Source organism: Myxocyprinus asiaticus, chromosome 44, assembly GCF_019703515.2.
Source record: "Myxocyprinus asiaticus isolate MX2 ecotype Aquarium Trade chromosome 44, UBuf_Myxa_2, whole genome shotgun sequence".
NCBI lineage: Eukaryota > Metazoa > Chordata > Actinopteri > Cypriniformes > Catostomidae > Myxocyprinus > Myxocyprinus asiaticus.
This window is the reverse complement of record NC_059387.1, coordinates 11,930,911-12,219,268: the sequence shown is the minus strand read 5'-3', so window position 1 is coordinate 12,219,268 and position 288,358 is coordinate 11,930,911. Positions and strand designations below refer to the sequence as shown.

At 39.1% G+C, this 288,358-nt stretch overlaps 1 protein-coding gene and 1 long non-coding RNA gene across 7 annotated transcripts; one reads left to right on the top strand and one right to left on the bottom strand.

Moving 5' to 3' along the window:
• Positions 1-50,637: 50,637 nt before the first annotated feature.
• LOC127434761 (uncharacterized) lies at positions 50,638-54,013 on the bottom strand. Its single transcript, XR_007896082.1, has 3 exons — positions 53,943-54,013; positions 53,723-53,815; positions 50,638-51,613 (listed from the first exon to the last, which is right to left on the bottom strand). It is a non-coding gene; the product is annotated as an uncharacterized LOC127434761 (long non-coding RNA).
• A 104,935-nt stretch (positions 54,014-158,948) lies between these two features.
• LOC127434716 (E3 ubiquitin-protein ligase HECW1-like) lies at positions 158,949-288,128 on the top strand. Of its 6 annotated transcripts, none has more exons than XM_051687631.1 (29): positions 158,974-159,095; positions 182,760-182,840; positions 190,170-190,470; positions 191,508-191,615; positions 194,926-195,020; positions 214,006-214,081; positions 231,902-232,071; positions 241,157-241,299; positions 241,638-241,738; positions 242,175-243,536; positions 253,275-253,376; positions 256,839-256,989; positions 259,431-259,540; positions 259,669-259,790; positions 260,452-260,637; positions 261,603-261,737; positions 261,847-261,952; positions 262,214-262,310; positions 262,973-263,056; positions 270,918-271,024; positions 272,744-272,858; positions 273,730-273,843; positions 274,870-275,022; positions 276,155-276,253; positions 276,340-276,469; positions 277,624-277,770; positions 277,977-278,091; positions 282,056-282,254; positions 285,481-288,128. In XM_051687631.1, exons 2-29 carry the CDS (start codon positions 182,814-182,816, stop codon positions 285,590-285,592), a joined length of 4,767 nt encoding a protein of 1,588 aa, XP_051543591.1. In that variant the 5' UTR covers positions 158,974-159,095; positions 182,760-182,813; the 3' UTR covers positions 285,593-288,128. The 6 variants fall into 6 exon arrangements, with proteins under 6 accessions (XP_051543590.1, XP_051543595.1, XP_051543594.1 ...); XM_051687633.1 differs by having other exon boundaries at positions 158,988-159,095; positions 182,783-182,840; XM_051687630.1 differs by lacking the exon at positions 182,760-182,840 and having other exon boundaries at positions 158,949-159,095.
• The last annotated feature ends 230 nt before the right edge of the window (positions 288,129-288,358 follow it).

Sequence of the window (288,358 nt, the reverse complement as noted above, 5' to 3'; positions counted from 1 at the left end):
AGAGAAAAGCAGAGAGAGAGGGAGAGAGAGGGAGAGAGAGAGAGAGAGAGAGAGAGAGAGAGAGAGAGAGAAAGAGATGTCAGCATAGTAGAATAAATCAATGAGGTAGAGCCAAGAAGATAGCAGATGTTTTTGCTACATAAACTCAACCATTTGTGACCAGCATCTCACAGGGATTTGATATATAAACATAATGGGCTTCCTGAAATCTATATGTATTAACAAATGCTAATCACCCTGCTGTGTCTTGGCAAAATGCCTTGCATGCTCTGGATGATACCGATTCCAAATCCCTAATATTAGTGTGTATTTCATTATAGTAGTACATAACTAAAGCTTCATGGTTCTTCATCTCATGACATTATCTCACTAATTAATTACTCCAATGCTGTCTTTAGACAAAAACTCCAATGTAGACAGGGCACCACATAACATGCATTATTTTTACAATGGCAAAATTCTTGATTCTGATTGGTTGAAAGATCTAAGATGTTGAGACATTTTCTATTAATCCATGGCTATGAAGTAGTTCTATCAAAAAGACTCTATCAAAAAAATTGACAAGATCTTTTATTGGTGCAATAACAATAGAATAGATGTAATTTCATGTCTTTTGGTGTCCAACAGTCTGATGAGATTCCTATTTGAACTGTCAGATCCTCCCGGGAGATAGGTGGCAAGAGTGAAGGGCTTACACCAGCAACAGCATGGGGACTCAACTTGTGGCAGTGGGCAGGTGGAGGTTGCTACGTTGGTGGACTGAAATAGCAAAGTGATAGGCTGTTAGAGGACCTTTAATGTGGGAGCTAGCATATGATTGGCTGGAAGGCTTAATTAATTATTGACTTAACAATGTGAAATGAAGAGTCTGCTAGAACTACGCTAACAACATTTCCAGGTTTGTTGACCGCATTACAGTTCCAAATCACTTTGCTACCTTCTTTTGTGCAAGGTTGTTGCATATTATTGGAACTTCAAAGACCCATACAGCCTATCATACCAAAATAACAACAAAAGGGATGGTGGTGTTTACAGTTAATATCTATAGAAAGCACAGCCATTTCAGCAGCTGGGTGAGAGCTTGGCAACTATTCAGCTGAAAATACTGTGATAATATGTAATAATGTATGTGGCTGAGAAACATGCTATCATTTTCGGTCTCTCACACACAGAAAGTTATTATTAACGTTACCCAACATAGTCTCATAACAACTTGTAATAATTTGTACAAGATGGTGAAATCGTAAGATATCAATTGATCATATGGGAAGGTATGACTTTTATTTCCATAGAGACCAACCAATCAACAAACAGAAATTCAAATTTTAGCTAGCCTACCAGCCAACACTTTATTTAAGGTAGAAAACGTCACTGAACCTTTTTGGTAACACTTTATTTCTATCTGATTTCTATTCCGTGAGATTTTGGTTTGAATAAAATATGACAGCACCTACAGTCAGGACTCAGGAGGTGTCAGGAGAAGATTTCCAGCTATTAACTTACATTTCTCTCTCTCTACCTCACACAAAGCTACTATATACTGACAAGAAGAACCTGGAATGCAATGCATCGTCATTCTACTTTTGTTCTAAATTCAGAAATTTTTGTGATTCAATTTTGTCTGTTACATTTTTATATGGTTAAGAAATGGTTAAGGTTAGATTCAGGGATAGGAGTGCGAGTGGTGTCTCTAAAATATAAATTTGTAGATTGTAACACAAATTGTCACTACAATAATCTGCTTCTGTTACTTTTTTATTGTTCAAATGTGGTTATGTTTAGGGGTAGGGGTAATGTTAAGGGATCTAAAATATCTATAAAATAGTAAAATATTTGTACATGTTTCAATTACAATAAAACCATACACTATGAACTCTAAGTTTACTGAAAATATTTTAATCACCTGATAAGTGTCAATCAAAGCAATAAATTTGTAAGTAAATGTTTGACTTTAGAACTGGAAGCCACATTGTCTTCATTGTAATATTTTAGCAATTCATTAGTAACAGTTTTGTAACTTGAATATATATCTATCTATCTATCTATCTATCTATCTATCTATTTATCTGTCTGAAATCTCTAATAATGCATCCTGAATGTGGACAGTCTTCTTCAAATTTTCCACAGAGAGAGAGAGAGAGAGTATGCTAATGTGAATATACTGAAATTAAAGTTTTCAAATATAGTAAATATTTACAGTGTTTCAGCTGTACTGTTACAACTGTACTCGGCCCACCCAACAAAAAAATTATTTTCCTTTTAAAATTATGCTTTAGATTTATTGGGTTTAGGCAGGGGTTAACCTCTATGGTTAGGTTTAGGTTTGGTTAGGGGTTAAACTTGAGAAGAATCATAATATCTTCATTCATTGGTTAGTTTATTTTTCTTTTGAGTGAAAGCCATATGTTTTTGTACAAGCCAATTCTGTGAGACCAGGTTGATGCTACTCTGCTCAATCACTAAAATACAAATATAATAATAGTTTGGCTACTAAAAAGGTACATTGTGTGATGCTACTACCACTTCCTACTGAGAAACGTAATTAAATTAATAGCTGTAGCTTTGCTTTTTTAATGCCACACTGCCAAACACTTCTGAAAGTACACACACAACTTTGTTACTTCAGTAATTGCTTAGAAACAGACAAAACAACCATTACTAGTTCTAAAGTGATGTTTTTTTTTTTTTTTTTTAACTAGTCACAGAGGCTTTGGCAATTTGACATAAGAAAGTATTTCTATGTACATTAATTATTCTTAACTCACCAAAGTGTTTGAATGGTCAACAGATCAGATTACCCAAAACATTTGCAAGCCTCTATTGGAAACTTTACTTGTGTGGTTTAAGTGTTCTCGGATCTACAAATAACTAATGCTATACTAAACCAAGCAAATCGGGGGTCGGGGGTTCAAGCCCCAGCACTGCCAAGATGCCACTGTTGGGCCCTTGAGCAAGGCCCTTGACCCTATCTGCTCCAGTGGTGCCGTATCATGGCTGACCCTGCACTCTGACCCCAGCCTAGCTGGGATATGTGAAAAAGAAGAATTTCACTGTATATGTGCAAATGTATAATGTGTGATAAATAAAGAAAATTATAATTATAAAATTATAATTATAATTATATAAATATAAACAAAGAAAATCCCAGTCAGCAAAAAACCCACCATCATTAAAAAGAAAAGGGAAATATCATAATATACAGTCATATGCAAAAGTTTGGGCACCCCTTAACAAATTACATGTTTTGTTGATTTTCCAAGAAAAAAAAAAAAACAATCTTTTCAGTGAACACAAACTAGACATATTTCTGACTGAAAATTGTTGTGCATATTTATTATTTATTTGCTTAATTTAACAGATGAAAAAAAAATAAATAAATGTGGCAGGTGCAAATGTTTGGACACCCTTTCAGTCAGTACTTAGTACCACCACCTTTGGCAGAAATCACAGCTTATACATGTTTCTTGTAGCCTTCTAACAGTCTCTCTTTTCTTCTTTTAGTAATTTACCCCACTCCTCCTTACAGAATGCTTCTAGTTCCGCAATATTCTTAGGGTGTATTGCATGCACTGCATGTTTACCCAAAAACTTAGGTAGATTTCATCTGTTAAATTAAGCAAATTAATAATAATAATAAATGTGCATGACAATTTACAGAAATATGTCTAGTTGAAGTGCATTCATTGAAAAGCATATGACTGTATCGCAGCACAGAACTAGCAGCATATGCAGCCTAGTATTTTTTTTGCCTTTCTCAAAGGAAAGTAAATATATTGCAAGAACAGCATGTGTCCCATTAATTAATTAACGGCCAATACACTTTAAGCCAATAAGTTTATTATAAATCCCTGTAACGAATATCATGTATACAAAAAATGCAAGGGTTGATTCCATTTCAGCATCCAAACTGAAAGCCACATCTCTGGTATTTCAATCAAATAAACAAGCTAACCTTTTGGACTAAGCGTGAATCACATTTATTTATTTATTTATTTATTTTTTTTTTTTTTGAAGCCACAATTACTACCTCTACAGGTTACCACCACTGTAGAGATGTATACTGTTACAAGCTGGCTTTCCTGAAGCACTAAGTTGAACGTTAGAAGCACTTAAGTAGTACTTAATCTCTAAGGCATGTTTCCCAAAAGCATTGTTATCTAAGTAGTTCGTAAAAACATTTGTAAATTAACGAGAGCTTTGAACCGCTCTTAAGTCCATTAAGTGCAACTTAAACATATCTTTCTGGTATCTTTCACAGTTTATCAAAGACAATGGGACATTTAATCAGTTGTATTAATATATTTTGATAATTGGAGAGCCACTGTATACTATTTCAGAGGATAAATCATAGTGTTGAAAAATCGCTATGAAATCAATAGGCAGTCTCCGCAGTCTGCACATGCGACATGATAGGTCTAAATTTACAAGACACGTAATACAGTATAACGTTATATTAGCCTTCTTTGATAAGCATAATTGTAATGGCGTATTTAAGAAGATTATTTAAGAAGACATATGTGAGTAATGTGACCACGCAGTTTAAAAGTTAAATAAATATGCCGTAATAAAATAATTAAAATATGGTTAACAGAGGAGAATTGAGCGAGAGTGTGCAATGAGAGATCACCCCCCCCCCCCAACCCCCTCTCTATCTCTCTCTCTCTCTCTCTCTCTCTTTATCCCCCTCCACTTCTTTTTTTCTCCAATGGATGTTTCAAATCGGCTCGCCTATAGTCTTCTTACAAGCAACAAATTGCATGATGCATCACAGCAGTAAGGCTACAAGTACATAGTGCATTAACTCTAACCAGATGATCTATTAATATTTAGATAGGTCTATGAGTAGTTCAATACTGGTGCCTGTAATTCTAATCCTGTTATGTGTGCTACGTAAGAGCCCCTTATGATTCAAATAGCATACATTCACGTTACATGCATTTATTGTGTCACTTTCATTAATCTCTATGATATTGCATCAATACATCTGAAACTCTGTCTTACTAAAGCCATAGCTATTTCTTTCAATAAATTCTGTAATAGTTTGGTAATGAATGTTGGCACCCCAACAAGGTTAAAAACAACTTCCATGTTTGTCAGTATTTCCAACTTATTTTCATTTTGAGAATTCAAACTCCTGGACATACTGGCCAAAGTGATCAGTAACTTTTGACTGGACAGCTCCCGTAACGAAGCACTTAAATTCTACTTTATAATGAGCTACACTATATTGCCAAAAGTATTCGCTCACCCATCCAAATAATTGAATTCAGGTGTTCCAATCACTTCCATGGCCACAAGTGTATAAAATGAAGCACCTAGGCATGCAGACTGCTTCTACAAACATTTGTGAAAGAATGGGCCACTCTCAGGAGCTCAGTGAATTCCAGTGTGGTACTGTGATAGGATGCCACCTGTGCAACAAGTCCAGTCGTGAAATTTCCTCGCTACTAAATATTCCACAGTCAACTGTCAGTGGTATTATAACAAAGTGGGAGCGATTGGGAATGACAGCAACTCAGCCACGAAGTGGTAGGCCACGTAAAATGACAGAGCGGTGTCAGCGGATGCTGAGGCGCATAGTGCGCAGTGGTCGCCAACTTTCTGAAGAGTCAATTGCTACAGACCTCCAAAGTTCATGTGGCCTTCAGATTAGCTCAAGAACAGTGCGTAGAGAGCTTCATGGAATGGGTTTCCATGGCTGAGCAGCTGCATCCAAGCCATACATCACCAAGTGCAATGCAATGCGTTGGATGCAGTGGTATAAAGCACGCCGCCACTGGACTCTAGAGCAGTGGTGACGTGTTCTCTGGAGTGACGAATCACGCTTCTCCATCTGGCAATCTGATGGACGAGTCTGGGTTTGGCGGTTGCCAGGAGAATGGTACTTGTCTGACTGCATTGTGCCAACTGTGAAGTTTGGTGGAGGGGGATTATGGTGTGGGGTTGTTTTTCAGGAGCTGGGCTTCACTGTTCCAGTGAAAGGAACTCTGAATGCTTCAGCATACCAAGAGATTTTGGACAATTCCATGCTCCCAACTTTGTGGGAACAGTTTGGGGATGGCCCCTTCCTGTTCCAACATGACTGCGCACCAGTGCACAAAGCAAGGTCCATAAAGACATGGATGAGCGAGTTTGGTGTGGAAGAACTTGGCTGGCCTGCACAGAATCCTGACCTCAACCCGATAGAGCACCTTTGGGATGAATTAGAGTGAAGACTGCGAGACAGGCCTTCTCGTCCAACATCAGTGTCTGACCTCACAAATGCGCTTCTGGAAGAATGGTCAAAAATTCCCATATACACACTCCTAAACCTTGTGGAAAGCCTTCCCAGAAGAGTTGAAGCTGTTATAGCTGCAAAGGGTGGGCCGACGTCATATTAAACCCTATGGATTAAGAATGGGATGTCACTTAAGTTCATATGCGTCTAAAGGCAGATGAGCGAATACTTTTGGCAGTATAGTGTATCTACGTGCTGGTTTGGGAAACAGGCATTACTCCATCGTAAATTAACGAGCGACGTTAGTTAAGATGATTGTAAAAGCTTAAGTTGCAACGTTATCGGGAAACCCAGCCAAAGTATGAAAGTGAATGGGCCAGTCCATGAATGCTAAAATACACACCGTTTCAAAAGTACAAGATTTAAACATTATACATGTGATAAAATCGCTTTAAAACTTTATCTGTGTAAAGTTACATTCAGTACCGGGATCACAGTGTTTTGTCAACTTTTTTGGCGTTTGGGCTTTTTACATATTTATAAGATATAAAACATATTTGGCAGAGCAGAGGAAAGGGATCAGAACATATCACAGGACAGACTCAAACCTCTTTTATCTGACGTCTCTAGAACATGTCTGCTACCACTGCGCCACTATTCCTGTGACAGCTACTTCTAAACAGTTAATATGATGCTGTAAACTAAGGCGATTCCTAGCACCTGGATGTAATATAATAATATTATGGATTTAAGCATAGTTCCATTCTGATTGAGAAGTTTTGCCAACTCACAAAGAGCAAAATACATTTCATATGATCTTTTCAAAGGCAGCTGGTATTTGGAGAGCCAAGCCCATGGAATGCTAATGAAGCCCAAAAAAGTGAGTTTAGACTTGGTCACATTTTGAGGAGTCTAAAATCGATTTGGGAATACATCTCAGGATCTTTTATATTATTCAAATATGAAAAATATGAATGATACTCAATATGTTTCAGGAAATGAAAAAAAAAAAAAATTAATAGATGAGAAAAAACAAACACATTTCACATTCCTCATGCCTTTATGTAAGATGTAATCAGTCAATCACTTCAGAATAAAAAAGGCTAGATTGATTCTAATTTTACATCTACAGGAGCACAAGGCTAATGTGGTTAAAAGACCCCTTTAGCACAAGACTAAAGACCCCTAGTGCATACATTACACACTTCATCTTTAAGAAGCGAGAAAAAAAAAATCAGACTTTAACATGACACTGTCCTCAAAAAACCTTTGCAAGTAGGACAGTAACAGAGCAGCATGTTGACAAATATGATATATATATATATATATATATATATATATATATATATATATATATATATATATATATATTACTGTATATATATAAACACTAGCAGTTGAAATTAAACTAGCATCTTTTGGACCAAATTTGTAATCATACCAAGAATGAGCTCATTTTCTTACTGCTAAACATGTCACAAAATAAACTAAGGATATTTCAGTCCCAATCACTTCACACACCGTTAAGAACACAAAAACCACCCAGCAGTCACACTACAGCTCTTGCCATTTGAAAAGTTTGATCGATACTTACTCAGCAATGTTTCATGCTCCAAAGAAAACAATTCAATTTCATTGCAGATCATTAATTAATGTTGCATAATAATCAGCCACCTGCTGGTCTGAATCACATAAGTAGGCTGCCCACCTACTAAAGAGTAAGTTCCCGCCTTGCTAACCAGACTTCTCAAATAGCCAGAGTGATAGCTATAGTTTGGTTAACACACTTCAACCGCCAAATACATCAAGCCTAATTATATCTTGTTCTTGTAAATATGTGTTTTAAATGGTGAAATGGAAGATTATATACCACTCTGACATTCATTGAATAAAACATAATTTATTTGAATTATAATGTTTGGCAAATTAATGAGATTAGGTTAATATAGTGCCTTTTTTTCTTGTAATGCATTCTCTTTGTGTATATCACCCACCAAACAGCTAAGTCACTTAGCTTGATTAAATAATAACACAAAGATACCAAGGTAAAAAAAAACAAACAATTTGAAGCCTTATTGCAAAGTTTTCTAGTTGGCTTTATAAAAGTTCTGTAGATTAATTAATTTGAGTTGTGCTGCCTGTATATGTGAGCTCAAAGAAATACATATTTGTATTTCTGCATTTTTTAAAAGATTTTGGAGGTGAAACAGCAGTGTCACTTTTATCCAAAGCAACTAGCACTGCATTTCTGTAATGACACCAAAGTCAACTTTGCTGAGAAATACATTATTTTAAGGGGCTCAGTGTTTGTCTTCACTGAAAAGTTAATCTGTCAAGAATTTGGCATTTTGCAAAGAAATTTGCATTACTCTTAAATCAACACACCTCTATAGGAAAATCAGGGCTCAGCAGAAATCCTGAGTTTCCCACTTGTAATTATGACTTTGTGGTGTCGTTCATGTGCTCTTAACTCGTAAATATGATAATTCTGACACCCTATGCTGCTTGAGATCGCTTTCCAGTTCAGCAAATAAAACCTAAACAACCTACTGAAATTCAGGTCAAACCCTTTTGGTATGTCATTTGAAAGCTACATTTCAAATGTAAATGGCTTCTCTCTTGTAAATAATGTAAGCATTAAAGTTTGTCAGGCTTTTTCCTTCAATATGCTTCATTTTTCAATGTAGTGGAGTTATTTCATTTTGCATCCAAACACAATTCTGTTATCATTTATTACATTTAAATAATAATAATAATAATAATAATAATAATAATATATATATATATATATATATATATATATATATATATATATATATATATATATATATATATTTTTTTTTTTTTATGTAATTTCTTAGGCCATTAATTAGAAAACAACATCACAGGCTCTTTAAATTGCAAACAATGCAGAAAATGGTATAATATTTTTCATAATTGCTACTTGATCCATTTATTTCCATTTAGACAGTGACAAGTACTCTTAACTAAAGAACAAAAATAAGATGGTAAATTCACTAAGGAAAAAAAAAAAAGGAAATTGAACAGCGAAGGGGAAAATAAGGCTAGTGGCATTTTCCAATCCATACATTATGAAACCTTTAGAATAGCCCATGTAAACAGGGTAAAAGCTACTCTATGTAATGAATTCTGTCTTGACACATACAGTTCTCATATTCACATTTTGAAAGGAACTTTATAGATGGCAGAAATTGATAGAAAGCATTTTTATAAATAAAGTTAAATAAATATTTTATTACTGTCAAAAGTTACAAAATTCAGACACTTTTACTGTACAATACACGAGAGGAAGTATTTGGCTAATTAAAATTTTGGCATGCTCATTGTACGGCTATGACTTTCAGCTGGCACATAGCACAAGCTTGTACTGTTTTGTGTTGATTTTATGTTGCCCAAGAAACAATATGTAGTTTATGGTGGGCTAATTCAAATACAAAGTTTCTTGATTGTGCACTTATAGGTCATATTGTAAGTTTTGCTTCATCTAGGTAGACTGGGAGGAGCTTACATATTATTTTGTTATCCCTGGTTAAGAGAGCACAAAGGCCCCTTTCCATAGATTGTATGATGCATAAGAGATCTCAGCAGTGAATGCTTTGCCTGATTTGCCATGTGTCATCTTTTATTGAGCAAAGGAGGCCCTAAGGAAAGTGGTTCATTACTGATTCTCTGTACCTACCTTGATTGTACGTGATTAATCACAGCTATAATCTTAATTAGCATAATGTGGAACGACATAGGCATTTCATGATAGTCAACATATACTGGAATACTAAATGGCTGTTTCTTACATTCTTATATTTTGTAAAACATGAGGCAAAATTTTAAAAATGTTTGCAAATGTTAATGTAGTTTGTAAATGCTGCTGTTATCAAGTTCCAGCAAGCACAGTGTTATCATGCTGTTATTTTACCATTACAATAGAGTGACCTCACAAGTACTGCAGAGATCCTACAGAGGTAAGCAACATTACCGTACAGTTCTCATGGTAATAATATAGCCTGACTAAATAGGTTTGAAAGGACCACTGCAGGCTTTCCAACATGAAATCATAGTTACCATAGATGTATAAAAAGCCAAGACATGAAAGATTTGAATCATTTTGTTTCCATTTCTCTATGGTTGAGTATGCCAGGAAAACCAATCTAGCTTCATGTCATGCTTACAGAAGCACCATTTGGTTGATAGCAAGAAAAAAAAAAAAAAAAGAAGAAGAAAATCCCAGTTGTTATTATTCATATAACCCTTGCCTAAATTTCTGAGTTACAATACATACACACCAGACTCAGTAGTAAAAAGCAACCATAGGATTGATTGTATGAAGTTATTATGAAGTTACAGATAATTTAGCATCAATGTGTCAGATGTGTTTTTAATCTGGTTGCTTGCTAAATATATAACTCTATCTATCCATCTGTCTGCCCGTCCATCCATCCATCCATCTATCGATTCTGACTATATCTGTGACAGTCTCTCTGAGTATCTAGCTGACCATAAAATATATTAAACAAACTTATTAACAAAATTACAAAAACTAGTTAACAATTTGAGGCTTTATCAAGTCAAAATCAAAGTTTGCCTTGACAAATTTTAACTATCTAGTTATTTTTGCAATTTCCTTTTGGTGACGCTAGACACTAACACACTTTTCCCTCACTCAGCAAGATTCTCTTTTGATTTTTTACAATTATTTTCTTCAAACCATTTACCTGAACTGAAAGACAAAACTATAGGAGAACGTTTATGCTAATCTCCACTTTAGCAACTTTTCTGGCAATGCTGCGTATTCAAAGTGTACTTAAGTTGCAATAAGAATTGCAGTCTGACACATTTTGATGCGTAACGACACAAGCTTACATAGCTAGAAATGTTTGCACTTACAAACTTATCTATATTTCAGGTATTACTTGTATTTACAGTATTTTGAGCTTTAGGATAGGATAGAAACCATTACAAAATAACGATCACGACTCTAACAAAACATCCAATTAGCACGAAAATAAAAGCGTAGTAAGAACTGCTAAATTTAGATTGATAACATAATAAACCTAAACTTGGGAGAACTACCAACTGTACATCAATGAGTGTGTTTATATGCACATTCTTTCCCTTTATTATGCTTGATAAGCCAACAACGTGCAGTAATGTAAATGCATTAAAACTGCTTTCCTTTATCAGTGTAAGGTCATAAACGGCTTAAGAATAAACTGACAAACACGGGTCGATTTTTGCCCATTACCCCGATTTTGCATTGCATGTAAACCCCTTAAACGGTGTTCATTGGCTTATCAAATGTACGCAAGACTTGTGTGCATGTCTCTTCACAGTTTGACGTGAGAATTACTTGAGTACATATATTCTCATGTTCCCTCTCTGTCACTCACTCGACGTTGTGTTGATGTAGTGACACTAGGGGTCACTCTTGGGAGCTCCAAACACTTCTGATCTTTGAAAAAAGGCCAATGGGAATTGGTGAGTGGAATTTGCAAGCCACTCCCCCGGACATACAGGTATAAAAGGAGCTGGCTCACAACCACTCATTCAGATTTTTTCTTCGGAGCCGAGTGGTGTTCATTCATTGAATTCATTCATTGAATTCCACTGCCGTTCCATTCACCTCTGCGTATGCTGTTGGATATACGGCGCATTTCATCGGTTTCTCCCCCTCGTGCAAGAATATGTGCAGAGAACGCCCCTGGGCGCTTCGACAGCTAAAAGAGAGTAAATATTCTAATAATAAAAGAGTATATTTTCCTCTAAAAGAGTGGCACTGATCGGAGAGCATCTTTTTAAAGAAGCCTTTCCGTCTGTGTATATTTCCTGGTTGAGGTCATTACCTCTCCAATTCTGACGGCCACAATCGCTGCCTCACGTGTCTGGGCTACAGCCACGCTGAGACAGCATTCGCGGATGACTCATGTTGTCACTACAAGAGCGTAACCGAGGCCTCGTCGGTTAGCACTGGGGGCGATTTGGGGACCCCAATGGGAGTGGTTCTGCCCACGGACCTCCCATTCCCCAGTACACTCTTTTGCCCCAGTCAAGTTCTGGGATGAGACAGGTGGCTCACCCTAGGGAGAGTTTGATGTCTCATTCGGGGCACAAGAGCAGGATGAGCTCTCGATCGCAGCATCGGAGAGCGGGCTGATCCAGTCAGACCCGGAGGACTCAACGGGGCTCCCGCCTTCGGGTGTGGTCGCCCAGTCTGAGGCCGACGCGGAGCTGACGGCCATGCTTGCCCGGGCTGCCACAAGCATCGGGCTTGAGTGGAACCCTCCACCCTGCCCTGAGCTCTCGCAGCTTGATGATTGATTCCTGAGCCCAGAACGCCACTCACGGCTGTGCCCTGCCCCGGTTCCATTCTTCCCGGAGGTGCACGAGGAGATCGCGAAGTCGGGGCAGGCACCTTTTACCACCTGGACGCGACCTCTGAACCTCTCCGCTCTCACTACCCATGACGGTGGGGCAGCCAGGGGGTACACAGTGGTTCCCCAGGTGGACAAGGTGGTTGCGGAGCACCTGTGCCCTCAAAACACCGCCACCTGGCAGAATCGCCCGAGACTCCCGTCCAAGGCCTGTAAGTCCACGGCGTCCTTGGCGACCAAGGCTTGCAGTCCCTCTGGACAGGCCACCTCCACCCTGCACGCCATGGCCCTCCTGCAAGTACGCCAGGCCAAGGCGCTGAAAGAGCTGCATGAGGGTAGTCTGACCTGATCATCAGGTTCCTTAGAGGTGCGAGGAGGCTGAATCCTCATTGGCCGCGCCTCATTCCCTTATGGGATCTCTCCATGGTCCTGCTGGGCCTGCGGAGAGCCCCGTTTGAGCCCCTAGAGTCAGTTGAGCTAAAGGCTGTCTCATTGAAGACTGCCATCGTGACTGCGCTCACATCCATCAAGAGGGTTGGGGACCTGCAGGCATTCTCTGTCAGTGACACCTGCCTGGAGTTTGGTCCAGAGTACTCTCACGTGGTCTTGAGACCCCGACCTGGCTACATGCCCAAGGTTCCCACAACCCTTTTTAGGAATCAGGTGGTGAGCCTGCAAGCGCTGCCCCAGGAGGAGGCAGACCCAGCCTCGTCATTGCTGTGTCCGGTGTGTGCTTTGCGCATCTACTTGGATTGCACGCAGAGCTTTAGATGCTCTGAGCAGCTCTTTGTCTGCTTTGGAGGACAGCGGAAAGGGAGGGATGTCTCCAAACAGAGGATCGCCCACTGGGTCGTTGACGCCATCGCTTTGGCATACCAGGCCCAGGATGTGCCGCCCTCCTTGGGGCTTTGAGCACACTCCACCAGGAGTGTGGCGGCCTCCTGGGCCCCGACCAATGGTGCCTCTTTAGCATATATCTGTAGAGCAGTGGGCTGGGCAACACCCAATACCTTCGCGAGATTCTACAATCTCTGGGTAGAACAGGTTAGTATGCAGGGCAACTGGCCATGTGTACCGCTTGCATACAGCGCCTTTCCATTCCTGGAGGGGAAGACGTGCACTTTTTTCCCCCCAGCCGAGTTTACGAGACTATGGACCCTGGATGTCCTTCCTCCTTAGCCCTGTGGCAGGCGAATTCGGCTGAGAAATTCGATGCCAGCCCAGTACGTGTGCTAGTAGGCCCTGTATTGGGGTAGGTGCTCCACATGCACTGGTTGCCCGTGAGTAACCCCGTGTGATGTATCTTCCACAGTATGGTTTCCTCGTTGGTAAACCCGCGTCTTCCTTGGGCAGAGTCGCCGTGTTTGTAGGGTAGGACCTACCACGGGGACTTCCTCCACATGCGATACTACCAGTCGGTAAGTCCATGTGACGTATTTCCACACAATTACCTCCCCTTCGGGCAGGGTGTGGTCTCTGCAGTGTCTTTCCCCTTGGGAAAGGACACCCCCCCCGACACAGATGCTTATGGACCCAGCTAAATGATTTCCACTTTTTGGGGAGAAAAAAGAAGAGAAGAGGCCACGGCTGGTGTGGCCTGTCCCCATTTTGGGCAGTCGACTTGTCCCCAAGGTGCGGGAGACCGTACGACGCTCGTGGAGTATTGGGGGTGGTTACGTGAGGGCCGGGTTCCGCTTGCTATGAGGCGCGCAGCGGCTTGCCCACACCTGCACTGCCAATCCACGTAACACAGTTCAGCTAGCTGTGGCATTTCGAATAGGGACCCCTAGTGTCACTACATCGACACAATGTCGAGTGAGTGACAGTTAGGGAACGTCTTGGTTACTGTCGTAACCTCCGTTCCCTGATGGAGGTAATGAGACGTTGTGTCCCTCTTGCCACAACACTGAACTACCCGCTGAAATGTCTCCTCAGCGCAAAACATGAATGAGTGGTTGCGAGCCAGCATCTTTTATACCCGTATGTCCAGGGGAGTGGCATGCAATTCCACTAGCCAATTTCCATTGGCCTTTTCTCAAAGATCAGAGGTGTTTGGGGCTCCCAAGAGTGGCCCCTAGTGTCACTACATTGACACAACGTCTTGTTCCCTCCATCAGGGAATGGAGGTTACGACAGTAACCAAGACGTTAATGTGGTTTTCTTGCTTTGTCAGATTTTTTTAAATAAGCTGATTCTTGAAAGTTATCAGTGTACTGGTGTGCATTTAAACACATTCTGTTGGAAATGAAACCCAAGCAAAATCCCTTTTTTTATTTTACACATTATGTTTGCTTGTCCTCCCTTCTTAGTATGAATCATTTATCTTCCTCAAGAGGAACAACAAGTCACCAGTCCCCCAGTTTCAGATACCCAACGTCAATTTTCTGCAGCACTGAATCTCAATTGAAAAAAAAACTAAAATTCTGCTGGTGTGGACACAATAACTTCACTTGCACTGCTATCTCCAAGTTGAGACCCTATGTAAAGAAAGCAAGGAAGAAAGAAAGAAATATGCCTTCATAATGCCACATTGCAATGGTTCTCTCTGGAAAAGTGTGGGACTCATCTTTTTTGTGACCTGTTTTCCAACAAATATCAAGCAAATAATGGATTGTCTGGAGGCTTGGGGGCAATAGGCCTGGTGCACCATGGCCCGACAATCTGTGTATTAATCCTTGAGGTAATAATAAGTAATGAAGAGTCACAATCTATTATGACCTTCACAATCTTCTGGCTGTGAGGCTGATGATTACTGAATTGTTTACTGTTCCAATGGCACATCATTATGCTTAATCTAAGAATATCATGCCAGTAAACAAACAGATATAGCAGACTCAGAGGCGCATACTAATTTTAAGGACTTGTCTTATTATGGTGGTATCTAAATCTACTGTGCTTGCTTTCATACCTTGACAAACAAGGGTTTAATGGAGTATTACTGTATGTATGCAAACAGAAAAAAAGCATACATTTATACAAACAACATTACTCACATTAATCATGAGGGGTATTAATTAAGGCTTTGATGACAAAATGATTTTAAAGGATCTATTTAACTCAGAGGTACAGAGCTGTAGACTGATCTAAAAACCACACTATCATAATAAGGTTTGTTCAAACTTAAATTAAACTGATTAGAGTGGCTCAAAAAGCGAGTTGTATTTTCAGTAGAAAATGATGTAACACAGTCAACAGGAATGGATTTTTTTTAACCATACTCTCTAATCCAAACCCCAACCCTAAACATAAATATCAGTGCAGTGAAAATGTAATCTTAGAGGTAAAATGCAACCTCCAAATCACACTTACTATTGTTTATGCGAACACAATTACTTCCTGGTTTCCATGGGACCAGAACCCATGTCCCAGAGTTTGCTTGCGCAACACGCCATCATTTACACCATAGGGAAAAGTGATCACATTTTAATTGATTGAATTTACTTGTCAGTAATTTGGCAGAATGCGGTCAAGTTCAGGGTACATGAACATTCAAAAGCAACAACTAATGTTCCTGAAAACACAAATCATTCAAATTAATCAGAGTTTCAGGAAATTGTGGAGAGTCTGGATTGAATGAGTTTGAACCAAAACCAAGAGGTTAATTAACTTTGTGAACAAAAGCAGACAAAAAGCTTTAAAACCCTTAAAAATGTTTTTGTATTTATTTTAAAAAATAGCATTTCATTGAATCCCTCAAAGCAGAATGAAATGATTCTGATCTCACCTCTGTTATTTCCGGAATTGTATGTGCCATAAAAAGGAAACAGTCGATGACTGTTGCATAATAGGCACTGCACGTATCGAGTTTTCCCAATCTAGTTGCTATTGATCTGACTCAGGCATCTTGATGGGGCAAATTACTATCAGACATTGAATCTCAAAATTGCTCCTTATCAAATGTAATCCAAAGCTGTAAAAAAAAAAAAAAACTATTAGAGCATAAAAGAAAAAGTCTCAAATTTGTGCTCAGCTTCTTTAGCACAGAGAGCCAGTAACAACCCCTTCTAATTTCATACATGCAAAGACCACACTTTTAATGATCCTCAGTTTGCCATGCCAGCACAATGAATAGATTGGCTTTCACTAGCAAGCTAAAATTATATTTGAAAGGAGGACAGGTAGGGGATTCAACAAAGGGATTCTGAAAGGGTAACAGGGTGGTTCATTATCAAATCTAGATTTGTTCCATTCCCCATTCTAATCATTAGACTATTTTTTCCCCCTTCCAATATATTTTCTTCTATGTGAGCTACATTTTGCCATCACAAATTGATTTATTTATATGTATAACTTATATACTTAATTTATAACTTCTCAAATTTTCATGTGTTAAATGCAGGGGTTCATTAATTTCTCTCCAGGACTTATAAAAGACAATAACCCAGATGCTTTTGTGGACCCAATCACAGCCTGCTCTAGTGTCTCTGATGTAATTTGGTTAAAAAAAAAAAAAACTAAAAAAACATTGTGTATTGAAATGTGTAGAAAAATAAAAAACAATTTGGATTAGGATTAGTTCAGGTAGAATATGAATGCGCTAAAAATGTGCGTGTAACACGTATCAGGAGATATGTATTAACTCTAATTATAGGCCAATAGGTTCGACTAGAGAGGTGTAGTTGAGTGAAACAACACTGAATGAGTAGCCAAATAATTCTGTATTGAAAAATGAACTTTGTCCTTTATAACAAATGGTTTAACACTAGTAAGGAAAATAAAAGAATAAAATAAATGAAATTACAACCAATTGTTCACAATTTCTTTCCAATATCATTCACAATATACCTGATTATATATACCTGGGTGCACTCTATGAGCTTTTGGATTTTACCCTGGAAAGAGCCATCATACAATATTAACACATAACCATATCAACAGTTATGAAATTCAGATATTTCAATTAACTTCCATTCAAGATGTTAACCTTAAAAAAAAGAAAAAAAAAGAAAAAGAATTCCAATAAGTCAGTCTCACAGAAAAGAAAGAAAATGGCTTCTCCCATTTAGGCTGCCTTCCACTTCACTTTTAACATCCACTCGCTATTTCCCCTAAGCACTCCCCCTCAGGGGAATCCCCACCGCCATTTTGGAAGACCGTTCAATGAGTGAGGGAAGTTTCTATTGACCGTCCCTCAACCCCTCAATTTTGACCGAGGGAGCGAGCCTACTCTGATGAATGGTTCAGGCACCTCCATATCCCACAATGCAACTCGATAGTGACGTGACAGCAGATTGCACTTCATAAACCCCACCCCCACACAACTCTAATGTATGATGGAAGTGAACTTAATTAAGCAGTTTAGAAAAGTTATATTGAGATTTAACAGTATAATACTTGTAGCTACCTGTAATGGGGTATGGGATGGGCAAGGAGGAGGCGGGAACCAGCTAAATAGTCAATGTAAAGTTTAATGATAAAACTCAACATAAAACAAACATAAACAAATGCAGACACACATGCAACACGGCCGCGTGCATCACTTTCTCTCTGAAACTGGTGCCTCTGTCTCGTCTTTATCCTCCTCTTGGCTGATTAGCCCGATCCAGTGCCGGTCGTGTGTCCTCACAGCCCGGCCCCGCCCTCGTCCTCATCACACTACCTTAAAATATCTGTTTGTCACACAGTTGTAGCCTATGTGTTCATTGTTATGTTACCATTTTTGTAAAGCTTCCTTTCTAACAATTCAATCTAATGAAAAAACAAAAAACATACAAGATTTATACATAAGCTTCTGAAATCAATCTCCGAAGACTTTGTTTTCTCAGGTGCAAAATTCACTATTAATTCCACAAAATGACATCAGCCTTCAACATGCTCCAAGTGATCAAGGGTTAAGGGTGTTCCAGTTAAACCCATTGCATGTCTTCCGCCAGTAGTGGACACTCACACAGCGTAAACAGTGACGTATATCCGAGTCCATGAGATGGAGTGAAGTTTGCAAGGGAAGGGGATAAAAATTTGAAATGGAACGCATTAGTGACTAACGTGGTAAGGCGGGACTTCAGATTTAGATCTCCCGTGATTGGACAATTATCTCCATGTTATCTCCATTATACTGGTTTAAGTTTTACTTAATTCTTTTTTTTTTTTTTTATTCCCCATATGCCTTCTAATAATTTTTGATTACCTTATTATTCTATATCTTCTTTTTTTTTCTTTTTACAATTAATTTATGTTGATTTCACATTACACAGCTAATTTTACATTACACAGGGTTACATCTGCAAAAATAAAAAAAATAATAAAAATAAAAAAATACAATGTATAATCCAAACTCCAATCCCAACATCAACTGTAACCATTATAAATTGCTTTTCTCTGTTGGGGACAACAGCAAGTCAGTTTTCTGGCTTGTTAGTTGGTTAACAAGTTAATGGCCATACTATATATACACTGCTCCAAAAAATAAAGGGAACACTTAAATCTCACATCGGATCTCAATTAACGAAATATATTGAAGATCAAAATCTTGCTTGCTAAAAGGAAATCATGCTATTGTACTGAGAAACATTCAGTGAAGAGCAAATTTGGTATTGTAGCCAAATCAAAGTCGTGATGATATTCAGAACACTCTTACTCTTCTGATCTTGCTTAAATATCAGCAAAGTATTGCCAAATACTGTAGGTACCTGTACTTCCCTTGTGTGAGAATATAAACCGCTTTATGTGTTACATCATGTGCTGTGATCTTCAGACATATTTATACATAAATCTATAATAAATTGACAGAATTTACGTTTCTAATTATCTTGATATAAAGGCTTATGCTTGAAAATAGTTTTGTAGACCACAAAAAAATAAAAAAAATAATAAAAAAATAAATTAAAAAAATTGTGCTGACATGAATTTCTTTACAAAACACAAATCTTACAAATTTTACATTCGCATGGAATAGTGAAACAAAAGCAACCAACACTTATTAGATATACTGTATATGTGTGGAAATGAAAGACTTTGGCCATGTTTATTAATGTTACAAATATGTTGGTATCATATTTTTTTCATTATATATAATTATACAGTATATATAGGTATATAACTACAGTATATATATAGAGAGAGAGAGAGAGAGAGAGAGAGAGAGAGAGAGCGAGAGAGAGAGAGAGAAATTATTGATCACATCAGCAAACAATATCAAACAATAGTGACAGTACTGATTCCAATTGATACACTTACATCAGTTGTACTTTTTTCAAACAAACATTGCATGTACACACACCACTGGTTCATCTTCCCAGGCTTCCTGCCAGTCATGGTGTATTTATTAGCATAACTAAAGTGCTCTCAGATTCCAGCAGCAGTGCTTAGATCAACATTCCCTTAACAAAAAGTGTTTTATTTATTTTTTACTCTCCATATCCTTAGTTAACAAAGACATCCTTGTGACACTCTCTGCTCATGTTAAGCATTCAGTCAGTATCAATGGTGAGGCTTGTGTCAGAATGACTGAGAAGTTTGTTCACTTGCAGAGACGTTTATAACCCATTATCAGTGAAGATAATGACTCTGCAGCTTGACAGTAAGGCAGTAAGGATATATTAGCTGTGGTGCACTTGGCATGGTGAATGACTGAAAACATTGTCTTAAAGGTCAAATTTATCGATCCAGCCTACCTCCTGCTTTGAAATGAATTGTTACATGCTTTGGCAATTAACTAAAAGCAGCAAAAGAGCTACGCAATTCATTTACACCTTTATTCTCTCCATTAAATCATCCTACACTTTTTCTGTGTGTAGAATTCCAGAAAGTTCCCTCTACAAAGCAATTATTTAACATTATTTATGTTGATAGCTCACACTTTACACATTATTCATGTTAATAAGATCCAATGACAAATATGTTTAATATTTCAGACAAATTGGTTCAAACTGGCAAAAGATTTGTGTATTTTCCTAAGCCAACATCATTCAAAAGTGATTTTGCATAATTTAGAGCAAATGGATAAGTGTTTATCTGTTTAAGCACATACCTGAAATATCCTCCGCAAAAGTTTCTAATTCAGGGTGAACTAATTTGCACTCATAGTTACTGTATTTGTACATTAAGCGTGCATGTGCATTTTTAAGACACTGGACTCTGAAAAACACAATATTAACATCTTGACAGCATCCAAAACGTAAACCTTGTTACAGTACAGACATACAACTTTAGAGGTGTTCAAACCTTTAAAAATCCACGCAAGAACCGAAAATGCTGGAACCTTTGCAAAGGTACAGCACAACGGCTACTGGTGGTCCAGTTCAATACTTTAACAAAATCTCATACTATTGAATGATGAATAGATTTTGAATAGACTTTATTTTACAGTGTCCTTTTACAGTGTAATTACCCAATTAAGTACAGCATACTAAATAATGTAGTAACATGAAACAACGTACTTAATACGAATGTAATAAAGTACGGAACAGCATGTACTGACACATTGTAATTATGTATGTATAATAGACAATAATTATTACATGTGTGAATCAGGCCAGTCTTGTTACATACCTATTTGTGTAACAGGAAGATTTTGTTACATATGTGGATCAGACAAATGTTGTAATAGACTGTACTTAAGTGTATTTTATGTGTAACTACATACCTTAAAAATCTGCGCTTAAAGGTGCACTCAGTAATTTTTTATGCATGCCATCTTGGGCTTACACTGACACCTAGGGGCTTGGATGCAGCATTATTCAAAATCAATAGTTTTCAGTTACAGAGGGCATTGTAGAAATTCACTATTCAAAGTCGGTCATGATAAATTTAATCTCAGAGTGAAAATGTCCAATAACAGGGCAGTTACGAAGAGTAGTATTTGACTGGTCATGTGATTCTAACATGGCAGCCCCCATGAGGGGACCCTCTCCATGTAGAATAAAACAGCTTTTATAAGTTTACTTATATGAATGGAGTCTTCATCTCATGTGAGTACTCATGATTTTATAAATATGTTTCAAAATTACAATTCATTGCTTTAGGAGTACAACTATTTTATTGAGGAAAATATTACTGAGTGCACTTTTAAGTTTAAATTGGCTCACTAGTACACAGCTGAATACATGTAATAGCTTCATAATTTCATTATAATTAACAATATTATAAAGTATCAATCACTGTAAAATAAAGTGTATCTAGACTGTACTTAAGTGTACTTTATGTGTAACTACATACCTTAACAAGCTGTATATAAGTTTAAATTAACTCACTTGTACACAGCTGAGTACAGGTAATAGCTTCAGAATTACATTTGAATTACACAATATTACATAGTATTAATCACTGTAAAATAATGTGTATCTAGACTGTACTTAAGTGTACTTCATGTGTAGCTACATACCTTAACAAGCTGTGCTTAAGTTTAAATTAACTCAATAGTATACATCTCAATAGATGCGAATACAAGATTTAAGTGTACTTACACATCGATCTGCCTGGAAAGACATGGACATTAATGAACGAGACATATATCTATCAGCAAAAATCAAGCAGCGTTTCCATCACGTACCGTTTTTTTCAGAGGCAATGGCCAGGATTCAGTGCAACATCATTACAATGGTCACATGATAAATCGGTTAAATTAGGCGTGGGCGCCAAAATAAAGTGAGAGAAACCGGAAGAATATCATTAGCGAAAATGTAAAGATGATATTCACTGATATATAATATAGAACTGGATTGTTCATGATGTCAAAAAAGTGAAGCCTCTGCACCACCAAATTGCTATGTCCAAACATTCCAATGTGCCTATTGACTTAATAGGAAATCATCTCATTTCAGCGAGTAAACATTAATCATTCAATCACTGATTTTATTTCTGAAATCTGCATGTACATCCCTTCAACACAAACATCCTACACAGTAATTATTTATTTATTTAAAGTCGGGAATTTTCCTGTTTCTTGAAAGCCTAAGCAAGTTATGTATATCTGTATCAAACAGTATCCACCTCTAACAATCTTCAGTGGCGAACAGATCAGCTAAATGTAAACAAGTTACAAACAGACATTTTCAGACTTATTTATTGTGAACATCAAAGTGTTTGTTCAGAGTTACTTGTTTAATGTTTTCATCAAATAGTGCCTTTTTCTCGTGGTCACTTGAATAAGAGTGAGCACTCCACTAGAATACTTCCAGTGGCTTCACCTCTTGCTGGAAGTTTACTATTGCGTCAGCGATCCAATTATATCAGTGATGATATTATACAATTCATTAGACAATATTAGATGGAAGACATCAAAACAAAAAAGACAATATTAAGCTTATTAAATGGCTGCAAAAAGAAAGTGTTTGTGAAATCAATCAGAGGTGTGGTTTGCAGGGAAAAAAGTTAATTTATTTACTTCACACACTTAAATATTGTATTAGCATCTATTGAGCTGTATAATAGTGAGATAATTTAAACTTAAACACAGCTTGTTAAGGTATGTAGTTATACATGAAGTAAACTTAAGTACAGTCTAGATGCACGCTATTTTACAGTGATTAATACTATGTAATATTGTGTAATTTTAATGTAATTATGAAGCTATTATATGTATTCAGCTGTGTACTAGTGAGTTCATTTAAATTTAAGCACAGTTAGTTAAGGTATGTAGATACACATGAAGTACACTCAAGTACAGTCTAGATGTATGCTATTTTACAGTGATTAATACTGTGTAATATTGTGTAATTTTAATGTAATTAATAAGCTATTACATGTATTCAACTGTATACTAGTGAGTTAATTTAATCTTAAACACAGCTTGTTAAGGTATGTAGTTACACATGAAGTACACTTTGTGAATAATTCCTTTTCATTGATATTTCAGTGTTTATTGCCGTACTTGTGCAGACTATTCAGACACTGCCAGAGGACACTGAAAAACATACACTTAAATGTGTCTTGACACACTTTATGGGGCATAAAACTGTCACAGAGAGTGAGACAGAGAGACCCAAGAGCAGAGGAACAGTTCAAAGGATTTATTAACAATTCAAAATAATAACTTCAGCAGAGTTATGAGGAAACCTCAGATGAGCACTCCCGCAGGCGATCATACGTGCCGTGATGGCGAAGAGCAGAGCCACGAGGAACCCTTCTCTGAAGAGCCTCTTGCATACAGCAAAATGGAAGGCAATCACTTTCCCAACATGCGGGCAGAGACGAGGAATCCTCTGTTGCAGATTCGTGAGCACAGAGAACATGTGTACAGCAAACTGGAAGGCAACCACACACGGACAGAGATGGGCAACCAAACAGATACATGAGACAAGACCAACTAGGCAGAGAGAGTGAGGTAAGTTACTTCACATCAAACAGCTTTCTATAATGATAACACACAATACACTACATCAAACTACATTCAACAATCCAGCCAAGAACATGACACACGAGGGGATTAAAATAAGCAGGAACAAACAAGGGACAAGTGCCGCTCGCCAGCTGAAGTTTGGCATGATCAGCATTCCCACGAAAACAATCAGGGTTCCCATGAAAATGCTGATTCTGCATGCCAGCAGCACCTGAAACACATGAGGGAGAAACATCAACACAATTAGACCAAAACAAACAGAACATGGAGCATGAGTGTCCGGATCCCGACACAGACTGAAACCGAACCATACAGGAAGTCAGGATCCAGACACCATGTTCCGGACAGGAAACAAGACAGACTGAAGAGTGCACGGCAGTATCTTCCAACCAGACCCATGTGCTCACACAAAGAATGTACACAAAACACAAGACATGGGATGATGATGTCACGGTCCTGTCAGACAAAATCCCAACCTGACAGAGTGACAGGACCATGACATTACCGAAGAGCACGTGGTGGTAACTCACACCCGGACCCGTGTGCTCAACACAAAGACAGGAACATGGGGCAATGATGTCATGGTCCCGTCAGACAAAAACCCAACCTGACAAAGTGAAAGGACCATGACAATACCCCCCCCCCAAAGGGACACCTCCTGACATCCCAAATGGGAACATTAAAAAAAAGACAAGACAAACAAAATGAGCACTAACATAGAACAGAAAACACAACAGAAAGGGAGGGAAGGGAGTGAAACTAGGGAGGGAGTTTAAGGAAAAGGGCATGGTCTGGAGACCTGGGAGGAGGCCTCAGGACAGAGGCGGGGTCTGGCGGCCTGGGAGGCGGCCTCAGGGCAGAGGGGACAAAATACTTCCATGGCTCCATCCCCTTAGCCGCTTCCTCCTGAATACTGTCCAGTGGCCACTGCCCAGTCCTTTGACCCCTGTCCAGTGGCCGTCACTTAGTACTCTGTCCCCTCTGCCCTGAGGCCACCTCCCAGGCTGCCAGACCCTGCCTCTGCCCTGAGGCCTCCTCCCATGCCTCTGCTGTAGAAGGGTCTGGGAGCAGAGCCATGGTAAGCTCAGGTGTGGTCGCTGGTCACAGCAGGGAAATGGCCTCCATGGCCTTGGACTCTGGCTGTGACAGGGGAACGGCCTCCACAGCCGTGAGCATTAGCAGCTGCAACTGGGGAGCAACCTCCTTGGCCGTAGGCACTGATGTGAACTGGGGAACAGCCTCTATGGCTGTGAAGACCAACATGGACTGGGGAACAGCCTTCATGGCTGTGAGGACAGGTAATGACAGAGTAACAGCTTCTGTGGTTATGAGCACTGGCATGACAGGCGAACAACCTCTGTGGTCGTGGGCACTGGCAGTGGCAGGGAAATTACCTCCTTGGTCATGAGCGCAGGCAGTGACAGTGAAACGTTCTCCATGGTCGTGGTCACCGACAGGCAAAAAGCCTCCATGGCTGTGAACAAAGGCAGTGACAAGGGAACAGCTTCCGCGGCTGTGAGCACAGGCAGTGACAAGGGAATGATCTCCATGGTCTTGGGCACTGGCAGGGACAGGTTAACAGCCTCTGTGGCTGTGGGTACAGACAGTGACAGGGGAACGACCTCCATGGTCATGAGCACAGGCAGGGAAAGGGAAACTGCTTCCGTGGCCATAGGTACAGACAATGCCAGGGGAACAACCTCCATGGTCGTGGGCACTGGCAGTGACAAGGAAACAACCTCCGTGGTCGTGAGCACAGGCAGGGAAGGGGAAACAATCTCTGTGGTCTTGAGCACAGGCAGGGAAGTGGAAACAACCTCCGTGGCTGTAAACACTGACAGCGGCAGGAGAACGGCCTCCTTGGTCATGGACGCTGGCAGAAGCAGAGGAATGGCCTCCGTGGGTGCTAGCAGTGGCAGGGGAACAGCCTCCGTGGATGTGGACACTGGCAGCAGCAGGGGAACACCTTCGTGGGCAATGGTAGGGGAATGGCCTCCATGGCAATGGACGCCGGCAGGGAAGGGGGAATGGCCTCCATGGACGTGGATGCTTGTAGCGGCAGGAAAATGGCTTCTGTGGCTGTGGGCACTGGCAGTGTCAAGGGAACAGCCTCCGTGGCCTGAGCGCTAGCAGGGAAGAGGGAACGACCTCCATTGCCGCTGGTAGTGGCTGGGAGATGGCCTCCATGGCCATGGATGCTGTCAGTGGCAGAGAAACGTCCTCTGTGGCCTTGGACTCTGGCAACAGCTCCTCCCCCTCTGGCCGGTTACAGGTTCGTCAAACTGGACCTTCAGAACTTGCCACCTGGAGAACACATTGACATCTATAATGGAATCCCCCAATGTGAAAACAGCACGACTGGCTGATCCACTCTCTAGCAGGGCCGGATCGAACACTCGGCAGAGCTCTCTGGTGAATGCTAGGAATGACATGCAACAGGGAAGTCCGTTGTCGCACATGGCAGTTCCCCAAACAGCGACACTTCCAGTGAGGAGCGTGATGACGTATGCCACCTTCATTGACTCTGACGGGAAAGCAGAGGGCTGCAACGAGAAGTACCTGGAACATTGTTTAAGGAAGGTGTAACAAGAGTCTACCTCACCTGAGAACAGGTCTGGAGTATTGGGGCAGGGCTTGGAGCATCCAGAGAGCGAGAGCGAGACAGAGAGACCCAAGAGCAGAGGAACAGTTCAAAGGATTTATTAACAATTCAAAATAATATCTTCAGCAGAGTTATGAGGAAACCTCAGATGAGCGCTTCCGCAGGTGATCACACGTGCTGTGATGGCGAGGAACAGAGCCACGTGGAACCCTTCTCTGAAGAGCCTCTTGAGTACAGCAAACTGGAAGGCAACCACTTTCCCGACATGCGGGCAGAGACGAGGAATCCTCTGTTGCAGATTCGTGAGCACAGAGAACATGTGTACAGCAAACTGGAAGGCAACCACACACGGGCAGAGATGGGCAACCAAACAGATACACGAGACAAGACCAACTAGGCAGAGAGAGTGAGGTAAGTTACTTCACATCAAACAGCTTTCTATAATGATAACACACAATACACTACAACAAACTACATTCAGCAATACAGCCAAGAACATGACACACGAGGGGATTAAAATAAGCAGGAACAAACAAGGGACAGATGCCATTCGCCAGCTGAAAGTTTGCATGATCAGTGTTTCCATGCAAACAATCAGGGTTCCCATGGAAACACTGATTCTGCATGCCAGAGGCACCTGAAACACATGAGGGAGAAATGTCAACACAATTAGACCAAAACAAACAGAACATGGAGCATGAGTGTCCGGATACCGACACAGACCGGTTCGGTTTCGGTCTGTGTCGGTATCCGGACACTCATGCTCCATGCTACAGGAAGTCAGGATCCAGACACCATGTGCTCAACACAAAGACAGGACACGAAACACAAGACAGAGCATGGGGTGATGATGTCATGGTCTCGTCAGACAAAAACCCAACCCGACAAAGTGACAGGACTGTGACAAATACTTTTTTTTAAATAACATTACATGCATGCTGTGTAATGGGTGTGCTAACATGTTATAGTTTTTGATTCTCTGTCTCTAGACTGACAGGCTGGTGAAAGTTCAGTGCAGGACTATATAATTAAAATCAGTAATTGTTTTTTTTTTGTTGTTTTTTTTCTTCAGATATAATTTCTAGTATTGGGGTACTCGAGTTTGGACTCGGACTCATGTCAGAGTCACGAGTCCAAATTTAATGGACTTTGACTTGTCACAGACTCGAACCTTTGGGACTCAAGCCTGAGTCCAGCCCAGTCCGTGATGCAATAAAAAAAATAAAAAAATATATAACAAAACAGTAATTAATGAACACATCTCATTAGCCCCTGAAATCGTAGACATAGCCAGAGTTGTTCAACTGTGTTTAAGCAAACACACACACATACACACATGCAAAGGCACACTCATCAGTCAACCAATATGCTTGAATGTTACTACAGAGACTACTGTATAACATCAACTACCGAGGTGGCTGGCACGATGAAAACATAAAGACGGGTATGTATCCAATGTAATAGAAACTAAACAAGGCAGTTTCACACGACACGGGACCTGAAAACTGGTAAAATTGCGTGTGCCGTTTGTGCAGCCAAGGCGGTGCTTGCATTGCGGATTCATTGTGATTAAAAATGTAAAATTAAGAACTTGATTGAGTCAAGTCACCCACATTATGTCTCTCACAGTTTACTAAAAACAACATTTCGAAATAAAAATACATCAAAAATAGTATTAATATTGGATAATAAGTCTTTTTAGGCATAATGTATCTACACATGCAGGCTTCTGTGGTCTCTTGTGGTAAAGCAGTGTTGTCAGCTTGAACTGGTCCATAATAGCTTGATGAATTAACTGTGTTACTTTTTAAATAGTAACACAGTTCTATTCAGAATTCACAAAATTCAACCATGCACAATAAAATATTAGGATATTTTGGGCAGTGACATGTTTAGCTTATAATTTAATTATAGACTATAAAATAAATGTATTATTCAATGACAGAGTTTGTGTATGAATGTAAACTTCATGTTAGGAGTTGAATTTAGCTGGTTATGACGTTTTTATTTTAAATGTTTATTTTATTTTATTTTTATTGTAAACCACTGGGTAACTTATGCACATCTTTTTTTAGCCTACATATCTGATGCTTTTGATGGACAAAACTGTTAAATGTATGACTCAAAATTATTATTGTCCATGTTTTTGCAGTTAAAGAAGAGCTCAATTAAATTATTTTATTTTATTTTTTGGTTGGTATTTAAAGATTTCAGATGTGGCTGTCGCTCAAGCAAATATAAAAAAAATATATATAATTTTATCTTCTGCATTAGCAGCTGTGAGACGCACACTGACGTATCAGGGATTTAGGTACACAAGCAGCATGCAGAACTGCCCTGCAGTGTGCGGTTTCTCGCAAATTCATGAAAATCATGTCCGTGATGACATGGTCCTAATATTATCAGTGGGCTTTTCCAGTGTTTTGGATGTAGCATTTTGCAGTCAAATTGTGAGACGTAACTTCTCAACAAGTGCTAATTTCTACTGTGTTGACTCATTTGTACAGTGTATTTTGCCATATCAGTTGACAGATAGAGAAAAAAAGATTCAGAAAGAAATCTCAGCACAGATTATTATTTATTTAGATAGGGATAATTTTAAATAAAACTATATTAAATTGAATTGACAAACTGAAAATGAAGTAGAAATAAAAACTACATTAAAATTTGAAATAATAATAACTCTGGTTGAAATGACTAATGCAGCTTTCACTTTCTTTGGTGTATGTTTGAGTGGAGGGGGAAAAGCAACAAATAATTGAAATGTCAACAGAACCCAATAAGAATTGTGTTGAAGGGCAGTTTTGTCTTCATATACCTAAAGCATATGCTTTCATTCCGAAACCACTTTGAAGTCTGTTCAGCAGGATACTAATCATAAAATGTATAAATGAAATGCAACAGAGGTGTTTTTGTTACATTTACACTGGCAGCCAAAAGTTTGGAATAATGTACAGATTTTGCTGTTTCGGAAGGAAATTGGTACTTTAATTCACCAAAGTGGCATTCAACTGATCACAAAGAATAGTCAGGAAATTACTGATGTAAAAAACAGCACCATCACTAAAAAAAAGTTATTTTTGATCAAATCTAGACAGCCCTGATTTACAGCAGCCATCACTCCAATACCTTATCCTTGAGTAATCATGCTAAATTGCTAATTTGGTCCTAGAAAATATAAATGAAGCTTAACATTGTATTTATGATTGTTTTTGAGTTGCCACAGTATGCAATAAACTGGCATGTCTTAAGGTCGATATTAGATCAAAAATGGCGATAAAGAAACAGCTTTCTCTAGAAACTCGTCAGTCAATCATTGTTTTGAAGAATGAAGGCTACACAATGCATAAAATTGCCAAAAAACTGAAGATTTCATACAAAGGTGTACACTACAGTCTTCAAAGACAAAGGACAACTGGCTCTAACAAGGACAGAAAGATATTTGGAAGGCCCAGATGTACAACTAAACAAGAGGATAAGTACATCAGAGTCTCTAGTTTGAGAAATAGACACCTCACATGTCCTCAGCTGACAGCTTCATTGAATTCTACATGCTCAACACCAGTTTCATGTACAACAGTAAAGAGAAGACTCAGGGGTGCAGGCCTTATGGGAAGAATTGCAAAGAAAAAGCCACTTTTGAAACAGAAAAACTAAAAGAAAATGTTAGATTGGGCAAAGAAACACAGACATTGGACAACAGATAATTGGAAAAGAGTGTTATGGATCTTAACTCCACTGAGCTTTTGTGGGATCAGCTAGACTGTAAGGTGTGTGAGAAGTGCCCGACAAGACAGCCACATCTATGGCAAGTGCTACAGGAAGCGTGGGGTGAAATGTCACCTGAGTATCTGGACAAACTGACAGCTAGAATCCCAAGGATCTGCAAAGTTGTCATTGCTGCACTTGGAGGATTTTTTTGATGAGAACTCTTTGAAGTAGTTTAAAAGTATTCATTTTTTTCAAATTGTAATAGTAATTTTTCATGTTATTAATGTCCTGACTATACATTGTGATCAGCTGAATGCCACTTTGGTGAATGAAAGTACCAATTTCTATCCATAAGAGCAAAATCTGTTCATTATTCCAAACTTTTGGCCGCCAGTTGACAAACTGTTTTTCTTAGTTGTAAAGTTTAAAATAAGCTTAAAATATTGATGTTGAGTTTACGGTTTCAATTTTAATTCAGATTCATGAACAGATTCACTCGGATTCGACTCTGACTTGGCCTGTAATGGACTTGGTCTTGAGTCCGACTTGGCCCCTTTTGGACTCAGACTCAACTCGGACTCGATTGTTTAAAGACTCGGGCTTGACTCAGGCTCGACAAAAGTGAACTTGAACCCAACGCTAATAATTTCTACTTGGAAAAAATGCAACAGTTGAACAGTAAAATCCATTTTTACAATCTGACTTAAGCCCATGCACACAATAGACCCATGCTGCTTAAAATAATTTATGTGGAAATCACATGTAGAAAGGTTTTTTTACAGTTGTGATAGTATTTGACCATGCAAAGCCCGCCCAAACACAAATGTTTTGTAACAAGATTTGCCTGGTCCACATATGTAACAAGATCTTCTCATTACACAAATAGGTATGTAACAAGACTGGCCTGATCCACACATGTAATAATTACACATATATTATTACAATGTGCAAGTACATGATGTTCTATAAATTAAGTATATATTAATTGCATGTTGTTTCTTGTTATTAAATTATTTAGTATTCTGTACTTACACAGGTAATTACACTGCAATTACACATTGGATATCCATCTGGAGTAAGCTTTCTGCCGCCACATTTACCATGTTAATGAGTCATTAGCAGCTTTAAACCGCTAAAGGATGCTATAACCATAGAATTTCAACAGTCCCGTTAGGGACTAGGTACTTTCCCAAGTAGGCTACCGGCGGTGCCTTTCCTGATTTGCTGTCAAACAATTTCCCACCGAGCACTTTCTAAAATAACGCTGGGAAGTGTTCTTCCCTCGCCAGGAGGGGGAGCACTACGGAGACCACATCCTACCGGAGAGAGGTTAACATGTGGAGAATACCTCACATGGACTTACCAACCGGAGGACACTATCTACAGAGAGGGTACGCAGCAATAGTGGCCGAGGCAGAGAAAGCTCTGGTGAGGGGAAACACAGGGTTCACCTACGGGGAGAACGAACAGTGGAAACTCATCATACGGGATTACCAAGGGGGAATCACCACACACGGAGCACTGAGCCTGAGCACACGGGCTCACCTGAAAAGGGGCATACCAGGAGTAATGGGCCTGGTGCCGTTATTCCTCCGCCGAGTTTGTCACCGAACAGTGCTTAAGAATTATAGAGGCATCCAGGGTTCACCGGATACGGGGAACTGTTGTGGACAAAAAGGCGCAAATTATCACCTTTTGAAAAAGGGGAAATTCGCAATGCAAGCATACACCCAACCGGCCACCCGGTCTACCTGCTGTTAACACTCGGGTCAAAACCGGGTCTATGCATAGGTTATAAAACCTCGCAAAGGTATTGGGTGTAGCCCAACCCGCAGCTCTGCATTTGTCTTCTAGAGAGGCCCCCCTTGCCAGTACCCAGGAGGATACAACACCTCTAGTGGAGTGCGTCCGGACTCCCAAGGGGCACGGCAAATCCTGCGATTGGTATGCGAGGAAAATGGCATCCACAAACCAATGGTCCAGCCTCTGCTTGGAGACAGCTTTCCCCTTCTGCTGCCCTCCAAAACAGACAAAGAGCTGCTCAGAGCGACTAAAGCTCTACGTGCGGTCCAGATAGATGTGCAGGGTGTGAACTGGACATAGCAACGACAAGGCCGGGTCTTCCTCCTCTGAAGGGAGCGCTTGCAGTTTCACCACCTGGTACCGAAAAGGAGTTGTGGGAACTTTGGGCAAGTAACCGGACCAGGGTCTCAAGATCACGTGAGAGTGTCCCAGGCATTCTCTGGTAACAGAGAGCGCCTGCAGGTCCCCCACCCTCTTGATGAAAATGAGCACCACCAGGAGGACCGTCTTCAGAGACAAAATGCTGAGCTCGGCCTGCTCCAGGGGTTCAAAGGGGGCTCTCTGTAGGGCAGATAGGACCACAGAGAGAACCCGAGAGGGAATCAGGCGCGGTCTACGAGGACTCAACCTTCTCGCCCCCTTGAGGAACCTGTTGATCAGGTCGTGAGGGTCTCCTGACCAGTGTATGGAGACACACATACACTTTCAGGGTAGAGGGAGACAGCCTGAAGGAAAGACAGCACAGACCCGACAGCATATCTCTGTGGGACTTCCCCGCGGGAAGAACACCATTTCGCAAAGAGACTCAACTTCAAGGCATACAGCCGCCCAATGAAAAGGACTTGCTGCTCGTCCTCCCTGACACTGCACAGAGTCTGTGCAATGAGGCTCACTGGAGGAGACGCATACTTGCACAGCCACTGAGGCCAGCTGTGTGCCAAGGCATCCACATCGAAGGGGGCCTGGGATAGGGAGTACCAAAGGGGGCAGTTAGAGGACTCTTGGGAGGCAAACAGGTCTACCTGCGCCTCCCCAAATCTCTCCAAAACCAGATGGACTACATGGAGCGTTACCTGCCGTGAGAGCGCATCCGCTGCATGGTTGAGGACACCCGGAAGGTGAGTGGCTTGCAGAGACTTCAACGTATGCTGACTCCAAAGGAGGAGGAGGTGGCGGGCGAGTTGCGACATGCGATGTGAGCGTACACCGCCTTGGCAGTTTATGTATGCTATGGTTGCTGTGTTGTCAGTCTGGACCAACACATGCTTGCCCTGACTCAAGATGGCGCCGAGTATGGCTGCTGCGTTGCGAGCTCCGACACAACATAGTAGTGTTTTGTTTGTTTTGTTCACAATTCTTATGTTTTTTGTCTTGGATGTTGTCTGCCTTATTGTCTACGACAGACAAACACTTTTGGACATTGGTTCAGCAATCTCACACCATAAACCGGACTTCACATTCCTCTATGCCGACCCGCTGTTTACAAACACGCAAGCGGAGCCCTTTGTCTGGGCAGCACAGCCGCGGAAACGCAGGAGGAAAAGGGGAAACAGAGCCAGCGTTCTCATCAGAGTAAGATGCCGCGCAAATCGACCCCCGCTACCCACTATTCTACTGGCAAATGTTCAGTCTCTGGATAACAAGCTCTGCGAGCTGAAAGCGCGGATCTCTTTCCAATGAGATACAAGGGACTGCTGCATTATCTGCCTTACGGAAACTTGGATGTCTGCGGAGATTCCAGACTCAGCCATTGAACCCGCGGGGTTCTCCGTGCACCGAGCGGACAGAGCGAAAGACCTCTCAGGTAAAAGTAGAGGTGGTGGAGTATGTTTTATGATCAACAAATCCTGGTGTGATCAGAGGAATGTACATTCTATCAAGTCTTTCTGCTCTCCTGATCTGGAATTTCTCATGCTTCTGTGTCGACCATTCTGGCTACCGAAGGAATTCACAGCGGTCATTATCACAGCTGTGTACATTCCCCCACAAGCCGACACAGACCGGGCACTCAAGGAACTGTATGGGAATATAAGTGAGCAGGAAACCGCGCACCCTGAGGCCACGTTCATTGTGACTGGGGACTTTAACAAAGCCAGTTTAAAATCAGTCGCACCAAAATATCACCAGCACATTAGTTTCAACACACGAGGGGACCGGGTTTTGGACCATTGCTACTCTCTGTTCCGGGATGGCTTCAGATCCCTCCCCCGCCCACCATTTGGCAAATCGGACCACTCTTCCATTCTGCTTCTGCCCGCTTACAGGCAGAAATTGAAACAGGAAGCACCCACCCTCAGAATGATCCAGTGCTGGTCAGACCAATCAGATTCTACGCTACAAGACTGTTTTGATCACACGGACTGGGAGATGTTCCGGTCCGCCTCTGATGACGACATCGAGCTTTACACTGATAGCGTAATGTGTTTCATCAGAACATGCGTAGAGGACGTCGTTCTGACCAGAACAATACGGATCTATCCGAATCAGAAACCATGGATTAATAGCGATGTTCGCGTGGCACTTAACGTGCGGACCTCCGCTTTTAATTCCGGGAACGCGGAGGAGCATAAACAAGCCAGTTATGCCCTCCAAAAAACTATCAGAACCGCAAAACGCCAGTACAGGAGCAAGATTGAAGGACAGTTTAACACCACCAACCCTAGAAGCATGTGGCAGGGAATTAACATCATCATGGACTTTAAAGGGAATACAAACTCCGCCATGAGCACCGCTGCCTCTCTACCGGATGAGCTAAATAATTTTTATGCTCGTTTCGAGGGAAATAACACCGCCCTCGTGGAGAGAGCTCTCGCGGCTGAAGCTACAGAGGTTAGTTCACTCTCCATCTCTGTAGCGGATGTAACCCGATCCTTCCAACGGGTTAATATCCGCAAAGCCGCGGGCCCAGACTGCATTCCGGGCCGCGTCATCAGAGCGTGCGCGAACCAGCTGGCTGGTGTTTTTACGGACATTTTCAACCTTTCCCTCTCTTTGTCTGTAGTCCCCACATGCTTTAAAACATCCACCATTGTGCCTGTTCCAAAACAATCAAAAATAACTTGCTTAAATGACTGGTGTCCTGTTGCTCTGACCCCCATCATCAGCAAATGCTTTGAGAGACTAATCAGAGATTACATCTGCTCTGTATTGCCTCTCTCTCTTGACCCGCTGCAGTTTGCTTACCGCAACAACCGCTCCACTGATGATGCCATTGCATCTACAATACACACTGCTCTCTCCCACCTGGAAAAAAGGAACACTTATGTGAGAATGCTGTTTGTAGACTACAGCTCAGCATTCAACACCATAGTGCCCTCCAAGCTAGATGAGAAACTCTGGGCTCTGGGCTTAAACAGCTCGCTGTGCAGCTGGATCCTGGACTTCCTGTCAAGCAGACACCAGGTGGTTAGAATAGGCAGCAACATCTCCTCATCACTAACCCTCAACACTGGAGCCCCACAGGGCTGTGTTCTCAGCCCACTCCTGTATTCCCTGTACACACATGACTGTGTGGCAACACATAGCTCCAATGCCATCAAGTTTGCTGATGACACGACGGTGGTAGGTCTGATGACTGACAATGATGAAACAGCCTACAGAGAGGAGGTGCACACTCTGACACACTGGTGTCAGGAGCACAACCTCTCCCTCAACGTCAGTAAGACAAAGGAGCTTGTGGTGGACTTCAGAAGAAAAGACAGAGAACACAGTCCCATCACCATCAATGGAGCACCGGTGGAGAGAGTCAGCAGCTTCAAGTTCCTGGGTGTCCACATCACTGAGGAACTCACATGGTCCATCCACACTGAAGTCATTGTGAAGAAGGCTTATCAGCGCCTCTTCTTCCTGAGACGGCTGAGGAAGTTTGGAATGAACCGCCACATCCTCACACGGTTCTACACCTGCACTGTGGAGAGCATCCTGACTGGCTGCATCTCCGCCTGGTAAGGCAATAGCACTGCCCCACAGCCGCAAAGCACAGCAAAGGGTGGTGCGAACTGCCAGACACATCATCGGAGGTGAGCTTCCCTCCCTCCAGGAAATATATACAAGGCGGTGTGTGAAAAAAGCTCGGAGGATCATCAGAGACTCCAGCCACCCAAGCCATGGGCTGTTCTCACAGCTACCATCAGGTAGGCGGTATCGCAGCATCAGGACCCGCACCAGCCGACTCCATGACAGCTTCTTCCCCCAAGCAATCAGACTTCTGAACTCTTGATCTCCCACGATCAAATACATCAGCACTGCACTTTATTACCCTTACTCTTATATCTCACACCGGACTGTCATAAATTATATTATTATTATATTATATTCTCTCTTAACAACTTACTATCAACCGACAGCCTGAACGTCAATAAAGTACAATACTGTACATTATATATATATATATATATACTTTTTTATATATTTTTATTTTTTATTTTTGATTAATGTGTATCTATATAGTGCGTATTGTATACTGTACAGTGTATGTTATTATTTGCATATTGTTGAGTGTAATTATGTGTATATCAGATGTTTAAATTGTGCTGTGTTTTTTTGATGTTATTGTAAATTGGTACTGTCTCATCACTGTCACGACTGCTATGTTGATTGGAACTGCACCCAAGAATTTCACACACCATTGCACTTGTGTATATGGCTGTGTGACAATAAAGTGATTTGATTTGATTTTGAATCAATGGCCGAAGCCGCCTCAGGGCCAGCAACACCGCTGCGCCTTGAGACCTGCTCTAGGGGAACACCTGCCCATAGAAACGCCAGGTCCGACCAGGGGCTGAAAGTCAGATGGCACTGTGGCGTGATGGTCACATGCTGGGTGCCGTGGCACCATGCCCACCTCGGGACTCGAGTCTGTAGCCAGTGCTGAAGCGGTCTCATATGCATCAACCCGAGGGGGAGAACCGCCACCGAGGATGTCATGTGTCCCTGGAGCCTCTGAAATTATTTCACTGGCACTGCTACCTTCTGCCTGAAAGTCAACTGTGCATGTTTGGTCATAACAGGTGCCTTTAGAGTGACCGAGTCCAACTCCATACCGAGAAAAGAGATGCTCTGCACAGGGGAGAGCTTGGTCTTCTCCCAGTTGACCTGCAGCCCGAGTCGGTCGAGGTGCTGAAGCACGAGGTCCCTGTGTGCACACAATAGGTCTCGCGAGTGAGCTAGGATTAGCCAGTCATCGAGATAATTGAGAATGCGTATGCTCTTCTCCCTCAGCATAGGGCAGCCTCTGTGACCTTGGTAAAGATGCGAGGGGACAGGGACAGGGACAGACCTAAGGGGAGGACCTTGTACTGGTATGCTCGTCCCTCGAAGACAAACCGAAGAAAGGGTTTGTGTCGAGGAAGGATCGATACATGAAAGTACGCGTCCTTCAGGTCTATGGCCGCAAACCAATCCTGACATTGTACTGATGAGGCGAATCATCCTAGGAGGGGGTGGAGAGTGCTAACCAGGCCTCCAGCCCCCACGACAGTGGCACCAAGGGGACAACTGGTTCACAGCAAGGCAGAGCAGGCGCCCCACCTGGAAGACAGCCCAGGGGGGACGTGCTGCTCCATAAGACCACTCTGGCTCAACAGCCAAAAACACTATCACTGAACTATGAGTTCACATGTGTACATTAAAGCTTTTCTGTACTCCACACTATGCTCTTTACCTTTAGAATTGAAAACTAGAAAGAACTTTAAAATAAGCACATATATATTTCATTACACTTATGAGTGAGGTTTCAACTGAAACACTATATTGTAGTCTATCATTGTTGTGTTTTCATAATAGTTATTAAATAAAATCATGAATGTTCACAATGTATTTTCATACTAATTTTATATACTGTATATATACTGTATATAAAAAAAGAATGAAGATGCAGTTGACATGCAAGGGCTAAAGAGAATCTGTGTTTTTTATTTTAAAATGGTTATTAAATGCTGCCCGGAGACGCCGCAGAACAATCTGATATAATGAGGGCTTAAATGCCTTCATGCATGGGATTCGGGAGCGCCCGCACCCAAAACTGTTTTGATGAATTGTGAGGACCCACTTTGAAGACCAGCTGTGTGTTAAACACTTCCGAATGTCAAGAGCTGTGTTCAAAGAATTGTGTGCCAAGGTCCGTCATTTTGTTGGGCCAGTCACACCATGCCATCACTAGTAACAAGTGCATGAAACTGTTAACTGTGTAAAATAAATGTAATGGCATTAAGTATATTTAATTTATCTAATTTATTTTACATAAAATATAAACAATGATTTGTATGAAGTTCAATAGTCTGTGAACCTCAAAGGATTTGAAAACATTTGCATGTCTCTAAAGTTGCAAAAATGTTAAAGGTGTTCACATTTCAGACGCTGTCAGTGTGCTGATATTACAGTACAAAACGTACGAAAATGTCCATGTACCTAGAGGCACAATTTATGTGCAAATACCTTTGAATACTAATAAGATTATGTTGGCTGATCATATAAAAATTCTGTTTACACATTCAGGGCCAAAAAGTGCTCAACTTTCTAAAAAACCTCAGGCTAAAAGTACCAAAGCCTTCTAATATTCTACTCATCACTTTTGACCACAAAATCAATATCTACATTATGTTTCTGAGAAAAACTAATGCAAATGACTGACCCAGTCAGATCCACAAACCCACTTAACATTTTCAATTTACCAACTTTTTCTGTTTTTTCAAGACAATCGCTACACTTCATTTAATTGACATACAGTATCTAATTATCCACTGTGATCTCATATATGAACTATAAATGTAAACTCAGTAAACGTTAGAGACATTTAAATCTTTACAAATACTCTAACAACTAGTCACACTGTAAAAAACAAAAAACAAAAACTGGAAGCTGTGGTTGCCAGAATAATTATGTAAAAAATACATGAAAAATGTAAACAACTTTACAGAACAACCTGTAAATTTTACAGTTTAAAACTGTTGTAATTTACATGACCACGCTGTCACTGTAAAAATAATAATAATAATTCTGTTAAATTTACAGTAAAAAAGTCATACACTTGATATTAACCTTCTGAAACTGCAAAAATCTGCTTTTTACTTTATAAGGTATTGTTAATCACCGTAAAAATGACAGAAGAGCACATGATGACATGAAGTTCACCAATAGTGGCTCTTCCAGGAGCAATGACCAATAAACATGTAGAGAGTGCTCAGTGTCGCTCACACAAACACTAAACACCATCAGGGTAACACGTGAAATTTAAATAATGCAGTAAACATGAACTAAACTACATCAAATATAAAACTGAACACCCCAGTGTATGTAACAGATATTAAAAATAAGAAGAAACATAACTATTCCCATAAAATATAGTGAAATATGTGGGACCGATTATAGTTTTTTACTGTAATTTTAACAATAATTTACTGTAAAAAGTACATGTACCCTCTTGTTAAACCTAATGTAAATTTTTACCATTAATTATACAGGAAAATCATACTTTTTACATCTAAAAATTTAATTTTTACAACATTTTATTGTAAAAACTATTGTATTGTCTTCTAAAATATATAAAAAAAATTATTGTATATTTTATAGTTAATACTCATTAATCAATTAATGTTGATTTTTTATTTTTATTTTTATTTTTTTATTTTTTTTGTAGCATTTTTACAGTCTTTTACAATAAAAATTACAGACATTTTTTACAGTGCAGAACAGAAATTCCAGGAAACTTTAAGATGAGACTGCTGCAGGTGACTAAGCTGAATAATCAGGCACAATTCCACAGTGGGACTCCCATATATCAGTAAATCATGAAGAAACTTTGTGCAAGAAGAAACTTTGTGCAATAAAGGCTTTATGTGATGAAAAAAAAAAAAGAAAAGAAAAAAATAAAGAAAAAAAATGGTACTGATAAAAATACAATCATTTGGAATTGTTGTATAGCTTAATTCAATGATAATCAAAGCTCAGTAGGTAAAACACCATAGATGTTACAGTGTAATATTAGCATATGTTTCACTCATTCCCTGATGTGTGTGTGCTGCCACAACTGTTCCAAAACTTCCGAAACATCTCTAAAGTTGATTAAGCGTAAAATGGTTTGCATTTTAAATGCTGTCAGTATCTGAAACTGTTAGTTTCAGTGTCTATGCAAATGTATAAAAATAAAAATAAAAATGTATGTTTGGTACAGCTATATGAATTTAACATACTAATGATATCACACTGAATTATCACCAGGAATCAAGCTACCAATTTAATAGCGGCCACACAGAACACGTAACCTTAAACTGAAAGTCTGTTGATGACAGATCGCTTCAGGCTTGCATGTATAGACTTTTTATTCTGACATGAAACACATAAAAAAGGCTTATAAGGATCAGTGTCTCAGTGGTGTATAACGGTGTTGAGATTCCCTGCAGCTGTAATGATCTCTCATTAGTGTGCTACCTTTAGGCACGCAAGACCTTCCCTAGGCTCAGATGTCAGAGAGATGATGGTGCAGTTGCTCGATTTGTATATTAATTTGCTGGCTGACAATTGTAAAGTAGCAGCTTGTTCTTTTTGAACTTTGGTGATTGCTTTGACGCAGACTGATTCTATGTGTTGTTCTTGTGAGGCTGACACAACTAGTTATAGATAGTGGATAGTAGGGTTTGAACTGACCACAATAGTGTGATGTTTGGAACAGGGTCATTTAGGTGTAATAGTCTCAGTACTATTGTGTATTGTTGTACAATATCATTCAGTGTTGTGGAAACTACTTTGAAACTGCAGCTTTCCGAGTGTCAAGCTACACTGTAAAAAGTGGGAACCTTCATTTGTTACCTTAATGAGCTATTTGTACCTGATCTAACCTATGGAATTAGTTTTGTTGGTGTAACCTAATGTGTTCAGGCTGATTCAGACATATTACATTATATTTTGACTTGAATCAAACCAGTTAATTTAGATGTTCCCACATGAAGAACATTTTTTGTGTAGATTGGACAATGGGTTTGTTGGATTAGACCGGATACTAGAAAGTTGAAGCATGGTAGGAAGGCTTGACAGTTTGATCTCCAGGAGCCACGGTACCCAATATTCCACTCAACCTATTGACATTGCAACACTGAGAATGCCCCTTGGTCTGAGTCTATCTACCAAGGGCTGAATGATATGGTTGACCTTGTGCTTCATAGCCTTTCTTCCTGCCTGTTCTGTATATTGTGGCATGCCTGTGCTCAAGTTTGGAGGTACTGAAGTGCGACCACAACAATTTTGTGAAATGTGAATAACAACCTTCTCTATTTTCTCCTTGAATAGTGTCTGACTTTACCAACATCATCAGGACAAACACCAAAAGAATACTTGGTCCTTAACTTTAACCCAATGTCTTTTGTCGATGTCTTCAAGACATATTATTGCAACTGTCACAATAAGCTTCCATGATTATAAGGGCCATCCTGGCCTCATAGAAAAACATTCCTATACCGACATTTTTGCAAAATGATTTTACGAAACTGGTTGTACATATTGCTGCAGTTTAATGGTGAAATGAACACTAGATTCACTACAACAAAAATGACTTTTATTCATGTTCACACCAATCATAAAACGGCAGATTATCAGTTTGTAAACACTTACTCTTTGCCTTATTCCTCAAACAATGCTATTTTACGACATCTAAACACTTTTACTATAGTGCATGACTTGTAAGGTGATACATTTTTATGTTTGCAATAAATAACCAATTACATTTAAAAGCTTGTTCAGGCACAATCAAATAGCGCAGAAGCTCAACTGATAGAGCGTTGCTGTCAGGGACGCGTATGCAGAGTAGGACTCAAATGCAGAGGGATCAGTGAACAGTCTTTTATTGATGACAAACAGAATAATAAACAGATGACAATCAATGATGGAATGTAACCGGCACAGGCTGCAGAGTGGAATGTCAGAGGGAAGGCTGATGATGACTGGTGAACACCCAGGCGTAGGAGAAGAGGAGATCGGCAGATTGTGAGAGAGAATAAGTAATCCATATGGAGGAGTGAATCAAACAACAGGTAAATTCAACAGGTAATAATACAAATGACAGGCAGGGTTGGGAGGGTTACTTTTGAAATGTATTCCACTACAGATTACAGAATACATGCTGTAAAATGTAATTTGTAACTTATTTCGTTAGATTACTCAAGGTCAGTAACATATTCTAAATAATTTGGATTACTTCTTCAGCACTGGTAGATTTTTTCACTTCTTTTGACTATAAAAACTCTGCCAGTACAGTAAAACAAAATGCATGTTAAAAATACATTCTCTGAAGAACATAAGGTTCTGCATATGCAGTGTTGTTTCTAAAACAAGATAAATCAAACTGATCTTTTTTTTTATTTTTATTTTTTTTTATTAACAGTTGTATTGATTCCAATCATAAAACATACAAACACAACATAAAAAATGGAATCAGTTATTCACATTAAACCCCAGGATTTTTAGATATTTTTACAGGAAAACAATACAAAAATTATTATCAAGAATAAGATTTTTGCCCTAATATCAAAGGTCTTACTAGAAAAAAGAAATTATGATCCAACATGAATTTTCTTGATAAAAAAAAATATGATTGTGCCTGGTAATGTTTATGTAAAATGGCTAGAAATAGCATTTTAGCTTAGCGTAAAGCTGACAATTTACACAAGGTTTATTTCTATTTCTTCTGCTCCAAACTTACTTCAAACTTACTTCTCTGTCTGCTCGTATGAATGTAACACATCATATGAAAGTGTTTCTCCACTGTTCAAATGCACTTTGGATCACATCATTTATATGTATAAATGTTTTCCATCTGAAAGGACTAAATATTAAATGAAACAAATGACAATAAAATGCAAAGTAATCTCTTCAGTAATCAAAATACTTTTTGAATATAACTGTATTCTAATTACCAATGATTTAAATTGTAACTGTAGTGGAATACACTTACTTATATTCTGTATTTTAAATACATAATCCCGTTACATGTATTCCGTTACTCCCCAACCCAGACAACAGGTAAATCCAACAGGTAATAATCCAAACAACAGGTAAATTCTATAGGTATAATCCAAATGACAGGAAAGTCAACAGGTATAATCCAAACAGGAGCATAAACTGGGTAAGAGAACAGATCAAAACATAACAACAGACCAACAGGAAGGTGAGACTGCAAACACAAAGAACGCTGAACAATCTGGTGGCAAACCCGAGACACGAGGGAGAATATATAGGGAGAGTAATAGGAAACAGGTGAGGGTGAGTGGCATGAGCAAGTGTTCTCATGGGAATGCTAATCACACTGGCCATGAGGCAGAGGAAAACACAAGCAGGAAACAAAAACACACAGACAGACAGGAAAAAACCAGACGGACCCACCAAGACCGTGACAGCTGCAATTGCAATGCAAAGGATCGGGGTACGAGTTCTGAAGAGACAAAAGTGTCATAGAAGCACCACAAATAATAAGGTTATGTTTGCGTGCGTGTTCCCTTTACATCTTGAAACGTACAATCAAATACTGTATACAGTACCACTTGCAGGGACACATCTGTCTATGCCTTCCATATGAATTATGATTCATTGTGCAGTCAGAGATAAAAACAGATGCCAGATATATGCACTTTGAATGCAAACAGTCACACTGATTTTGCTAGCAGTTTTATGTGGTGAATCCCTTTGTTTTACAAGGCCATTGAGGGGGATAGAGGTCAGATCTTATAGCCTCCATGCATTATTCAGTCTACCCACATCAAGGCGGTTCAGTGTCTTAATTTCTTCTCCTGTGCATTGCATGGCTCCATTCTTCAAAGTGGCAGCATGAGGAACATTGAAAATAACAGCCAGGGCTCAGAAGTCTGTCCACCGTGCAGGAAGACCATTGAAACAATGGTCTTGTCCTTTACGGTGTCAGTAATGTTTTCTATGGCCCATAGCCCTCAGCCTGAATAGCTGGTTAGGCGGTGCCCGGCTCTGCATAAATTTGGCTGACTCATGGACCGTGTATAAATTATTTCTTTTAATCTACTAAAGCTGCCGTGGCAACAGAGTGGAATCACTAATTCTCCCTCATTATAAATCAAGCGTCTGCTGTAGAAAATGTCAGATTGGCTGAGATGCCCTTAGCTCTTCATTCTCCTCCCTCTCTTTTTTCTCTACCGTCTATATGTTTTTTTGTTTGTTTGTTTGTTTGTTTGTTTCATTTTGATTTTATATCTACGATTTGCCACACAAACACAGACATGTACAATGGCCCTAAAGAGTATCCAGGTACCAGGAATAGTTCACCCAAAAAAATGAAAATTCTATCATCATTTACTAACCCTTATACCATCCCAGATATGTATGACTTTCTTTCTTCTGCAGAACACAAATGAAGATTTTTAGAAGAATTTCTCAGCTGTTTTGGTCCATACAATACAAGTGAATGGGTGCCAAAATTCTGAAGCTCCAAAATCACATAAATTGGCATAAAAGTAATCCATATGACTCCACTGGAATCAGTGTCTCCAGAAGTGATATGATAGGTGTGGGTGAGAAACAGATCAATATGTATATCAATTTTTACCATAAATTCTCCTCCCTGCTCAGTGTCCACTTCAACTTTTACTTTCACATTCTTATTCTTGTGTTTTTTGAGATTCACATTGTTCATGCATATGCCCCCTACTGGACAGGGAGAAGAGTTTCTAGCTTAAAAAAATTGACATAAATATTTGTATGTTTCTCACCCACACCTATCATATCAATTCTGAAGATATGGATATGGTCTTTAGGATTACTTTTATGATGCCTTTATGTGATTTTTGGAGCTTCAAAAATTTGACACCCATTCACTTGCATTGTATGGACCTACAGAGCTGAGATATTCTTCTAAAAATCTTAATTTGTTTTCTACAGAAAAAAGAAAGTTATACACATCTGGGATGGCATGAGAGTGAGTCAATTATGAGAGAATTTTTTATTTTTGGGTGAACTATTCCTTTAAGCCTCACAAAAGAGTATGAATATCATAGCATTAGATAACACGAATTTCATCATATACTGAAGGTTAGATTTATGCAAATGTGCATTCAAAAACTATAAGTCCAGACATAAAGTACAGACATGAAGAATAGACTTTAATGCCAACCAGACTGAGACAAAAATTAGTTCCTGAATTGTAAAGCTGTTATAAAAAAATCTATATATACTGACTCAAACAATGGATAAGTTTGCTGCCACATTGGCTTACATCCCACTATTTTCATCATCCATCTGTGCCTTAATAAATGTAAAATATATGTCTGCTGTCTGATGAAAACTTATATGAGGCTCTGGTCTACACAGAACTACAAGTTGTTTCAAATAAATACTTTCAATAACTACGTTTCCATCCAAGGAATTTTTGCGAAAATAGTTTTAGCGCATCAAAATAAAGCTGATGGAAACGCAAATTCTCGACATAATATTTTTTCGTTTAACTCTAGCGCATAAACTCTATGTCGATACTTCAAACGTCACTAAAAACTGGTTTGGAAACACTTTTTGTTGAGAATAAAAATTGCCATTAACGCAAAAAATGTAGTGTCACATGACAGAATTTGCCCCAATCGTTAGTCTGTATTAATCATGACGACAAGGTATACAGTCTTGAAAGCCAGTTTATTGTACGTGATTACGGATTGATCTTAACGGCATACCTGCACAGATCCGATTCTGCAAACATGACACTTCCAGGAGTGCCAATACAAATATCTCGTATCATGCACATCGACAAGTGCACAGAGAACAAATGAATGGCCACTGATTGTGATTAATTTAATCGTGGTAGCCATACGTTTATTTACTAAAGTTGCTTTTCCACACCATTCAAAATAATAGACGGCAGTTATGGAATTAGCCCACAATACAAAAAACATATCATTTCTGTGCACAAAGATGTTTTAAATTAAAAATAAACACACAATGCTAGGAGAAAAGCATCAGTGTGCTTTTTTGGAACACTATCAGCCCAATTCTGTAAAATCATTGTTTAGCTTACTTTTCAAAAAATGCCAGCAACATTCCCTGTATTAAATTAAATAAATTACCAAATGAAAAAAGCATTAAATTAAAAAAATAAATTACCAAACGAAAAAAATATATATATTTTTAGACCTATATATGCCTTTTCTTTACACAAACTTAAATTAGCCTTCCCCTGTTCTGTAGTCGAAAAAAGTCGGCTGAATCTCCATTTTACCAAAACTTAGGAGGAAAAAAAATAGGGACATCTGGGAGGTGAATTAGCGATAAACACACATTTCTGTATGGAAACGGCTTAAGGGCAGATTTCTTTTGCGATAAACCAAAACTTTTGCGACAAAGTGTTTTTTTAGGCATGACGTCATCATGCACACCATTTCTATCGATAAAAGGCCATTTGAATGGAAACAGGCAAAAGACAGCAAATTTAAAAAAAAACAAACAAACAAACAAACATTTATGCATTTTCACTTTGTTGATAACAAAATAGTAGGAAAAGTGGATGGAAACTAGGCTTATGTTATGGAAATACCACCAAAAGTGCCAGGTTTTTAAAAAGAAAGAAAGAAGAAGAAAAAAAAATAGAGCAATGAGAAATAACACAGAAAATGAGAGGTTTTCTTAGACCAGTAATTTTACATACAATCTAATATATAGATCATAAATATTGAACTGCATCAAGAATTGGACAAAACATTTAATCCTCAAATTAATATTTTTAATTATATGATACGTGTTTAACTTCAAACACAATTGTTTAAATATGTTGCCTTAAAGGAACAGTTCACTCAAAAATGATTTATATTTGGGTCTGTTTCTCACCCCAAAATGACTGTATCGCTTAAGAAGACATGGATTAAACCATTCCAGTCATTTATGCTGTCTTCATGTCCTTTTTTGGACCTTTAAAGTGTTGGGCCCCATTGACTTGCATTGTACAGATATAAACGCATCATTTAGCCTTCAAAATATCTTTGTTTGTGTTCAGCAGAGAAAAGAAAGTCATAAGCGTTTGAGATGGCATAAGGGTGAGTAAACAATGAGAGAATTGTAATTTTGGGTGAACGATTTATTTAATGAACTTCTAAATAAAATTTGTGACCATAAGCGTGTGGAAATTATTTTTCAGTTATACCTTTTCAACTATGTATTTCTGACGACATACTAATGAAAATATTACTGTTATATATTTTACTTGGATTTGTTGAAGATGAATACATTACTAAGACAACAGAGAATTATATAGAGGGAAGTGTCCAAAAGTAAAAAACAAATGTGTGAGTCGTTTTTCCCCTTTTTCACCCAATTTGGAATGCCCAATTCCCAGTGTGCTTTTAAGTCCTTGTGGTGATGTAGTGATTCGCCTCAATCCAGGTGGCGGAGGATGAATCCCAGTTGCCTCTGCGTCTGAGACCATCAACCTGTGCATCTTATCACGTGGCTTGTTGAGCGTTGCCACAGAGACATAGCGTGTGTGGAGGCTTCACGCCATCCACCGCGGCATCTGCGCTCAACTCACCATGCGCCCCACCGAGAACGAACCACATTATAGTGACCATGAGGAGGTTACCCCATGTGAATCTACCCACCCTAGCAACTGGGCCAATTTGGTTGCTTAGGAAACCTGGCTGGAGTCACTCAGCACACCCTGGGATTCGAACTAGCAAACTCCAGGGGTGGTAGCCAGCAACTTTTACCACTGAGCTACCCAGGTGCCATGAAAATTATAATTAAAGCTGTGTCTGTGTGTGCTGTACAAACAGAATAACAGAGTAAATTTAGAAACACTGTCAAGCAGAAGCTGAAAAACACTAGATAGCAACAAATGAACTTTTGAAGTCTATATCTTATACATAAGTGCTCCATGTGGTTGCACTGATATTGTTCAAACCCACATATAGATACGGTTTGTGGCTAGGTCTTCGGTTCAGGGCACCCAAAAACCAAGCAATCTTGGACGTATTTGCTAACCGGGATGGCAGTGTCTTTACATAGCAGCCTGGAAGGCCAGCTGTCTAAACAGATCTAAAGGAGAAGAAAATATTTCAGGACCTTGGACAGCATCCTAACCGACTTCAGAGGAAGCCCCGATATCACAGATGAAAAGCAATGGAGAGAGAGACAAAAAGGAAAGTTTTTCTTGATGGGCTTAACCTCAAACCTTTTTCTCTCTGACTTCATGTACTTGTCAAGAATATTACATTAATGCCACTCGGCCTTGTGATAGGCTGTTTTTGTGTTGTTTTATGGTATCCACAATGCATTTAGCTGGCATGAAATACTTATGGGACATTGAAAGTTCTGTTGTTGGACATACTATATAATCCATCTAAAACTATTTTAAACAATATTTTACTTATTCTTTTCAACCAATGAATGGCTTACTTATAGTTGTAGCTGCAAAGACAAAAAAAAAAAAAAAAAAGGCTAACCTAAAAATTGTGCTTCATCTTTATTTTTTGACAGGAATGAAAATGTGACTTTCTTCAGTGGTTTGTACTGTTGTTTGAAGTGTTTTGGATAGTCTTGCTGATGATGCATAGAAAACAAAATAAAAAATACTCCAGAAAACCTGAGTCATGGAGCTTTATGCAGCTTTTGCCACTGGAAAGACTGCAACTCTGTCTATCCCTGTTTTCATTCCCATCAAAAATCAAATACGGTGCTACTGTGAATAAAGTCTATGTGGTAACATCTAAATTAACTGACATCAGTGAATCACCGTGAACACATTGTTACACAAACAAACTAATTTTAAGAGTTAGATCAGATAGAAGTAGGTCTTTAAGGTAACAATTACAGGTTACCACTTTGTACAGCGTATTAGGGAGTGAATATCTAAAAAAAAAAAAAGTCATCACTTCAGCTTTAATTTATGAATCATGTTTTTCCAAATGAGGATTTTACCATATGTCCCCAAAGGGAGTTTTTCCTCATATTTAGCAAACTTCAGGGGACAAATGTGTCCCCAGACTAAAGCTAATTACATCACAAACAAGAAACTTCACTTCTTTTGGAGCAACCTTTGCTGTGAATGAAATAACGCCTAAATCACAGTTCCATGTTTAAAGTATTTGCTCATTATGTGCACAGAGAAAAATGGTTCCCCATGCTTATTTTCACAGTACATAATCACTCATAGTACTCCCACTGTGTGGACAGAGTGTGCATTCATGCTTGAGTGAACTCGTGGCTTTGTTTTCAACGTTTCCTCAGCTTGTGCATCCATGTCATTACAGCATTCAACCCAAATCAGGGCTACCAAGTGTGAGAGGATGTTAAATAGCGATCTGTATTTCTCACTACTTCACGGGACTGCTGCGACACGCTCATATTCACACTATTGACATTTAGCGTTGGCCTGTCCCCTACACGCCACTTTCATTTTAATTTACCCTGCCATGCATGGCTTTACATGCCTCGAATAGCACTGCAGAGAAGGAGGGTGAAATAAACGACCATAAATGATATACCGCATGTGATAATTGCGCAGTGCAATCCATTAGTCTTTTCGTTCTGTGGCATCGCCACAGATGAAGTCGACTGAAGAAAAGCACGTATTAGAGGAGTAATGGCTTGTCTCACAGGGTATTTTTGTATTTTGTATCCGTTTATTTGCTTGGAATGGAATTAAATGCTTTGTTGATATTGTTTAACTGCTTATATTCTTGCATTTAGGATGCTGCTGCAGAAAGTAGGGACAAATGTCAAATAATCTCAAAGCAATGGGAGAGACTGATTAACTTAAGTGGTGACTTGTCACTATTGGTTTTAATGCAACAGAGCACATTGAATGGTGGGAAAGTCACCCTGACTGGAGCAAGGAGACACAAAATATCTAGAGAGAGCCATCTGTTAACATTCCCATTCATCTCAATGGCAGTTTTGCGGCTGGTGCAAGATGTACATTTCAATATTTGCTGAAAAAGGTGCCCAAATAAAGATAATTCAATATATAATAAGACAAATAAGACAAATAATCATAAATATATTAAATTCAAAGACATTACATTGTTGTGGCAGATGAGTTAAGCATTGATTAAACAATACAAAAAGGGGCTGAAGAAGTCTATATATTGCTTAGTTTATTTTGAAATCAATGAACACAAGTCTTTTACTTCTCTGCGGTCCACAGAGATCCATTTTACTATTCAGATAATCAGTCTTACCAAGGTAGATTTAAGAGATGTTCTCACAGGATGCCTTGTGTTCCATACATGAATCAGACCGACGCTTTTGGTGTGTCTCAGTGTGGTTGCTTTGCGTTTCACTGGTTTTCAGCATCTCTATCCATTCTACTCCATTTTTAGGATGCTGTGTCAAGTTAAATGTAGTTTTAAATTATAATAAAAAATTATGTTAAACGTTAAAAAACGTGTCTCAAGACCCCTGCAATCTACTCGTTTATTGTCTGTACAGATGTGTGTTGCCAGTACAGCTGGAGTTGCGCTCATTGCCCCACGCTGACTGAGACCTACAAAAACATGGAAGTAGCATTTGAAGCCTGAATTATTGCTCCTTTGGTCGGAAAATTCAATATTACAGTGGCATAATTAGTTGTGTTAATTTTTTAATGCATTATTTTTTATATAATTAATCACACTGAATTAACGTGTAAGATCGTAAGCCTTAGTAATAAAATATATTTGATTTATACAGTGCATTCATAAAGTATTCAGACCTTCATTTGTTTTCACATTTTGTTATATTGCAGCCTTATGCTAAAATGCTAAAAAAATTATATTATTTATTTAAAATAATTTTTTTATAAATTCTCCATAAAAACTCCATACCCCATAATGACAAAACAAAAACTAGATTTTTGATATATTTGCAAATTTCTGAAAAATAAAAAACTGAAATATCACATTGACATAAGTATTCAGACCATTAACTCTGTACTTAGTTGAAGCACCTTTGGAAGCAATTACAGCCTCAAGTCTTTATGGGTATGATGTGACAAGCTTTGTACACCTGGATTTGGGGATTTTCTACCATTCTTCACTGCAGATCCTCTCAAGCTCTGTCAGGTTGGATGGGGACCATCAGTGGACAGCCATTTTCAGGTCTCTCCAGAGATGTTCGTTTGGGTTCAAGTCTGGGCTCTGGCTGGGCCACTCAAGGACATTCACAAGGTTGTCCCTAAGCCACCATTGCATTGTCTTGGCTGTGTACTTAGGGTCATTTTCCTTTTGGAAGTTGAAGCTTCGGCCCAGTCTGAGGCCTTGAGAGCTCTGGGCCAGGTTTTCATTAAGGATATCTCTGTATTTTGCTGCATTCAGCTTTCCTTCACTGACCAGTCCCCCAGTCCCTGCTGCTAAAAAGCACCCCCACAGCATGATGCTACCACCACCATGCTTCACCGTTGGGATGGTATTGTGCAGGTGATGAACGGTGGCTGGTTTCCTCCAGACATGACACTTGGAATTGTGGTCAAAGAGTTTGATCTTCATTTCAGCAGTCCAGAGAATATTGTTTCTCACAATCTGAGAGTCCTTTAGGTGCTTTTTTCAAATTCCAAGCGGGCTTTCATGTGTCTTGCACTGAGGAGAGGCTTCCGTCTGGCCACTCTGCCATAATCCCCAGATTGGTGGAGTGTTGCAGTGATGGTTGTCCTTCTGCAAGAGTTAACCTGGGTTATTTATTTATATACAGGATAATATTTGAATAAAATATAGGGGACAAATATTTGCAAATATCTGTAACTAGTCCACTCCAGTGAATATTTCTTAGGGTAAGTTTATTTTTGAAAGTCAGTTTTTGCATAGGTGCATGCCCAAAAAGTGTTGGCTACAAAAAAAACAAAAAAAAAAAAGAAAAGAAAAGAAATAAATAAATAAAATGCAATTACATTTGTTTGCAGTTATTGCCAAGGAAAAAGATGCAGTTAATTGAACACACTTTTATATTTTATGACAATTTGCCCCTATAGTGGGGCAATATAGGATACATTGTCACAATTAAACTTTCCATTAAACCAGTGGTGTAGGTTTCATAGCACCCATATCACCCTGCAGCGCTTGCCTTATTGCCCATTATAGCTAAGCAGGGTTGAGCCTGGCCAGTACCTGGATGGGAGACCTCCTGGGGAAAACTAAGGTTGCTGCTGGAAGAGGTATTAGTGAGGCCAGCAGGGGGTGCTCACCCTGTGGTCTATGTGGGTCCTAATGCCCCACTATAGTGATGGGGACACTATACTGTAAAAAGGCACTGTCTTTTGGATGAGACGTTAAACTGAGGTCCTAACTGTCTGTGGTCATTAAAAAATTAAAAAGGGGTGTAACCCTGGTGTCCTGGACAAATTTCCCCCATAGACCCTTCTCAATCATGGCCTCCTAATAATCCCCATCCATTAATTGTCTGTATCACTCTATTCTCTCCTCTCCACCAATAGCTGGTGTGTGGTGAGTGTACTGGCGCACTATGGCTGCCGCCACATCATCCAGGTGGATGCTGCACACTGGTGGTAGTTGAGGAGAGTCCCCATATACTATGTAAAGCGCTTTGAGTGCCTAGAAAAAGTGCTATATAAATGTAAGGAATTATTATTCATGTGAACACAACCTACAAAATAAAATCTGTGCATTTTCTTTAAATCTACACCTGCATGAAACTACATGAAAGGATTTTAAGCTAAATTTAAAATGTGAAGCAATTATGAGGCACAAAAATGTTCATGAAAAAAATGTAAAAGTTAACATACAAAAATATATAACATTGCTGAGACCAACAAATATTGAAATTGCTAAATTGTAAAAAATAAATAAATAAATATTTTTATTTTTTATTTTAAATGCATGTGACAATCTGTCCCGATAAAATTGTGACTTGTCAATATAGTTGACCACTGACTTGATGTATGCCAGTGTGGTTTGATTATGGTTGCTTGTTTACCCAAGAGCAATATAAAAAATGTGATGATAGAGAAAATGTACTTTTGATGCTAGAATTCACAAACAATGTTTCTAGTTTAAGAGGGTTTTAAACTAGGTGTTTGAAATAAACATATAAAACTTCTGCTAGAGAATACACACAATTGAGCAATTGGACTTTTGACTCCAAATCATACTGAGATCATACAGCCCTGGAGACAACTAGCCGTGGTCTTCCCTAGATAGAGTTAAATGAATTGCATTCATACAAGAAAACTTCTACTGTTAATAAATTATTTAACATTCAGCATGTGGAATGTTTTTAACAATATGGAAAAATGTATTCCATCCGACATTACATAATTCACACTGTATGGAAAATTGCTTGGTAATTTAGTGCATTTTTGAGTGAAAAGCAGCTTTTATTTGGACCTGTACATTTTGAATTACTGTCAAAGCATATAATCAATATGTGCTTAATGTGTATAAAATGGCCACATAGTAAATGGTTTGTAGATGTTGCTTAGTTTGACCTGTAATAAAAGACAAGTGACAGTTAAAATGATTTTTTTTCTAAATAGCCTGTCAATAAGCACAAGCAGATCGACAAGCATGAACAATGTTTACTTTTCACAAAAATTCAATCTCCCATTTTCATGCATACCTTATGAAAAAAAAAAGTGGTATTTTAGTCCATGCTGTTAAGTTTGAATCCATCTATATGCTAGCGTACTTCAATTTTTTTTTGTTTACAAAATTAACCTTTAGGAGATACTGTATATATATTTTAAATTTTGTTCTTATCCAGGAAAATGGATAAAAAAAATACTGATGACTCATCTTGCACTTACTCACTTTGTCCAATCCAATGCTCTCTAGAATGCAAATGTCCCTTACTATTTCTGTCATATCGTTAAACAGCCCTTCAACATGTCCAGCCCCAACTTCCTGTTTCAATGAGATATCAGCACAGGAAAGAAAACTCATTAGATCTCATGAGAACAACTGTGCAGAGCTCAGAAAACACTTCGTTTGTGAAATACATTCACAGTGATCAAGGCAAATTAACACTGACCAGCATGTTCAATAGTCATTCCAGCAGAGGAGGTAATGCTTCCTTGTGAACACGATGTCACTCGCAAGATCTCTCTCCTGAGGACTAAACAAACAAAATGATGAAGCGCCTACCAGTATAGTTTGTCTTGCTAGCTGGGGGGTGCATGTTCAATGTTTTGTGATGTAATGGAAACTCTACTGTGACGCTTGTAGATGAGTCATGCAGGACCAATCCATTAGTCTCCATCTTCACATTAAATTAAAAAAAAAAAAAACAAAAAAAAAAAAACAAAGCAAAAGCTTTTAAGCAAACCACTTAGCCTACATTATTAGCAGTTAGCCAGCACTTGTCTCTTATCAAGACCATATCACTACACATTGAATGTTCACTGTTTGCTTTATTGATGTAATCCGTTAAAACCATTAGGGGGAATTGTTACAAGCTGGCTCCGTGCCTCTCTAAACCCTAAGAGGGAAGGAACAAGTAGAATATTTCAGAGGCAGAAGGTAGACACTGGTAAACAGTTAGAAAAAGAAATACTTTTTTTTTTTTTTTTTTATTGTGTTCCCCATTTTTTTTTTTTTTTTTTTTTTTTGCAATGCAGCTGTGCAGAGATGCTGTATCTTTTATAGAACTAATGGCTGTCATTACAGGTGTTAAAGGAAAAGTTCACCCACAAATTTCATCCATCTTTTTAATACAACTGCAGTGTATAGTGCCTCATTTTAAAGCTTAAAAAAAGGCTTAAAAGTATAATAAATGTTGTCCATGTGCATCATATTCAAAGTATTCTGAAGGCATACAAAAGGATTTGGCGAGAAACAACCTGAAATATTCAGTGTCATTTTCAGTGAAAATCTTGACGTCCGTTGCATGTTCATGAGTTTCTTCCTGTCTAAGTGGGTGGTTCTTGACCAGGATAAGCTGCAAATTGGGCCAGACTTTTTGTGGCAAGTAAAATTCTGACTATGTCAGGCTAAAGTAAGTTGATATGTTGAGTCTGTTTTATAGAATGTGATTAAATATTAAACGTTATCCTTACGCGATACCGCATCCTTCTGGGCAGACATTGTATTTTGGTTCTGCTATATGCAAAGCATAATTTAAATTCAAATGAACTGACTGATCTCAGTTCAGAAGACTCTGTGCTGTCAGCAAAGGGTTAAACTTTTGACATACAGAGTCATGTGACAAAACAATATGGCTTCGATCTCAGTGAAGTTTGTCTTTGGGAGAAAAGCCAAAAAAAAAAAAAAAAAATACATCTGGTAAGAAACCTCATTAAGTTTTTACACTGAAACCTGTTTGAGTCAAAAGATTCTCTAGTAGTTTAATCGATATGCCATTTTTACAATTTGAGTGATTTAAAGCGAAACTGCACACTGTTAAACACAATGGACACTGGGCAAAAGTGCTAGTTTTTCATTAGAAATCCTATATTTACTGTGCAATATTACATTGAGAAAACAAAATGTTGCTTTCAGAGACTTTATATGGAGTTAGGATGAAAATAAGGTGCATTTCAAACTGTGCTGAGTCCAGTGCAGACAGACAGCACATTCACTAAATAGGGAGCATCCTACAGATTTCCTATGCAGCCAAGTGCATTCACTACTAACATCCGATCAAAAGTTCAGTTTCAGGCTGCAGATGATGTTTGGACCACTCAACATGCTTGGCAGACATGGAGCAATGGTAATCAGTACATAGATTCAGAATTTATGATGTATCATTTTATTTTCACATGGTTGGCAGTGATTGGATGATGCTGGCCATTACTCTGAAACAGAATTATTTATGCTAATATCTGATTGGTAAAATGCTTCAGCACTGGCTATCACTTTTTTGTTTGACAGTCCAAAGAGAGAACATTGATATTTTGTTACCAATGCAGAAAAAAAAAAAAAAAAACATTGTGACATAAAAGTCAGATCAAGTCAAATCATTTTAATTTGTGTGTGTGTATATATATATATATATATAATCTTTTTTTTTTTTTTAAAGGAATAGTTCACCCAAAAATGAAAATTTGCTGATAATTTACTCACCCTCAGGCCATCCAAGATGTATCTGAGTTTCTTTCTTCATCAAAACGACTTTTAGGATTTCATTTCAGGCCTCCTCCGCTAAACAATGCAAGTGAATGTACTCCATTTTTTGACGGTCCAAAATGCATATTTAGGGTGCATCAAAATAATCCACACGACTCCAGTCGACAAATAAAGTTCTTCTGAATGCAAACGATTGATTATTTTTAGAAACAAAACAATACTTATATACTTTTTAACTACAAATGTTCGCTTCCGTACATCTCTGTGACCTGCGCTCATGAGAGGGATGACGTAAGCTCATTGGTAAGGAAGCATGTCATTGTTTACATTGTTTTTTTTTAATTATTATTATTTGGAAATGATTTTTATTTTATTTTATATTGTTTTTAAATTGTTTTGGACTGTTTTGGTTTGTGAACGGCACAAGTTTCTCTTGTAAACAATGACGCGCTTCCTGACTCCTCCTCCACGTGATGTGTGACCTTACCAAAGAGCTTATGTCATCCCTCTAATGAGCGCATGTCACAGAGATGTACGGAAGTGAACATTTGTAGTTAAAAAGTATATTAGTATTGTTTTGTTTCTAAAAATAATCAATCGACTTTCTATAGCTTGGTATTATTTAAAATTTCACAACTTAGTCATCAAGTTTTAGGGAAGCTATTTGCTCTTGAATTTTGTGTTTATTTATTTATTTTTGCATGTTTATTAGGTGCTACTTGTTACAAATTAAAAAGGGAATTGGAAAATGCAGTAATCACACCTCAGGTCTCAGGAGGTTATAATTCATGAAATTCAGATAGTTCAAAGTTTAGTGCACATACTGTATCTTTGAGCAACTACATTTGAGGCTTTTCCCACTAAATAAACAAGATAAAAAATCTGTGGGCTTTTGTCAATTCTAAAGAAGGCTAAAATCATTTCAATTAATGTGTAAGGCAACACGTGAGGATTGTGAAACTACAACGTGCGTAATTAGGAATGGCATAATAGTTACGGATGTAATTTTTTTATTTTTTTTTTGGTTGCAGTGATCTCTATTCCATTTTTCTACCCTTTTATTCATGTTCTAAAGATATAAGCTGCAATTATAGATGCAAGGCTATTTCCTTTATCCACAAGTTTTGACTGTAATTCAAATTTCATGAGTAGGGTCTAAATTCCTCTGCAGTGCCCCTGGAGTGAGTCATTTTTGCATGTGACGCTGCACAGCCGGTAGAGGGGGGCAGAAAATAAACATATTATGTGCTTGAAAAGACTCTTTGAGTAGCTGTTTGTCTGACAAATGGCAACTGCTACTAATGTAAACAAATTGCGTTTGATGTATTGACTATGTGTATAAGATCTGTAAACTTTTTATCATGGTACTTTGGTGACGAGTTGGATGTATGTAAATAAAATAAACGTATTCTGTAGGTTAAAAGACTGTATGAGTAACTGTTTGAGCAAATAAAAATAACAGACGCTTGACCAGCGCAGCCTGTATCGGCGCAAAAGCCGATTTGAATCTGGCAGCTTGAAACGTAACTGGCTGTTGCAGAAACACGTATGTGTGATGCTACTCTACGGGGCCCAGTAATTATTATGTGCGATGTTACATATGAAAGGGTTAATGACAACGCAGGCTGTGCTAGATAGGGATGGGTGGACCGATCCTAAAGTATCGATACTTCCGATACTGATGTTGTATCAGAAATATCGATCCTCACACAAAAATATTGATTCTAAAAAATACAAATAAAATAACTAGGAATATTATTATTTGGTTACCATGAACGATAATCATAATTATAAGCAAATACTTGTGCAGGATAGAAACTATTTCTTCTTCTGCTCATTTTAACATTCATGCTGAAAGACATGAGCTTGCGCAAGGCTCGTTCAAACAAGAAGGATCAGTTCCTTGTAGAGGTAATGACAGAAAATCAGAGAAACAGCTTCTAGACAGTAGTGTAGTCTAGGACATACGCAGGCATATGGCATATGCTCACCTATCTTTCTTAGGATTTTGTGTATGCCCACCTGAAATAAGTGATGATACACATGGCCGCCAGTACAACGAGTAGTCTTTTGACCCGGAACTTTTTCAATCTTCTAACGCGATGCCGCTGCACCGTTGAGTGACTTGTGTGTGTGTGTGTGTGTGTGTGTGTGTGTATATATATATATATATATATATATATATATATATATATATATATATATATATATATATATATATATATATATATATTTTTTTTTTTTTTTTTTTTTTTTTTTTAAGTGTACAGAGATTCTCTCTAAATGCACACGGAGCTGCGGGAGCGCAACTGATGGCACAGGCAAGACAAACAGTCCAACTATGCTGATCCGCCAATCAGAACGTTAATTTCAGACGCGATTGAAACCATGGTTTTACTACAGTAATATTGTAGTAGTAACCATGGTTAATTGTGTGGTAACTATGGTTTAACTAAATCCCATGGTAAAACTATAGCTACTGTAGTTAAACCATTGTTAATTTTTGTAAGGGTAAACAAAACAGAAGTCTAATAATTTTCTGCTTAGGCTCACAAATGTAAAAAAAAATAAAATAAAAGAAAGACTTGAATTATGACTAAAAATTATATTTTAAATTGCCCATTTTATCCCAAAAAATGTAATAGAAGTATTGATATTGGTATCGGTATCGACGATATTGGACATGAAGTTATTGGTATTGGATCGAAAAGAAAATAAGTGGTATCACCCATCCCTAGTGCTTGATCCTTGTGCTCATTTTCCCTGCAGTTTGCTTTCATTATTTCTCTCCAGTTTGCTTTTCTTTTCAATTTGTCAGGCCATTTATAGTCAGCTTTAAAAATATAATATATATATATTGCAAATGCAGTGGTCTTTTGGACTTTTAGACCCATATGTTGGCCCATTCACAACAAAAGCAATGTGTGGGGATGGGGGCGTGGTCATGTGTCCGTTTGCCAGAGAGAGGGAGTGGTGTGGCTTATCAAGCTGGTTGGCATGATTTCTAACAGCTGTTTCTACAGTGATGGTGGAGAGAGCCCTTAAAAGCAGCCAAACACACCAGAGAAGACAGAGAAAGAACGAGCGTGCAGCATTGATGGCTGTTTATATTGAGTGTTTGATCTATTGAGTATTGTGATGAAGTTTGTTTATTTTGATAGTGATGATTATTGAACTAAGTGCATACGCTGCACACAAAAGGCAAAGAAAATAAAAACCTTATCTGAAGCGTGTCACTGCTCCCCGTCTCCTCCTTTCCATCCTGAACCCTGACGTTGTGTCACACAAAGCTATCAGAGTACAGGTTTAGTTAATCATTATCTTGTGTTGATGTATAGAACTTCATGGCCTTTATTGTTTCTGATCTTAAATTTGTATGCAATACTGAAAGAGCTATTTTGATTTTGTGCACACTTCTTATCACAAGTTTAATGTGCTGTGACTCAAATGTCAATGATGTCTCTGTGGTGCATAATTACTGATTTATGCTTTAATCACACCCTGTTCCTGTTATATCATGTGCTTTTCATGCAAAGATAAAGGCAACCAGATAGAACGAAACCAGTTATAGTTAACAATCAAAGATGTATTTGTGCCTGAATGCTCATATAACTCTCCCCATACACTTTCAACATTGATTATAAAAATGGTAAATCTATGAATTTATGCATAACCTCAAGCAGAACTCACATCTAAGTCTTATGCTGAACTATATATGTGATCAGACAGCCTCAACCCTGAAGTGGAGTTGATGGATTGAGCATATCAGGGAATATGTATTAACACTCTAATTCAAATATCCTAATAATTAGGTGATAAATGAGGTCTGCTGCTCCCATTGATATTCCCCTTCCTTTTTACAATGCTGCACCTGAGTTGCCATGGCAATAAGGCTCAATGGGAAGAGGAAAGAGCATGCAGTGGTATTGCAACGGCAAGATCTGATGCTGGCATTTGAAGAAAGACTCAAATAATTGAGATTTGGAGAAAGCAACTACTCTTGTTTAACCTGAAATGCGTGATTGTTTACTGCCATTTAACTGTGGCATGTCAATGTCATTGTCCACGGTTTCCCTTATCTATTGATCTGTTTGGAAAATCACATTTCATATCGCTGACAGGTGTTCCCTTGTCCTTGTGGTTCAGATGCAACTGCCCCTAATACATAGATAGAGCTCTCTGTTAGCATTCTCACCAGGGCCATCGCAAGGTAATCTGGGCCCCCTGACCGTATATTGCTCTGGGCTCCTTTCCTATTAAAACTTACAGTTTAGAATTTGTTGTGGGGCCCCCTGGACCTTTGGGCCCCTAGAATCGTTACCACCTTTCACCTCACTAGCTACGGCCCTGATTCTCACTCACCTCAGTGGTAGTTGTTCAGCTGCTGGCACATTCTAAAAATGTTGATTTTGTCAGAATACACAACCCAATCTTATGATAAGTTGTAATAATAGTACGAGATGGTTAAATCATTAGTTTATCCCCTAACCGAAACCTAAACATAACCATCTAAACATGATTTTAATAGGAAAATCAATGCTGTGCACCATGGAGGAAAGAGAAACATCAAGTTTTTGAAAGAGTGTTCTTATTTACTATTTACTTATTTACTATTTTTCCTTTGCTTAACCATTAACCCCAAACCTAAGCATAACCATAAAGTTTAAAGGATTAGTTCACCTTAGGGGTGGGCGATATGACCAAAATCTTATATCACGATATGAGTAATTTTAGATCACGATATATATCGCAATATAGTTTTTTTTCTGGAAACCCAATAAAACTCGGTTAACATAATAAATAGCCATATTGTAATGCCTATTTTTGGAAAACCTAGTCAGTGAAATAAATACTTTTTAAATGAAAATTAATTCCTCTTATAATTCTACAGTTTCACCCACTTGTCTAAAATCCTGAGCTAACCAGCTGGCCCCCATCTTCACCCTGATCTTCAATAGATCGCTGGAGCAGTGTGAAATTCCATGCTGCTTCAAATGCTCCATCATCATTCCTGTCCCAAAGAAACCCGAAAATCACAGGACTTAATGACTACAGACCCATCGCTCTGATGTCTGTGGTCCTGTAATCATTTGAGCGACTAGTGTTGGCCCCCCTGAAGGACATCACTGGACCCTTTCTAAATCCCCTTCAATTTGCTTATCGAGCAAACAGGTCTGTGGATGATGCAGTCAACATGGGATTGCATCATATCCTGCAACATCTGGACAGACCAGGGACATATGCAAGGATTCTTTTTGTGGACTTCAGTTCGGCTTTCAACACCATCATCCCAGCTCTTCTCTGGACTAAATTACATCAACTCTCTGTTCTCACATCTGTCTGTCAGTGGATCACCAGCTTTCTGATGAACAGGCAGCAGTTCACTTCTAGCACATGTAAGGCTGGCACCGGGATGTCTAAACCCAAAAGGCTCTGTGAGAGCCAACGTCATGAAACTCTTACACAGAAGAGCATCTCCACCTGAGACAACACACCTTACATTTTAAGGACAATAAAACGCAAATCTCACATCTGCCCCCTCTCTCACCTCAGGTCATTTTAAGGACACCAAAAACTAAGTTATGACTTATCCTGTTCTGAAATGTAAAAGGTTTTCTGATCATACATGTTTGGTATAATTCAAGGAGTCTCAGTGCAACTGGTAAAACGGTCTCATTCCCTTTCAGCAAGTCAAATCTATCCGGGACATGCCCCTCCCAAGTCTCTCACAGGGACCAGATGCTGTATGCAGATTAGGTGCATTCTTTGTAAACATCAAACGACCTACTCAATCACAAGTTTTAAAAGTCTATTTACAACTCCCTAAATTGTAAACCAAATCCTAAATAACATCAAACATACACATCTGAAATAACAATAGAATCGTTTGGTACTTAAGGAAGGATGGTGGAGTAGCTCGGGGAATCTGTATTCAAATATCCCACACAGTTGCTGTGTGTAGTTTTCTCTAACAGGAATCTGTAGGAATCAAATTTTTTGCTAGGTATGTTACTTTGTCTTGTCTTTTATTTTTAGAAATGTTTGTTTATTCTGATCATGTGTGAAATTGACTTTGATTTTGTAACTTATGTTTTAAATCCTACCTGGCAAATAAATTGTTACTTTTTGATTTATTCTGTATTCATCTGAAATCATTTATCACCGGTAGATTTGAGGGATGCCTTTTGTTACCACAAACTTATGTCCAGGATAATGATCATTACTGGATCTTATGAATAAAACCACGTAAGACTACCAATCATTGCTTATCACCGTCTTAGCAAGTTGTATGAAACGTGACTAAATAAAACTATCATCTGGTTATGAGCAAGCAGTAGGCGGCCGAACCAGATGATATTAGTAAACCCTGCAACCTCTGACTATGAACGGGACTGGCGATTTTGTGTCTGTGAGATCTATGCAATTAATCGGCCGGCATATGACTCTAAGCGACAATCGGGACCCGAATGAAAGGATAATGAAAATTAAGATGATTCAGAGTAATCAATAATTTAAAAAGACCAAATTAAAAGAATGATCAGAAATTAATTAGAGCTATTATCTAAATTAGAGGTCAACTTATATTGGAGTCAGATTAATTTAAATTTGAGTCAGATAAAATTAATAATGGAGTCAACTGATAAAGTGCAAATTAATAATAAGTGTTTTTGCTTTAGCGCTCAGAAAAGACAGAACAACGAAGAAACCTTCAGGGGCCATTCTATTGGAATCCAACATCGAAGCAATAGTTTTTGGTTATACCCTTTCCTTTTGTTTACACACATGTACAATCAGCACTGGTCCCCAGGGATATGTGTTCTCCCCACTCCTCTTCTCCCCGTATACCAGTGACTGCATGCCAAGGACCCCTCTGTCAAGCTCCTAAAGTTTGCAGAGGACACCACTGTCATCAGCCTCATCCAAGATGACGATGAGTCTGTATACAGAAGGGAGGATGAACAACTGGCTTACTGGTGCAGTCAAAACAACCTGGAGCTGAACACGCTCAAAATAGTGGAGATGATAGTGGACTTTAGGAGGAACACCCCAACATTGACCCCGCTCACCATTCTAAACAGCACTGTGGCAGCAGTGGAATCATTCAGGTTCCTGGGCACTACCGTCTCACAGGACCTGAAGTGGGAGACACACATTGACTCCATTGTGAAAAAGGCCCAGCAGAGGTTGAACTTCTTTCGCCAGCTGAGGAAGTTCAACCTCCCACAGGCACTGCTGATAAAGTTCTACTCAGCAGTCTTTGAGTCTGTCCTCTGCACTTCAGTAACTGTCTGGTTTGGTGCAGCTATGACATCGGACATCAAAAGACAACAAAGGACAGTTCGGACTGCTGAGAGGATTATTGGTTGCCCCCTGCCCTCCCTTCAAGAACAGTACATTTCCAGAGTGAGGAAAAGGGCTGGGAAAATCACTCTGGACCCCACTCACACAGCCCACTACCTTTCTGAACTGTTGCCTTCTGGACAGCGCTACAGAGCACTGAGCGCCAGAACCGTCAGGCACAGGAACAGTTTTTTCCCTCAGGCTATTCATCACATGAACAGTTAAAACTGCCCCATTGAGCAATAATTATGTGCAATACACAGCTTAGTCTATTTATATTTATCCAACATACCATACCTCTTATGCCATAGATTCCCTTGCATCTGTATATAACAGATTTGTATATTTGAACTTCTTAAACTACTTCAAAGAGTTCTCATTAAAAAATCCTCCACGTGCAGCAATGACAGCTTTGCAGATCCTTGGCATTCTAGCTGTCAGTTTGTCCAGATACTCAGGTGACATTTCACCCCACACTTCCTGTAGCACTTGCCATAGATGTGGCTGTCTTGTTGGGCACTTCTCACACACCTTACAGTCTAGCTGATCCCACAAAAGCTCAATGGGGTTAAGATCCATAACACTCTTTTCAAATGATCTGTTGTCCAATGTCTGTGTTTCTTTGCCCACTCTAAACTTTTCTTTTTGTTTTTCTGTTTCAAAAGTGGCTTTTTCTTTGCAATTCTCCCCATAAGGCCTGCACCCCTGAGTCTTCTCTTTACTGTTGTATATGAAACTGGTGTTGAGCAGGTAGAATTCAATGAAGCTGTCAGCTGAGGACATGTGAGGCTTCTATTTCTCAAACTAGAGACTGTGATGTACTTATCCTCTTGTTTAGTTGTACATCTGGCCTTCCACATCTCTTTCTGTCCTTGTTAGAGCCAGTTGTCCTTTGTCTTTGAAGACTGTAGTGTACACCTTTGTATGAAATCTTCAGTTTTTTGACAATTTCAAGCATTGTATAGCCTTCATTCCTCAAAACAATGATTGACTGATGAATTTCTAGAGAAAGCTGTTTCTTTTTTGCCATTTCTGACCTAATATTGACCTTAAGACATGCCAGTCTATTGCATACTGTGGCAACTCAAAAACAAACACAAAGACAATGTTAAGCTTCATTTAACGAACCAAATAGCTTTCAGCTGTGTGTGATATAATGGCAAGTGATTTTCTAGTACCAAATTAGCAATTTGGAATGATTACTAAAGGAGAAGGTGTTGGTGTGATGGCTGCTGGAAATGGGGCCTGTCTAGATTTGATAAAAAAAAGGATTTTTTTTCAAATAGTGATGGTGCTGTTTTTTACATCAGTAATGTCCTGACTATACTTTGTGATCAATTGAATGCCACTTTGGTGAATTAAAGTACCAATTTCCTTCCGAAACAGCTAAATCTGTATCGTCTCGTGACAGTTTGCAGATTGATTTTTTTTTAAATCTGTGTCAGCTTTTGTGACCTAGATGTCGCACCTGTTTTAATAACAAGATCCCCTTCATTTTCTTTACTTTTTTTTTTTTTATATCACATCAGCAAAAATACATCAAATGATGGTGACGTACAGATGTGCGGTGTAATAAAGTGCACCTCGGCATGTTAAAGAGATTATTCAGGTGTCTGGATCACAGTGATGCTGTTATAACAAATTTTGAGAGATATTTTTTTTTCCTTTTTTTTTTCTCTCTCTCTCAAAAAAAAAAAAAAAAAAAATCCCCTCTCCAAAAGATTATACAAAAATAATTCTCTATGAAGGAAGTTTTTTTTTTCATCAAAAAAAAAAAAAAAAAAAGAATATATATATATATATATATATATATATATATATATATATATATATCCAAAAAAAGAATAATAAATAAATCAATAATAAAAAAAAAAAAATAAAGATTCTCTCTCAAAAAAAAAAATTATTCTCAAGAGGCAATTTTTTTGCTTGCTAGCTAACAATTAGCATTACCAGCCTCGGCCACCAGGTACCACTATAAGTAAGCATGACATTTTGCGCTTAAGGTGACAGCTGTGGTACTTGATCTGTTTATTTTTGTTGTTGTAAAATACAAAAGGAATGTTTTGCAAATCTTAATCAAGGAAAGAAACATACTGTTTATAATGTTTGAGAGTCTACTAATATGTGAGGTCCCACAGTTAAATGAATATACCTCAGGTTATTATGTTTCATATGGCATTCATTGTGAAGTGTGACAACGGGAGTTCTTTCTGGTTTGTTGATGACATTAACCAACAGGAATATCGATGCTGCCATTGATGTTATGATTTTTTTAATTTGTTGGCCCATGTAAACATGCGATGGATTGACGTCTTTGACCGTTACGACGCGTCAGCTTCAACCATGGCACCATGTCGAGTTTAAGGAAGATGCAGAGCTGCTTGAGGAAATGGTGCACGCTTCGTGTTCAGTCATCGTCTGGCTTTCTGGTTGACCTTGGTCTCTTAAATGAGGGGAAGCACTGAGAACTTTGCATCTCTTAACCCTTGTGTGATCTTTGGGACATTTTTTGTCTTTTTCATTATTGTTTTTCGATCATTTTGGCTGTGTTAATGCCAACGCCATACATTTTGCCAAAGGTGTGTATTTGTTGGGGAATTTTAATATTTCAACCTCAGTTCCTATAATACATAATACACAGTGTACACAAAATAGTTACACTCAGGACCTTAAGGACAGAAATGTCCACAATGAAACCCAATAAAACTGCAGTATTGATCCCAGTGCCATTAAAGCATAAAATCATTAATTCTATGATATTATGCTTTCATTCTGGAGCCCTGGCTTCAAAATTGTAATTTTTTATATTTTCTACCAGATGGACTTTTTTTTAGGTTACAAACTGGTAATTACAAGGGTATTATGCTATAAATGTGGCTTATGACGACATTTCTAGTGTCCCCATAATTTAAATTGTTTAAAAAACATACTAAACGATGTTTTATTGAAAATGTAAAAATGCTGAACGTTTTTTGTGAGGGTTAGGTTTAGGGGTAGAGTTAGGGGATAGAATCTATAGTTTGTACAGTATAAAAATCATTATGTCTATGGAGAGTCCTCATAATGATAGCTGCATCAATGTGTGTGTGTGTGTGTGTGTGTGTGTGTGTGTGTGTGTGTGTGTGTGTGTGTGTGTGTGTGTGTGTAAAAAAACAACAGTTGCATTATGGAAACAAACTGGCAAACATGGGTTAAAATCCTTTTATTTTTTTTTTTTTTATCTGACACTGCACAAAAGATAATAATGCATCAAAATCAATGTTGTTGCTAATCATTGACATATACCAGACTGTGATAACTGCAACATAGGCAATGCCAGTCCTTTTGTTGTGATGTGTGTACAACTGGTAATGTTAATCTTGTTGTAAGTAATGTTATAATTTCTGGACGAATAAAATAATGCATACATTGACGGAACGTTTAACAAAAGTAAAGTTGTGCAGACTTACGTTGGAACTTCATCACAATCGAAGCTTGACAGTATGATCATGAAATACAGGTGAAAATCCAAAGCCTGCACAGAGTTTTCAAAGCAAATTGTTAGATCTTAATAATCGTATAATAATGTGGGTTGCTTTTGGATATATGCTACCAGGATGGTGTGCCCATTAAAACACTTCCAGCTCACATTCTCATTTTCCATATTGTGTTCCAGCAGCATGTGGCCAAACAACCCATAAAAGGAGCTGTTGATTTAAAACGCAACAACTCCAAAAGCTACCTCACGAGAAGTCGGGGGAGGAAAATTACCATAAACAAAGACACAGCAATCACAGGAATATAGAGGCAGAGATTTAATTACTAATAATCTACAGGTGGTGAGACAAGTGAAAATTCTCAACACAATCGAATACAAACTTGAAATTGTCCAGAAGAGAAGGTTTATTGGGACTTTTGAAAAATATCTTGGAGATTTGCACTGCAAAGTCATAAGAATAAAGGAATGCACACACATAATGCTTCCAGAACTGTGTGTCGCGCTGTCGCTCCTGGACACAAGAAGTTCTTTAGAGCAGTGGTTCTAGTGGTTGAACTGGTTTTGCTTTGGGACCCAGATTTCACACTGGACATCTAGACCTGAATTTAATGGATCCTGCATGCATGGGTCACATTTTCTTTTAACTTGCATAGTTTTGTTCATGATTTTCAAGTATAAATGTGACATTGTTCTCTCCCCCCTTTTAAAAGTTGATGAGCATATTTATTTATATGTGCCCATTATATTATCCAGTTTATTTCCTAAAATTAAACATCATTCTAACAGAACATAGGCTATTACACAGAAAACTTTTTTTCATAATTTGTCCACCAGTCTTGGAGGTCCTAAAGTCCTTACTTGACTTTAGCTATACAGTGCAATGACATATGAGCACGGGTTAGGCTACTGTTACTACAGTAAAATCGTGAAACATTTTTTGTAAGGGTGATAATGAGTCATTTTAAAAGAGAAAACAACTTTATTTTAGCACATAACACAGTGTTACTCTGTCCCACCTCACTGCTGTTTATAATGTCGGGGCTACCTATTTGAGAGGTTTGACTTCCTCCATAGCGATTCAAACTAAAAAATTCTCACTAGAATCCATTCCAGAGATACAATAGCCTATATTAGAGCAGATCATTGTCGCAAATTGTTCGTACATGTGTGAAAACCAAGCTTTCATCGCACCATGAAAATATAGTGTTGCAGAGAAGCCTTTTGCATGTATTAGATTATCATTAAATTGGCCTCGGCAGTCATAAATTTAATGTGGGCAGCCACTGAAAATGTTTAAATGGAGGAACCATAAAATGTTCTTTCCCTGCTGTCTGCGAACCAGTCCTATTAAACCTGCGACCCACCAGTTGAGAAACTTTGCTTAGAGTGTTTTGTCTGCATGCTCTAAACCGCGAGGATTTAGTAATACAGGAGTCATAGTGGTGAAGTGCCGATTTTGTTCTTTTGTTAAAGTTAATTAAAATGCACAAGCACACCAACCTGCATTGAATATTCATCTCATCTCAGCCAGTCCAAGGAAAAGAAGGCAAAGTCAAGTGAAAGAGATAAGAGACAGGAGATACCACACTGAAAAAAATGGAAAGCAGCTCTATTGAAATTAGAGCTTAAAATCAACTTAATACATTTATGTTTGAGATGAGAACATAATCATATTGCGTAAAGTCCAAGTAAAATTCAACACATAAAAAAGCGATATGATTACATTGATATGAAATGATCAAATGGATTCAGACTTCTAACAGATAGTGTTCACTCAACATGAAAGCATTTTACTGCTTTCTCAATTTACTTAATTAAATTGCGTTAATCCTACATTTTCATTTCATATTGAGGAAACTCATTTTCATTATATGGAACCGATGTCCATAACTGAATTACGTAAAACCAACGATTTTTTTTTTTTCAGTGCATGTGCCAGTTTCACTATGTTTGACAACAAAGTATGTTAATAAAAATAATAATAATAATAATAACAGTAAACTTTTAAAAATAACAGTAATAATCATTAGCAAATGACATATTTTGTGTTTAACACAGTCCTTTTCTAACAAAAAAAACAATATTTTGGTATTGTCATGGTCTTGGTGATTCCGCTGGTTTGTTCCAGTTTGTCATTACATGTTCTGTCTGTTTGGTTCAGGTGTCGCTGGCTTGCGTAATCAGCGTTGCCATAGAAGCCTTGATTGTTTCCATGATAGCGCTGATCATTCCAGCTTGCTGCAAACGAGCTGCACCTTGTTGGGCCACATGTATTCAGATATAAGACAAAGGCAGGCCTAACACAGTAATAAAGCCTGACTGAGGCCTACACACAGAGTCATAAATCTTACTGATAAAAACCATGCCAAAATCAAACAAACGGAGTCCAAAACAGACTACAAATCCCATGAAGCCTTGCTTACTTTGCACCTATGTGTGAAATTCCAAAGGATCGAACTCTCAACTCCTATTGGATGAGGCACACGACAGAACGCCCCTCAACCATGACGTCATCGGGAGTAGAAATACCTCTGAGATCCTTCTGGGCATGGCTTCCAGCAACTTTGCTTGCCGTGCATAGATGCAGCTTAGTACAGCTTCCAGGTGGCAGATTCTGGTGGTTAAGCTGGCCGAACCCATTATGGCGTACTCCCTTAGTGGCTGACCCCTGACCATCATCACACATTCTATGGAGCCGCTCACCCTCATCACGGGTAACCACACTGAGCAACTCTCCTTTCTGCTGGTCTGCTCTCCCTCTGCACCGGTGGTACTAGGGCATCCTTGGTTGTTAAGACATAATCCACATTTTGACTGGTCAACCAATTCTGTTCTAGCCTCGAGTCCTTATTGTCACTCATATTGTCTTAACTCTGCTGTCTCGCCTGTCCTGTCTTGTGTGTCTTTTCAGGATGAACCAGCAGATTTATCCGGTGTACCCGAGGCATACCAAGATCTGGGGGCGGTGTTCAGTTGGTCTTGTGCCGTGACCCTTCCTCCTCATTGCACGTATGATTGTGCAATCGATCTACACTCTGGGACTTCTTCTCCACGAGGTTGGTTGTATTCGCTCTCTGTTCCCGAGAGGGAGGCCATGAATAAGTATATTATTGATTATCTGGCAGGCAGTCTCATCTGCCATTCCTCTTCCCGTGAGGGGCGGGGTTCTTCTTCGTGGAGAAGCTTTAGAACTCTTGCAGGGGGCATCCGTCTTTACAAAGTTGGCCCTACGCAATGCTTATCACCTGATTCAGATCAGGAAGGGGGATGAGTGGAAGACAACGTTTAACACCAATAGGGGGCACTTTGAATATTCGGTCATGCTGTTCGGATTGGTCAATTGTCTTTCAGGGGTTCATGAATGACATGCTTCGGGACATGGTAAATCGATTTGTTTTAGTTTATTTAGATGGTATTCTGATCTTCTCCCAGAATATCAAGGACAATGTCCAGCACGTCAGGCAGGTGCTTCAGCAAGTGCTATAGAACCAACTGTTCATTAAGGCGGAGAAGTGTGTTTTTCATGCGCAATCAGTTCCGTTTCATCGTGTCGTCCGAGGGAGTGCACATGGACCCTGTTAAAGTTAAAGCAGTTTCTGACTGGCCAACCCCAGACTCCTGCAAGTCTTTGCAAAGGTCTCTGGGTTTCACTGATTTTTACCGACGTTACATTAGAAACTTCAGTCAGCTCGCCGTGCCCCTGACAGATCTGACCTCCACCGGTACTAAGTTCTGTTGGTCCTCATGGGCAAAAGCCGCGTTTTCTAAATTGAAAGAAAGGTTTACTACTGCTCCCATTATTAATACTCCTGTCCCTTCACATCAGTTCATGGTGGAGGTGGATGCTTCAGAGGTCGGAGTCGGTCCCATCCTGTCTCAGCGCTCTTCCTTGGATGGGAAGATGCACGCTTTTTATTTGCACCGTCTGTCCCCAGCTGAACGGAATTACGACGTCTGTAATAGGGAGTTGTTTGCTATCAGACTGGCCTTGGAGGAGTCACTAGTTAGAGGGTTCGGGGGTACCTTTCGTGGTCTGGACTGACCACAAAAACTTGGAGTATATCCGTGGAGCCAAGCATCTTAACTCCAGACAGGCTCGTTGGGCGCTTTTCGTTACCCATTTTGATTTTATTTTATCCTACCGTCTGGGCTCCAAAAACACCAAGCCCAATACCCTATCCCAATGTTTTGAAGTCGGAACCTCCACCATCCTTCCGAATACCATCCTGGGACAGGTAGTCTAAAGTCCGTTTTGCACTGCGTAACACCACCTCGCCCACTGGATGCCCAACGGCTCTGTTATACGTTCTGCGGTCAGTCCGGACGCACATTCTCCAGTCATTCAGAGGTATTTCTGTGCAAATCCTCTTAATTGGGATGTATGGCCATTGTCAACTGCTTAATTCCTCATTCAGTTCAAGCCCCAATCTCTGTGCTGTGCGCTCGAAAGTCTTAAAGTTGTGCTATAAATAAAGTTTCCCTATTTTCTAATTTGAGTGTTTTGTGTGGTAACCTAAATTCTCTATCTCCTGTAGACACTGACCTTGGAAATAAAAGAAGAAAAATCTGTCAAAATCTCTTAAATCTTTCTCTCACTCTCTTTCTCTCTCTCTTTTTTCTCTTTTTGTACTGTCAACTAACATTGGTTGGGTTTCCTGATAACTTGCAACATAAGCTTTAATGATTATCATAACTGACATAATTGGTTATTTTACGATGGAGTATAACGCCTGTTTCCCAAAACAGCAAGTAGATTGCTTGTTATAAAGTAGAACTTGAGTGCTTCATTACGGGAGCTGTCCAATCCAAAGGTGCAGATCACTTTGGCCAGTATGTCCAGCAGGGTCACATAACTCACATATGTCTTTATAAATAATCTGTTTAATAAGAACATATCCTTTCTATTGTCATTACAATTTTGCCTATCAAAGAAGGCTAATATGTATTATGTGTCTTGTAAATTTAGATCTATCACGCTGCATGCGCAGACTGCAGAGACTGTCTATTGATTTCATAGCGATATTTTCAACACTTTTTTTGATCCTCTGAAATTGATTACAGTGGCTTTCCAATGATCAAAATAAATTTAAACCAGGCACTGCCTGGCCATTGGGAGAAACAGGACTTTTCCCGGTGGGCCCTCCGCGAAATGGGGCCGCATGGGCCGCCGCGTTATGCAGAACGCGCCACAAAATGGCGCTGCAATATGTGGAAGGGGGCAGCGATATGCAGAAAAGGACAGCAACCAATTTAGTTTTAAATATTAGGTAAAATTAACCTAATTATATTGTATATTTTTTTACACTACACATAACTAAATCTATTTCAATTACTCACAAGAAATACAAATGTTATTGTTAATAATATTTATTTTCCAACATGTGTACAAATAGGTTGACTAAACAAATTTTCACAGATAATCATCTTTGAATGTTTTAATGCACAATACAATAAAACTTTAATACATAAGAATCACATGTGATCTGGCATCCAGTTCTTTAAAAAAAAAAAAAAAAAGTCCTAGAAACAATGCACAGTCCTTGTTGCTGCATTTTGTCAGTAGGCCTACTTCATTGTTTTCAAAATGATAGTAAAAGAAAGACAGACAGATTTCCATATCAAACGGGTGTATAACAGCTAATTCTGTGTTGAATTCCAATGGGCAACTCGTTTACCACTGTACATCAGGGCATCAGCACTACCCTGCTCTGGTGTGAGTTCTGCTCTCACGCTGCGGCCAGTGGATGTGCTGCACGGTTTAATCCCGAATTTCCCAATGGCTAGTAGTCCATCCTTGTATCCCTGTCCAACAGTGGCAGAACAATGGTTCCTCCATTGTTGATATGAAACACATACCTGAGCCTCAGAGAGATGCTGGCAACTTGAGTAGAATGCATGGAAAAACAGAAATATTTTCAGATTCAGAAATCCATAACACGATAAACATGCATGAAAATAGTCATGTCTTTAGTATCTAAACATAAATGTGCTTTTCTACTTACCCAGGACACAAAAGCTTCTGTCAATATTTCTGGCTTCCCTCGATTTGAATTCCAAAAGGCGGCAAAACCTGCAGTGTCAGAAATACTCCTATTCAAAATGTGCACCGCACGATAATGTAAAGCTTGGTCACACTTTAATTACAAAAAAACACATTTAATGTTACTTTATCACATTATCTTAACTGATTTCATAACTGCAGGGTAAGGCAACTGCTCACCCATTTCTGAGATTGAGTAGCAATTTTGCTTAGTTTATTTCAAAGCTGTATATCCCTTAAGAATGTGCATTTAGCCTACTTTTAAATGGTAAAATAAGTGGATCGTTTCACATGTGCAAAGGCAAGATGATGCCTTATATAGGGCAAGAAGAAAATAAAATTCTCCCAGCTGTAATCTGATTTTTATAAAATACATTTGACTTCATTATAAATATATATATATACACACACACACACACTACCGGTCAAAAGTTTTGAAACACGCATTCTTTATTATGATTTATTTTTCACATTTTAGAATAATAGTAAAATCATCAAAACTATGGAATAACATAAATGGAACTGTTGGGCCTCGTGTATTCAGATAGAAGACAAAGGCAGGCCTAACACAGTCGTAAAACCTAACTCAGCCCCCACATACCAAGTCACAAATCTTACTGATAAAAATCGCACCAAAATCAAACAAAGGGAGTCCAAAACAGACACAAATCCCATGAAGCCTTGCTCACTAAAGGATCGAACTCTCAACTCCTATTGGATGAGGCACACAACAGAACGCACCTCAACCATGACATCATCAGGAGTAGAAATACCTCTGAAATGCTTCCGGGATTTGCTTCCAGCAACTTTGTTCGCCGTGTATAGACATAGCTCATCGCTGCTCTCAGGTGCAACCTCGTGGCACAAGGAAGTAACGTCCGACTTGAAACTGTGGCCATACAATCTCTATCTCGCTGGACGAGTTGAGATTACTCTGTGTTCAACCGAACACTCTAACGGATCCGAAGGAGACCGCCGAGCAATACGCATCTTCATCCGTTTGCCTGCAGAAGTGAAGAGATTAAAGATTTCTCTTCCATCTTCAATCAAGTCGACATTTCTGATTTCTCCGCCAGCCCACCGAGAATCAGCAGCCGTACCGCCCACCAACAGAGTGAGGAAACGGCCTCCCGTCATCACCCGAGCCTCGAAGAACCGAGTCTGAGTTAAAGGACGGATGAACACACATTCTGCATCCTCATGCGATTCAAGTAAGAGGTTTACGTCTGGGCAGAGATAGAATATTATAGTGTGTTATTCTTGTGTATCAAGATTTTTGCTTGTACAGTTTACAGACCGCCATGTCTGCTCATTATTAATACTCAGGGTATTAATTATCACGAACCAAATTAGACTGTTGTGCATTTTCACCATCGTGGGTGAGACCGGCAAACTGAGTTTATCCATTAAAGAATCAAAGAACGCGGGACTGTTTATGAGCCGTCCACCGCGTCTCTGAGTGATAAACTAACAGCTGCTTTCTCTCCCACGATCGCGAAATCGGCTTTGGGGCCGGCACTTAATTCTATCTCTCTCTCTCTCTCTCTCTCTCTCGAAAAACAATCTAATATTGAGACTGTTATACTATCTGGTTATTAGTCCCTGATTCCAGGGTGGTGCCCCGTCAATGTTAATCCTTATTAATATTCTGTTGATTTTTGATAATTGATAATTATCTTTGATGATTGTTGAATTTGAATGATCAATAAGCAAGTGTTAATTTTAATTAATGTTTCATCTATGTTGACCATTAACGATTATCTTTGATAATTGTTGATTTAAAGGATTAAAAAAGCTAACATTGATTCTCATCAATGTTCTATTGATTTTAATAATTAATAATTGTCTTTGATAATTATCAATTATTGCTAATAACCGAACCCACTCCTAAACGTAGCGCACTACATTTACTGGAGCCCCTTATGAGGTTTTAATGAGTTAGATTCAATTAATTAATTTAAATATTAATTAATAACTAAAGAAATAATTATTAATTATTTCTGACAGTAACACTGATCTAAACAACCAGTAAAGCCCTACAGAACTGTGGCAATTATGTTGTGACTAAACAAAATTCAAAATAAATCAAAACTGTGTTATAATTTAGCATCTTCAAAGTAGTCACCCTTTGCCTAGAATTTGCAGACATGTACTCTTGACATTTTCTCAACCATCTTCTTGAGGTATCACCTTGGGATGCTTTTTAAACAGTATTGAAGGAGTTCCCATCTATGTTGGGCACTTATTGGCTGCTTTTCTTTATTATTTGGTTCAAGTCATCAATTTCAAAAACATTTTTTTTTTTATTCAATTTTAGTTTTATAATGAAATAAATTAATATGGTGACGCAATTATATTTTTGTCTACAAAACTAATTTCACACGTTTAAGCATACACCTTCAGATAAAAAGATTTTTAAGATCATGAGAAACATTTCAGTCAAGTGTTTCAAAAGTTTTGACCGGTAGTGTGTGTGTGTGTGTGTATATATATATATATACACTATATTGCCAAAAGTATTCGCTCACCCATCCAAATAATTGAATTCAGGTGTTCCAATCACTTCCATGGCCACAGGGAATAAAATGAAGCACCTAGGCATGCAGACTGCTTCTACAAACATTTGTGAAAGAATGGGCCGCTCTCAGGAGCTCAGTGAATTCCAGCGTGGTACTGTGATAGGATACCACCTGTGCAACAAGTCCAGTCGTGAAATTTCCTCGCTACTAAATATTCCACAGTCAACTGTCAGTGGTATTATAACAAAGTGGAAGCGATTGGGAATGACAGCAACTCAGCCACGAAGTGGTAGGCCACGTAAAATGACAGAGCGGGGTCAGCGGATGCTGAGGCGCATAGTGCGCAGAGGTCGCCAACTTTCTGCAGAGTCAATCGCTACAGACCTCCAAAGTTCATGTGGCCCTCAGATTAGCTCAAGAACAGTGCGTAGAGAGCTTCATGGAATGGGTTTCCATGGCCAAGCAGCTGCATCCAAGCCATACATCACCAAGTGCAATGCAAAGCGTCGGATGCAGTGGTGTAAAGCACGCCGCCACTGGACTCTAGAGCAGTGGAGACGCGTTCTCTGGAGTGACGAATCACGCTTCTCCATCTGGCAATCTGATGGACGAGTCTGGGTTTGGCGGTTGCCAGGAGAACGGTACTTGTCTGACTGCATTGTGCCAAGTGTGAAGTTTGGTGGAGGGGGGTTTATGGTGTGGGGTTGTTTTTCAGGAGCTGGGCTTGGCCCCTTAGTTCCAGTGAAAGGAACTCCGAATGCTTCAGCATACCAAGAGATTTTGGACAATTCCATGCTCCCAACTTTGTGGGAACAGTTTGGGGATGGCCTCTTCCTGTTCCAACATGACTGCGCACCAGTGCACAAAGCAAGGTCCATAAAGACATGGATGAGCGAGTTTGGTGTGGAAGAACTTGACTGGCCTGCACAGAGACCTGACCTCAACCCGATAGAGCACTTTTGGGATGAATTAGAGCGAAGACTGCGAGCCAGGCCTTCTCGTCCAACATCAGTGTCTGACCTCACAAATGCGCTTCTGGAAGAATGGTCAAAAATTCCCATAAACACACTCCTAAACCTTGTGGAAAGCCTTCCCAGAAGAGTTGAAGCTGTTATAGCTGCAAAGGGTGGGCCAACGTCATATTAAACCCTATGGATTAAGAATGGGATGTCACTTAATTTCATATGCGTCTAAAGGCAGATGAGCGAATACTTTTGGCAATATAGTGTATATATATATATATATATATATATATATATATATATATATATATATATATATATATATATGATATATTGTCATTTAATGTAAAATACTAAATCAAATAACTATGTTCACAATTAAGTGAAATACTAACAGACAAATTATATAAATTATATATAAATTATTATATATACTATATATTAGTAGGAGATATATGAGTAGGGGAATTAGTAAAGGCCATTAGAACCAGTGAGTGAAATAAAGACCAGGAGACAAAAGTTGCAGTCAACTGAAGAAGATTTACTGAAGAAAGGCTGTTTGCAGTTTCAAAGGCAGAATTCAGCATGAGAAAAATCATCTACAAGTTCGTAGAAGGCTTCCTTTTCAGCTTCAAGATAAGGTGACAATTATACCCAAACATGAGGTCAACAATTTACGTCAGGTTGCAGATACAAAGATTCTGATTGTTTGAAACCTAGATAGTTTGAGTACATCTCAAAACACAGTGTCATGTTCCCAGCATATCTTGCGGGTTATAGATCGAGTAGGTGCAGTTCTGATTTATTTACTGAGTGACCCGTTCAGAACATAAGTCAGCACTCCTAAGTTAAAGGTCATCTTATGGATGGTCCATTTGCCCCATCTGGCCTCCACAGCCCCATCTTTGGATGTCATGTGGTCTCTTTTCTTCTTGACCCTGGAACAAAATGGTAATGCAGAACACACCTCTCTCTCTAACTCAAGGTTGTAAACTGTTGGTTTGGTAAGGTTTAACTTATCCCAAAACACATAAATAAGATATACTCCTTATAGTGGAGCTAATCATAATCTTCCCTAAACAGACAGAGACAGAATATACAGGTGCATCTCAATAAATTAGAATGTCGTGGAAAAGTTCATTTATTTCAGTAATTCAACTCAAATTGTGAAACTCATGTATTAAATAAATTCAATGCACACAGACTGAAGTAGTTTAAGTCTTTGGTTCTTTTAATTGTGATGATTTTGGCTCACATTTAACAAAAACCCACCAATTCACTATCTCAAAAAATTAGAATAAATCATAAGACCAATAAAAAAAAAACATTTTTAGTGAATTGTTGGCCTTCTGGAAAGTATGTTCATTTACTCTATATGTACTCAATACTTGGTAGGGGCTCCTTTTGCTTTAATTACTGCCTCAATTCGGCATGGCATGGAGGTGATCAGTTTGTGGCACTGCTGAGGTGGTATGGAAGCCCAGATTTCTTTGACAGTGGCCTTCAGCTCATCTGCATTTTTTGGTCTCTTGTTTCTCATTTTCCTCTTGACAATACCCCATAGATTCTCTATGGGGTTCAGGTCTGGTGAGTTTGTTGGCCAGTCAAGCACACCAACACCATGGTCATTTAACCAACTTTTGGTGCTTTTGGCAGTGTGGGCAGGTGCCAAATCCTGCTGGAAAATGAAATCAGCATCTTTCAGCAGAAGGAAGCCTGAAGTGCTCCAAAATGTCTTGGTAAACGGGTGCAGTGACTTTGGTTTTCAAAAAACACAATGGACCAACACCAGCAGATGACATTGCACCCCAAATCATCACAGACTGTGGAAACTTAACACTGGACTTCAAGCAACTTGGGCTATGAGCTTCTCCACCCTTCCTCCAGACTCTAGGACCTTGGTTTCCAAATGAAATACAAAACTTGCTCTCATCTGAAAAGAGGACTTTGGTCCACTGGGCAACAGTCCAGTTCTTCTTCTCCTTAGCCCAGGTAAGACGCCTCTGACGTTGTCTGTGGTTCAGGAGTGGCTTAACAAGAGGAATACGACAACTGTAGCCAAATTCCTTGACACGTCTGTGTGTGGTGGCTCTTGATGCCTTGACCCCAGCCTCAGTCCATTCCTTGTGAAGTTCACCCAAATTCTTGAATCGATTTTGCTTGACAATCCTCATAAGGCTGCAGTTCTCTCGGTTGGTTGTGCATCTTTTTCTTCCACACTTTTTCCTTCCACTAAACTTTCTGTTAACATGCTTGGATACAGCACTCTGTGAACAGCCAGCTTCTTTGGCAATGAATGTTTGTGGCTTACCCTCCTTGTGAAGGGTGTCAATGATTGTCTTCTGGACAACTGTCAGATCAGCAGTCTTCCCCATGATTGTGTAGCCTAGTGAATCAAACTCTGAGACCATTTTGAAGGCTCAGGAAACTTTGCAGGTGTTTTGAGTTGATTAGCTGATTGGCATGTCACCATATTCTAATTTTTTGAGATAGTGAATTGGTGGGTTTTTGTTAAATGTGAGCCAAAATCATCACAATTAAAAGAACCAAAGACTTAAACTACTTCAGTCTGTGTGCATTGAATTTATTTAATACACGAGTTTCACAATCTGAGTTGAATTACTGAAATAAATGAACTTTTCCACGACATTCTAATTTTTTGAGATGCACCTGTATATATATATGTGCATACATCATCAAGGTAACTTTTTCATGTTCCTATATTGTAATGAAACAACTCTACTTAAATCAAAATGGATAAATGCTGATTAATAGTTGAGTAAAAATTAATCAAAAGGATATCAGGAAGAAACAAAGGTGAAGGTAAATATATACCCCTACAATATAATGTATACAGTGCTCTGGAAGAAATTAAGAGACCACTCCAAATGTTCAGTTTCTCTGGATTACTATTTAAAGGTATATGTTTTAAAATTTTTGTTTTATTCTATAAAGTATTGGCAACATTTCTCCCAAATTCCATATAAAAATATTGCCATTTAGAGCATTTATTTGCAGAAAATGGCCAAAATAACAAAAAAAGATGCAGTGTTTTCAGACCTCGAATAATGAAAAGAAAACAAGTTCATATTTATTTTTAAACAACACAATACTAATGTTTTAACTTAGGAAGAGTTCAGAAATCAATATTTGGTGGAATAACCCTGATTTTCAGTCACAGCTTTCATGCGCCTTGGCATGCTCTCTACCAGTCTTTCACATTGCTGTTGGGTGATTTTATGCCACTCCTGGTGCAAAAAATTCAAGAAGGAATTCAACAGACACTGGAATGGAATGGCTGCCATACATGTAGAGATGCTGATTTAAAAAATATTTGGAGTGGTCTCTTCATTTTTTTCCAGAGCAGTATATATATATATATATATATATATATATATATATATATATATATATATATATATATATATATATATATATATACAGGATATTCTATGAAATACCATACAGGCCTATGAATATACATATTTAGACACCCATATTATTTATTGAATGGATGTTATAACAGCAATCACTGGATTTGAAGTTTCCCCACCTCCGAAATCTTAATTTAGCCCCTGCATTCAAGACAAAATATTTTATTAAATCTACTACCAACTGTAAATGTTCACATACAATACAAAATATTCCAGATGAATAAATGGTTATTATTGTTGTTTAGATGCTAGTAGGCTATTCATATTAATAATTATTTTAGCGACTCAGTATTAGGCTACAGCAAGCAAATATGCACAATTTATTTTATCGGCATAACAGCATAAATCGGCATAAGTACTATGTAGTAAGCACTCTTTGCTAACACAGCAATAAATGATGATGAATTTATTTTCAGTCATCTCCATGCTGGATTGTTTTGAGTTTGATTGGATGCTTAGGCTATAAATGTGAATGGATGCAAGGAATGGAATGTTACAAATGCGGATAGACTCGTTTCAATGCAACTATAATGTAATAAATATGTATTAATGTAATAATTGCACTACGTTATTTTATATTTGTTTTAAAATGTTAAATTCTTTCAGAAATAAATACAACCCACGCAGTGACTCGAGCAATTTACGCTTTATGATGAATTTGGCCACGGGCACTGATCTTTGGTCAGCTTTCCCTTCCCGCTAGTAATTAAAATTTGTATATGAGGTGGGGGAACTGAGACAGTTTACTGGCCAGGGGAAGGCTAAGCCTTGCCCAGCCTTACACACGCTCCGCCTATGACTGATTTCATTCAGCCCTTTGTAAAATGTTCCTGAACTGGCAGCTGGACCTTATATGAACTTGTGTGTGTGTGTGTGTGTGTGTGTGTGTGTGTGTATATATATATATATATCTTAACCTAAATTCTGTTTCCAAATTACATTTTTCTGTAGATCCTGCTGGAAGTTAATTTAAAAAGTTATTATTGGAAGTTATTTATTGGTATCTGATGAGAAATTATCCCATGAAATTCTTATTTCAGTTATGATGTCCATATTATGCAAGAAATGAGAATCAAAAAATTGTAAACAGTGATTTCATAATGCATGCATTATATTTTAATTATTGTTATTGTTAACACTCCCTATTGACAAAAATAGTGCCAAGTCACTATATTTGTCAAAAGGCATTTTAACGCTTTTCCTTCCTTTGTGTTTAAAAGAACAAAATCGTCACTTCGCCACTGTGACTCCTGTATTACTAACTCCCCGGTTTAGAGCATGCAGACAAACCACTCTAAGCAGAGTTTCTCAACTGGGTCGCAGGTTTAATCGGACTGGGTCGCAGACAGCAGGGAAAGAACATTTTATTGTGCCTCCATTGTAACATTTTGAATCTCTATGGAGGAAGTCAAACCTCTCAAACAGGCAGCCCCGACATTATAAACAGCAGTGAGGTGGTACAGAGCAACACTGTGTAATGCGCAAAGGCGTAGATTTGGTTTGGGGGGCGGGGGGGCGGGGGGGGGGGTTACAGTGTGAAGAATTTACATATTTTCATTGATCATGGTATAAATATTGGGGGAGTTGTACTTGCTTGTTTTTATTACTTGGGGGGGGGGGGGGGGGTTACCTCCCCAATCCCCCTGGAATATATGCCCCTGGTTATGCGCCAAAATAAAGTTATTGTTTTTCTTTTAAAATGACTCATTATCACCCTTACAAAAAATGTTTCACGATTTTACTGTAGTAACAGTAGCCTAACCCGTGCTCATATGTCATTGCACTGTATAGCTAAGGTCAAGTAAGGACTTTAGGACCTCCAAGACTGGTGGTCAAATTATGAATAAAGTTTTCTGTGTAATAGCCTATGTTCTGTTAGAATGATGTTTAATATCAGGAAATAAACTGAATAATAAATATATTATGCGCTCATATAAATAAATATGCTCATCAACTTTTAAAAGGGGGGAGAGAACAATGTCACATTTATACTTGAAAATCATGAACAAAACTATGCAAGTTAAAAGAAAATGTGACCCATGCATGCAGGATCCATTAAATTCAGGTCTAGATGTCCAGTGTGAAATCTGGGTCCCAAAGCAAAACCAGTTCAACCACTAGAACCACTGCTCTAAAGAACTTCTTGTGTCCAGGAGCGACAGCGCGACACACAGTTCTGGAAGCATTATGTGTGTGCATTCCTTTATTCTTATGACTTTGCAGTGCAGATCTCCAAGATATTTTTCAAAAGTCCCAATAAACCTTCTCTTCTGGACAATTTCAAGTTTGTATTCGATTGTGTTGAGAATTTTCACTTGTCTCACCACCTGTAGATTATTAGTAATTAAATCTCTGCCTCTATATTCCTGTGATTGCTGTGTCTTTGTTTATGGTAATTTTCCTCCCCCGACTTCTCGTGAGGTAGCTTTTGGAGTTGTTGCGTTTTAAATCAACAGCTCCTTTTATGGGTTGTTTGGCCACATGCTGCTGGAACACAATATGGAAAATGAGAATGTGAGCTGGAAGTGTTTTAATGGGCACACCATCCTGGTAGCATATATCCAAAAGCAACCCACATTATTATACGATTATTAAGATCTAACAATTTGCTTTGAAAACTCTGTGCAGGCTTTGGATTTTCACCTGTATTTCATGATCATACTGTCAAGCTTCGATTGTGATGAAGTTCCAACGTAAGTCTGCACAACTTTACTTTTGTTAAACGTTCCGTCAATGTATGCATTATTTTATTCGTCCAGAAATTATAACATTACTTACAACAAGATTAACATTACCAGTTGTACACACATCACAACAAAAAGACTGGCATTGCTAATGTTGCAATATTTAAGAGACGCAAAGTTCTCAGTGCTTCCCCTCATTTAATAGACTGAGGTCAACCAGAAAGCCAGATGATGATTGAACACGAAGCGTGCACCATTTCCTCAAGCAGCTCTGCATCTTCCTTTAACTCGACATGGTGCCGTGGTTGAAGCTGATGCGTCGCTCCAAAGAGTTCACTGATTTGAGCAACTCTAACACGAGTCATTCCTTTAAACACAGCACTGAAAACAGAGCAAGAGCTGTCATAACGGTCAAAAACGTCAATCTAGCGCATGTTTACATGGGGGTGATTCTATGATTGCGGGTACATTTGGCATTTCAAAAAGTTAAGGAAAAAAACTGTTCGCTAACAAAAATTCTTTCCAGTACCTTATTGAAATCATATTAAATTTTAATAATTCAGTGCTTGCCAAACACAAGTTACTTCCTTTTTTTACTTTTAATGAAAAAACAGATTTATTTATAGTATCGTTTGTCCACTCTGTTACAGACAAATTAGTCAATGTGTAGAAATAACAGTAAAACATAACAGGAAAAATCCTCCTTGTTCCATTAGACAAACAGTCCAGCACTTGAAACTGAGATAATATTTAATCTATGCATACATTAAAAATGAAAAAAAAGTCTTCACAGAACCATCCACTAGGAGCAAATATTTTTCATCTAAAAACATTATTATATACAATATCCAGTAAAAAAAAAATGTTGTTGAAATATTATAAGGGTGCAAAAATACATCAATAATGTTTATGAGATTTTAAACAACAATTTAATTATTTTTTGTGAAAATAGTTCATAAACAGAGTTGACCATTTAAGTAACAGAACTGATCAAAGTAACAGATTTGACAGAAATGACTAGGGAGTGTACAAACCCCCTGCCCCCTAACCCCCTCCCTACCCCCCTGAACCCCCCTGCACAACCATGGAAAAATATAGTTAGTGTAACAAAAACAATTAACAATTCCATCAATGTAATAATATAATTATGAGCAAACATTCTAAGAGAGCTATCATTCAAACATCAAAAAGCCTTGTCTTCACAAAAATGGCATAGAAACAGAATCATGTATGATCTGAATGCCTGTACTGAAAATTAATGTGCTCATTCTGATGAAATACTGGCCCATATTTCCTTCTGCATTTCAACATGTCGTGATGCAACCATGGTTGGGGATGGAATTAATCTTACAATATCCTCACGAGGATACCACAACACATCATCTCGTGTTGGCCAGAAGAAACGGTTCCTTCCTATGTTATACATACACTTGACCTTTGCATGTGTTTCACTGATTTTGAGGATGGTTCCAGGATAGATGTCATTATCATATTTCAGGACACACCAATGTCCAACAACATCTTGACACTCCCAGTGGATTTCCACCTCTTGCTCTTCACTTGCTCTAAGAGGCTCAACTGCAAAATTGAAGGTTTTTGAATGGTGGCACTGGCACACCAATTTTTGCTTTGTGGAGCAGAAGCAGCTCACATCACAATAGTACTTATATATTAGCAACTAATACTTGTTTTCTGTTCTAAAGTGTCACAAAAACAGCACAACACTTTCTACCCTACACCTTCTCATTAAACACATGTTCAATCAACTTTTGGTGCCCTCAGCTGTATGTACCAACATACACCACAGTGTCTACCAACCTCACTTCATGTTTTTGTAGGCCTATAGGACTCTGGGGTGACTTTAAGGGCTCTGAACTCTGTGGTGTGCTTAGTAGTTCTCTATGCTGCGCTCTTCTGGCTCTATTTGTAGCCTGTGCCTCCCTCCAGTATCTCTGTTGTCTTCTTCTCTCTCTTGGTGTTATGTCTGCCACCAATCTGACTCTCCCCATCTCCTTGTTGCGCCTCCATCTTTCCCTGTCTTTTGCTAAGTTCTCTGCTCTTCTCTCTGGGTTGGCACCACGCCTCGCCTCTGCTTCTCAGCAGTTGAGAGTGGCGTATCTAAAGCAGACATGTGTAAAATGTATTGTGATTGTAGCATTTCCGTCACACAAACACACACACACTCTCCCCACTACCTCACATGAACAATCATAAACACACTCTTACCTCTCTCTCTCTCTCTCTCTCTCTCTCTCTCACACACACACTCTCTCACACACACACTCCCCTCTACTTCACATGAACACATATACACTCTTACCTCTCTCTCTCTCTCTCTCTCTCTCTCTCTCTCTCACACACACACACACACACAGAGAGAGAGAGAGAGAGAGAGAGAGAGAAACACACTCTCTCTCTCCCTCTCCCTCACACACATACATGACTGTCAGTTCTGTTACATACTGTCAACACTGTTACTCTACCTTGGTAACAGAGTTTGATGGCAACAGAATCGACAATTTTAAACTTTTTAGCCAAAAACTCCACTTGCTAGCATAAATGCTAAGAGCACATGGCACTAATGAAATCATGATTAAAAGACTTTTAAACAACCCACTGTGTGATCAGTGATAAATTCTGTTTTCCTTTTGATATTGTGGTAACAATTTTGATGTTTTATAAAATAACTCGGTGTAAGAACATTTTAGATTAAAATATTTTCTCAGAGAGAGCACATATACCTTTCAGTGCTTTAGATCCTATCAGTGAGGGAAAGTGACATCATTTCCTGTATCTTACATAGTTGTGGGAGATAATTCCACCAATTTAAAGGCAAAGTATGGTACGGTAACAGAATTTATGCAAGATTTATGGACACACATTTGTATAAGATAAAATATATTTTTAAATAATTTTATGTTGTAGAATTAGGAAAATTACTATTTAGGACGTTTATTAATAAAATAAATGAAATATTACCAAAAGAAATTTTAAATATTTTGATTACACAGTGGTGCATGATGGAAAAAATACACTGACTAATTCGGACAACAAGAAATCATGATTTTCAGCTATATAAGACACTTTTTACAGAAAATATTATATTGTTATGGCCTGTAACATCTTGTGATCCTTGACAATGAGTAACAAATTATTAAAATAATTAAAAATATAACCATTTAAAAAAAGAAGAAGAAAAAAAAATGACTTTGGACACCAAATGTACCCGCAATTATAGAATCACCCATGGGCCAACAAATTAAAAAAGCATAATATCAATGGCAGCATCGATATTCCCGGTGGTTAATGTCATAAAAAATAAAAAAAAAAAAAATAGATAGAACTCCCGTTGTCACACTTCACAATGAATGCCATATGAAACATAACCTGAGGTATATTCATTTAACTGTGGGATCTCACGTATTAGTAGACTTTAAAACATATACAGTATGCTTCTTTTCTTGATTAAGATTTGAAAAACATTCCTTTTGTATTTTACAACAATAAAAATAAACAGATCAAGTACCACAGCTGTCATCGGTCACCTTCAGCACAAGATTTCATGCTTACTGATAGTGGCACCTGATGGCCGAGGCTGGTACCACATGCTAATTGTTAGCTTGCAAGCAATAATAATAATAATAATAATAATAATAATAATAATAATAATAATTCTCCTGTGTTGCCTCTGAGGAGAAGAAAAAAAAAATTGGGGGAGATTTTTTTTGTGTTTTGTTTGGAGAGAAAAAAAATTGAGAGAGAATTGTTTTTTTTTAAATTATTATTATGGTTTTTATTTTTTTATTTTTTGGAGAACATTTTTGTAGAACATAGGCTCAGGAAGGCACAGACTACTAAAAAACAGTGTGGTTCAGGGCTTCCGTAAGAAGGACATCGTGACCTATTAAAACATAATTCGCTGTACAGCAAGGCCATGCAAGATGATTTAAAGGGATCGTTCACCCAAAAATAAAAATTCTCACATCATTTACTCCATCTCATGCCATTTCTTTCTTCTGCTGAACACAAATGAAGATTTTTTGAAACATATCTCAGCTCTGTAGGTCTATACAATGCAAGTGAATGGTGATCAGATCTTTGAAGCTCCAAAAAGCACATAAAGGAAACATAAAGCTGTGGATGAGAAACAGAGCAAAATGTAAGTCCTTCTTTACCTTTAAATCTCCACTTTAACTTTCAGATGTGAAAGTGAAACTAATCAGGCACCACATGTGACTTTCATATGTAAAAGTGAAAGTTGAGATTTAGAGTAAAAAAATGACTTATATTGATCTGTTTCTCACCCATACCTATCATATCTCTTCTGGAGATATGGATTTAAACACTACATATGGATTACTTTTATGTTTCCTTTATGTGATATTTGGAGCTACAAAAGTCAGATTAGAATTCACTTGCATTGTATGGACCTACATATCTGATATATTCTTCTAAAAATCTTCATTTGTGTTCAGCAGAAGAAAGAAAGCCATAAACATCTGCGATGGCATGATGGTGAGTAAATGATGAGAGAATTTTCGTTTTTGGGCGAACTATCCCTTTAACTGTATGTGTTGTGTATATTATGTTGCTGTGCTGAAGTGCCACCTATAGCCACTAGAGCCCCGATTGTTATGGGCTGAAAATGATTAGTTTGTCAGGTTTGAGTTCAGACTGAGGGACAAAAACTTTAATATTGGACATTTGCTGTCACATAGAAAAGCACATTTGACAGTAAAGCATTGAGTTGGGAGGCAGATGCAAATTTACTGGTATTAACAACAATAAAACATTTTATGTGTTAATTAACACCTTATTTTTGTAGGACTATGTTTAACCTGTTGATGTGCACTCCCAAAAGTCCCTCCTCATTTGCATAAAGTTAAATTTTTCTCAACTTTGTCGTGTCGCTCACCACTTCCACATCTAGACGCTAGAAGTCACTGTCACTTGTGTTGCCGGAAGTCGCTAGCTCTCATTGAAAATGAATGACAACTAGTCTCTTTGTCTCTGGAAGTCACTGCATGTGTGTATGGGCTTGAGGCACTGTCAAAAGACAATCATCACAACTCTGAAAAGTATCAGCACTGTTTTTTTTTTTGTTTTTTTTTGTTTTTTGTTTTGTGCAATTTTTGGCAATCACATTATTCACTAAAAACATACAATGATGCGAGTGAAAACACTGTAGACTATAAAACTAAAAGAGGCTTCTGTAATGAACTTGAAACACATTTGCGCATTCAATAAGAAGGTGGATAGTACAATTACATTTGTGTATCATAGAAGAAAGAAAACATCAGGGTTTGGAACGAGACAAGGGAAGCCATTTGTTGAAGTCATTTGTATTGCATAAACACATATGGAATGAGTAACTACATTTGTTCACAGACATAAAGTACTTAATAGGAGGCTAGCTATAATTGATGCCTGTACTGTATCAATTCAATATGTACTGAATGGTCTCTGTGAGAATAAATGTACCTTTTGGTTTAAGCCAAGTTGTGTGATATTATTATGAATTGTCATGAGACGATGTTGGAATACACAGCTTTCTGAATGGACATCAATTGAGAAACGGGTCAGGCTAATCAGCCAAACCATGGCCATATGATAAAAGACCACAGCCATCCCTGTTGAGAAGACTAGCGTAGACCAGCATGGATTGGTTAGTGCTGGTTTGGTGCTGGTCTAGCTGGTGGTGCAGCATAGCCATGCTGTTAACTAGCAAAAAAATGTTGGTCAACAAGAATGGTCTTTGTGATAAAGCGGGAGGACCAAGGAAGGCTTGCTGGTTAAGCTAGTCAAGAAGCCTGGTAAGGACACTGATACCAGCAACCAGCAACCCATACTGGGGACCAGTTTCCATAGAAACAAAACACGCTTTTCAATATGGATATTACTGCTAAAATGCCAAGCAATTTCAAATTTTCAAAAATAAACACAAGTTAATGATGGAAACAGTTTTACTGGATTGGTGGTATTTTGGGTGATTTCGTAAATGACACCCACCTACCTCAACCCAAGATCACTATACTTTATCCCAGACTGTAACGCTGTCAAATACACAAACAGCTTCCTCAAAAATTCATCTTCATTTTCTACCTGTTGTCGAACATGACACTTGATGCTATAAGATAGAATCCTCAAGCTACATGCCATTGAAAGGACCTGTGCTAGAACCTGATGAGGCTGTCTTCTCAATAGATAACATGACCAAATGCAGTCTATGTAAGAAAATTGCAAAGAAATGCGATTGGGGAAGTGTCAGATAGGGCCCTAAAGGTTTCAGCTAGTTTCAAGCCCCATCAGGAACTCGTCAGTGTGAGTGACAGAGCCCCCCATCATACCTACCACCACCCCCTTCGGAACCACACATCCTGCCTCTCTGAAAGACATGACAAGTCCAGAAATTCAACTGCCAATTAAAATTGGGACATGAAGTCTGACGAGTGACATTTAATTTACCTGGCCAAAGTATAATAAAGAAATGAAAAATCAGACAATGACCAGTTTGCTGGGTCTGTCTATTCAATATAGGGGGAAAAGTCATGGTATGGTTGCATTTAGAGAGATGCCACCAAATAAAAAAGTCAGACGAGATTCCACTATGAGTACAGACACCTGGGCTAAGAATGCAGGTAAGAAACAGTGGCCCTGAAAAGTATTTGGACATTTTTGGATACCACATGTATGAATTTAATGTATGAATTTCATTACATTAAAAAACTATTTTGTATATCAAATCAAATGTCTTCAAACAACTGATGCTAGATCTTTTCTCTGAACTAATTTAACTTTTCTGAGCAATTATTGCAATTATGTTTTAACCAACTGTTCACAAGGTGTCTTTTAGTGGCTTTATGAAGTTGGTGTTAGGGTTAGGGTTATTGGGTTTAAGGGTGTTCTAGCAGAGTTCAAAGAGTCATAGGTTTAGTTCATCACATTAAAGGGATAGGTCAACCACAAATGAAAATTCTCTCATCATTTACTCACCCTCATGCCATCCTAAATGTGTATGACTTTCTTTCTTCTGCAAAACACGAACAAAGACTTTTAAAAATAATATTTCAGCTCTGTTGGTCCTCACAATGCAATTGAATGGTGACCAGGACTTTGAAGGTCCAAAGGGTAGTATAAAAGTAATCCATAATACTCCAGTGGTTAAATCTATTTTTCCAGATGCGATATGGTAGGTGTAGATGAGAAACAGATAAATATTTAAGTCCTTTTTTAACTGTAAATCTACATTGTCACTTTCACTTCCACATTCTGGTGTGTAAGTGACTCTCACATTCACATTCAGCCTCCTACTGGTCGGGTTGGTCAAAGGTGGAGATTGATAGAAGAAAGGACTTAAATATTGTTCTATTTCTCGCCCACACCTATCATATTGCTTCAGAAAATATGGATTTAACTACTGGAGTCTTATGGATTACTTTTATGCCTCCTTTATGTCATTTTTGGACCTTCAAAGTTCTGGTTACTATTCACAAGCATTGTAAGGACCAACAGTGTTGAGTCTTTTAAAAATCTTCATCTGTGTTTTTCAGAAGAAAGAAAGTCATACACATCTGGAATGGCATGAAGGTGAGTAAATGATGAGAGAATTTTAATTTTTGGGTGAACTATCCCTTTAACTATGGACATGTTCCACTAACATTTGACAACCAGAAGGTGTCAAAATACTTTGTCTTAATTTTGAACAATATATCTATTTTTTTTAAAACCTTTATATTTATTGTTTGTTAAATCTATCAAACTTATTTTTGTGAAATATTTTGCCTGAAAGTTTAAAACCCTTATTTTATTAGCTCAGTGGATGATTGACAGGTAAGTAAGCGGTCTTTTGCTGTTGTCTACATTACAAAATTTGACATGGTCACATGGATTTTGAACCTCCGAATGTGACGGTTGTTGATACCACGTGTTAATGAGGCCAATGAAATGTTGGTATTTTTAGGTGGTTTAATAAAGTTTCCATTAAAACGGTCTTTATTTAGCTTTCCAGTTCAGCGGAGGGGAAAGGCAAAGCTGAGGCTTTCTTCAAAGCCTTCAACTAACTTCTCTTTGCTTATCTTGCACCTAAAGTAATCTTCATGAACTTTCAATTTGCATTACACCAGATTAGAATTTCAGATTAGAAACATCAAGTGATGTCTGAAAACTCAAGATGAGAGTAATGCCTCGTTTTCCGGTCGAAGTTCTGCTTGCTGTCTGTAATTATGGAAATGTCTTTTATCATAATGTTAATGTCGGGGATAATAGCACTTCCTACCCCCTGACGGACTAAGCTGGCCTACAGTTCACCCCACATCACCAGCAAAAAGCACAGCCAAACATAATAACTGCCAGTATGAAAAACCCACGTTTGGATGCAGGCTTGACATAATCAATACGAGCTGACAAGCATCCGACATTCCATCCCGTTTTGGTGGGTTGTGCAGTGGGATGAAGAAAAAATATATATTAAGAATACTCTGGTGAGCAAATAAACGGTAATGAAATCATGTTGGCTTCAATAAGTTCGTACTGGTGATGGGGAGTCGGCATCGAACGAAAGGAAATAATTGGACTGGGACTACGAGACGTTTCGGAAGAAAAAATTGTGTGCAAGAATTCAGTGTTTAAAAAATCTATAAGAAAGTGTTGAGATCAGAGGCATGGGAGATAGTCGCTATGGGAAAATAATTGGAACTTAGAACGTATGAAATTCTTAAAGAGTGGAAATAATAAATGAATGGAAAACTATAATTGCATTAGCTGCTGGGCAGAATATCAATTGCGATAAACTGTTAAGTTACTGTCCAAATTACAGCTGTTCTAGAAGTGATTTGCTTGAAACTAGGCTTGGAGAGGACTTTTTGATCCCCATTTCTTTGTTTTTCAGTGTGTACATATCGTTCAGGTTTTAAAGTCATCATTGTTATTCTGCTTTCAACTTTTATAAAACAATAATAATAATAATTAGAGATGGTGACATTTAATGGCACATTTTTTTGTTGGTGTCAGTCTAACAGTTGTCTACCTTTTAGAAGGTAGCACATTCTGCACATAAATGGCTACTCCTTGATAAATAATTGGAGTAATACCATTCACTTGTGTGAAAAAAAAAAAAAATTGGCTGTAGGGTACATGCCATAATTTCTAATGAAAATGTCACTGCTAAACGATAACCACATCCTGCCATTTCTTGTCAGATTTTGGCTTTTCTGCTTTAAAAGTTTGCTTTTTACAGCTTATGGCAGGAATAATATATTCAATAACAGCAAATATACCAACAGAAATGTGGTAACCTGCAATTCTAACTTTAAGGTTCTGTTTCTACTTAATATAAATTACACATTACTACATTGTAAACAAATGTAATCAGGTTTATTAGACATGAAGTGGCGGCAGCAAAATGACAGCAGTCACCAATGATCAATAAACAGTCCAATTTATAAGGCTATTAATAATCAGACTTAACAATTCTTGTTGGCAAGCACCTTAGCAACAATATACTGTAGAATAGGACTGAATGGCTTCAAACATGAGACCTGTTTTATACTTGATTATTTATAGCAAGACTTTGATTTGAAATAGTTTTGTCTTTATAATAGTGTATCATAATATCAGAGAACATGCTATTTATAATCGATGTAGCATGGCCTTGGTTTCATCCCACAATCTTTCAGCCCTTGAAATTTTCTGAAAATTACAGAACAGTCCCTCTTAAAATAAACCTCTTTTGAGTGCATCCTCAAAAATTGAACAGAAGGGTTGTGAACTGTAATCTCGATTCTTGGGCCATTTTTTACTCATTTCTTGAGCCATAATTCACAGATGATTGTTCAGCTCCACTGATTTTGCTGTGCTAAATGTCCTCAATGGACCTCTTAATATAAATAATTTAGCCCTCAGGCAGAAGATGAAGGTAATTCCAGGCCAATATGATCATTCATTCATCCTTAAAGAGATCATAGTTGATACCTCCACCTGGCTTTTTTTCCCTGAGGCTCAGAAAGCCTGACACCTCACTTTTATCCTCTCCTCTAACCTGACCTCTCCCTGGACTCTTTTCATGTTAGACCTGCAGAACTGACCTTGATATAAGACTAATGAAAGACGTGTTTCAACCTTGGTTATAAAGGAAGACCTCAAATCTGGAACTCTCTTTGTATGTTAAAATTATAGCATATGAGCATATGTGAGGTCCTTGGAAGGAGTGATGTATTCCAGGGTCATTCTGAGTAGAAGTGAGCAAAACAAGCCACTTTGAAGGTTTTATTTTTTTTGATTTTATTTTTTGGAAGAAATAATTTTCCTAAAAAGTAGTGTCATCATATGGGGACAGCGGGTCTAAGTTGCGAAATGTTAAATAATATCAAGCTAAAGCTTATTAGTCTTATTATTATTATTGTTTTTTTTTTTTTTTGGTTTTTTTTTTTTGGAATATTTTCAGGAGTGTTCATGTTTTTGACACATTACAGACAGCTGATTTTATGTAAAGATGCATTGGAACAATGTGTATTGGGAAAAGCACAGAAAAAAAAACTATACAAATAAAATTATTTGACTTGATATGACTTTTATGCTACAGTGTTTTTTTTGTTTTTTGTTTTGTTTTTTTTTTCTACTTTAGCAATAAGCTGAAGCATTTTACCATTCAAAAATTTGCATAATTAATTCTGATACAAGTAATGGCCAGCATCATCGGATCACTGCCAACCATGTTAAAATACATTTTGCATCATAAATTCTGAATTTATGTACTGATTAGCAACTTCCCATGTCTGCCAACCATGTTGTGTGGTGCAAACATCATCAGCAGACTCAAAATGAACTTTTGATCGGACAGTTGGAGTGAAAGCACTGGGCTGCATTGGAAAGCTATGCAGTGTGCTTAATGACTTAACCTCCAGTGTGCTGTATGTCTGCACTGGTCTTAGAACAGTTTGAAATGCACCTTATTTTCATCCTAACTCCATATAGAGCCTCTGAAAGCAACATGTTCCATCTTTTGGATGAACCCATTAATTCTCAATGTGAAAAGAAACAGGGAATATAGGATTTTTAAGGGAAAAATAGTCCTGTAGTCCTCGTCTGTGGTCATTGCGTTTAACAGCGTGCCATTTCCAGATAAATCACTTACATTTTCAAAAGGGCATTTTGGCTGAAACTAGAGACTTTAATCTTTTGACTCAAACAGTTTTCAATGTAAAAACTTAATGAGGTTTCTTACCAGGTGTAGTTTTTTTTTTTTTTTTTTTTTGGTGTTTCTCCGAAAGACAAACTCCGTTGTGATTGAAGCCATGTTGTTTTGTCACATGACTTTAATGACAGCCCAGAGTGTCCTGAACTGAGATCAATTTGTTTAAATTAAATTAAATTATGCAAATAATGTAAGCTCATGATGAAGCAGGGTCACACGAGGATAGGTATTTATACATAAAATATTGCATAGTTCTAGCACATTCTAGCAAATGTTCAGACCATCACAACCAGTTTAGAAATCACTCAGCGTGATGCCGTTTCAATGTCAAATTAGGTAAATGTGTTGATGTGTAAATGTGTTGCTATTAAAAATATTCAATGTATCTTATTTTTTTCTAATTACAGTAAAATCAATCCACATTCTACAGTATTTTATATTAAACTAAACATCTTGGTTACTGTTGTAACCTCCATTCCCTGATGGAGGGAATGAGACGTTGTGTCGATGTAGTAACACTAGGGGTCATCCAAGATTGGCCACAACTCACCGCCTTTTTTGGCATGATGAAGTAGGGGCTGTAGAACCCCTTCTTCATCTCGGCTGGAGGGACCGGCTCTATCGCATCATTCCACAGAAGGGTCGCGATCTCCACACAGAGGGTAGCGGTGTTCTCGCCCCTCACTGAGGTGAAGCAGATGGCGCTGAACGCAGGTGGGCACCGGGCGAACTAAATCTCATAGCCGAGTCGGATGGTCCTGGCCAGCCAGTGCAACAGGCTGGAGAGCGCTAGCCACGCCTCCAAACTCTGCGCGAGGTGCACCAAGGGGACGACCGCGTTTGACGTAACTGCGGGTGGGGCCTCGCGGCGGGGAGGAACAGGAACCACCACGTCGAGGATCCTCGCATGCCGAGCTCGTGGCTGTGCTGAGGAAACATCAAAGCACTTACCTTGCTCCATATAGCCAGCATAGGACTGGTCAGCGACAGGGAGGGGGCTGAGCACCCTCGCCGCGCATCACGACCACCTGGCCATGGGTGTGCCGTGGCCGGGTGCACGAAGGTGGGGTCCTAGCAGTGAGTGTTCAGTGTCCGGCTGTCATGACAACGACGGCCGTAAACACTGGCTGTGTGACCCAGGGAGTGAGGAAAATGTGGGTTGGCAGCGAAAATAAAATAAAAGAGGACACAGGATTCTCCTCCCGGCCCTCCATAGGGGGACGGAGTGGTCTGGATACCAGCTCCGGGGTTCCCGCAGACCTCTTCTTCCATGGGTCGTCTGTCTCAGGGGCACTTGGGGGCCTTCCTAGGGCTCTTAGCGCTGGACTGTGAGACAGGGGGTGTCAGCTTCCTGCAGAGGGCTCTACGCCAGGGCCGAGTGGTCGGTTCGGGCTGGGGTGGAGCCGCTTGAGTTGCAGGAGGACGCCCTCGGTGGTGAGCAGACGGGGTCAGGGACCTTGAACCGCACTGGGGCAGGATGTGTTGAATCGCCTCCATCTGCTTATTCACCGCTGAAAACTGAAAACAACGGTGTCGCCGAATAGGCCAATCTGAGAGATGGGAGCATTCAGGAAGTTGACCTTGTCGGCATCCTTCATCTCGACCAGATTCAGCCAAAGGTGGCGCTCCTGGATCAACAAGGAGGACATCGCCTGCCCGAGTGCCCGCGCCATGACCTTCATCGCCCCGTAGGGCGAGATTGGTCACTGAGTGCAGCTCCTGCATCACTTCGGGGTCAGGACTACCCACGTGCAGCTCTTTCAATGTCTTGGCCTGGTGTACTTGCAGGAGGGCCATGGCATGCAGGGCGTAGGCGGAATGGGACCGGGGCAGGGCGCGGCCGTGAGCAGTGCTCCGAACCCAGCAACCAATCGTCAAGCCACAAGGGCTCAGGGTAGGGTGGAGGGTTCCACTCCAGCCTGACGCTCGTGGCGGCCCGGGCAAGCATGGCGGTCAGCTCCGCGTCAGCTTCAGACTGGGCGGCCACACCCGAAGGTGGAAGCCCATTCAAGTCCTTAGCGTCCGACTGCACTAACCCACTCCCGATGCTGCGATCGAGAGCTCATCCTGCTCACAAGCTCCGAAAGAGACATTAAACTCGCCCTGAGACAAGCTGCCTGTCTCATCCCAGAACTCGACCGGGGTAAACGAGCGTACCGGGGAATGGGAGGTCCATGGGGGATTACCCGGCGGGACCATTGAGGTCCCCAAATCGCCCCCAGGGCTAACCGACCCAGCCTCGTACCCGTAGGTAGAAGGCCCGGGGAGGGGTAGCGGCTGGAGTGGCTTTCCCCCGGAAGAAGGAAAGCCATGACCGCAACATTGCCATGGTCATGTTCTCGCAGTGAGTACACGAACCATCCACGAACGCTGCCTCAACGTGACTACGGCCCAGACACGTGAGACAGCGCTCGTGGCCATCAGAGGCGGAGAGATAGCGAGTACTTAAAGCAATTTACATCTCAAAATTCTATCTCAAAGTTCCATTTGCACAATGGTATATTTCTCTCTACATTTTTTATTACAGTATAAATTAGTTTAAAAATAACTTTCACAGAAACACTGGGCAAAAATAATCGAGCTATATAATTGTTCCATCCATTTCCTATATGCAGGGTCACAGGTAGTGCTGGAGCCAATCCCAGCTGTCTCGGGCCAAAGCAGGAAACACCCTGTACAAGTGGCCTGTCCATCACAGGGCAACACACACAGACACACATATTCACACTCTCACTCACACCTACAGGCAATTTAATTTAGAGTCTCCAAATAACTTAACCTGCATGTCTTTTTGGACTGTGGGGGAAACCTGAGTACCTGGAGGAAACCCACGTGAACATAGAGAGAACATACAAACTCCACTCAGAAAGGCCCTGGGTGAGCTGGGACTTGAGCTGGGGACCTTCTTGCTGTGAGTCAACAGTGCTACCCACTGAGCCAACGTGCTCCCCCTGGCTCGACAAAGGGCAGTCTCATGATGAAAACATCACCGTGGTGAGTTTTTGCCTGCACTGAAAACGTCCTCGTCATTCTGTTCTCACCTCATTTAGGAAGATTCTGTCATAGGCTCGGTTATCTTAATGTTTAACTGCAATATGTTTCCTTTTTAGATCAAATAACTAACCAATAATATGACAGTATAATCAACCAACAATATAAAAGACATAACAAGCAGACACAAGTGCAGTCACAATAATTTATTCAAACAATGACAAAAAAACACTTTAATCATCCAGTATTGTGTATACAAGTTGGTACCTCAAATGCAAGTGGAGGCACGTAAAGTGATCTTTAGATCTAAAGAGCCCAACTTTCTTTGCCCACGGTTGTTTGGAGTGGAGATGGTACCTTGTTTCCTCCTAACAGATGTTTCTTGCCAAGGTTTAACAAGGTTTAAATAAGCATTTAGGCTCTTACCACACCTAACAGCTAGTGAGCACATAACTCTATCTGACAAGGGAATTGCATTAGGATTAGACAACACATGGAGCCTAATTCAGTGTCTGAAGAACTCTGAAGCAGGACCTGTTATGAGTCGTAAACAGTTGTGTTGCTCTAACTTTATTCTCAGTTTGATGATATATATATATATATATATATATATATATATATATATATATATATATATATATATATATATATATATATATATATATTGAATTAAGTTTATTTTTTATTGACCACTTGGCATATTTTTTTCTTGTTTTAAAGGTGCACTAAGTAAGATTTTAGCAAGGATTTAGCTGGCTCTTACTCAACCCATTGGTCCTGGAAGTACTTGTGGTTTTGGACTCTGTACTGACACCTATCATCCTGGAGTGCAGTCGCTTCACACCAAATGTGTTTGTTTATCTTCTGTTTTGTTACTTTTAGTCTGTTTTAATCCGTATGTTTTTATCATATTACACACATCCCTATAATGGACATTCTTCTGTCCAATCCAAATGAATTTTTGTGCGTTGTTGCATGCCGGACTGTGACCGGATAGCTGCGACTTGCGAGCTCTCGGCCGGCTGACCATCACTTTGTGCTTGTGCTTGGCGTTTGATGTCGCGCTGCTTATCCGTGATCCGCACCATGAGAGCTGCAGGTCATAGTTGTTTAATCACTCCAGCAGGGACCTCTCATTTGGACATTTTATCTTTCCACTTCTACTCATTCTGGTTGGACTGTCTGGTGGCTCACACTCTGTTTATCAATACCGTACCATCACTGGTACCACTGATGACCATTGCATGACACAGTGTCATGTGTTGTCAACATGGTAGCGCCCATGAGGAGGCGACCTGCTCCATGTAAAAGTAAACAGCTTTTATAGGGTTTCTGATATGATTTCATCTTGTGTGTATATCATTTTCAACATATTTCTAAAAAATGCTTTATGTGTAAAACTTTTGATTAGCAAAAACTTAGTGCACTATTGAGCAAATATTTAACACAATTTAGTAAGGTTTATGCTTAAAACATCCAAACACCATTTGCCAACAGGATGTGAAAAATATATGACTAAAATCTAAATATATTCTTTGAATGGAAGTCTTAATGGAGAGTTCACCCAAAAAAATGTAATTCTGCTGTCATTTACTCACCCTCATGTCATTCCAAACACATATAATGTTTTGTAGAACACAAAAACAAATATTAGGCAGATTGTTAGGGACTGACAGCCTTATTCACCATCAGTGGTGGATGAAGTACACTAATCCTAGCTGAGTAAAAGTACAGATACCCAGATGAAATGTTACTCCAATAAATGTAAAATTACTCCTTTTAAATTTCCACTTGAGTAAAAGTACAGAAATACTTGCTTTAAAATGTACTTAAGTAACAAAAGTTAAAAATACTGGTCTATTAAATGGATAGTAAACACATATAAGCAGCATAAAAGTAATCCATACACAACTCCAGTGGTTAAATCCATATATTCAGAAGCGATATGATGGAGTGGGTGAGAACAGATCAATATTTAAGTCCTTTTAAATATAATCTCAGAATGCTTTTCCGAGATGCGGTTTTGGCAGCACGAGGGGGACCTACACAATATTAGGCAGGTGGTTTTAATGTTGTGGCTGATCGATGTATAAGTTTGCATATGCAGGACCAAACTTTTCGCCCACTGCTGTTCCATGGATCTGTAGATAAAATTTACCATTGAATTCAAAGTAATTTCTTATGAGGCTTAACTCTAGTAATTCCAGTATGGCATTATCTGGTCTTTTGGAATCAGGGTATGTTTGAAGTGCCCTCCTAACTGCCTATAGACCTAGATCCGTTTCTATGTTTGTATAAAATTAATTATCTATGGAGAACAAGAATGTATTTGAAGACACTTTCAGTCCTTTAAGTTTATTCACAAAATCATATGTGTCTTTAATATAGCTTATAAAAATCATATATAAAAATCAATATCTGCTACTCTATAGGATTCTGAGTAACAATCACTCACAATAGGGTGGCCGCAAGGAACCTCAAAGGGAACTGTCCACTTCTCAGGAGGTTTGTGGATTTTAGTAAGTAAAGTTGTCTTTGTCTAGGTGGATCTGGACCAAAAAGGTAAGTCATTTGTTCCTTATTTATGTATTTATCCGAGTAAAGTTTTGACACTATTTCCCGAATCATTTTCTGTGTTTCCAATTGGATAGAGTGGTAATAAAAAATAGTGAGTTTTAGTATTTAATTGTTTATGTGCTTCAAATAAATATTGTGCCTGATTCATCATAACTATTTGTGAGCCTTTATCTGCAGGTTTTATCACTATACTTTGGTTTTGACATAATTGTCCTAACACTTGTTCTTGTTGATTTGTCAAATTAGGATTATTATTTCGTTTCAATCTCAAATGTGAAAATGCAGTTAAGTCTCTTCTTACTAGTATTTGTATATTGTCTGAAACTAAATGATTTTCCGGTTCCTACATAGATAGACCTGTAAACAGTATCTTATTATTTCCTGTTTCATAACCGGAGTAATCAAGTAGTTTCAATCTCCTGTGATAGTTGTGAACATCACTACGAAGCTCCCTACAGCTCATCTTACTTGGGTGGGGATAAAGGTGAATCCTTTTTCTAAAACCTCCATTTCTGCTTGACTCAATCTGTAAAATGAAAGATTAGTTAAATTTGATTGAGCCTGAGTTGTTAAGGTCAACTCCTTCCCATTCACAAGTTTAACTGATCTAGCCAAAAGTGCTAAATATCTGAAGCAGTCTTTGAAGTCCAATGAATCGGATCGTGGAGTTCTGTAGGAAAAAGTAATTTGTTCAGATCTGGTAAGTATTAGCACCTTGTCTCTATAATTTGATTAAGTTTACCGATTAATCCTTGTATAAATTTTTCTAATCTGTCAGAAAAATTTATCAGTGGGACAAAAATTTCAGCATTTGGGATTTTGATCCTGCATGTTCTTAACAGCTGTTGTAACTGCTTCCAAGAAGTTGTTGTCTCCTGTCTATTCAAGCAGTTGTTTAAGCCCACAGATAACAACCATTTCAGTCTGCATTCGGTTCTATTTTTTTCCAATATGCCTCGAATATGATAAAAACAGGCCCCTGGGAAGCTGTCTATTTGAACTCTGGAATTAGAAAAGAATGGAATACAGGATAAGTTAGAGTCTCCCAAGATTAAAATTGTCTTTTCCACCTTTATCTCCAATTCAAAGATCTTTCTATTAGTTCTTTTGTGTCTCGTAGGTTCTTGACGGGCCGTCAAAGACGACGGCCCCTGTACGCTCATTTTCAAGATGTTGGAGGAGGACTCAGATTAGGGGTCACTCGGGCACATGTTGTCTTTTGAGGTGTCACCCATCATCATGTTTTGCTTATCTCCCTCCAACCTCTCAACCGAGACAGCAGGGGCCCACTCTGTCTTCACCTGAGAGACTTTCTGACCTAAATCAACATCAAGAGATTAAGAAATAATGTAATTACATGGAACTACTACATTATTGTAAATTACTTTCTTGAGGGGCAGGGCCGGAGTGGGATTCATATTCAGCCCGGGATGTCATGTCCAAGCCAGCCAATACCATACCCATTCAGCCCTACAAAAGGGGGGTGGGGGTTGGTGGTGAAGATAATAACAATAAAACAAGATCACAGCAAAAATATCCAATATATGCAATTACTTGGAAATTATTTAAGCTCTCCATGTCATTATACCACATACAGATTTTCTCTTTCTGACATAAGACTTCATTGTATGTGTTGTAAAAATAAGTGAATGTTAAAGGGATAGTTGACCCATCATGCCATCCCAGATGTGTATGACTTTCTTCTGCAGAACATATAAGAATATCTCAGCTCTGTTGGTCCATTCAATGCAAGTAAACGAGAAGCGGTGAGAAACAGATCAATAATTACGTCATTTTTTACTATAAATCTCCACTTTCACTTTCATAAGTGCTCTTCTCAAGAGTTCTTCTTCTGTTTTTGGTGATTTACATATTTCATGCATATCGCCCCCTACTGGGCAGGGAGGAGAATGTATAGTAAAAGGACTTAAATATTGATCTGTTTCTCACCCACACCTATCATATTACTTCTGAAGACATAGATTAAACCACTGGAGTTGTGTGGATTACTTTTATGCTGCCTTTGTGTGATTTGTGGACCTTCTGAGTTCTGATCACCATTAATTTGCATTGAAAGGACCAACAGAACTGAGAAATTCTTCAGCAGAACAAAGAAAGTCATACACATCTGGGATGGCATGAGGGTGAGTAAATGAATGAATTTTGGGTAAACTAAGTTTATTTTAAAGACTATCTAGGCAAATAATAACACTGTAGAACTGTAAATATTTATAAATATTTCAAGATGTACAGGCTCACACTTTAAATGGTCAGTGCTTTCTATTTTAGATCATTAAAATAGCAACAGATCCAGTGAAATAATGAAGGTTGAGTGATTGTTTTTACATTTTTACATGCCATTCAAAAATGTGCTATTTCACAACAATAAGAGTGAAATTAAAGACAAAAAAATAACACATTTGTACATTTATTTTACTTGGAATGTAAATGTTCAGGACAAAGGCAAAATGGTTACTGTTGTTTAAGAGGGTTTTATCGCATGAAACACTGAAGGCACTCTGTGCAGTTTGTTTCGTTGAGTTTAATCTTTTGAGAGCTGTAAAGTCGCATTATTTTTGTACCATGTCGTGCTGTTGCATCTGTATTCATTTACTTTAAGTATTCTGTTATTTTGTGACAAAATATAATTTTGTTATTATCATTCTTCACTGCTAGGGAAGAGGATTTCAGAGATTAACTGACTGAGATTGTGAGACTACAGTCAGTATTAAACTAGTGATGATCTTGTACCTGAAGCACATTCATCCATTCAGCTATTAGTAGCCTATCTGTTCTCGATGGATCTTCCGTGATCCTTCCTGCACTGTCAAGTGAAGTGGCGCAACTTCAGCTTCAGCAACATTAGTTTCGTCTCTTATGGGCTACTCTCTCATTTGTTTGGGTGTGAGATGATAAAATACAGACTGCGTCCGCTATAATATGTAATGCAATTCTGGTCCCTTCTGGTGCTTAGGACATCGGAGTGACTGATTTTCTAGACCTGGTTAAAGATGGAAAAGCCACTTCATCTACAATGGATTCAAAAGGACTGGCAAGTGAATCTTTCATGGTTCTTTGTCACATAGATCTCAATGTCTCAAATGAACTTTCTGTGAATTTGCGTTTATTTCTCATTTTGCCCCACAGCACAACTTTGTTAAAAGCTTCTATATCAAACTTTTGTATATAGTTTAATCCTGTTGTTATAACTATGTCATAATGTTCCCTTAGGATGGACATATTCTTGTCCATCCACTGGGCTGTATTAAATGTTTTTTTTTTTTTTTTTTTTTTACCTTATCAAAGGTTTCAGGTTTCTGTGAGGATTACGTTTAGGGGTAGGGTTAGGGGATCGAAAATATCATTAGCCTGCTATGAAATCAATGGAAGTCTATGAGATGTCCTCACTTATATAGTATAACCACCAGAGTCGTCTTGAGTACTTTTATGTTGCCCTTTTGTAGATTTTGGAGCTTCAAACTTTTGGCACCCATTCACTTGCATTGTATGGACCTACAGAGCTGAGATATTCTTCTAAAAATCTTTATTTGTGTTCTGCTGAAGAAAGAAAGTCATACACATCTGGGATGGCATGAGGGTAAGTAAATGATGAGAGAATTTTCATTTTTGGGTGAACTATCACTTTAATGTGTCTAATATATAGTGTTAATTAAAAATAATTTATTCACTTCAAAATGAGGAATGGCACGATTTTTTTAAATATTTTTTTATTTTTTTTATTTTTTTTATAATGTAGTGGAGTAAAAGATATTATGCTTTGGAATGTAGTGAAGTAAAAGTAAAAGTTTCCTAAAATAAAAAAATACTCTGATAAAGTCCAGATACTTGAAAAATTTACAAAAATATTTTGTTACAGTACACCACTGGTCAACATTCACTTTTATTGTGTCATTTTTTCCATACAATGACAGTCAATGGTGACTGATGCTCTCATGTAAATGAGTAAATTAAAAATATCAAGCCTACTCAACCTGCTTATTTGCCGGCTCTTGAGTATGAAATATGCTCCAGTACACCAACACAGTGGGAGTTAAATGCACTCCCTTATTACTTATTCTCACAGGCCAGGGGGCTCACACACAGGCCTACCTGCTGTTGCATTCAGTCACTGTCACATTACAAGTAAACAAGACAGATGGCCATGCCTAAGAATTTCTGGGGGGTGCAAATGCCTTGGTAAAGGACAGGCTGTTACATTTGGGCAAAACCAACTTTCCAAACACAAATGAATATATATTGATGTGCAGCACAAGTAAGTCTCAGCTCTTTTGGATATGACATCGCCTCCAGCCACAGTTGAGATAAAATGGTGTCTCCAGGCTGGAGAAAGAAAAGCAACCCTGAAACCAGTCAGATTTTGAAATAACAAAAACCTGTCTTCAGGGCACTCATACCAATTTTGTCCAATCATTTGAACTCTTACCCAGATAATAAACAAATTATTTTCTTCCAATTTTATTGAAAACAAGATCTCCAAATGTAACAAAACAAAGCATCATATAAGGTGATAATTAGTGTTTGAATCATGTCACAGCATTGGGGAGGGTCCCCTCCATGCCCCCAAGCTGGTATAAATGAACATACCCTTTTTTAATAAATATTCTATCTAATTTTGTTTCATTTTAGTTAGTGATTTCACTGATTTGATTATCTTGACCTCAAAGCGGTGAGGAACTCTGGATTTTCTGTGGCTGCTTCACTTGAACCTAATCATCCACTAACTACTAAACAACTTTTTAATACCTGCTGATATGTTATGAAAGTGGCTGTTCAGCATAGTGGTAAACAAGGATACTTATAGTAATTTAAGTGTACAAATAATCATACATTTTTGAATATTTGTAACTTTACTTTTGCAATGTGAGGATCAATCCCATTCTCCAAATGGCATGTTTAGAAATGTTAGATAATTGTTTCAGATTTTTTGCTTACTCAGCCACTGGTTAAATATATGCAAACAAACTGCTTCATCAAAGGCTAAAACTGCCTTTTTTTTTTTTTTTTTTTTGTACCACTCCATGAGAAATGGCAACATCATGCTTAACAGTCTCATTACAGGGAAATGAAGGTCAGTCTTGCCCTTTCACTCGTATTTCTTGTTGTTGGCTCGGTCTGTTGAGTAGCACAGTTAACCAAATCCTCACCCCATCAAGAAAGGCAGAGGCCAGGCTGACAAAGCATTTGCAGTGTAAACTCTCTAAACTGCGCAAACACTGGAAGCATCTCAATCTCATTCCATTGGCAAACTGTGTTTTCTTATTTAAAGCATTAACCTTAAAACAACAGCATCCAAACTTAAAACATAAAAAACTATACTGCATATAGAGGGCCAAATATCATTAAATAAATCGTGAAATATTTAAGTAAATAATCTATATATAATTATTATTATAATTATATAATTTATATATATATATATATATATATATACACTATATTGCCAAAAGTATTCGCTCACCCATCCAAATAATTGAATTCAGGTGTTCCAATCACTTCCATGGCCACAGGTGTATAAAATGAAGCACCTAGGCATGCAGACTGCTTCTACAAACATTTGTGAAAGAATGGGCCGCTCTCAGGAGCTCAGTGAATTCCAGCGTGGTACTGTGATAGGATGCCACCTGTGCAACAAGTCCAGTCATGAAATTTCCTCGCTATTAAATATTCCACAGTCAACTGTCAGTGGTATTATAACAAAGTGGAAGCGATTGGGAATGACAGTAACTCAGCCACGAAGTGGTAGGCCACGTAAAATGACAGAGCGGGGTCAGCAGATGCTGAGGCGCATAGTGCGCAGAGGTCACCAACTTTCTGCAGAGTCAATCGCTACAGACCTCCAAAGTTCATGTGGCCTTCAGATTAGCTCAAGAACAGTGCGTAGAGAGCTTCATGGAATGGGTTTCCATGGCCGAGCAGCTGCATCCAAGCCATACATCATCAAGTGCAATGCAAAGCATTGGATGCAGTGGTGTAAAGCACGCCGCCACTGGACTCTAGAGCAGTGGAGACGCGTTCTCTGGAGTGACAAATCACGCTTCTCCATCTGGCAATCTGATGGACGAGTCTGGGTTTGGCGGTTGCCAGGAGAACGGTACTTGTCTGACTGCATTGTGCCAACTGTGAAGTTTGGTGGAGGGGGGATTATGGTGTGGGGTTGTTTTTCAGGAGCTGGGCTTGGCCCCTTAGTTCCAGTGAAAGGAACTCTGAATGCTTCAGCATACCAAGAGATTTTGGACAATTCCATGCTCCCAAATTTGTGGGAACAGTTTGGGGATGGCCCCTTCCTGTTCCAACATGACTGCGCACCAGTGCACAAAGTAAGGTCCGTAAAGACATGGATGAGCGAGTTTGGTGTGGAAGAACTTGACTGGCCTGCACAGAGTCCTGACCTCAACCCGATAGAGCACCTTTGGGATGAATTAGAGCGAAGACTGTGTGTCAGGCCTTCTCGTCCAACATCAGTGTCTGACCTCACAAATGCGCTTCTGGAAGAATGGTCAAGAATTCCCATAAACACACTCCTAAACCTTGTGGAAAGCCTTCCCAGAAGAGTTGAAGCTGTTATAGCTGCAAAGGGTGGGCCGACGTCATATTAAACCCTATGGATTAAGAATGGGATGTCACTTAAGTTCATATGCGTCTAAAGGCAGATGAGCGAATACTTTTGGCAATATAGTGTATATATATATATATATATATATATATATATATATATACTGTATATAATAAATTATTATTTATATATATATATATATATATATATATATATATATATATATATATATATATATATATATATACAGTATATTAAATAATAAAATTAATGATTGAATCACTAGATAACTTAATAAATGTGTTACATTGGTTTAATTTTTCTAGTTTTGCATCCATTTTTACATAGAATTAGCATTGTGTTGATTGGCATTTGCTTTATGCACAAACAATTCACTAAATTTGACTCACTAAAGGTCCGCTCAAACAGAACGTGTTATTAAGTTACTAATGTGAGTGGCATGCATGTGTCTCTAGATGTGTTTTACAAAGTTTACGTTTTTAACTTGACACGACATCTTAAAAATGCTGGACTCATGGCACAAGATGCTGAAAAATCTGTGAGATGTGTTGCAACAGACATTAAAGACCTTTGTCTAGTGCATGTTTACATAGAAAAACAATTCCAAATCAGCGCTGATGGATGCAAAACTGGTGGTATGTGAATGGCCCCTAGAAATCGATTTTGAAAAGTCATGTCCTTGCATTGAGTGACTAATAACTGTAACCCTGTAAATGAAAAGACGCTAAACATGTGCTGAAAATAATTTTATTTAAATATTAAACAATTTATTTAATTAATTAATTTTGAGAAATTCGGCTCTCCATTTGTGGTGGAACAACCCACCTCATGTCATCATCGCCCCGCCTCTTCTAAAGGCCATCCTCCAGCCAGGCATACAACAGAAGTGGGCAAGAGGGAGGAGAGGCACACTTTAATAAGCCCATTAGGCAGCGGATGATGAGGCGCACTTGAGGTGAATATAGCCTCATCACCTGTGCCACAAGAATGTAGAGGCTTCTATCTCCTTGTGTACACACACTGGCGTCCTCGCAGGTCCAGGAGGCAGGAGCAGAGTGGGGATGGTACTGGCCGAATTTGATGCACCGCCGGATCCTCTCCCCTGGAACCACATGTGCCAGTGCTGGGGTAATCACTGGCATGCCAGCAACAGCGAGAGTGGAGTAGACTATTTTATTTATATCAATTCCGCACCTGCATTCCAATCTACATCTTGATGTAATCCTTCCTTATGATCACACAGCGTGTTTTTATGAGCTGAATGGGAGACTAAACAAAAAGTTAAAATGTGACAAGACTGCAGTATACACGCATCATGAGCCGGCAGTGCTTCACTTTCGGTTAATCGCGCGAGTAAACGTGCTTTCAGAACAGCACATAATAAGGAAAACACCACTATTAATCTTTGAGATTTCCAACCCAGCATGCAGGTACACCCTCCTTAAACCATGGTCACACTCAAAATGACAGTAAACGATTAAAAGAGAAAACATAAACCCACTTCGTGGGGTTCAAAAATCTATTCAAGAGTCTATTCAAAATATAAATTAAACCAGGAAATAAGGTTTCAGGATTTTGCAGGTGCAATTCACAGAAAAGTGCTGAATAGTTCATCGGCTAGTGATACGTGAATGGCTTGCACGCGCAGCGCGAGTCTCATCACACTTTAATAGTGTTTAGTCTCCCATTCAGCTGATGAAAACAGACTGTGATCATGAGGAAGGATTACAGAAAGCTGTAGATTGAAATGCAGGTGCGAAAAACTTAATATAAATAAAATAGCCTGCTCATCTCTCGCTGTTGCTTGCGTGCTAGTGATTACATGATTACAGTGACATAATATACGAAATATTTAAGATTCCACACAATTCCATGATCAGTAATCAAATAAGGAAATTTGTGACATTAACTGTGTTAACTCATTTTGTACAGAAGGACAGGTTTTCTTTCATTAAAGCACTTAAGATTATCTGTGAAAATTAATATGCAGGATCATGATTACACTACCGGTCAAAAGTTTTGAAACACTTGACTGAAATGTTTCTCATGATCTTAAAATTTTTTTGATCTGAAGGCGTATGCTTAAATGTTTGAAATTAGTTTTGTAGACAAAAATATAATTGTGCCACCATATTAATATATTTCATTATAAAACTAAAATTTAATAAAAAAATTAAATAAAAAAAAAGTTTTGAAATGGATGACTTGAACCAAATAATAAAGAAAAGCAGCCAATAATTGCCCAACATAGATGGGAACTCCTTCAATACTGTTTAAAAAGCATCCCAGGGTGATACCTGTCTGCAAATTCTAGGCGAAGGGTGACTACTTTGAAGATGCTAAAATATAACACAGTTTTGATTTATTTTGGATTTTGTTTAGTCACAACATAATTCCCATAGTTCCACTGATGTTATTCCATAGTTTTGATGACTTTACTATTATTCTAAAATGTGAAGAAAAAATGATAATAAAGAATAAGTGTTTCAAAACTTTTGACTGGTAGTGTATATAATACAGTAGTGGTTTTGACCACCACACAACCACGCAATTGCATAGGGCTCCGGATATGGGTAGGAAAGTTGATGAAATTCATTCTGTTTTCTTAGTGGAAAAAAAAAGCCATCCAAGCGGGGGTATTCCTCCCTATTTCGCGGTAGCCGATGCGCAAGAGTCTTTCACTATAGAAACCGCAATCTCCTCCGCCATTTTGTCCTCTCCAATGTGGAAAGTCCGGTAAGAGGTAAGCACCTTGAATTTGTGTAATTAATCAGTCTGTTGTGTCTCTCAGCTATGATGAGCCTTAATGCTAAAGTTGTTATTTTAAAGCTGTTTAAAGCTATTTCCTAGCTTTTGTAGTGTAGTAGTAATACGAGCGATTACGGAGTGCTGTTGAATGTAAACACTGACTGACGCTGACTTACACATCACCAACTGACTCATATTACACACAAAAATTGTCTTTTGCCTCTGCTGGCTAAAATATGTAATGTCACAAAATTAAATGTATAGAGACAGATAGCTCTTAACACATCTGCACTGCTCTTAAACTTTAGTTTAGAATGGCACGAACACAAGTGGAGTGATACAAACAGTGAAGCGTCCGAGTGCTGATGGTGTGAGGCCATCAGTACTCATGGAACTTCTCTCGTCCAATCAGATTCGAGGACCTGAACTAACTGTTGTATATAAGTACATATTTTACATGTGCTGCGTGGTTCACAATGGATAAGTGCTCTGCTCTGTCATCTGATATAACGTGAATGATTCTCAATGTCTGTGGAGTTTCTAGTGGATGAGCGGTCGGATTTAAAGTATGCAGCTCTTCCATAGTAAGATTGCAGCCTTTAGCGTTTTAATAAATCACACTAGGACGTGTCACAATTTTAATTTGATTAATTGTCCATTTCAGTGTACAAGTAGTAACAGAGCATGTGTTCAAAATAAGCCTGTGAGCATTTTAAAGCAGTCGTGTGTCAGTCATATTGCGCGCTGGTACCAGATAGAGTCAGTGTTCGGTACTACCGGTACTGCAGAAACACTGGTATCATTACATCTTTTTTATTTAGTATCGACTTGGTACCGAAATATCGGTACTTTTGACATCACTAGTGTCAAATTATAAATAACTTCAGTTCTATAAATGTACGTTGAGACACCTGCGTTCTGTTTCATTTTGTTGCACTGCGTCCAGATTGTTTTTAGCGCAGGTGTCACAAAGATTTAATGTTCTGAACAAGTTCAGGTTGCAAAGAGGTGACTGTTACAATGTTTAACATTATTCCAGAATGTTCTACACCAAGCAAAGTTTCAGCGCTTGATAAATAGCAGTTTCTTTTTTCTTTCTGCCCTAGTGTGCAGAGGGGCCGCTGTGCCTTGTATGTTTATTGTAACAATACTTCTACGAATGTTGCCTATGATGCTTACATAAAATACAGCCTTTTGCAACATATTGAACAATACACTGCAGCCTCCAGGTGAAAAAGTAAATAAGACATAAGAAATATGTATACATTATTGTATACTATTGTGTACAACAAATCCTCAAAGTTATAAAAATAATACTATATCATATTATACTGACAAACTGGACAATAAATAATTATTGGGTTATAATAATAAATGACAACTGAATTCCAAACTGTTAGTGAGTGAAGTAGAAAAAAATATATGTATTGCTTTTCACTCAAACTGTTATGCTGCTAATATAATTTGTAATGAAAAATAAACAATTAAATTAGAAAAATTCAAAATAGAAAAATTTTCACAAGTGTTTTTTTTTTTTTATTATTATTATATTTATTTTTTTTTTTGCTTCAAACAGTAACAATTTTTAAAGGTGAGTGTGTCATTTCTGCGCTACTACTAGTGGCACCAAACGGTATTACAAAAATAAAGTATGTTTTCAAACAACATTTGCAACACCCCGTAGACTCATCACGCCCTTTCGTACTCTCTAAATCCCTATGAACAAATAGGCAATACTAAATAAAAGGTGATAAATGTTTAACGTTGTAATGAACAAGACCACTATAACATAAACACACCAGGCAGAAAGTGTGGCAGAGGAATCCGGTCGTCCGATAACATCGCCGGATTGTAAGGCAGCTGGTGTGCGCGGTGCCCGGGATCGAGCACATGAGGTAGGTTGGTTCTGGTAACTATTATATGTAACGACAGGGCTGTTTCTGTCCATTTTGGGGACCTAGGCTAGATCGCTGTTGTTGATGGGGGAGGCAGTGGTGTAGCGACTTGCGCAGCAATTTCATTATTGGTGCTGCCGTTTGCCAGAGCGATCTCATTATTGGTGGTGTGTGTGTGTCCTCCACCTTGTAAATGTGACACCAATGTTCACTCTTGATTTATTCCGTTCTCTGTCTCTGTGTCTTTTAGCAAGTCTTTGTATTTTGGATTTAACATCTGTAGATGAAGCTAAATTTATATTCCTCTGTACAAGTCTACCATGGTTGTTCATATTCTCCCATCTGAACAGCTGGTTCCAGTAACCACACCCCAAACTCACGCTATAGGTTGAGCTACAACTGGATGGGTGGAGCTGAGCGGGCCACTCAAAATATAAACATCAATGTTTTGATAGTGCCTGGGAGGCTCAGTGTTTATACTTTTGGGGGAGGTAAAACCACGAATGGCTTACTTATGGTTGCCAATGGACAATAAACTGGGAAAGTAGAATGTTTCAAAAAGTTACACACTTCACCTTTAATATCTTTCAAAGATTCAATGCCAATTCAGTGCAAGCTTTGGCAAATCTAATAAAAGGTTTTAGACTAGTTCTTCCGAGGTGCTCATTGTAGCAGTCTGGTCATTTTTAAACAAAACTTTGTTACCTGATGAACTGATAAAAACCTGCACACCTGTTTCACAAGAGTTGCCTAAAGCACGCCAGCCAGTCAGAATGGATTTTCTTGCCATTTTTGCTGCAATATGTATCATACTTGCAGTGAATGGTCTGTGGGCATTCCATGGATATGCTGTATAAAATTGAGATTAAACTTTAACATTGAGCAAATTTAAATCTTCTTGAAACTTCCTTGTCTTAATTGTAAAGTTGAATGTTTTACAAGTATAGCAACTACAACATACAAGTGAACAAAATAAATTATCAATCACCTTTTAATTAAACCCATCCCCTTTTCTCCCCAATTTGGCATGCCCAATTCCCACTGCTTACTCCTCGTGGTGGCGCGGTTACTCACCTCAGTCTGGGTGGCGGAGGACAAGTCTCGGTTGCCTCTGCTTCTGAGACAGTCTGCCCACGCATCTTGTCACGTGGCTCGCTGTGCATGACACCGCGGAGACTCATAGCATGTGGAGGCTCATGCTATTCTCCACGATCCACGCACAACTTACCACATGCCTCATTGAGAGCAAGAACCTCTAATCGTGACCACGAGGAGGTTACCCCATGTGACTCTACCCTCCCTAGCAACCGGGCCAATTTGGTTGCTTAGGAGACCTGGCTGGAGTCACTCAGCACACCCTGGATTTGAACTCACGACTCCAGGGGTGGTAGTCAGCGTCAATACTCGCTGAGCTGCCCAGGCCCCCATTCATAACACATTTTGATATTGTAATTACATATTTTATTACTATTAATATACATGTTAAGTAAATGATTTCGAAAACTCTGCCACACCAATGAATATGTATTTTCTAAATTCCAGCTTTTTAATTTATAAAAACACTAATACGTAGATTTTTAATTTTTGATTTTATTAACATATTCATTGTAATTGTTTATAAATAGACCACTGAAAAACCCATATCTGTCGACCATTTATCTGATTAGACTATTAGTGGAGCTCATCCCACTGTCATGTTTCACTGAATCTCAAACATGTTGAATACAATGTTTTCAGCTCAAATTTCATCCTCTAGAAGACAAGTATCTAGATAATCACAGACTTTTAGGGCAAAAATAATCATTTCTAGTGTTTCATTTGATTGCCTCAGTTTCTGCCACTATCTTTTTTTTTTTTTTTTTTTTTTTTTGCGTGCAGTACATAAAATTGTGGGTCGCGGATTTTGAGCACTGCTGCGCGATCAGCACTCAGTGCAGAGGGAACATTACCTCGACCCTGAAAACGCATTCATAGGCATGCACTAAAGATTGAGCGCTTAAGAGTTCACAATAGAAAAGTAGACATAACACTAATTTTACTAATTGTATGCCTAATACTGACTCATTGTGCATGTTTTTATTTTTATTTTTTTATTTTTTTGCAATGCTCTTAATAGGCATTACACTTAAGGATTTTCCAATATTCAATATTCCATATTCAACTGAGGGTGCTCCAATGTTCGTTTGAGGGTGCTTAGCATCTTCAAGCACCCCGGTAGAACCGGGCCTGCCCTGAAACTGGAATTCACATGTGCCCTGACATTCAACAATACTTCTAGCTTTGGCCACTAGGGGCAGTGATTCGAATATCAGTAAGCACAGACCAATTTCAGCTGAAGAGCTTTCCCCACTGTCACTGAATTCACAGTGAGATCAGTCTGCGGTTTCTCCTGTTATACTTCTACTTATGGGAAAAAGTAGCTTGATACTGTAAAGGCTACACTGTTTCGAAAACAGCTACTTCACGCTAACGTAAAATATACTTAGCATCGCTATTTTTCGTTAATTGACCAGTTTTGGGGTGTGACTAAGTCATTGCGAGTCCCAGTTTCTCTGTATCTCCTTTTCCTTTTTCCCCACTTTGCTGCATTTTTTTCTGTCCATTCATTTGTTGTTGTATTTTTTGTATTCCTTCCCATGTTCTTGCTCTCTTTCTCTGTCTCATTCTCTTCAAATCCTCTCTATAGCTTTCTTTCCATTTTTCCTGAATGCTGCAAAAAACATCCTCATCCTACCCAGAGATCAACATATGGTGCAGATGGTTGGCTGAATATAAAAAAGGCAGGACATTTCCCTTGTGAGCAGAGATTATTCAGGGCAGTTCTGGACTGCCAACAGGAATGCTGTTTTAGAGCACTCGAAGAAGTTAGGAGCATCTCTCACTCTGTATTCCTTGCAGCCATTTTGTGCCATTTTCTGCTATTTTCAATGTCAACGGTCCCAGCAAGTCATTCTTTGTTGCTCTGTCTAAATAGATTCTTTCACCAGGGGCACTATAGGTAGAGGAGACATGCTGAAATATTTACTCTTAAAGGGTAATAAGGCAGAGAAAGACACAAATACACTGCAGAAAATGTATGTGAATGGTTATATCATCGGGATGATAGATTTGCTGAATTGATACATTTGCTGGAATCGTGCTGAGATGCTGACATATCTACATATACTGAGCTGTTTATTTTCTATCGCACACACACAGTATCTTATGCTGCATGAACACATACATAACAGGCATCTCATTTCTCAACATCAAGGTGGGTTGAGATAGGTATCTTTGTGATCCCTGCTCTCTTGAGTCTGGGAGATTAGAAGTAAGGGCCCAGACTAGAGGCCACCAATTACCCCCAGAATAGAATCAATCCGTGTTACACTGATACATGAGACAATTGCAGTGAGACTGAAAGGTGTATGAGAGCCATGGTGGCTTTTCACATATGCCTGAGACACTGGGAATGAATCATCTGCCAAAGCCTGCCGTGAACAAGACGTCCATTGCACACCTGATCAGGTTTAGTCACAGGTGAAAAGTTCCTGTTCTGCAGGCATGTAATAGATGTAGCTTCAAAGTCTAACAGTAGTAAGTCATACCACTGTGTAATGGTGTAATGAGCAGCCTACTTGTAAAATTACATTTGATGGCCTAAATATGATCTCTATAGTGTCCACATGTTTAAAGTTATCTGAAAAAAGCAACTGTCATGAAGCTACTTTTTTTATTTTTTTTTATATAAAAATAGGCTACTATTCTGTAAAGGTTTTTGCCAGGGAGGACACGGGGAACCAGGTTTCTTTCACTCAGGTAAGGGTCTTTAATGGAGTTACAGGGTTGCCACAACACGTCAGCTTCACGCTCTCACAATAACACTTTTAGCTTCACAATAACACTTTAGCTTCACCAAGAGCTTCAAGATCCAGACTCTCTCTCTCTGGTCTGTTGGCAGTGTGGCTCTTTTATGCCGCTCTCCCCATGCTCATTGTAATTAGAGACAGGTGTTAGACATAATTTAGCTCAGGTGCAAGCACCCTTACCACTTTCTCTCTCTCTGGACAGATGCTTGACCACGCCCCCGCTGCCACATATTCATATACATTTTGCAGTATGCAGTAGCCTATCTAAACTGTACAAAGTATTAAACGTTCTGTACACATGGAATACCCAGGTGACATACAACATTTGACCCCAAATTGACATTTCATAAAATCTCCTTCTTGACTCATTGTTTGATCAGACTGCCAAAAAAGTCAGATAAAGTGCAATTACATTTTCTTTGACCTTTTGGGAAGTGTTCATTAAACTATGAAAACATACTGTAACTTGTATTCAGACATAACTTTCATAGCTAAGAAACATTTAGATAAGTGGATTATTTCAGTGAGACTTCAACAGACTTTAACTTCATTATATTTACATACTATTTAAAAAAAAGAAAGTTAGTACTATTCAATACTATTGAAAATTTTTATATGTAAGGATGCCATTTTCGAACAATGATGTAGGCCTACTACAGTGTGGGTGTTTGTTTTTATATTAAACCAATAAATAAGATGAATGACTTCACAAGTGGATGAGTAAATTAATGGTCAATAAATTATTACTGCACAGCCCTTATGAATCCTTAAAAAGCCTGTGCCGCCTTTATTACATTGATTTATGGGGACAACTGACATGTCAAATATCTGAATTTCATCAAGGTGGACTGGTGGGAAGTTCAAACATATGCCATATGTCTACAAATAATCATTGAGAACAAGCACATTGATGATATTAGATATTATCAATCCACATTTGTCCTTGAAAAAAACAAACTTGTAGTTACTGAGATATAGCCATTGTGACAACTTCACCATGCATGTGACAACTAGCCCCAGTCTCCCCTATGCCACAAATGTATTGCAAGTTGCTTTGGATAAAAGCATCTGCCAAATGCATACACATATTAAAAGGGGAAAAAAGTCAATTTAATGGACTTTCAGAAACTAAGAGGACTCACTAACAGTATAAATCAAGATTCAGTGACCACCACAGTAGATGTAGACACAGACCTCCCATAAGACTGCATACCAGTTTTTACAGTGACTGCCTGGAAAATCTTGGCATCTCAATGATTTGCATAAAAGACCAAAAATATATATTTTTATTTTATTTTATTTTTTTGTAGCCGGTGGGTTAAAAATCACCAGAGGGTACAAAAAATCTATTTTGGAGTTATACTCTGATGGCTGTTTATTAAAAAAATAAAATAAATAAAAAATACAAATATTGAAAAAAACAGCGTTTGATGGGGCCGTGTTATTTAAAAAGGGAAAAAAGAAATAAAGAAAAAATATATATATATATATTTTAACTAAATATGGTAGAGGCTAATGTTAAATGAAAATATAAACAGGGCATTAGCCTATCCATATGCTTCAGCATACACCATCTTAATACATGCTTACAGTTGTGCTCAAAAGTTTGCATACCCTTAGAGAATTGGTAAAATATGTACCATTTTTAAAGAAAACATGAGTGAGCAGGCAAAACACATTTCTTTTATTTCTTATGGGATTCATATTCAACTGTAGGTTATAACAGAATGGCACAATCATAAAACAAAACATGGCAACAAATAAAAAAATGAAATGACCCCTGTTCAAAAGTCTGCATACCTTAGTTCTTAATACTGTGTATTGCCCCCTTTAGCATCAATGACAGCATGCAGTCTTTTGTAATAGTTGTCTATGAGGCCCCAAATTCTTGCAGGTGGTATAGCTGCCCATTCGCAAAATGCCTCCAGGTCATGCAAAGTCTTTGGTCATCTTGCATGAACCGCACATTTGAGATCTCCCCAGAGTGGCTCGATGATATTAAGGTCAGGAGACTGTGATGGCCACTCCAGAACCTTCACCTTTTTCTGCTGTAACCACTGGAGGGTCAACTTGGCCTGGTGCTTAGGGTCATTGTCATGCTGGAAAGTTCAAGAACGTCCCATGCGCAGCTTTCGTGCAGAAGAATGCAAATTGTCTGCCAGTATTTTCTGATAACATGCTGCATTCAACTTGCCATCAGTTTTCACAAGATTCCCCATGCCTTTAGAGCTCACCCCCCCCCCCCCAAAACATCAGTGAGCCACCACCATGCTTCACATTGGGGATGGTATTCTTTTCACTATAGGCCTTGTTGACCCCTCTCCAAACATAGCGCTTATGGTTGTGACCATAAAGCTCTATTTTGGTGTCGTCACTCCAAATTACAATGTGCCAGAAGCTGTGAGGCGTGTCAGGGTGTTGTCAGGCATATTGTAACCGGGCTTTTTTATAGCATTGGCACAGTAAAGGCTTCTTTCTGGCAACTCGACCGTGCAGCTCATTTTTGTTCAAGTATCATCGTATTGTGCTCCTTGAAACAACCACACTGTCTTTTTCCAGAGCAGCCTGTATTTCTCCTGAGGTTACCTGTGGATTTTTCTTTGTATCCTGAACAATTCTTCTGGCAGTTGTGGCTGAAATCTTTCTTGGTCTACCTGACCTTGGTTTGGTATCAATAGATCCCCGAATTTTCCACTTCTTAATAAGTTATTGAACAGTACTGACTGGCATTTTCAAGACTTTGGATATCTTTTTATATCCTTTTCCATCTTTATAAAGTTCCATTACCTTGTTACGCAGGTCTTTTGACAGTTCTTTTCTGCTCCCTATGGCTCAGTATATAGCCTGCTCAGTGCATCCATGTGAGAGCTAACAAACTCATTGACTATCTATACACAGGCACTAATTGCAATTTAAAAAGCCATAGGTGTGGGAAATTAACCTTTAATTGCCATTTAAACCTGTGTGTGTCACCTTGTGTGTCTGTAACAAGGCCAAATATTCAAGAGTATGTAAACTTTTGATCAGGGCCATTTGGGTGATTTCTGTTATCATTATGATTTAAAAAGGAGCCAAACAACTATGTGATGATAAATGGCTTCATATGATCACTATCCTTAAATAAAAGATCAATGCCAAAATTTCACAATTTCTGCCAGGGTATGCAAACTTTTGAGCACAACTGTATATCATTCACAGCATTTTATGCATTTAACACATGCTTAAATCACTCAAAGCATCTCATGCATTTTTAACCAGGGCCCTAGGGACATGCATAACCATTTAAAACAATACAAACCTCATTACACATACTTTCATATATAACACATATTACACTTATCCACTAAACTGGAAAACACTCTGGGCTATAAATCATTAAATAAGATGTGATTAATACTAAATTTACATACCTAGTTCTCACATGTGTGCACACACATGGTCAAACTCCACACATGCAATCCATACGCATCCTTCAAAAATTATTCATGACAAACACTCAGTTTTAACATACAACTCTTCTGAACACATTAATGCAATTTAGGAGCATTTTGTATAAAATGTTATATTTATACAAGAATTCTCAAACGATGAACAAAACTGGGAGCTCTCTTGCCCAGTGTATGTTTTCACAATCTAACCAGCACACGTGTGTAACATGAGAGAGTGCCGGAAATCGGGTGTTGCAAAACGGTTATTAAAGAGGCCACGTCCAATTTATGACTAGAGTCAAACTACATTAAATTTCTCCACTTGGCAACATTTTGACAATTACAAAAGTTGTGTGCATAAAGAAATGAATAGTTTCTTTAGAGTAGAGGAATCACTCATGAGATGATGATTTGCTACTGTAAATTTCAAATGTGTATATCTGCTAAAAGTGAACTTTGTTAATGTTTAGGAGCACACTAGCTAACATAAGACCTCAAAGTTAACACACATGGTTTTAAAGCCACATAATTTAATTTAGCTTTTCATTTTGACTCTAAATAAAATACAACCAACACAAGATGTTTTCCCTATCCTCAGTAATCTGTTAAAAGTTCTATGCCAAATATTTCATTGGGCCATTTTTTTATGTCTAGAATCATGGGTTCTTAGAAACTGTCAGAAACCTTCTGAAATGATTTGTGCCTTTTCGCATAAAGACATCCACTTACAGAAGGCTCAAATTGACTTAAAATGGGCTGTCACAGTGAGTGAAAAGCAGCTCTTATAGACAGTCCAGGTTTGCTTGAAAATGAAAAAATCCAATCCCTGAAAATCCTGAGACACCGTTTTACGGAGCTCATTTAGCTCATGCCAGTTGTCAGGGAAAATGTGCGAAGGTGGATCGATATCACACTTAACTATTACAAAGACAGATATGTTCCTGAAATTAGAAGGGACCCCCCCCCCACCCACCTACCCAATCAGTGGATCAGATAAAGCAGGACAGAGGCACTCTCAGGGCACATTGATTTGAGCCAACTAATGGAAGAGTCTATATGCACACAGACAACAAAAGAGGAGCTAGAGGTTTGTTTATAAATACTTTATTCCACTTGACAGGAGAAATCTACACCTTTAATGAAACTGTCAGGGGTGCTGCGATCGTAATGAGGAACCAGACCTCACAAACTCACATATAAAGACATACAGGCACACACACACACACACACACACACAGAGAGAGAGAGAGAGAGAGAGAGAGAGAGAGAGAGAGAGAGAGAGAGAGAGAGAGAGAGAGAGAGAGAGAGAGAGAGAGAACATTAATAGAACCAACCATAAGCCATGCCAAATATAATTATGTCCACATTACTACAGCTTGAGTTCCCTGTAGATCTGGCTGCTCTCTGTCCCTTTCTTTCTTCTCTCTCTCTCTCTCTCTCTCTCTCTCTCTCTCATTCCTCTCTGCAATGCGGTATTATCACTGCAGCTTAATAACTCGTTATAACTAAAAGAAAAGAAAAGAAAAAAGAAGCCAAATATGGCTCCATTGTTTTTCTTTAAAACCTGTGGTGCCAAATTTTCCAAAGCATATAGTATAAGTAAAGGCACTTTGCTGAAACAAATAATAAGGTTAAATACTAGATGGGTAGGTTTAAGTAATTGAAATGCAAAAGTCACAGGCAACGTCCTTCTCACAGGACACATTCATATGCTTATCCCCATCCCAGATTATTCTAATTGGTCCATTGTTCTAAAGCTGAATTTGTTTTGAAGAACTGCATGACAAAAGAGATATTTTTAACTTCACTTGGGGTCTTAAAAACCTGCTGCTCATGGCACAAGATGTTAAATGGCTCAACGGTCAAAGACATCAGTCTTGCAAATGTTTCCGTAAAAATATATAAAATAACAGCACGCGTGGATGCGAAAACGCTCCATTCAAATATAGCATTTTGCAAAGTTAACAATATAATAGTCTTATAAACATAAAAATACATAAAACACACAAATATTGGGTAAACCAGTACATTTTTAAATAATCAGAGCTATATTAATAGTATATTTATTTTGAATTAAACATACTGTAAATAAGTACTTTAAAAGATAGCATCATCTACAGTATCTCAGAGCCATTTATATGAAGTTCCATCACTGAAGTTATAACCGCATAAGCTAATTTTAAGTACTTATTATATGATACAAAACAAAAATATATATATTTTTTATATATATTTAAATATTTATATTATATATTGTTAGGTTAAACATCCATGCAGAAATTACTTTTAAAGCTCACCATAATTGCATTCATTGAATGAAACACAAAATCCACCACCGTCAAACCACAGTATGCATACTCCCTCTCACAAACATTCCATTCAAATTTGCATCAGCTTGAGTGTTTGCCAAGAGGTGAAATGGATTAAATCTGATGGACAGCCATTTGTAGGAGACCAGACACTTCAACAGAACTTTCGTTACGTTTTTCTTCTGTAGGCTAGAAAAAACTTAAAATCTGTGTGAAATGTCACATTTTAGCCTACTTCATCTTACATCAATGGATACATACATTGGCTCAGAGAACTTGTATTAGGTACTCTTTCCAGTAGTGGTGGTGATTTTGATTCATCTTAGTGACTCGAGTCTTTTGAATCTGTTCACCAAAAATATCCATTCAGATTAGTTAATTGATTTGTTCGTTGAACATTTCTGCAAATTAAGCTTTTGCGCCAGTAGATGGTGCCAAACTACAATCTTTAACACTTTGAATGAATAAATTGCACTCTTATTCACAATCAGAACAAGTCTAATTATCATTTATTAAAATTTGCATGTCAACAATTCTATGAAGAGACTTCAGCACTGCAGAATGTTTAAGCATCATAAGCGTTTTCTCACAAATGACAATAAAGCATATCTTATCATTCTGTGAAATGCTGAGCATGACATTTTATCGCTAAACAAAAAAGACAACAATACTAGCCTAAAAAAATGTATTATGAGTTTCAATAAAGTCTGTGTGTCATTGTAATAAGTTGTTTATCACTCCATTGTATTCATAATTAATCTGGCCCATTTTCTTGTTGAACGAGATTGCCGAATTGAACAAATGACTTGCCTCCTTCTCTCGTTCAGCCAGTCAGCAGATCCTCATTCACGAACGAGATGACTGATTCATGTATTTCGTTCACGAACAAACGTCCCTGTACATTCAGTTAGTTATAAACGAGATGTCTCATGTTGTTCAGAGTCAGTCTCAAACTACCAGCTCGAACTGCAGTGAAGGGATGTATTCATTCAGCGGGTGAAACTAATGATATGCTCCTTAACATGCCTACTTCAATGCTATTGGCTCATGCTATAGTCAGTCTTACCGGCATGAAAAGCCACCAAAGCAGTCTCGCTCTTCAAGTGCGGACCAGTCAAAACGTGTTACAGGCATGGTTCCACAGGCCGGTCAAAACATTTTAGAGGGCTGTATTCGGTCTGCGGGCTGTAGTTTGGGGTCCACTATCTTAGTTCATTCTGCTTCTCAAGTAATTTTTCTTGTATAGGGGATGTTTAGATATTTTTACTGAAAAATAAGACAAAAATACTCAGTAAGAAAATTATTTTTTTGCAGTGAAGTCAAGTTTTTCAATGAATAACAACTGAAATTTTAGTATGTGCATTGCATAAAGCTATTGTATGGCTTCAGAGTAATTGAACAGTGCATGAGTTTTTTTGTACTTTTTGAAACCATTTAAATCACCATCCACTTTCATTGTATGTAGAAAGCAGCTCAGATATTCTGCTAAACATCTCCTTTTGAGTTCCACACACAGACTAAAGGTAGTAATCTGAGTTTGAAATTACATTAGGTTGATTAAATGATGACATAATTTTTATTTTTGGGTGAATTATTCCTTTAATGCATTAAATGTTTTAAATTTAAGTGAGAATAAAGTAATGATTTGCATAAAGGATAAATAAGGGAAACAGACATGATATACAGTATATGCTTTTGAAGTTGCATCTTCAGAATATAATATAGCCTACTTCAGAAGACAGCATTCAATTTACTGATTAGGTCATCTGCCTTTCCTGACCCAAGCAATCCAAACTCTCTGCCATGGTTTCCACTAATGCCCATTACCCATAATGCATTATGCAGGCTAAGCCTTGTGCTGGCAACTTTCACACTGATAACTGTCTGCTAAATAACAGTTATTGAACTCTGGTGTCATTGTGTGAATACAATAGAATAATAGAATGGCACTGAACTGTGAGACCTTCATTACTTTAAATGCACATTCATATCATCAAACTGTCAGTCCATTCAAGCAGGTAAGTGCTGAAAAATAATTATGATTTTCTCCCTCACAGAGTGTCATTTTAACACCTCTTTTTTTGTTGTTCATTAGTTTCACCCGCTGAACGAATATACCCCTTCACTGAAGTTCCAGTTGGTTGTTTGAGTCTGACTCTGAACAACATGAGACGTCTCGTTCATAAGAATCCTTTAAATCTGGCTATATATTTTTTTTTTATTTATTTATTTTTTATGGCAAAACAAATTCCCTGCTCAGCTCAGGTTTTGCTTGTGCCAAGGGGCTTGTTGTTTTGCATAAGTACATATAAGGCTTCGAGTTCCCATGACTGTAGACCATGAATTAATGGAAGCAGAGCTTTGGGACTGAGTTAGGTGAGTAATGGGATGGTATTCCTGTTTTTGGGACTGAATCAGGTGAGTAATGGGATGTATTCCTGTTCATTTATCAGATCCACAAGAGTTCTGACAAGACTGAGGAGAAAGCAGCTCCCATGGCGAAACGCATGTAAATGTTCAGGTAAACAATGCAGTGCTTTGCATAAATGCAACTCACCTGTCTTGCTTTAAATGGAGATACTGAAATTATGAAATGAAACGATGTTATTTGTCTTATTTACTTGATGTTATCAGAATATGCTAAACAACATTTAAACAAATCAACATCAAAAAATTATTGCATGCTACAACTTTCTGCTCTTTAAGGAATAGTTCACCCAAAAATGACAATTCTGTCATTTACTCACCCTCATGTTGTTCCATATAACTTTCTCTCTTCCATGTAGCACAATAGATGGTTCTCAGCAAATAGACTTTAATGTGGGTTTGTTTGTCATAAAAAGCTATAATATGACTTCAGAAGAATGGAATATACAGTAGTGCACTAGTCATATAAAATACTTTTATGGTGTTTTTGTTTTGTTTTTGTTTTTGTTTTTGTTTTTGTTTTTGGAGACCATACCCAGTCCCATTCAATCTCATTATTGTGAACTACTCCTCTTTGAATATCCATAGAGGTACAATTTTATGTCAGTGTATTAAACATTCACCCTATTTAATGCAATCTCAGCACTCAGACTTCAAGGTTTTTATTCTTTTTTTTTATTTATTTATTTTTTATTTTTTTTTTGCAAGTCCTCAAGTGCTTGAGTAATCATTCAAGATATTAGAAAATTACTTTGACTGCCTTCACTCTGATAGGTATATATTAGATGGATAGGCCTGCTAGCTGTATTTATCATCAATTGCTTCAGATGTGAAAATCTTTGTGTTTTACATCCAGGGGGAACCATTTGTGCTAGATGTTGTGATACCAACATGTCGGGTAAACATACTAGCGTAGTTATCTTTCCAGAACACGTACATAACAGCACATATGAAAAATGTTATCTTCAAAAGTCTTATCAGTTGTTCTGAATCTTAGACCTCTGAAGCTTTAACATATTCTGTTGGCAAAGCTCTACTCTACAAGAATAGATAACAATTCCTCTCTTAATTCATAAATGAAATCAAATCCCAGCATAATTTAAACATTCATATCGCAAATTCTTTTGCACATTCAGATGAATTTTAGATGCACACATCTATTTATTCTATTTTACATCTATTTTGCCTTGATGTATGCATAGGCAGGCAAGGAAGCATAACCTGCCACTTTCCAAAAAAATACAGTGTTCTAGGTGTCCTATTACTTTTTCTTACATACCAAAAACAAAAATTTTAGCTGTGCATGCAACCCTGTTATCGCATGATTTTCCCCACATTCCTTAAAATTGTGACACCCAAGATGTAAAATCACATGGACCCTTTCTACAGCATGGTGGCAAGACAAGTAAATAATATTGTAAGGGCTATTAATCTTTTTTTCCTTCTATTTAATTACTTGACGCTAATAAATATTTGAATAAATATTACCATAAATGCATACATATTTGCAAATAAATTATTTAATATGTAATGTTTAAATAATTATTAATAGGTATATTTACATAATTATAAATATATGTTATGAATATAATATTTCAGATAATTAAAATGCCTTTCATTATTGTGGCAGATGAGTAAAGCATTGATAAGACAATACAAATGTGGCTTCAGAAGACAATATATTGTTTATTTTAATATTATTGAATATAAGCCAATCTTTGGCTTACAGTTTACAGCAATCTCTTTTGTAATTGTCCATTAATTTGTCCAAGAAAGATTTATTATAAGGGCTTTGGATGCGTCCATTTACACACGCGCCAGATGGACGTTTTTTGAGCGTCTCACTTTGGTTGCGTCACTTCATAAACAGCATTTTTAGGTTGCTGAATTGTTCTGACGGTAGGAATTATTTATTTATTTATTCATTTTGTCTGTTTATTTTGTATGTTAATTTAATATTTATTGTTAGAAATTAAAGGGGGGGGGTATGTAGACATTTAAATGTAGACATATAAATGCAGAGGCTTTTTTGATAACAGAGTTGCAATAATTGTAAACCTTACAGTAAATGAACAGAAAATAAAACAGCTCATTTCATATTTAGTTTGACCTCTTTGAATTTCTAATGGTTAAATGTTTCCTTTTGCTGACCATTTGTTGAAAAAGACATCCAGGTCCTTTTCATTGAAAGTGCCACCTCTTGCCACCTGTGGAATATTTCTATTAAATACTTTATAACTTGCTGTTTTTACAAAATAAATAAATAATTAAATAAAATGCTAGACTGAACATAAACTTAGAGGAATAAAGTACATTCCACAAGAGTGCATAACCGAAAGACATTCTACAGAATTAAAAAAGTTGTCTTGAGATTTTTATTTAACTCAAGGGGACATGCGAAGTGCTACCTTTGACGGCTTACTCTACTTATGATGTCAGTGTACTGAGGCATTCCTAATGCTTTAGTAAGTGACTAATGGTCAACTATGGAGGGGTGAAAGTGGTGGGGGGAGCTAGCGTTAGCAGCTATCCATTTCCATGTTCTTGATAGTGATAGTTCATTAACTGGTCCAAGGATGTGTAGCTGCTTGCAGCTATTATCCTCTCCAAAACCCTCCCTCGGGAATGGCATCATTCCTCCAAAGCACTCGAGAAAAGAGTGATCATGCATTGAGCACCACAGCAACTTTAAAGGAATTAACAGATGGAGTTACACTGAGAAGGAGATTGCCAAGGTTAATGATACTGAAAAATTAGCGAGATTTATGCATAATTACAATGATGGATGGACACAAACGGATAGACTTGAAACTCCTATTAAACTGATCACGTCTCGATGGTTGTTTGTGAGATCTGCAGAGCCAGGCCTGATATCTAAATGTCAGGCGATAAGACATACTACAAGCCCCCTGCTGTTGGGTCCAATGGAGATGGCCCCAGTTGATGCCTCGCAATGGTTGGATCAAGCAGACCATGTTCTTATTAGTAATGTTTTTTTTTTGTTGTTGTTGTTTTGTTTTTTTTTAAACGGACTGGAGGGTGAAGCCGTTAATGAACCCGTGAATTCCTCACCATAACAATCAAACTTAACGGTCCTGTATTTACATAATATTCCCAGAAGAGACAATGATAAATCCCTCAGTATGTTAATAGCAAATACTCAATATGCGCATATTCCTAAAGTGAGTTCTGTACTCTTATGAGCAGAATGTTGACCAAGTTTCTTATTATTTAACCTTCACTGAATTGGTCACCCAAACTGGTTCCAATTTAGCTTCTTTCTTCATGTTACCCATGAAAAGATGATCATTTTTCCTATCTTCTCGCTAGCTCTAGTTACATGGGGGATGAAATCACAGAAACCGTGTGTCCTAAAGTCTGGATTTTCTTATTCCTTTTAATCACTCACTCAGCTCTCAGATTTTTGTTTACACCCATCTTCCCCTTAGATCAATCTCCTCAGCCTTAAATATATCTCCTGTCTTGAAATGTGCACCAATGATTAATAATTGTCTCCCTTTGTTTTTTTGTCCTCAAGAAGCTAGACTATAGGGGAAGTATTGTACTGAGCAACAAAATAAGTGACTTGTACTCTCAGTGACTACATTCACACCGCAGTTAAATGTGACCTAAATCTGAGTTTTTCTTACATGTGACACAGATGCTAAACTAATTGGGAAGTGAAAGTTATTAGTGTGACTGTGGATACAGACTGATCTCGTGTGGAAATCAGTGACAGGATGTAAATGCTTTTGCCTGTTAAAATAGTCAATGCTTTTCAAATTTCAGAACTGATCCCCAGTGCCCAAAGGCGGAACTACAGTTGTATGCATATGCACCATCGAAAAATTTACTGCACAAGAAATGAGCTAAAGTTATGCAAATAAAGCATTTGAGTTGTAATTACATTAATATATTCCTAACTCTTACCCAAACCCTAAACCTAACCCTAACTCCAACAGTATTGAACATTCATGCATGAACATTCTCTGCCGGTTGGTGCTTGTCCAGAATCGGGCACATCAGATCCAAAGTTAGGTGTAAAAAAACTTCAGAACTAACATGTTGATTTCTTTCATCTTGAATATGTGAGTATTTATTTATTTATTGGTTAATTATAATGTCTAATTATAGTGTGTTAATTCGAAACTGTCAAGAGTTTTTTTTTTTTTTTACGTCCAGAAGGTCCACTCTCCATTTGTTTTGATGTTACACAGTCTTACACACTTTTACAAGCTAACAGCTTGGCAAAATTAAGACAGATGGCAGAGTTTTCGACAAGTCCTTATATCAACAAGCAATCTAATTAGCTTAACACTGTGCCGAAAACTCATAGTACACCAGCTGCACAAAAGCACAAAGTGCACATAAAAGAAAACTGTAAAAGAGATTAAATAAAGCTTTTAAATGCCAAATGGGCCCCACTAGATCAAACTAACCTTCCCTGGGAGTGTGCTAATAATTAGGTGATATTGTTGTAAATAACATGATACTTACAATTAGCATAATTACTTGCCACTTTGCACTGATTGAGTTGAAATGCTACCACACAACCTTTCTTTCTTTTGTCCTTCTAAAAGGGGAGTGTTTCATTTTAAGTCGTCAAAGAGAATATTTGTTGCATGTTTTATTTTACAAATTTGAATTGTTACATTTGCTTTTATTTTACCTCAGAGAGTCCTCAACAATATTGAAATCCTTTCTGTTTGGAACCCTAATGGTATGGATGTAAGTGACTATGAGTCCCTTCTTTAAGACCTCTTAAGAATGTGAGATCTTCATATTTTGTGACAGTCACAAAAGGTAGTCAAAATACCTTTTAAGGCACTTTAAAACTCAAAGACCATACCATCAGTCCCCTGTGTTGCCAGGGCAGATTCCCCCTAATGTGTTTGATTCTCTTTACAGCAATAATTCATCTTAAACTCTGCCGCAAGTCCTCAGTGCCCTCCTGACCAACTGGGGCTGCACTCCAATTACTCATAATGCATCTACAGTACATGTCCTTAACTCAGAATTGAACCAGCTCTCTCCTTAGAATCAATAGTCCTGAAGCACTGTACTGTCCTAACATGATAAATTATGCACTTAATAGTTAATTTGCCAATAGATGGATTGTTGGTACTTGTTTTCGCAAACTAGATACGCGCAGTGTATTTTAAATCCAAATAAAGATGTTTATGAATTCATGACTATCCTAAAAAACTGACATAATTGTTCATAAAATCTCAAATTAAAATGATGATCTAATCATGCTTCCTGGAATCATTTTTCTTGACAACACTGCTGTAAGATATTTCAATCCAACAAATGAGTATCGGAGTCTCTTCTACTTTTGATTGTGGACAGACAGAGGATGAATCATTTGAAGGATTGTTCGTGTAACCTTACATTTGTTTTTCAAACCCCTTTCCCTATTAAACTTAGGTGCTTAACCCATCCTGGACATTTTGTGCCATGAACATAAATGATGCCTCAAATCATGCAGCTTGTTGAGAAGAGGTGTGCTATTTTTTGAATAACCTCACAGCACCCTCACTCAGAAAACCCTTGCAACCGCCAAGCAACACCCTAACAACCATCCAGAATACCTAAGCAACCACATAGCAATGCACACAAAAAAAAAAAAAACCACTCAGAACCCCATAGCCACACCCCATTAACCACCTGGAACACCCTTGTAAACACTTAGCAACACCCAGCAACAGCATAGCAAGTCACTAAAAACCATCCAAAACACCCTAGTTGCACCCTATCAGCCACCCTGAAAACACCCTAACAACCACCATGAACAGCCTTGCAACCACATAGCAATGCACTAAGAACACTCATTACAACCTAGCAACCACCGACCTATTAACACCCTATTAACCACCTAGAAAACCTTAGCTACTGCAAAGCAACACACTAAAACACCCATAACACCCAAGCAACCATCCTGAATACCCTAGCAACAAAATAGCAATGCATTAAAAACACACAGAACACCCTAGCAACCACCTAGTAACACCCAATTAACCACCTAACAACACCAGAGCAACCACGCTGAACACCGTAGCAACCGTATAGTAACACACTAAAAACACACAGAGCACCCTTGCAACCAACTATTAAAACTCTAGGAACCACCCTGAACATCCTAGCAACTGCATATTAACACACTAAAACACCTAGAACATGCTAGCAACCACCTAGTAACCACATAGCAAAACACTAAAAACACCCTAGCACACACTTAGTAACACCCCATCAACCATCTAGAACACCTTAGCAACCACCCAGAACACCCCATTAACTGAGTAGCAACACACTAAAACAACCAGAACACCCTGGCCACCATCCTGGACACCCTCGCAACACACTAAAAACACTGAGAACACCCTTGCAAACACCTAGAAACACCCTGTTAACCACCTAGAAAAACAAGCACTTAAAATACCCTAGCAACCGCATAGCAACACACTAAAAACCACTCATAACACCTTAGCATATGCATAGCAATGCCATGACAACCCTCCACAACACCCTAGCACTGTGGCAAGTTTTGCACATGCAAGCACCTCTCACATTTCCTTAAGAAAATGTAAAAATGTAGTTATTGTTCTGAATTGCAATCATTATTATAACAAAATTCACTAGATTTGAGATGAGTGGTTTATACCAGAAACACTACTACTCTTCTAATGCTACTCACACAAATTCTTGCAATGTCCTCTCCACCCAAACAACAGGGCATGAACTCCCTATAAATCTGCTTCAACATAATTTAAAATGAATTAATATTTGCACAAATTTAGCATTCCAATCAGCTGTGTGCAGAGGAGGCGGTAGGGCTAGCATCCTCTGGCTTTGATTTAACTGGAGTGGGCAGGCCAAGAGATCAAGGAGCGAGTGGAGAGGGGAGAATATTCACAAGCAGTATAATTAACTAATGAGAACGCCCCTGCAAGCCGAAACATGACTGATGGCTCACGTGATTGGCCAGGATTTTGATAAGAGGGTAGGTTGCGCCCATCTGTTCAATAGGCTAGTGCAAACTGGCATAATGACTGTGTCCGAAACCAGGAAAATGCTGCCTTCGGAGGCAGGATGAAAATAAGGTGCTTTTCAAACTGTTCGGAGACCAGTTTCATTAAGAGTTCAATTAATTCAAAACAGGTGTCAGTTAAGCCATTAACTAATTAGGCAGCAAGGCAGCAAGCCAGCTGCCTACATTTTCAGATGCAGCGATTGTTGCCCTGTTGTTATTTTCCTACAGTAGTTGTGAAGTGGAAGCAGGATTTTCCCATGCTCTCTATAGAGAGTTTGTGGTCAGATATCTATAAAGGTGTAATTCCTAACAAAGTTAAAGAGATTCATTTAAAGGTTTTACAATGATATTATCCCTGCAATGCCTTTATCAGTAAGTTTAAGGAAGGTCTTTCACCACGTTGCTGTTTTTGTAATGAGAAGTTAGAGACAATAATACACTTTTTCTACAATTGTATTTACTCTAAATCATTTTGGTCTCAGGTTTCTGTACTAATTTTTCAGGGATTTCTCAAAATTATTCAAATAAATGATAGTTCTGGCTTTGTTTGGGAAATGTCATAAACTCAAAACAAAATGTATGTCAATTATAACAAATGATCTCACTTAAGAATAATAGTAAAGCTGGCAAGACATCTCTTCTTATGGAAAAAAAATGCTTTGTATTGAAGATTTGTGATGTATTTCTGTATGAAGTTGATGGATGAGTGATGCAGTTATGTATAATGTGTGGTATAAGGCTGTTAGTACATTATGATCATGTATTCCCCTGTGTTTTATATGTGTTCATAAAAAAATAAAATAACTGCCCTGTTTTCTTCTTCTTCTTCTTCTTCTTCTTCTTCTCTCTCTCTCTCTCTCTCTCTCTCTCTCTCTCTCCCCCTTTAACCACATGCTGGACATTACAATTCAGAATTACAGTTAAAGTCAGAAGTTTGCCAAATACATTTAAACTCAGTTTTTCACAATTCCTGACATTTAATCGTAGAAAACATTCCCTGTCTTAGGTCAGTTAGGATCACTACTTTATTTTAAGAATGTGAAATGTCAGAATAATAGTAGAGAGAATGATTTATTTCAGCTTTTATTTCTTTCATCACATTCCCAGTGGGTCAGAAGTTTACATACACTTTGTTAGTATTTGGTAGCATTGCCTTTAAATTGTTTAACTTGGGTCAAACATTTTGGGTAGCCTTCCACAAGCTTCTCACAATAAGTTGCTGGAATTTTGGCCCATTCCTCCAGACAGAACTGGTGTAACTGAGTCAAGTTTATAGGCCTACTTGCTCGCACATGCTTTTTCAGTTCTGCCCACAAATTTTCTATCGGATTGAGGTCAGGGCTTTGTGATGGCCACAGCAATACCTTGACTTTTTGTCCTTAAGCCATTTTGCCACAACTTTGGAGGTATGCTTGGGGTCATTGTCCATTTGGAAGACCCATTTGCGACTGAGCTTTAACTTCATGGCTGATGTCTTGAGATGTTGTTTCAATATATCCACATAATTTTCCATCCTCATGATGCCATCTATTTTGTGAAGTGCACCAGTCCCTCTTGCAGCAAAGCACTCACACAACATGATGCTGCCACCCCCATGCTTCACGGTTGGGATGGTGTTCTTCAGCATGCAAGCCTCACCCTTTTTACTCCAAACATAACGATGGTCATTATGGACAAAAAGTTATTTATTTAATCAGACCAGAGGGAATTTCTCCAAAAAGTAAGATCTTTGTCCCCATGTGCACTTGCAAACTATAGTCTGGCTTTTTTTTATGGTGGTTTTGGAGCATTGGCTTCTTCCTTGCTGAGCAGCCTTTCAGGTTATGTCGATATAGGACTTGTTTTACTGTGGATTTAGATACTTGTCTACCTGTTTCCTCCAGCATCTTCACAAGGTCCTTTGCTGTTGTTCTTGGATTGATTTGCACTTTTCACTCCAAACTACATTCATCTCTAGGAGACAGAATGCATCTCCTTCCTGTTAGGTATGATGGCTGCGTGGTCCCATGGTGTTTATACTTGCATACTATTGTTTGTACAGATGAACATGGTACCTTTAGGAATTTCAGGTGTACCTTCAGGCATTTTGAAATTGCTCCCAAGGATGAATCAGTCTTGGCTGATTTCTTTTGATTTTCCCTTGATGTCAAGCAAAGAGGCACTGAGTTTTAAGGTAGGCCTTAAAATACATCCAGAGGTACACCTCCAATTCAGTACACCTCCTATCAGAAGCTAATTGGCTAACTGTGATATAGTCAGTTTAAAGTGAAACAATCTGTCTTTAAACAATTGTTGGAAAAATTACTCGCATCATGCACAAATTAGATGTCCTAAACGACTTGCCAAAACTATAGTTTGCTAATATTAAATCTGTGGAGTGGTTAAAAAATGAGTTTTAATGACTTCAAACTAAGTGTATGTAAACTTTGGGCTTCAGCTGTATTATGAGGAATTGCATTTAAGGAATAAAGATAAAAATAAAACATTGCAAAATTACAAAAAACCTTTACCATAATAAATCACAATTCCCACCAAAATACCTTAATTACTACAGGTATCTTTACCATGTTAAAATCATAGTCATTTGATATGGGATTAGTTCATATGGAATAAACAGTAGTGGTGAATAATCACAGGAATGTTAATACCAAGTTACCTCACTTTTATTGTAGTATAAATAACCATAACTGTAGCAACTATGGTATTTAGGGAGATTTAGGTATTTACCTTGGTAAATAATTCTAAAGGAGAGGAGACCGAGGCTAGTTGTAACACGGAAAAGTTGTCATGAGGGCTAAATTTCAGTAACAATAACAAAAGCAATGGTGTTTAATGTTGGTTTCAAACATTTAATTCAAAACTGTTAAAACTAGAAAAAATGTGTGAATACTTTCATAGTTTTTATATAGCTATAGGGGTGAACAAATTAACGCAATAAAACCACACTGGTATACATTCAGGCAACGGAGAACCATATAATGAAGGTATATTTTATCCGTAATATTCAATATGTTCTCAAGACAAGGGTATAATTCAGAAATGTCAAATTGGAGAAGTTGTCACATGTGTCTTAAATGTTATAAATGCATATAATTCATTAATTACACTATTTGTTGGCCAGAACAATGGTTTGATTTTTGTATGTTACCTTTACATTTTTACACACTTCACAAAATGTTTTGCATTTCATAATTGTTTTACTGTTTTACATTTTCTAGAAAACCTATAATGGGCTAAGGTTTAAGGACAACTTACCTTATAAAGTGTTCAAAAAACTGTATAACTTTTCCTAGGCAATAACGGTGGAAATATTCAATAGTTCTTTAACAGACAATATTACTAGGTATGTGCCTATACAGAAAAAGTCTTTCAGAATTAAATACATTTTGAGGTTATTCACTGGAGTGAGTTTTAAGACATTGCAGCTAGTGGGTCTAAGGGGCTATTTTGCTTTTTCTGCTGGGTCTGTTTGAATGTGTCAGACACCAGCTCAACTCCACATCTGCTAAGCCCAGGGTATTGCTTTAAAGTGTGAAGGATGGGCATATTTTTCCTCTGTTGTTGGATTATATCTGACATTTGACTGCATGGACTGCAGCTGAACTCACTCTTTCTTGAAGGAAATACTGAGTGCCTGCTAATAGTAGGAAACACAAAATCAGACATGAAGTTATGCACTTGAGAGCACAACATACTGTATGTGTGAAGGTTACAAAGGTCACTTGTTTACATCTGTCAGTAAAATAATTGGTGATGGACTGTGGCATATATATGTTCAAACATCAATGTCCTTTCCATGGCTTGCAAAATGTTGCTGCCTATTAGTCCTGGATGTTGGCCCATATTTTTCCAGAGTAAGGCAGTCAAAGAGCATTGCTAGTTTAGAAACAGAAATATAAATGAGCAGAATTTGTCAAAAGTGTGATAGAATTTCTGTCCACCCCAGTACTCCAAGTGAGCACTGATATTTCAAGACACACTCAAAATGACGGCAAATTTAAAACCCAATTATTCCAACCTGTCATACTTACTCACCTGTGACGTCCCAAAAAAATGGGGGTGTGATATGAAATATTGGTTTGCTTATTCTGCCAACACTCCGAGCCATTCGTTTTAGACAAGCTGGATAATGAGTGAGGGTCTTCTTTTCTCTCGCAGTCTCCAACCATTAATTGTATGCAAAAAAATTAATTGATCAATATGCTGTGGACTTTGTTGGATGCTAAATGGCTTAAATTGCTATGTTGTGGGTTTCACATGCAGCGACGTCATTTTATGAAGAGTGTAAATATGTCTTAACATATAGCCTATAAAAAAAGTAATGGAAGCAGGGATAACACGTGGAGGTGGCAAGGAGGTGTGTGGCATGCAAGATTTCACAAACAAAACATCTCTCCAAAACAGAGGTACTACAAATCCAAGGAAATAAGAAAGTACCGATATACATTTAAAAAAAAATTATTAACATTAACCAAGATGAATAAATGCTGAATAATTATATGGTTCATTGTTAGTTAATGTTACCTAAAGCATTTACAAATGGTAGCAAATACAACCCTTTTGTAAAGTGTTACCCAGTAATTATTTTACTTGCAGTTTCCATTACCTCATATTGAAAACTGCAAGTAAGTCCCTCATTATTTACTCACCCTCATGATATCCCAGGTGTGTATGACTTTATTTCTTCACCAGAACACATTTGAAGAAAAATAAGAAAAAATATCTCAGCTCAGTAGGTCCTTAAAATGCAAGTGAATGGTGATTCGACGTATGAAACTCTAAAAATTACAGACAGTCAGCATAAATGTCATCCATACAACATCAGCTGTTAAATTAATGTCTTCTAAAGTGATATGATTGCTTTTGGTGTGAAAAAAGATAAATATTTAAGTACTTTTTAACTATAATCCCACGCTTCACAAGAGGGTGTTGTCAAAGCGGTCTCTCATGTGACGTATTTGTGTTGGGATAATACAGAAGTAATCTCACGTTCTCCACTCGGTTGAGACATCCAGGATAAGCATACAAATGCACCATTGTGAGTAAAGAAACAGATTAATAGATCTAAACCAAAACCAAACAAGCATTCCTTCTACTCACATCGCTGCTCTTCCATGTGTGTCGCACTTGCGTCAGTTCTCGCGTTTTTCACATGGCAACGCTATTACGTCACATGTGCGTACCGCTTCTGAATGGATGCGATGATTTAGAGTTAAAAAAAGTACTTACATATTGATCTTTTTCATACCAAAAGCAACCATATTGCTTTAGAAGACATTCATTTAACCACTGGAATCATATCGATGATGTTTATGCTGACTGATTTTTGGAGCTTCAACAATTGGATCACCATCCACTTGCATTTTAAGGACCTACTGAGCTAAGATATTTTTCTATTTTTCTACAAATGTGTTCTACTGAAGAAAGAAAGCCATACACACCTGGGATATCATGATGGAGAGTAAATAATGAGAGAATTAAAATTTTGGTGTGAACTATCCCTTTAATTGAGACATTAGTTTATTTGTACTTCTAAGTTGAAAGGTGATTAAACTGGTGGAGAAACTTGAAATAGCACCTACAGTAAAATACGCACGTTCCTTTATACGTTCATATACATTTTAATTATAATTTATAATTATAATTAATTAATCATTATAATAATAATAATAATGTTATTTATCACACATACAGCGAAATTCTTTTCTTTCACATATCCCAGCTAAGCTGGGGTCAGAGTGCAGGGTCAGCCATGATACGGCACCCCTGGAGCAGATAGGGTCAAGGGCCTTGCTCAAGGGCCCAACAGTGGCATCTTGGCAGTGCTGCGGCTTGAACCCCCGACCTTCTTATCAGTAACCCAGAGACTTAACCGCTGAGCCACCACTGCCCCTATAAAGTTTAACCTATTGATTTTAACCTAAAACTTTCATATTGGGGAATAAAAGTTTTTGGACACATTATTTGCCATCTACCGAGTTATAGAGTTCTTGTATTTGAGTGATTTCCCTTAAAAAATATCTACGCATCACGTTTGCAAGTGGTTCTTTGAATGTTTTAAATTTATGATAATATTTACACAGCTGAGGCCCATTTTGATTAATTTGCTTAGGTCCCCGCAAACCCACAGGCCAGCCCTGGTTAAGATAGTAATAGTTATACAAACAAATGTTGTCACAACAAAATGAGTCAAACAAAATGAGCATTTCTTTGAAATACGTCATTATTTTCCCCTTACATATTCTCGGCATGGTGCACCATAATAATTATGACTTCAAATAAATGCCAAATGTGATAAATAGCATCACACTAAATAAATTATCTATGATAGCCTGTGTGATAAACGATACTATGGGTGTAAATAAAAATTCAATGAAGAGAGGACACTGTGATCAGATTAGTGGCCTGCTGCGATGCCGCCTCTTATCCTTCATTTCAGATCCCAGTGTCCCCTGTAGGCTCTTGTGGTCTATGGTCCAGTCCATAATCAATATTAAAGCAACTGGGAGGGTCTATAGAACAATTCATCAGTCTGAGTCTGTGGTGCTGGGTAAAGGATAACGTCCAGCATTCTAGATGAGGGGGCCACAACTCATAAGCCTCCCGGTGAGCCCCCCACCAGCATCTCACATAAAGAGATCCATTCCAGCCAATCTGCAGACTTAAGCGCTCCACGTCTGGTGATGTACAGCCATTTCCTGCGGCCTTAGTTCATAGAATGAAGAGCTATCTCCCCCTCAGAGCCACTAATGAAGATCAAACAGGTTGTGGTGATGGCTACACTGCCCCCCATGTGCCTGTGCTTTTCCTGCCAAACAAATTAATATAATGCTGAGAGCTTGAAATTGGACCTGCAGGGGGAGATGTGCTTGCTCACTCTCAGCCTGGGCTTAAACAGGGAGCACATCTGTATGTGTAAGCGAGTGTGCATTTTTGCACGAGTGTGCACGACCGTCACTTACCTATGATGGGTGTATGTTTATACAAATGTTTTTTGTTTTTTTTTTGGAATGCAGTGATTCAAACGTGGGCCACTGTTTATGTTCAACTTGTTCTCATTCCCTAAGCATCCAATTTTGACACTTGTGCAGAAGCCGTCCTCATCTGCATGATGACACCAAAGGTGCCCCCTGACGTCCTCTCCTTGATGCAGTGAGAAAGCCCATTGTTTTCAACAAGAAAACTTTGTTGTCAGTTATCAATCTTTGAATATTACTTTATGTGCCAAACCTCAATGTTTTATAATAAATATAAATATATTATTGTGATATTACATTGTACAATAATTTATCATATTTTTGATCCCCTAAGCCAACCCCATTTCTAAACATAACCAATTATAATAGACACAACAATATAAAGACACCTAAATTTAGTAACAATAATTTGATATACATTACACCAAGAGAATTATATTTGGGTGGGCCTCAACAAAAATGGATGGGCCAAATTTTCGCCCACATTTTTTTTTACCAAATTTTCCTTAACAACAGGGAGGCAATGCATTCAAACAGTTCTTTCACACTTTCAGAAATCAGAATTTTTTCAGAACTATTTTATAAATATATAATTGAAGTTATAGAATAATCTCTAATATTCTGGGTCTGGGTCCAATTTGGGTGGGCTCAGGCCCACCCCAGCACACCCTTGGCTACGCTACTGCATTATATTATTTTATAGATATTTTTAAGCACCCAACCGCACATTTATGCCTAAACCTAACCAGTTCTCAACAATAGAAAAGACGTAACAAGCACGATCATTTATTTTTAAAAATGCACTATAATAATATTCCAAACCATACGATGGTGTGAGTAGCAGAGTGAAACTGAAGGTTTTAATCGGTGAAAATATTCCCCCTCTGTGAAGAAACTGTCATCCTGATTCTACCAGCAGTCTCATTCAAAAAATGAATACAACTGAACCTGAGGTCATCACAGCCGGTCACAAGACACGTGAGAGCCAATGGTAAAAGCTTGAGCTCATCACAATGGGTCACGAGACACGCGAGAGCCAATGGTAAAAGCTTGAGCTCATCACAATGGGTCACAAGACATGCGAGAGCCAATGGTAAAAGCTTGAGCTCGTCACAATGGGTCACAAGACACAAGAGGCAGCTGAGCTGCTGACTTCAAACCCATATCATAACGCTTGTAGATGGAATAGTTTAATGTGTTAGAACGAAACTTGTGCAGGATGTGTTACGGTTGACGCCGGGTGACCATGATCGGTGACTAAAAACGTACATTTGGGTTTGTTCTTCACATAAAGTGATTGTAAGACTCAGAATACACCTGGAATTAAATGGGTCACTTCAGCAGTGCAGGATGTGTAAAGACAGATTAAATAAACAGATAAACAATAGATTAAATATTAAGGACTGTGAATATATGTTGTTGATTTGAAATTAAATGAAAATCATTCCCCTAACAGATGTCACGATGACAAAATTGTACCCCAATGTATAATTAAACGATGTTAAAATTCTGATGCCCTTCGCGTCAGTCATATGACGTCAAAGGTTTCTCATTGAAGAGAACGCACTTGCCAGTTGCGTCGGAAACGCTTTGGCGTCTGTAGATTGATGCACTGGGCTCTTGCACAAGCATCAGTTTTTGACATCTTGGGAGTGACAACGTCCATAATTGTATGTATGTGGCGAATCACTACGCGACCATGAGGACTTGGAATTGGAACAGCGCACTGGGAATTGGGCATTCCAAATTGGGTGAAAAAAGAAAAAAAAGAAAAAAAAAAAGAAAACCGCAGATTTGTTCACACTAAGACCAGGGGCCTCATAGACAAACTTTGCACAGATTTTGGATTCACACAAAAAGTTCAGATTTATAAAACAGTATGTATGCCAGAGCTTGTGCAAAGATCACTTTATAAATCCCAGTCAGTGGAAGATGTACATATACGTGCAAACAAGTTTGTACATACACAAGCTCCCCACACCATCTCCTCCCCAAAATAACCATATGTGGAGCTTACTATGCCTGTTTTCTCTATGCATAACCTCATCTGCAAATAATTACCATATGCATATGTCATCCAGACATGTGAAACTACTATGTTTAACGGTACGAAAAACGAAGAAAATAATACAGACACATGTGCCAAGAAGATAGAGCTGCTGCTAAATAATTTTTTAATCTTTGTCTTGTTTTAGAATACAATATCTATATCATTTAAACAAGCTCAATTTACCTAAGAAACATTATTTTAAGACATGATTTCAGAGAAAATGAGTATAAGATAAGTGTATTATTCTTACCTTATTGCCAAATTGTTTTTGATAGTTGTAAGCATAAATCTAACCTAAGTAAAACATTTGTGCTTTTCAGATTATTTTTTAAAATTGTGCATGTTTTTATAGACCCTTTAAAAGTAAGATATTTTAGTGAAAAAAAAAAAAACACAAAGAGAGTCTACTGTTTTAAAAAAATATATTTTGAAAATAAAGCACTATTGTCTGACATTAAATCACTTAAAGAGCCTTTTAAAAAGTATATTTTGGAATCCTACCCTTTGTTCCATATTCCATTTTTTTTTTTTTACTAAAACACCACTGAACGGCTGTGGTGTTTTGCAAACTGTTTTTCAGGACCATGAATGTGGTTATTATTGCCATACACTTGGGGATGAAGTGGGGCAGACAACATATTTTATTTGTATGTTGCTGCACCTGTGTGCAGTGTTATTGATTATACTTATCCAATAGACTAGCTGACCGCTAGTCTTTTAAATGGTCCTTTTGACTACTAAATGTGTAATGTTGTATGTACGTAATAATTAATATTATGTATGTAATCAGTATTATTTCATGTTTACTTTAACAGCGTGTGAATCCTTAAAACCCATTATAAACTATTGATGTTGTCAAATTTGACAAAAAATTTGATTAACCTGGTGCTTATGCATTAAGCTACAAGTCTTTTAGCCTTTGGCATTTCAAGAGTTTTTATGTCAGGCTCAACTATGTTTAGCCTAAGGTAATAACTCAATGCGATTCACATGTTCTTTGAAACGTGACGCATATGCCATACAATTGACTTTCAAATAAGAGAAGTAAAAAAGAGGATTAGTTATAGCTAGAATTGAATGGTAACCCTTTTAAAAAGTAATCAACAAACTTCTTTGTATATTGGCACAATGCATAACACTTTAAAAGACAATCTGATCAAGGCCAGTACTTTAGACTTTAGACTATTGGCACAATGCAGTCTGGTCCACAATGCTGCTTATTCTGGCCAAGAACCATCCACCTTTATGAGAAGAGACTGTCTGACTGACATGTAAAGTGTTTCTTTTAATAGTTTCTTTTCTCTTTAATAGTTTAATATTTTATATTTATTTTAATATTTTCTTATATTTTTTTAGGACCTTTCAGAGACAGATTTATCTCAAATAGTTGATACCACACTAGAAGATAAGAGTGGAAAAACAAAAAACATTAAAATAATGATGCAACAGTTAAATGCACAAAAAACACTGACAGAGAAGCAATAAGCAGAAATGTATTTAAATGTGTTGATAAAAAAAAAATAAGTACAGATAATTTCACAGATATAACCCAGAAAATAAAGCAGAAAACACAATTTTTTTTATTAATCTCAATAGACTATACTAGTATTCTAGTAGACTCTACTAATACAAGTTACTAAGCATCTCAAATAATATTTTGGAGTATCTTTTGAAAATGCTACTAACCTGGCAAACTTTGGACAATCCAGAAAATTCATGTCATGCAGCATTTTAAAAACTTCAGTCTGTTATCTCAGCTTTATTTATAAAAAAGGGGAAAATTAATTAATCAGAGCAACATGATTACACGGGAGGTTGGCATTGTTGTGTATTTAGTTAACGTTGTTGTTTCAACTACATTTCCCATAATGTACTGTATGACACTGTATGCTTCAAGAGAACAATGAGTCAGTATAGTAGAACAGCATCAGACAAACGCATATGTTCGTGTCGTGCTTAACATACATCAAAGTCATAAATGTTCACCTCCTGAGACACAACAAAATGCAACAAGGTATCGTAATTCCACGTGTGTTGGCGGATGTAGAAAACAGAACGGCTTGTTGGCAAAATTGCGAGACGACGATAACAAAACGGAGCTAGTGGCTAGCTGGTGGTCTGGCTAAAGAGGGAGGAAGGACACAGTTACAGATAAGTGAAGTAATCAGTTGTGAAACTACAGAATAACAGAACATTATGGCTGCAGTTTTTTATAACAGGGGTCCCTTTGATGAAAGTATCGAGCAGCGGAGCTCATATACAGAAAAGTTTGAGTATTTTGTAGCAGCTAATGCTGTTGAGCAAGAGAAAATGGTACCCACCTTTTGAGGTGTGATGGTTCCAAAGACCTTCAATCTGCTGCGTAACCTGGTACAGCCAGAAAAACCTGGAGGAAAAACGTATAATCAAATTGTGGACACACTCAAATCGCATTTTTCACCAAAGCCCTTGGTAATTGCAGAGAGATTTAGATTTCACAGACGCAATCAGCTGGAAGGGGAAACTTATGATGTTTGTGGCAGTGCTCAAAAAGTTAGCAGAGCATTGCGAGTTTAACGAAGTACTAAATGACATACTCAGGGACAGGTTAGTGTGTGGTCTTCACTGTGGGGGCATACAGAAATGGCTGTTAACAGAGAGCAACCTGACATTGCAAAGAGCAAATGAACTGAGTGTTTCCATGGAGCTGGCTGCTAAGGAAGATCAGCAACTGAGCTTAAACATCAAAGTGCACAAGACTGATAATGAAAAAAAAAAAACTGACAACAGAAATCCATGTTTCCGTGACGATAAGACTAGACATTCACCTGCTGCATGATGGTGTAAAGATATGGAGTGTTGTAGCTATAAAAAGAAAAGAAACATATGTTGGGCCTCATGTATTCCGATAGAAGACAAAGACAGGCCTAACACAGTCATAAAACCTAACTCAGCCCCCACATAAAAAGTCATAAATCTTACTGATAAAAACCGCGCCAAAATCAAACAAAGGGAGTCCAAAACAGACTACAAATCCCATGAAGCCTTGCTCACTAAAGGATCAAACTCTCAACTCCTATTGGATGAGGCACACAACAGAACATTCCTCAACCATGACATCATCAGGAGTAGAAATACCTCTGAAATGCTTCCGGGATTTGCTTCCAGCAACTTTGCTCGCCATGTGTAGCTCTCATCGCTGCTCTCAGGTGCAGCCTCTTGGCATAAGGAAGTAACGTCCGACTTGAAACTGTGGCCATACAAACTCCATCTCGCTGGACAAGTTGAGATTACTCTGTGTTCCACCGAACACTCTAACGGATCCGAAGGTGACTGCCGAGCAATTCGCATCTTCATCCGTTTGCCTGCAGAAGTGAAGAGATAAAAGATTTCTCTTCCATCTTCAGTCAAGTCGACGTTGCTAATTTCTCTGCCAGCCCGCCGAGAATCAGCAGTCGTACCGCCCGCCAACAGAGCGAGGAAATGCCCTCCCGTCATCACCCGAGCCTCGAGGAACTGAGTCTGAGTTAAAGGACGGATGAACACACATTCTGCATCCTCATGCGATTCAAGGTTTACGTCTGGGCAGAGATAGAATATTATAGTGTGTTATTCTTGTGTACCAAGGTTTTTGCTTGTACAGTTTACGGACCGCCATGTCCACTCATATTAATACTCAGGATATTAATTATCACGAATTTGATTTGCTGTATTGTGGTCCAACCACATTGGACTGTTGTGCATTTCCACCATCGCAGGTGAGACCGGCAAACTGAGTTTATCCATTAAAGAATCAAAGATCGGAATGGTTTACGAGCCATCCACCACGTCTCTGAGTGATAAACTAACAGCTGCTTCCTCTCCCATGATCGCAAAACTGGCTTTGGGGCCGTCACTTAATTCTCTCTCTCTCTCTCTCTCTCTCTCTCTCGTACTAACCACACACACACACACACACACACACACACACACACGTGTGGTCTGTTTACCAGCTCCAAAGCAGTGGGTTTCATCCTCCCTGGGCCGCCCGTCTCAGGGGCGCTTTGAAGCCTTTCGCAGGTTCTTGGCGGCCGGCTGTGAGATGGGTGGCATCTGCTTCCTGTGGTGGGCTCCACACCGGGGCCGGGCCGAAGGGGCGGGCTACGGCGGAGCCGGTGCAGTTACCGTAGAGGGATGCCTTTGGCGATGAGCAGGCAGGGTGCGGGATCTTGAGCCGTGCCGGGGCAGGATGTGCCGGAGAGCCTCCGTCTCTGCTTCACCATTGAGAACTGCATTGAGAAGTCCTCGACGGTGTCACCGAATCGGCCAACCTGGGAAATGGGGGCAGCAAGGAACCGTGCCTTGTCGGCCTCTCCCATCTCGACCAGGTTGAGCCAAAGGTGGCGCTCCTGGACCACCAAGGTGGACATCGCCCGCCCGAGAGACCGTGCCGTGACCTTCGAGAGAGGAGAGCGAGGTCGGTCGCCGAGAGCAGCTCCTGCATCAATCTCAGGGTGGAACTACCCTCGGGCAGTTCCTTTAGCGCCTTGGCTATGTGGGCTTGCAGGAGAGCCATGGCATGCAGGGCAGAGGCGGCTGTATCCAATACAACTGTTTCCAATTCCAAGTATTGTAGCAGGTAAACAACACTGCCAAACGGATAACAGATAAACATCCATCCAGACTGCAACGATGCCATCCTGAATTGTGTGATTGTGACTGACTGAACTGAACAGCGTCCTCAGATGGAACAAGTGACAGCCGGTACTTCTTTCCTGTGTTTACGGACATGATGTCATGACGCAAAGAGGAACATAAGCCAGCGATTTCGCACCAAATCCGACCTGAGGCTTACCAAAATGAATCGAGGTAAGGTAAGGACATTGTTTTGAACACTGATTGTTTATGTACTTAATCAATAATGGCAATTTGTTCATTTTTAACCAAAAAATCTTACATAGTACAGCTTTAACCTACTTTTCTGATTTCACTGTGAGATCAGTCTGATCAGAGAACCGTGGCAAACAAACTTTGGCAAAAGAGCTTAGCAACGACTGCCCACTCCAAAGACACACTGCGAATGACGCAATCCAGTCATCTCCCTACACTCTCAAACTATATATTTATATCGGAATATTTTGCAATATAAAATATTATATAATATTTTAAAAGAAACATTAAGCAGGCAATTTCAATAAATAAGCAGGCCTAAGCGGGTGTTTGATTCTAAGGAGATGTTTGGTTACTTTGTTCAATAAACAACTTTGATACTGTGTCGTGTCGCCACTTGATGTCTGATGTAAAATCTTAGTCCTGAAGCAAAACCACTAGAAAACCACATACGTAGATGATTGATACATTTCAGGAATAGCCGTCACCCAGCAACAAACAAACTTTCTCTTATTAAACATTACTTTCCTTTTCATCCTATAGATAAAATAAACAAGATTAGAGATGTTATCTATGGCATACGCTCGTGCCTACAGCTCTGCCGCTGTGATTAATCACCACGATACTGCCATCAAAACACAAAGAAGGTGGTATCTACTGTATAAACGGTGCTCCAAAAGCAGCACGGCTCTGTTAAAGTGTATGAAAAAGCCAGTGTGAATTGACTCCTTGTAATTATATTGCCGGTGGCACATAAATAAATAAATAAATACAGGGTGCGCTGCATGGTCTCCCGAGGCTGTGTGGTAATTAAAATACAACTGTCACCCTCTCGCTGGCACCTTAGCACCTCACGCACATAGAAGGTGGGACATTTTAATAGGGAAAAGCTATGCATAAAAAGAACATGCTGTGAAGTGAGTGTATGTGTGCACATTTGAACGAAACCTCAAAGTAAGGATCTTCCATGTTTCCAACATCAGGAGGTTTGTTCAATCATCAAATTTAAGAGATGATCTATTTCAAGTTCATCTTCCATAATGTGACCCAGCAAGGACACAGGCCATGCTTGAAGACCAACATGGAGCCGAAGAGGTGGAGGGAGAGTTCACAGGAGCGGTTTTTGATGTGGTCTCTTCAGAAGCACTATGCCAAAATTTCAAGTCATTGTGACTGAACAAGGGGCGAAGCCTCTCGTTCTTTGATCTCAGAGGAAGTACTTTGCAGGGATATTCTGTTCACCATTCAGTTTGATTCTCCTTTTCATGCGGATGGAAGAGACTGATGTTCTATTTAAATGACGGGCTTGATGATGTAATATTCCAGGCAGTTAACGATGTTGATACCGACTCCCATTTCCGAGGACAGAAGCAGTTCTGTTCTGGTCCAGCGGCTCTTGTGGAAAAGACAACACTCCTTTGCATTACTAAAGAGTTTCATGAGGAGAGGGAAATGGTGTAGAGGGGGAGAGTGTGAGGGGTCTTGAAGAAAAAAAGAGAGTAAGAGAGATAGAAAAACAGTGAGAGAGAGAGAGAGAGAGAGAGAGAGAGAGAGAGAGAGAGAGAGAGATTCAACCAGTTCTGGATGTGTCTTGAATGACCAGACTGCTCTCTAGTGGGCTTTGTTTGACAAAATCTGGCATCACTCCAAAGGACACAGTGTAATGGTAGTTGACAGTAGGGAGGGAACAGTTAGCATAGCTTTTTTAGTCACCTACAACATGGTTGCCTGTCATTTGTCTACCTGTCACTTTTGTTTATTTCATTTTTGTCACTTATGTTCAGTTATCTTTTTTCCCTTTAGATGTTTTTATGAAATTACCTTTTCAGACAACTTTTTATCATGTTTTATTTTAGGGCACACAATGTGTCCATGGAACTTTTTCTTCAACTTTGTGTATTTTCATTTCTCAGAGGTAGACTACTTGTTTTTGTGTGTGTGTGTGTGTGTGTGTGTGTGTGTGTGTGTGTGTGTGTGTGTGTGTGTGTGTGTGTGTGTGTGTTACATTAAGGTCCTTTTAATTGAATTGGAAAACTTTTACAAGGCCTTCATCATTTATTTTTGGTACTATTCAACTGCTTTTTTGTATAGCATTTACTGTTTTAGCCTTGTCCCAAACCCAGACTTTCAATATTAAAGGAGCACACAGTAATTTTTTCCTCATTTAAAAAGTTTTACTCCTAAAGCAATGAATTGTCATTTTGAAACATGTTTAAAATCATGAGCACTCATATGAGATGAAAACTACAATCATATCAGTAACCTTAAAAAAGCTGCTTTATTCTACACTGAGAGGGTCCCCCTCATGGGGACTGCCATGTTAGGATCACACGATCAGTCAAATACTACTGGCTTCATCTCAGTAACCACCTAGTAATTGGACACTTTTACTCATGGATAAAATTAATCATGACTGACTGTGAATAGTGAATTTCTACAAAGGCATCTGTAACTGAAAATGTCTCGGTTATGTGGAGCGTAACCCTGGTTCCTTGAGTGGGAACAAAATGCTATGTAATCGCATTGGGCCACGCCCTGCGTGTCACGTGGTCTGAAGCCCATATACAATCACGCCAATTTGTTGGCTGATAGCACTTAAACGATGCCCCTAGGGAGCTAAATCACGGGCTTCATATAAAGGTGCTCGATTTGCGCCATCGAGTCAGATTTTCTGCATGATGGCACGAGCCTATGCAGCTGCTAGAAAGTATGGCCAGCTCACGCAGCATCTTGTTCCCACTCAGGGAACCAGGGTTACACTCCACATAACTGAGAAGTTCTCTTTCGTAGGAACTCAAGCTGTCTTATCACATTAGGAATGATATACATTCACGCCATGCAAACGGTAGCTGCCAAATGTCTACACCTGTGTGGCAAGCATATAGAGGCAAGCTAAAGCATCTAAATAAAACAGAGGGAATTATTTTATTTTATTAGTTTATTTCTGTTCCAACAGAGAGAACCTGGGAAGCAGGAGTCAAACCCTCGCCAGATTTTAAAATGTATGCGGAGAGGACCATCCTGCTGCCATTCAAATGTCCTCCAAGGACACACCTCTAGCCAAAGCCCATGAGGATGCCATGCTCCTCGTAGATTGAGCTCGAGTACCCGAAGGCGAAGGTAAACTGCACGCTTCATAAGCACTTGAAATTGCATCAACTAACCAATGAGACAGTCTTTGATTGGACACCGAAACACCCCTGTTGTGGCCAAGCGCGCAAGGAAACCGCAGTGCGGGCCTCAGGGCTAGGATGCAAATGCCCACATGTAAACTCCACAGGGGAACGTCTAGCCGAATCCGGGGAGAGTGACAGAGAGATTCATAGGTCGGCCTACTGCTCTACATAGAAGGGTGTGTCCCAAAGTGATTATGCAGCTCGAGTTCCTACGAAAGGGAACTATTGATTTTTAATGATGCTGAATCCAAGCCACTAGGTGTCACTGTAAGTCCAAGATGACATGAGCAAAAAGTCAAAGAGAGCACCTTTAAACTATGAAAATCCATTACAAATATACACACATAATTATATGTTTGGGACAGGAAGTAAATGTTCAAGACTGTACCATGTCTAAAACATGCCAAAGCTCAGTGCACTTAACCCACACTAAATCCACACTAGCGCAAATACCACTACAGAGCGGTCTTTCAGGCTAAGTGTATCCCAGAGTTCATCACCATCAGGGGCAACACCCCGCCTACCCGAGCCATCAGTGTATTTTCGCCATGATGACATCAAGGAAATCTTTTTTAACATAAGTTATTTATTATAATCAGATAGTGAAATGTAAGTGAAGCATTTCTTTATTTTATTATAAATGAATATGTTCAACATTATGTAATGTGTTTGGGATGACTTAGCAGCATCAGAATTACAAACCACATACTGATAAGTTGTGTAAAGCAGTCTTTGGTTGTCTTATATAAATGGCAAGCCAAAGCATATAATTTAAATGGTTTGTATTAGTAGCTATTAATGAATCACACAGGTTTATAGAATAAAGTTTTTATTTTATTTTTTATTTCGTTTTATGCAATGTATTGAGAAACAAAGTAGAAAGAAATTGCTTATTTCATATTTTACCCCAATTATGGACTGCACAATTTTACAGTTAAACAGTTTTAATGTGTAAAGTATTGAAAATCCAAATGAGTACAAATAATTAACTTTTACAAATATTTTTAACAATAAAAAAATTATTAAAAATGTACTTACATATTTTCTACAACACAATACACTTCCAACAACCAGTATGTATGTACCAGTGTATTAATAAATGAAAAGTCGTGTAAAATTTTCAGTTATTCATTATTTTAAGTAGGCTATAACAGTCACCCCTAACAAAAACAATCAGTCTTCAGCTGAGTGAAAATACAAAAACAGCTGTCACAACCAGCACCAACATCGTTGTCTATGAGTGTCCCAACGTGCAATCAAAAGTCATACACACACTCGTAGTCTTAACGTCTACTTGCACACTAGTGGTCAAACACCGGAAATATGTAAGACAAGTGGGTAAGTTGGCAACACCAAAACCGCAAGTGGGGGGGTATTCAGGACCATAAACGAGCCTGTGAAGTGTGCCGAGTGTGAACTCTTTACACAACTCAATAGCGCCTCATACTGGCGCAGAGATGATACTGACACTCTTCTGTTGTGTAAGAGTGTTTTTGGACAGGACTTTATCAAGACATCGACATGATTTAAACACATTTGTACAGAGAAGAAAGCATATCACCGAAATGCTGTGATATCTAGTATTCATTTATAGTGTGAAATCCCTTTGCAAATATCTAACAGGATTTTATTACACCAGAGATAACAGGAGGGGCTGTGTAGACATCTGTGTGAAGTCATGCGATGAAACTTACGTGTGGTTGTAGAGGTGAATATCAAATAAATAAGTGTCCTGGAAATAGACTGCCATCTCTCTCTTCTTGTCTGAAGACAATAAAATGAAACCCAAACTAATTCTGCAATGAAAACGAGGTAAACACACTTTTGAACAGAGAAGTCTGTAATTTATTGCCTCATAAAATGCAAAAAAACAAAAAACAAAAAAACAAGAAACAACAAAGGCAAAGAAACCTCTTGTTTTAGACCGAATACGGTTTTAAATGTAGATTTATGCAAATGTAATCAATAAAAATAATTTTTTAAAAAAAGAAAATAAAAAATAAATAATGAAATTATTTGTCTGGCAGACTAAAATAGATTACAAACCTGCTAAAATAGTTACTATTTTAATCTGTAATATTCAAATATGTCCGCTAGAGGTCGATGTTGCTCTTTTTTTATTCTCAGCTAGTTTTTTAATCCATTCTTCATAAATCGGATGACGTTTTATTGTTAGTTTCAAAGGACGTTCTAATGATAAAAAAAAAAAAAATCCAGAAATTATTTGAACTGATTTGAGCTGAGATGAACGAATGAATCAATGAATGAACAAGCTTCTTTTTTTTTTTTTTATCAAACACACACACACACACACACACACACACGTTGGTGTGGCTATGATTTTTATACTGTACAAACTATAGATTCTATCCCCTAACTCTACCCCTAAACCTAACCCTCACAAAAAACTTTCTGCTTTTTTACATTTTCAATAAAACATCATTTAGTATGTTTTTTAAGTGATATGAATTATGGGGACACTAGAAATGTCCTCAGAAACCGCATTTATAGCATAAGACCCTTGTAATTACCAGTTTGTAACCTAAAAAATGTCCTGATAAACCACCCAAACCTGCCCACACACACACACACACACACACACATATGTATACACTGCTCAGCCACAACATTAAAACCACTGACAGGTGAAGTGAATAACATTTATTATCTCGTTACAGTGGCACCTGTCAAAGGGGTGGGATATATTAGGCAGCAAGTGAACAGTCAGTTCTTGAATTTCATGTGTTGGAAGCAGGAAAAATGGGCAAGCGTAAGGATCTGAGCGACTTTGATAAGGGCCAAATTGTGATGGCTAGATGACTGGGTCAGAGCATCTCCAAAACGGCAGGTCTTGTGGGGTGTTTTCAGTATATAGTGGTTAGTACATACCATAAGTGGTCCAAGGGTGGACAACCGGTGAACCGGCGACAGGGTCATGGGCGTCCAAGGCTCATTGATGCGTGTGGGGAGCAAAGGCTAGCCCGTCTAGTCAGATCCCACAGAAGAGCTACTGTAGCACAAATTGCTGAAAAACTTAATGCTGGCCATGATAGAAAGGTGTCAGAACACACATGCATTGCAGCTTGCTGCGTATGGGGCTGCGTAGCTGCAGACTGGTCAGAGTGCTCATGCTGACCCCTGTCTACCACCGAATGCGCCTACAATGGGCACGTGAGCTTCAGAACTGGACCATGGAGCAATGGAAGAAGGTGGCCTGGTCTGATGAATCACGTTTTCTTTTAGATCATGTGGACAGTGGGGTTGCATGTGTGTCGTTTATATGGGGAAGAGATGGCAGCAGGATGCACTATGGGAAGAAGGCAGGCTGGCAGAGGCCGTGTGATACTATTGGCAATGTTCTGCTGGGAAACCTTGGGTTCTGACATTCATGTGGATGTTACATTGACACAAGGACGGATTAACCACAGGGTCAATTGGGACGTTGCCAAGGGGCCTCTAAACCCAAAGGGCCCGAGCTCTAAATAAATTATTTATTTATTCTGAGATATCTATTCTAAATCCACATAAATCTCAGCCTTATGTGAAATACAATTTGTTCGGCCGAATGCATGCTGGATTTAGTGCGTGCTCATGGAATCTGCGTCTCAGAAGATCAGCGCGTTTATTTAAAGAACTACTGAGAACAGCCTTTGATTCACAAAACGCTTTCAAACACAAAGATAAAGTGCAGTTTACACTGGCTGTCTACAAAGCTGATGGTTTAAATTTATATAAGCGACTTATAAACATTTTCAGGATGCTTTGATTTGAAATAATTTAGCAAAACTTGTGTAATTGTTGTCTGCACACCAGAGCAAAAGATGGGGAAAAAACATTGGCTCACTGTTTAAGCGCTGAAACTTGGCAGGTGAAAAACTATCTGGAATCATGTGTAACAGTCACATTAAGTCATCTTTGCAACCTGAATATGTGACAAGGGTTGGGAGGGTTACTTTTGAAATGTATTCCACTACAGATTACAGAATACATGCTGTAAAATGTAATTTGTAATGTATTCCATTAGATTACTCAAGGTCAGTAATGTATTCTAAATACTTTGGATTACTTCTTCAGCACTGGTAGATTTTTTCACTTCTTTTGACTATAAAAACTCTGCCAGTACAGTAAGACAAAATACACATGTTAAAAATACATTCTCTGAAAAACCTAAATATCTTATGCAGTGTTGTTTCTAAAACAAGATTAATCTAATTGAAATATTTTTACAGGAAAACAATACAAAAATTATTATCAAGAATATGATTTTTGCCCTAATATCAAAGGTCTTACTAGAAAAAAAGAAATTATGATCTAATGTGAATTTTCTTGATAAAAAAATATGATCGTGCCTGGTAATGTGCATTAAAATGGCTAGAAATAACATTTTAGCTTAGCGTAAAACTGACAATTTACACAAGGTTTATTTCTATTTCTTCTGCTCCAAACTTACTTCAAACTCACTTCTCTGTCTGCTCGTAACACATTATAAGAAAGTGTTTCACCGCTGTTCAAATGCACTTTTGATCGCATCAGTTATATGTATAAATGTTTTCCATCTGAAAGGACTAAATATTAAATGAAACAAATGACAATAAAATGCAAAGTAATCTCTTCAGTAATCAAAATACTTTTTGAATGTAACTGTATTCTAATTACCAATGATTTAAGTTGTTACTGTAGTGGAATACAGTTACTTATATTTTGTATTTTAAATACGTAATCCTGTTACATGTATTCTGTTACTCCCCAACACTGTGTGTGACACCAGCGCTGATGCAGCGCAACAAATGATAAAACAGAACACAGGTGTCTCGAGATGCGTTTATACATTTTAAAGTTCTTTTAAACTTAATGAGGTGTCTTAAAATAACTGTGGCATGGCGCAATGATCAAAGATGTCTGTCCAGTGCGTGTTTACATAGAAAAACAATTTAAAAACTGTGGAATGGTTGCAAAACTGACCCGAACAGTGGCCTCTTTCAGCAGGATAATGCGCCATGCCACACTGCAAAAATAGTTCAGGAATGGTTTGAGGAACATGACAAAGAGTTTAAGGTGTTGACTTGGCCTCCAGATTCCCCAGATCTCAATCCGATTGAGCATCTGTGGGATGTGCTAGACCAACAAGTCTGATCCATGGAGGCCCCACCTTGCAACTTACAGGACTTAAAAGATCTGCAGCTAACGTCTTGGTGCCAGATACCACAGGACACCTTCAAAGGTTTTGTGGAGTCCATGCCTCGACGGGTCAGAGCTGTTTTGGCGGCACGAATCTGAATATGTAGTTGTAAATCCTGAATATATACTGTAGTTGTAAGTCTGAATATGTAAATATAAATCTGAATATATAGTTACAACTTTATGATCAGGCATGATCATAGACTGATGTTCTTGAATAAAATGTGCAATTAAAAGCAGATCCTTTGTCTAAATAATTACGTTTTGTACAATGATAATACAAATCAGTTATCTAGACCAATTGGAGTCTTTTTATGCTTTAAAAAATTGAAGGCTGGCCACAAAGTGGACGCCAAAGGGTCCTTAGGCTTTGGGGTCCTTACAAATCAGTGTACAGAAATTGCGAAACACACCATGGCTGAGAGAGCCAGGTAGATTGTAAACAATCTTTTTATTTTATTATTGTGTTTCATTAGTAATGTTATACATTTCCTGCTGGATAATGTGTAAATATATATATATATATATATATATATATATATATATATATATATATATATATATGTATATAGAGAGAGAGAGAGAGAGAGAGAGAGAGAGAGTGAGAGAGAGAGAGAGAGAGATTATTAAAAACATAAAAAATCTTCTGACCAGTGATGATTTTATTTAGACATCAGCAGCGGCATGTTATACACGGGAGAGATGTCCATTTCAGGGCACGTCCATTTCTAGAAGCTCGACTATCCACCAAACTATTAAGGTGCAGTTGCTATTCCACCAGGGCACCAACACGTCCTCCAGCACCGTTGTATAATGTCCATCACTTTAGCACTGTAAAGCTAAGAAAATTGTGTAATTCTACAAAATAATTAGAGAAGTCTGCCATTTTTAACTGCCTGTGATGAAGGACCCCTTGGGCTTCCACAATAAATAAATAAATAAATAAATAAAAATGAATAAAAAAATAAAATAAAATAAATTAAAAACAAATTAAAAACTTTTTAAATGTGGAAAGCTGGCTGATTATGACAATCATTGGGTAAAACAATTATATTAAGCACATTAACTGTTTTAGTCAGATATGAAAAATTCAGTAAACAGATCAGTAAGCCTGATCACAAAGAGATTTATAAAAATATATTCAGACTTACAAGTGTATATTCAGATTTATATTTATATATTCAGACTTACAAATATATATTCAGGAATTACAACAATATATTCAGATTTATATTTACATATTCAGACTTAAAATAATATATTTAGATTTATATTTATATATTCAGGAATTACAACAATATATTCAGATTTATTTTTATATATTCAGGATTTACAACACTATATTCAGATTTATTTTTTATATATTCAGGATTTACAACACTATATTCAGATTTATTTTTACATATTCAGCAATTACAATAATATATTCAGATTTATTTTTATATATTCAGACTTACAAGTATATAAGTATATATATTCTGATTTATATTTATAGATTCAGAATTACAACTATATATTCAGGATTTACATCTATAAATTCAGATTTTATATTATTATTTCCTGTTTGGCCCCACATAATACAATATATATATATATGTTTACTTAACATATGATGTTGACTCTTGACAGTATGGTTTTCTAGATTCAATAGCATTCATCGTCATTCATGTTTAAGGTGATGAGAACCTGCAAATAAATAGGTAAAAACAGTAGACTCATCAGAAAGGTGAAGACGCACGTTCACTATTTTTGAAAATTATTCTTTTGTCTTTAAAGATTTCCATAAATGGAAATGATATTTGTTTCACTATTTAAATTCTGTAAATCTGTAGACAAGGATTTTAAATAATAAATAACGACTGAATGTAGTGTCAAAATAACTGAACATGAAAACTTATATTGATCCTTCCCATGTGTGTAGAATATAAAAAATAACAGGTGTAGTCATATACCGTATACATACATGCAGATTTATATATACAAAAGTGAAAAAAATAAAGAGTGATACATAAATTCGATTCACCCTGTGCTATATTAAAAGCACTACAACAATATTTGATGTTTTACCATTTGATGTTTTTTTTTTAATTTATTTATTTATTTATTTATTTTTAATATATACATTGGATGATTGAAGCTCTGAAGAAGTTGAGAAAGGGGCAACTTAGCACTTTTTTAATAATCAGATGAGTTGAAATAACAAGGTGATGTGAAACAGGTGAGGCAATCGTGTTATATTAGGAGCCTCCAAAAAAAGTCTAGTCCTTCAAGAGCAAGGATGGGTCAAAGCTTGCCAATTTGCCAACAGATGCACCAGCAAATTATCCAGAGCTTAGAAAACAATGTTCCCCACAGATAAATTGGAATGAGTTTGGGCATTTCACCCTCTACAGTACACAATATAGTTAAAAGATTCAAGAAATCCAGTCAAATCTCTGTGCTTAAAGGGCATGGCTGAAAAAACACTTCTGGATGTGCGTGATCTCTAATCCCCCAGACATCACTTTCTTAAAAACCGTCATTTGTCTGTAATAGATATCATGACAAGTGCTCAAGAATCCTTCGGTAAACCTTTGTGAGTCAACACCATTCGCCGCTGCATCCACAGATGCAAGTTAAGACTTTACTATGCAAAGCAGAAGCCATACATCAACACTGTCCAGAGGCACTGCTGATTTCTCTGGGCTCGGTCTCATCTGAGATGGAAAGTAGAACAGTGGAATTGTGTTTTATGGTGCGACGAGTTCACATTTCAAATAGTTTTGGGAAAAAAACAGCCATCATGTTCTCCTGGCCAAAGAGGAAAAGGACCATCCAAGCTGTTATCAGCGTCAGGTCAAAAAGTTTGTTAGCATTCTCATTTATGTCCCAACTTTTTTAGAATTGAGGTTGTATATATATATATATATATATATATATATATATATATATATATATATATATATATATATATACAATACAGGGATTATTTTAATTACTGAGATAACAACCTCCGCAGTTCTATCATAGTAGAGAGCGTAACGGTCAACTGGCATATTACGACAGTAAGTTACCATATTCGGATACCATACAAATGAATGGGGAAAGCCGTAAATTGACACCTACCTGGTGTCACCTACTAATAGTTCATTCCAAAATGATTGCTTAGTGTAAAACATGTTGAAGAATAGCAGACAGATGGTCAGTTCATTAAGTGATGAGTCGTTTCCTCACAAAAGAGGTTTATTCAGCACACTGAGGCATCTCCTCCATAGACATTCATTCAAAAAGAACATCCTCTTGTTTACTCACCAGTATACCGTCATAGAATGTCTATGGGACCGCCGTGTTATGCTATTTAAGGCTAAGCTTGTAGGCTCCCCTTTTAGAAGGGCTCTGACATATATATATATATATATATATATATATATATATATATATATATATATATATATATATATATATGTATACATCGCATATTTATACAGTTGTCTGCATCAATCATGCCACCACTTTGCTGTTACCAACTAGTCCACACAAATAACTTAATTTGTTTACTAATTGATCTATTCATCCATTTATATAGACTATCTATTTTATGCATTTCATTATTATTATTATTATTATTATTATTATTATTATTATTATTATAAACTTGTCTGTTAAAATAAAAAATAAATAAAACATAGGTATCCTGATATTAAAATCTTAGCATAAATTGTAGATATTTAAAGTGTAGGTATTTAAATTGTATCGGGTGTAATTTCGCGTTTGTCCTGCAAGTGTCTGCATAAGTCTATGTGCTTACAATGTGCTTACTATGCTCTTAGCGCTGTATATATACCACAGTATATCACAGTTGAGAGCCACAACAGACTGATTAATTACACAAACTCAAGATGCTTACCTCTTACCGGAGTTTCCACATTGTAGAGGAAATGCTGTTCAAAATGGCAGAGGAGATTGCGGTTTCTATAGTGAATGACTCTTATGCATCGGCTACCATGAAATAGGGAGGAATTCCCCCACTCAGATGGCTATTTTTCCACAGAGTAAATACGATACATTTGACCCAAATGACATTATCTTCAGAAAGCTAACTAACACACTGCAGCATCTCTACTTTAGAGTCGCGACAGATTCTGGTAATCGCACATGCTCTCTCTCTCTCTCTCTCTCTCTCTCTCTCTCTCTCTCTCTCTCTCTCTCTCTCTCTCTCTCACACACACACACACACACACACACACACACACACACAAACACACACACATCCTTGTTTCTCCAATAAATTGTTAGAAACAGCCCAAGCCATGATACTAGCTCTAAAGTGACGTTTTTGAGAGGCTTGGACGCATCATTTGGTTTGAACTAGCAATGGCGGATTCTGGGCCTCGTTTCCCAAAAGCATCGTAAGCCTAAGTATATCGTAGAATCCATCTTACGATTCGTCTTAGTTTTGCGGGCCCGTTTCCCAAAAGCATCATAATTTAAGTAGTACTTGAAAATGCTCGTAGATTTACGAGTGCTCTGGAGTACTCGTACAGTGCTAAGAGCATCATAAGCACATAGACTTATGCAGACACCTGCAGGACAAACACAAAATTACACCTGATACAATTTAAATACTTACACTTTAAATATCTACACTTTATTCTAAAACTTTAATATCAGGATACCTATGTTTTATTTATTTTAACAGACAAGTCTAATAATAATAATAATAATAATAACAAAATGCATAAAATAGATAGTCTATATAAATGGATTAGTAAACAAATAAAGTTATTTGGTTGGACTAGTTGGTAACAGCAAAGTGGTGGCATGACTGATGCAGACAACTGTATAAATTAAAATCAGAGAGAGAAGAAAAAAGTAAATAACTGCTAGAAAATCATCAGTATATATTGGCTCATCATCCTTGTCTCCTCTTCCTATCTGACACCCAAAGGCGCTCTCGCCAGCACTACAAGTTGTGTAGCACATGCAGCATTGCTGTCACCATTATACATTTTGAAAGTAAAAAGCAGACCTCCGCTTTATTGGAAAGTCCCTAAAGCGCATCTTCTAAACGTCTCCTTATATTGCGCTGCGTGATAACACGGTGAACCTCATATTATTCAATGAATGCCTGTAATTAGCAGGAGCATACAAAGGACCTCCGCTGTCTTCACTAATCCTGAAAGCTTTCATATCGAGAGGAATTGGTGAAAACTAAATATTACACATGCACACCTGATTATGGAAGCAGATTGTGTAAAAGAAAAAGATTGTTCTGCACAAAATTATTGTTAAACAATATGTAAATATGTAGTGAATTAGGTCGAATATTTAAGAAACTTACATTTTTAAACAAATATTAGCGAGGTAAATTACAAATGATTGAAAGTTACTCATAAATATAATGAAATTACAATGACGAGCAGCACTATTCAGTCACATTTCAGCACTGTCACACAGACAGCGACTCTCTTAAGTAGCACTTAAAGCGTGTCCTCGCTCGTTCATGTTAAGTGCAGTTTTGGGAAACGCACGTAATAAATAACGAAAGTTCGTAGAATCGCTTGTGGAAAATGCTCGTAGAAAATGCTCTTAACCGCTAAGATCAATCGTTACTGCAAAACGAGGCCCTGATCCATCACGTAAGAAAGTAGTTCCATGCACAAATGTGCTTTTTTGTGACCGTATTCAGTTTTTCCTCATTTTTGTATTTTATTTACTTGTTCATTGAACTGTTGTATATAAGCAATATTACACTAGCAATCGTGCTATATGGCCCTACATCAGCACTGCTGTGATTACCTATGGCGCTCGGCCTGATGCCGACTCACAGCTGTGCTGATGTAGGGCCATATATCACGTTAGCGAACATACTGTATATACATATACATGTGTATTTCTAAACAGCTGTAGTCTACTTTCAATTCTACTTCTACTTTCTACTTTCAAAAGACAAAATGTGTTTGTTTGTTTTTTTGGTTTGTTTTTTTGTCAGTAAATTCAAAACAATGAAATCAGGAAGTATATAATAACATAAAATATGTTAACCATGATCTGTTCATATACCCTATTTAGGCTTTTACAGTTATCATGTTCAGCAGCTGCTACTCAAACACATAAGTGTCCATTGTGGTGAAAACATATATACAGCTTTTGCACGTTATAATATTAAATTCCAGTTAACACTTTATGTACATTGTCCATGTTACACATATTGCATGTTACAATAACTAACTACAAAATTAATAACAATAACAATATATAGGTATAAGGAACTATATAAAATAATTTCATGACATGTACATGTAGTTTTATTATTATTACTCAGTAATTAATTATGTAAATACACTGTAACATGAACGTTAAAATAAAGTGTAAATACATTTTATTAGTATCAATAAAGGAATTAACTTTTTGTCATCATTTACTCAGTCCCATGTTGTTCCAACCCCTTTTTATTTTCTTTCTTCTGTGAAACAAAAAAATAAATCATTAGGCGTAAAGTCAAAGCTTCTGTTTTTTTATGCAAGGAAAGAGGATGTTGAATTATTCTGTCAAGTGCCAAAAAGGACAAAAAGCACTTTAATGAAATTGCAAATAGGATTTGAGAAATTATCAGGAATATCAGCTTAAATTTTGGCCTGTTACTCACTCAAAGTTATCGTACGGTATCTGAACAAATGGAATATAGAATACTAGTCGTATGGACTTTATAACACTTGAATGGTGCTCTTTCATTTCCTGTTTGGTGCTTGGCTGAAGAAACATCACCATCTGATTTATTTGTATGGAAAAGAGCAACTTCGACATTCTGCCCAACATTTCATTATGTGTTTCATTGTTGACATGCATTTGAGTACATTCTGACAAAATTAGCTTTTTGGGTGAACTATTCCTTTAACAAAGATTATTACATAATATAATGCAAAGTATATCTATAGTAATGTACTTTTAAATAGTTTGAAATGTCACAAAACTTTCATTTACATGTTTATAGATGTTTTAAAGTGCATAAACTAATGATCTGCATTGTATGTTTGTTAATGAATTATTAATTGAAATGATCATGAAATGTAACCAAAGGTTTAATTGGGGGCGTAGTTTATTTTCATTTACATAATTAAAGTTTATCTGGACATGCCAACTACACAAATATAATAAATGGAGCTTGGTGGGAGGAGCCAGGCTGGAGGCGGAGTCAAAGCAGTACGTCCGAGAACCTGAAGGCTGTTGATTGGCTGCTGTCCGTGGTGCTGATGCGGGGAGAGAGTGGCGATCACCGGACCGCGCGTTCTCGGTTGTATGGGGTCGAAATGGTTCTCTACTGGATACTTCTGGACGTGATAAACGCGTTTGGGTTTTAAGCTCGCTGTTGGAGTTGGAGTATGATTCACCGACAGGTCATTCTGTCTCAGGTAGGTTTCATTGTAATTGCTGTTTACTGTCATGTGTGTGCATGCACGTGAAGCGGTTTAGCTGAGCGGTGACGCGAAGTTATTGCTCTGCAAACGCTCTTGAGACATGTAGAGATGTAATTTAGTCAGTTGTGGAGTGCGTGTGTTTTGTTCTAATGAGAATTCTTCATTGGCATCTTTCACACTGTGCGACTGGTGCTAAGAGGAGGTGGTGGAAGAGATCTCTCTCTCCCTCTTTCACTCTGTCTTTGTGCTTCCCTTCAATATAGAAGCACATGACAGGACAGAGTGATGTTGAGGTGTTTTTGAACATGATGCTGTTTACACACTCATTGCACACTAATGTAATCATGGTGATCTGAATTACATGAAAACATATAATATATCAGTAGTGGACTCAGGCTGTCTGTGGGGCAGGGGTGAAAAATTAAATAAAAAGGGCTCCAGCTGCATGTGGTGGGGCACCAGCGCACAGAAATTTGTGATGCATTTATGGTGAAACAGTTCCATAACCCCGGTTATGATTAAAATTGATTTATTATGTGACTCAGATTTTAAGTATAACTACTACACCTCTGTAATAAAAACACACAGGGAACTATTAACTATTTAACCATTTATTTCTCTCTCTCTCTCTCTCTCTCTCTCTCTCTCTCTCTCTCTCTCACACACACACACACACACACACACACACACACACACACACACACACACGTTGGTGCGGCTATCCTTATGAGGACTCTCCATAGACATAATTATTTTTATACTGTATGAACTATAGATTCTATCCCCTTACCCTACCCCTAACCTTAACCCTCACAAAAATACTTTCTGCATTTTTAACTTTTCAAAAAAACATTGTGTAACCTCCCAGCTCACAGACCATTCATCAAACCACCAGAGGGAGCTATCTCCCGAATACTAAAACATTACGAACTACATCTCCCGAAATCCGTGCTTCAGCCATCTTCCATACACCTGTTTCAAGTTTACTCATTTACTCATGTGTATTTAAGCTCTGTTAATGTTCAGACTTATTGCAAAGTGTTGCCAGTTCTATCCTGCCTTACTAAGTGTTTTTCCACGTCACTGTTTGCGTTTTGTGTACCGACCTTGCCTGCCTTTAAGGTTTACGAGTGTGGATTACTGTTTTGGATTTGTTTAACTTTGATTGCTGTTTCCTTGTTTACGACCTCTGCCTGGACTATGATTACACCTTTTGATTACTGTTTGGATTATCTGCCTGTAACTGTTGTTTTATATAATAAACACTCGTACATGGATTCTACTCCTCCGTCTGCTTCAGGTTTGTTACACATCATTTAGTATGGTTTTTAAGCGATTTGAATTATGGGGACAGTAGATATGTCTTCATAAACCACATTTATAGCATAATACCCTTGTAATTACCAGTTTGTAACCTAAAAAATGTCCTTGTTAACCACCCAAACCTGCCTGCACACACACACACAAACACACAAGTGATGTCACTGAGAATGAGCTGTATATTGAGGAGCTTAGTCAGGGTAGAGAGATAGTCACGGTGGTGGAATCAGAGTAGAATTCTTCTTTTGGCCATGTGTTTGTAAATATCAATGACCTCGTTCAGGCCAACTGGGATGTCCATCTCAATGGATAGCAGCAGAAGATCTGAGAGCCTGCCTTTCCCACATCTGTTCCTGAGTTGGGTCTTGATCAGCTTCAGTTTAGAGAATAACTGCTCTACTGAAGCGGTTGTCACTGACAATGTGACATATATTTTGAGGAGCTTAGTCAGGGAAGGGAAAACTGTGTCCACATCGTTGACTTTAAGGCACCTTAGCATAGTTTGTACGTTGCTGGTTGGAAGAGCATAACCATGACCAAGTTTCCACTCCAACCCAACACACGCGGCGGCCCGGGCAAGCATGGCAGTCATCTCGTCGTCAGCCTCAGACTGGGCGGGCCGACCTGAAGGTGGCAGCCCAGTCGAGTCCTCAGCGTCTGACATCGCCAGTATGCTCTCCGATGCAGCGATCGAGCACTCATCCTGCTCCAGAGCTCCGAAAGGGACACTAAGCTGGCCCTGAGGCGAGCTGGTCTCCTCTCGGAACTCGCCGGGGGCAAACAAGCGTGCTGGGGAATGGGAGGTCTGTGGGGATTTACCCGGCGGAGCCGCGCCCATTGAAGCCCCCAAATCGCCTCCAGCGCCAGCTGGGCTGGACTCGTACCCGGAGGCAGAAGGCACGGCGTGGGGGGGCGGCTTCTTCCCTCAGAAGAAGGAAGGCCGCGACCGCAACATTGCTATGGTCATATTCTCGCAATGAGAACATGAACCATCCACGAACGCTGCCTCAGTGTGATTATGACCCAGACATGTGAGGCAGCGCCCATGGCCGTCGGAAGTGGAGAGATAGCGACCGCATCCAGGAATCACACAAAGATGGAAAGGCATCTTGAAAAAGACGCATCTTTAAAAAGACGTTCACGTCAATGTGTTTGCTCTTATAGAGAAAATATACTCTTTGCAGGAATAATCTTAACGCTGTCGAAGCGCCCAGGGGCGTAATCTGCACAGATCTGTGCAGAAGGAGAGGAAAACCGCTGGAATGCGCCATATATCCAACAGCAAACACTTCTTGGGAGGTGAATGGACCGGTAGTGGAAGACATCATGCTTACACACAACCGCTCAGCTCAGAAGAAAAAAATTCTGAATGAGTGTTTGCAAGCCAGCTCCTTTTATACACGTATGTCCGGGGGAGTGGCATGCAAATTCCACTCGCCAATTCTCATTGGCCTTTTCTCAAAGATCTGAGGTGTTTGGGGCTCCCAAGGGCAACCCCAAGTGTCACTACATCGACACAACATCGAGTGAGTGACATAAGGGGGACAGGAGGTTCATAATCTCTAAATTTCCTCCTTTAGGTGGATGGAGATTAATTTTAGTAATAACGGTATCTTATTGTCTTCATATGTTTCTTGTTTCAGTGATCTAGAACTTTGATGTGATGCCACACTGTGTTGAATACTAGAAAAATAGTTTTATAATGCAGTGGGTATTGTTTTACTGGATGTGAGGTTAGGACTGGTTGTCAGAGTTGCCCATGAGGTTGATAAAACAGGCCCATGGTGCAGAGTGGTATTTATCCTCTGGGACATTCATGGGTTTTGAAAATACATTTACACACCCAAGCACACACACACACACACACACACACACACACACACACACACACATATACACGTTGATTTTAATATATTACTAAAGACATCTTATAGAGGTAATGGTTTTTATATGAAGGTATTAATAATTTCTATACTAACTATACAACTATACAAACAAAACTGTCAATATCAGTAGATTTAAAGCAGATTTGGACAATTTATTAGCCTTTTTAACTAGTGAGGGACTGCTGAAAATTTCCCCAAAACCAGACAAATTTACCACAAACCAGCTTTCATCATGTTTCACTATATTAGTGAGGATATTCTCAAAAATTAGGCCCTCTTATAACCAAACCTGTATGCACACGTTTATACACCATATTGCAAATTACTGTTTTTATATAAAGCTACTTATAATTACTACAGACTAACTCCTTAACCCTAATGCACATCCTAACCCTAAACTGAAAAGAAAACTAATGACAACAACAACAACAATAATACTAATACTAATACAAAACTTATTTGCTTTATTTATGAATCATTTTTCAGTTGAAAACATCCCTGGATGTCCCCAAACAGTTTTTTTTATTTTTTTAGTTAATTTCTGGGGACAACTGGAGAAAAAAAAAATCGCTAAAGCACCATGTAAAGCACCTGGTTCAGGTAAGGGTTTAAGTTAAGCTATAGTCTCACACCGCTCCATAAAAATAAACTCTCATCATGTGTACTATGAAAACTTCTTTGCTTCTTAATCGGGTCTGTGGTGCCCAGGCTCTCTCTCTCTTCTACTTGCGGTATGGCTCTATTTATGCCGCTCTCCCCGTGCTCACTGAAATTAGAGACAGGTGTTAGACATAATTTAGCTCAGGTGTAAGCGCCCTTACCGCTTTCTCTCTCTCCGGAGAGATGCTTGACCACGCCCCCGCTGCCACATATCCCCACCGCCCGACTCAGGCCGGGGCGGCATCCGGCCTGCCTACCACTCCCCCCCATTCCTGGAAAGGAAATCGGCGACAGCCATCTGCGCTCCCGGTCTGTGGACCACCTTGAACTTAAACGGCTGAAGAGCCAGATACCAACGGGTGATCCGGGCATTAGTATCTTTCATGCGGTGGAGCCACTGGAGTGGGGCGTGATCGGAACAGAGGGTGAAGGCCCGCCCCAACAGGTAGTATCGGAGGGTGAGGACCGCCCACTTGATGGCAAGACACTCCTTTTCCACGGTGCTGTACTTAGTTTCCCTCAACGAGAGCTTACGGCTAATGTACAGCACCGGGCGCTCCTCCCTCTCCACCACCTGCGAGAGTATGGCCCCCAGCCCCCTGTCTGAAGCATCAGTCTGTAAAACAAAAGGGAGAGAGAAGTCAGGTGAATGTAAAAGCAGCCCCCAACAAAGTGTGGCTTTAACTTGCGTGAACGCCCGCTGACACTGCTCCGTTCATTGGATCAGGTCTGGAGCTCCCTTTTTAGTGAGATCAGTCAGCGGGCTGGTGACGTCCGAATAATTAGGTATGAACCTTCTATAATAGCCAGCCAGCCCCAGGAACTGTCTCACCCCCTTTTTGGTCTTGGGTCTCGGGCAGGTCGCAATCACCGCTGTCTTGTCAATTTGGGGACGCACCTGCCCGTGGCCCAAGTGGAACCCCAGATACCATACCTCCACCCATCCAATCGCACACTTCTTCGGATTCGCTGTGAGTCCCGCTCGGCGTGCGATCTCAGAACCGCCCTCAGATGTTGCATGTGCTGCTGCCAATCATTGCTGTAAATGATTATGTCATCTAAATAGGCAGCGGCGTAAGCTGAATGCGATCTGAGCATTCGGTCCATGAGACGCTGAAACGTAGCCAGGGCCCCAAACAAACCGAACGGAAGTGTCACAAATTGGTGTAATCCAAACGGTGTGGAGAAGGCGGTTTTCTCACGGGAAATTGGTGTCAAGGGGATCTGCCATTAACTCTTCGTCAAATCCAATGTCGAATAAAAACGAGCAGTGCCCAACCGATCGAGCAACTCATCAACTCGAGGCATTGGATACGCATCAAATTTAGACACCGCATTGACTTTTCTATAATCCACACAGAATCGCACAGACCCGTCGCTCTTAGACACTAGAACAACTGGGCTGGACCAGTCGCTGTGGGATTCTTCTATTACCCCTATATCGAGCATCGCATCCAATTCTTCCCGAACGATTTTCTTCTTGTGTTCGGGTAATCGATAGGGGCGGCTACGTACCACGACCCCCGGCTTGGTCTCGATGTGGTGATGGATGAGGTTTGTTCGCCCTGGTAGAGGGGAGAACACATCCGCAAACTCCCGTTGCAACCTAGCAACCTCCGTGAGTTGACTCGGTGAGAGGTGGTCTCTCCGCAAGTGACCGGGGTGAACTGTTTATGTTTTGAATTCACCTCCGGTCCGAGCTCCGCTTTCTCGGGAACTACTGTAGCCAACGTCACGGGAACCGCCTCCCTCCACAATTTCAGGAGATTGAGGTGGTATATTTGACGTGCGCCCCCTCTATCGGTTCGTTTAACCTCATAATAGAGATCTCCCACTCGTCGTGTGACCTCAAAGGGTCCTTGCCACTTGGCGAGTAATTTAGAGCTCGATGTGGGAAGCAATACAAGCACTTTATCTCCCGGTGCAGATTCCCTTAGCTAAGTTCCCCTGTCATACAGTCGGTACTGTCGTTCTTGAGCTTGGAGCAAATTCTCCTGTGTCAGCTGCCCCAAAGTGTGGAGATTTGCTCAAAGATCAAGAACGTACTGAATTTAATTTTTACTGTTTGAAGGTCCCTCCTCCCAGGCCTCTCGCAATACATCAAGCACACCGCGTGGGCGTCGCCCATACAGCAGCACGAATGGGGAGAAGCCAGTGGAGGCTTGCGGGACCTCTCGAACTGTAAATAACGGGGTCGAGCCATTTATCCCAATTTCTAGCATCATCGTGCACAAACTTACGAATCATGTTTTTGAGGGTTTTATTAAATCGTTCCACCAGGCCATCCGTTTGAGGATGGTATACGCTGGTGCGAATTGATTTAATATTTAACAACTCGTACAGTTCACGTAGTGTTCGTGACATAAACGTTGTGCCCTGATCGGTGAGGATTTCTTTCGGAATCCCCACCCGGGAGATTATTTTGAAGAGTGCCTCCGCAACACTGCATGCTGAGATGTTGCGAAGAGGCACTGCTTCCAGATATCGCGTTGCATATCTGTAACCACTAGGACCAATACAAAGCGATGTCCACGTGCTGACCGTTCTAATGGCCCGATGAGGTCCATTCCAATTCTCTCAAAGGGGACCTCGATCAGAGGGAGAGGGCGCAATGGCGCTTTTGGGGTGGCCGGTGGGTTAACCAGCTGGCATTCGCGGCATGCCGCACACCACCTGCGGACATTGCCGCCAATGCCCGGCCAATAGAAATGGGCTATCCTTTCTCCTAAGTGACCTGCCATGGGATTATAATGAGCCACCTGGAATACCATTTCCCAACGGCTCCTTGGAATCAAAAGTTGGGTTGTATCCTCTTTGGTCTGAGTGTCCTGTGTCACTCTATACAACCGCTCATTTATAATTGCAAAATAGGGGTATGAAAGGGCGATGTCAGGCTGGAGTTGTTGACCATCGATAACTCTCACTTGGTCAAAGGCGTGTTTGAGGGTTTCGTCTCACGACTGCTCCAAAGGGAAATCCCCCTCAGGGAATTCCCTGAGAAGGGGAGGGGCTGCAGCCTCTCCCCCTCTCTCGTCATTATGACGTGGAGCTGTCGAGGATGGCCCCAGCTCCGCCTCCCCTGCCAGAGCATCGCACATTGCACATCTCCCTAACTTCATACAGGACCCATCTGCGCAAATTCCCTTTAATAAAGCTCTAAAGTCAGGCCAATCAGTCCCCAAAATCAGCGGATGGGTGAGGCGGGAACTAACCACTCTGTGCTTTTCCCCCGGAATTTAATCGTCAGGGTCACCACCGGATACTTGTGAATATCCCCGTGTACACATTTCACCTTCACCGTTTTAGTTGTGACCAATGCCTCGGGTTGAACCAAGCAGGCTGCCCCCGAACGGGCCGGAGCATACCGGATACCGGTAAGTGTCAAGGGGGGTATTCACCAAGCGTTGGTGGACACCGGGTGTAATCAAACCACTATCCACCAACGCTTGGTGAGTACCCCCCTTGACACTTACCGGTATCCGGTATGCTCCGGCCCGTTCGGGGGCAGCCTGTGGGAGGTCAGAGACCCGCACCACCGTCCCCAGCTCCATCAGAGGGCACTGATCTCGAAAGTGGCCCGGGTCTCCACACCTCCGGCAGGCCGGCCCAGGCGCTACGCCCGCACTTGCGTCGGTGGGTGCCCCCCCCTGAGGGGGAGAGCGGCGGGGGATTGGAATAGGGGAAGGTGTCGCCTCCCACACCCAGGGAACTGGTCTCCGTGGCTGAAGTCCTCCTCGTCTGCGTGGGGCAGGAACGGGACCTGAAGAGAGAGCAGAACGAGAGGAGATAGGGGAGGGGAATGAGACAGGGGGAAGAGAGAGAGAGAGGGAGGGCTCTTCCGCCCTCAGGATCGCCGCCATGTGGTCCTCCGCAAGCCGGATAGCTTCCTCCAGCGATGCCGGGCGGTGGCACTGGACCCACTCCGCCGTCCCTTTTGGCAGTTGATGTACTAATTGCTCCAGTACCACCTGGTCGATGATCGCGTCGACGCTGCGGTCCCCCGCTAGCAACCATCTTCGGCAGGCGTCGCGGAGCCGTTGGGCGAAGGCAAACGGGCGGTCAGAGTTCTCCAACTTCAGGCTTCGGAAGAGCTGACGACTTTCTTCCGGACTCCGACCAACCTGTTGCAGGATGGCTTTTTTTTAAGTCTCCGTAGGCCAGGAGGCTCACCGCTGGTAGTTGTTGAGCCGCGAGTTGGGCTTCCCCGGACAGTAGCGGTATGAGTCGGGCCGCCCACTGGTCGAGCGGCCAGCCCCAGATCTCAGCGGTGCGTTCAAAGAGATTCAGGAACGCCTCTGGGTCATCCGCCGCCCCCATCTTTTGTAACGCAGGCGGGGGTAACGGCGTGTGGGTGTCCGGGGTCGCGGCTGGGGATGCCTCCTGGCTGAGAAGGCTCCGGATCGCCTGTCGGTCCTCTGCTTGAGCGCGCATGAGCTCCTCAAACCGGCGGTCTTGATCTTGCTGGAGCTCAAGCAGGGATTGCTGGTGGCTCTGATGTAGGCCAGCGAGGGCTTGGAGGATCTCCGCCAACTGGGAGGACTCTACGGGGCGACTTACATCCATCTTTAACCAAACTTTAGTTCCCGGGTTTCGGCACCAGTGTGAAGAGGAGGCGAGAAGCAGCTTTCCTGATTCAGGTAAGGGTTTATTTTCTCTCTGTAGTACAATTGCAGCCTAAGAGTCTTTACTTTATTCACTAAGTTAAGCTATAGTCTCACACCGCTCCATAAAAATAAACTCTCATCATGTGTACTATGAAAACTTCTTTGCTTCTTAATCGGGTCTATGGTGCCCAGGCTCTCTCTCTCTTCTACTTGCGGTGTGGCTCTATTTATGCCGCTCTCCCCGTGCTCACTGAAATTAGAGACAGGTGTTAGACATAATTTAGCTCAGGTGTAAGCACCCTTACCACTTTCTCTCTCTCCGGAGAGATGCTTGACCATGCCCCCGCTGCCACACACCACTTCACATATCATTAATGTTAACTGCATGACGCTGTGCACAGTTTAATACACATTTATTTAAAAATGGCCTTTTCTCTAGTCCATATCTAACTTAGTCAGAAAAAAAAAAGATGAAAATAGTTTGTCTTTTCTAAAAGCTGCTCATGATGGCTTTTAATGGGAAAACACACAGTGTGCCAGAAGGAGCGGACATTAACTTCATAAGCTCTCCTTATGAGTGTTGACCTATATATACTGCAGTCCCTCTCATGCACGAGTGCTGTCACGCTTCACTACATTCTCTTGCTCCAGAGAGAGGGCTCTCCCAACATGTCTCATTCACATTATGACCCTGTTTTATCCAGCAGCCTGTGAAAAGCTACTGCTGTTACTTGAAAAACTAAGGAGACCAGGGACAGTTATAATATTTCCCTTCATAACTTGCAGACTACTACAAATATACCTGTCATTTATTTGTGTCAAGAGTAATTGTGCCATTAATAGACTTGTAATGAAGACTAGATCATAATATTGAATTTATAAAAGGTCAGGATGTTATAATTGCCCCCAAACAGTGTTACAGTTTTTTTTTACACACTATATCTCAAATAAGAGTATGCCTCAAAGTAGTAAAATTATGTCTAATATATTTCTTATAATATTATTATTATATTGCCCAAAACGAGAAGCTGTGAGATTTTGTTGTTGTTTGTTGAAAAAAGAAAAAAAAAAGAAAAAAATTTGCTTGTTAGTTAAATATTAGGGTTAAGGTTCATTAATATTTCTTGAACTCTTAAACTCTTTTGATCTTTGGCCAATTCTCCATTTGCTTTCCATTCATTCAGAATTGATCTGTAGATGTGATGGCTAAATAAAGGATACACCAACAGATAGCTAATTTTTTGGTCCTTATTCTAGTATCTCACAAATGCCAAGGTTACCAGAGGCTTCTGTATATATATATTTAACATAATATTATTTTAATTGTCTTTGTATTGTCCTCTGTGGATCTCTGTTGTCAAATCCATAGTGGATTGTTTCTGGTTTTGCATAATATTTTACATTCAGACTGCCTAGGTAAAATAAAAGACTGATATGTGCTTTGTAAAAAATAGTCAAGAAGGTCTGTGAAATAATAGATGCTTTTAATCTGTTGGACTATGATCCACCCTCAACACCATTGGCTACAAATGAAAAAGGCCTCTGGGTGTGTGGCAAGACTAGTTAAAGATGTTCAGTGTTGGGGAGTAGTTAACTACAAGTAGCGATGCTGCTAACTTAACTACATTTTTCAGTAGCTTGACAGTAGCACAGCTGCTTTTAAAACAGTGTAGCTTTTCCAGTAGCAAACTACTTTTTCCGCAAGTAGCAGTGTATCGTGACCAAATGCTACATCATGCTTTGGTCAGATTATAACTAATTGCTAGCGTATTCTAGCTGCTGCTCAGAATCAGGCAGCATCTTTCTTCTTCTTCCTTTGTAACGGCTGATCACAAACTAAAATACTGCATTACTGCCATCTACTGGAAGCTTATTATGGATCACGATAGGAAGAGATTGTCTGATGTTGATGTAAAGCGACCGACCACACTTTGTTTACTTTTACAAGATGTACAAATTGATAGAAGAACACCATTCTATTCTATGAAACAAACAGAGTATTAGACACTTTAGCCGCTTTTCCACCATTGGGCCAAACGGTTCTGAGCACGGTACGGAACGGTTACAGTAGCATTTCCACTGGAGCACAGTTATAAACCGTTCTTGGCCCAGAATTCTCGGCATGGTTACCAACCGTACTCAGCCATGCTCAACCATGCTGGTAGAATGGCTTTAGTACGTTGCAACCCGTTTAGTGTATCTTCATAATTTTATTATGATGGTTTAACTAGTACTGTAGCCTACATTTGTTTATCTACATGCCTTTTTCGTCAGGGAAGTAGATTACTAGCTCATTTAAACACAAAATTCATCAATATATATATACTATTTTCATTTAATGCTTAATACTTTGTCAATAAATATCCTTTCAAGCTAGTCTGGGAATGTAGTAGGACTGGTCAGTATGGGAAGGAGGAAGCGAGGTTCAAGTAAGTTCAACTCTTTATTCTCACACAATAATGACTCAAAGGTAGCTTTCTTCAAACACACTAATGCGCCGCACTGCTGTGCATCACTCTCTCTCCCTCGGCTCTGGCGTGGGCTCCTCTTATCCACACAGAACCGGACCAACCCATCACTCTTAGGAACCAGCACTACCGGGCTCAGTATCCTATCTCAAGCATTGCATCCAATTCTTCCTGTTCCACTTTTTTCTTGTGCTCGGGAAGTTGGTAGGTATGAGTATGTAGGGCCTTGGCCCACTTAAAATGGCAGCAGAGACCACATGGCCCTTTGTTCTATGATCAAAAGGAGAGACATTGAACTCAGTTTCCCAGGATCCTTCACAAATTCACAACTGGATGCGAAGTCCCGCCCATGGACCCAGTCTCAAACGCCATTGGTCCAGCGGCCTACGACCGATGACGCCATCTCGTCAACAAAACCCGCGGACAGATGAATTTCGGCCTCTCTGTGCTAAGCTCTGCCTGGCTGTTAAGGGACATCTGTACTGTGCACTTACTGAAGGAGTTTTCCCTCCGTTTGGACTGAGAACAAAGAGACCACGTTTTTCTAACCTCACCATTTGTCCACGGTAGAGTAAGATTAACTTAGCTTTGTTCAAGTCTTATAGTATACTTATATCAACCGGTTCAGTTTCACTGTAAAGCAACAGTGAATTTATTTTGAAAAACGGAAAGGCGACCAGTTTCCCTTCTCCCTCTTTTTCATTCAATGTTGACTACTTTCTGCATTCTTCTCCATCGCTGGATCCGAAGAATAAAGCAGAGACGCATCTTTTCGCTGACGAGCGTAAGACAAGGAACCATCCAGACCATTTCTCCTGACCGCTCAATGCAACAGGAATTCCAACGGACAACCCTACTGAAATCACACAGGATTTCCCAAGTAAGGCTTGATATCTGGGCAGATTTAGTTTAGAAACTGTGATTTTTTTTTCTTGTGAATCTAAATCGTATTTTTGATTCTAAATGCTGATGTTTTGAGTATATTTTTGTATGTTAAACTCTGCTCGCTGCTTCGAGTTGGGAGATTTGTTTTAGTTTCTTTTGGGGTTACGTTTGTTTTGTTGAGTGATCTGAACTAGTAATTCAGTCCCGCTGTTACGAGCGGTTACCCTTCATTAAACTGCATGCACTTTTCCTCTCTCTCTCTCACTCTCATTCTCTCTCTCTCACTGATATTCATTGAGTGAGCGGCGCCTCGGTTTGTGATCGACTCAGGCTGGTGAACCAAATTCTCCCGCCTGTTTCGTCAGTTCCTTTGTGTGTCCGCTCATTTCCATCCGCACGTGGGATCAGCTCCATTTTGGACTTAACCCTCCATTTTGAACCTGATCCTCCATTTTGATTCCTTTGTTACCACACCTGGACACACACACACACATACACACACACACACAGTAGCATATAGCTCCACTGTTTGTTTAGGATTTCCTTGATTTTTATTTTTGGATTATATTTGGATAGTATTGGCTGTGTTCACTGGCTGGCGAACCAAATTCTCCCGCCTGTTCCGTCAGTTCCTTTGTGTGTCCGCTCATTTCCACCCGCACGTGGTATTAGCTCCAGTTTGGATTTAACCCTCCATTTTGAACCTGATCCTCCATTTTGATTCCTTTGTTACCACACCTGGACACACACACACACACACACTCCACTAGCATATAGCTCCACTGTTAGTTTAGGATATCCTTGATTTTATTTTTGGATTATATTCGGATAGTATTGGCTGTGTTCACTACTGCTTGATTATAATAAATCTTGTTATATTATAATAAGTACTCCAGTTTGTTTTTGTTTGAATGTTGTGTTGAAGCCAACCTCTGCCACGTGAAGAACTCCCAAGTTACCTCAGAGTACTGTTATGTTATTGGTGTTAGAAACTAACTGTAACTAGATTACTATTAGATTTGTATACCAATAATTTAACTAGTTTTTCCCCTTGTTGATTATTTTGATTAACGATTAAGATACTCAACCTACAGGGTAGATTTTGTTTTATGAGACTCAATCAGTAACTTGCTATCATTTTTCTCTTTTCAAAGAGTGGTGCCCCGAGAATAGAGTTTAATGAATTAAATTCTATTTAATTACTATTTAGTTATTTAATTGTTATTTGATTATTCCATAATTAATAACAATTAATTATTGATTATTTCTGGAAAATAGTTTGAGTTAAATTCTATTTAGTTATTTAATTGTTATTTGATTATTCCATAATTAATAACAATTAATTATTGATTATTTCTGATAGTAAAACTGATTTAAACAACCAGTAGCACCTACAAGTACGTACCACTACCCCGGGCGTAGTCTCAATGTGGTGCTGTATGAGGTTTGTATGACCAGGTAGAGGCGAGAACACATCTGCAAATAATTTCTGCAATTTAGCCACATCTGCTAGTTAAGATGGTGAGAGGTGGTCTCCACAAGTGACCGGGGTGAGATGATTGGCTTTTAAGTTCACCTCTGGCGCGAGCTCCGCTCTCTCCGGAACCACCATCACCAACATCACAGGGACCGCCTCCCTCCATAATTTCAGGAGGTTGAGATGGCATATTTGACATGCATCACCTCTCTCTGTTCGTTTTACCTCATAATCGAGATCTCCTACTTGTCGTGTGATCTCAAAGGGCCCTTGCCACTTAGCGAGTAATTTGGAGCTCGAGGTTGGGAGTAATACAAGCACTTGTCTCCCGGTGCAAATTCCCATGGCCAAGCTCCCCTATCATACAGCCGGCTTTGGTGTTCTTGAGCTTGGAGCAAATTCTCCTGTGTTAGTCGACCCAAAATGTGGAGTTTTGCTCTAAGATCAAGAACGTACTAAATTAAATTTTTACTGTTTGAAGGTCCCTCCTCCCAAGCTTCCTGCATGACGCCGACGTCCATACAGCAGCTCGAATGGGGAAAACCCTGTGGAGGCTTGGGGGACCTCTCGGACTGCAAATAACAGGGGTTCGAGCCACTTATACCAATTTCTAGCGTCCTCATGCACGAACTTACAAATCATATTTTTCAGGGTTTTATTAAATTGTTCCACCAACCCGTCTGTTTGTGGGTGATAAACACTGGTGCGAATCGATTTAACACCCAATAATTTGTACAGTTCACATAGTGTACATAAAAGTAATGCCTTTCTTTCATAATCCCCACTCGGGACATAATTCTGAAGAGTGCCTCCGCAACACTGCTTCCGGATATCGTGTTGCGTAATCCACCAGAACTAACACAAAGCGATGTCCACGTGCCGTCCATTCTAATGGCCCAATGAGGTCCATGCCAGTTCTCTCAAAGGGGACCTCGATTAATGGTACAGGGCACAATGGCGCTTTTGGTGTGGCCGGTGGATTCACCAACTGATATTCACATCATGCCGCACACCACTTGCGAACATCTCCGTGTATGCCCGGCCAATAGATTCGATGGTTTCATGTTTTTTCTCACCCTAAGTGACCCACCATTGGATTATGATGAGCTGTCTGCAATAGCATTTCCCGACGGCTCTTCAGTATCAACAACTGGGTTGTATCTTCTTTTGTCTGAGTGTCCTGCGTCACATCATACAACCTATCTTTAATAATTGAAAAATACAGATGTGTGAGTGTAACGTCTGGCCGGGGACACTGACCATCAATCACTTTCACTTGATCAAAGGCGTGCCCAAGGGTCTCGTCTCACGACTGCTCCAGAGGGAAATCCCTTGCAGGTAATCCTCTAAGGGCTGGGGAAGCTGAGACTTCCCCCTCCCTTACGTCATCCTGACGTGGAGCTGATGTAGATGGTCCTAGCTCCGCCTCCCCAGCCAGCGAGTCACACCGATACACTTTGTCACAGGACCCATCCACACACATGCCCCTCAATAAAGAAGTAAATTCTGCCAATTCATTCCCAAAATTGGTGGATACTATGTTTTTGTTCAATAGGAATGTTTAAGTGAGGCAAACCAACTAATATCACAAAACATCACAGAATTAGTCAAATCCATTGCTAATTTAGTCAAACATCCACTGATGTTTGTGCTGTTGAAATAAATAACTAATGCGATTTCAAACTTTAAACATTGTGAGTAAACATTGTGAGTTTAAAATTTTATCCAAAATGCAGTATAATGACATATATGATGGGGACATGACACTGTACTGCATAGGAATGATCCAAATGCATATATTTGATTAGGGTCCACTCTGCTTTCAAAAGTGAATCGCTCTCATTGGATTTGCACCAGCAGTGTCAGTGGGTTATAGGGCATACCTGAGCTTAGTGCACCCGTGCGTGCAGTGTCTTTCTGTCCTGCTGGGAATGTAGCACACTACGAGCACTGTGGTGGTCCTACATCTGCATTCTGTGCAGCTTCCAGCACATTCAGGTCTCCAGAGCATGACATACACCCAGCATGACAAAGCTGCAACTCACATGTGGGTAATTTATCATTCTAGATGAATGATATCAAAGTGTGTAATATTTTACAACCCAAACAACTGTGAATTTCCCTTATAAAAAATAAGGAAATATATTATTTAAAATATTCTGTAATTATATTCATATACCATGGTTTTTACATGGTACTCTAAAGTTGCATCAATGAATACCATAGTACTTTTTTTGTTTTTTTTGTTTGTTTGGTTGGACCTCTCTCTCTTTCTGCATTAAATAGTAGCAGTAAAATGAGACAGAGAGGGAAAGCATCTTGCTGATTGAACTGCCAACATTGCATAGTTTTACATAATTAGACTTTCTACTATAGTATCTCAGAAAGGAACAGTCAAACTGCCCCACGGTCAACATAGCATTTCACCTCATATTCTCTTAATGTGACCTTATGAGGGTGTTTGACATTTAAACATGGAATTTTAAAAATAATTATTCATAACCATTTTCAATTCAAAGACACGATAACATTTCACAATTAATGTAAATTGTATGTAGTTTTACAGTGTGGGGCAATAACATACAACATATAACTTGCACAAGTGTGACAAAGTGCATTTTTAAAGTTACTATGCTTTCTAAGTAAAAGCTGAAATGTGTCATTTCTGTGCCATTAGCACCACCAAATAGAATTGCAAAAATAATGACTGCTTTCAAACAGGTTTCCCAAACAATCCCCCTGTCTTCTATGGCTAGACAAATAGCCCCGCCCCAAGCTACCACCATTGGTTTAGCCAGTGTTTGCTGTCATGCCATTGGTTATGCCAGTTGGGCTAGCAGCATTCTCAAATAAACTGCAAACAGCTGTTTTAATAGCACCACAGAGTCACTGTGTTTTGGAACGATTTGTGTTGTGAAAAGCGCAATACAAATGAATTGACCTGAATATGAATAGCTTAGTTTTTCAATTAGTAGCTGCAGATATTACAATCTCAGCTCAGAATTCTGGATGGATCCTAGATAGTTTGACAACTGGTTTCAAATTCCAGTTCTGTACATTCTACACTGTTTTTGATTAACAATATAAACATGTACACACGTTTACTATTTGTTATCTATAGCCCTTTTCGGATGGGATTAGTTTTCCGGACATATGTCTGTAAATTAATTATTACTGCAGATGTCTGTAATATTTACCGTCAATTTGCACAGGATAAGCGATGTCTGTAAAAATCACAGAGATGGGTGTCTACTGCATTTACACACTGCTGTCAAGTGTAACTGACCTATTAGAAAGTGTATACTGTGCTGACTAATTATGCAGGAAATAGTAAACATGATCATATAAGCCTACTGTATCTGGGATTGATTATAAGAAGAAATTGATTGGAATATCTGGCTAAATACAACAGAACTGGTGTAATTAAGCCTAATCCTACATTACACTCTCGAATTAAAAATATAGACAAATCCGTTCACTATTTCTCCCTCCGTAATATATGTTCCGAAATGCAGGACTCAATTTCCCGCACTCACCCTGCTCAAATCATAAAAGATGATGTGCTTGTTTACCTTTCTAATTATCCTTACCAAAAGAAAACATGATCGTTTCTTTCTCTTTTACATGGGTAAATAAACACTTGACAACATAAAATGATTGAGAACAAAATGCATCAAATACAACACTCCAACACTCTGAGAACTTAAAAAACAGATACATTTAAATGCCTCAAGGGCTGGAAAGTGCTGATTTTTACCAACCTTTAAATTTGCATAGGATTAATATTACCAGGGGTTGTTTTTACAGGGCATTTTATAGTAGGTGTAATTTTAATGGCGTGGGAATGCGCACTCATTAAAAAGTCCGGAAAAATTACTGATATGACCGATTCACACAGGATTAAAATGACTGGGAAGCTCTGGTAATTATTACATTACCCCACGTCCCCATATACATCTAATCCCAGCCGAATAGGGCATCTATGCATGGCACGCTGAACATGTGGACACCCATAAGTTATTCAATTTTTACACAATCACCATTATCACATATTCTGGTATTCATTTTTAGAAAAATATGAATAAAGACAGAGCTGCTGATTGTTCCTCACTTCATTGCTATTTCTACTAGCGTTTTTTCAGAATGATCTATGCTGATGAGGGAGAATTGTCGACAGCATTAGATCATGGAAATACAATTGGCTTCCAATCAGTCCATGTAACAACAACTGTGAATCTCAGTTAAGTAATGTGGAGAGGAATGACCAGGACTGAGATATTATTTTTTGTTAGCTATCATGCTCATATAATGTTGGCATTGGGAGCATTTGCCCTGTGTCACACAATATCAAAATCAAATTTTCCATTTTCCATTGTTTGGGGATCAGTGTTTTCTCTACAAATCCATACATGGATGTAAGGGGGTTCCGTGGAAAGGAGGAGGCGAGAACCGGCTTGACAACTTAAATAATAATTGAATAAACAACTTAAACAAAAACACACAACTATAAACACACAGTACAGCTGCCTGTCATTCTCTCTCTCTCGAACTGTCGTCCCCGGCCGCCTTTATCCCTCGCGTGCCCCATCAGGCTGATTGGGGACCGGGCGTGCGTCATTCCAGCCCGGCCCCGCCCTCCTCGGCTCTACAATGGATTATGGTGGATGAACGATGCTGTGTTGAGCCTGTGGGAATAGCAGTGTTAGCTGTAGTGTTGGATTATATGTTGATTATTCACCTCATTAACATCCATCACTTCAGAGGAATTACAGTACTTAGCTGTAAGGCAGTCGATTCCTGCTGGGATGTGTTGACTTGCAAGAGTTTGATTTACTGTCATGTTTCGAGGGGTTTTATAGAGGATGATAATGAAATGTGTGTTAGAAATTATACATTTTATTGAAATGATTGCTTTAATCAGCACCTGTAAACAGAGCACTGACAGGTTTCACCTAGCCCACCTTAACACATCTAGATTCATGGGTAACATTAATATTATATAACACAATAATTATATAAAAGTGCATTATTTAAGAACTCATTATTGATCACTTGTCTTGCTGATTTGATTTAACTGATTTATTTTGCAATTTTGCTTTTTGGCTGTTCTTTAACTTGCTTACCTTACAGGTGTTTCTTTAAAGGAATATTCTGGAGTGAATTGACAGCATACGTGACATCAACTTACAACACTGGAATATACATTCAAAATGTACTATTTATCACACTCTTTCGAAATTGTAGCTGTAACATTTAAACATTATGTGTGTTAGCATGACATTGGTGTGAAAATCGCACTAACCTTGTCTCTTGAAAGTTGCATCCAATCTTTGAATAACCATGTAATGTTTAGCCGGTACACCCAGTAATTCACAAACAAGACGTGATGTAGCAAAATACTGTTTAAATATGGCAAACTCTGCCCATATAACTAGACATTCCGACTAGAAAAATAGTTCCCCCTCAAAAAGGATGATGTAGACTGTTATGTTTTGCTGTTCAGAGGAACGACACGGACATCCATTTCACTGCAGACTCTCTTCTCAGTTTCTCTCAGGTTAGAACTTTTTAGGTTACAACATTTTAACTTGAACTGAATTTGCCTCTTTATTACCACTAATCAGTCCATAACTACAGATCTAGTCTGTTAGGCACTTTTCTCTGGCAAAGTGGATATCTCTGTTCAGGGTTAGGAGCTGTCCCTGAATCCACTGAAACATGTGGCTGTGTACCACTGGCATTGACCTTGCCACACACATCCGAAGCAAAGTCATCTGCCATGGTACTGTCCATAGCAGCTATTCTGTCCTGTATATTAGATGACAGTAAATGGTCGACATGTACCTTCACGCTACGATCTCCGACTTGTACTTGGTATGTGAGAGGTCCATGCTTGAACAAGATCACTCCTGGAACCCAGGCACAATCTGAGTGTCGACTGTTCCACACTATCACTTTCTGGCCAACCTCAAATGATCTGAGTTTCCTGGAAGGTGTGTCATGAGCTCTCTTATTTTGCATTTGGTGTTTGACAACTACAGAAGAAATATCTGGCTTTAGCAGTGTGAGCCGGGTACGAGGCTGTCTTTTCAGAAACAGTTCAGCAGGTGTTCTTTCTGTTACTGTATGGGGAGTGTTGCGGTAGGTTAACAGGAAACGAGCCAGACACAGATGAGGTGCTACAGACTGCACTCGTAACCTTTTCCATGCTTTTTTAAGGTTTGTGCCACCCGCTCGGCTTGACCGTTTGTGGCTGGATGATATGGAGGTCACAAAACATGATGCACATCATTTTTGCTTAGGAACTACTCAAACTACCTGGAAGTGAATGGTGAGCCATTATCTGATACCAGCTCTTTTGGGGATCAATAGGAAGCCCAGAGATGATGCATGAGGTTTATGGTCTTTCTGTATCGGTCAGCTGAGTGGGGAAAATTTCCAACCACTTTGAGTGGACATCCACAATCACTAAGAAGTGTTGCTTGTCTATTTCTGCATAATCACAGTGAATGCGCTCCCAGGGTGTTGTTGCCCAGTACCATGGATGAAGAGGAGCGCTGGGGGGCTGGTTTCGCCCCAACTCACATGGCATGCACTTACTTACGATGTTTTGGATGTCTTGTTCGAGTCCTGGCCACCAGAGGTATCCTCTTGCCAATGCTTCCATTCTTATTATACCTGGGTGACCCTAATGCAGCTCAGACAACAGTCTTTCAATGTACTTAAGAGGAATGATCACTCTCAAACCCCACAGGATGAAGCCCTGGTCTGTTGAGAGCTGATCTTTCCTATCAAGTAAAGGTTTCAAGTGTTCATCTGTGACATGACTGGGCAATCCAGACAAAGTTATGTCCAACACTTTTAACAGCAGAGGATTTCTCCTGGTTCCTGTGGTGATGTCCTTTGCGCAGATGGGCAATTCATCTAAATGTGAAACTTGAAACACAGTCTCCTCTTCCCCCCGTAGAGGTATTCACATATGATAATCTGGACAATGCATCTGCGTTTGCATGATAAGAAGAGCATCTATACTCTATGTCGTAATCATAGGCCAACAAAATCAAAGAACAACATTGCATACGGAGAGCAGCAAGTGTAGGGATGGCAGACTCAGAACCTAAGATAGCAATAAGAGGTTTACGATCAGTCAGCAAATGGAACTTGCGTCCATACAGAAACTTGTGAAACTTTTTGACTCCAAAGACTATGTTCAAGGCATCTTTTTCAATCTGCACATAGTTTTGCTCACTTGCTGTTAAAGTCCTCAATGCAAATGCAATTGGGTGTTCCTCACTCGAAGGTAACACATGTGAGATAACTGCTCTGACACCATAGGAAGAGGCATCACAGGCGAGTCATAGTGGTTTCTTCAGATCATAGTGGGCTAACCACTTACTTGACAACAAGTGCTGTTTACAGGTGTTAAAAGCTTGGGCGCACTCTAGAGACCATTGCCACTTTACATTGGCTTGCAACAATCTGTGAAGTGGGTGCAACAATGTGGAAAGATTTGCCACAAACTTTCCGTAGTAGTTCAAAAGACCCAGAAAAGATCTAAATTCCAAGATATTTGTCGATTGCTTCCACCTTGTAACCCATTTTCATCAATCCAAAATTCCAAGTATTCCTCAGAGTTACAGAGGAATTCACATTTTGATTTCTTCACTTTTACTCCATGTTGTTGAAATCGTGATAGCACTTTGTCCAGTACTACCCGATGTTCCTCAGAAGATGGCGCAGAGACCAAAATATCAGCCATAAACACACTACATGTTCGAGTTCCTGCAGGATGTGAACCATTGTGTGTTGGAAAATTGCAGGTGCTGTGTAAATTCCATAAGCAAGACGATGGTACTTAAATATGCCTTTGTGTGTGTTTATGGTAAGGTACTGCTCGGATTCAGCGTCCAACACACGCTGTTGATATGCAAAGGACAGATAAAGCTTAGTGAAGACTTTTCCCCCAGCCAAGGTGGTGAAAAGATCCTCCGCATTTGGTAGCAGATATCCCTCTGCGAGAATGCATTTGTTCACTGTGACTTTATAATCACCACACAGCCTGACTGTCTTGTCCTTCTTTGGCACAATAACTATTTGGTGCCGCCCAATCACTACATCCAACTTGAGAGATAATTCCATTCTTTTCCAGGCAATCAAGCTCCTTTTCTACTGCTTCCTTAAGAGCATATGGACCGGCCTTGGTTTGTGAAAGATAGGTTGAGATCCTTCTTGCACTCTCACTTTTGCTTTGAAGCCACTGATCTCGCAATTTCCATCTCCAAACAGCTCTTTGTGTTTTTCAAGTACTGTACATCAGAGAGTGAAGGAACACTCACCGGTGTCATGTTTCTCAAACTGAAGATATCCTTACATTTTAAGGATATATTCTGGAGCCAGTTATGCCCCAGCAGTGGAGGTTTGTCTCCCTTGACCACAATCAATAGGAGTGACCATTGTTGTCCCTCATATGTGACTGGAACCTTGAGCTCAGGGATTTTGTCCCCTGTGTACGAAGCCAGATGAATGGAGGTCGGGTGCAACATACAGTCCTTCAATTTGTCTTTATAGATATACTCTGGGATCAAAGACAAAGAGGCTGCTGTGTCTAGTTGCATGCTAACTGTTCTTCCATTTATCTGAAAATCAATATAAATGCCATCCGCCTTCTCTTGTGCAGAGCAGACAGTGAATAACTCGAACAGTTCATCATCCCTTGCGCATTGTGTCTCAGATATGTCGCCTGACACATATTGGGCTTTGGCTGAATGTTGTGTTTTGTGACTCTTCCATGCATGCTGAAAGTGTCCAATTTTCCCACAGTTGTGGCATTTCTCATTGCGGTAACGGCATTCTGTGGGATGGTGGTTGCCTCCACCACAAATAACAGTTACTTTTAAGTTTATTAAAAGGTTGCTGCTGGCCCCCTTTTTAGGTACTGTACCAAGAACTCCACATTCTCTCTATTTCTCTCTGCCTCCACAGACATTCTGCACCGTATGCACACTCATGTCTTTTATGGTTGTCTGTGCACCCATCTCCTTGGTGTCCTTGTGCGCTAATTCTAATGTGAGGGCAACATTGCAGGCTTTCTTAAAAGTAAGGTCCTTTTCTGACAGTAACCTTATGTGATAAACTTCTCCTGCGAGTCCACAGACATATTTGTCCCTGAGAGCATCATCATGAAATGTTCCAAATTCACATGAACTTGCGAGACATTGCAATGCCAGAATGTAATCCGATATAATTTCCCCAGGACTTTGGTTGCGTTGGTAGAATCTGAAACGTTCTGCAATCAGAAGTGGCTTGGGCTTGAAATGATCAGAAAGGGTCTTAGTAATTTCCTTGTATGTTAAGTTGATTACTTTTGCTGGCTCAACAAGACTTTTCAAGAGACCATATTCCACAGGTCCTCAAACCCTCAGGAACATATCTGCTTTTTTGTCACTATCAATTTCATTTGCTGCAATCCATTGATCAAATCTCTCCAAATAGGTATCAAAATCCTCTTTAGTACTGTCAAACTCAGGTACTCATCCTATTGTGGCCATTTTCCTTTTCCTTGTTTTTATTCCTTTATAATTTATTCTTTCTCTCTCTCTCTCTCTCTCTCTCTCTCTCTCTCTCTCTCTCTCTCTCTCTCTCTCTATCTTTTAAAAAAACTAGAGAAACTACCGTAATACATGGCATAGATTCACATGCACAATACATTACATGTTGACAACTAAGATCTAATAATAAACATTTTTACTAAATGATACATTTAATTCTTCAAAATTTATATGAGCTTTCATACAAGCTTCACTTTTCTGCGCAAAAACGCAAACGTTCATCCACCTAGAAAAGTAGTCCCACCTCAAAAGGATGATTTTGACAATTTACAGTTCAAATAAGCATTTACTGAAAATCCATGTTAGTCCTTTAACAAAAATACCCTTTTTATATATAAAATAAGGGATGAGTCAAATTATTTTCTGTGGTAATCCACAACATGCATCAGGTGCTGTTGACAGAGCTTAAATTGTAACCTTGAATATTCCTGTAAAATGCTTGGGTGTTTATTGTCGTGTTGGTTGATTGATGTTGTTTTGGGGTTGTGTTTATTTGTGTGTTTATGTCCATATATGTTTTTTAGAGGTTTTTGTTTGACATTCTTGTTAACAATATATAACTGATTGTGACTGCATGCCAACTTTTTACATATGAATAATATCAATGTAATACATTACATTATATTAAACTTGCCCTACTTATTTTACACAGTTATGCATTTGGTTTGCATCTGAAACATATAGACAGCACCAAATGTGAAAATAAATAAATAAATACAAAATTACATGATTTGTTTCATGTTATTTTAGTAACTCCCTGACCATCTCCTCAGGATTTGATGTGCTTTGAGTTGGCGAATCATAATGCTGCTACACCTGTGTAGTGTAAAGGTCAGTGCTCTTCTTCCATTCGCTCAGCATGAGACTCACTCTTTATCATCTCGTCATCATCCTTTCTTCATGACCATCAAAACTCAAAGACAAATACATGATGGGTTCTTTCTATTGTACATTATTTGGAAACTACTGACTACTTCTGGATTCTATTGAATTTTTAAAGGAATAGTTCACCCAAAAATAAAAACTCTGTCATTAACTCCCCCTCATATAGACCTATATGCTGTTTTTTAAGCTGTAGAACACAAAGGAACAAAAAGGACCCCCCCCCCCCCCAAGATTTTGTTGTACCAAAAAAAAAAAAAAAAAAGATAATGTAATTAGATGTAACATGATTTCTATAAAACAAACTATGGCATTTTTGTAATTATAATCAGTAGACCTACTCTAAACACTTGTAAAAACAGTAAATACAAAATATAAATATTTATAAATTGTAACAAAAATATATTATTTTCCCTCACTTCCCTAATGTAGCCTATGACAAATTTAATAGAGCTGAATTAGTGATATGATAATATTTATTATCAATCTATTTCTCCCTAAAGTACAGCTTTACTATAGTAAATTCAAGGTTGGTGATGTAGAATTCTGTGCTGAATTCAAATGGTTTCCGCTTCTCGCACCTTGCTTCTCACTGATTCTCGCAGAGCTGCGCCTTTAAGAGCTCGAGACTGGTCTGCCAGTAAAAACGCACCTGATTTGCGCTCGTTTTTGCACGCTGATTTCCATCTGCAGAACCATACAGGTGCATGGAGGTTGTGCCTCTGCCTATGTATTTGACACTGCTAAACCAGATAGTTCAGATGTGTCGCTAAACTTCAAAATCAGATGAACCACGGTACAAATGCGTACCAACCTGTATAACTGAGAACCAACTGATATACTCCAAGTCTAGATAAACATTTAAATGCAAAGAGGAACTTGACGATAGATTTGATTATTATGACTGATAAATGCCCCCCATTTGTAACCTAACGCCCCCCTCTTTTCTTGTTTGCTCCCAGCGCTTCCTGGCATCCTTTGAACACCCCCTGGGGGGCGGTACTGCCCTTGTTGAGAACACCTGCTTTAAATGTTAAACGACAGACAAACACTTCATGGGTCTTTCTGAATTGGAATGGATAGTTAGAAACAGATAGAAAAGGGACAGCTCTGTTATTGCTGTTGGAACAAAACTCTAGAGGCGATAAGAGTATCGTTTTTGTGACTGTTTCTGAGTCTTCTTGCTTTCTTCGACACTTTCCATCTCCGCTTACTGTGACAGAGCTCCCAGAGGCATTACTATTTTAAGATGTGTGTCTGTGTGTGAGAGTTGTTGGCAGGCATACAGAGGGATGTTTAGTGTTTCAGATACTTAACCACATCTGACTGATAATGTCTGAGCCTTCAGGGCAAAACAGCCCAAAACAGAAGACCTAAACAATTACACAGCATATGTCTTTTGCACTTCAAGGTGATATATCCATCTTCTGAAGATACAGATGTTGTTAATGACTCTGTCACAACAACATGGAATCAAGCTACAAGCAAAACCAATCACATCATCAGTGTTTTAGTATCAACTTAAGTGGTAATGACCTGGCATGAAGAGTGTGGCATGCATTTCACCTCAACTCTCAGCTGTCTGCTGCCTAAAACTGTAAAGAATATATGAGAAAGACGTTGTGTCAATGTAGTGACACTAGGGGTCACTCTTGGGAGCCCCAAACACCTCTGCTTTTTGAAAAAAGGCCAGTGGGAATTGGCGAGTGGAATTTGCATGTCACTCCCCTGGACATACGGGTATAAAAGGAGTTGGTATGAAACCACTCATTCAGATTTTCTCTTCGGAGCCGAGCGGTTGCATTCAGTGCACTGAATTCAATTTCTCCCTACCATTCACCTCAAACTGCTGGATTTACGGTGCATTTCAGTGGCTTCTCCCCCTCTGCACCCGTGGAGTGCTTTGGCAGAACAAAACAAAAGAGTATATTCTAAAAGAGTATATTTTCAATTCTAAAAGAGAGGCACACACGGAACGTCTTTTTAAAGATGCCTTCCGTTTGTGTGTTATTCCTGGTTGCGGTCGTTATCTCTCTGTTCTGAAGGCCACGATTGCTGCCCATGCGGAGATATCGTTCATGGATGGGTCTTGTCCTCATTGCGAGAACATGTCCATGGCAATGTTGCGGTCACAGCTTGCCTTCATAAGAAAGCAAGCAACCCCAGTGGCTCCCCACCTCGGTCCTTCTACCTACTGGTATGAGGCCGTGTCGGTTAGCACTGGGGGCGATTTGGGGACTTCAATGGGAGCACCTCCGCTGGGTAACCCCCCACGGACCTCCCATTCCTCAGCACGCTCGCTTGCCCGGGTCGGGCTCTCGGATGAGACCGCCGGCTTGTCTCAGGGTGAGTTCGACCTCTTATTCGGAGCCCGGGAAGACAATGAGTTATCAAGCGCAGCATCGGAGAGCGGGCTCATCCAGTCTGATGCGGAGGCTTCAGCTGGGCTTCCTCCTTCGGGTATGGTCGCCCAGTCTCAGGCAGACGCGGATATGACGGACATGCTTTCCCGAGCAGCCGCGAGTGTCGGGTTAGATTGGAACCCTCCACTCTCCCCTGAACCCTCGCAGCAATATGATTGGTTCCTGGACCCAGAGTGCCGCTCACGGCCGTGCCCCGCCCCGGTCCCTTTCTTCCCGGAAGTGCATGAGGAGCTGACAAGATCGGGGTGGGCACCTTTTACTACCCGATACCGATCTTTCAGCTCCCCCGCTCTCACCACCTTCAATGATGGGGCAGCCAAGGGGTATTCAGTGATCCCCCAGGTGGATAAGGCGCTCGCAATGCACTTGTGGCCCGGCCCCGGCGTGGAGCCCACCGCAGGAAGCAGACACCACCTGTCTCACGACCGGCCGCCAAGAACACAAGGAAGGCTTTGAAGCGCCCCTGAGACGGGTGACCCAGGGATGAGGAAACCCGCTTTTATGGAGCTGGTAGACAGACCACTCCATCACCATTTTACCTTGCGTGCGGAGATCGCTACCCTTCTATGGAAGGGTGCGATAGAGCCTGTCCCTCTGGCTGAGATGAAGAAGGGGTTTTACAACCCCTACTTCATTGTACTGCAGAAAGGCAGTGGGTTGCGGCCAATCTTGGACCTGCGAGTACTGAACCGGGTCTTGTACAGACTCCCGTTCAAGATGCTGATGCAAAAACGCATTTTAGCGAGCGTCCGGCATCAAGATTGGTTTGCGGCGGTAGACCTGAAGGATGCGTTCTTCCACATCTTGGTCTTACCTCGACACAGACCCTTCCTGTGGTTTGCTTTAGAGGACCCAGCGTACCAGTACAAGGTACTCCCCTTCGGCCTGTCTTTGTCCCCTCGCGTCTTCACGAAGGTCGCAGAGGCAGCCCTTGCCCCACTAAGGGAAGTGTGCATCTGCATCCTCAATTATCTCGACGACTGGCTAATCCTAGCTCACTCTCGGGATGTGTTGTGTGCACACAGGGACCTGGTGCTCACGCACATCAGCCGACTGGGGCTTTGGGTCAACTGGGAAAAGAGCAAGCTCTCCCTGGTTCAGAGCATCTCTTTTCTCGGCATGGAGTTGGACTCAGTCTCAATGACAGTGTGCCTCACGAACGAGTGCGCACAGTCGGTGCTGAACTGTCTGAAGGCATTCAGACAGAAGACAGCGGTTCCACTGAAACTTTTTCAGAGGCTCCTTGGGCATATGGCATCCTCAGCGGTGGCCACACCACTCGGGTTGATGCATATGAGACCGCTTCAGCACTGGCTTCAGACTCGAGTCCAGAGATGGGCATGGCACCAAGGGAAACATTGCGTGGTCATCACGGCGATCTGTCACTGCCTCTTCAGCCCTTGACGACCTTGCATTTCTACGGGCAGTGGTTCCCCTAAAGCAGGTCTCCAGGCACGTCGTGGTTACGATGGACGCCTCCAAGACGGGCTGGGGTGCCGTATGCAAAGGGAACACAGCCGCCGGCCCCTGGACTGGCCTACGGTTGCGTTGGCACATCAACTGCCTCGAGTTGTTGGCAGTACTACTCGCCCTGCGGAGGTTCTGGCAATTGATCCAGGGCAAGCACGTGTTGGTCCGGATGAACAACATGGCGATGGTAGTGTACATCAACCATCAAGGCGGTCTACGCTCCCGTTGCATGTCACAACTCACCCGCCGTCTCCTCCTCTGGAGGAGCGCCTCAAGTCGCTGTGAGCCACTCACATCCCGGGCGACCTCAACACCACGGCGGACATGCTGTCATGACAGGCTACGCTCAGGGTAGAGTGGAGACTCCACCCCCAGGTGGTCCAGCTGATTTGGAGTCGATTTGGTTGAGCACAGGTAGACCTGTTTGCTTCCCGGGAATCCTCCCACTGCCCGCTTTGGTTCGCCCTGACCGAGGCACCCCTCGGTATAGACGCGGTGGCACACAGCTGGCCCCCGTGATTATGCAAATATGTGTTTCCACCAGTAGCCTACTTGTACAGACCCTGTGCAAGGTCAGGGAGGACGAGGAGCAGGTCGTCCTAGTAGCAACCTACTGGCCCACCCAGACGTGGTTCTCGGACCTCATGCTCCTCACGACAGCCCCCCCCCCCCCCCGCAAACAGACCTCTGGAATCTCCACGTCTGGCCCTTGGATGGGACGCGGAAGGCCTAATCGGCCTACCATCCACGGTGGTAGACACGATCACTCAGGCTAGGGCTCCCTCTATGAGGTGCCTGAATGCCTTGAAGTGGTGTCTGTTCGTTAAGTGGTGTACTTCTCGAAGCGAAGACCCCCAGAGTTGCGCAGTCAGATCGGTGCTTTCCTTCCCGCAGGAGAGGCTGGAGGGGCGGCTGTCCCCCTCCACCTTGAAGGTGTATGTAGCTACCATTTCAGCACATCACGATGCAGTGGATGGTAAGTATTTGGGGAAGCACGATCTGATCATCAGGTTCCTGAGAGACGCTAGGAGGTTGAATCCCTCAAGACAGTGCCTCATCCCCTCGTGGGACCTCTCTGTAGTCCTTTGGGGTCTACGGGGAGCTCCCTTTGAGCCCCTGGAGTCAGTTGAGCTTAAGGCACTCTCTTTGACTGCCCTCCTGACTGCGCTCACTTCCATCAAGAGGGTGGGGGGACCTGCAGGCGTTCTCTGTCAGCGAATCTTGCCTGGAGTTCAGTCCAGATTACTCTCATGTGATCCTGAGACCCCGACCGGGCTATGTGCCCAAGGTTCCCATGACCCCTTTTAGGGATCAGGTGGTGAACTGGCAAGCGCTGCCCCAGGAGGAGGCAGACCCAGCCTTGCCGTTGCTGTGTCTGGTGCGTGCTTTATGCATCTAATTGGATTGCACGCAGAGCTTTAGAAGCTCCGAGCAGCTCTTTGTCTGCTTTGGTGGACAGCGGAAAGGAAGCGCTGTCTCCAAACAGAGGATCGCCCACTGGGTCGTTGACGCCATCGTGATGGCATATCACGCTCAGGATGTGCTGCCCCCTGTGGGGTTACGAGCCCACTCTACTAGGAGTGTAGCGGCCTCCTAGGCCCTGACCAGTAATTAGGCCCTGTACTGGGGTAGGTGCTCCACATGTGATATCTTCCGCTAAATCTTTCCCTGTTGGTAAACGGCGTCTTCCTTGGGCACCATGTTTGTAGAAACTCCTCCCCCCTCAGGTAGGACCTACCATGCGACTTCTCCACATGACATACTTCTGACAAGACTCGGTAAGACCATGTGGGGAGAAAAAAGAGGAAAAGAGGCCACAGCTGGGCTAGCCTGTCACTATTTGTTGGGCAGTCGACTTGTTTCCAAAGGACCGTTCGACGCTCATAAGAGCATTGGGGTAGGTTACGTGACAGCCTGGTGCGCCGGCTATGAGGAACACAGCGGTCTGCCCGTCTCACATCGCCAGTCCACGTAACATATTTCAGCTAGTTGTGGCGTTTTGTATAGGGACCCCTAGTGTCACTACATCGACACAACGTCGAGTGAGTGACAGATAGGGAACATCCTGGTTACTTTCGTAACCTCAGTTCCCTGATGGAGGGAACGAGACGTTGTGTCCCTCTTGCCACAACACTCAACTACCCGCTGAAATGGCCGAGACCTTGTCTCGGCTCCTCAGCACAAAACCTGAATGAGTGGCTGCATACCAGCTCCTTTTATACCCGTATGTCCGGGGGAGTGGCATGCAAATTCAACTCGCCAATTCCCATTGGCCTTTTTTTCAAAAAGAAGAGGTGTTTGGGGTTCTCAAGAGTGACCCCTAGTGTCACTACATTGACACAATGTCTCGTTCCCTCCATCAGGGAATGGAGGTTATGAAAGTAACCAGGACGTTTTCTAGGTTCCTGGTCGAAATCTGTTTTGATAACAAATGTTTCACCTCATGTTCCGACCATGTCTAAGTCGGAGTTAAATAGAAGTAATGAGTAGGTAGTCATTTTAAATTTGTGTGGATCATGCATATTCCTTTCCTTTCAAGCTTTCTGCATGCTCTTTTCACTTCCTTCTGGAATGTGCCATACTTACTGAATTATATTCATATTGTACATATTTCACTGTGATATATCGACAAACAACGCAACTATCATTGCTGTTATAATAAGAAGTTTTTAACATGACACATAAAATAACCTTTGCTATTTTAGTAAAAAGCACTGTAATAATTTAAACCCAAATGGAAAACTTTTAATTGCTTTAATTGTTTTAAGGAAAATCAAAATGGCACAAAGTTGAAACTTGCAGTGTTCATTGCACTTTTTCGACCACTTTGAATTTATTTACTGATAAAGAAAATTGAGTTAGAACTTGGGTATTTTATGTAGATCAATGGTCTCTCCCCAAAATTTAAGACTCCGACTTCACAGAAACTATCCCTGCTGTTCTGAGTTCCTTGTTATTCATATCTAGAATAGTTACGTGTGCCTCATACATGGATTTGTGATTAGTTAAACATGGCATATAGATAATTATTATATAGATAAATATTGTAATCCCTTATATTAAAATGAATTGAAGCTGCATTCATTAAAAGACATTAACATTAATTAAAAATCTTTCTTAAAATAATATTTTGCATTCTTTTCAGAAGGGGTTTAGGCCTTTAAGCAAAATTGGTTACATGCCACTGCATATCTTTTAAAAAAGCTGCTTCTGTTAAGGTGCATTACAGAGATTTACTAATAAACATGAATGTACTGAAATTTTAGATTTTACCAAGATAAATTCAGCATTTTCCTGCAAAAAAACCCATTTGTAAATATTGAGCTCTCTTACTGTAATACAATAGAGTGCAATATTGTGAACTGACATTACTAATGTTCTACAGAACCTGTACCAGAGCAGGTTCTTGGGCCTGGCGGCGATGACCTCGCCATCTAGGAGCTCCCAGAACCGGCGCTGGTGCAAGGATGGGATGCGATTCAGCTGTGTTCACCCCAACAACCCCAGCGATGCTCTGGCTCTGCCCCGGTCTACTAGCGATACGGATCTGGTGTCCTTTCAAAGCCGTTCCACCCTTACAGTCAGCACTTCCCTCTACTGCATTGGCCAATCAGACGACATTGTCATCTGCTGGGACATCAAAGAGGAAGTGGATGCTGGTGACTGGATTGGCATGTACCTTATTGGTAAGAGTGTGTAATTTGACAGTTTTCTTGGTCAAACAAAGTGCGTTTTTTGTTTTCTGATGACAGTATATAGAGAGATGGGTGGCCGATGACATATATAATAGCAATATTTAAGGATACAACCAAATGTTCAAGAATGTTCAAATGTAAAAGTTTAAAGTTGAAGTGTGTCATTTTTTAGTCTCTCTAGCATCATCAAACGGAATTGCAAAATGTTGTCTGTTTTCAAACAGGTTTCCATTGGTCACTGGAAGTCCCAGATGGAATATGCATGCACAGAACAAACATAATTGCAACCTCAGTCATTTAAAAATGTGTTCACATTTCCCACCCCTTGCATGTTTTGTTTATTAAATATTACTGTATATAACAGTGGGTACTGTATGTTTTCAGATATCAATGTGATTGCAGTACTCTCTGCTCCATTTAACACATTTTAGTATTTGTAAAAATAATTTTTCCTTGAAAATCAATGCAAAAAAAGTGCAACATATAGACATGTAGTTCCACCCCTAAATCACGCCATTGGTTGAGCCAGTGTTGTTATGTCGGTCTGTTTGGGATGCTCAAACAAACAGAGCAATGTTTTGATAGCAAGACACATGGGGTAACCTCCTCGTGGTCACGATTAGGGGTTCTCGCTCTCAATGGGGCATGTGGTAAGTTGTGCGTGGATCGCGGAGAGTAGCATGGGCCTCCCATGTTTGAGTCTCCGCGGTGTCATGCACATCGAGCCACGTGATAAGATGCGCAGATTGACTGTCTCAGAAGCAGAGGCAACTGAGACTTGTCCTCCGCCACCCGGATTGAGGTGAGTAACAGCGCCACCATGAGGACCTACTAAGTAGTGAGAATTGGCATTCATAAATTGGGAGAAAAGCGGATAAAATTTTTTTACGTTTACAGTAGTTTGCAATTACAGTCATTAGCTGTAGAAAAATCTGTTCTTGAACTGGATAAGCATAGAAAGGCCCCAAAAAGGGAATTGTTCAATAATTTTTGCTGTTAGTTACTACCTTTTCTTTCTTCTGTTATAGATGAGGTTCTGTCTGAAAACTTTCTTGACTATAAGAGTCGTGGTGTGAGTGGCTCCCACAAAGGGCAGATCGTGTGGAAGATCGATGCCAGCTTGTACTTTATGGAGGGTGAGTACTTCCTTTTTCACTGTGTCTGTTGTTCCTTTCTCTTAGGGCCCTATTTTAAGAGCACTAGCGCTAAACGCAGCACTATGACTTAAGTCATAAGCACATAAGTCAATAGGCATGGCCATGAAGTTTTGATATTTTTGTGCAAGCAAGCGCTCAGTCTAGGCGGAAAGTGGTTTGGTGAAATTTCGCGTGCAAAGCGCTAATGGGCTGGGTCAAGTGCAATTTAATTCTGAGTTTCTTCTCCGGTTACTGTACCATCTGTGTCATATTATATAGTCTATTCCCTGTCAGACACCAGCGACATAAACAAAGACAACACATAAGAAGTTGGTAGAGTAAATGGACTATATGCAATGTATTAGAGGAATAGAAAGATATCTATGACACTGACACGCTCCTTTTATAAGCATAGAAAATATGATTCTCATCAGGTTTTGGATGTACGCTCTGTTGTATTATAGAGAAGTATTATTTATAGTGTTATTAATCATTTTCATCTACTGACGCACAAATCATGGCTAGCATTAGCAGTGATTGTATCGGCACACACTTCACTACTACCGGTCGACTTTGATTTTGAAAAATTTAATTAATTTATTGAACCATGAAAAATTTCTACATTCAAATTACACTTCAAACTAAATGGAAATATAATCAAAGTAACGAAGTGGTTAAAAAAAAACAAAAAAAACCAAAAACATACCAAATCCAAACATTTTACCCTCTCCAACTGGCACCTTTTGCAGTGACTTAAAAATTCAGGTGGAAAAATACCAATACAAATTAGCTAATAAATACAATTGTAAATATAAACATAATAATAATAAATAAATATTATTAATAATAATAAATAACCTATAGATAGTTTAACACAAATCTCATACATTTTTGGTTCATAAAACAGTAATTATCGGGGACATAATTTGATGTTCCACAATATTTTCATAGTTTGAACATGAACTTTATTACCACCTGCTGGTGGAAATTCCAAATTGCAAATGTAGGAACTGAATTTAGACATTGCTTTAAAAACAGATTGGCTTTTAAAATATTTTAGCACTATGACCTATTTCTCAGGAAAATAGCAAATTGTGCTTTTACGGCACTTCATTAATGCTGAATACAATACACAGACAGTTTGCGTGCATTCACCCACAGATAGCGCAAAAACTCCCATCCACGCCCACTTGCACTTTGCGCTGGCATGAAAATTGCACTTAGAATTAGTGCGCTCACAAAAACTGGATAAGACATAGCACACGGTCATTGCGCGTAGTGCTGCCCATTGCACACTTACGAAAATAGAGCCCTCAGTCCCATTCTACTCCATTAATTTGCCTTTCAGAAACAGCTTCAGGGTTTGGATTCTACTTATTTCTCTGCATAGAAATATTTCTATATTTTTTGATATTTCAAAAAACTGGCAACAAATCAACAGAAAGTCCAATTTTAGAAAAGTTACATCATATGTAGCAGAGAAATCAGATGGACTTAAAAATTCAGACGCCATACTTTAACAGCTCTGTTTTTCTACTAGCATATTTGTTGTTCATTTGAATTTTCTGCGCTGGAATATTTCTTATTGTCTGCACTTTTTAAAACTATTTTTTTTTTTGTATTTTGCTCTTATCTGAGAAATGTGTATTCCATGAGTCACAGCCATGCTGGTGGCTTGTCACAGCTAACAGCATGATTATATACATCTGTTTTCTTGTTACATGTATCTCTTGCCATATCTCACACCAACCAGATTGAGATATGAAGCTTTTGAAGTTCCTCGTTGTCTGCCATTATTTCAGAGCAGTGCGGCTACCTCTGTCTCATCATACATTGCTTACTGAGTTGTATTATGTATTCTGTGTGCAGCTGTGGTATATCTGAGCTGAGACTGTGATATAATCCTACTGTTCATTTACAGCTTCAGAATTCAAGTTTGAGAAAGTGTGATTTGACTGGGTTGTTATTTATTGTTTGTTTGAATATTGGTGTGTGTGGTTCATGAGTTGAAAGACAAAATTAACATATAAATCATTCATAGTTTATAACACTTTCCAGTTTCAAAGTATGTAACATGAGCAGTGTTGGGTAAGGTACTCATAAAATCCACAACTAACTAATAATTACTTATCTAAAATTAAAATAAGATTACTGACTTATTACTTAATCATAAAAGTAATCACATGACATGAAGTTACTTTCTAAAAGCACTTTTAGAAGAATCAGACATACTTTTCACATAAAATTTCACATAAATGTTTTTGTTTTTTCACTTCACAAATTCAAGATAATATCTATATTTCATCCTTGTTCATCATTACAGGCAAGTCATATATTCAGCATGAACATAATGTTATGGTTTCCTCATTAATAATTTTATTTTAGAAATATGTGTAACCCAAGTAATGCACTTAAAAGTAATTAACTTAACTAAAACTCAGTAACTGTAATCTGATTACCAGAATTCAAAATTCAATGCATTATACTATTTATGTATTTAAAATTCAATGCATTATATTAATGCATTATACTATTTTTTTATTTTTTTTCTAAAAAATTAAAAAATTAATTAGATTACTGTAATTAGTAATTGGAAGTAGGCCAGTCATGGTTCCTCCCTTTTTAGAAGGTGTAGTAACTAAATAAGGGGACATATTTAGCTCAGCCAGCTCACCTGGAGTAGCACAGTCCATCTGTTTAAAGTTTTTGTTCTCTGAACATGGCACACACACGTCCAAGTCATTACTTCATAAGTGTTATGAATGCCTGTGTGACAGCACACCACTCCTTCGGAGTCATTATACATGACAACAGCAGATGTAACATATTGAATGCATTACCTATTGCTACCATATGCCACACACACATGCAGGGTGCCTTGAAATATGAAACTGTAATATGGTGAAACATACACTTTGGGAGACATGCCATGTACTTTTAAGCTCCTTCACAAACACTTTAGCAAGCTGTCAGTTTTCATTGCAAGTCTGGGTATGAAATTAATCTCAGACTTTGCTTCTTTTTCTTATTGTACTCACAAACAAAATATACAAAATTATGGTAAAACCATTATTTTATTTTTTGGATATGTATTATAATTATACCATAGTATTATTTTAAGTACTTTGAAGTACCATGTAAATACTATGGTAAAACTGGCAAAACAATTATTATTATCAAAAATTGAGTTAGTATATATTATTAAGAACTCATTAAGAAATTTTTTATCAGGCTTTTCTAGGCATTGAGTTTGAGAGGGGAAGGACATTTTCATCTTATTCTGTTGTCTTTCACTCTCTCTCATACACAGCTGAGACGAAGGTTTGTTTCAAATATTACCATGGATTGACCGGAGCGCTTAGAGCCACTACACCCAGCGTGACAGTGCGGAACCCCTCTGCCTCTGTGAGTAAACACACAGATATACCCTTCACAGTGTGGTTTGTGGCTTAATACATTGTGACAGATAATGTCGCACAGGTCAGGGAGGGGTCAGGGAAGTGGCTGACCTTATGACAGCTGGCAGGAATCCCATGTAACTTCAGCATTAAACAACCTCTCCACTGAGTCACAATCATAGCAAACTGGCATCCGGAAGGGTTGATTGTGATGCGTCACAAATACACAGGTCAAAGACTATGAACCATGTGGTTGAAATGGTTGGCTAAAGATGTGATGATGGTGCCTTAAGTTCATTATTTCATTATTTTCATTCATTATTATAGAGGAAGTGAATAAATGAGTTTAACTGATTGAACACAGGCCATGGTTCAGAGTGCTTCAGCTTACACCAGTTCTCAAATAAGGACATGCCATTGAGCATGACAGAGGATTAACTGAAACAACAATGCCTTCATGTTTATCTTTCTGCTTTTACACTTTCCGCTACTAAATTAACTGTCTGGATTTAAGTCAGAAATATTATTTAACATTACTGAATAAATCTGCATACATTAGGTTACACAAACAAAACTAATTTGAAGGGTCAGGTCAAGTGGAAATAGCTCCAATTGCAGGTTGTCACTTTTTACAGTGTATGATTCTTCAAAAGTTTCTGATACTCAGATTTTTCTCTCTGAAGGCTTTGTTGAAGTCTAATTGCAGACTTGAAACATGAACATAAGATCAAGTCTTGTAGTGTGCACTTGAATTAATTTACAACTCAAAGGATTCTGTGATTTTCTGAGTATTGTTTTCAAATTAGGGCTGTCTATTGATAATATTCTTAAATCAAATTAATTAAATTTTATATCTATCATTTAATCGAATTAATCACGCTGGGAAAGCCCCTTCAAATAACAACAATTAAACATATAATGATTAAATAATTATAAATAGTTATATTTAAATAATTATATGAGGGATAACCCATGGCTACGTATGCGTTAAACTATTTTAATGCACGAAGTGTGGCGAAGAACCACTTGACTCGAAGTGATGTGCATTCAAATCTTTTAATGCACACCTAGCTGTGGATTATCCTGCTTATACCATGGTCACTTGCCAGTATCGATGCTGTCATTGATTTTTACAGTGCAAATTTTGACTGAAAGAATAACAGTAATGGCTAACATTATCTATAGGTTGTTAGATCTAGAATTCTGCCTGTTCTAAATCAGACACAGAGATAAAGTAGTGTGAAAATATTACAGTTTTTTGGAGACCAAACACTTTAAAAACTGTGAATTTAAATACTCAATCCCTATTCTTTGCCATTTTCACATTAATGAGGAAAATCCAACTTCCTGACGTGGTAGTTGTAAAAGTAGCACTTACTGTACAAAACTAGAAGAAAACCATCCAAAACGCTCCAATCCTCTTTGAGACATCCATATGGTATCCATTAAGGCTACACGATTGATTGAATTAAGAATAAAATTGCTATGTGGTCTTGCACGATTACTACACCTCAAAAGGCTGCATGTTATGAAACAGTCTCCATTCAGAACTTCAGTAAGCGATATGTGATCATGGGGTGCCCTCTAGCACACATGTTGAGCAGTGCAGCAATTTTAGATAATGTTTATCATATTACAATTTAAATCATCTTGTCTCGTCTTGCCGGACAGCAAAAGGCACATTTAATGGGTCCCGTTTACCTACTCTCCCCCTCCATGCAAAACAGCTGAATGTCAAACCACACTTTCCTCAATTCCAAGCGCTTTGGGTGAGTAATACGGGGCTGATGAATACTGTTGTCTTTTCCTTGTTTCCTGTAGCGCTTCACAGTTTAATTTAAGACGGCACTGTATGACTTCATGATGTTGTTTTGTGATGTGACAGTTAATCCCAGCTCTGAGACTATATTCGCATCCGGAGGTCATTTGAATAGAGACATTAAACTCTCGCAGTGTCTCATTATGGAGGACAGCAGAGTAGGCACATTAACATAGAACGGTGATTAAAACTGACTGAAACTACCTGTGCATTAAATGGTTTTAATGCACACATTCCAATCAAAATCAAGAAATCAGATATATACCTGTGTATATATATATATAATGTTATTAAAAAAAAAATCTGATAATTAAAATGGATTTTGAATTGCACTCCATCTAGCTGTTTTTGAATGCAAGAACGAGTCCTCATCTTGTGCTGTCTGATGTCGGTAAGTGTGGTTTGTTCTCTGTATAAGATGCACGTTGCCTATAAAGCTGGAGTTTCGCTTATTGGTCCCTGGAGAAAACAGGAAATACTTCAAGCTTGGATTGCTCCAATGGTAGGAATGTTCCTTATTACAGTCCGGGCACATGATTTATTGCTTCATTTTTTTAACATGTTATTGTTTTATAAATTTAATCACACTGAATTAATGCATTAAATCAACAGCCCTATTTCAATTGTCAATCTTCGAGAAGAGAAGTTGCATTTGATAAAGATTTCACTATTAAAAAGGTACTTTAAGGTGCACTCGGTTTTCTTGATGTTGTGCTGGTAGCATGGTTGCAGCATCTTGCAAATCAATGGTTTTCCAATGCCAGTGTATAAATGCACTATGCACAATTTAGCCTTTATTTGAAATGACTAGAAAAAACGATTACACTGTAAACTCAGTGACCAGAGGTTGAAAGTTTTGTTGCTGAAATCGGTCTGTGCTTACCGAAATGTTTAACTACTGCCACTAGTGACCAAAGCATGTTGTTAAGGTGAAATGTCCACAGAGTGGCCCAAAAAGTGAGTAGTATTTTTAGTTATAAATGATTTGATACAGTCAGCAGGAATGCATATTGTATTAACCCTACTCCCAAACCCCAACCCTTAACCTATCCGCCAATGGAGTGAAAACGTAAATAAAAAAAAAAATGAAAATAAAAAAAATGCAACCTCCAAATCGCCCTCACCATTGTTTACATGAAAATAATTACTCCTGGTTTTCATGCGAATAGAACCCGTGTTTCAGAGTTTGCGCCCCAGCAAAAGACTAATTTGAATTATTGCAAAATTGTCTGTATAATGTATAAATTCATTGCACACTCACACAAACAAAGATTTTTAGAAGAATATCTCAACTCTGTAGGTCTGTTTATTGCAAGTGAATGATGGCTTGAACTTTGAAGCTCCAAATCGCATAAAGGCAAGGCAAGTTTATTTATATAGAACATTTCATACACAATGGCAATTCAAAGTGCTTTACATACAGTATGAATGATAAAGAAAATACACAATAAAATTAATTTTAAAACCAATTAAGAACAAGAAATGAGATTAAAAAGTAATCAATTGAAATAAAAAAAATGATGTACAATTATTCAAATGAATAAAATGCAAAAGAATACAGAAATAAAATGATGCTGTGCAATCAGTAAGTGCATGACAGTGCTCATTGAATAAATGCACAGTTAAACATTTGTTTTTTCAGTCTGGACTTGAATGTGGCTACTGTTGGATCACACCTGACCTCTTCTGGAAGCTGATTCCAGCTGCGGGTGGCATAATAGCAAACGCTGTCTCACCTTGTTTTGAGTGAACCCTCTGTATGTGTAACTAGGTTTATATTCAACAAGCATATCTGAAATATATTTAGGTCCTAGGCTATTAAGCAATTTATAAATGAGTAATAGTACTTTAAAATCAATTCTAAATGTAACTGGAAGCCAGTGTAAAGGCCTGAGGACTGGAGTAATATGTTCTGATTTTTTGGTTCGGGTGAGAATCCTGGTAGTGGCAATCTGAATGAGCTGCATATCTAATGGTATTTTTTGGAAGGCCGGTGAGGAGTCCATTGCAGTAATCCACCCTACTGGTGATGAATACATGAACAAGTTTATCTGCCTGTCTTGACTGGATACAAAACATCTAATTCAGTCATAAAGTCAGCATAGAAGTAATCCAAAAGACTTCAGGGGTAAAATCCTTATCTTATGAAGCGATATGAAAGTATTGGGTGAAACAGATCAATTTTTAAGTCCTTTTTTTACTACAAAAAACGTTTTTACGTTCACATTCTTCTTCTTTTGATTTTGGTGATTCACGTTTTTTGTGCATATCGCCACCTAATGGGCAGGGAGGAGAATTTATAGGAAAAAAGGACTTAAATATTGAACTGGTTCTCACCCACACCTATCATATACCTTCTGAGGACATGGATTTAAATGCTGGAGTCTCATGGATTATTTTTATGCTGGCATTATTTTTGGAGATTCAAAGTTCTGGCCACAAATCACTTGCATTGTATGGACCAACAGAGCTGAGAAATTATTCTAAAAAACCTTAATTGCATTCTGCAGAATAAAGAAAGTAATACACATCTGGGATGGCATGAGAGTAAATGATGAGAAAATTTTCATTTTTGTGTGAACTATCCCTTTAGGCATTTTTGGATGACAACAGGGCATTTTGCACAACTTGTCGTGTTCAAATCATGCTTAGTTGTGTAAAATGGTTTGCCCTTCTCTTTGCATTAATAAATTAGATTAGGATGTTGAATGGATTTAAAGGTCATCCCACCCCAGTACAAGGCACAGTCATTAGGCAGTAAGCTCTTTTTATTTGCTGAAATACCTGCTGAAATTACCTTCCTGCCTCATGGACCCATCAATGAGAAATAATAAATATGTGCTTGTCTTTGAGATCTCAAGATCACTGAAACCCTGTATTTCCCTCCCAGACTGTTAATAATCACGACTTTCAGCATAAGCACCCCAAAACAACCCTTTGTTAGCACTAAGCCAAAGCATGAGATTGAGTTTCCGCACCCTCGCTGCCTTTGTGCTTGCGTAGTCTCCAGAAATGCTGAGGGCCAGAAAATTTGATCTCAACAGCAGTGCCCTTTCTCAGGGCATACAGTGTAAAAATAACCTCAGCAGAAGCAGAGGCGGAAAAGCCTTGGGTCAGGTAAAGCGGAGGATTTCGCTGAATAGCAAAGGAGTCTTGCAAACACATTCATGGATAGCAAAGCGAGAGTGACTCGTGTTTGTGGCCGTGCTCCATTAGCCCGGGCTCTGATTCTAAAGTATCGCCCGGGGCTAGCTGAGTTTGGACTAATGTCACCCGGTCAGGCCTTGAGAAGGAAGAGGGAGGATGCTGTCACCTGGATACCTGGCTGGGTGAAGGTAGATGGCATTATTTGTTTGAAATACCAGTTACAAAAGAATTTTTGAAAGTGTAGAAAATGACTATAGTTAAGTTTATGGCCAAATGCTCATAGTTATTTTGTCATAATTTTACATTATATGAATGTTCTACTTGACATTGTAAGCACTGACATTGCAGATAACATTTTGCTTTATATAAGACAATTACAAAAGAGTTTGCAGTAGTTTCAGAAATTAACTTTTTTCTTAATGGGCAATATTTGCCTCCTGAATTTGCATTTCAGGGGCATTTTTCTATATCAAAGACTTCAATTTAATCAATTCATTAATATTAATTCTCCATCTGAATGATAAGTAATAATAACAATAATTATTATTTTAATTAAATTTCTATATAATTAATAAACTATATCATATGTTACAAATAAATAAATAATAATAATAATAATAATTTGCCTCAACTTTCAATTCAACATTCAACATGTCACTTTCAGTGGCAATTTTGCCCCAAACCCAGTTCAATTCTGACCTGGTTTGCACTTAGGCTTGAGATTTTCTTTATAAAGCTTTGTTGGGCATTTATTTTTTGCCTAGTTTTCTGCATATTTGCATATCTTCAGCAGTTTTATCCATGAATGCATTTAATTGGTCAGCACCTCAATTTAGAGCTCTTACACAGCACACCTGATCCTAACCGTAAGATGTTTTCACTTTTAGCATTTTAAGTTCCAAGATAGAAAGAACAACAGTGTTGTGTGTCAGCACTATGCTTAGATTTTCTTCAGAAAAAAATAAAAATAACATATATATATATATATATAAATATATATATATATACAGTACTGTGCAAAACTTTTAGGCACTTGTGAAAAATGTTGCATAGTGAGGATGTCTTCAACAATAATGCCATAAATAGTTTTCATTTATCAGTTAACATCATACAAAGTCCAGTACACATAAAAAAGCTAAATCAATATTTGGTGTGACCACCTTTGCCTTTAAAACAGCCCCAATTCTCCTAGGTACACCTGGACACAGTTTTTCTTGGTTGTTGGCAGATAGGATGTGCCAAGCTTCGTGGAGAATTCGCCACAGTTCTTCAACCTGTTTAGGCTGTCTCAATTGCTTCTGTCTCTTTATGTCATCTCAGACTGACATGATGTTCAGTAGGGGGCTTTGTGGGGGCCATGATATCTGTTACAGGGCTCCCTGTTCTTCTATTCTAATCTTTTCTACTTGCAAAAGTAATGTTTGGGAGTCTAAAATGTATTTTTCCTATTAACACACTGAAGCTGAAGATCTTAAGACAAATGTTTTTGTGCCTAAAACTTTTGCACAGTACTGTATGTGTATGTATGTATGTATATATATATATATATATATAAAATTATTATTATTATTATTATTATTATTATTGATGTGGCTTATTGAGGGTTATTATAATTTTTAAAATGTCATTCGTTTTTATTTTTATTTAGTTTTGTGTTTTGATTTTCAATTTTAGATTAGTTTTAGTTTTAATGGCACGTAAATAGTTTTTATTAAGTCTTAATATAGTTTTAGTTTTCGTACGTTATAACTCTACAATATATCTGTAAAACTTTACAATAAGGTTGCATTTGTTCAAATATGTTAACTATATTAGTTATTATAAACAAACAGCAAACAACACCTACAGCACATATTTATGTTAGTTAATGTTAATTCCAGCATATACAAGTACATTTTCAACATTAAAAATGATGTCAATATATGGTACATGTAAACATTAATGCATTATGAACTAAAATGAACAAGAATGAATAAATATAGGTTTATAAATTACAATTAAACAAGATTAATAAATGCTATAAAAAATGTTTAACACTTTACAAAAAAGTTTGTTATTTGTTAATATTAGTTGACTACATTAGTAAACATGAACTAACAATAAACAATACTTTTACAGCATTGGCATTTGGCATTGGCCAACGTAAATTTCAACATTATACTAATAACTTTTTTTTTAAATGAAAAGTTTAATTATTATTACGTTTATGCTTTAGTCAATACCGTATGAACTAACATGAACAAACAATGAACAATTGTATTTTTATAAATTAACATTATCGTAGATTAATAAATGCTGTAAAAATATATAGTTCATGATACATAATGCATTATCCAATGTTAACAAAAGGAACCTTATTGTAAAATGTTACCAAAAATATTGTTTTTTGTTTGTTCATGATGCAACAAGTATAGCCTGCATGTGATGACACTTGATCAGAAGTTACTCAAGCTCAAAATAATACCATCAAAGTAAAAAACTGTATTTGTCAAATTCACAACAGCACAGCTTACTGCAGCATTTGCTGATATGATCAAATGTGTTATAATTGTTCCTTTGTCGATACATTCAGCCATCACTACACAAACATCTCCTCAGCAGCATGGACTGGAATCATGCGGGGCTTGAGTCAAATGGCCTGCACCAGAGAACAACTAGTTGCTTATTTGCCAAAGTTTCTGAAGTTCATGGAATGAAATAGATTCAGAAGTTATGTTTGAGGTCAACTAAATGAGGCTTCCGAGACGGCAAGTTGTTTTCTCACATGGTGGTTTATTTTGGTGTTCAGAGCCCCTCCCCCAAATGTATGTGCCTCTAAACATCACATATGCAGGAGAACTGTGATTGGTTGTTTTCATATGTCAATCAGATGGCTGCTCGCTGGTTCTTTTAAGAAAACGCAGACAAGTAAGGCTTGAGAGATTATTTAAATCTGATCATCCAAAAATAATTGAAAAACGAAAACTGAAGTAATTTTCTCCATGATTCTATTTAGTTTTCTTTTGTTTTGTAGTGCACATTTATAGTTTCAGTTTAGTTTTTGTTTTTTTGAAAACTCCCTTTTCTTTAATGATAATAACCTTGCCCGGTGGTCAGTGTCAATTCATGGCCTCAGCGTTCCTTAACCTGTCATCCAGTCAGTCCCCAAGTCAGGGTTTCAAAAACCCTCATTGGGATTTGTTGAATCTGTGAACAATGCAGACTTTTAGCACTGTAATTCTAAATGTAATCTGCCTGGTGCCCTTCTACCAGTTGGAATGAGACCTTCTCAAGACAGGATATCTTTCTGCAGTTTGTCTCTCTTCACCAAGCCTCCAGAGCTGGGAACAGGGTGGGTTGGTGGTAGCAGATTTATGCAGTATTGTCCAGTTTGTCCTTTAGTATCAAATGACTTTTGTTGATGTAGTCAGCAAAAAGAGATTTTTGAGGCTGTTTTTCTGTTGACAAGAGGAAGCAGCATTGGTAGATCTTGCCAAGAGAAATTACGCTGATATCTAGAGGAAGCTTGTCTCATTCAGAGGTTGCTCTTTCATAGCTCTGAATTCTTAGTTGTATTTTATGTACTGTAAAGCCAAAATGTGTAATTTCTGTGTCACTACCGTCACCAAAAGGAATTGCGAAAATAAACTGTTTCAAAACAGGTTTCTCAAACATTTTCAAGCAATTGAGAAATTGAAGAGATCTCATTTGTGATTGTTCTTGCTTATGAGTAAGAGAGTAGATGTAAGATTTTAACGCCTGGATTTAAAAGTGTGTATCTCAGAGAGAGAACAGTATAGTTTAGTGAGAAATGATGGATGGTTGGTCGCTTTCTAAATTTGAGTTATATAAGTCATTTTAGTGTAATGCAATACAGGATTTCTGAGGCAAGTAATTTGAGATACTACAAAAAAATGCTTCCACAAGGAAGCTTTTTTTTCTGTTTTGGGAGTTGCAAGTGGATGCATGTGTTTGAAAGAAAGCAAGAGTGAGACTAACTCTCACTAGTTTATTTAATTTGTCCACTTTCAAGGTCCAACCAACAGTCTACGTACATGGATCACAGAATAATTTTTCTCATTGTTTTGAAACGTTATGAACCTCTACGCCATGTAGTGGCAGATTAATGAATGAACATTTGAAACATTTTGTAACAAAATGTCAGAAACCCTTATTGAAACAATGCTGGCAATGATGATGACAACAACAACGTGTAGAGAGAACCCAAGTGCAGTTTATTTACAAAGTGCAGTAATCAAAAAACCCCAAATAAAAACCATAAACAAAACATGGACTTGACCCAACATTACATCAACATTCACATTCAATACTTGACAATGGACTATGGCAAACATGAGGGCTTAAATACAAGACATGGGAGAACAAGAACCAATGAACATACAAAACTGATAACAAGATAATTAAACAATAAACCAATGAAAACATGACACATGAACTTGGAGGGAAAACAGGAATCACATGACAAGGGAAACAGGAACTAAACTTTTCAAAATAAAAGACATGAATCAACAAAATACACGACACTTATCTTACTAAGGCTAATTTAGTAAGTAAATCAAAATCATAAATATACACAATTAAGTAACATTTGCTCATTTTTGAAAGTCAATTTCTGTGTAGCCACATACCTTAAAGTCTTGGCCACAAAAAAGCTTTTAATTTTTCTAACCCGATACAAATATGACAACATGCCCTGACCTGACTTTCAAGAAAAATGACTTTTTAAACCTTACATTAAAAATATGCTTACATAGTATAGCTAACCCTTGACTCGATGTCTGCCAGTGAGATTTGATTAGCCTACTGTATGTTCACTTGTTTAGCTTAGAGCTATAGCAAAAAAGAGGATGATGGTGAAAATTTACTTTGGAGGGTATTAAATATTCTGATTTAAGAGGGTGTTTGAAACCAAAATACAAAACAATTGCTAGAAAAAAACTTACATTTGCACAATTCGACTCTTGACTCCAAATCTTATCATTACGACTGAGATTGAAGAGTGTTACTTCCCTGTGTGACAGCTAGCCCGTTCTCCCCTATATACAGTATACTGTACTTGCCAAAATACATGTTTAAGGCATGGTAAACTGTATAAGTTACAATTTTAGTATGACCTTCATACGGTATAACAAAAAGAAAAAAAAAGTTTAAACCAGTAAGTAAATATATATATACAGGTGCATCTCAATAAATTAGAATGTCGTGGAAAAGTTCATTTATTTCAGTAATTCAACTCAAATTGTGAAACTCGTGTATTAAATAAATTCAATGCACACAGACTGAAGTAGTTTAAGTCTTTGGTTCTTTTAATTGTGATGATTTTGGCTCACATTTAACAAAAACCCACCAATTCACTATCTCAAAAAATTAGAATATGGTGACATGCCAATCAGCTAATCAACTCAAAACACCTGCAAAGGTTTCCTGAGCCTTCAAAATAGTCTCTCAGTTTGGTTCACTAGGCTACACAATCATGGGGAAGACTGCTGATCTGACAGTTGTCCAGAAGACAATCATTGACACCCTTCACAAGGAGGGTAAGCCACAAACATTCATTGCCAAAGAAGCTGGCTGTTCACAGAGTGCTGTATCCAAGCATGTTAACAGAAAGTTGAGTGGAAGGAAAAAGTGTGGAAGAAAAAGATGCACAACCAACTGAGAGAACCACAGCCTTATGATTGTCAAGCAAAATCGATTCAAGAATTTGGGTGAACTTCACAAGGAATGGACTGATGCTGGGGTCAAGGCATCAAGAGCCACCACACACAGACATGTCAAGGAATTTGGCTACAGTTGTCGTATTCCTCTTGTTAAGCCACTCCTGAACCACAGACAACGTCAGAGGCATCTTACCTGGGCTAAGGAGAAGAAGAACTGGACTGTTGCCCAGTGGTCCAAAGTCCTCTTTTCAGATGAGAGCAAGTTTTGTATTTCATTTGGAAACCAAGGTCCTAGAGTCTGGAGGAAGGGTGGAGAAGCTCATAGCCCAAGTTGCTTGAAGTTCAGTGTTAAGTTTGCACAGTCTGTGATGATTTGGGGTGCAATGTCATCTGCTGGTGTTGGTCCATTGTGTTTTTTGAAAACCAAAGTCACTGCACCTGTTTACCAAGAAATTTTGGAGCACTTCATGCTTCCTTCTGCTGACCAGCTTTTTAAAGATGCTGATTTCATTTTCCAGCAGGATTTGGCACCTGCCCACACTGCCAAAAGCACCAAAAGTTGGTTAAATGACCATGGTGTTGGTGTGCTTGACTGGCCAGCAAACTCACCAGACCTGAACCCCATAGAGAATCTATGGGGTATTGTCAAGAGGAAAATGAGAAACAAGAGACCAAAAAATGCAGATGAGCTGAAGGCCACTGTCAAAGAAACCTGGGCTTCCATACCACCTCAGCAGTGCCACAAACTGATCACCTCCATGCCACACCGAATTGAGGCAGTAATTAAAGCAAAAGGAGCCCCTACCATGTATTGAGTACATATACAGTAAATGAACATACTTTCCAGAAGGCCAACAATTCACTAAAAATGTTTTTTTTATTGGTCTTATGATGTATTCTAATTTTTTGAGATAGTGAATTGGTGGGTTTTTGTTAAATGTGAGCCAAAATCATCACAATTAAAAGAACCAAAGACTTAAACTACTTCAGTCTGTGTGCATTGAATTTATTTAATACACGAGTTTCACAATTTGAGTTGAATTACTGAAATAAATGAACTTTTCCACGACATTCTAATTTATTGAGATGCACCTGTGTATATATATATATATATAGACATTTAAAAAGACACAAAAGTAGCTTTAGTTGAAGAAGCAACCATAAATGTGTTGGCACAGCTATGTGCAGCCCTCTCTGTCTGGAGTCTGCACTGACTCACTGTCCCACTGCACTCTCCTCTCACGTGGCACAAGAACATTAGTATTCTTTATGCATTCTGCACCCTCTCCCTCTCTCTCTCTCTCATTCTGTCTCTTTTTCCGGTGCATTGGCTGCTTCAAGCTTTGCGTCACACTTGCATGGAACATACACACACACACACACATGCATCCTTAGTGTCCTCCCACATTAAAGGGAGGAGTCTTTAAAATAATCACTCTCTTCTGTCAGCAGAGCATTGCATGTGTGGTGATGAGTATGCAGCAGCTCTTTCTGTAGATACGGTTAGCACTTCTTACACTGCTGCACTGGTACAAGGACAACAATTCACCATAGATCTCTTATCTGATGAGCTCTGTGCCTCTTTATACTAAATAGGCTTTATTAGTTCAGTCAGTACTCTTAAATTATTCAATATAGTACCCTGAATCCATTTAAAATAATGTTTTATTATTATTATTATTAATATTATTATTATTTCTCCCCTTTTTATTGCCAATTTGGAATGCCCAATTCCCAGTGCGCCCTAAGTCCTCATGGTGGCATAGTGACTCGCCTCAAACCGGGAAGCGGTGGACGAATCTCAGTTGCCTCCGCATCTGAGACCGTCAATCCACGCATCTTATCATGTGGCTTGTTAAGCGCGTTACCACGGAGGCTTCACGCTATTCTCCGCGGCATCCACGCACAACTCACCACGTGCCCCACCGAGAGCGAATCTCATTATAGCGACCACGAGGAGGTTACCTCATGTAACCCTACCCTCCCTAGCAATCGGCCAATTTGGTTGCTTAGGAGACCTGGCTGGAGTCACTCAGCACGCCCTGGATTCGAACTCACGACTCCAGGGGTGGTAGTCAGCGTCTTTACTCACTGAGCTACCCAGGCCCTATTATTATTATTATTATTATTATTATTATTATTATTATTATTTTAATTAAATTATATAACCCTTTACAAAAACAAAAAAAAAGTACTGTGGTGGTATCATGGTACAGTGATAGTGTCAGATGGTAATACCATGGTATTTTGATACATACAATGTTATTGAATGATTACCAAAAAAAAATGGAATTACCATGTTATTTTTGGCAATTCTTTGATTGTGACATACTGTTTTCAACACAATAAAAGTCAACACAATAAAATAAGTTAGTTTATTAGAGTCATTGTATGCTTGTGGGGACATATTTTCAATTATATTACTAGACAATGAGAAATAAAAGACATAATATAAGTGATAAAAAAATAATAATAATAATTAATAAAAGATAAAATCAGTGGAAAAAATCTCTTAGACTTACTTTTAAAGAGGGACTCAAATCATATCTTGGAACCAGAATGTCATACAACACTTAGAGTTGATTTTAATCTTAAACCTTTAAAAATCTTAAAATCTTAAATCACGCTTATGGTTTACAGTAAACCAGTAAGCAACTACTTAGCAAGCACCCAGAGCACCCTAACAACCACCTAGCAATGCCCTAACAACACCACAGCAATGCCCTTGCAACCACTCTAACATTGTGGTGCTGGATTTTGTATTGGCAAGCACCATACACAGAAAATCCAGTTATTATTCAAAGCAAGCAACATCACCACAGAACCAAAACAAACTCATCTATCAGGCAGGATCAAGCTGGATTTGTGGTTCAAACTGCCTCATCACCTTTTGTGTAATAACAGTCTAGATCCCCCACAGCGGTAGGATGCTAATGTATCATCGAAAATGTATCATCGAAACACAGTTCATCGCTTATTGAATTGATTGGGAGGTCTGGAATTAAGAGGCCTCCTGCAGATCCTTTTAATCTGTCTGTGTTTGTGAGTAATCAGTGAAAAGCTGTGCAGCCACTGTGTGGAGGCCAGCCACCATGTTTAGGAGATGGCTTTTCTATTTGATAGTCAAGAGGACTGGATTTGCATCTCATTTGGGTACAAAGTGATCCAAACACCTGCTGTCCTTTTGTTGCCACCTTCTGTCTATTTTTATTAAATTCTGAAGAATGCTTTGAGTCGTTTATATATAGTTTTCTAAAAGAGTTGATCTTTATGTGCAGTTACAGTGCTCAAGAAGATTGAAAAGAGTTTGAACGTTGTGCTTCCAGAACATTAGTTGATTGACAAAAATGAAATGTTGAGAGGCACTTCTGCACTAAATGGTTTACTTAGTGATCCGTAAACCTCTTTTGCAATTACCTTTTTTTTAAACAGCAATTCTGTGTATTTTGTGTGTATCTGTTATGGACAATGTTCAAAATGGCCTGAGAAGATAGTTGCAATCAGAGGTTCGCTAGAAAATATATTTATCCTTCACTCTGACGGACTGAATTGTAAAATTTCCATCATGGTATATTTGTAGTTGTCATACTTGTTTTAATTTTATAAGTACTACAGTCAGGGTGTTAGCATCCATTATAATGGCATATACATAACAGTGGATAGGCTTAATTATATTTTTGAGTCCCCAAGCACAAGTCTTGTGAAACCAAGGAATTCTTGGGTTCTCTAAAACAAGATTTTTAAACTTTACCGGTTATGTGCAGATTTTAAATAAAATAAACATCCGATCGGAAAATGCACAGGTTCACAGAACTTCTCCAGTGTGCCTGATAGCCTATAACAATAAAGTCACAGATGATAATCACACGCATCTCTGAAGCTCTAATGCAGGTACTCCTCCTAAATAACTGACAATTCTGCTCTAAACATAGGCTAATGTTTTCACTTAGATTAAATCCAAGTAATTGGCTGAAACGATGCACCGCTTTTTTACACTTTCATTTTGTTACTATACTTTTTTGTGCTTTATTATAATAAAGTGACACACTGATCATGCAGTAACACACTAACATAATGACTGATATGCAGTTAATTATTCAGAACTCTACTTGAAATCCGAACACAACTGGTCAAAATAGACGCATACTACTGGGTGTTAATGGTGATGACGTCTCTAAATACACATCTTAATACCAGGCAATAAACAGGGCACACACACACATATGCAGCGGGAGTGTGTGTGAGAGAGACAGTAAAGTAAAAACTGATGCACTAGTCAAGATGTTTTTCTTATTTTTGTATCTGTCAAAATGACGGACAGCATTTGAAATTTCCAGTCAATCTTTCAAAAAATCAGTAAATGATGGAAAATGTTTGGTTAACGCAACCCCTGGTTGCAGTCTGGACTTGCACTGTTGAATCTCTGCTGAGCTAATAGGCTAGACTGAAGGACTAATGTAGTATTTATAAAGATTCATGCATAAAGTGACAGAACACATACTGTATATTTGTGTTTAGAACTCACAATCATAACTGAAAACATAACTGATGGTACAACTCTTACAACTCTAAGATAAAAGTAGCCTATTAACAGTTTGTCCAATTTATGTTGTATTTCATTGTTTTAAACAACTTTTACCTGGCAAAATATTGCAAAGCATATTAAGTGGCGGTTCTCTCCACTACTTCTAGTGGGCCGGTATGCACTGGTACGCCGAACACTTTCACGAAACAAGCAGGGAGCACCGCATCTCTGCAGTGCAGCCTCTGCATCTCTCTCGAGTGCAGCTAACTTTACCATGGTCAAGATATTTGCGGTTTGAAATTCAGATTTAATTTTAATGTACATCAGTGGTGCGATGGCTTAACGTGTACATTATATTGTTTTTTATTGTTTGAAAATTATTGATTGAGGTGATTTCGTCCTCCTCTCTGCAATCGTTCTGAAAGATTTCAAGAGAAGAGTGCTGGTACATCGGTATTATCATCAACACACAGCATTAACCCTATAATTCTGTGTGTGTCAAATATGATACACAACGTTTGACGACTCTTGTTTCACTCTCTGTTCAAGCTGAAAAACCAAAAACGTGTGGTATGTAAGTTTCACATGTTTATGGCACCATCTAGTGGTTATTTGTGGTTTCAATGTTTTTATCGATCTATTTAAAATGTCGCCGGACTTGCGTGAAAAAGTACTCTCATGTTAGGAGAAATGACAGCTTATTTTTATTTATTTTTTTGGATCAAATTTCCCAATTTGGAATGCCCAATTCCCAATGTGCTTTTAAGTCCTCGTGGTCGTGTAGTGATTTGCCTCAGTCCGGGTGGCAGAGGACGAATCCCAGTTGCCTCCGTGTCTGAGATCGTCAACCTGCACATCTTATCATGTGGCTTGTTGAGCATGTTGCCACGGAGACATAGCGCATGCGGAGGCTTCACGCCATCCACTGCGGCAACCACGCTCAACTCACCACGCGCCCCACTGAGAATGAACCACATTATAGCGATCACGAGGAGGTTACCCCATGTGACTCTACCCTCCCTAGCAACCGGGCCAATTTGGTTGCTTAGGAGACCTGGCTGGAGTCACTCTGCACGCCCTGGGATTTGAACTAGCAAACTAGCGAACTCCAGGGGTGGTAGCCAGCGTCTTTACCACTGAGTTACCCAGGACCCCTAATGACATCTTATTTTAATAAAATAAAAGTGACAGCAATGATTATATTGTTACTGATATTTTAAATGGAGTATTTGCTGAATATAAGCAACCTGTGCTTGGTTAAAATTTTGTATATTCTTTTATTGAAAAAGCCATTTGAAATTACATGTATCAAATATGATACAACAGGCTTTTGAGGTACATCTCTCAATCACCATTACATTCCATTCATGCCCACCACAAACAAATGACAGAGCTTTGAAAATTCTGACATATACATTTTATAAGATTTAAAGTGTGAATTATTAATTCTGTGTATTTTTATATACTGTATTCAGCCTGCTGTGTCATTATAAAAATCATTATATTGAATCTTTGTGACACCTGCCCTAAAAACAATCTAGAGGCAGCACAAAGAATGAAAGAGTGCAGGTGTCTCGACAAGCGTTTTTAACAATTTGAAGTTCTTTTTAACTCGACATGGTGTTTAAAAGGTTCCAGTCCTGCGCGAGTCACTGAAGAAACAGCGAGACGGGGTGCAACAATCAAAGACATTCGTCCAGCATGTGTTTAAACAATGGGAAAACAGAACAGATGTGCGCAAAAATACGTTCGGTGTGAACGGCCCCTAACTCGTACGTTTGCGCGTGTGAGTGAGAGCGTGTGCGCGAAACAAGTTCATTAGGCCTGTTTAATTTTTCATTAATTACAAACCCGAACCCGAAGTTCTACTTGAAAAAGTGACCCGAAACCCATGCTAAGCAATTCAATTGCAGACCAGGGCAAACTACTGCCAGCGTGTCGACATATCATGAACGTTTTTTATTAGATCCTTCATTTATCTGACTTTAGGACCTATCGCGCATCCACAAGCTTTTAATATGCTCTGGGTTGCCAGATGCAACACCCCAATCTATGTGCACAAATTGGAAATATTTCGGCATACTTAATTTATGCAATCTGACAACCATGCATGCGAGCGTGCGCTCTTTCTCCTCTTTGAAAAAAAAAAATATAGCGCTCAGCAGTGCAATATTATGCTCAAAGAATAGTGTGATGCAGCCACTCCATGTCTGTTCTTGAGGCTGCATGTGCTGTTTAGTGCCAAGTCTGCGAGCAAAACTTTTCAGTGATAAACTTAAAATCCCAATAGATCTTCGCATCATTCGCACCAAGTGAGAGAGGAACATGTTTGTTCTTTGTATTATTTGTAAAATGCTGAAGTCCCTCACACCTGTATATGAATGTTACTCTGGCAGTAATAATTTATCAATGTCATGCAGCCTGTTTTATTCAGTTGTGTGCTGAATGGGATGCCAAACAAACCATTGACAAGACCCACATCATGACCCATGAGCATGTAAACAGGCTGATAATGTTTTGAGAATAAAAAATAAGCTTTTAGAATCTACAATTTCCGAATATTTTATTTTACTATTAAACCAGACTCCTGATGTAGAGTGTTAAATTGAATACTAAATTACCACTGCATTGAAGAATGGTAAAATAAACATTAAATAATTATACTCAGGCTTTATTCAGTTTCACTAACACATGATAGAAAAGTAGCAGCAAAACATCAAGCAATCGCAGAATGGTCCCATCAGTATACACTTCAGAAAATTGTGCATCATTCATTGAGTGCATGAGTGCACTACTATCTAATGGGCTTAAAAATACAACTATGCAGACATTTTTATCTTCTCTCTTCCATGTTCTACTTAATGGCTGATGTGGCCCCTGTACCAAAATAATTGCACACCCCTGCTCAGTTGAATATGTAAGACTAATACTGTAAATTGGCAAGCAGATTTCCTTGAATCCCAGCAAACACACAAAAATCCTTGCATTTTGTGAACACAAAATGCTGCATCAAAACTTAGAAACGTGTATGATTTTGCAAATCAGTATGTCCAAATCTGCAGGCGCAGCATTTTGCTGTCATTTTCAGTGACAGATCATGTGAAAAAAAACAAACAAATGAAGCAATAAATGTCTTGTACATAAATAAATAAATAATAATAATAATTCTTTACGTTGTTTTAGTAGCATTTAAACATGATTTAATCTATTTATTTTTTTTTAATTACGATAACAAAAATTCATGATTATGAAATATCTCCACTTTATACAGAGCACCCCCACTATATTCAAGCACCCTCGGTGATTTTGATCTGGAATCGGGTCTGAAAGTGTCTATCCAGTCGTACAAAAATATAGATGTACACTTTACGTACAAATACCTACAAAATAACCTGGAAAACGCACAGATAAGAGTACTGGTTCAAACAACTGATCGAGGAGTTTGAGGACATCGGGTATGAGTGTTCCCTATCAGCCTTGATGCAGCTTCACTTTTTCCTCTTCTGAGAAGTGCTGTCCCTGGAGGCCTTCCTCCCTCCCCCTCTCTCTCTCTCTCTCCTTCCCATCCTCTTCCTGGATACTGAATCAATGCAGTCCTAATGAATGGATGCTATTGACTCATGCCATAAGCCCGGGCTTCCGTAATGGCCTTTAAGCGCAGTATATCAGGCACTGTGAAAGGGCTGAGAAAGACCGGACAGGAAAGGAAGAAAGAAGGTGTGGCTTTTGAAAAATTATTTCCTGTTCCTGTCAGTCCCTCTTCCTTCATACACTTCCTGTTCTTAAGTTCTTGTCAGCTGATTGGTCATTTTCTCATCACTGCTGTCATTCTCTCTGGTAGGCATTGAAACCTGTCATCCATCAGGATGTTTCTCAGACTTTGGGCAGCAGGAGGCTCATCAGCTTCTCTCTGTCAGGTAAGTCAATGCTGTCATAGGACTCATAAAAATAGGGTTTATTGTGGCCGCCAATTAACATGAATTACAATTGATTTACTAAAGCATTTATTTTTTAGCTGGTGTGAAATGAGTACACAAATATTCAAGCAGTTTATAATGTATGTTTGCCATGTTTCATTGATTAAATTTGCATGCAGGCCTATATACATACAATTCCAATACTGTATATTAATAGGTTTTAGTTCGCTTAAAGCTCATTTTGTGACAAATCTTTTTTATGTACTGTGCTTGATGACTGACTATAACATTTAAAAGAAAATTACCAGTTTCAATACAAGTTAAGCTCAATCAACAACATTTGTGGCATAAACCACAAAAAAATAAATAAATAGATAAATAAATAAAAGCAAAAGAAAAAAGTTTTAAATAAAGCTTTTCTTCAAAATAAAGCAAATTTTAGGTAACAGTGAGGCTTTTACAATGAAAGTTAATGGGGAAACTTTTTAGAGGATTTAAAAGGCAGAAATGTGAAGCTTATAATTTTATAAAGGCACTTACATTAATTATTTTGTTAAACCTTACTGTATTATTTTATTATTGTTGTAATGCTTTGTGTATTAGTTTAGCTTAAAATAGTTTAAATCATAATTTTTATGGTCATTTTAGAGTTTTAATGTTAAAGGCTTTACGGGGTCATGGCAACAAAGTTGTAAAATTAGATATAACTTTACACAGAGAAGGTTAGTAAGCGATTTTATCACATTAAAATCATGTTAACATGCATATTATTTACGTCTTATGGCTATATTTGAAACAATGAGTATTCTAACATTTACAGATTGGCCCCATTCACTTTCATTGTAAGTGCCTCTCTGTAATCTCGATTTTTTGCTTTTTTTAAAAGTAAAAGAGGAACGAGTTGAAATATTTTTTGGTGGTAGTCAACATTATGCCAGAAATGCTGTCGTTTGACCTGAAGTTGTATTTAACATGACATATTCCTTTAATTATTTTTGGGGTGATATTGAGCGATTTAATGAGGGATTTAGTTGCAAGAGAACTTTTGTGTGTGTGTGTGTGTGTGTGTTCAAAAATAAATATACAGTTAATGCGTTGTTTATAGTCAGTGATCTTTAAATCTGCAGTGTAGAAGATTTGCAGTGCTACACATAGTAACACCGCATTTTCAGATAACCCATTCAACACCTAAAACATTATTTTTTTTAAGAATGTCTCGCACATTCTTACATACTGTGGGCCGATAAATACTCTGTTGTCTCTCACCAAACCCTATATATGCTTTATAAAAGCAACCTTTTTCTTTTCTTTGGTGTCTGTATGTTGTGCTAAATAACAAATTTCCACGAATGCTTAAGAGTTCCTTTTTAAAGAAAAGTTGCAGCAACACCTACAAAACACAGAGATCAATGGAGACTTAAAGATATTATATATGTTCTTGCAGCTGACATTTGTAGTGAATTTGTCAGGCATGTTATGTACAGTTATGTTGCTTTTTGGTTCTTTTCAGAACTACTGTTTTTAGAGAGCACAATCAGAGAAGACGCTCGCTGGCTTTTACTTAGTAAATAATCATTAAAAGTGTTAAACCTAAATATGTAAAAGCATGCAGTATGAGAACAGCTTTGAAAAATTTAGCAGTTACTGTATTCTTCCCTTTTGAATGGACCCTTGTCTCATTTACGGGTTCGGAAATAAACTAAAGCAGTGTAAACTTCAATAGCGGTGAATGGGAGGCTGCAGCAAATGCAATTATTATTTTTACTTTAAGTTTGCAAACTAGGGAGAGATGTATTACATCAGTCAGAAGATACTGTCACTCCTTCAGCATGTTTATTTTTTTAATGCCAGATTTATTTAACACAAAGTGTATTGTCAAAGTTTTACACTAAATAATTTAAAATAAATTTAATTTGGAAAAGTTTGCTAGATTTATGCTGCTACAGAAGACAGCAGCAGTCTGTGAAAATGGTCCCTTTGATAGATTTTTAATTGTTAAATATAAATCAATTGTCATAACCCAATCGTAATTTAGGTATATATATTTTTATGAGATGAAAGGATACAATAAATAAATCAATAAGGCCTGTCTTTCCTCATATTCATTCAGCTCTATTATGTCTCTTTGTTTCTCCTCTCCTTTTTTTGTTCAGGCCTTCCCTAGCACTGTATATTTTATTCATAAGCACATCTCCTGCCGTGATCTTGAGGTCTGTCTGAGCATGCTGCTATAAATATATGCACATTAACGGTTTACAGAAGGTCTATCTGCCAGTGAATCTCCTCTGTGAGGAGAAAAGCCTAGTGATCCCTCTGGGAGCTGGAAAGAAAGGATACCTTTTAGTCCAAACCTGAATTTAAGGGTACATCCTCACCATTATGTATCTAAACATGTCTATCATGCACTTAGATGCCCCATCTATAGTGCTAGATCTGGATTAAGCCAGTAATCAGTAGATTATTGCATTATAATAACACATCTCACTCGAGACCACCTCTTTCTGCCCATCTCTTTATTACAGGATACAGTGGGAGATTATGAGCTCCTTTGAGATTCTGAGAGTTCTTACCTTCCATTTCTTATTCCCAGGTTTAGATTTTACGGCTTTAGCCGTAAAGCCTCTTGCATCCCTTGTTTCTGTATGAATGATGTTTTAATATTGCAAGGAAGCCAGTGTATCTAGAAAATGGTGGAATGGGCAGCTGGGAATTAAATTAACCTGTATCTACAGTTACATAACATAGTAAAGAGGGAATTTCTGGGGCTGTACTTGGCAGGTATAAACCATGGCAGTCTACTTCCATATGCAAAATAATGAAAGAAAAAAAAGTATTATATTTGCAGCTATCTTGAGTGCCCTTGAATTTGCAAGGTTGCAAAAGTTGCAATGCAGCCATATAATTTAGTATCATCTGCATAATCCTAACAATGTGCCGTGCAACAGACGTCAAGGTTTTCACTGAAAAATAAATTCAATGGCATAACACACACAAAAAAAAAAAAAAGAATGAAGAAAAAAAAAATATTGCATGGCTTAAGAAAACTTGGAATATGACGCACACATCACATGGACTACTTTTATGATATTTATGCACAGATCCAATATTTTGACATACAGATTTTTTTGCCTAAAACACATTGACTTTGTTTAAATTAATACCCTGCAAAGAGGGGCCTGGCTACCACCCCAGAAGTATCTAGTTCGAATCCCAGGGCATGCTATGTGACTCCATCCAGGTCTCCTAAGCAACTAAATTGGCCCGGTTGCTAGGGAGGGTAGAGTCACATGGGGTAACCTCCTCGTGGTCGCTATAATGTGGTTCGTTCTCGGTGGGGCGTGTGGTGAGTTGAGCGCGGATGCAGCGTGAAGTGGTGGGTGGCGTGAGGCCTCCACGTGTGCTATGTCTCCGTGGCAACGCACTCAACAAGCCACATGATAAGATGCGCGAGTTGATGGTCTCAGATGCGGAGGCAACTGGGATTCATCCTCCGCCACCCGGAAAGAGGCGAATCACTACGCGACCACGAGGACTTAAAAAGCGCACTGGGATTCCAAATTGGGTGAAAAAAGGGGAAAAATAAAAAAAATTAAAAAATACCCTGCAAAGATATTTGACCGTTCACACATGCAGCTGCATTACCGCAAGACGTGAGTACTCCTTACTGTCATGCATGCTATTCTGCATGTCTGCATTTGAAAGAAGCCACCTGTCAGTCAGACTGCACTCAGATTAGCTATTACTGTATTTTATCAATACTGTAAAAATACTGATATCATTACACATTTTTAATTTTAGTATTGACTGCTAAAGTACCAGTATTTAGGAAACACTTTACAATAAGGTTGTATTGGTTAACATTTGTTAAATCAATTAGTTACAAAGTACTAGCTATGAACAATAATTTTTCAGCATTTATTAATCCTGGTTAATGTAAAGGGTATACTTTGTTTTCTGCGTTCCAGATTGGATCACGCCCAGTTGACCGCATTGCCTTTCAAAGTATACTCTGTTGTAAAAATCTGGGTGGCAAGCGGAGAGTCCTCACATACTGTGCTGATGATGAAATTTGCATCACACATCATGTGTGTGTTCCGATCAGTAACGTGAACATCCAAAGTATAATTTAGCCTTTAACTGTAGCATTTACTAATACATTATGTAGTAAACAAACAGCAGAAAAAAGCTGAAAAAACGTATATATCCAAGTAGCTTTAGTGCGTAAGCTCAAAAAATTGTATTAATTCCAAGGAGAGAGAAGGCTTGCACACAATATCCATAGAAAAAAATCTTACAGGAATTTATTAAAAGGCCAAAAAGTGCAAAAAGTGCAAAAGAGGGCCTGGGTAGCTCAGCAAGTAAAGACGCTGACTACCACACCTGAAGTCGCAAGTTCGAATCCAGGGTGTGCTGAGTGACTCCAGTCAGGCTTCCTAAGCAACCAGTTGGCCCGGTTGCTAGGGTGGGTAGAGTCACGCTGGGTTAACCTCCTCGTGGTCGCTATAATGTGGTTCTCGCTTTCGGTGGGGCGCATGGTGAGTTGTGCGTGGATGCCACGGAGAATAGTGTGAAGCCTCCACACGCACTAGGTCTCCGCAGTAACGCGCTCAACAAGCCACGTGATAAGATGCACAGATTGACGGTCTTAGACTTGGAGGAAACGGATTTGCCACCCGGATTTGCCACCCAAACCTAGAGTGCATTGGGATTTGGGCATTCCAAATTGGGGTGAAAAAGGGGAGAAAATTCTGAATGTATGGAGCAAGCTGTCTGCTGAAAACAAAAAAATCTAACAACAAAGCTGAAATAAAAGCTTGTGTTTTACCTGTCAATCAGATACGCTTGGAAGTTGCGTTTGTTAAGCAACAATAGGCTGTGGGCATGTTTTCTCAGAATCATCACTGGCCGGTAGAAAGAAAAAGAAACAAAACTGTAGGGCTCTATTTGAAATGAAAATAAGATAAATGTTCTCACGTCATACAGAATAACATTATTAAGAATAAAGAATAAATAAAATCAACTCATTTTTCTGTTTTAAATATGCCGATGGCAGTGTTGTAAGAAACAATCCTACTCACAAATGCAGTTTGAACCAAGAAAAAGTTCAGTTAAGCCCTACAATGATAGTGAATTCTAGCAATTTGGAGTGATATTTGCAACAAATAAATAAAGCCTTCCTTTTGTACTGAGATTTCAGTCACAAGTGAAGACAAGATCCAGAGAAAGAGAACAAAGAGGAATGTTTTTTTAATATTTGGTGAAGAAAGGTTAGTTTAGGAATAGTTGAGAAAGTGCATTATAATAGTTACATTTTGGTAGTCTATCCATGGAAGTATTTTTTGATTCATTTTTATTAAATGTATCGGTACTTCGTAGCAATAAGTTCGTGTCGTGTGTATACATTAACAATACACAATTTTTCTTATTGGGCACTCATTTACTATGTGATCAGTTGTCTGGCAAGGTGCACCACAGTCACACACTGGGGAACCTGCAGCTCCCCACTTATACATGAGAGAGGCACACCTTCTTTGGGTGGTGCGAAAATGTTTCAGCATGACCCACTCACACCGCCTCAGTTCACAGCCAGGCACTCTCATTACTGGGTCAGCAACAAGGTGGCCATTTGCTGGCAAGGAAGAGATCCACTGCTCTCTCCACCTCTCTTCCATACAGAATCCTGCTCTTCCTTGAACTGGTTCAAGTATCCAGACTGGTCTCCGTGAGCAGAGTCTAATATCTGGAAGATCTAAAAGTATGTGATACAGGAGGGAGTTTCTGTATCGCCAACAACCCTGGTATTCACAAATGGCTGAAGTGTCACGCCTCAGTTTAGGTGGAGCAATATTGGCAAGTACTGCCAGCCAAGATAACTGTTGTTGTTATTGTTATTTCTTGAAGCCTAATTTGGAATGTTACATGTGCATGTGTTAATGCATATAACCTTAACGTAAAGTGTATAATAATATCATAAACCCCAACAACAACAAATGAACAGTTGTATTTTCTATACATGTATGTAGGTGGAAATTTTGAAATTTGGGTGGCAAGTTTGCTTACAATTAGTAATTAAATAATCGATGTGTGACTGTAGCCATGCACATGCCCATTACAGTGTTTCAAATAAGATGTCAGAAAGTCGGAAATAGTGCATGTCATATGTGCCATAATTATGATTGTTTTATTGAAACAGGTTCGTAATGTCCTATGTGTGAGAGGCTATGTGTGCAGGTATGTGAGAGGCAGGCCAGATCTTCAGTGGATTAGCACTTTTGGAATCTAGGCCATTATTTTGTTCCATGATGTGTAGTGGTTGAGCCTGGTTAGTTTTGCTGTCTATACCAGGTCAAGATGTCATGAGAGTGTAGTGATGAAAGCGTGTGCTCTGTATGTTCATGTCTGAGTGATGGGTGGAATATGTTCTAGAACAATTTGTGTTGCTTAATTTAGTTCCGGTGCTAAACCAGGAGGCCATGTAGCTATTCCTGTGGTGGTATAATGCTGTGAGCTGTGAATGGCCCCTTGGATTATCTTCGCACCCATCTCTCTCATTTCAAGTTGTGTGTTTTAGCCAATCCGTTTTCCTGGCTTGATGCAGGGGGGACTCTAACACCTTCCTGGCATCTGTCCCTCACAAGATTGCAATCTGAAATGGAAACAGCCACAGAGAGGAACAGTTAATGTTGAACCTTTCAAAAATTTGCATTCAAACATGTGGTACTTTCTTAATTTTCCTCTGATGGTCACAGTCACACTGTTATGGGCAGCTTTAGTCTCATATTGTATGTCTTGTGCCATCAAGGAAAAGATGCGTTTTGCTTTACAAAACATGTTCCATTATTATGTCTAATGCAAATTTAGTACAGAAAAAAAACAAACTTATACTCTCCCTCTTGGCACTGATAAGCGAACCAATGAAAGTTTTCTGGGCCTGTAAGGTTCTTCTGTTGGCAGTATCATTACAAATATACATATATAGAACATACATACATCTGTGGCCATGCTTGGCCATTATAATATAATGCATATTATAATGTGATTATAATACAATTATATTATAATAAAAATAGTATAAATTAAAATAATTTTATTACTGGTCTCTGGAGCATTTCTGGAATGAGATATTTGCCATTTCGCTGATCTTTGAGAATACATGCTTTGATATGGCCCTGTATCAGATGCATGAGCATGTGCATTGTGTGCACAGCAACAGGTCAGGCTGAAAGCCTTTGCTGGACGTGTTGCTGTTCACTCCCAATGAACTGCAGGTGCGTACTGACATGGGTCAAATTTCTGCTCAAGCTGCAGAGCTTTTGCGATTACAATATGGAATTGAATGCCATTTTCTAATTTTCTTGAGTTAAGACGTCACTAGGTGTATACTCATGCAAATCTATTTGAATATGAAAAGGTTTTGGGGGGCTGGGCAGAATCAGAGGTGATGCAAGGCGCAAAGAGTGTTCCTGAATTTTAAATGCCTTATTAAGTTCTTCAGTCTTTTTAAAGTTACTGAAGGTTAATGCTAATTGTGTAAAAGTGTTGAGAGTTTTGTAATTGGGTAGAATTACTGGTAGTCACGTGGAAATTTGTACTCTGTATGGTTTAACTGCAGCTATATGGTAAATAGCACAGTGTGCCACATCAGAGACAAACATATCCAACATAGTAACACATTCAGCTTGAAACTGATGAGCAATTTCACGAGAAACATGATTACAGTTATTTCCAATTTACACAAGACGAAAAGTCTAGAATGCCCGGAGCATCTACAACCTCTAACCTAAGTGTTTCTTGCAACACTTCAGAAGAAACAGTCTGAAAACAGAAACAGTCAAGTGTTTTAAGAAATAAACTGCATTAGCCTATGTATGTGTACATGTAGTATCACAAAAACTATCATCACATGTGTTCTATAATAACAACAGTGTTTATCATAGTTGCAAATTTAAAAAATAGGTTGTTGCAGTACTCTTTACCGATTTATAAACTAGTGACATTTCTTTTGTTACTATTTAATTTTTCATTACATCACCCTGTTTTGCCCAGCCTTGCTTTTCATATGCAAACACATTGACTTGCAGTGTTTTAAATTCTCAATCGCTGCTTTTCCAGTTGTTTACAGTTGCTACTGTTTGCTCATTCTTTTGAAATGTCAAGTAAATAAACAATAGCGACGGTGTTCAGTGATTTTTTAATCAAAGTTCCAATTGCAATCCTCCCTTGAATTACAGAATGAAATTTTGGATGATGTTATCTCCAATTTAACTTTGATCTCTTGTCGCTTCTGCGAACAAAGAGATCATTAATTTGCAGAGCAAGAGATTTCGTTCCTCGTATACTGCCGCTTTTACTTTCCTGATATGCATGTGGTTTTGTCTATTAATTCTTAATTCTTCGGTCTCCAGTCTAAAAATATAGGTATTCCGACCCGTTCTATACAATGTGTCTGTATAGGTGTGTTTATGCTTTTCCTCAACACTTCTAAAAGGCAAAGAAGAATTGACTTACCACAGATGTAGATGGAGGAGAAGCTCAAACCTTTTGCCCGTGCAAATCCAAATGCTGCAAAAAGACGTCTCTTACCTGGTTGGGAGATCGTGTCGGGGTCACCACTGTAAAAATGCCACCTCACTGCCCAATGCCGGAATCCAGCGAAGTAGTGAAGGTATCTGCGCGTTCGTCTTTTTTGTGCGCGCATGGCTGTAGTGTCATAACTATTTGTTTTAGTTAAGACCGAATCTGACTTCATTAATAATTTAATCTGACTCCAATTATATTAGACCTCAAATTAAGAATGAGATTCCAATTTTTATGGATCATCAATTGAGATCTTCTCTAGATTTGGATACCTGATTATTCTAGTTAATTATATACTTTTACATTGCACTCATTCATTTGGATTCCTATTAGTAGGGTCTACGCATCAGCTGTGATCATTCCACAAACTGGTCAGTTTTGGGTTATTATCCAGAGGTAACTGGCTATACTATTCAGACAAGTTGGTCCCTGCATACTTTTATCTGAAAGATTGTTTTGTTTAGTCTCCCTAGATCTGAATACATTTCATTAAAATAACACTACTCTCAACCAGAGGAGTGACTTATACTATCTGGATAGGCCGACCAACACTACCGTATCCATATAGTACTTTTAATTTGTCTCCATATTTTCCTATGTTCCCTTGGCCAGAATAATGTTAACAGTAATCATAGGTAATGATTACCATTATTTAGGTGAGTCGACCAACATTTTGTTGTTCTAAATAATGATTATATTTAGTCCCTACACTCTAGGTACACTTAGTTAATGCCGAATAGTTAGCCAGAGAGCTAAGGTCTCAGAAGACATGCCCGGTGCTCTGTCAGCACTGAGCCGTTAGTTTGTACTAACACTGATCACAGATTTGTTTCAACAAGGACTTAACATAATCTACTAAAGGCAAGAATTTCAGAATAAGTCAGAATAGAATCAAGTTTAACAATTTATTAGTCAGTTAAATATGTACCAAGCCAATTACATAATCAATTCAGAAATAATCAGTACAAAATATTGAATGCTCAAAGATTAATCTTAAGAGTAACAGATGCATAGCTGACTTCAGCAAAGTACGTAGTGTAAGCACCACAGGGATTTCTGGCTACAGAAAATTCCAATGAACAATGTGATAAGTTTCCTTAAATACCCAGACCACAACCAAATGGAATGACAATAAGACTTTGTGTCACACCTCCCTCGGGCTCTCCACCTCCTTCAGTGTTCCGCTCCTCTTCACCCAACTTCTAATTCATCACACCTGATCTCCATTAGCCACCTCATCAAAGACACTACAAATACTCACCTCAAGCTCCCACTCTTGGTCTCATCTCGTTTGGACTCCTCATGTGTGTTATACTCATCCTTGTGACTGTTCTTGAAGATATTCTCCTATGGTTGAGTTAAGTTACTAGTTTGACTTTCACCTTTGTTTTGATATCCAGTTCTGTTCTTCATTGATACCCGTGTTTATTTTGTGTTTCTTAATAAATCTGCATTTGGGTTCATCACTTTTGTCGTCCTGTTCCTCTGAGCATAACAGAAGACTAGACCCACTACAGAATGAACTCAGCGGAAGCAACGTCTCACATCGAGTGATTAACCGAACTTGAACATCAGCTCCAGCGACACAAAGGTACACTGATGAAATCCAGGGCCTCCTGGAAAGACTAGTTAATATTCCACCCATCACCTCATCTTCCTCCACTCCAGACACCTTCACGGATTCCACAGTGTCCGCAACAGCTCGTCCGCTCCTTCTGTCTCCTCCGACATTAATCAGCCCAGTGACATCACCGGCAAAGTACTTTGGCTCAGCAGAAGAAAGCAGCGGTTTTCTTCTCCAGTGTTCCTTGGTGTTCGAGACACAACCCCAGCGATTCACTAATGATCGTTCAAAGATCGCTTTTATCATCTCCCACCTCACCGAAAAGGCTCTTCAATGGGGAGACGCGATGTGGAAACAGGGAGGCGCCGTCATGCTATCCATTGGGGCTTTCACAACGCACTTCCGGGAGGTATTCGAGCCATCTGTGGGGGATTTCCACGCCGGTGAGCAACTTAGCTATTTTAATCAGGGAAAGTTTCAGTCCCTGAGTATTCCCTACGCTTCTGCAAGCTAGTCTCAGCCAGCCATTGGAATGAACCAGTGCTAATTATCCACTATCGCCAGGGTTTGAACACGGCTCCTCCCTCCAGACCTTCTACGGCTCCTTCCTCCTGGCCTTCCACGCCCAACGAGCCAACACCCATGCCTGCCACGGCCAATGAGCCAATGCCCACACCTGCCACGGCCAATGAGCCAGTTCTTGAAGCCTCGTCTATCCCAGAGCCAGTGTTGCAAGCCTTGTCCGTCCCAGAGCCAGCGTTACAAGCCTTGTCCATCCCAGAGCCAGCGTTGCAAGCCTCGTCCGTCCCAGAGCCAGCGCTCCCTGAGCTGTTAGATCTGGAGCTGGTTCCTGCCCTTGTGACCACCCCAAGTACCCTTCCTCCTCCGCTTGTTCCGTACAACCCTTCTACTCCGCTGGTTCCGTCCAGCATCAGGGACTCCCTGGTTCCGTCCAGTACCCTAGCCCTTCCTCCTCCGCTGGTTCCGTCCAGCACAATAGCCCTTCCTCCTCCGCTGGTTCCATCCAGCACGATGGCCCTTCCTTCTCTGCTGGTTCCATCCAGCATGATGGACATTCCTCCTCCGCTGGTCCCGCCCAGGATATTAGCTGCTCCTCCTCCTCCTCCTGATTAGCCGGTTCTCCCAGAGTCACCAGCTCGACCATCACGCCCTGTGGCGTTACAGATGAAAAGAACTTTCGACCCTCTGACTCCGCCATGGCCCTCCGAGCCCTGGACTCCGCCTTGGCCCTCCGATCCCTCGACATCACCTCGGCTCTATGATCTCTTGGCTCCACCGTGGTCCTCCAGCCTATTGCCTCCACCGGGGTTCCTTGTCCCTCCAGCTCCACCTTGGTCTGTCGGTCACCTGGCTCCACCCTGGCTCTCTGATCCTCCGGCTACGCCTTGTCTCTCCGATCCTTCGGCTCCACCAGGGACCTCCATCCCTACGACTCTGCCTTGGTCCTCAGTCCCACTGGCTCCGCCACAGTCTTCTGACCCCCCAGCTCCACCTCAGTCTTCTGATCCCCCAGCTCCACCTTGGTCCTCCGAGCCTCCGGCGCTGCCTTGGTCCTCCAAGCCTCCAGCTGCAGCCTGGTCCTTCAAGCCCTCAGCTACACTCTGGTCTCCAGGTTCTCCAGCTCCGCCTCCTGAGCCTCCTATGGCTCTGCCTCCTACATCTCTGCCTTCTGAGTCTCATACAGCTTCACCTCCTGAGTCTCCTTTGGCACCACCTCCTAAATCCTTCTCACCTTCCTCCAAGCCTTCCACAGTCATCTCCAAACCTGATCCTCCTCCTAGGCCTCCTGACCCTGTTCCTGTCTTGTGGCCATCTCCCAGGCCTCCTGATCATCCACTGGCTCCTCCCTGGCCTTCAGTGTCATCCTCTTCTTTTTGGGCTTCGGGGGCCGCTCCATTGGGAGAGGGACTCTCCACCTCCTTCAGTGTTCTGCTCCTCTTCACCCAACTTCTAATTCATCTCACCTGATATCCATTAGTTACCTCATCAAAGACACTACAAATACTCACCTCAAGCTCCCACTCTTGATCTAGTCTTATTTGGACTCCTCATCCTTGTGACTGTTCTTGAAGATATTCTTCTATGTTTGCTTTAAGTTACTAGTTTGTTTGACTTTCACTTTTGTTTTGATATCCAGTTCTGTTCTTCGTCGATACCTGTTTATTTTGTGTTTCTTAATAAATCTGCATTTGGGTTCATCACTTCTGTCATCCTGTTCCTCTGAGGATAACACTTTGGGGATGAATAGGTTTGGAAGTCCTGTGGTCATACTTTATCTGCATACAGGAGGTAATTTAGATGAAAGACCAAGGAGGGGTGCGCACCCCCAAGCAGTGGCCAGAATTTCTCTACATTCTTAAAACTGTGTTACCAGATATTCTACTGTTGTGGGGATGAGACCATCATACCAGTCGCACTGAGACCTTTTAAATAATACTAAACATGTAGTTTAGTTGTGCATGTAAAAAGATATTTGTTACATACAGGATTTAGTTGAGTTTTAGGTGACTCTTAGCTTGAAGGCAGAGGAGGGAGGGGGGGAAGAGAGGAACAAAAGGAGAAGGACAACAATGAGGCAATTCTTTCTTTGTTGGATGTGAGATGGTATCTTTGAGTTTCTATGCTGATTTTTTCAGATATCATACATTTGCTCTTGCCTCCCTGGGGAGTTTTTTCCTTTGAATTCAAACACCTTGGCACCCCGCCTTACAAAGGGTACAGTAATATATTTTATTTTTTGCACACAATATTTATTCATATTAATTTTTTGCAATTTTTTGTTGCATCACAATGTATTTTTTTGGTGCACTTCTGCAGCTGCTGCTGAAGAACCCTTACAGCTACATCCATTTAAGGGCCCAGAGACCAGTCCCAGTTGCGGTGATGGACCAAGTTATGGGGCTGGTTACCACAGATCTCCAAGTACTTCCGAGCCTGCTTCCCCACAATGATGACTGGTGGCTTGTGCCTTGTTCTACCTGCTGAGGATCTGATTATGATGAGGAGGAGGGTGGGGCGTGTGTAGCCAATCAGGCTAATCAGCCGAGGAGAGGGATAAGTGCAGTGGGATGCGGCAGTTCGAGAGAGAGTGAGAGAGCCACACGCAGCTGCCGTGTGTGCATTTGAGTTGTGTGTCTTTTTGTTTTATTAAAGATTACTTTGACTGCTCAGCTTATTCCTGCCTCCTCCTTTCCCATTTTAACCTTGTTACATTGCTGCCAAAGCCCAGGAAGGAGGAGGGATGCGCTGTCGTGGAGTCCTCGCCACTGCCATCCACCCAAAGAAGCAGCCGCAGCCATCCGCCGGGGAACAGAGGAGTTGCTGCCGGCTGCCTGGACGCGGAGAAATGGCTGCCATCCACAAGGGGTCAGAGGACTTGCTCCGGTCCGCCCGGGGAGGAGCGGCTGTCGTCGCCAGAGGGTGGAGGAGTGAGCAGGGACCAGGCGACGGCATGTCTGGGAACCGGCGAGCAAGTTTTTTCTCTCCCTCCACTCTGTATCTCACTGTCGCTCCACCTTGCCATTTCCCTCTCCTTTTTTTTTGTATTTCCCTCCCCTTGTCCCCTTCCCCAGCTCTAGAGAGTGACTACGCACGCCCAGCCCCCAATCAGGCTAATCAGTCGAGGAGAGGGATAAGTGCATTGGGATGCGGAAGTTCGAGAGAGAGAGAGCCACACACAGCTGCTGTGTGTGTGTTTGTGTTGTGTGTCTTTTTGTTTTATTAAAGATTACTTTGACTGTTCAGCCGGTTCCCGCCTACTCCTTTTCCATTTTAACCTTGTTACACTGATGTAATGTGATCACTTGTACTTTCTGGAGTGATGTCCTTTTTAGGTAAAGGGTCAGAGAGGATTAGGTGGAGACTTTTACCCTAAGGCAGGACATCCACTGCATCCTCTCGAGTGCACTGTTGAAGCCATTCAAGTTTATCTATCTATCTATCTATCTATCTACAAAATTTGTTGTGGTGCTTTGTCTATTCATTATGTATGAATTATAATTTTATTTTTAAGCAGTCGTGCTATATGGCCCTAAATCAGCACTGCTGTGATTACCAACAGCACTCGACCTGTGGCCGAATCACAGCAGTGCTGATGTAGGGCCATATCGCACTCTTGCTCGTGTGATATTGCTTATATACAACAGTTCAATGTACATTTTAGTAAATTTTCAAAAATTAGGAAAAACCACATACGGTCACAAAAAACACATTTGTGCATGGAACTACTTTCTTACGCGACGGATCAGAATCTGCCATTGCTGGTTCAAACCAAATGATGCATCCAAGCCTTCATTAGTAATTAAAACATTTCATTTTAGAACTAAAATCACAGCTTGGGTTGTTTCTAACAAGTTATTGGAGAAACAAGGATGTGTGTGTGTGTGTGTGTGTGTGTGTGTGTGTGTGTGTGTGTAGAGAGAGAGAGAGAGAGAGAGAGAGAGATGGAGTGTGTGCGATCACCTGTTGATGATGCTGTAGTCTGTTAGTCAGCTTTCTGAAGATAATGTCATTTTGGTGAAATGCATCCTATTTTCTCAGTGGAAAAATAGCCATCCAAGCGAGGGTATTCCTCCCTATTTTGTGGTAGCTGATGCGCAAAAGTCTTTCACTATAGAAACCGCAATCTCCTCTGCCATTTTGTCCTCTCCAATGTGGAAACTCTGGTAAGAGGTAAGCGTCTTGAGTTTGTGTAATTAATCGGTCTGTTGTGTCCCTCAGCTATGATGAGCCTTAATGCTGAAGTTGTTTGTTTAAAGCCATTTAAAGCTATTTCCTAGCTTTAGTAGTGTAGTAGTTATACGAGCGATTATGGAGTGCTGTTGAATATAAACACTGAGTTACGCTGACTCACTTCACATCACCAACTGGGTCATATTACACACAAAAATGGTCTTTTGCCTCCATCTGCTGGTTAAAATATGTAATGTCACAATATTAAATGTAGAGACAGATGGCTCTTAACACATCTGCAATGCTCTTACACTTTAGTTTTAGAGTGTTACACACAGTGAAGCGTCCAAGTGCTTATGGTTTGAGACCATCAGTACTCATGGAATGTCTCTCGTCCAATCAGATTTGAGGACCAGAACTAACTGTTGGATACATACATATATATATATATATATATATATATATATACCACGGGTCTGTTAAATGCTTGATTCTGATTGGTTGGCGGACATTCTAAAGTGTGCAATTATTTTTCATGTTAACGCACGGCTATGAAGTAGTTCCAGGTCTTGACCGCATAACAGTTCCATATCACTTTGCCAAATTATTTCAGTTATTTCAAATGATTACAGTTATTACAGTATACTTCTACGGTTTCGCCCTACGAGCCTGCACCTTCCACGGCTTCACCCTTTGACCCTCTGCCTTCCAGGGCTCCGCCCCTCAAGCCTCCCACAGCTCCACCTTCTACAGCTTTGCCCCTCAAGCCTCCCAAGGCTCCGCCTTCCACGGTTCTGCCCCTCGAGCCTCCCACAGCTCAGCCTTCTACGGCTTGGCCCCTCGAGCCTCCCTTGGCTCCGCCTCCCACAGCTCCACCCCCTCGAGCTTCCCACGGCTCTGCCTTCCAAGGCTTCACCCTTCGAGCCTGCCATGGCTCCAGTTTCTAATCTGTGGCCGCCTCCTAGGCCTCCTGATCCTGTTTCAGTCCTGTGGCCGCCAACCAGGCCTCCTGATCCAGTCCCTACCCTGAGGTGGTCTTCTGAGTCTCCTGGCCATACGCCTCATCTACCCTGGTCTTCTGGGTCTCCTGACTGTTCACCTGATCTGGTCAGGTCTCCTGGCTGTCCGCCTGATCTGCTCTGGTCTTCTGGGTCTCCTGACCATCCACCTGATCTGGTCTGGTATCCTTGGTCTCCTGGCCATCCACCTGATCTGCGCTGGTCTTCTGGGTCTCCTGACCGTCCGCCTGATCTGCTCTGGTCCCCTTGGTCTCTCGGCCGTCCACGCAATCTGCTCTGGTCTCCCTGGTCTCATGGCTGCCCGCCTGATCTGCACTGGTCTCCTTGGTCTCTCGGCCATCCACCTGATCTGCTCTGGTCTCCCTGGTCTCCCGGCCTTCCTCCTGTTGTTTATTGCTCTGGTATACTTGGTCTCCGGCTCCATCTTGGCCCTGCTTCTCTGACCAGCCTTCCTTGGGCTTCAGGAGCCGCCCATTAGAGGGGGGGTTCTGTCATAATTCACTGTTGTTTGCCTTGTGTTTCTCCCGTCATCTGTTCCTCCCAGACTACATTTCCCATAATTCCCTGCCTTCATCACTGCCAGCTGTCCTTGATTGTCCTCACCTGTGTTTCATTCATTCATTAGTCTGTGAATATAATGCCCTGTTGTTTGCGTGTTCTTTGTCAGATGTTATGTGTTTTGACCTTCCGTGTACAACCAGTGCACTTTGTAGATGTTTCCTCCTGTTCATGTTCTTGTTTCCCATCGTGGATGTTTTATTTTGTTCCTGTGTTTACCCGTTATTTTGTACTTGTTTATTTCTCATTAAACTCCTTAGCCGCACCTAGATCCAGCTCTCGTGATTTCCTTCCAGATCATTACAAATACAGAGATGTAAAAATAAAAATGTCTATTTTTCATTTACTATGAACAACTTAAATTTCAGCCTGTTCCATATGCCAAGTTGTCATCCCAGTAAAATGATAAGTAACTTAGTATAGCAACTTAGAATTTTTAAAGCCTGGTTTATGCTTGGTACATCTGCACAAGCACAACGGGGGCATGGTTCTCATATCCACTTGCTTTTCTTTTTTGCCATCATGAATTTAGATACAAAATATTATACTGGTTTTAACTTTGACATTGTCTGTAAGAGGATTGCATTACATGCCAAATTAAAAGTGCACTGCCTAATTTTCAAGTGTTTTTGGGGCTAATTATATATAATATACTGTACTGTGCAAAAGTTTTAGGCACTTGTGAAAAATGTTACATAGTGAGGATGTCTTCAAAAATAATGCCATAAATAGTTTTCATTTACCAATTAACATGATACAAAGTCCAATAAACATAAAAAAGCTAAATCAATATTTGGTGTGACCACCTTTGCCTTTAAAACAGCCCCAGTTCTCCTAGGTACACCTGGACACAGTTTTTCTTGGTTGTTGGCAGAAAGGATGTTCCAAGCTTCTTGGAGAATTCGCCACAGTTCTTTTATCTATTTAGGCTGTCTCAATTGCTTCTGTCTCTTTATGTAATCTCAGACTGACTCGATGTTCAGTGGGGGGCTTTGTGGGGGCCATGACATATGTCGCAGGGTCCCCTGTTCTTCTATTCTAATCTTTTCTATTTGCAAAAGTAATATTTGGGAGTCTAACATTTATATTTCCAATTGGCACACTAAAGCTGAAGATATAAATAACCATCTTAAGACAAATGCTTTTGTGAAACATCTTATGTGCCTAAGACTTTTGCACAGTACTGTACATTTATAAGTAGGCATGCTACGGGCCACAAAATAAAGGCTGACAGGTGTTCCCTTGGATCAGGGAAACAGAAAAAAAAAACTCATACATTTGTTTACCTTCCAGTTTTCTGATCATCTTATTGAAGAATGCAAATTTCTTTCACAATCTGATTATAGATTGTGATTTGTCATATCACCATTAGCCCGTCATATTCTCTGCTTTTCCCCATCTTTATTTCAGACATTCAGGCAGTGGGTCTAAAGAAGGGAATGTTTTTTAATCCAGATCCATATCTGAAAATCGCCATTCGGCCTGGAAAGCACAGCATCTTCCCTGCTCTGCCCCACCACGGTCAGGAGAAAAGGTCAGGCATCATCTGCAACACAGTGAACCCGGTCTGGAAGAGAGAGGTGAGTCCATCCAAAACCTCCTTTATCTGAAGTCATCATAATAGGCTTCGGTCACATGTCAGATCACTTTGTAGATATTTTTGTTATAGCATTTGATGTCACAGATCATTTAAAGGCATTTTGACATTTAACAAATCACCTGAGTTTAAGGCGTTAAAGAGGTTTGACATTTCATGACTTTATTTCTGAAAACTACATCACTGAGTCTGTAGCTGAATCAAACATACATTGTAGCATGCTCATGCTTGAAAATCAGCTTTGAGCTGGAACATGAAAGGAAAACTGGAGCTTTGTGGACTCTCTGATGTTGGTTTTCTCTGAGCTTTTAAAACAAAAACAAAAATATATTCACTGAAGCTGGAACATGATTCAACTTTCTTTTTTTATTTTATTTATTTATTTTTATTTTTTTATTGATATAATATGCCAATAATTAGTTATTTATTTATATATATATAACAGGGGTGGTATCACACCTCCAAAAATGGAGGGCGAAATTGGCTAAGGCATTATGCTATTTACATGGTATCGTGAAATTTATTTACAAGATATTTCATGGATATCAGAGCATATGATTTAATCATGCAAGTTATACAAGCATTTTGTTAACTGCACAAGAGCAACATACATTTTGCGCAGAGTTAGAAAGTTAGGAGGAATTTCATTAATAAGTCATTAAAATTACACATTGAACAGTGCTTAACAGATCAGCTTTTAAGGAGTTCAAATCTGAATAGGCATATATTTAATCAAATTTTCATGATATTTCAAACTTTTGTACATTAAAGAACTATTAAACTGAAAGTTATTGTAAAGAATAATCACTATTACAAGAACATCTTGCAATATCATCATACCAATACATTTCATTATTATTTGTTTTATTTGTCTATTGTAATATTCTTTGTTCTACTGTATCTTTTTAGAAGTAAAATTGTCCTACCATATAACCTGAAATGATCTGATATATCATGACTTTGACTTTCAACATCAAATAGCAGCTTTCCCTGTTGTTTCAGCCGCCATGGTCCAAATCAATTAATGCTTGTATGAATTGGCCAAGCAGTATCCTTTAATGATTCTTTATGTCCTTCACCATCACTCAGGATTTTAAATCCAAGGGTGTAGCAACCATTTTAACTGAAAGTGTGCACCCCTCCATTTACAAATTTCACAATTTCAATTTGTGCGCACTGCTCTTAAAGGAATATTTTGGGGTCAATACAAGTTAAGCTCAATCAACAGCATTTGTGGCACAATGTTGATTACCACAAAAAATAATTTCGATTTGCCGCTCCTTTTTGAAAGCAAAAACCTGGGTCCCAGTGAGGCACTTACAATGGAAGTGAATGGGGCCAATCCATAAACGTTAAAATATTCACTGTTTCAAAAGTATAGCCACAAGATATAATGAATATGCATGTAAACATGATTTTAGTGTGATAAAATCGCTTAATAACCTTTTCTGTGTAAAGTTATACCCAATTTTAAAACTTTGTTGCCATGACGGCGTTAGGGATAGGGTTAGTTTGTCCAGCCTCCTCTCTTAATCTTAAATCTTCCGATCTTTTTCTTTGATTTGCAGCTTCAAATCTCGCACCTCCTCCATTCAGTCCAGCAGTTGAGTTTGTTTCTTTGCTTATTTCCTCTGACATGAAGTTTAAGGACTCTTTAAATCCCTCTTTGGCATCGTATGAATTTGGAAGTATTTGCTTTGGAAGTAGAGTTATTTATAGAACATATGTACAGATAGTAAAGTTTATTTGTTAATATGCCACAACCCAGCATGCCACGACATGCCGCCATCTTGCTTCTCTTCAGTCGGAGGTATGACATTCTTGCCGATAAAGAATGGTGGAGGGTTGACAGACATACTAACAAACACCTTCAGATCAGCTTGACGTCTTGTCGGTTCTTCAGTAAAAGAAGAAGCTCATTTGTCAGTTGAAGAGAACACAAAATCTCGGCCCGGCAACAGAAAGATTTTTTTCAAGCAAGCCTGATGTGCTTTTACAGTTTTTGAAGCCATTAACTCAGAGTCCTGATGGTCAAGGGACTAACGACCTCCCGCTGGCAGATGCAAATGCACACTCCGACTCTTACCTACTGGCCAGCGATTATGTAAATGAAGCTCACTCCTGAAAATCACTGGAAAAAAAACGTCTAGTGTAGCGCCAGCTTTAGTGCCCACACTACTTGTTCTATTCTGTTCGATTGGATTTCCATATCCCTGTCCATCTCTGCTATCCATTTCATAGAGTGTCAGAGTCTTTATGGCCTTTGAAATACACAAGTAATACACAAGTCATGCAGTCTGCAGTAAGTCAGTGGGATGAATCATGGGCGCATTTCTCTTCACACGTGTGGCTGAGTTGGCTGAAAGCCAGGGCGGGGCAGAATGTGAGCCACAGAAGGTTTCTCCATGATGGCCCTTTGGGGGTTAATGGCACCATTAAAAGCTCTGGTGCATGAAAAGTGAACTGCTGTGTTGTTGTGACTTTTCCCTTAGCCTTGCTGCATGTGCACTGTTAGGTTCGAAGAATGTATTTCCTGTCTTCATAGAAAATTCCAGTGGCGCATGCATTATGATTTGAATTAAGTGCTTGCTTAACCAGGCATTGATGCTTTTATCCTGATAAGAAAATCTGTTTTATTCTTTTCTTAGCTCTTTCCCTCTCTTCCTTCATACATATATAATTCCCATCTTTCAGATATGTGGAAAAAGGGGCTTGAATTGAACTAAACTGAATTGTAAAATATAAAGCAGGAAGACCAGAATGCGCAAACATGTGTCACAGTAACATGGATCCCATTAATTGAAAAGCCATACATCAGATTTCCTCGTGTTTTTAAGAAATTGCAATGCTTAAAAATATAGTTTAAACCAGTCTAAGCTGGTTTGGTGGTCTTTGCTGGTTTCCCAACCCGGGCCGGCCTGGTCTGTTGACTGATTTAGGAGGTATTTTGGACACTTTTAAGCTGGTCAGGCTGGGAGAACAACCAGACCAGCTTAAACCAGCAAAGACCAGCAAACCAACTCAGGCTAGTTTAAGCCTTCTTTTTCAGCAAGGAATGACAAATTGTGAATGATGGGAATAATCATATTGAAATTTCTAAAAATAAAATGCAGAAAAGCAAGGATATGCAAAAACGTGACACAGGCACAAACACATTACTAGGCTGCAGTAAAATGGATCCCACTTCTGGGAAAAAACATAGATCATATTTCCTCCTTTTAAATAAACTGTGAGTCTCTACCTGCTATTCTCCAACAGTTTCTTATCAACTCTACTGTTTATTACACCAGAAATTACAGAGTTGCTATGACACCAGTAAAGGAAATTCCTCAGTTTTACACTATTGCTTTACTGTATCATCATACTGTTTCAGCCTGTCTGCATAATGCATTAAACATCATGCATTGGGACTGTCAGGTCTACCTCCCTCTCAGGCAAGCCTTTTACATTAATTCATTTTTAACAGGCATGCCTGATTCTTTAATAAAGACAAACTTGTTCCTGTTAATCTTTTTTGTCAGTTTGTCTGCCTAAATATAGTATTCATGCATTACAGTAAGCATCACTTAACACACTTAACTGACATCAGGAACCAGGGAAGAATTACACTATTAATAGCCTTTGTAATATTTGTTTGACACTGTTTTATTTAGATATCTCAATATTTCTCAATATTTTTCAGCCTTTTGATGATATTCAATGTACAGTATTTGTTGGTATTTATGTATTTGCTCAGCTCTTAAAAGGGTAATATTCTGTCTGTCTGTCTGTCTGTCTGTCTGTCTGTCTATCTATCTATTGTATATGAAGTAAATATTTAAAGTTTTAAAGTGTGTGTGTGTGTGTGTGTGTGTGTGTGTGTGTGTGTGTGTGTGTGTGTGTGTGTGTGTAAATACGGTATACAGTAAAAACTTAAAATGTAACTTCTGCATCGAACCTACGGTGTAGGTTCCGCGTAGTGGCCAACGCGTTGGTTTGCATTTATAGCAAACAAAATATTTCTTCGTTGGTGTGTCTGCGTCGTTCTGTGAGTCCACAACCAAAATGCTAATTATACATTCATAAATAAACAATGGCAATGTAAGCAATGTAATTCATGGATTATTTATTAAATTATTGTAGCATTAAAACAAGTTCAAAATATGTGAACATTTAGAAATTTAGGCACATATTATTTAGTATACATGTTGCCTGCATTGGAGAGAGAAAATAAATGAGGAAAATGATGTATGCTTGCTCTTGAGTCAATTAAATAATAATAAATACATATTTTGGTACACATTTTGATGTTCCGTGGTGAAAGAGAAATGATAAAATTATTAATTAATTTGTCATTTAAATTAACAACTACTCTCTTGAATTACACAAAATGGGTGTCATTTTAAAGACTTTACAATGCATATAGGAAATATAACCAACTCTTAGCATGTGCTTTTTAATTTGCTGAAAAATCAGAAGTGTTCCGTTTCCATAATTTATGAAATATGATCATTGCTGTACACTACTGTCAAACATACGGTCAAACACTGTGCAGATCGGAAAGTTCGTGAGTAGAATACAACACGTTATTTAACTCAAATATCAAGTAAAAGCCCTGAGGAAAAAAAGAATTAAGAGTTTAGCTGTAAACTGTAAACAGATTAAAGACAGAAGTGTACGAATGTAACTTTATGAAACACAAACAGAACATAAAACCAGCAGATGCGCCCTTTTAAGAAAATGGCTTTAATGGGCCAGAGTCCAAATACATTGTGATATGATGCATAGATCTAGAATAAACTTGGATAAAATGCAAAGCTACCTCAGATATCCTTGTTATCATCCTGGGGGGTGGTCTCTGGTTACAAAGTGGACCAATCACAGCTGTTGTGGTCTGCATCGACGCAACGCGCAGTTACATTTTTGAAGAGGTGCACATCAGGCTATGGCATAGGCTACACCGTAACCGCCATAGCTACGCATAGCCTACAGCGTAGGTTCTACACAGAAGTATAAATCATCCTTAAGATGAAGCAAATATTTGCTGAATCTGTGTTTGAACTATTTCAGTGAAATGGACTGGAGTCATGGTGTGAAAGCACTAATTCATGGGAATAAATTGAGTCACAAATCCAAGGTTTAAAGTAGAGATACTGTTAAAATGTCTGAATGAAAAATCTGAATGCTGTCTTACTTACAATTTGTGAGATGAGGAGGGGGTGCAAAACGAATCCACTGGCACACTCTGTGTCAGCAACAAAATCATTGCAATTATATCTTCAATATTCAATATATCATCCAGCCTTACCTTCACTCACCCTGTTCACATGCCTAGTTTTATCTACCTCAGGTGTTATTACTAACTCTGCTGATAACCTGCAGCTCTTTCCAAGACTCATGTCTTCTCTTGGGTTGCATAGCAAGCATTCAGACCCCATCCAATTATTAAGTTCTGGCATATGATTGGAAATATATTTGTAGCAATCAAGAATATGTTTTCCTAAACACCCTGATAATATAGTTATTTGATCAGTAATTACAGTGTGCAAGGTGTACAAGCTCTGAACCAAACCTATATTTCCAGAGAGGAAGAAGAGGCACTCTCTCACCATTTTACAGTGGATACATGTGAAATCTTGTGTTAGTCTGGCCATAATGTTGTTTTTTTTTTTTTTTTTTTTTTTTTTTTTGTAAATATATTGAACTTTTGAGTGTTTGTTTCTCAGTTCCAAAGCCATTTATGTCAGCTCCACTAATGGCCAGGCACAGCACTCTCATTTCTTCCTTGACCACAATTAACATTTTGAAATCATAGACTTGAGTGGTCCCTATCACTGACACTGTTTGTTGGTAAGCATAAGCAGTTATGTAAAAGATGTTTCAGTATGGATACAATGCAATCTAAAACAAAATGCAAAAAAATATTTTATAATTCAATTTAAAAGTAATAGTTTACCAAATAATTTCAGTTCTTTATGACAAAACTCACCCTCATGATGTATACGCCTATACCCGTATGACTTTCTTTCTTTTTAAAATGATTGAAAAATATACTGGCCATTTTTTGCAAGCAATTACATAGAATGGAGATTGGAGCTTTCAAGCTTCAAATAGGATGCAAAAGCATCATAAAAGTACTGTTATGGTGCTTTTGTCATTTGTGAAGCTTGAAACTAGTGTATCTCCCGAGTGCTCTTTATCCTAAATGATGACAGAATTTTAATTTGTGGGTAAAATATTCATTTGACAAGCATGAGTAACCTAGTTGTTTACTATGATCATCTGATTTCCATGCTGGCAGATAACTAAGGAACTTTAGCATTGTGCCTCATCGGTTTTGCAACGCACAAGATTGCTATTTATGACAAGGGCGAGAGTTGATCTTTGTGAGTTTAGCAGAACTGCTTCATATCGATGCTAACCAGTTCCTTGATTCATACTGGCAGTTAGGTGTGGTACTGGCATACCAACCCCCCCGTGAGAATGTTATTTATTAACATTCTTACAGTGTTTTACTGTCTCTCTTCTCTCTGTGTGATGTACTAACTACTACCCTGACAGTCTGAGATCCTGGTGATTGATTCAGAACCATGACCTGTCCCAGAAAGCACTGCAGTTATCAAATGCATCTGATGTGGCACTGTGGCCAGGCACATTAAATCTGTAATTCATGAAAGAGAATATTTTATCTGAGTTTTGTTTCCTCATTGTTTTCATAGTACTGAGAATACTAACCAGTTAGATTAGCCAACACCACATTACAAAAAATTACTGTGGCGGTGTTGTAATAGTAATGCCATGGTACTTTAATATACCTTGATACTAAATATTTCAATGATATGATTACAGTATGACCAAAAAATATGGTAATACCATAGTACTGTTTGGTATTAGGTTAGTGCTGATTCTCCCTGAAAGCTAAAGCAGTATGAAATAGTTTCTTTCACATCATTAAATGTGATGTGTTTCTGAAGAGTCTAAATAGCCTCCCTCTGTAGCATGCAGCTGTTTTATGTTTGCTGGCATCAACATTTTCTCTTAATTGCATGAGCCATTACGGCTAAATTACTGCTGCACCAACCTACGGAGCATAAACATGCAACCCCTGAACATTTAAACAAAACATCTCTCACGTTTGGAAACAGCCAGCAGTTCTCCTCTCCCTGTATCTGTTTATCTTCCACTCACTTGTGCAGTTGCAGGCATTCCTCTAACTAGCAAAATGTGCTTTCTGTAGCTGTTCCAGAGTCCTGTGGAGGACACAGTGGATTTAGGGCATTTTCACACAGAGTTCGTTTGACCACTCCAAACAGCCTCAGAGCAATATAACATGTATTTGTGAACAACCCAAATGATCTCAGACCCCCCTAAAAAGGTCCCACAAACTAACCGTACTCAGACCATCTTGGGAGTTGGTCTGAGTACGGTTTGTTTGTGGGTCCTTTTGTGGTTCAATTGAGTTGTGCTATGTGAAGGCAAAGAGGTACCAGTCCGTTTTGCATTTCGTTATGACATAAGTACCTCAAGGCTTGCCATACATACTGTAGCTGTATTACATAATAGCTTGATCGAGATCATTTATCTTACCATGATTATTGTGAACTTTAAATTCCATTCACATTTTACTGTCCAAATAAGGGAATTTTAAGCGAACATAGAAATACCATGATTACCACGACTGTGTCATGCCTAATTTTTCAGTCTTGTTGTTATCTGAGCACTCCAAATGAACCTTGAACCTCGAACCTTGAGGCAGTTGAGCTACAACAGCAGAAGACCATGTCGAGTTCCACTACTCTCAGCCAGGAACAGAAAGCTGAGGCTTCAGTGGGCACAGGCTGGACAGTTTGAAAACTGGAAAAGCATAGCCTGGTCTGGTCTCAGTCAGGTTTAAGTCAGGACTTTGACTAGGCCACTCCAAAACTTTAATTTTGCTTCTTTTGAGCCAATCAGAGGTGGACTTACTCCTATGCTTTGGGTCATTGTCTTGCTGCATAATCCAGTTGCCCTTGAGCTTCAACTAATGGACTGATGACCAGATGCTCTCCTTTAGGATTATCTGGTAGAAAGCAGAAATCATGTTTCCCTCAATTATTGCAAGTCGCCCTGGCCCTGAAGCAGCAAAGCATCCCCACACCATCACACTACCACCACCATGCTTGACTGTAGGTATGATGTTCTTTTTGTGGAATTCTGTGTTTGATTATGCCAGATGTAATGGGACCCCGTCTTCCAAACAGTTCCACTTTTGACTCATCAGTCCGCAGAACATTCTCCCAAAATTTTTGAGGATCATCAGTGTGTTTTTTGGCTAAATTCAGATGAGCCTTAATGTTTTTCTGGGTTAGCAGTGGTTTTCGCCTCGCCACACTTACATGGATGGCATTTTTGCTCAGTGTGTTTCTGATAGTGGAGTCATGAACAGTGACCTTTATTGATGCCAGAGAGGCCTGCAGTTCTTTGGACGTTGTCCTTGGCTTTTTTATGACTTCCTGGATGTGTCGTCACTGTGCTCTTGGAGGAATTTTGGAAGGTCGGCCACTTCTGGGAAGGTTCACTACTGTGCCAAATTTTCTTCATTTGGAGATAATGGCTCTCACTGTAGTTCTTTGGAGTACCAGAGCCTTTTAAATAGCTTCCCAGACTGATGTATTTCAGTCACCTTTTTCCTCATCATTACTGGAATTTTTTTCGACCTTGGCATAGTGTGTTACTGAAAAAGTTATATTTAGGTGTTGATTTGATTGAACAGGGCTGGCAGTAACCAGTCCTGGGTGTGTCTAGTCCAGCTGAACCCCATTATGAATGCAGTTTATTTTTTTATTTTTTTACCATTTACTAAGGTCATGGGAGGGGAGCGATATACAGTATCAATATGAAGTAACATTTAGTAACATATATTTGGTAAACATGATTTTAACAGTCAGAGTCCCTTGAGGGAACAAACTTGTTGAAATGAAATTGAAATCTTGCAGAGCTAAGAGAAGGAACTAGACAGACTGCTGACGGGTGCCAACTATCTGTTGATATACAACCGATACGGTCTATGGTAAATACTCAACAAACCCATGGTTGTTATTTATTTACAGCGATTTAACTTTGTGTCCCTGCCGACGGATGTGTTGGAGATTGAGGTGAAAGATAAATTCGCCAAGAGCAGACCCATCATCAAACGCTTCCTGGGAAAGCTGCTTGTGCCTGTACAGAGGCTGCTGGAAAAACATGCTATTGGGTAGGTCTTTGAGGACACCTGGCTATGCACTTACTAACTGCTAAACATTTTACCTTACAATTTTATTTTCCAACTGTGAGCTTGATAACAGTTTGAAATTAATTTTTGACATTGTGTGCCATTTGTGTGATATTTTTCCTTTATGGTTTTAGTTTTCATAGGCTCGAAAATATCAATTTGTATTACATTTTTATTTACAAGAAGATACATAATGCATGTGTAGGCTGTTGCAGTGAGTTTGCTTTTCGATTTATTTTATGGTTAAATGCTCGGCATTTGCTCTTTCTCTGTGGGATTTTAAAATGTCAAGGATCCTTATCTTTCATGTGTGTAAACAGGGACCGTGTGGTGAGTTACACTTTAGGCCGGCGGCTTCCAACGGATCATGTCAGTGGACAGCTGCAGTTTCGGTTTGATATAACCTCCTCTATTCACCCAGGTCTGCAGGATGTTGCCTATTTTATGTCTTTTTCTCACAAACAATATGAACAAAACCAGTAGTAGCCACATATATTGAGATCATTTATGTATTCATTACTTTGGCAATTTTGATGTTCTTTCTTCTGCTAAACACAAGCAAAGATATTTTGAAGGATGTATGATGTGCTTTTGTCCATACAATGTAAGTAATGGGGTCCAAAATTTTCAAGCTCCAAAAAGGAAATAAAGGCAGAAAAAAGGTAATCCATTTGATTCGCGTGGTTTAATCCATGTCTTTTGTAGCGATGCAGTCACTTTGGGTAAGACACAGACAAACAAATTTAAATCACAGTGCTCATAAGGGATTTCTAGAAAAGTATTCGTTGCTGCTGATGGTGTCAGTGTTGTTTAATAGCATGCCTGTTTAACTGAAATGTGCTTGTTCTCTCTGATAGATGATGATGAGGTGTCCCTCAATGCAGTGCCAGTCTATGATGTAGTTCCAGACCAGGAGGCTGTTCAAAAGCCCTGCGAAGGCCTACCAGCTGCTGCCGATCTACCTATGCAGGATGCATTGAGTTTGGGGCCTGGCATGCTAGAGGTCCCTGCCGAATGTCCTCCAGATGTAGAGACCCAGGATGTTGTGCTGCCTTCCTCCCCTACTGAGCCTAGGAAGGAGACCCAACCAGATATAGAAGGATCAGAGAATGCAGGAGTAAGTGATCTTGTAACCGGCCATGGGGAGGGGAGGAACGCAGAGGCAATACTTAGTGATGATACAACTGAAACTGAACAGCAGGACCCCAAAAAAACAGACGAAGAATCTGGGGAAATGCAGGAGGAAACTCTGTGTGAGACTCCATTGGAGGCTTTTGAAGATACAGGTGGAGGTGACACGGGACAAGCTGCAGATTTAGGTACAGAGCATGTAGACTTTGAGGAGGGCATGGGCTCTGAGCAAATGGAAATGAGGGTAGAAGGAGATGGGAATGCAGAAGAACCTTGTTCCCCAAGGATGCGTAGTACCTTGAAGCGCAAGAGCCGGCCTTGCTCGCTTCCTGTGTCTGAGTTAGAGACAGTCATCGCCTCAACCTGTGGTGAACCTGAGACACCCCGGTCTCACTACATCCGCATTCATCATCTACTGCACAGCTTGCCTTCAGCACAGCGCCACCATGACAGTCAAGATGAAGATGAGGTTCCAGAATCTTCAGAGGAGCTCACTGTCAAACCCAAGGAGGTCAAAGAGGAAGAAGTGGATGAGGATGAAGTGTCCGAGGCTCAGTCACCATCCATAGTCCCCGAGTGTCCCAAACCGTGTTGCCGTCGAACCCTGCCACGTAGCCTCTCCATCGAGCATCTGTCAGAACTCAACCAGCTTCTGGAGGGCGAAAGACCCTCGCCATCCACCCTACGGCCAGATAGTGAAGACAGAGGTGGAAGTAGACAGGGTCCTAGCGAGTGCGAACTGTGCGACAATTCCTGCAACAGCACTTCGTGTTACAGCACGTCCTGTTACAGCACTTCCTGTTATAGTAACTCGGGTTACGAGGGGCGTAACCATCTCTGCAGCCATACGCGCCTTTCTTCGGTAGATAGCACCCGTTTGTCAGAAAGCACTGTTTTCTCCTCGCAGGAGGAAGAAGAGGAGGAGAACAGTGCTTTTGAGTCCATCTCAGACTCGATGCAGAGCCCAGATGTTAGGGGGCCGGGAAATGGGTCGGCTCAGTGGAGGGGGTCGTCGTCAGAAAACAGTCCCCTGAGAGAAGACCAGGGCGAGGAATCACCAGTAGCTGGACCGAGTGTTAGGTCATCAGGTGAGAAACCGTGAGCAAATCATGCTTTGCTATGATGACATGTAGATGTTAGTTAAAGAAATGGTTCACCCAAAAATTAATGTTTGGTCATCATTTACTCTGCACTGATGTTTGAATGAATATCTTGGTTTGTCTTTTCAATACAATGGCATTGGATAGTGCCTCACTCTAAAACGTGTTCGTTATATTCCAAGTCTTTCGAAGGCATACAATATGTTTTGATTATTTAGTGCTAAAAGCAACTCAATGTCTCTAGCAAACATTCGACATAATGGTAAGGATGAGAGATTTTTTTTGTTGTTGGGTGGACTATTATGTTGCTTGTGGCTCTTTTTCATGTGTGCAGAGATATGAGCTGGGATTTTAGATGACTAAAAGTTTTTTTAATAATAATAATAATACATAATAAATAAAATTAATTACAAATTTAAAAAAGTTCATCACTTTTATCTAGGGGTGGGTAAAAATATAGATTTTCGATCATCATTTGAACAATCTCGATATTAATTTTTAAATCCCAAGCGCTCATTTACAGATGCTCTTTACAGATGCTCTTTACAGAATTGTTTTTTTTTTTTTTTTAAAGAGAAAATACCAGTTTTTAGCACATGTTCAACAAATCAGTGTAAATTCTTGTAAATAGTACAAATTATGCAATTAAAAAATAAACATGTTACAAAAAATTATATATGCAATATATCATATTTAATAATTGAATACGTTGATTTGTTAATTTAATAAAAAAAAGTCAAATATGAACAGAATAATGAAAAAATTATAAAATATACTTAATAAAATTAATATTTTCATACTGTACCTAGATATAATGCTATATAATAACAGCATAAGCTGGGAGAGAATTTATTTAATATGTAATCAAAAGGGACATTGTAACTGAAATATACCCATATAAATTGATATCGAATCGAATCGAACTGAGATCAGAATCGAGAGCTTGTGAATTGTAATTGAATTGAATCTGGAAATCTGTATTAATACCCGGCCCTACTTTTATCTCATCTTAATGTCCCACTCTACTGAATTTGAGAAATTTACTTGGTTGCTGTGTGAAACACTCATTTAATCAGCATACATGCTACTGAGCACATTTTTGGAGATTTCCTTGACCTTATCTGTCCCGAAAGGGTACATACTATTTAGGGATGCACCAATATGGAATTTCTGAGCAGATACAATAACATAATTTTCAGCTGACTGTGGCTGTTGCCATTAACTGAACATTTTTTACATTTTGTTTAAGCTTTAGTTTTTAATCTTTTAACTTGGAACTGCTAGCTAATTAATTAAAAGCTACTCATTTGAAAAATAGTTGTCATTTGAAAGCTTGTAATTTGGATTTGACAATCTGACCAACACTTAACTGCTGCTATTTAAGGTTTGGCAGATGTAACATGAACCAGAAATGTGCCTATATTACAGATGCATGCAGATATTATTGAGAAATAAATGACAAGACACTTGCATTCAATTTTATGGTACCCATTTATATGAGTGTATATGGTAGCCTAATCCTGATGAATCGCTAACAGAGAGAGAATAATGAAATTCTAACTGCAGTAATAATCCATTAAACAAAAATGAGGGGATAAATTAACAGCATGTAAAGAACATTATACAACAGAACACACAATACAGACCCTAATCTTTGTATACATGGTAAAATATTTATGCTAGCAGCCAGACTGTATGTGCTCATTCATAGATGCTTATTACAGCACTCATCTGTGACAGTTTCACTGTATAACTTATGAAATGTAATAATCATAATGGGAATAGTTAACATCATACAGATCGAATAGTCATGAGTCATAACATTAGAGAAGTCTCAAGTGGTAAAATTAGGGTTGCCACCTGTCCTGTAAAATACGGGATTGTCCCGTATTTAAAGATAAAATGATGTGTCCTGTATCAAATCAATACGGGACGTGATTTGTCCTGTATTTAAGCTGGTCAGATGGCATCACGGTGAAATCATTCCAGATCGCTAATTTAACATTGATATAAGTTGGAAAATTTGCCTGTGGTGGTTCAATATAAATGTTCAATAAGATCAAACAATGTATGAATAAAATCACAGTCGTAAAGACAAGTACAGGTGAAGTAAAAAATAAACAAATAAAATAAAATAAAGATAAATTATAAAAAAATAAAAAATACATATAAACCAACCAAAATGTATACATACGTAAGATAAAGAAGACAAATAATCGAAAAAAAATACAAATAAAAGTATTTATTTTATAAGTAATGTGTCAGGAAAGTTCTCATTTTAGCATGAAAGTGTCCCTTATCTTACAACTTCAAAAGTGCAACCCTAGAGAAAATACAACAAGCACATTCGTTTCACTCACAAACTAGTGTGTTAGCCATCTCGAGTCACTCTGAGAATTGTTTCAAGAAAAATTAACTGTGTCAGGTTGTGTTTGGACTTGTTTTAATCGCAATGCTTTACTTTAAGTAACAATGTGCTATTTTCCATATTCTGTTTATGTTTCATGAATACGTGAAAATTATTTCCCGCAAGTAAAATACATACATGTTTTTTCACGTCTTCATTTATTGCCTCATGAACCGTTAACAGTAAATGGCAAATGGCATGTCATTTCTTGCAGCAGATGATCTCGATAAAAAACAGGTCCAAAACAAGGAAAAAAACATGCAGGGAAACAGTTACAAATTATCCACGATAATATTGGCGGTAATTCCAGTATCACCATGTTACTAAGATTTTTATTTACCCAGTTATCGGCCACCTATATATCATGCATCCTAAGTACCTTAAAGGGTTAGTTCAACCCAAAATGAAAATTCTCTCATGATTTACTTAAGCCATCCCAGATGTTTTAAAGTACATTTCAGCCCTGTTTGTCCATACAGTGCAAGTAAATGGGTGCCATCAGGCGGCTGGCTGTTTGATGGTCCAAAAGGCATATTTAGGCAGCATAAAAGTAATCCACCTTTTGGACAGTCAAACAGACAGGTAAGTAAATCATGAGAGGATTTTCATTTTTGGGTGAACTAACCCATTAAGGTGTAAAGAAGGTACAGTGGGTAACTGCTCCAGTGACAAGCTGTTGTACCCCTAAAGGTACCATTTTTGTTCAATTTTTATGACAGTGTATTTTGGACCTTACAGCAAACCCACAGCCTGTGTGATCTCTGCTACTCATTTCACTTAGAGGTTGTTTGCATAGAAGTCAAACAGAGCTATTCTAAGGGTCAGACAGAGGGTGGAAAATGGTAATAAGAAACTAAGTGAAGCAAATAAATTATGATATGACCCTTTCAATTCGTTGGAAAATTCCCTATCTGTCACTCTTGGGAGCCTGAGACACCTCTGGTCTTTGATAAAAGGCCAATGAAAATTGGCAAGTGGTATTTGCATGCCACTCCCCCAGACATGCGGGTATAAAAGGAGCTGGTATGCAACCACTCATTCAGATTTTCTCTTCGGAGCCGAACGGTCATGCTCATTGAGCTGAATTCTACTGTTCATTCACCTCTTCTGGATCTGATGGTGCATTTCAGCGGCTTCTCCCTCCTCTGCACTGGTGCACTGTAGAGAATGGGCGCTTCGGCAGAAAACAAGAGAGTATATTTTCTGAAAGAGCTTTTTTCCTCTAAAAGAGTATATATTTCTCTAAAAGAGCGGCAAACACAGAACGTCTTTTTAAAGACGCATCTTTTTAAAGAAGCCTTTCCGATTGTGTGTTATTCCTACACAGAGGCAGCGTTTGTGGAACGGTATGTCACTCATTGCGAGAACATGACCATGGCAACGTTGCGGTCGCAGCGGCTCCCCGCCTCGGTCTTTCTACCTATGGGTATGAGGCCAGCGCGGCTAGCACTGGGGGCGATTTGGGGACTCCAATGGGATCGCCTCCGCCAGGTATCCCCCCGCGGGCCTCCCATTCTCCAGCACGCTCATCTGCCCCAATCGGGCTTCCAGATGAGTTCGCCGGCTCGTCTCATGGCGAGTCTGGCTTCTTGTTCGGAGCCTACGAAGATGATGAGCTCTCGAGTGCAGCATCGGAGTGCAGCATCGGAGAGCGGGCTTGTCCAGTCGGATGCAGAAGCCTCAGCTGGGCTTCCCCCCTCGGGGATGATAGCCCAGTCACAGGCCGATGCCGAAATGACGGACATGCTTTCCCGGGCGGCCGCGAGCATCGGGTTAGAGTGGAACCCTCCGCTCTCCCCTGAACCCTTGTGGCTTGATGATTGGTTCCTGGGCTCGTGGCGCCACTCAAAGCAGCCATGCCCCGCTCCAGTGCCATTCTTCCTGGAAGTGCACGAGGAGCTGACGAAATCCTGGGAAGCACCTTTTACTGCCTGGCCCCGATTCCGCAGTTCCCCCACTCTCACTACCCTCGATGGCGGGGCGGCCAGGGGCTATACGGCGATTCCCCCGGTGGATAAGGCGCTCTGGGTGCACCTATGCCCGTAGAGTGCCGCCACCTGGCGTGGACGCCCTAAGCTCCCGTCCAAGCCCTGTAGGCTCACATCATCCCTGATGGCTAAAGCCTACAGCGCTGCTGGACAAGCCGCCTCTGCCCTGCACGCCATGGCTCTCCTGCAGGTCCACCAAGCCAAGGCATTGAAAGAACTGCACGAGGGTAGTTCCGCCCCAGATTTGATGCAGGGACTGCGCTCGGCGACCGACCTCGCTCTCCGAGCGACAAAGGTCATGGCGCGGTCTCTCGGACGGACGATGGCCACACTAGTGGTCCTGGAGCGCAACATTTGGCTCAACCTGGTCGAGATGGTTAAGGACGACAAGACACGGTTTCTTGCTGCCCCCATTTCCTAAGCTGGCCTATTCAGCGACACCGTTGAGGACTTTGCCCAGCAGTTCTCGGCAGTGAAGCAGCAGATGGAGGCGATCCGGCACATCCTGCCCCGGCGCAGCTCAAGATCCCGCACCCCGTCTGCTCGTCGCCAAGGGTGTCCCCCTGCGGTGACTGCACCGGCTCCACCGCAGCCCGCCCCTTCAGCCCGGCCCCGGCATGGAGTCCACCGCAGGAAGCAGACGCCACCCGTCTCACAGTCGCCACCTAAGAACCCACGGAGGTCATCAAAGCGCTCCTGAGACAGGCGACCCAGGGACAAAGGAACCCACTCACCTGGAGCTGGTCCCAGGCTGTTCCGGGGGTGGTCACAAGGAGCCAGGTAAGTGCTTCGATGTCCCTAGACTCAGCACGGCCACGATGTTGTGTGGCACCTCGAGCTCCGCCCCGCCGCGAGGCCCCACCTGCCGGTACGTCCAACGACGTTGTCCCCTTGGTCCCTCTTGCGTGAAACTTGGACGTGTGGCTTGCGCTTTTCAATCCGTCGCAATGGCTGATCCGGACCGTCCGACTCGGCTACGTGATTCAGTTCACCAGGCACCCACCCAGGTTCAGCGGTATTCACTTCACCTTGGTCAAGAGTGAAAACGCTGCTACCTTGCGTGCGGAGATCGCTACCCTACTACGGAAGGGCGCAATAGAACCTGTCCCTCCAGCCAAGATGAAGAAGGGGTTTTACAGCCCCTACTTCATCGTACCGAAAAATGCCGGAGGGTTGCAGCCAATCTTGGACCTGCGAGTACTGAACCGGGCCTTACACAGACTCCCGTTCAAGATGCTGACGCAAAAACGCATTCTGGCGAGTGTCCGGCATCAAGATTGGTTTGCGGCTGTAGACCTGAAGGATGTGTACTTCCATGTCTCGATCCTTCCTCGACACAGACCCTTCCTGCGGTTTGCATTCGAGGGTCAGGCGTATCAGTACAAAGTCCTCCCTTTAGGCCTGTCCCTGTCTCCTCATGTCTTCACGAAGGTCGCAGAGGCTGCCCTTGCCCCGTTAAGAGAGGTGGGCATTCGCATTATCAACTATCTCAACGACTGGCTAATCCTAGCTCACTCTCGAGACAAGTTGTGCGCACACAGGGACCTGGTGCTCTCACACCTCAGCCGACTAGGGCTTCGGGTCAACTGGGAAAAGAGCAAGCTCCTCCCGGTTCAGAGCATCTCTTTTCTTGGTTTGGAGTTGGACTCAGTCTCCTTGACGGCGAGCCTTACGAATGAGCGCGCCCAGTCGGTGCTGGCTTGTTTGAAGGCATTCAAACAGAAAACAGCGGTTCCACTGAAACTTTTTCAGAGGCTCCTGGGGCATATGGCATCCTCGGTGGTGGCCACCTCGCTCGGGTTGATGCATATGAGGCCGCTTCAGCACTGGTTCCGGACTCGAGTCCCGAGATGGGCATGGTGCCACGGGACACATCGCGTGGTCATCACGCTGGTCTGTCACCGTCTTTTCAGCCCTTAGACCGACCTCTCGTTTCTACGGGCAGGTGTTCCTCTAGAACTGGTCTCCAGGCGCATCGTGGTCACAACAGACGCCTCCAAAATGGGCTGGGGTGCTGTTTGCAACGTGTGGACGGGCCTGCGACTGCATTGGCACATCAACTGCCTCGAGTTGTTGGCAATTCTGCTCGCCCTGTGGAGGTTTCGGCCATTGATCCAGGGCAAGCACGTGTTAGTTCGGACAGACAACATGGCAACAGTAGCATATGTCAACCGCCAAGGCGGTCTGTGCTCTCATTGTATGTCACAGCTCGCCCGCCGTCTCCTCCTCTGGAGTCAGCAGCACTCCAAGTCGCTGCGAGCCACTCACATCCCGGGCAACCTCAACACCACAGCAGATGCACTGTCATGGCAGGTTACCCTCAGGGGTGAGTGGAGAGTCCACCCTCAGGTGGTCCATTTGATTTGGAGTTGATTCGGATGGGCACAGGTTGACATGTTCGCCTCCCAAGAATCCTCCCACTGCCCGCTCTGGTACGCCCTCACCGAGGCTTCCCTCAGCATAGACACGCTGACTCACAGCTGGCCCCCTGGCCTACGCAAATATGTGTTTCCCCCAGTGAGCCTACTTGCACAGACCCTGTGCAAGGTCAGGGAGGACGAGGAGCAAGTTGTCCTGGTAGCACTCTACTGGCCCACCCAGACGTGGTTCTCAGATGTCAGGCTCCTCGTGACAGCCCCCCCCCGGCAAATTCCCCCGAGGAAGGACCTTCTTTCTCAGGGACGGAGCACCCTCTGGCACCCACAACCAGACCTCTGGAATCTCCATGTCTGGCCCCTGGACGGTGGTAGACACGATCACTCAGGCTAGGGCCCCCTCTACGAGGCACCTGTATGCCTTTAAGTGGCATCTGTTCGCTAAGTGGTGTTCTTCCCGACAGGAAGACCCCCAGAGATGCGCAGTCGGATCAGTGCTTTCCTTCCTGCAGGAGAGGTTGGAAGGGAGGCTGTCCCCTTCCACCTTGAAGGTGTACGTTGCCGCCATAGCAGCACACCACGACGCAGTCAATGGTAAGTCCTTAGGGAAGCACGACCTGATCATCAGGTTCCTAAGAGGCACCAGGAGGCTGAATCCCCCCAGACCACACCTCGTTCCCTCATGGGACCTCTCTGTAGTTCTTCAGGGTCTACAGAGAGCCCCCTTTGAGCATTTGCAGTCAGCCGAGTTTAAGGCACTCTCCTTGAAGACTGCCCTCCTGACTGCGCTCACTTCCATCAAGAGGGTAGGAGACCTGCAAGCATTCTCTGTCAGCAAAACGTGCCTGGAGTTCGGTCCGGGTTATGTGATCCTGAGACCCCGACCGGGCTATGTGCCCAAGGTTCCCACCACCCCTTTTAGGGACCAGGTGCTGAATCTGCAAGCGCTGCCCCAGGAGGAGGCAGACCCAGCCCTGTCGTTGCTGTGTCCAGTGCGCGCTTTACGCATCTATTTGGATCGCAAGCAGAGCTTTAGAATCTCTGAGCAGCTCTTTGTCTGCTTTGGTGCACAGCGGAAACTAAGCGCTGTCTTCAAGCAGAGGATCGCCCACTGGTTCATTGATGCCATAACTATGGCATATCACGCCCAGGACATGCCGCCCCTGGTAGGGCTACGAGCCCAATCTACCAGGGGTGTAGCGGCTTCCTGGGCCCTGGCCAGGGGTGCCTCTCTAACAGACATTTGCAGAGCAGCGGGCTGGGCAACACCCAACACCTTTGCAAGGTTCTACAACCTCCGGGTGGAACTGGTTTCATCCCAGGTAGTGGCATGCAATACAAGCGGATAAGCCCGGGATAGCCGGCCGGGTGTATCGCTTGCACATAGCGCTTTCCACCTCCTTTTGAGCTGAAGATGTGCGCCATTAATTCCTAGTAGTGTTCACAAGTTTTGTTCCCTGGTTGACTTGCTCCGAGCCCTGTGGCAGTTGAGTTTTTGGAGAGGCTCGCTGCCGGCCCAATACACATGCTAACTAAGAGCCCTGTTCTGGGGTAGGTGCTCTGCATGTGGCGGTTCCCTGTAAGGCTAATCCCATGCGATATATATCTTCCACTAATTCATTTCCCTGTTGGCAAACTGCGTCTCCCTTGGGCAGAGCCCCTCTGCCCCAGTCTCCATGTTTGTAGTAACTCCTCCCGCATTGGGTAGGATCTACCTTGAAGACTCTCCACATGGTTGGAAAGACCATGTGACCTATTCTTCCACTTAAATATCCCCCCTCTCTTTGGGCGAGGTGTGGTCTCCACGGTGTCTTCCCCTTGGGAGGGATACCCCCGACTAGACCTGGCGGCCCAGTCGGATAATCCCCCTTCTTTTTTAGGGAGTGAAAAAAAGAGAAGGGGAAAAGAGGCCATGACTGGGTTAAGCCTGTCTCTATCTCTTGGGTAGTCGACTTGTCCCCGAAGGGCCGTTCGACACTCATATCTATGTTGGGGGAGGTTACGTGTCGACCTGGTGTGCTGGCTATGAGGCACACAGTGGTCTGCCCACCACACACCGCCAGTACACGTAACACAGTTCAGCCAGTTGTGGCATTTCGTATAGGGACCCCTAGTGTCACTGCATCGACACAACATCGAGTGTGTGACAGATAGGGAATGTCATGGTTACTTGTGTAACCTCCGTTCCCTGATGGAGGGAACGAGACTTTGTGTCCCTCCTGCCAACTATCTTCAACTACCCGCTGAAATGGCCAGACCTTATATCGGCTCCTCAGCATAAAACCTGAATGAGTGTTTGCATACCAGCTCCTTTTATACCCGTATGTCTGGGGGAGTGGCATGCAAATACCACTCGCCAATTTTCATTGGCCTTTTATCAAAGACCAGAGGTGTCTCGGGCTCCCAAGAGTGACCCCTAGTGTCACTACATCAACACAACGTCTCGTTCCCTCCATCAGGGAACGGAGGTTACACAAGTAACCATGACGTTTTCATTTATTCCTCATTAAAACACTGGCAGAATTTGTGATGGCAAAACATCAACATCGATTAGCCAGACCTCTTTTTAATTCCTTCGAACTGATAGTGTTGCTTGTTGAACTAAACCAAAGAACTTTCTAGTTTGCCTAGTGATGAGTTTGACAGCCAATTTCTGCTGAAACTCTCTCTCTCTCTCCTGTTGAGAAATGACAATACTGTAAGTGTTTTACCTCCACTGACCTCATTTAGAAGTCACTTAGAATCTACCAAATCCATGATATCTCTACGGATTACTTTTTGAGATATTATATACCGTATAGGATGAAGTCAGGTCAGTTGGGACAGTTTTTGGCATTGAGAGAACTAAAGTGGTCCAACTGACCTGAATTCACCCTATACATTCTTTATAAGCTCGACAGTAGATAGTCATATAGTCATGGGCCTATTTTATTTATTTTTTTCGTATGTTTTATAGGCAGTTGTCATATGCAATGCAGTCATCATGCAATCACTCAGCTTCCTGCTTTGCGGCCTGACCCCCATCATTACCCAAGTGTTGATGAACCATTACCTCCAAGTAAGCTCTCCTGAGTCACACCTTACCCTCGCTTTTGCCATTAGCCTGCTACCTCCATTGGCATGGGAATGTGTGTTTTTGCCTGTATGTTATTAGCAGTTGTAAGTCTTTACAACAGAGGTGTGTGTGTGTGTGTGTGTGTGTGTGTGTGTGTGTGCATGTGGGACCATTTAAACCAATGAAAGGCACTGATCAATGGTTTGAGTCACTAAAATGAGAGTCACTCATCAGACCATACCTTACAATCCTACTGTCTTCACCAATAACATTACAACTATTCAACTATATCCTGGTCCATTTCTTCCTTCCTTTCCTTTCAGACCACAACATTGATTCTTCCATAAGTGCTATCAACTGTTACTGTATGTTACTCTTGGCTACATATGAACCAAATGATATTATGTTCACCAATGACCCAAAGTCAAGCACCATTATTGTACAGTGGTCATGAAATTGAAGTAAGAAATAGGTATGAAATTGTTCTGGCAACATTTTTGCTTGATCTATTTACTTTCTATGTGCATATTCCAGTATTGTAAATGATTCATAAAATCAAGTTCTGCTTTTATCATTGAATATCCAGCAAATGAGAAGGGCAAGAGCTTTCACAAATGGAAATATCTCAAAGATTTTGGTGTAAGCATTGATCTGTACAGTTTTCATTGTCATGTACACGGCTGCTCGAGAGGGATTTCCAAGAAACTCAAAGCACGATTTACATAAATGAGCTTGTCTCTCAAGAGATAAGTGATATTCTGAACTGATCTCTTGAGATATTTCTTCACAGTTGCCATAGTGACAGGCCACAAAGGGGGTGACTATGCATACTGAGTTTATGTTTAAAGCTGTCATTCAAAAGAAAGGCAGTTAGGATGCTTTCATTTTAAATTAGACAATGAATGTTATCATGAAGCGTATAGTAATTCTGAAGCCCTTGCTTAACTGTTAGAAAGTAAAGTGAGACTAGTACAAGACTAGTACAAGTGCTTTGTTTTTACAGTAATTAATACAGCCATTTGACGTGACATTAGGATAAATCTTGAAAACAAAACTATTAGCATGGGTGTTTTTAAATGTGGGTGGTTTGTGAAACATTTATCATGCACACTATTACTGCAAACATTGTCAAAATATGATGATTTTTAAATGATTTTGTAAGGGGTTCACCCAAAAATGAACTATCTGCCATAATTAACTCTCTCTCTCTCTCTCTCTCTCTCTCTCTCTCTCTCTCTCTCTCTCTCATGTTGTTCCAAATCTGTATGATTTGCTCTCTTCAGTGGAACCCGAAAGGGTGACTCAATCACCATTCACTTTCATTTTATTGACAAAAAAAATAAAAATAAAATTGCAATAAAAGGGAATAGTGATTGAGGACAATATTCTGCCTAACATCTCCTTTTGTGTTCCTTGGAAATAAAGAAAGTCAAATGGGTTTGGAACAATATGAGAATGAGTACATGATGACAGAATTTTCATTTTTAGGTGAGCAGTCATTTTAACATATCCTCCCTGCAGCGATTTCAGTTCTCTCGGAAATTGAAATGAGACAAAGCATCCTTTAAAACCCTCTTATTTTCAAATGTGGGTTCAGCTTTCCAGGTTTTTGGTTGTGTATTGATGCTCAGGATTGGTGCAATGTCACTGTTTGGGAGCCCTGCTGAGCTTTGGATTTCACTGTAAAATAGGAATGCATTAAAAACGCTAAAAATAGTCTGAAAAACCTCTTTAGCAGAAGGAAGCTCTGACAGCAACAAACACAACAAAGAGATCAAATGATTTCCTGTCCATTACCATCAGCTCTTAAAAGCTTTGGTGTATTTTTAGAATTGATGTCAAAATTTGTTTATAGGATACTTTATATGAAAATAGACTGGAAAATGAGTAATATTACAAAATACTCTTTTTAAAGGAGTTTAATGCAAGTTAAGCTTAATCAACAGCATAGCATAATGTTGACAATGTTGATAACATTGACCACAAAAATGAATATCAACTTGCCCCTCTTTTCCTTTAAAAAACAAACAATCTGGGTCCCAGTGAGGCATTTACAATGGAAGTGAATGGGGGCCAATCTGTAAACTGTAAAATACTCACTGTTTCAAAATTATAGCCACAAGACATAAACAATTTGCATGTTAACATGATTTTAGTGTAATAAAATCGCTTACTAACCTTTTCTATGTAAAGTTATAGCCAATTTTGCAACTTCTTTGCCATGATGATGTGATGATATAACCCCTAAATCCCTAAAACAACTGCAAAAACAATTACTTAAACAACTTTACAGCTCAAATAATACACAGGTTTTACTTAAGAATTAATGTTAGTGTTTTTATAAAATAATTAGCTTCATATTTCTGCCTTTAAGCCTTCCAAAGATTGGCCCCATTCACTTCCATTGTGCCTCAATGTAACTTCGGTTCTTGTTTTTGTTTTTTGCTTTTTGTTTTTTGGGATAATCAACATAAATGCTGTCAGTTGAGTTTAACATGTATTGAACCCAGAATATTACTTTAACCAGGTTTTTGATATACAGTGATCTCAGAAAGTATTTGGACACTTAAGAAACATAACATCACTCATGTGCCACTCAGAATTGTGCTGAAATATGCAGCAGCCTGTCAGTCCATTTTCACAAATGTATAATGAAGATAAATGCATGGATAAAATGGGATTTTTTTTTTTGTTTTTGTTTTTTTGCGTAGATTGTCATCTGTTGACTGATTTACGTGCCAGTTAATAAATGTGGTTTGGGAAAATGTCTGTTGTTTTCCTGAGTAAGACACAGAAACAGCCAAGAGTGTGACAAGAGTTCTCACTTGATGTACTACAGAGACTAATAAAATAAATCCTATTCCACTCTGTGTGCACTAGCTCGCCAAGCCCAAAGTTTTATAATGTTACTTATCTTATTTATGGCTGTTCAACATCTATATATATATATATATATATATATATATATATATATATGTATATATATATGTATGTATATATACATATATTAAGTCTCTCCCCCACCCCACACACACACACACACACTCAACAACTTTTGGGTCGGTTTCTATTTCTATTTCTATGTCCCGGACCGATTTCTCTTCCCACTCTCTCCATTTCCTTTAGGCCCTATCACTGCTAAGGTCTGTGCACGTCACTGGTTGTGTGTGTGTGTATGTGTGTGTGTGTGTGTGTGTGATTGTGTTGTTTGATGCATAAAATGTTTGCTTAATGCATTAATATACTGCAATGTATAATGTATGCACAAGTATACATATACAGTATGTGTGTGTGTGTGTTTGATGCATAAAAAGTTTGCTTAATGCATTAATATACTGCAATGTATAATGTATGCACAAGTATACATTGCTTTGCTTTTATTTTTAATTTTCTCTATTTGGTCAGACTGTGCCACTAGATTGGTGTCTTGTTAGTAATGATTGTATGTTTGTCTAAATGGCACAGATTGGGAGGCCAGGATAGACAGTCATGGCCGTGTTTTCTATGTGGACCATGTGAACCGCACCACCACGTGGCAAAGACCCAGTCATGCAGCGAAGTGCACAGGCATCCAGAGATCCAGCTCCACTCAACAGATGGAGCAGCTCAACAGGAGGTAAGGAGAAACCCACATACACTCTCCTCAATGACATTGTGTTTGCATGTATGTTCCTTATAGTGATTTCACACATCTTATATAAACTTCATCTTGGATCATCACATATATTACTTCTACACACACATATACTGTCCTGAAGTTGTACATTTTAAAGCTAAAGTTTGTCCTTGCTCAGTTTAATATGTAGAGACAGGTGTTAGTAAACCATTTTTAGGTTTCCCCAAAAAGTGTAAATAGTGTGTCGCTGAGCAGCTTTCAAAACATTGCTCTGTTTGTTTGAGTATTCTGACCAGTCTAACACAGCAACTTTGCCTCAACCAGTGGCGGTGAGACTTTGTCCTAAATGTGTTGTCAGGTTTTGTTTTGGTGAATTGACCTCATTGGACAGAACAGAGTGAAAACAGCTCCACTATTAAAGAGATTTGTGTGATGGTGCCACCTAGAGGACACACATGTTAAAGCACTATCACGAGGTGATAACAAGAGTGAATAGAAAGATACAGTGTCAGTGTTATTATTTGGTGCCATAGATGTGACCTGCTGTAAAGACTGGTATAAAGAACTCATCCCTAGTCCCAGTTAGCTGTGATGCAGTACATATTGTAGCATAATGATATAACTGACTGTATGTTTATCAGTTTGGGTTTTTTTTTTTTAGGCAGTTCTAAGGATTCAGTGGAGTTTTGCATGTAATTATTGTTTCAATAAACATGTGATATTTATGCATCTTACTATGTCTGGAGCAAACTTTAACATAAAGAAAAACAGCAAGCACATCAATTCTAAGTTAAATTGTTATTGTCATTAAATGAATGTTTCAATTCAATTTATTTTTTTAAAGCACCAAATCGTGGTTCCAGTTAGGCACTTACAGTAACAAACAAGGCAAAGTACTAAACATCAAAATATACATTGTGTTATGACTATATTTTCTTAAAAACTTGAATTCCATTTTGTATGTCTCTATTGCTCAGAAATAAGCAAATAAATGCAAAGAACCGAAAAAGATAAAAAAGCATTCGTGTGAATATTGCTTGAGGAACAAGGGCACACAGAGAACCCTCACTGTCTGACCTCATTTACACATTGAATGAACAGGAAAAATAGACAACATGATGCTTTCTTTCTTGCTCCAGCCCGATCTACAGATATTTAAAAGACTTATCTAAAGACTTTGCAAAATACAAAGTTTACTATATAGTACATTTTATCAATACATGTTTTTTGTTTTGTTGAGTACAAAAAACAAAAACAAACAAATAATTAAAAGTTAACATCTCAATGGTTATTCGCACAACTTTGTGCATCATTGCATCATTGATTACTGTTGCATCAAGGAGTGTTGTATACATGGCAAGGACATCATATATGCTATCATGTATGTATATTAAAGGGATAGTTCACTCAAAATGAAAATTCTCTCATCATTTATTCACCCTCATGTCAGCCCAGATGTGTATGACTTTCTTTCTTCTGCAGAACACAAATTAAGATTAAGAAGAATATCTCAGCTTTGTAGGTCCATTCAATGCAAGTGGATGTTGACCAGAACTTTGAAGCTCCAAAAAGCACATAAAGGTAGCATAAAAGTAATCCATACGACTCCAGTGGTTTAATCCATGTCTTCAGAAGCAATATAATAGGTTTGGGGAAAAAAAAAAAAAAGTCCTTTTTTACCATAAATCTCCACCTTTGACGAACCCGACCAGTGGGTGGCGATATTCACGAGAATGCTGATTGCCAAAAAATAAAAGAAGAATGCGGAAGTGAAGGTGAAAGTGGAGATTACATTAAAAAAAGGACTTATATATAGATCTGTTTCTCACTGGAGTCTTATGGGTTATTTTATTCTGCATTTATGTGCTTTTTGGAGCTTCAAAGTTCTGGCTACCATTTACTTGCATTGTAAGGATCTACAGAGCTGAGATATTCTTCTAAAAAAAATTATTTGTGTTCTGCAGAAGAAAGAAAGTCATACACATTTGGGCTGGCATGAGGGTGAGTAAATGATGAGAGAATTGTCCATTTTGGGTGAACTATTCATTTAATTATAATTTATATTATTAATATATATATAAATTAGCATATATAATTAGCATATAACCCATAATTAATTAAATCTCACGAAAGTAGCCAACCTCTGTTTGTGCTGTGACATGGCAATTTACTTGAAACAGAGCAAGAAATTCAATATTCATTGCTGTTGAGTCTGAACTTCACATAAAAGCATTTACTATGTAATGTTGTTAATTTATGTCAGGGAGGTAGGTTGATCAACAACAGTAGAAAATGTAAACCAAAAAGTTTACTACAGGCAGCATATTTTCTGTATTCTAAACCTTCTGTTTAAAACGTGTGCCTCATGTAGAGATCTGTTGGCAGTATAGTGTTATTCTGTAGGTACAATTACAGTTTCTGTATAATACTGTTGAATGCAGGTATCAGAACATTCAGAGGACTATGGCCACAGATGATGAATCAACCACTCATGGTCATGAGAGGAACAACAGTGCGGACACAGAGAATGTATCCACACCACAGACAGCAGGTAAATGCCACTTGGTTTGGTATTTTGTTATCTAATGCAATGACATTCACACTTAAGTGTAGCTGGCTCATTTTAAGTCACATACTTTTCATATAGTTCGATGATATGTTTGCCTGTGATGTTTGCAGATCAGAGAACAGAAGGTTCTGCATCTCCTGTGAATAATCAGAACATCACACTATTGCTTCAGTGTCCAGCTGTGAAGTTTGTCAGCCACCCAGAATTCTTCACTGTCCTCCATGCCAACTATGTAAGTTACAGCATGTTTACGGTATGTGCATATGTGTAAATTGTGTGTTTAATGTTGCAGAGATATATTCAAACTGATGATTAGTCATTAGCTGCACACTTTAATTCGTATGATGTGGATGTTTTATCCATATGCAAGTGACATTATTTATTTCAACATAACCAAAAATTGGAATTCTGTGAGGATGTTATTGGAATGATTTCAGCACTTGTGAACTGGCACTGCCGTGAAGTAGATAGCACCAGTCTTTGTACTTCAGTTGAAGAGTGCTATTGACTGATCTATTTGCAGATTCCCTCTTTATTGATAACATAAACCCTCTTGGCACTCTGCAGTAGCAAGGGAGAAAGATAACAGACATTAACAAGTCAAAGATAAAGTGTGCTGACGTAGAAGTGGATCTGCGAGAATGGTTGTTCTGTAAAAGTGTTGTTACATTCAGCCTTGCCCTCATAAATATGAAGCAGTCATTGAATATTATCAGAGCTCAGCCTGTTTGTGTTGATATTAACTTATTGCTAAGGGTAGAAAGGGGTTTCTAGAAATGCAATATCCTATGGAACTACACTTTCACTGTTGTATGTGTTTAATGTACTTTCAACTACAACACTTATAGACACAATCACACACATTAAAGAACATAATCATCTGTATCACTCAGGGGGCATATAGGATGTTTACCAGCAGCACCTGTCTGAAGCACATGATTCTGAAAATACGACGAGATGCACGCAACTTTGAGCGATATCAACACAACCGCGACCTTGTCACTTTCCTCAACAAATTTGCGGATACTCAACTGGAGCTCCCCAGAGGCTGGGAAATCAAAACAGACCAGCAGGGCAAGGTGAACTCTTCTAAAAAACCTTTATGCAATGATTCTTGATCTATGGATTCAAGTTGTCTACAGTTTAGTTCAATATAGAAGTAATGCCAAATTTTAATAATAATAATATAATGATGATGATGTTAATAATAATAATTATTAGTAGTAGTAGTATTAGTAGTAGTAGTAGTAGTATTAGTAGTAGTATTAATAATAATTTATTTGTGGAATATGTTATTTATGGAAAATATTTGTCCATACATATACAAATACTAATTACGTGCATATTTAATTAAAAATAAATACTCATTAAACACTCATTTATGAACCCTATAATTTTATTTTAATATAATTGATTTGATGTACTATATTAATATTTAAAAAAAAAATACTTTCCATATGCATACATATTTTTAATTACATGCATACTTAATTTTTCATTAAAATAAAATAAAATAAATTAACAGTAATTTATTTAACCTGTAATTGATTTTTATATTAATGACTTACATAATATATTTAAATAAAAAAAATGTCAATACCCATACATTTGTAAGTACATACTGTACATATTAATAAACAAATGTATAAAACATAAATCATTTTATTAGCATTAATTGATGAAGCATATAGTAACTGATATTTATAGCATTGATTTATATAATATATTAAAATAAAATAAAAATATTGTTCATACATGCATATTTTAATAAAGAAAATTCTATTAATTAACACATTTATGATGTAATAAATTAATTCAAAAATGTCCATATACATACATATTTTAATTGCATCAAAAAATACATTACATTAAAATACATTATACATATATAAATATACATTATACAATTAATTAACACTAATTTATAGAGCCTGAAAGACTTTGAAATCTATTTCAGTATTTACTGAAAGATTCAGTTGTGTTAAGATTTGGTCAATATCAGCATGTTTACTGACATGTTGTTTGTGTTATTTTGCTTTGGTAGTCGTTCTTTGTGGACCATAACAGTCGTGCAACAACCTTCATTGACCCCAGAATTCCCCTTCAGAATGGCCGGCTGCCTAATCATCTCACACACAGACAACACTTACAAAGACTGCGCAGTTATAGTGCAGGAGAGGTACAAACAGACAAGCACTCACATATATGACAATAGATTTAAAGCTTTCAGATTATGGTCATGTATGATCAATCACATTATGATGATGATGTGGGTTGTGTTATCTCAGGCATCAGAGGTGTCCCGCAACAGAGGAGCATCACTTGTGAATAGACCTGGACACAGTCTAGTAGCTGCTGTCAGAAGTCAATGCCAGCCTGATTCAGTGCCTCTAGGTTAGTTAACAGAGACATGACAACTTTCACTTGATGGTGATTGTGACCAAAATGTCAGACAGACAACCTAAGGAAATACATTATTAGAGAGGGAATAATCATACTTTATATTCACACTAAATCACTATGTGATGCTGGCCTTAAATGCAAGTAAATGCAGTTGTTTGTATGGTTTCAACCCAGTTTCACTAATTCATATGAGATCTCCTGAAATCATTAGGATTCTCCTTTTTGACTTTTTTTTTTCTTCTTCATGCTCAGCTTACAATGACAAGATTGTGGCTTTCCTCCGTCAACCAAACATACTGGATGTGCTGCAGGAACGGCAGCCCGGTCTAGCCAGGAATCACACACTCAGGTGAGACGATCACACATGGTCATATTCACATGATCATGACTGAGCGTAACAGTGTCTCAAGCATTTTTGTGATATTGAATAGGTTATACTCAGAAACAGTCAACAGATAAATAAAGCAGCATTTCCATCCCATCAGAGAACATAATCATCATTTCCGGGGAAATTGGTGCAAAAAAGAATCCTCAAAAATCTAAATTTACTGTGACCCCTGAATATATCCAAAATCTTGTGTCTCCCATACACTGTGCATTGTACTGTGGTGTTATTCCTATATAGTATTGACATAAAGTCTCTGAGTGAGTTATAGAAAGGGTAAAGTTACAGTCTTACACAATATAAATGCATCAAATGCACTTAAAAGAGCAAAGTTTTTTGACAGTTACTCAGTATTTAACTTTGTATATACATTAACTCATGCATTTAGACAGGCTCTATTTCACTAATGTAGCAAGCTGATCATTATCTTAATGGAATTCCTCAATGCAGCCTGTTATAATTCCATTCAACAAGGTGAAGTGCATTATTGTTTCATTAAAAAACAATAAGCATGCCCTGAGATTAGACCTTTCAGCAGACACTCACGATAGAAAGCAAAAGTCGAAACATGATATTGCATGAATGTTTAAATGCATTTGGTGGTCTCCATCCATGTTTCCTGCCAGGGAGAAAATCCATTACATCAGGAGTGAGGGTCTACAAGGTGTTGAAAAGCTGTCTTGTGACGCAGACGTGGTTATGCTATTAAGGTACTAACCCTAATCCTAACCCTCATCCCTAACAGAACAAAGTTTTAGGAGAAATTTGCGTGAGTGAGTTCAATGCTTCATGTTGTAGTTTTGCAAACCACAACCACTAACCAGACTTGACAGGCATAATATGTCAGTGTCTTGGAACACAGTCATCACTCATTTTGGCAGTGTCTTGGCAGTCGGATTACTCCTCAAACAAAGCCACTTTGACTTATGTCTCACTCACATGAAGCAGCATGCAGGACTTATGATACAGATATATAACAAATAATTGGCTTAATTAAATAGACATTATCTCCAAAAACATAATACATTTTTGTATACTAGATACAAACAGCCACAATAAATTAACTAAAAAAACAGGCTAAGCTAAATGTTTTCATTTATCTTGAAAAAGAAAAAAAATGCCACTATAATAATTTAAATAAAGACTTTTTTTATTTTTGGGTGAAATAGTAAACTGTAGTGCTGTGAAAAAGTAAAAAGTCCTGATTTCTTCTGTTTTTGTGTATATCTCATACTAAATTGTTTCAAAAATTCAAACAAAATCTAACATAAAACAAAGGCAATCTGAGTAAACATAAAATACAGTTTTAAATGATAATGTTATTTATTGAAGCAAAACAGTTAACCAATACCAACTGGGCCTGTGTGAAAAAGTATTGTTTTATATTGTTTTATAGTTACTAAATCCTCAAATCTATGAAACTGCATTCATAATGGGGTTCAGCTGGACTATACACAAACAGATCTGATTACTGCCAGCCTTATTCAGTCAAATCAACACCTAAATAGAACTTTTTCAGCAGCATGAAGTTGGCTAAAAGGTGTCACCCAATAGCACACTATGCCAAGGTCAATTCCAGAAATGATAAGGAAAAAGGTGATTGAAAGCAGTCTGGGAAGGGTTACAAAGCCATTTGAAAGGCTGTGGGACTCCAAAGAACCACAGTGAGAGCCATTATCTCCAAATGAAAAAATTTGGCACAGTAGTGAACCTTCCCAGAAGTGGCCGACCTTCCAAAATTCCTCCAAGTGCACAGTGACGACTCATCCAGGAAGTCACAAAAAAGCCAAGGACAATGTCCAAAGAACTGCAGGCCTCTCTGGCATCAATAAAGGTCACTGTTCATGACTCCACTATCAGAAAGACACTGGCCAAAAATGCCATCCATGGAAGAGTGGTGAGGTGAAAACCACTGCTAACCCAGAAGAACATTAAGGCTTGTCTGAATTTTGCCAAAACACACCTTGATGATCCTCAAAACTTTTGGGAGAATGTTCTATGGACTGATGAGTTGTAAGTGGAACTGTTTGGAAGACAGGTGTCCCATTACATCTGGCATAAATCAAACACAGAATTCCACAAAAAGAATATCATACCTACAGTCAAGCATGGTGGTGGTAGTGTGATGGTGTGGGGATGCTTTGCTGCTTCAGGACCAGAAAATCCTAAAGGAGAACGTCCGGTCATCAGTCCGTGAGTTGAAGCTCAAGCGCAACTGGATTATGCAGCAAGACAATGATCCAAAGCATAGGAGTAATCCACCTCTGAATGGCTCAAAAGAAGCAAAATTAAAGTTTTGGAGTGGCCTAGTCATAGTCCTGACTTGAACCCGATGGAGATGCTGTGGCAGGACCTTAAACGGGCAGTTGATGCTGGAAAACCCTCCAATGTGGCTGAACTAAAGCAGTTCGGCAAAGAAGAGTGTGCAAAATTTCCACCACAGCGTTGTGAAAGACTGATCTCCAGTTATCAAAAGCTTTTGGTTGCAATTGTTGCTGCTAAAGATGCCACAAACAGCTATTAAGTTTTAGGGGGCAGTTAGTTTTTCACATGGGTGATATAGATGTTTGATAACTTTTTTGCTTCAATAAAAAAAAAGAAAAAACATATATATTTGAAAACTGTATTTTGTGTTTACTCAGGTTGCCTTTGTTTTATGTTATACCTCATTTAAAGATCTAAAACCATTTAGTAAAAACTGAAGAAATCAGGATGGGGGCAAATACTCTTTCACTGCACTTCTTTTCTCACACTTATGTCTCTTTAAACCCGTGTTTCACCACAAATGCTGCTTCATACCCTTTCTTTCTTACATGGAACTCAAAAGGGAAAAAAAGCCATCTTTTACCATATAGATGAAATTACTGACGTCACACAGCAGGCAACTGCTCTTCCAGGTTCTTTTGCGCAGCAGATTTCATTGGTGGATATAATGATATTGTGATGATAATAGTCTTTTAAACATTATATAATGTAACAATGTTTTTTTAATATCAATATAAAGTTGTTACAAATGTATATCTATTGTTTACAATAAAGAAATAGACAGTGTGTAGGTTCATTTTAAAAATGTTGACAAAACCAACAAGTATGATTTTGTATGATTTTGTGGGTAATGCAACAGGTCATCTGTAGGAAATTGGGGGGGGGGGGGGGGGTTCAAACACAAACAGCACTTCTTGGCCATTCTCAGCTCAATTTGACTAAAGCGCCCTCTATCTGGTTTGTCAAAAGAGCCCCGAAGTGCCAGAGCTGAGTGTTTGTTTGTTAACTTTTTTTAAACAGAACTTTCATCTATAATGAAAGTGAATATTGACTCTGGGCTGTCAAGCTCCATAAGTGAAAAAAAAAACAAAAAGAAAACACCAGATAATCACAGTTAATGTAGTTGATGTGACTCATGCACTATTTTCTTGTGCACTAAGTCTTCTGAAGGTTTATGAACAATTTGTGTGATGAACAGTCCAAAATAAAAGATGTTTTTCACTCGCAAAATCGATTTAAATTGTTGATCAACTCCAGTTAAAAACGCACAAATATCAATAGCACATCAAACCTCATTGGTTTTGTATCACATCAATAGCACATCAGTTACATCAAACCTCATTTGTTTTTTCATCACGATTTATGATATTTGTTCATAAGACACCCAAGAACCAATGAGGTTGAAGTTACTGAGGGGTCATCATATTTGATTTGTGTGCCATTTACAGGAGTTGATCATAAGACTGGGCGATATGGCCAAAATTATTATAGCAATATTTTTTTTCAAGTTGTTCAATAACAGTATTAATCAGGATATACATTTAATACCATTAATGGGGATGGAAATGCATTCCATATGATTGTGAGACCTCAAGAATGAATGTGAGTGTAACTTTCCACAAGGTAAGCTATCTTTTCATTTAAAGTTCACGAAGTATACTAAGTTAAGGATTTCATCATAAGGTGTGTGACTTCTTTTCGAAACAATTTCACTGTTTTCAGCAGACATTTGACTCTCTTCATGCTCATTTATTTTTACATTTCTGACAATGTTCTTCTTCCTGATTTTGGCCTGATGCGTGTCAACTACATAACCTGTGCATGATGTAATTGCTGTAGCCTAAAAGTCATTAGCGGACGTGACAGCGCTATGGATCATGAAAAAACGCTTAAAGGAATAGTTCACCCAAAAGTGAAAATTCTCTCATTATTTACTCACCCTCATGATATCCCAGGTGTGTATGACTTTCTTTCTTCACCAGAACACATTTGAAGAAAAATAGAAAAATATCTCAGCTCAGTAGGTCCTTAAAATGCAAGTGAATGGAGATTTCTCTTTTGAAGCTCCAAAAATCACAGATAGTCAGCATAAACATCATCTATACCAGTGTTTCCCAACCACTGTGCCGCAGAAAGATTGTCAGGTGTGCCGTGGAACATTATCAAATTCCACAAAATAAATAAATGCATGAAAAAAATTTTTTTTCAGGGATCCAAGCTCCTCACCTTTCAGAGAAATTCGCCATTTTGAAACCATAATCGGTCACTTTTGTGATTGTGAAGAGCAATGATTAATGTGCAAAAGTGACTGATATTTATACGCGTTAAGGGTCTTTCACATGACTCGCGTCAGCGCTGCAGAATACATTGCAGTCTATGAAGTGACGCCACTTTACACCAAAGTGTTTTTCACACACGTTTTTGCTTCACCAATAATATCTTTGAGAGTACTAAGCAACAAGAAATATTTAAAAACATTGAATGTCTCATAATTTCTTTTAATTAAATATGACCTTATTGTTTACGAATATCAGAGACTACAGTTATTGAACTCATTTAAATTCACCAAGAAAACACTAAGACCTAAACATAAACAAGTCCTTTTATTACTTTCTGCTATCAAAACAACTGCAAGCTTTTATTCTCTCTTCCAAATACATGTTTTCAACATTTATTGTGCACACCTCCCGCTTTTTTACGTGGCAAACTCGTAAAATCGCCACTCTGTGACGCTTTCTGTAACTCTTGTCATGTTGAGGGCAATGCGGCGCTTGACGCTGGCTTTGAACGGAGCGTTGACGCCTCGACTCAACTCATGTGAAATGTGCTTTACAATGATGAAAGAACATTATTATTATTTGTCTATTATTGTGGTCTTTTCAGATAAAAGTCATGCTCAGCAGTTTAAATATGCTACTGTAGGAAAATGATACCGTACATCTGCTTTGTGTTTATAATTCTTATACTGAAGTCAGTAGATTTGCAAGTTTTAATAAAGGAGAAGGCAAGGACGTTATTGAAACTCACTAATATTAGACTATTATTGTTGTCTTTTTGATGAAAAATAATGCTCACACTGAAGGAAGACAATAGATCTGCTTTGTTCTTTTAATGCTTAAACAATATAAAGTCTCTTGGTAGATTTCGGTCATGAACGAATCAAAATGATTCACTGACTCACTCATAGCACATAAGATGCTCATTTGTTGCCACCTAGTGACATTTCCAGAAGGGGTCACTGAACTAATCAGTTAATAAAATTGAACAAATTTGTGAAACAGATTTTATTTTGAAACTTTATTTTTTGTAAACTTGAATAAACTTGAATCACTAAAATAGCTGGAATTGGTGCTTTTAGCTTATTCTTTAAAAAAAAAAAAAAAATGTCCGTGGACCAGTGATTGTCTTACCTTTTTTGCCCCTCATGAGTTTGCATCCCTGTAATTTGTTGTGGCATTGCAAGAACAAATCTACAAATTAGAAAGGAAGCAAATTTGTTGTTTTTTCATTACCCATTTAGCGCTCTTGCCACCTGTGTCCTCACAGCGTAGCCTACCTATGTGACTTGTTTTTTTTTGTTTTTTTTGCATAGTCGAATTTCAAACATTACAAGTAAACACGCTACTAAGATGGACAGAAAACATGGACAAGTTTCTTGAAAAGGGAAAATATTGACGATGGTTAGCCTATGTGGGATAGTGGTGTGCCGTAGAATGTTTTAGTTGTAAAAAGTGTGCCGTGGCAGAAAAAAGGTTGAGAAACACTGATATATACGACTCCAGCTGTTAAATTAATGTCTTCTAAAGCAATACGATGGTTTTGGTGTGAAAAAGATACATATTTAAGTACTTTTTTTTTTACTCTAAATCATGCTTCCAGTCAGCCACGGTACGCATGTGACGTAATCACATTTTGCATTTGAAACACAAGAACTGGCGCATGTGTGTCACAGCCAGAATAGCAGCGCTGTTTACAAGTGAGGAGGAGGAACGCTGTACAGTAACTTGGTTGGTTTTGGTTTAGAACTGTCCTTATCTGTTTCTTTACTCACAATGGTGCATTTGTATGCTTATCCTGGATGTCTCAACCGAGTGGAGAACATGAGATTATGTCTGTATCATGGCAACGTGAATACGTCACACGAGAGACTGCTTGGACTCCACCCTCTCATGAAGCTTACCGGAAGCAATGATTTATAGTTAAAAAGTTCTTAAATATTGATCTTTTTTTCGCACCAAAAGTGATCATATCGCTTTAGAAGACATTAATTTAACCGCTGGAGTCGTATCGATGACGTTTATGCTGACTGTTTGTGATTTTTGGAGCTTCAGAAGAGAAATATCCATTTACTTGCATTTTAAGGACCTACTGAGCTGAGATATGTTTCTATTTTTCTTCAAATGTGTTCTGGTGAAGAAAGAAAGTCATACACACCTGGGATATCATGAGGGTGAGTAAATAAAGAGAGAATTTTCATTTTTAGGTGAACTATCCCTTTAACTAAAAAGTACATATATCAACAGCAATGGTGTTGATGTCGGATTTGCTGTTGTGTTCAGTCTTCAGTCTGCACAAGACATGCATAGTCACCATTCCAAAATTTCAGCAGTCGGTAGGAAATTTTGATGATTCTCTAGACCAATTTTGATACTACAACAATGTTTTTACATTAATACCTCACTAAGTCTACCTCACAAAGAAATGTTGACGTGTATTTGACTATTTAGGCATGTCTACATTAGCGCAAGTGCTCTTGGAGCATGCGCATGTAAAGCACACACACATAAGCCGCCTGTCAGTGTGCGGCTTAGAAGTGAGGACTTTAAGATTTTATCAAGATCGACCAGTGGTTGTCTTGTGACTGATATTGACACACCCCTGGTCTAGATGTAGAACATAGGCTAAATATCTCAAATTACTCAAAAGTTTATCATTGATATAATTTTTTTTGTTTGTTTGTTTTTGGATAAATACCAAGAACATTTTATCGCCCAGCCCTACTTGATCAATGATTTGATTTCACTAGCCGCACTGACTATTTTTACTGTGGTTTTATGGTCAATATTCACTTTCATTATATGGCAAAAATACAAAAATAAAATCCTTTGTTTCATGGAAGAAAGAATGCCATAGGGGTTTGGAGCGGTTTGAGAGTAAATTATGACAGAAGTTTCATTTTGGGGTGAAATATTCCTTTTAATGTAACAAGTAAAACGTTTCATGTTTTTGCCTGTTTCTACAGTATTTCGTTTTTCATAAAGTAGTAGTTATTTAGAGTAATAAAGTAGTGGTTAAAGTAGTTGTTATTTAGCAGATACTTTATGCACATTTAGTGCCGGTCCTAGCCTTTTGGGGGCCTTGAGCAAGGCTTTGTCTGGGGGCCCCCCATCCGTGTGTCCGTAACCCCCAAAACGATCCCCCCACCCATTGAGCCCGTCTTACAGAGCAGTTTCGTAGTAAACACTTCATTTGAAACAGTTAATTTTAAGGAACATTAGTATTTATTACTTTTTATAGTGGCAATAATCCAATGATATATAAGGTGCCAAATTTTAATAAATAAAAGTAAAAGGAACATAAGGCCAGTCTGCTGGGTCAGTTGGCAGGGCACTTGTTGGCTCTACATTACCAGGGTCAGCACTGGTAATGCTGGACTAACTGATGAACTTGAGAATTGTTCCAGAAGGCATACAAAAAAACCCCACAAAAAACAAAAACAACATCATTTATAATGGCCTAACACAGTAACAGTGCAAAGTGATGGTATTATTTCACTATCCTGGTGCATTTTTCTCATTTTTCAGCTTATGACATGTAGTAGCTAACAGTAGTCAAAATGCCTATCTACATGTTACGTATCTCGTTAGCTGGCACATGTCCGAAATCGGAAAACAATATTAATTAAATATAATAATTATAATATCCCCCTAATCCCCCTTTTACCGTTATGGTTATGTTTGCATCAAGGAGCTTTGCTGTTTGTATAGCCACATACCAGTACTTGGCTGCTTTTAACGTCTTTGACAGTGTGGGGGCGCCCTGGCGGATCGGGGGCCCTACGCAACTTGCATATATTGCGTATAGGGAGGACCGGCACTGAGCACATTTATGGTGACCTGGAGCAACATGGGATAATGTACCTGATGAAAGGAAACAATGGTGATAGGTAGCTCAATGGGGTTTGACCAGCAACTTTCAGGTTACCAGCTCTGCACCACACAACACATAACACAATAAAACACAAACAAATGAATAAATAAATGTTTTTTTGTAAGTGTTGTAATATTATTGTTCTCTGTCATGCAGTCTGTTTGAGGAGGAGATCATGTCTTTTATTCCATCTCACTCCTTCCACCCCGGCCTCAGCTTCTCTCCACGCTGTTCTCCTGGCTCCTCACCACAGAGCTCACCTGGTATGACCAGATCTCTACAATAATTTGAACTTACTTTTTCACTTACTGTTAAAAAAAACACACAAAAAAAACAATTGTATGCATCATCAATTTAGTTCATGTCATCATGAAAAACAAATGTACCTTGTTTACTTCCTTAATACATGTTCCTGGACCAGAAGAATACATTAACACAGACAAGAGCACTAGGGCACCACATTGCCAACACGTGGTCCGGTTGAACATATTAAACATGCGTTCTATTGTTACTGTGATGGTAACAAGCCTCAGTACTCAAAGGGGTGATAGAGCTACCTTCAAAATGTTGTGCCATAAAACCGGATGTTTTTTTATCAAGGTAAGTTAGGGTGCTCAACAAGATTTTCTTTAAACGGTTGCTCCGTCATGACAGTAGACTTGAAAGAGAAAGCTCACCGTAGAAGCAGACAGTTTAAATTAATGGCTCTGTTCTGGATATGATGGACATGGTTTTTTAAAAGCTTTCATCAAGCTATAGTTACTAGGATTTATATAATTGCGAAATTGTTTAGGCCGAACAGTTTCGTGTATGAGGATAGAAACTAAAGGCAGTATTAAGACCAGACAGCAGACAACCATTTTACATGCTAAAGACCTTGGCCAGATGCCAGCAAACTGACTTTTATTACCAGATTATTATCTTAAAGATGATGTAAGCGATTTTTTCATGGAAAAGTATGCAAAAAATGTTCCTACTCTCTTAAAGATTTTAATGAAATAAGTGTCCTGTGATATCTCATCAGTCTCTGTGACAGCTGTAGACTTTGTAAACAGCAAATACAAAATGTGTCCGTGGACCAAGGACATTGACGCTTTTCACCCGTCAATAATTTTGCTTGTTCTTATAGTGTTGTATTTGAAGCGAATCGTTGAGGCTATGATTCATAGTGTTTGTCAGTTGAGGGCGCTATTGTGCCACTGTTGAATATGACAGCCACAAGAACAAACAATGCTGCCCTTTTACTTTAGCAAAATTATCTTTGGAGGGTGGAGTTTTGGAATGAGGGGGCGTGGCTAATTCAACGGCTCAGTCACGTGAAAGCTTCAGAATGCTAAAATCGCTTGCAGCACCTTTAATATCTAATAAACCATTGCTTATTTACTTTCTCAATTCCAGCCTTCCACATTCTACCTTCTCAGGCTGTCTTCTGAAAGCCCTTTTAAATTTATATGGAAACACAAGCCAGTCTCTTGTGTGTAGCACTGCATGCCAAAACACAGCAAAGCCCTTTCCTTAACAAGGCAAGAGTAATCATTCTCTACATCAGTTCTTCGCAAGCCACACTATTGGTTGTTGCCACGTAGTTGTGGTTGCAATCAGGCCAAATCACAGCGGCTCTTGGCCATTCCTCTTGAAAGGACTGTTCTTTCATTGTCTTTCATAATATACACTTATAGTACCTGTGAGAGGTGACTTTGGGTGACTTAATTTCCCAGCAGTAACATCCCACTGTGCTGCACAACATTCTAGCACTAGTTTAATGAGCCTGTATGGTATGCTTGTGATAGCTGGGGTTTGTTGAGCATTGGAATGTTGATGAGAATTTATAAATTAAATTATTTCACCGTGTGATGCTGACAAAGCCTGCTCCACTTTCTTTGTTGTTTTCAAGTGGTCACCTGAAAAATAGGCAATCAGACGTGTAAAAATGCATTTAGATGCAATGTTAGCAATGGTACAATGTGTTTGTATTTTGACAGGCTTGCAGAGGGCTAGAGCGCCTGCTCCATACCGCCGAGATTTTGAAGCGAAACTTCGCAATTTTTACAGGAAGCTGGAGGCAAAAGGCTATGGCCAGGGGCCAGGAAAAATTAAGTAAGTGTGCCTTTGCATTTGTGTATGTTTTTATTATTATTATTATTATTTATTTTTATTTTTTATTTTTATTTTTAGGATGTGACTGAGAGAGACACAAAGAGAGAGATGAATGTATTCCTTTTTTTTATTTTTTATTTTTTTTTATATCATGCATGGAAAAAAATATTTATCTGAAAGATGCTTTTAGTTAAAGCACATTTAAGATATACATTTTTGCTTCCTGGAATCGAACCCGTGACCTTGTTTCTAGCACCATGCTCTACTACTTGCTAACATTTTACACTAAGGTTGTATGGTTAACATTAGTGTCCTAGTTACACATATTACATGTAATGACTGTAGTAATAACAGCAAATTATGCATAATTACAAGCAACTAACCCTAAACCAAAACCTAACCATAAACCTATAGAAAGTACATGTTGTTAATTAATATTACTCAGTACTTACTTGTGTAATTACACTGTAACAATGAAACTGTAAAATAAAGTGTAACCCAATACTTTTACAACATTTATTAATCTTGCTTAAAGTTAATTTCAAGATAAATTAATACATTTTTTCCATTATTTGCAAGTATAGGAAAAATGTACATATACATACAACAATAAATACTTGTAAATAATTATTGTTCATTGTTAGTTCATGATACCTAATCAATTTACTAATGTTAACAAGTAGAACCTTATTGTGACGTGTTACTCAACATGTTTCTATCAATTTCTTTCTCTCCTTGTACCATTCAAATTTCATGTAATGTTTAAGCTATACATTTGACAAGTGTGAACTAAGATCTGTATTCAGCAGTGTACTGTTAACTTTGTGATATCACATTGATGTTGATGAGGTATCATTTTGTTATGCTGAAGGCTAATCATTAGGAGGGAACATTTACTGGAAGGCACCTTTAATCAAGTGATGGCATACTCACGCAAAGAGCTCCAGAAGAACAAGCTGTACATCACCTTTGTCGGAGAGGAAGGGTAAGTCCACTGTGGGACAATGGCTGTGTTCGGAATAACATTCTACTGTACTACTCTTACTATTTTGCATGTAGGGGAGAACGGGGCTAGTTGTCACACTTTTTATACCAGTGACTATTTCTAAGGGTTGGGTTGTCAATTTCTGTATAGCCACTCACCTTTATGGGCTCTATTTTCATAAGCACGCAAAGTGCAGCGCTAGGCGCACCGTGCACTACGTCTTATCCAATTTTCACGAGAGTGCTAATTCTAAGTGCAATTTTCGTGCCAGGGCAAAGCACAAGTGGGTGTGGGTGGGAGTGGGAGTGTTTGCGCTAACTGTGGGTGTATTGTATGTTAATAAAGTGGTTAATAAAGTGCAATTTGCTATTTTCCTGAGAAACTGGTTATTGCACTAAGATGTTTCAAAACCACATCTGTTTTCAGTGCAAAGTCTAAATTCAGTTCCTACATTTGCAGTTTGGAGATTCCACCATTAGGTGGTTATAAAGTTCATGTCCAAACTCTGAAAATACAGTATAGTGGAACATCAAATTATGTCCCTGACGATCAGAGTTGTAGCCGTCTTATGAAATAAAAATGTATGAGATTTAACTATCTATAGGTCATGGTTTCTTTTTCAACTATTATTATCATGTTTATATTTACAATTGTATTTATGATATAATTTGGATTGGTATTTTTCCACCTGTTGTCGTAAAGAGATTTTTAAGTCACTTCAAAAGAGGCTTGTGAGAGAAGTTGGGGAGGGTAAAATGTTTGGATTTAGTATATGTTTTATTTATTTATTTATTTATTTTACCACTTTGTTATTTTGATTATTTTTTCGCTTTGTTTGAAGTGTAATTTGAATTTATAAATATTTTTGGTTTCAATAAATGAATTTAATTGTTCATAATCAAAATTGATGGGTGGAAGTGAATTCTCTGTAATTTTACAGTGTACATCCAAATCTTGAACCACAAATTCCATGATTCCAATTGTTTAACAATTGAATTACAAGAAGTTCTTTCATATTCCTCATAGTTTGGACTACAGTGGCCCATCGCGGGAGTTCTTCTTCCTGTTGTCTCAAGAGCTGTTTAACCCATATTATGGTTTGTTCGAATATTCAGCCAATGACACATACACCGTGCAGATTAGCCCCATGTCTGCATTTGTGGAGAATCATTTAGAATGGTGAGAACTCTTCCACATTATCTGTCACTCTCTCTCTCTCGCACTCTCTCTCTCATCATCCCTAATTATTGCTGCTTACACTTGGAATGTGTTTGAAGTTCAATTTTGTAGCTATGCAGTTGATGTGGAGTGTGGTTGAAGAATCGTATGCCTTATGGTCAGCTGGAAAGAAAGCCATGTAGAGACGGTCACGCGACTGCTTTTTTTTCTCTCTCATTTTGGCATTTTGACTGACAGTGAAACGGCACTGTTGTTTAGAAAATTACAGAGTTAGGAAACGAAATACAAAGGCAGATTCTCAACGTTTGTCTTGAACTTTATCCAAACGGAGGACACGTCTGGTGAATGTCATCATTCACATTCACAATTTTTGGGTATTTAAAATCTTTGGTAAAGAGAAATTCTTTCTTTATAAGTCTGAAAAAAGGCAGAGAATGATGGTATGAAAGGGTGTTATGATGGTTGAAAATCACTGTTCCCTGATCATCTGATACATATTGCACAGAACAATGGCAAGCTCTTTCTCGATCTAGCAAGCCCTAATCTGATCGGCTAGCTTTACGTAACGTTCACCAAGTCAGGGTGCATAAGTTAGTTCTAGGGATGTACACGGTTACCGTTTTTAACACTCGGTTAACCGCGAGGTTTCACAAACGGTTAATCGTTTTTTTATGGGGGGTTTTTGGAGTCGGGATGTGGGAATAAAGAACATTGCAATGGAATTTCCTCAAACGCTACTCAAAATACTCAAAATAGCAGCAGATAAAGTGCACAGTGAGCTATGAGCCTAAATATCACAATACTTAGATCTGTCATATCAGTGTTTACTCATCTGCCACAGTGATGTAATGCATTCTAATTGAGTTAATTATTATATGTACAATATAATATATATATATATATATATACATATATATTTATAATTATTTAAATATAATTATTTAATCATTATTTAATTTAAATCATTGAATTATTGTTATTAGGGGGCCCTTCGCAGCAAATATTTATTAATACAGTATATGAAATTAATTCAATTAATCCGCATATCATTTAATTAATTTGATCAACATTATTAATCGATTGACAGACCTAATAATAGTAAAATTATCAATGTTTTGCTGTACCCTCACAGGTTCCGTTTCAGTGGTCGTATTTTGGGTCTGGCTTTGATCCACCAGTATTTGTTGGATGCTTTCTTCACCCGTCCATTCTACAAGGCCCTGCTTAGACTGTGAGTCTTAAAGGACATCATGATGACATCACAAAGAGTCTCTTATGATGACTTCTCATTGGTCGTGTTTGTTGTTTGGTCAACAGAGTGACAGATCTGAGTGATTTGGAGTACCTGGATGAGGAGTTTCATCAGAGCTTACAGTGGATGAAGGACAACGATATCACTGATATACTGGATCTGACGTTTACAGTCAACGAGGAGGTCTTTGGACAGGTGCTGCATACTTCAATCAAAAATTACGGTTATCAATTACGGTGACAAAAGTCACCCTTATGTTGTTCCAAACCTATATTTGTCACATCATCTGCTGTCTCTTCTCCTAGCCAGTTCACACGATCCTCATCCCCTGAATACTAATCCCTCACTGGACTACAACCCCCATCATGCATTGCCTCCCGCCATTATCTCTCACACCTGTTCATTATTGCTCATTATCTGTGTATTTAAGCCCTGGGGTTCTACCATTCTGTGTGAAGTCTTGCCAGTTCTTTCTTAGTCTGCAATGCTGAGCGTTTATTCCTGTTTTGGATTTTGACCTGTGCCTGTTTATTGTGGGTTTTGCCTGTCTTCCCCATTTTGGATTTGTCTGCCTTGCTGGACTGTTTTCTGGTTTTGACCTTTTTGCCTGCTTGATCACTCTATTAAACCTGCATATGGATCCCACGTCTGCCTCTCAGTCTGGTTCGTTACAATATTAATGCATATCCCGGTCCATTTTTAGTAAAAAAAATAAAAAATAAAATTGCAGTTGATAGTGACTAATTTTAAAGCTAAAAAAAAATGACCCAAAAGTATCATAAAAGTAGTCCATATGACTTGAGAGTCATATTCCAAGGCTTCTGAAGGCATGTGATAGGTTTTGGTGAGAAACTACCTGAAATTTAAGTCATTTTTCAGTGTAAATCTTGATATCCGTTGCAAATTCATGTAGCAATGCCAAAGTGTTTACAGTCCTCAACAAGCCCATTTGCAAATGTCTACTAAAGTGTTTTAACATAGAAACATTTACATAATTCACCTTTAAAAATGAAGAACAGAAAATGTAAAATGCTGATTGAAAATCTTCCATGCTGCTTATATGAACTATAAACATTAGTTTTTACTGTTTATTAGTCAAATGCTTCTACACTCCAAAAATATTTTAGCCTATTTTTAAGATTTACGCATTTCAGTTTCATAACAAAATTCCATCAAATTTAATTGTGTAATGTTTCACTAAATTAAATTAATAAAACATAAAATTTTTGCATTTGATGGCATTTTTTTTTTTAATGAAATTGAAATGTGTAAATCTTAATATTTTGAGTGTATAAATGTTTGTCACAGTCAGTAACCTTGTTGTTTAACCTTGTCTACTCTACGCACAGGTGACAGAGAGGGAACTGAAGTCAGGGGGCTCCAACATCCAAGTGACAGAGAAGAACAAGAAGGAATACATTGAACGCATGGCCAGATGGAGGGTGGAGAGGGGGGTGGTACAGCAGACCGAATCCCTTGTACGAGGTTTCTATGAGGTGTGTTAGGTTGAACAGTCCTTGTCAGCATTACCGGTTCTAAGGGGTGGTTTCTGATTCCCCCGCCCTGACGATCAACATTGCTACCCCTAAATATACCAGCCGTGCTTGCCAGTCTACACCAACATCGGGAAAATAATTTTTTACCATTCACATTCAGTTGGAATGTCTGACAAACTCTTTCTTTATTTGTTTTATCCTTACAGGTTGTAGACTCTCGTCTGGTGTCAGTGTTCGATGCTCGTGAGCTGGAGCTGGTCATCGCAGGGACGGCCGAGATTGATTTGAATGACTGGAGATCCAACACAGAGTACAGAGGAGGTAAGAGAGCCTGCTGTATTTTTGAAATTCCTCAAGCAACATGGCAACTGCTTTGTCAAACAGTAATTATTATAGTTTGTCACATCGTGTGCATACACTTTGTGAGTGAAAGTGTTTGTCCTAGCCAGCTATGGCCATGACAAAAGAAGCCATTTTGTCAGTTTTTTTTTTCTGTTGCTTTGCATTATGTATCCCCGCTCATAGTGAAATATCATTAGTTCAAATCCTTCTCTACAAAGCTGAATATTCATGATGTGCCCCATCCAAAGTCGGATGCAAGATATTCCTACTTGATACCTATGACTTACAACCATAAAGGTGTTTCGTTGTCTCCGTTGGAGAATAAACAATGATGTGCAATGTTAGCGGGGTTTTTTTTTTTTTTCGCAGGTGTACAAATATCAACAGAGGATCATTTATAGTGTTTTAGATTCTTGTCTCAGCATAACGTCATACGCCCACCCTTCTTGGTGAAATCTGAGTGCAGAGATTTTCATCCAAGTTTAGAAGTTAGAAATCCAACTTTGAGTGGAGTCTGAGCACATTTCCACATAGAAAGTTGGGAATTTCGACTTTCCGAGTTAAACCTGAATGCAGCATAAACATCAAGTATGTTCTGTGATTTTGTGTCTTTGGGCAGCTTTTTGATTTTAATGCATGACAGTTAATATCCACTGCTGGTCTTTGTGTATTTTGTATTTTCCATTCAGAAATATACATACATCATGATTCAGTGGAGATCTGTACAGGAACTGTAAGAATACTCACCTGGTCCTCATTAGTGCTTAAACTCTTAATTTTCTTAGGCTATCCATTTGTTCCACGCGAAGTGCGGTTTCATTGTTTCCGCCTAAAATCCTCCACTGTAAATTGTAGTTAAGGGTTTGTGGGGTCAGCAATATTTGATGTCACTGCTAATGCCAAAACAAGTATCCCATTTGTTTAGATTGCAGTGCATTACATTACATAGAGCAGAACTTTTGACATTGAAAGCATTATGTGTGAACTCTATAGAATTTCATATTGCCCTGCTGTTTTGTGGTTCCATAGTGTCGAGATGACCTCATTTTATACTCCGAACCTCTGTTGACTTTTCTTGTGCAACATGTGAAGTGCCAAAGACTAATATTTGTGTGTGCTAATGCTATGTATTTTATTTTTATAGAGTGCAACAGCCTGGTTCCAGAAGCAAAAATCACATTCTATTTTTTTTTTTTTTCATTGACAAATTGATTTTTAATGGAAACGTATAAACCATTAAAGACAGACCTGAGCTCCGAGGTTGTTAATCAATATATTCTTCTGTTGCAGCCATCAGTCCATGTTATTTCAACAAATAGCAGAATTCCTGGTTAGGGTTGCACCAGCTGTGTGTAAGGTCTCACTTAATTTGAGACGTAAAGTTCACACTAAGGGCTTAGTAACTACTAGTTAATTTGTAACTAAGTCAGTGCTTAATTTGGTTGCACCACCTGTTCTTAAGGCAAGACTTAACTAGTAGGTTGTAAGCTCTCCGTAAAGTAATGTGTAGTTGCATAATATGACGTTTACCTGTATTGATCCAATAAACGGTCTTCAAATTTGGACACAGAAGTGTTAAACAGCCATGAATTTCAATATGATCTTGTTCAAACCTTGTTTGCTCACGTAACTGTCAGCTGTAATAAATGAGAACCCTATTAAAATATGATATGTAATAAAACAAGATTCAATAACTGTATCTAAAATAAATAAGGGACAATAAATAAATACTAATACAACAGGTTGGAAAAATAGACATTTATTCATTTTAATATCTATTTCGTTTATGCCAAATCTTTAGTAGTGCATAAATTGTGACTTAGTGCCCATTTACGCCACAACTAGGCTGAGTTGTAACTTACGTATAGCTGGTGCAACCAGCCCCTGGTGAAGAACTACACTAGCCATGATCCAGCAGAGAAAGATCCACCAATCAGAGAATTGAGACAAAGTCTCCCTACAATCTCAAGCTATTGCTACTGTATATTTGTATATATCTGAATATTTTGCAATAATATTTAAATATTGTTTCTATACTTATGATCAACAACTTCAAAACAATAGTTTTTTTTTATATATTTCCATGGTTTTAATTTGATTACTTCATTCACAAGGCTTCATGAGATTGTATTTAATTCCCTTATTAAAGATATTAAAGGAATATTCCAGATTCAATACAAGTTAAGCTCAATCGAATGCATTTGTGGCATAATATTGATTACCACAAACATTTATTTTGACTAGCCCCTCCTTTTCTTAAAATAATTAAAAAAAGCAAAAATCTGGGTTACAGTGAGGCACTTACAATGGAAGTGAATGTTAAAATACTCACTTTTTCAAAGTGTAGTTACAAGACATAAACAATGAGCATGTAAACATGACTTTAGTGTGATGAAATCACTTACTAACCTTTTCTTTGCAAAGTTATAGCCAATTTTACAACTTGCCATGACAATGTAATGTCAACAAACCCTAAAATGACAAGAAATTACCATTTAAACAACTTTACAGCTCAAATAATACATGAGTTTTAACAGAAGAATTAATGCAAGTGCTTTTGTAATATTATAAGCTTTAAATTTCTGTGTTTAAACCCTCCAAAAATTGGCCACATGTAACCTGTAACCTTGATTTTTTAAGAAAAGGAGGGACGAGTCAAAAGTAATTTCTGTGGTAATCAACATTATGCCGCAAATGCTGTCGACTGAGCTTAACTTGTATTGAAACTGGAACATTCCTTACACAGTCTTAAACCTTTTGTCTTTTTTGTCTGATTTTCAAATACTTTTATGAACAAACACTTCTGGAACCAAGACTGCTGAAAAAGTGCTTGGGCACTGTTGGTGTTGTTAGCTTAGCCACATGCTAATATTAGGGTTGCCACCTTCAAACTTCCAATGGGAAAAAATTAAGGGACACTTCACCCCCAAACCAAAACCAATTAGAACCAATTGTGCGTTTCTCATGAGGAGCTCTATTTGTGTGGTATGTGGAGTTATTACCTATGGAGAGCGTTTTAAATCAGTCACTTAAGGTTTTCCATGACGGTTATGATGCTGCCTTATGCTGCATTCCATTCAACTTGGAAAGTTGAAATATCCAACTTCCTAATAGGAAAAGTGCAGTGGAATGCCACTTGAAGTCGGCCGACTTCCAACTTGGAAACTCATGTGGAAAACTTCAACTCCGATTTCGCTGTGATACAGGTGTGTGACTAGGGTTGCCACCCGTCCCGTAAAATACGAGATCATCCCGTATTTAAAGATAAAATGATGCGTCACAGTGAAATCATTCCAGATCGCCAATTTAACATTGATATAAGTTGGAAAATTTGCCTACGGTGGGTAAGGGACCATCTGAAAGGTCCACACATTGTGCTTAAATGTGCTAATACTGTAGAGGGTGTGGTAAGGGACTGTCTGAAAAGTCCACAAATAGTGGTAAAACTGGAGTTTTTTTCTATAAAAAATGTTCAATAAGATCAAACAGTGTATGAATACAATCATAAGGACAAGTTCAGGTGAGGGGGAAAAAAATAAAATGAATAAAAATTATAAAAAAAATTATAAAACATGTATAAACCATCCAAAATGTATACATAAGATAAAGACAAATAATCAAAAAAATTAAAATATATTTTTAACGTATGATGTATTTTTTAAATTTTTTTATAAGCCATGGGTCAGGAAAGTTTGGGTTGCTAGGAAACATCTTTGGTGAAAGTCGAACACCTGCTAAGCTAATGGAAGCGTTGCAGTTTTTGTTTCCTTACACGTCATCTTCCGAGCATCTGGCAATGGAATGCCTAAATGGTTGGAGGTTGGAAATATAAAGTAGGAATGTCCCACATCCAAATATGAATAAAATGCAGCATTTGAGAGATATTGCACTGGACTTGCACATATTGGTGTTTAACTTCACTGAAATCTTCATCATTGTCCAGGTTACCATGATGGTCACATTGTGATGCGTTGGTTCTGGGGCGCAGTGGAGCGCTTCAATAATGAACAGAGGCTGCGACTGCTCCAGTTTGTGACAGGCACGTCTAGCATCCCCTACGAGGGTTTTGCTGCACTGCGCGGGAGCAACGGCCTGCGCCGCTTCTGCATTGAAAAGTGGGGAAAGGTCACCTCTTTGCCAAGGTATAGTACAGGATAAAATAACTAAACATACTTTTAAATGATATCTTGTAAAGACTTTATACTACTTTAGGTCGGTAATTTATCATAAGAAATCACCTTGGTATTTGAGGCCACCACAAACACAATGTTCTTACCTGTGTCAGTGTATTACCTATTGCAGTGGTTCCCAACCCTGTTCCTGGAGGCCCCCCAACACTGCACATTTTGTATATTTCCCTTTTCTGACGCACCCAGTTCAGGTCTTTGAGTCTCCTCTAACAAGCTGATGAGTTGAATCAGGTGTGTTTGATTTGGGAGATATCCAAAATGTGTAGTGTTGGGGGACCTCCAGGAACAGGGTTGGGAACCACTGCCCTATTGAAATAGGTAGATAGGGCGGGACATAATGAGGAGCTTGTCCTTTTAAATTAACTTTAGTTCATGCCACAGCCTGCCCAAACCATGATTTTCTACTTGCCAGTGGTATTAGGGGGAGGGGACGTTATCATTCTAGAAAGTATTTTATTGCACAGAAATGTTATATCCTCCTGAGACTCCCGCGTGACTACTGAGTGCATTTTCCATTTCACTTTTTGATTTGTAACTAGGAACACCTAATAAACAAGCAAAAAAAAAAAAAAAATCTAGAGCAAATAGTTCTTAAAAATGTATGTCCACATATGTGGACAGTGGGACTAAGTTGTGAATTTAAGTAATACCAAGCTATAGAAAGTCTTTTTTTTTTTTCATCAAATCGTTTGTTTTCAGGAGTGTTGGTTATTCACGTTTTTGAGACGTTAAAGACATTACAGCTGATTTTATACAAAGCTAAATAAATAATTCTGATTAAATATAATGACCAGCATCATCCAATCACTGCCAACCATGTTAAAAATAAAATTTTGCATTACAAAATTCTGAATCTATGTACTGATTATCAATGTCCCATGTCTACCAAACATGTGGAGTGGTCCAAAAATCATCTGCAGACTGAAACTGAACTTTTGGTTGGATTTTAGGAGTGAATGCACTTAGCTGCATAGAAAGCTATAGGATGCACCCTTGCTCCCTATTTAGTGAATGACTTAACCTCAAGTGTTCTGTCTGTCTGCACTGGTCTCAGAATAGTTCAAAATGCAATTTACTTTCATCCTAACTCCATATAAAGACTCTGAAAGCAAAAGTTTTCAGCTTTTTGATGAATACATTTATTCTCAATGTGAAAATGCAAATACAGTATATTGGAATGCATTTACTAATGTTAATGATCAGAACTGTATTGCACAGTGATAACAAAATAAAATATAACAATTTATATGTAAAATGAAGCGAAATGGCCCACAGATGTGTTGTTGATGATTCAAAATAACTAACATGTTTTTTCAACTTTTGAGGAAAGGTCCCATTTTCCACATATGTGGACTTTTAATTATGTGGAACATTTAATAGATTTTTTTTGAAGCAGCATATCAAACGAAACTAGAGACGCTGCTCTTTACATCCAAACAGGTTTAAAAAAAAAACAAAAAAAACTTAGATTTCTTACCAGAGGCACTTGTTTTGGCGCTGCACCCGTAGAAGCACTTTGTGGAAATCGATGCCACGCTGTTGTCACGTGATGCGGTGTGCCAAAAGTTTAACCCTTAAATGACAGTGTAGAGTCTTGTGAACAGTATTCAATCGGTTTTAATTCATTTCAATTATGCATTATGTATAGCGAAGCCAAAATGCAACATCCTCAAATGTGGACACAGGGTTGCGTGGGGATCTGACCCTGTGATTAAATTGATTTTAAATGTGCATTTCTGCTTAAACTTTATTTTGTCCACTTTTAGGAGTATACTAGCATATATAGTCTGTAACTAAACTATTTTCTCTACCGTTACACATCCATTTTTGAGATTCCTCTTGGTTAAAATTTTATGTAAAGAATAATGTTCTCTGGTAGGGAAGATTGTTTTTTCCATGGTGTACAATCCATTAGTTGGTCAAAAATGGTTGGATATTGAAGCAGTTTAGATCCTAATTTCTCTAGTTTTTAGTATTTGACATTCGTCCTTCTTTTTTAGAAGAATACAAACAATGTGCAAAAACAGTTATAAAGTACAAAGTAAACCGAAACAATTGATGTATGTAGGACACCATTACTCAAGCAGTGTATTAACCAACAGTTTTTTTAAGGCAGATTCTATATCTATTTTAATGCTGAATTAATGTTCGTTACCTGCCTTGGTTCTGCCACACTGTTCACAATGTGATTCACAACACCAAATAAACCCACTTTAAACCTTTTCACACTGTTTAAACTTGTAAATAATGTTACCTGAGATGACTGAGTCATTCTGAAAACCATCTGTGAAGACTCAAAATCTCACTCTGGGTTGATTTGCATCCAGAGTTTCACCTTGAAATTAAATTTCACCCTGTACATCTGGCAAACAGAAGCGACTGTGGATCAAAGCCTGGCGCCGTCAGCGCTAAAATACAGGCTCATATTTCTCTGTTAGGGGGAGAATGGCTTTCAGTGTGTCATTGTGTGTGCACAGTGTCAGCAACCAGAGCTGAAAGGAAAATGTGGATGAAAGGATGAAGATGCCTCACTCAGCTTCAGAATTTCACATGGTTTACTGGTATGGAGATGGGGAAAGTTTGAGCCTTGGCATTTCAGTACTTAACACCACTGAGAATAATGTGCTTTTTTTTCTTTTTTTTTTTTTTTTCACTACCTAATAGAAAGTGCTGTATGAATTGATAAATATTTAGCTTATTATAATCTAAATGAATGCTTAACAGATCATATCATATTCTTATGAAATACACCATTTAATTTTTTTATATAGATATATATATATTTTTATTTTTTTTTACTGTGGGACCTCAGTTTGAACAAATTTGGTAAAATGGCGTGTGTGTGTGTGTGTGTGTGTGTTCGTTCTAGCACCATAAGAAAGCTAGACACAGTGCAACAAATATAACAGAACGCAGGTGTCGCAAGATGCACTTTTTAAAGGTTGACCTTCTTTTTAACCTGACATGGCATCTAAAAACGCTCCTTAATGTTCCTGCTTACCTTGTGGAACAGACATGCCTATGATGCCTTAAAATTTTGTCTAGGCAGCTCACTAGGTTTTGTAACAAAGCTATAGTGTTGGCTGGTTAGGAAACATTGGGGCGAGTCCAGCCTCTATTTGTAGCTGGATGGACCCACCTGTTTGGCCTTTGACCTCTGCATTTTTGTCTCCTGAAGGGCGCATACATGCTTCAACCGTCTGGATATGCCTCCCTATCCATCATACACTATGCTGTATGAGAAGCTTCTAACTGCTGTGGAAGAGACCAGCACCTTTGGCCTGGAGTGAAAGCATGCACGACACCTATAAGACTTGATATTTTTAAATGCAATTATGCAATAGACTTTTTAGAGATTTTTAAAATAAATATATCTAACAAATTGTTTGATTTGAGAACTGAGACATTTGATATGTTTTTTTTTTTTTTTTTTGTATTTTTGGTTCAAGATGACTTGAAATAGCATGTTTCTGCACTAAAATGCAAGATATATTGTAATATTCAGTCATAATGGAAGTATTGTGGGAAAACCACAATGTGTACAATAGTGAAACAATAGGCTGGATCTAGGTTATCGAACTGACTTCCTGCTAAAATTCATCATCATTTCTATTGGTTAGGCATCAACATATCCCCTCTGTGATTAGCTATTGCCATGCTTATGGGCGCCTAAGGATCATTACCACCTTTCACCCCATTAGCTATGGCCCTGCTTATGGATATAGTGCTCTCTTAACATATGGTCAACTATGACGTCCAATACCTGGCCATATTCGGAATGGAATACTAGCATACTGATTACTACATACTACACAGTATTTACTTTATACTACCTACTATTTTTGTAGTATGCAAGTAGTATTTGGATAAAAGTGTCTGCCAAATGCATAAATGTAAAATGTAAATGTATGCAAAACAGTATATATAAAGTATATACAAAGCAAATTGCAACAAACCTTTCAAACTGTAGTATGCTACATTGTCACATGGTCTTATTAGGTTGCATGTTTAATACTATTATCCTGTTATTTGTAATATAATTTTATTTAATAATGTCTTCACTTTTGGAAGTTCCATCAAATATGAGTAAAAAAAAAAAAAGAAAAAGTAAAAAATTGCACTTGTGGTTCATTCACCATACTGGAAATAGAAGGTGAAGTCTAGCACATCTTTATTATAACATAAAATGACTCCATGAAGTATTTTCTGGTTTCTCATTTTGCCAAATGTATTAGGTCAACTAGGAATTCTACCTTGTGCAGAGTACAGTATGCATACTGCAAAAGTACTGTAGTAGTATGATAGTATGCTAATCCGAACATAGCTGCTGACACCAAACCTGGTAACTCATTTAAAATTTCATGCTCATATCATTGGCTATGTTTGCCTCTACATTATTCCTGTGTTAAGAAGAGTTTTTTTTGCACACATACTTTGAAATATTCAACCTTTCTGCTCTTTGACAATGCCTAATTTAACCAAAGTGGCTGTTAAGACGATGACCTCAAAAAAACTAAAACCTGTTCAAGATCTTGTCACCTTACTAATTTGATGAGTGCTCAAGCTTTAAGAAGTACACATGGAAACAGGTATAAGACGGGTACGCATGACACAGGTGATGTAAGCGACTTCACTGTTTAACCAATTTAGTAACTCAAGTACTAAGCTCATCAGATCTGTCTTATGCCAGAGTCTTTGTGGCCACATCAAAAATAACTGTAATTTTTTTGAACAATGCTTCTTAAAGGCCAAATCTTTTTTTAGGGCCCAGGGCTGAGAATCTGAAAATGACACAAGGCAATTGCATGACTTTGGATTAATTTCCAGAATTCCAGTTGTAAAATATCCCTGAGATATTTCTCTGAAATTCTCAGTATCATGGGAAGTTGTGGGCAATTACCACAAAGACGTGTTTTTTTTTTTTTTATTAAGACCCTATCTCCACCTTGTGTATGATCTCATATTAAGAAGCTTTTAAAAAATGGCTTTTAATTATTTATTTGTATGATTCATTGCCGCACAGCTTCCATTGCAACAGTCACACAAACATACTGTATAGAGATAAGACTGTATAACAGGCTCTCACTCAAAGTCATGATAACCACTGATGATTATTTGTTAGTATTGAATATATTTAGTGTTGATTTTTTCATGCTTTTATTTCTGCATTTTTTAAATTACATTCCAACGCTCAACCTATCTGATAATTCTAACCATAAAAAAGATAAATAGTTCATAAGCGGCCTTTCAGTGATGTATGCTAGAAGTGTTAAACCACTATTAACTGGGCCCTCGCTCAAATGGTGTGTATTATTATGGTATGTTGCTATGATATTGTGCTGAGCCATGGAACGGACCTGTTCGGTGGTAAAATTGAATTGGATCTATCAAATGTGTGCTTTGAACAGTTCAGTCTGTGTGAATCAGACGTAACCTTTCATTGACATAAATTGAGAAATGACTATCTGACCATTTGCTGTTGTACACTGATCAGCTGATGTTATAATGTATTTTTTTAAATCATTTTTATTTGTTTGCAGTTTTGTATTTTATATTTTTGGTTTTATATATGAGTTTAAAAAACAAACATGAAATTGCATTTTAAAACCTTTTATTTGCAAAGAATAAGGATCACATTGTTAATTCAAATCAAATATGTAAATAGAAATATTCAAGAACACTAATTACTGTATGTCAGCCTAATTTGTCTGACTTTACGTCCACCTGTTCTACGCGAACAGACTTGGCTTTTGTTCTCAGCAGGTCATACTACTGGGTTTGCTTTTGTCCCACATTGTTGTATATACATGTTAATAAATAATCACTTTATAATTGGTTGTATCACTTATCTTTAATTACACACATACACAAGGGTGTAGAAACTATTTAAAAAGATGAGGGACACTACTGAAAAAAAAAAAGTTGAGAGAACAAAGAAATGTTTAAAGGTGGGGGTTTCTACTCCCCTGCACATGCACATTCAAAAATACACACGCTTGAGCTCATTCTTACACAGTCGAACCACAAGGGGGCCTCAATCCAGTTTTTTTGGGAAA

What these genes read in the sequence shown, in the direction of transcription:
- LOC127434716 (XM_051687630.1), top strand. Translation starts at nt 159,066, where the DNA reads ATGATTCACCGACAGGTCATTCTGTCTCAG. An exon ending in GCAGTTATAGTGCAGGAGAG is followed by an intron (nt 261,738 to 261,846) that starts GTACAAACAGAC and finishes GTGTTATCTCAG; the next exon opens with GCATCAGAGGTGTCCCGCAA. An exon ending in ACGAGGAGGTCTTTGGACAG is followed by an intron (nt 276,470 to 277,623) that starts GTGCTGCATACT and finishes CTCTACGCACAG; the next exon opens with GTGACAGAGAGGGAACTGAA.